Below are 288,358 nucleotides of genomic sequence, written 5' to 3' on the forward strand. Positions count from 1 at the left end.
GATTCCAGCACTGGAACTTTGGACTATAAGATCGGTACCGTAGTACTGTTCGTTAAAAGTGAGAAAATGTTCGGTTTTTCATTTGATCGAGTATTTTATAGGATAACATTACTTTTAATCGCTACATTCCTACTGACGTCATTGTAATGACCTATGTGACTTCAGGTGGGAAAACCACAAAGACAGTCTGTCTGAGAATTACGCAGCGAAGCACGGATACATCAGCTAGTATAAATAGGTGTGTGTGTGAGTGTCAGTTTATTTTGCCTTGCAGTCACAACTACCCATCGCATACCACTGTACACTAAGCTGTGGTGGTGTGGGAGAATTGGTGCTTGAATGTGGCTGACTTTCGGTAGCTGGAGTCACTTAAGTGCGGCCATTATCCAGTATTCGGGAGATAGTAGGTTCAAGCCCCACTGTCGGCAGCCCTGAAGATGGTTTTCTGTAGTTTCCCATTTTCACACCAGGCAAATGCTGGGGATATACCTTAATTAAGGCCACGGCCGCTTCCTTCCCATGGCTAGCCCTTTCCTGTCCCATCGTCGCCATAAGACCTATCTGTGCCCGTGCGACGTACAGCAACTTGTAAAAATAAAGTGTGTACTTCTTGGTTTTATATACCATCTCTGATTCATCTGGCAGGAGTATACTGATACAGTTTGCTGCGTAAGTATGCAAACAACTTTGAATATTTTCTGTAATTCTTGAACATAAAATACACCTAGTAAAACAGCTCTCTAACAATATAACTGAGGCAGTAATCCTACCGGCAAAGAAAAAGGAAAATCGGTTTTCATACCAAGAATTCCATTGATCTCAAAGATATGTCATTTTGTTTCAAACGATTACAATTTGCGGTGAGGTTAGCTTATAGTATGACTATCAGTAAGGCTCAGGGTCAAACGTTCCACTATTGCGGAGTTAATTTGAAGGATTCCTGTTTCTAACATGGTCAGCTCTACAGCAGAAAATCTGTTTGTTCATGCGCCAGACAGCAAGACATCAAATGTAGTGTATAAGAACGTATTTATATGAAATCACTTAGTATGTCAGCTGTTTATGTACCTCGAAAGAAATACAAAACAAAAGAAGAAACAAGAAAAGAATGGTCTTTGTATTATGTAGAGAAAACCGCACGGATGAACAAAACCACCCATTGAAGCGGGTTGTCTTCACCTAGTAACATAAATACTATTTGAGAATTATCAAGGATGAAATATGCATTAAAAAACTATTTCGTAAATGGCCAAACAGTTTCTGAGTTCAGTTTTTTCTAGACGAGGGTGAAGAAATCATGGTGTAAGTTGTTTGATATAATTTTCGAATCGAAGGCATCACAGTTATGCAGTAATTTTGCATTTTATTGTCAACAATGTCAACAATTTTCCTTTGGTTAAAAATCTATAAAATCTTCTAGGAATAACCATCGTCGCAGAAACGTCTTGAAAATGAAAACCTACAAACTGTTTTCCAGTCAGTGACCGGGAGAGGGATGGAATGAATGAAGCTCCCATCTTGCGGCGAGGATAGGAATTGTGCCGGTTGCCGAAGCCTGTCGCATTCCTCTGGGGCAATGATTAATGACTGATAGATGAAATGAAATGATAGTGGAGAGTGTTGCTGGAATGAAACATGACAGGGAAAACCGAAGTACCGGGAAAAAAACCTGTACCGCCTCCGCTTTGTCCAGCATGAATCTCACATGAAGTGACCGGGATTGGAACCATAGAACCCCGCGGTGAGAGGTCGACGCCCTGCCGCCTGAGCCACGGAGGCTCAAAACGTCTTGTTTTTGCGAAACAAATACTCGTTTCCCATTGTCAATTAACAGTTAAAACATTGTTATTTAACCTAATAATAATAACGACAGCATCGCCTATATTCAAGTCACACTGTGTCCCTAAACTTTCTGGCAAAACTGTACATAGCTTTGAGTTTATCAGTCTTAGAAAGTAAGCATATCGACCGAAGGTCGTATTACTGCCATCGTGGTGACTCTAAACAATCAATAATAGAGTAGTTCCGGAAATAGAATAATTTACATATCCTGCATGACTTGCACACTTCCTATGATCAGAATATCCTTGTGAATAATTAACCATACAAACTGACACCAATGAACCGACAGTTTCGTAAAGAGATCACAACGCACAAAGCGAGTTGGCTACGCAGTATGTCTATCTTTTCGATTTACTCTCGTTCTCTACAGCGCACACTCAGTCAATCTGTCTCTATCTCTATCTCTCTCGCGTTGCATCTACATATCAGTCTCGCTCGATCGTTCTGTTCGGGTCGAGTCTTAGATCGAATGCTTAATTTTGATGTGACAAGTCATTTCCCTCTATTTGCCTGTATATTGTCTGTATTTTAATTCCCCTGCGTTTTTCTTCATTCTCTGTTTTACTAGAAGACGAGTACCCTGAATTTATATTAGACTAGCTGATGTACCCGTGCTTCGCAACGGGATTCTCAGAAAGACTGTCCTTGTGGTTTTCCTACCTGAAGTCGTCAGAAAGAATGTAGCGATTAAAAGCAATGTTATATAAAATACTCAATCAAATTAATAAACCGCACATTTTCTCACTTTTAACGAACAGTACTACGGTGCCGATCTAACGGTCCAAAGTTCGGGTGCTGCAATGACCAGACCACAGACCGCCGTGAACACTTATGTGCCATTATTCCCTTAAATATGCACACTGCTCATTCCAATTAGTGCATAATAGTAGGAATTGAATAGCTCGAATGCTAGGATGAACAAGTTTGTTACGTATCAGTAGTATCAGAAATTTATCTAACTCCCCAGCTACTTTCCGCTAATTTTCAGGCAGGCTGTTATACTCGGTACGACCGAGTGAGTTGGCTGTGTGGTTAGGGGCACATACCTGTGAGCTTGTATCCGGAAGATAATGGGTTCGAACTATACTGTCGACAGCCCTGAAGATGGTTTCCCGTGGTCTCCAATTTTCACACCAGGAAAATGCTGGGGCGGTAACGTAATTAACGTAGGGGCTGCTTCCTTCGCACTCTTAGCCTTTTCGTATCCCATCGTCGCCACGAGTCCTATTTGTGTCGGCGCCACGTGGACAAATTTTTAAAAATAACTCAGTATACAGCAGTAATCCCATCTATCGATGATGAATAGCATCAGAGACACAAAGTAAATCACAACAAACAATGGTCAATGTAATGTTATTGTTGATCACTGTTATGAGCTTTCTGTATTGTAGGCCTTCACATTCAGTTTTCTTTCGAATCTGTAATATAAGGTCGTCTTATAAAATTAATTATAACATAGACTGTAGTTCCTTATTCCCCGACTTTACATACCGATTTTCATTAAATTCTGTTTACCCATTTTCTCGTGACGGCGCTGATATGATCTTAGCAAAAAAAAATCCATATTCACGAATATCTCCGTTATCATAGCTGGTACGGTCAAAATGTATAAGACATAAACGATCAGAAATGTAATACTATGTAACTTTATTTACATAGTAATTGTCAATAAGACCACTAATAACACAAATATTCGAGAATTAAATTTTGGGCTTTCCCCTAAACTACCATTTCGCTCAGCGTGAATAAAGTTATTTATGATCTAGATTGTAGCGACTTATTCCCCGACTTTGCATACCGATTTTATTTACGATGGGACAATTAATAACAAATATTTGAGAATTAAATTTTAGGCCTTCCCCTAAATTACCATTTTTCTCAGCGTGAATAAGATTATTTATGGCGTAAATTGTAGTGACTTATTCGCCGACTTTGCATACCTATTTTAATCAAGATAGGACCATTAATAAGAAATATTTGGGAATAAAATTTTAGGCCTTCCCCTAAACTATCATTTTTTCAGACTGAATAAGATCATTTATAGTTTATATTGTAGTGACTTATTTTAGAATTTTACATACCGGTTTTCATTAAGATAGGACCACTAATAACATAAATATTTGAGAATTAAACTTTAGGCCTTCCCCCTAAACTACCATTTCTCTCAGTGTAAAATGTTTATTTATGGCCTAGATTGTAGCGACTTATTCCCGGACTTTACATACCGATTTTCATTAAATTCTCTTGAGCCGTTTTCTCGTGATGCGTGTACAGACAGACAGACAGACAGACAGACAGACAGACAGACAGACAGACAGAAATTACGGAAAATTTAAAAATGCATTTCCTTGTTACTATGGACATGCCTGATACAGAAATTCCATCCTTTTCAAATTTTGTGCAATGTACAGACAAAATTCTTATTTTATATATATAGATTTATCCCAAGAAAATGTATGCATATCTTATTTTACTTTCATATGAACAAGCGCGCAAACTAACATGCGCTCTGGTGGTGCCAGATCTCACGGGCACCTCTTCCGAACATAAGACACTGTACAAGACTGTTCTGCTCAGTTATGTATGTGTTGGTAAGGGCTGAGGGTGTGCTAATGGCCGCGTGTCGCAACGCGTTAGTTTCATCCGCTAGAATGTAGCATATATAAAATAATAAGTCAAAACTGTTTTATATTTCAACCACTAGGAGCGCCACAGTACAGCATATGGCAAGCACAACACCCAACGTTAACAATACAGGGATTTTTCACTATATCTGACAACTATTATATCTTTCAACAAGATATCTTTCGTTCTCTCATCTTAAAATAGACACTTATAGACTTAAAAAATCGTATTAGCGAGAGGAAAAAAATTCTCAATTTGTAATGTAACAATCTGGGATATTTGCAATTAAGTTTGCGCTCATGTATTGCAAGGTGGCGACACAGTTACTTTTACCTACCAGAACGCAAGCACAAAATATACAACTTGCTAACGTTTCTAGTGTTTACTTTGTGTATTTATGAATATCGCCGTTAAATTATTTTAGTGAGTAATCATATAGGCTGCAGCGGATATCCCTTCCAAATTTATACGTGGGGATCAAATATAAACGGGATTTTATTTTTTATTTAAATTCATTTACTGAAAAACTCAAGGTAATTACATTTTAGTTTTCCACATAGTTTCCTCCTTTGGAAATGCATTTGTCCCAGCGTATGGGCAGCTTTTTGATGCTCTAATCGTAAAAAGAACAGGATTGTGTCAAAAGCCAGTTGCTCACGAAGTCTTCCACACCCTCATCTTGAAGTCGTTGCCCTCCTACAGCTTCTTTAAGTGGTCCGAACAAGTGGAAATCGCAGGGCGATAAGTCCGGGCTGTAAGGAGGACGATCAAGTGTAGTTCAATGAAAATAATAGTAATCTACCAGCTGTAATAATCACATAACCACATTTCAGTAGAATTGTAGTGAAGATAAGGTATAATATATTAGATAGTATCTTGCGAGTTATATTCGTGTTTTTCTTCGTGTACGGCAATCCTTGCGATACTTAAGCATTTAACCAAACGCAGTGTAGTGTAGTGTAGTGTAGATACATTGTAGTATAAATACAGTACATTTAGATAGTGCCGTATCTTGCCTGCTATATTCGTGTGTTATTTTTCGTGTGTATCTATTCTACCATAATACTAATAATAATTTGTCTAAGCATTTAGCTTCGTTGGTAATCTTGAGTACAGTAGTTCTTGAAAATTTCATTTCTGTTGTGCTTAGTTTAGTGACATACGGTACGGTACCGGTATCGTAATTAGGATACGTCTGAAAGTAGTTTAAAATTACTGTAGCGTACTGTACAGTAGTATACGAGTAATGTCCTATTAGAATTTAGGGTGATTATTTTATTATTGTAAAATATTTGTGTAGTACTGGTGTAGTAGAGGTATCCGTAGAAACTCTTACTAAAATACTGTTGTTGTAATTAGAATAGGCTTAATTGCAGTTTGGAATTGTGGAGTTCTTGTGTAGGCTATTACTTTCGATACTCAGTAATTAACAGCAGTTTTTATCCTGTCAGGGGTTGTAGGATAAAAAAGAGCACGACTAAGTAGTATGGTATTGTGGTCGTATATTAATTACCTTATTGTTGTGTACTATCCCAGACAATATATCCCTATGTTCATTTATTTTTTGCAAATAAGTCATTTTATTTTTAATTTCATTTTTTCCCCCGTAAAGAATGGCTAAGGAGCGCGAGTGTACTTACCGTGGGTGTGGCGAGGCATTGAGGGGTATGAGGGAGGAGTTGGAAAGTTTGAAGTTTGAGGGAGATAATTAGGATTCTCACAGAAGACAGGAAGGAAGGTAGGACTCCCTCAAACAATGTACAGGTTACAGTAGGTGTACAAGGATCAGAATTCAGGACAGGTGTCTGTGCGAAATCGGTACGAGTCACTCCAGGTAGAACAACAGAGGGAAGATGAGGGACAGGGAACTGTTGCTGAGATGTGTGGAAGTAGGAGGAAGGGAAAATGTAGGAAAGGAAAATGTAGAGTAGAGGATAGGAAAAGACAGGTGGAACAGGGTCATGGGAAGGAGAAAAGGGAGGAGGAAGTAGCTTCTGCAGCTATCAGGAAAGATAGGGCTGACCAGGAGGGGAGGGGATCAAATGAGGTGGGTAGGGTTGAGGCTCTGGTCATGGGGGATTCCATCGTTATACACGTGGGGAAAGTGTGTGGAGGAAAGGGTACCAGGGTAGAGTGTTATCCAGGAATTAGGTTGAGGCAGATGTTGAGGAAAGTAGAAGAGAGGGAGGAGGGGAAGGAGAAGGTGGTAGTGTTTCACGTTGGTACCAACAACGTAAGGCAAGCTGATATAAGTACCAACATAGTTGGAGATGTGTGGGATCTGGTAAATGCAGCACGGGTGAAGTTTAAGAAAGCGGAGATTGTTATTAGTGGAATACTGTGTAGAAGGGATACTGACTGGAGGGTGATTGAGGATTTAAATGAGACTATGGAGTGGGTATGTGGGAAACTGGGAGTGAAATTTCTAGATCCTAATGGGTGGGTAGGAGATAGGGATCTGCGCTCAGATGGCCTTCATTTAAACCGCAGTGGTACGTATAAGTTAGGAAATTTGTTTGGAAGGGTAATAGGGCGGTACATTCAGGGGAACGGGATGGTCTAGGGAGCGGTGATAAGGGAACAGGGAACTGGAAATCAAGTAGGGATGACATAAAATTGTTAGTGTTGAACTGTAGAAGTATTGAAAGGAAAGGAATAGAATTAAGTAGTTTAATAGATATATATTTACCAGATATTGTGATAGGAGTTGAATCATGGCTGAGAAATTATATAATGGATGCAGAAATTTTCTCACGGCACTGGAGTGTATATCGTAGAGATAGGAGAGGAAGGGTGGGAGGGGGAGTGTTCATTCTGGTGAAAGAAGAATTTGTAAGCTACGAAAAAGTTAAAGATGAGACACATGAAATTCTAGGTGTAAGGCTCATTTCTAAAGATAATAGGCAATTTGATATATTTGGAGTGTACAGATCGGGAAAGGGTAGCACTGACGCGGATTCAGAATTATTTGATAGGATAGTCAGCTATGTGGGAAACGACATGGAAAGAAATGTGATTGTAGCGGGAGATCTGAATTTGCCAGATGTCAATTGGGAAGGAAATGCGAACGACAGGAAGCATGACCAACAAATGGCAAATAAGTTAATATGGGAAGGACAGCTGATTCAGAAAGTGATGGAACCAACCAGAGGGAAAAATATGCTGGATGTGGTGCTGATAAAACCAGATGAGCTCTATAGGGAAACTGAAGTAATAGATGGTATTAGTGATCATGAAGCTGTTTTTGTGGTAGTTAAAAATAAATGTGATAGAAAGGAAGGTCTTAAAAGTAGGACTGTTAGGCAGTACCATATGGCTGATAAAGCAGGCATGAGGAAGTTTCTAAAAAGTAACTATGATCGGTGGAAAACAGTAAATAAAAATGTAAACAGACTCTGGGATGGGTTTAAAGAAATTGTTGAGGAATGCGAAAACAGGTTTGTACTTTTAAGGGTGGTAAGGAATGGTAAAGACCCACCTTATTATAATAGAGAAATAAAGAGACTAAGAAGGAGGTGCAGACTGGAAAGAAATAGAGTTAGAAATGGCTGTGGAAGTAAGGAGAAATTGAAGGAACTTACTAGAAAATTGAATCTAGCAAAGAAGGCAGCTAAGGATAACATGATGGCAAGCATAATTGGCAGTCATACGAATTTTAGTGAAAAATGGAAGGGTATGTATAGGTATTTTAAGGCAGAAACAGGTTCCAAGAAGGACATACCAGGAATAATTAATGAACAAGGGGAGTGTGTATGTGAGGATCTTCAAAAGGCAGAAGTATTCAGTCAGCAGTATGTAAAGATTGTTGGTTACAAGGATAATGTCGAGATAGAGGATGAGACTAAGGTCAAAGAAGTAATAAAATTTACATATGATAACAATGACATTTACAATAAGATACAAAATTTGAAAACTAGAAAAGCGGCTGGAATTGATCAGATTTCTGGGGATATACTAAAGACAATGGGTTGGGATATAGTACCATATCTGAAGTACTTATTTGATTATTGTTTAGTCGGAGGAGTTATACCAGATGTATGGAGAGTTGCTATAGTAGCCCCTGTGTATAAAGGAAAGGGTGATAGACATAAAGCTGAAAATTACAGGCCAGTAAGTTTGACATGCATTGTATGTAAGCTTTGGGAAGGCATTCTTTCTGATTATATTAGACATGTTTGTGAAATTAATAACTGGTTAGATAGAAGGCAATTCGGTTTTAGGAAAGGTTATTCCACTGAAGCTCAACTTGTAGGATTCCAGCAAGGTATAGCAGATATCTTGGATTCTGGAGGTCAAATGGACTGTATCGCGATTGACCTGTCTAAAGCATTTGATAGGGTGGATCATGGGAGACTACTGGCAAAAATGAGTGCAATTGGACTAGGCAAAAGAGTGACTAAATGGGTTGCTATATTTATAGAAAATAGATCTCAGAGAATTAGAGTAGGTGAAGCTTTATCTGACCCTGTAATAATTAAGGAGGGAATTCCTCAAGGCAGTATTATCGGACCTTTATGTTTTCTTATATATATATAAATGATATGAGTGAATGAGTGGAATCGGAGGTAAGGCTTTTTTTCGGCTGATGTTATTCTCTATAGAGTGATAAATAAGTTACAAGATTGTGAGCAACTGCAATGTGACCTCGAAAATGTTGTGAGATGGACAACAGGCAATGGTATGTTGATAAACGGGGTTAAAAGTCAGGTTGTGAGTTTCACAAATAGGAAAAGTCCTGTCAGTTTTAATTACTGCGTTGATGGGGTGAAAGTTCCTTTTGGGGATCATTGTAAGTATCTAGGTGTTAATATAAGGAAAGATCTTCATTGGGGTAATCACATAAATGGGACTGTAAATAAAGGGTACAGATCTATGGTTATGAGGGTGTTTAGGTGTTGTAGTAAGGATGTAAAGGAGAGTGCATATAAGTCTCTGGTAAGACCCCAACTAGAGTATGGTTCCAGTGTATGGGACCCTCACCAGGATTACCTGATTCAAGAACTGGAAAAAATCCAAAGAAAAGCAGCTCGATTTGTTCTGGGTGATTTCCGACAAAAGAGTAGCGTTACAAAAATGTTGCAATGTTTGGGTTGGGAAGAATTGAGAGAAAGAAGAAGAGCTGCTCGACTAAGTGGTATGTTCCGAGCTGTCAGTGGAGAGATGGCGTGGGATGACATTAGTAGACGAATAAGTTTGAATGGCGTTTATAAAAGTAGGAAAGATCACAATATGAAGATAAAGTTGGAATTCAAGAGGACAAACTGGGGCAAATATTCATTTATAGGAAGGGGAGTTAGGGATTGGAATAACTTACCAAGGGAGATGTTCATTAAATTTCCAATTTCTTTGAAATCATTTAGGAAAAGGCTAGGAAAGCAACAGATAGGGAATCTGCCACCTGGGCGACTGCCCTAAATGCAGATCAGTATTGATTGATTGATTGATTTCCTGTAGCTTGGAGACAGATCTGCAGTATGAGGCCGCGCATTGTCGCATTGTGACGATTGCTTGACAGCTCCCATAAGTGATTCCGGCTATTCTGCAATTTCTGATACTGTCGCCCTTCGTTAATAATGTCTTTAACCGCACGAATGTTTTCGTCTGTAATGCTGGCCCGTGGACGGTGATCATGTTGTTGATTTTCCACACGTTCTCGTCCTTCTTTTAACTTTTTATGCCAGGCAAACACACGCGTCCTTGACAATGTTTGATCACCGAACTGTGCAATCAATCTCTGGCCAATTTTTGCTGCTGTAACTTCTTCATGAGCAAGAAATTGTATAATTATTCGCTGCGCAGTGGAGGGGTGCATCTGTTGCTCCGACATCGTGAGCGTTACTGGCGAAACGGCGGGAAATATCTAACAGCACGCTCTCCCCACTCCTAACGGTCCCGCCTAAGCATAGCAGAAGCGCGGAGCCAATCCTACCAACTGTTGATGTTCAGGAACAAAAAACCCGTTTATATTTGATCGACCTTCGTATATGTGTAAAGTAGCTTTGAAGTTAAAGGTAAGGCATTTTTTGCATATCAGTTTCCCGGCAATAGAAATTGTGACGTACGTGTTTTTGCGCGCGCGTATGTTGACAGTAGCTATGGTTATTTATTCCTTTTTGAGGCAAGTACATTTTACTTTCAGTGCCGTTCTTATTAGTTCATTTGAAGGTGTCGTTCGAGGTTTTTTGGATCAGTGAGTAGGCTCTACTATGTTTTCTTCATTTATTTATTTTTGACAGAATGGGTAACGTAGCATGCTTAGTTTCAGAGAGCCCCGATTCGATTTCCTGTCAGGCCGGGGGTTTTAGTCGCGGGTGGTTAATTTGCCTGACTTTCTGTTCGTCTTAATACAAACTTCTTCAATTACACTCAGTATATTGTGTTACTAAAAACCACAGAGGCACGCAGTACTAAATCTCCATATTGGTTTGGCGTCGGGAAGGGCGTCCGACCATGGAAGTAGGTCACATGAAGTACGTACCTCAAAATGATTGGAAAAAGGTGAAGAATAATAATAAGCTAACGTTGTAAGGCTTAAAATTGTGTTTACTGGAGCATCTCTTTCAGTCCTGAACTCTCCTTCTTCTACCACTTTTTCCATGTCCTTGTGAGGTCTTGGGTGTGAATTCTGACGCATATATGGATTCGGCTCTGTTTTGCGGCCGGATGCCCTTCCTTACACCAACCCTATGTGAAGGATGTATTCACTATTACGTGTTTCTGTGCTGGTTGACAGTGCGTTTGGCTGTCTGAATATGAAGAGGAGAGTACTGGGACACGCACAAACAGTCAGTTCGTGAGTCAGACAAATTGACCAAACGCGACTGAAATCCCCGATCTGGGGCCTTGTGAACCGAACGTTTCGATGCTGATAGTTCAGCCAAGGATTTGGACTGTTTCAGTCCTGAACTATTCGTGGAATCAGGTCGAAAATTTATTAAGTTATTGTTCATTTTGTGTTTTGAGCAAGAAATAGGTCACCGGTACCTAGCCAGCTTGTAATGTATTGTATGTCACTATTAATATTATATTCACAAGCTTACACCATCTACAATTTTACTCAAAGTTCAAAGCAAATGGACTTAAGTTTTCTCTTTGAAAATCTTACTAGGTGGAATACCACCGCTGTCTTTGTAATGAAAACTGAGGAATGTAAAAATCACTTTCCTGACCCTACTACGGAAACAATATTTACATAATGTGAATCACTGCTAAAGAAAGAGAAATAGTGAGAAATGTTATTTTTACTTCAAATTCTATTAATCGATTTTCTCTTGTGCGTTCTATCTATAGAGAAATGCGTGCATGTTTAGTAGAGGTTTCGTGACGGTGAAAAAACTGGAACTTCTTCTTTCTTGCCAAATAATTCTCATGCGATAAAAGTAGACCGCAATTATTATCCGAGAAATGTTATCTTCAGGCTTATGATATACTGTATAAATACATTGAGTTTTCATACATCAGAAAGAAAAAGCTTCAAAATGTTTAAATGTAACACAATGAAGTTATTGTGAGTTTCTAATAGGATTGAACCTTTCTGAATTATGTAACTTCGTGATAATTTAGCCTTATTATTCTTCCTTGTGTGTTTCATATTTCTTACATATTTTTATCAGTATGGTGGCTTACTACTTTCGTTTTACTTCCCCACATGTACCCTGAAGTAATAACATAAACCGCGGGAATTAACCGTATAGGCCTACAATACAAATCCAACGACCCGGTCGGTAATCGAACCGAGACCCCGGAGACCGAAGGTCAAGATGTTGACTACTCAGCTACGGAGTCGGCTAATAACAGCAATAATAATAATAATAATAATAATAATAATAATAATAATAATAATAATAATAATAATAATAATAATAATAATAATCTTCCTCTTCTACCGTTTTCCCACACCTGTGGGGTCGCGAGTGTGAACTGTGTCGCACATGTGGATTTGGCACTGTTTTACGGCCGGATGTCCTTCCTGACGCCAACCTTATATGGAAGGACGTAATCACTATTGCGTGTTTCTGTGGTGGTTGGTAGTGTAGTGTGTTGTCCGAATATGAAGAGGAAAGTGTTGTAACAAACTCAAACACCTAGTCCCGGAGCCAGAAGAATTAATCAAACACGATTAAAATCCCCGACTCGGCCGGTAATCGAACCCGGGACCCTCTGAACCTAAGGCCTCAACGCTGACCATTCAGCCAATGAGTCGGACAATAATAATAATAATAATAATAATAATAATAATAATAATAATAATAATAATACCTCGGATACAGAATGGAATTCGTTTTGAGCCGACACAGCTAGGACGACTTTAATTCAGAGGTCAACACTGGTATGACCGTACCAAGCAATGAAATCAAGAGCTTGCATTCGGGAGATGGTTGGTTCGAATTCCTCCGTCGGCAGCCCTGAAGAAGATTTCTCATTTTCACACAGACAAATGCTGGGGCTATGCCATAATTAAGGCCACGGCCACTTCCTTCCGAACCCTAGCCATCCTTGCATCGCCGAAAATATTCTATGTATTAGTGCAACCACTAGGGAAAAAAGTATCTGCAATGTCAGTCTAGTAGCAGGTCATTTCATTGTACCTCTCAATTTATTGTAAGTAGTGGAGTAAAGGCATTGGTAATATTTCGGTATTTGCTTTACGTCGCACAGACACAGATAAGTCTTATGGCGACGATGGGACAGGAAAGGCCTAGGAATTGGAAGGAATCGGCCGTGGCCTTAATTAAGGTATTTGCCTGGTGTGAAAATGGGAAACCACGGAAAACCATCTTCAGGGCTGCCGACAGTGGGGTTCGAACCCACTATCTCCCGGATGCGAGCTCACATCTGCGCGTCCCCAACCGCACGGCCAACCCGCCGGGTATTTCGGTTGTGTGTGAATTTATATTTGATTGCCTTATAACTATTATTGTGGTACACTAATTATGATAAATATTATAAATATTCGGTGAATTTCTAAGTGTCTACGTTGTAATAATTACAACATAATTATTATGTTGCGCTATATGTGTGTGTGAGAATATTTTAAGTTCCACAAATTTCGTATTAATTTACTTCTTACTGCTTTTAATTATTATGTTACACTGCTTGTACGGTATGTCATTTTATATTTTCAAGTTTGTGTTTGTTTCTTGTTTTAACGTATTTCCTTTTTGTTATTATTTTGTCAGCGTTAAATTTCTTGTTTGGATACAGTTGCTTGTAATATCGGTTTCAATGAAATTGCAACCCCTGTGAGTGGGGGACGCAGACGAAGAATACAACCTCGGTATCCCCTGACTGTCGTAAGAGGTGACCAAAAGGGGCGACCAAGGGATGATTGTATTGGAACCATGAAACTACGTGTGATTAGTACAATCACGCGCGGAACACCATGGGTCGCCTTTACTTGCGAGTAGTACCACTATGTTAGGTACACAATAGGTTTGTGATTAGTAGCAGCAGAGAGCGGTTCACTGTGGGTTTCCAGTACCCGTGATCAGTACCATTGTGAGAAACACCACGGGTCTGGGCGTTGCCTATGATTAGTACCACTATATGAGCGACACCATGGGTCTGTGTTGCCTGTCATTATTACCCACTATATGAGGCACATTAGGGGAATACCGGCGCCCGTGATTAGTACACCTAGGTGAGGAACACCATGGGTTTACGTTGCCTCTGAGTGGCGCCATTATGCGAGAAACACCATAGGTCTGGGTTACCTGTGCGACGTACAATACTTGTGAGTAGTACCATAGCGTGTGGAATACCGTGAGTCTACGCTACTTTTTATTAGTACCGAACATGACAATTACCCTGGTTCTACTTTACTAGCGATAAGCATCATTATGAGGGGCATTGACATGGATTTCGGACCCCTTTAGACAACAAGCATCCTCGATTCAGGATTGTGTTTTAGAAGCAGTCCCTTGGTTAGTAATACTATTGTTTGATACTCGTAGTTTCTGGGTCGGATCCACTGATTGTTTTAAATTCATGTCTATCCATTCATTCTTCATCACATTTTTTTATTCTGGTCAGTGGATGATTTTGAACTTTTAAATTGTCATCACATTTCGTACCGTTAGGGGCCGATTACCCAGATGTTAAGCCCCTTTAAACAACAAGCGTCATCATCGTCATGAAATTGCTGTGCCTTTCTTGTTGTTGTTGTTGTTGTTGTTGTTGTTATGTAATTTATGTTATAATTCTAGTTCGTTGTCATACTACTGAAAGCAAGCATTACCATCGGTATATTTCCCAATTACCGAGCTCGATAGCTACAGTCGGCAACGGCCATACCATGTTGAATACACCGGTTCTCGTCCGATCACCGCAGTTAAACAACATTGGGCGTGGTCAGTACTTGGATGGGTGACCGATAGCTGCAGTCGCTTAAGTGCGGCCAGTGTTCAGTAATCGGGAGATAGTGGGTTCGAACCTCAATCTCTGCAGCCCTGAAAATGGTTTTCCGTGGTTTCCCATTTTCACACCAAGCAAATGCTGGGGCTGTACCTTAATTAAAGCTACGGCCGCTTCCTTCCCATTACTAGGCCTTTCCTATCCCATCGTCGCCATAAGACATATCTGTGTTGGTGCGACGTGAAGCAACTGGTATTTCCCAATTTCAATGTATATGTTAATAACAATAATAATAATACAGTACTAAGTTTTATTAAAATATGTGGCTACATTAAGAATATACATTTGCACATATTCCTCAATGTTATTTATAATCATAGTTGCTACCCCAGTATACGTTTGTAGCAAGGTGTAGAACATTTACGGCAGTGGACTTGATGAATCCCTATTGAAGGGCCGATGACCTAGATGTTAGACCCCTTTAAACAACAAGTAGAACCACGTATCGAACACACACATTACTGACACAGTTGAGATCTCGGAGGTCAGTTCAGTTCGGCTTGGCCCTCCAGAAATTGACGATATCCGAAGTTCCTAGAATAGAACCAAGGTCAGTGTGTGTGCGTGGGAAAGGATAAAGTTTTGACCAATCGCTCGGGGACAAACTTTTTCCGTGCTTCTCTGTCATTAAATTCATAAATATCAGTCGAGGCTGAACCGGCTTTCTCTGCACTATGGCAGCGAAAGTTATGCCAAGTCTTAAGGAAATACTCGCTACACTGAAGGAAGCAAGCAGTGATGAAGGTCAGTAATCTCACTTTCGTTTTCAGCTCATTTTGATATTACATCGCTACGGCATTCTCATTAGTAGGTCCGCGGATGTTTGAGATGTCATATTTTTTCTTTGTATTATTATTAAATATCCCGTTACAAAACCTATTTTACAACTAGTATATATTAGGGCTATAGATAGTGAGATGAAGTTTATACTTGACAATTGAATTTAAAATGGAGATGACTTATAAATGAGGTGGAGAAATTTAACAAACACTTTACAACAGCATGTTCTCTGAAATATGATAGTAAGAGGTGCTTGGTATTCTATATTACACATGTTTAAATGCGTTAATAATTCATATCTACTCCAGTCAAAAATTGGATACTCAAATAAAAGATGAGGAACAGTTTGTGGCATTTCACAGGTACAGCTGTAGGGCTTCTGAATATTGATTCTAAACCTCTCGAAGTACGATCCAAACTTTCCATGTCCTGTCAGAAACTGGGTTATAATATGTTCATGTTGCAATAACCTACTTTGTAGTCTGTCTTGAACATTTGGAAAGAACAGGTCCCTTGTTAGCCGGCCGTTTGTGCTGGTGATCCATTGGTTGTTCCACATATCTTGTGTATACTCTCTCAGTTCCTTTCTCACATGAGACATAGGGCACTTTTCATATATCAACTAAGCGTCAGAAGAAGTAGCAGCTGCTTTGGCAAGTTCATCATCTCTCTCATTCCCTTCTACTCCGTCATGACCTCGGACCCATTCCATGCAGATGTGTTTACTGTAGCCTAATATGTGTGATCTTATATTAACAGCTACCGGATGAAAGTTATATTTTTCTTGGGTTGCTCTCGAAGTTGCCTGAGAATCACTCAATAGTTGCGCAGCACAACCTGTGTTTTTTTAATCCACATAACTGCCTGTTGTATAGCGCACAGTTCTGCTTGAAGGAGTGAACATGAGGAAAATTTTTCAGCATACACCTCACTGTTATTCTGTAGCACTACAAAACCACATCCTACAAATCAACCATCTTTTTCTTTGCTAATCCGGGACCCATCCGTATAAATATTGTAATGATGTTGTGTGTTGCACATTTCTTGCACAAGATTACTGGTAAATTTACTTTATTCTCTCCATGGAAAATACAACTAAAGCATGACTTTATCTACGGTGACTAATTGTGGAATTTTCATTGGTCATATACAGTCATGTTTTGGCTTTTTTAACGTTTGTGTCATTTTCCATTTATTTTCACAATATGGTCATATTTCCCCGTGAATTTTCGTATTATTTCTCATATTCTTTTATCTATTTTATTCCATTTTTGCATACCTGCTTGCAGTCGTCTCAAAGATGGATCTTTCACATCTCCTAATTGTTGTCTGTAATTTCATACAATTACCTTTCTTCGAAATATATATGTAGGCCTATGTGAATTAGGAGGGGAAGCTGTATAGAAAGAGACCGATGCGCAGAAAGCGACAGAAAGATGAGCTTCAAATGAACTCTTAATGATTTGATGTATTTTAAATATGCCCTAATAGCATCCTGCGACGTTGAGCGGTCCTTTCCCCGTTACAAGTCAATGTGGTGTGAAAATAGATGATCGCTCCTATTTGAAAACTTTGAAATGAATGTAATTTGCTATTGTAATTCTTTTTGATCGCCCATCAGAATGTGTCATTTATTTCATTCTGTGCAGTCGAGAGTTACCTCTGGAATGAGTAATTAAATGAATTCAAAATACAATAAAATTAATACTATTATTATTGAATATTCTAAGTTTCTAGAATATATTTTCAATATAATGTTAATTTAAACAGCGGCAAGCTTTTGAAGATTTCAAAAATGTGACCAAAAACGTTTAAGTCATAAAAATTGTCATAATTTAATATGTTTTAGGTCATAAATACTTGCATATTTCTGACATTTTCAGGTCGTAATAATCCAGGTCGTAGCCATCACACTGTAGAATGCGTGCAAGTCGCCTGTCGTTGGCCAAATCAATGAATATTGAATGTTCATGACCCCATTGTATTCGAAATTAACTTTCAACCTATTAGGTCGTGTTCAGTACATATAAGTTGAAACTTAATTTCGATTACAATGCGGTCGTGAAAATTCAATAGTCAATGAAAGACATGTTTAGGCAAATACTTGGTATATCGCATTGCACGGTCGAGAAACGAGAAAAAGGTCGTATAAAAAAATACATTTCACATTTAAGGTATCAAAATTGCTGAATTCTACAAAAATATACATAGCCTACTCTATTTTCTATTTTAGAAACACTACAGCACTCTAAACATTTAAAAGTTTCTTATTTTAAATCTAGTGGTATCTTTCACCCATGGCTGAGTCTAAATGAGTGGTAAAGAAATATTTCTCTTTTTTAAAATAAATATTTCCTTAAAAATCTGCTTCTTAGAAATAATTAGTAAGTGAAAATTTAAAAGAAGGTTTGTATGATTCGCATCTTAGAAACCTATTTCAACATTAACCTTTTAAAATCACATACGCGCTGACAAGGCTCTTGCTAAGTTTATGGATTCCTCTCTAATGTAACTCGATGTCTGATTGTACGCTGGATTGGTTGATTCTCAAATAACTACAGAGGCACATTTCTGAACAAAGAACTTAAGGTAGTCAGTTTTGTAGAAAAGTACAAAATAAGAAAGGGAAGGAGCTTTAGAATAAAAATAAAAATCTAGATGATGAAATAATCTGCTATCAATCGGAACTATGTGTACTATAGAATACCCGATGCTCTATTCTCCCTCGGTGAAGACGTGAGCACCCTTGTTCAGCAAATACGCGAGCGGTTGAATGTCAATTTAAAAAATATAAGCAAGCCTACTTATCTCATAAACCGTATTTTTTGTTACAGTTCAGTACTTATTAGTAAAATGCTCCATTTTCACACCTTCGGGCCATTCAGTTTTATTTTTCTTACAAATTCACTTGACGTTATACGAGTATATCTATTAGTTAACAGAGAAGCTTCCGTGGCTCAGGCGGTAGCGCGTCGGCCTCTCACCGCTGGGTTCCGTGGTTCAAATCCCGGTCACTCCATGTGAGATTTGTGCTGGACAAAGCAGAGTCGGGACAGGTTTTTCTCCGGGTACTCCGGTCTTCTCTGGCATCTTTCATTTAATCTGTCAGTCGTTAACCATTGCCCTCGGGGAGTGCGACAGGCTTCGGCAGCCGGCATAATTCCTAACCTCGCCGCAAGATGGGGGCTTCATTCATTCCAACCCTTACCCGGTCACTGACTGGAAAACAGGTTGAAGGTTTTCATCTATTTAACAGGAAAAGGACTAAATATTACAAGCATTACACATTTGTTTAACTGCTCGTCTGCTGATGTTTGAAAATTGGCATACTTTCACCCGCCAACTTAAATGATATGTTCAAAGTATCTGTTCATAGCTTTTTTTAAGTTTCAGGTAATGCCATGGTAGTGTCCACAATACACATCTGGGCTGTGGGGGAGGGACGTAATTAATATAATGGCTTAGCTGTTGGTTATCATCCAAAAGCCCGAGGTTCGATTCGAGGTCGATCCTGGATTGGGATTTCCGCCAGAAAAATTCACTTTAGTGTCAGGAGGGGCATCTGGCCTTAAACCCCCTGCCAAAACCTAAATGAGCTATGGTGGCTCCAGCGAGCTCAGCAATACCTGATATAAGCTGAGAAAAATTTAGTTACATAACCAGGATTGTAAAATACTCTTCAAAAAGTGTTGCTTCATCCTTGTAAGTAGAATCAGTGTGTTTCTATCTTGACTGTTCATATGCTGAGTGGAAAGTCGCATTTAAGGTAATTTCATACGATTGCTTCTGAATGTAACTAAACTTCAGGGGCAGTGCGTGGTATTGTTGCAGTGTTGCACAACTCCCAATAATTTTGCACTTCATTTGTCGTCTTTTCTTCTAAAGTTTTAGTTTAATAAACCAAACATATATTCAAAAACATCTTAAAATCAATCATCTTTGGTCGTTCGCTGTACTAATGCTTCGTAAAGGACCAATAAACGCTGCTGGCTTCGAATCAAACTCAGGGGGTTTGCTTTCCTACGACAACTCACTAGCGAATTGCGCGGCGCTATGTGTCTCAGCAGGGACGAGCCTAAACCTGTATAGCATCAGGTAGCTTGCTCGCCAGTATCGGTCTCAGGGAGTTGCACGAGGAACTCCCCTATCGAGAAACAGTTCCAAATGCCCCCGTTAGATTGCACCACTCTGCGGAGATGAACTTATTCCTACTTTCTCTCCTCTCCTTTCATTTCCATTTTTAAATGTACAATTTTGCCTTTACGTTGCACCGGTCTTTCGGTGACGATGGGTTAGAAAAGGACTAGGAATAGGAAGGAAGCGATCGTGGCTTTAATTAAGGCACAGCCACAGCATTTGATTGGTGTGTAAATGGAAAATTGCAGAAAACTATCTTCAGGGCTTCCGACAGTGGTGTTCGAACCCACTAACCCCCCGAATGCAAGCTCACAGCTACGCGACCCTAACCGCGCTGCTAACTTGCTGGGTGATTTCTTTTCTACGCTATACCAGACCACCCACAATATTACCAACATCTTGCTTCAATGAAAAACAGGACGGCAAATTTTCAATTCAAGTGAGGTAAAAGTAACCGTGCCAGGCTGAGTGGCTCAGGCGGTTAAGGCGCTCGCCTTCTGACCCCAACGTGGCAGGTTTGATCCTGGCTCAGTCCGGTGGTATTTGAAGGTGCTCAAATACGTCAGCCTCGTGCCAGTAGATTTACTGGAATGTAAAAGAACTCCTGCTGGAGTAAATTCCAGCACCTCGGCGTCTCCGAAAACCGTAAAAGGTCGTTAGTTGAACGTAAAGCCAATAACATTATTATTAAGAGTAACTGTACTTACAGTGTTTAATTAACCTCTTATTTCCTGGGTTGTAATAGCCAGATATGTTTTAGTTTTAGTAGGAATGTAGTTCATTACTTAACCATAATAGTTTCTTGTTATTTCTATTAAGTTATTAAAATGTGACACTGAAAATTTTGGTGCAACATCCAGCTTCAGATACCACCAGCCGCCACTGCTAAACTTATCGACGAAACGTTAAACTCAAACGGAAAGCAGCATTTAAGTTGAAGATGTACTCCCGTGGGTGGGGGCCGCAGACAGAGAATACACCCACAGTATCCCCTGCCTTTCGTAAGAGGCGACTAAATGGGGGACCACGGGATGATTGTATTAGTACCATGAAACTACTTGTGAGTAGTACCATCACGCAGGGAACACCATGGGTCGCCTTTACTTGCGAATAGTACCACTATGTTAGGTACACAATAGGTTTGTGATTAGTAGAAGTAGAGAGTGGCTTCACTGTGGGTTCACACCACCTGTGATCAGTACCACTATATGAGCGACACCGTGGGTCTGCGTTGCCTGTAGTTAGTCCCCACTATATGAGGAACACGGCGGGAATACCGGCGCCCGTGATTAGTAGTCCGGCTCCATGTCTAAATGGTTAGCTTGCTGGCATTTGGTTCAAGGGGTCCCGGGTTCGATTCTCGGACGGGTCGGGAAATTTAACCTTAATTAGTTATTTCCACTGGCTCGGGGACTGGTTATGTGTATCGTCCTTAAATAGAAAATAAAAGGAAAATAAGAAAAGAATGAGAAAATCAAGAAACGACATCATTAATTAAAAAGAAAAAGTAGTAAAAATATATGTTTTAAATACACCTAGGTGAGGAACACCATTGGTTTGCGTTGCCTATGGGTTGCGCCATTATGTGATAACCACCACAGGACTGCGTTACCTGTGCGACGTACGATACTTGTGAGTAGTACCATAATGTGTGGAACACCGTGAGTCTAAGCTACTTTTGATTAATACCGCAACATGACAAATACTTGGTTCTACTTTACTAGCGATAAGTACCATTATAAGGGGCCGATGACCTGGATTTGGACCCCTTTAGACATCAATCATCATCGTTTCAAGAATGTGCTTCAGAAGCAGTCCCTTGGTCAGTAATACTATTGTTTTCAGATAGTTTCTAGGACGGTGGGGCATTGCGGGTCGAATCCACTGATTGTCTTAAATTAATTTTCATCCATGCATTCTTCATCATCACGTTTTGAATTCTGGTCAGTGGATGAATTTGGACTTTAAAATTGTCATTACATTTCGTCTCACTTCGTTCCATTAGGGGTCGATGGCCTAGATGTTAGGCCCCTTTAAACAACAAACATCATCATCATCATCATCAGTTGAAGCTGTAACACTATCAAGGAAGCATTCGAATTTAAACAATTCAGTGTAGTGAAAGTTCATGTGGGAAGGACTATCGATGCGTTTGCATTATTATTATTGTTCCGGGGTTTATCCGTGGAGCAGAAAGAGGTGAAAGAAGGTGCTGGTGTCGAATGGGTCTTCCATATCAAAAATTGGATTAAAACTTTAACCCTTTACTGCATGAATTATTTTTCGTTTTCGTTTGGTGAAGAAAATTTCAAGCTTCAATGTTCAACTTACGTTCAGTGTTTTAGATTTACCAGTAATTCTAATCTGGGGCTAATAGCTTAACACTCGTATGTGATGTGGATTGCCATAACGGGGTATCACTGGTATATGTCTTTAAATGACTGTACAGTTAAAGATGTGCCGAAAAACTACCTCTGTCCACAATCTGTATCCATTTATACAGGTGAAAAGTTGTATGTTGCCTGAGGGCAACAGTATGCAGTAAAGGGTTAAAAGGTTATATTTATTTTCAAAAAACAAACTTAATCGTTTTCATTGAGTGAACACAACAACATGACAGGTACCAATAGCAATCTTGAAACAAGACTTGGAAAATCCAAGATTAGTGAATTTTACAGATTTGGGGCTTCAAGCCCTTAGTTTACAAATTCTGAGATACCGGAGATACCGGATCCAGTTTACAAAACTTGGCAAAATCTCAGTGTTTAGACGATGACAGGAATATCCCAATTTAAGAGCACTTTGCTCCAACAAATTACAGCCTTCCAGAGGCACTCCTCAGTATTACATTAAATTTAGGAAAGAGCTTACACGCTCTCCAACATTGACCAAATTTTAACCGCCCACTTAAGGCAACATTACACAAAACTTTACGATCTCTGGCTTCTCTAGGCACAATTTACAATTGAAATGTATTTTACACAGGGGTATCTAGTACCCAACCTGCTGGGCCTTCGTGAAAAAGAACAGGTTAAATAAATGGCCCGAACACAAGGGGAATGGAGGCGTACACTTGCGCTCCTAGACAATGAAGTAATAAAATCCTAACAGGGCTCTCGGCCCGATGATACAGGGGCTAATCCCAAGCTACTGAGGTGACTCGAATGACAGTTAATTTAATACGTTACAGAAAAGAAAACAGTTTCGAAATCGTAGTCACCTCAAACCAAGATGAAGGGGAACTCGAATTATTATAGTTAAAGACTTTATGAACATAAAAAGGAAGAAGTTTACATCAAACGGATACATAGTTAGAAATTCTGACCTTTCCCTCGGATAAGTTTGCGGATACAGCTAGAAAAATAGAAAATAGGTGGCCATTGCCTGGCTGATGTTCTGCCTGCCGAAGAATGAGGCGCCCCGCCTCCTGTCTTAACACACACACTCAGAAAGCCACGATCAATGAGACACGGTAGCCCGAAAAACCGCAGTTTATATACCCGAAGGGAAGGTTCGAGAGGATTCTGGACTAAACCGGACACACCCTCTCATTTTTATTGGCAGAACCCAAAGGTTACTCAAAACTGAACAAGAAGCCTGAGATAGGCTGAAAATTAATTACAGAAAAATTTTCATTGGCCAGATTCAAAACTGGCGGAATGACAAAGAAGTGTTGCAAACTTTGAAATATATACAAAAAAACAAATGAAAGTTAATTTACTTGAGAAAACTCATAAACACAAAATTTATTTCAATAACAACTTATTCCACTTTGCACCGGAGTGCGTGACCTCAGTTTTGGAGAGACATCTATGGAGAAAGTTCAAACTTCTTGAAAACAAACACAAAGCAAATAAATCCAGTCAGTTTAGAAAACTTAGAAATAACCTACTTTTCAATTATTCACTAGTGACATCTTCAGATTAATGTCCCAACTTCCTGTAGTAGCAGTTTCACATTTTTTTTTGATGGAGTTTTTAGGGCTCTTATTTTGGAATGTACGGAGTTGAGGTATACCTCCCAGTACAATTATTATTATTATTATTATTATTATTATTATTATTATTATTATTATTATTATGGGGTTTCCGTGGCTCACAGAGCAATAGGAAGCGCCTGGGTTGAATGTCTGGACAGGAGATTACTTAAGAGCAAATTTTAGTATTACAAATTTTGGTAATTTTATTTCTTTCCTTTCTTCAAATTTAGAGATAAAAATGTAATAGTATAACGAAGAACAGTTGAAAATATTAACAACGACCTCGTCATCTGTAACAATGTCTTGGACTTAGAAATCCTAAATCAGGTACAAATAACTTGAGATGAACTCAGTCTTTAAATTACATATGAAAGAGTATAATTGCTCTTGACAGGTACACTTCATAGGAGTCTCATCTCCAAATTACAAGAGTCTAGTCTCAAACAGGCAATCAGTTGCGTTTGGCACTCTTAATTACACTACGCAACCCATAGGGCGACCTCACTTCAAAGTGTTCATACACGGTTGCCCCGTGGTGGGCTGATCAATAGCAATGCTCCACAATAATATTAGTCACTGTTCCCAAAGGGAACCAAAACGAAGTCACAGTTGCCCTAAGAATAATTAAGGGTGAACAGGGGCATGGTTACCCATACTACAAGGCCTTAAGGATAAAAAGCAAAAGGTTACACATAGCAGGCCATTAGCAAAAAGCAAGGGGACGAAACACCAGCACTCCTTATAGAAATTTCGGGAAGGACGAGAACCTAGGTGGCCTTATGGTCCAATGACAGAGAGGCTAATCGCATACTAATAAGGGTGACTAAAGGAGGAACATTTTAAGCCGAGATGAGATTTTCAAAATTTTGAGGTTGAAAACTTTAGTCACCCAACTCAAACGTTGAAGGGGAAACAACTGATGGCACCACTCGTGTCCCCTTACATTAAATATTTCCCAGTGGGGAATAGAACTAGTCCGAAGACTGTGCAGAAGGTCCTACATTTCAACCACCAAAACACAAACTTACATTAAGAAACGTCTGAAACCTTCTCCTCGAACTACCCGCAGGCACGATCACATGTTTGTTAGGTAAATTGTACCATTACATTGTAGCGCTGGATCTTCTTTAAGCTGGCCGCGCCCCTGCCTCCCTAGCCCCCTATGGCTTTCGTCAAGTCACACTCTCAATCACTAAATTAAACTACAACATGCTGATAGGCTAAATTTTCATACACACCTCCGGGTTTGATTGGCTATAGAAGCATGTGATAGGTAGATTCCAATGGAGGAGGAACCAGTTAAAGTGTTGACAACTTCGGTACATAAAAAAATCCTCAAAGAAAAAGGTTTATCAACTCCCAAAAACCAAAATGTATCTGGCAATTTGTTTGTTTATAGTCCACCGGATATCATTAGTTAATGGATGGCAGAGCCAACTCCCAGTCGAAGAAGAAAGTTTTTGGAAATTTAAAAGTTCATGTCCGTTGGCATAGATGGCCGTAGAAAAGGCGCACAGTTTAAATAGTCGGGACAGGTGTACCCCTGATACAATTATTGTTATTGTTATTATTTATTTATTTATTTATTTATTTATTTATTTATTTATTTATTTATTTATTTATTTATTTATTTATTTATTTATTTATTTATCTTAGGACCACAGTTAAAACAAACATTTTCAACCTTTGTGGATTTCCAGTAATCTCTCGTCTTGCTGACGAATGCAGTTCTTCATTCTTCGGAATACTTCGTACGATGTTGCCTTTTCACTCTTTTCAGAACATCCTTTATCCCTTGTACCCTGTCCTGACCTTCTTTTGTGAACCAGTGCCTCAGAGGCATCGGCGAGGTCCTCCTTCACTACAATTGCCCATGGAGTGTTATATTTCCAAGTCGTGAAAAGATAAAGAATTCTTCGAAATTGTTAGGCATTCAAGTTAGATCACCGTACAACATAAGACGGCGCTTCCTCATAACAAGTGAGCACTCTTCAAATTTAGAATACAGCTCTGTACTTGACCTCAGACGATATTAGTCCTTTGACCTGAGCTGAGGATCTTTCTTAGGAATTTCCTCTCTTTCATTTGGATCCTCCCTATCCACTGCGGTGAGTGAGGGCCCACCATTCAGCAGAATATAAGGCTTCAAGCCAAACCACAGTGGTATAGAGGCGATATTTGGCCTGCCATGAGATATTTGGACTGATACGTGGGTTTGCAGAGGTAAAAAAAACTGCCCTATCCCTTTAACCCGATATTTTAGGGCTTCTATCTCTGGTGCATCAAACGAAGTGATCTCTCCAAGATACTTGAATGCAACGTTTAATGTTACCATATTTGCTATCGAGCAATGCAGTGGTATCATGACGATCATATATCATTACTTCCAGTGGCGGCGATTGTCAATTAGAAGTAGGGGGTCAAATTTCTTTATAGACTACAAGAAGTACCGGGGTTCGGTGGGATATAGTGAAAGGTAGACAACAAAATTGAAAAAATAGCTACAGTATGGTTTCTTATGCTCTCTGAGCTCATTTCAACAGAGAAGTGAATGTTGACAGTTTGCCAAATTAACTGTGATAATAATAGTTTTTTGTTGTTTTGATTCTATACTATACAATAAACTTTCACCCAAAGGACAATCAGAATTTCAGTTCGCCTTGTAGAATGTAAAGCAAGGGTAACTCCACTAAAACAATTGACCATCCCGAGATCTTGAGGTTTCTCCACGTCATTGCCCTGGAACTCTTATCTGATACAAATCGTTAGGACTTCACATGCTGCGGCAGACTGTTTTAAAGCTGGAGCTATGTTATATGATCAGAAAAAAGGCTTTACTTAAGAACAAAAACTGTTGTTTCATATGTTTAAAGTCTGGTCATAGTGCCAAGAGATGTAGGAATTACGTTAAATGCCTTGTCTGTGTTAAACGGCATGTAACTGACATGTGTCCAGAAATGCCAATGCAGTCCAAAACCCAAAGTGTTGAACCTGTTAAAGAAAGAGTCAAGAGTCTCAAGCACTCTTGGCTTAGAAATCTGGCGTCCCCTTTTTACAGACAGTGATGGTTAACATTGTGCATAATGGTAAAGTTAAGGAAGTACCTGCCCATTATGACAGTGGAGCACAAAGGTCCTACATTTCCAAAGATGTTGTGGGACAGCTAGATATGAAACCATCTGGGAAGGAGATGTTAATCCATAGTCTGTTGGGGGGAGTTGAAACCAATCAACAACAGCACAATGTGTATGATATAATTATTCGAAGACTACAGGTTCAAGTCCTGTCACGGTCGCCAGATGAAGGAGATTCCACAATTATAGAGCGAACAAATCACACAACCATTTATTTTATACATAAACAGAACAACAATATAATAGGCCAACTCGGAAACAAACAAATGGCAAAGAAAATTATACACAGAGTAATCAGAACAGTATTTTTTTGTTCCATACCTACCATATCAGGGGCTGCCTGGCCGAGGTGGTAAAGGCGTGCTCGGTTCGCCCGGAAGGACGTGGGTTCGAATCCCCGTCAGGAAGTCGTAAATTTTAAGAAAAGAGATTTCCACTTCTGGAGGTGCACATGGCCCTGAGGTTCACTCAGCCTACACCAAACATGAGTACCAGGTTAATTCCTGAGGGCAAAGGTGGCCGGGCGTAGAGATAACCACTCTACCCCATCAAGTGCCGAGGTTACGGATAGTGGAAGCCTTTACCTTCCACCCATCCAAGGGCCTTCATGGTCTGTACGGAGATGACTTTGCTTGCTTGATTTGATACCTACCATATCTATAACATATGTATTACAATTAAATATGCCAGGCTGAGTGGCTCAGACGGTTGAGGCGCTGGCCTTCTGACCCCAACTTGGCAGGTTCGATCCCGGCTCAGTCCGGTGGTATTTGAAGGTGCTCAAATACGTCAGCCTCGTGTCAGTAGATTTACTGGTACGTAAAAGAACTCCTGCGGGAGTAAATTCCGGAACCTCGGCGTCTCCGAAAACCGTCAAAGAAGTTAGTGGGTCGTAAAACAAATAACATTATATATTACAATTAAATAGAAGCAAGGTGTGATTGTACAATAAAAATTCGTTTAGTGTTTGACTATTCCAAAGTAACAGACACAAAATAGAAATACACAGACACATTTAATGAGTGAGCCTGCCAGACTGACGAATGTATGCGGCAGATGAATCACATCCCATTGTTTATGACTTTAGCAAAATTATACCCCTACTTCTCATCTTCACAGTATACTGTATGTTAGAAGTGCGATTACTATCTGATGATGCAAACCTGCTCGAAGTCCCGAGCTTGAAGTTCAAAATAGGCGAATGGAGGTAGTGGAGGGGTAAACTACTGGTGAACTATTAGGAGCTATTGACGTAGACGCCAGGAGCCGACGTGAACACTTCCGTAGCAACTAGCGAAGTGAACGTTCCTCCCCTCTCACTAACGCTGCAACACATGGACTTGTCCGTATACAAAACATTATTAGCGCGCAGCTAAGGTTTTGTGCCATCAGATACTAATCGCGCTTGTACACGCCGCTGCGCGAGTGTCCACTACTTACTGTAGGCGCTGTATGAATCGGTTAGCTGCGTCGAGTGATATTTTGTGCGTATTTCCGCTAAGCATTTTTTAAAAATATTTAAAGACATTAAAGGAAAAATTAATTGATAATTCCTAGTTTCAGATGGCTAAAATGGAATACAAATTGACCCGCCCCCCTCCTAATTGTCGTCACTGGTTACTTCACTTTTTCAAAATAAATCTGGAGACCTACGGCTTCAGCTACTTCTTATAATGTTTCAACTTGGAGAGGGGCGGTGTTGAGATCATCTGCCTTTAGAACTACACCATCTGCAAAAGCAAGGCAGTATGTGTTTACTGTTTCAGTTCCAGTGGCAACCCTAAGACCATTATTCGGTAATCTGTTCCTCCACTGTCGGATGAAGTTTTCAAGAACACAGTTGAAAAGAATAGGTGAGAGCCGATCGCCTTGACGAACACCAGTCTTAATCTCAAAGGATCTAGAGATTTTCCCCACGAACTTCACTTGTGAATAGGTTTGGGGATAGAACGAGTTTCGCTGTCCACACCCATCTCCTTGAAGATATGAAAAAGACTGAATTGGTCGATGATAATGATGATGATGATGATGATGATGATGATAATGATAATAACTGTTGTTGCTGCTCTGTTACGGAGATATCCGTGATTCGCAGAGGGAAGGAAGCACGTGGGGGTGCAGTGTTGCCAACTCATAAATCTTTTCTCCGCAAAATTTTAGTTGAAAATCCGCTAAATTCCGCTAAATTTCGAACTGAAGCAAAATAGCATATACCAGCAGTTTTAATAAAAGAGATTAATTCAACAATCACCAGTTTCAGAACAGGAGTTCATCATCATCTTCTCCACGTACTATATGCTCTGAAGCAGATGTGCTGGGTTGAGGTCCTGTGGTTTCATATGAAGCCACTCGGTACTCTTCTTTTTCAAAGAATATGCTGACAGTTAACAGCAGCAAAGCACATACGGAAATTTTCAAATCTATTTCGAAAGTTATTTTTACTTTCATTACTGTTTTCATTGTTTTTGATAAGTGCGAAAAGAAATAATGTCAAACAATCTCGCATGTATATTACACTGCGAAAAGATGCACTGTCCGTGTTTGGAATCACTCGGAAGCTCAACCAACTAGTCTTTTAAAGTTTAATTATTTAACCACCCTTTACGAAATATCTGACTACTTTTTAACCTTTTCTTTCGACATATTGACGTACCAAAAAGAACCTGATGTCAAAAGAAACACGTTACCAAACACGACACTACCCGGCTCATCAAGAGTACAGTAACGATTGTAACAAATTCTGACTGAGACAGTGGGCCAGAGCTGGTCTAGAAAACGAGTCGAAGTATGCACCATAAGTTCAATACAACTGGAATAAACAGACTATTGTACCGTAGTAAGTTCTATATTATTTTTTCTCCTGGTGATAAAAGGTGATATTGTTACAGCTGAAAAACGCTAAAAGAAGTTTGAAAATCCGTCAAAAAATCCGCTGTCCGCTAAATGGAAAGTTTATCCTCTGTTCCATTTAAAATCCGTCAAATCCGCTGAGTTGGCAACACTGGGTAAATGGCTGGGCAAGGCACAAATCAGAGCATAGGTTACCCTAACAAAACATGAGAACATTTTATTTATTTATGTTCTCATGGATTAAAAGATTTGATACAACAACGACAAGTTAAAAATATATTAGAGGGAGCAGGAAGCTCAAGCAATAACAAGAAGAGCGTAAATGCTCAGTGATTTTTACAACCTAGAATTTTTGTAATTTTACAATATAAAGCGCAAGAGAGCTCGTCAGCTTCGAATAATTTTCCAAAGAGCTTAGAAGCCCTGAAAACATTAGAAGAGAGAGCACTCTAGCTCCTGAAAGAGACCAACAATAGGGGAGAAAGCTCCCATTCAAAATAACGCAGCCAGTTATACAGAGTTCGAAGTCTTTTACCAAGGGGAAGCTAGCCTCAATATTTTCGGGAAGCTTCATATCAGAAAATAAACTCCATCTCTTGGGAGGTTGTACAAGGCTCTGGTCACAACCCGGTAATACATATTGCATAATAGTACAAAATTGCCCTCTTATGGGCTATGAAAATTACATCGAGGTTACCTTACTAACATGAAATAGCAAAGCGGTGAATACCCTACCAATTTGTTTGCTCAATAGCTACGTTACCCGCAAAAGAAGAACAGTCAGGGGCTAGGCCCATGTTACCGGGTGACAATGTATGAGAACATTAAAAGCCGAAAAACGAGAAGTAAATTTAGAAGGATGAGAAAAACTCAGTCGCCCAATTCAATTTTGGAGGGGAGTATTACGAAGGTAACCACTCGTGTTCCTTTACTTTGAAACTAGTTCCCGTTAGGAAGTATTATTCAAGTCCGAAGACTGCCCAGAAGGGCCTGCATTGCATTAAAATAAGAAAGGAAGCCCTGCATGACCTAATTATTACATACTAATGAAATCAGCTGGAATCTTCCCTAAATTTCACACGCAGCAAGATTCATTTCGTTAATAGTCCGCCATACCTTGTTTTTATTTTTATTTTTAGATTTCCTTAGACCGGACCCCCGCCTCCCATCACCCGAGGGAGATCCTATGGATATTTTACGTTTAGGATATGTGATTAGACTTTGGTACAAACCGCACTCTAATCTTAGTTGGATAATGATCCGAATCAATCAATATTAGCACCTCCAAGCAGTTTCACATTCCGTATCTCGCGGAAATTGCGATGGGAGGTGGTGACATGATTCACCAATCATTTTATTGGACGATTACTTGTCATGCACCTACGAGGATTCTGTCTGGACTGGGTAATCAAAATTTCAAGGTTCATCTGCTTGCAGACATCGATGAAACGCTCCCTATTGTATATGAACTTTCCTCCTTACCCAACTGGGCGTTAGTCACCTAGAAGAACGATTGGCGTCTTATTTCTATACCGGACATTAGCAAGTTGAATCCAGAAGGTCTCAAGTCTCTCCAAATGGCTCGAGTTGTCTTTACTGATAGGAAGGGTAAGGGTGTAAGTCTTGTTAGTGCACTTGGTAGTAAGAGTTGATTAATATAAGCATAAGCAGAGTTTTTAAATTAGGAAAGGTCATAATTTGAAGATGAAGTCGGATCTCAAGAGAACAGACTGGGGCAAATATTAATTTATAGGACAAGGAGTAAGGGACTGCAATATATTATCAAAAGTAAGGTAAGGTAAGGTAAGGTAAGGGAAGGTAAGGTAATGTAAGGTAAGGTAAGGTAATGTATTCTGCCCGAAGGCAGGTCCGAACCTCCGCAGAGGTGTGCCTGAGCCGGAGTTTACATACGGTAGGGTGGCCAGCTCCTTTCCGCTCCACCATTCTCTTACCCCCACCAACACCGCATGGTAACCCATCCAAATCTTGATCACGCCCAATGTTGCTTAACTTCGGAGGTCTCACGGCATCCGGTGTTTCAACATGGCTACGGCCGTTGACTTATCAAGGGTAATGTTCCATAATTTCCTAGTTCTTTGAAAGCATTAAGAAAAAATAGGTAAACAATTGACAGAGAACCTGCTACCTGGATGATAGCACTAAATGCAGATCATTTATTGATTGATTGATTGATTGATTGATTGATTGATTGATTGATTGATTGATTGATTGATTGATTGATTGATTGATTGATTGATTGATTGATTGATTGATTGATTGATTGATTGATTGATTGATTGATTGATTGATTGATTGATTGATTGATTGATTGATTGATTGATTGATTGATTGATTGATTGATTGATTGATTGATTGATTGATTGATTGATTGATTGATTGATTGATTGATTGGATTGACGGGGGCAAACGGCTATGAAGTCCAGTACAGAATCTGCAATGAATATTTGAACAAGTAAGGCTATACCTAGAGTAACTGAATTAGTTGATGAGATCTCAGCCTCGTATTTTAATATCGGGTATCGATATATCGTTCAGATATCTTTTTCACCACCTGCTCCCAACGTTGTTCAGTTGAGCATCGGATGTGTGCCGTGTAAGACGTGTTTGACACAGTGCGTGTTTAGTGCGTTGGTTCTGAATTGCGACCAGGAACATGGACGACCAAAAGATCAACGTACAGTTTTGTTTTAAGCTTAGCAAGACACCGAAAGAAACGGATGCGATGCTGCTACGTGTTTATGAAGATCAAGCACTGTCCTTGAAGTGTGTGTACGAGTGGTTTGCCCGTTTTCGAGGAGGGCGGGAAAGTGTTTCTGACAACCCCCGTAGCGGAAGACCGGCGACCGTAGTCAGTGACGAAAACATTGAGAAGGTGAGGACATTAATCACAAACGATCGGCGATTAACTGTGCGCATGATAGCGGATGAACTGCAGATTAACCGTGAATCCGTACGACAAATCGTTACCCAGAAGTTAGGGAAGAGGAAAACGTGTTCTCGTCTTGTGCCACATCACTTGACTATCAGAAGTAGACATGTTTAGAGGCTTCACAAGATTTTGTCGAAATGGCGGATGCGACACCAAATTTCTTGAACTGTATTGTCACTGAGGATGAAACCTGGTGTCTCAGGTACGATCCTGAAACGAAACGGCAAATCATGGAAAGGCGTTCTCCGGGATCCCCTCGTCGGAAAAAGGTCAGAGCTGAAAAGTCACGCACCAAACTCGCTTTGAAAGGAAAGAGATTTGACGATATTCCTGACATCCAACGAAACGTGACGAGGCTTTTGAACACCATCCCAAAGGAAGGCTCCTTGCAAATTTTCCAGGACATGTATCGCCGATCTCAGCAGTGCATAATTATTGGAGGGGACTACACTGTCGCTCATTGTTCATCTATGTTGATAGTACAGGACTATTCACCGAACTTTATTGTCACAGGCTGTATATTCTTCAGTTAGTACTTTACAATAGAAGCAACACTTCATTCACAACTTCGGTATATTGCATGCTAGTGGTATTGAGCGCAAAGGTCACGCATGCGTTAAGGTACTGCTGGATCGACCACCTTACGTACGTCCAGCTGAAGAATATTTTCAAATTCACCATGAACTGGTGACAGCTTCAGGATTTGACCGTAATAATTTTAAATGTGTTGTCTTTCAGTGTTTGCAACTTTGGCGAATTTAAGATAGGAGCTATACTCATATTGAATATTGTTCCTGAAATGAATATTAATCACCAAGATATTCCATTTTAAAATGAGGAATATTGTTTCTATACATGGTATAATGTCCGCCTGATGGCCATGATTGTTAAGGCGTTGAGTCTATAATTGTCTGATACTGTGGTTAGCCGGTTCGATTCCCCTTGGTCGAAAACATTTTCGCAATCAGAATGTTGGCTGGCAGGGTAGGTGGTAGTATACAATTTATAATCAGAACATTGCGTGTCAAAAGCCTGGATTCAGTTCCAAACTTCTCCGCAGTGTTCATACTGAGTGAGGGCATATGACGCTGTTGATGGTGATTCGTTCGTCGGACGGAGACGTAAAACTTTCAGCAGACCCCTTGGTGTTATTCGACAGGAGTAGCCTACGTGCCGACACAGAGTTTCACCTTCTCCCTACCTAATCATAATCATCATCATCATCATCATCATTTCCCACATTCAGATGCGCAGGTCACCCATGGAAGTCATATAAAAAGACCTGCACTAGGCGAGTCGAACATGTCCTCGGACACTCTTGGCACTTAAAGGTATACGATAAGTGTACATAATGTTGTTTGAGACATCACTCCATAGACTGGTTTGATGCCATCCTATCATGTGCTAACCTTTTCATGTCTACGTAACTGCTGCGTCCTACATCTGCTCTAATCTGCTTGACGTATTCATTCCTTGGTCTTCCTCTACCGTTCTTACCCCCTACACTTCCCTCTAAAATCAACTGAACAAGTCCTGGCTGTCTTAAGATGTGCCCTGTCATTCTATCTCTTCTTCTCATCAAATTTATCCAAATCGATCTCCTCTCACCAATTCGATTCAGTATCTCTTCATTCGTGATTCGATCTATCCAAGACACCTTCAACATTCTTCTTAGCACCACATTTCAAAAGCTTCTATTCTCTTTCTTTCTGAGCTAGTTATTGTCCATGTTTTGCTTCCATAGAGTGTCACGCTGCAAACGAAAGTCTTCAAAAACATTTTGTAATTCCTATATCAATATTTGAAGCGAGCAAATTTCTTAAGAAAGGCCTTCCGTGCTCGTGCTAGCTTGTATTTTATGTCCTTCTGCCACCGTTAGTTATTTCACTACCCAGCTAACAATATTCATCCACTTTCTTTAAGACTTCATTTCCTAATCTAATATTTTCTGGATCACCTGACTTCGTACGACGGCATTCCATTGCTTTTCTTTTGGACTTATTTATTTTCATATTGTACTCCTCACCCAAGACTCCGTCTATACCATTCAGAAACTTCTCCGGATCTTCTGCAGTCTCAGATAAAAATGTGCAATAGGCCTATGTAAAATCATGCATTTACTCACTTCACATCCTCTCTCATGCCGTGCTGAGTGGCTCAGGCGATAGAACGTTGGCCTTCTGAGCTCTAGTTGGCAGGTTTGATCCCGGCTCAGTCCAGTGATATTTGAAGATATTCAAATACGCAGCCTCATCGTGTCCGAAAGAGAATCATTTTTGGTGCTCATACTGGCATGAGATAGTACTTTAGTACGGCTTTTACTAGCCTTGTGCAGCCCTTGTAAGGCAGATCCTCCGATGAAGTGTGATAAAATACGTATTATTTAGGTGGAGTATGGTTTTATGTGATGTACGGGTTGCAGAGATGTTGGAGACGGCAAAAACATCCAGCCCTCGAGCCAAGAGAATAAACCATTTAAGATTTAAGTCCTTCGACCCGGTCGGGAATCGAATTCGGGTCCCCAAAGACCGAAGGAAAAGAAACTGGCCAATCAGTTATGGAACCGGTTTGACATGTAATGAAACTTGGATACACCACTGTATCCCTGAAACGAAGAGGTCAAGTATTCAGCAGCGTTCAAGACAAAACATCTCCGGTGAAAGCAAAACCTCTGGATCACATAGCTATCAGCTTGCGTTCGGGAGACAGAGGGTTCGAATCCCTCTGTCGGCAGCTCTGCAGATTTTTTCCTTGGTTTCCCATTTTAATACCAGGCAAATCCTGGGACTGTACGTCGATTAAGGCCACGGCCGCTTCCTTCCCATTCTTAGCCCTTTCCTCTCCCATCGTCGCCATAAGACCCAACTGTGTCGATGCGACGTCAAGCAGATTGTTTTTCCTTTCCTTCGTAGTTTCACATTGTCATACCAGGCAAATGCAGGGGCTGTACCTTAATTCTGGACGTCAGAGGTGACATTTCAGTAACTTTACAGGAGAGCAGAAGCTGCTGAAGCGTGTATTTTATTACCTTTAACACAAGTCGAATCGTCAGTTCTGACAATGGTAAACTATTTTAGAGCCAATATGTTAAGGAGTGCGGCGGACGGCACAAGGTTGAACCCCCTGTGGGTGGGGGACGCAGACGAAGAATACATCCGCGGTATCCCCTGCCTGTCGTAAGAGACGAGTAAAAGGGGAGACTAAGGGATTATTGTATTAGAACCATGAAACTACTTGTGATTAGTATCATCACGTGGGGAACACCATGGGTCGCCTTTACTTGCGAGTAGTACCAATATGTTAGATACACAATAGGTTTTTGATTAGTAGCAACAGAGAGTGGTTCATTGTGGATTTCCAGAACCCATGATTAGTACCATTGTGAGAAACACCACGCGTTGCCTGCAATTAGTACCACTATATAAGCGACACCGTGGGTCTGCGTTGCCTGTGATTAGTATCCACTATATGAGGAACACCACGGGAATAACGGCGCCCGTGATTAGTACACCTAGGCGAGGAACACCATGGGTTTGCGTTGCCTGTGAGTGGCGCCATTATGTCAGAAACACCATAGGTCTGCGTTACCTGTGCGACGTACAATACTTGTGAGTAGTACCATAACGTATGGAACACCGTGAGTCTACGATACTTTTGATTAGTACCGCAACATGACAAATACCATGGTTCTAATGTACTTTACCAGCGATAAGTACCATTATGAGGGGCCGTTGACCTGGATTTTTGACCCCTTTAGGCAACAAGCATCCTCGATTCAGGATTGTGCTTTAGAAGCAGTCCCTTGGTCAGTGATACTATTGTTTATGATAGTTTCTGGGTCGGATCCACTGATTGTTTTAAATTCATATCCATTGTCATTACATTTCGTACCATTAGGGGCCGATGACCTAGATGTTCGGCCCCTTTAAACAACAAGCATCATCATCATCAGCAAGCACAAGTTTGAACTGTTGTATGACCACTCACTGGGTTCGCCTTTCACATACGATAGTAGCACATAGTTTATCTCCTTTCCTGCGAAACCTACGCATACAATACTGCAAGCTACCTATACGAAGGCATGGCCAAAACAAGCCACATACGATAAAAACCTCAAAATCGTCTCTGGCATCCAGAATTAAGGCCTCGGCCGCTGCCATCCCAATGCTTATACAGGCATAAGACCTATCTGTGTCGGTGCGAAGTAAAACAAATTATATATTTAAAAAAAAGCGAAATCTGTTTGTCTACCGAGAAGGTTCTTTTTTTTTTTAGTTGCTTTACGTCGCACCGACACAGATAGGTCTTATAGCGACCATGGGACAAGGAAGGGCGAGGAGTTGGAAGGAAGCGGCCGTGGCCTTAATTAAGGTACAGCCCCAGCATTTGCCTGGTGTGAAAATGGGAAACCACGGAAAACCTTTTTTAGGACTGCCGACAGTGGGGTTCGAACCTACTATCACCCGAATACTGGATACTGGCCGCACTTAAGCGACTGCAGCTATCGAGCTCGGTATGGGAAGGTTCTCATTATCGTCTTTCGGGATGCTGAAGGTGTGGTGTACGTCGGTTTTCTACTTGAACGTTTAAGTATCAATTCATACTACTGCAGTGAACTTTTGGGCAAGGTTAAGGATGGATATCTTTACAAAGTACCGACAATTCCGATCCACAGCGTCCTGTTTCTTCAAGATAACGCTAGACCACACGCTGCTGCTTCTACGAAAGACAAATTGAAAGAAATGCACTGGGTAGCTCCAGACCAACCCCCTTATAGTCCAAGATTTGCCCCTAAAAACATGGGTGGAAAGTTGTTGTCCAGTGACGAAGAGGCACAGTCTTGTGTACAGTTGGCTACATACCCGTCCAAAATTCTTTTTACGTGGAGGGAATAAAGAAACTGCCTGTGTAACGGTAAAAATGTGTATACATTAAGGTAAGCGTGTATTCCGCCCGAAGGCAGGTCCGAACCTCCGCAGAGGTGTGCCTGAGCCGGAGTTTACGTACGGTAGGGTGGCCAGTTCCTTTCCGCTCCTCCATTCCCTTAACCCCCACCAACAGCGCGTGGCAACCCATCCAATCTTGACCACGCCCAACGTTTCTTAACTTCGGAGATCTCACGGGATCCGGTGTTTCAACACGACTACGGCCGTTGGCATGTATGCATACATTAGTGGAGGCTATTTAGAAATATAAGTGGGTGTTTGTTTTGATATAATGAGTGTTTTGAAAGATCCTAATCATATTAGAGCGACCCTTGTATAAATAAGTCCTGTCTCTAAATAATGCATCTCAATTTATGTAGAAGTTACTCCCAAACAGACTGACTAAAGTCACACTGTCTTCAATAATATTTTATAAAGTGAAGTAGCTATTAGAGGTTCAATATTTGAAGGAGTATAGCTTGCCAGTAGGAGGGTCAAATGATTGGTTTGGCTTCAGCTGCACGGAATTCTGTCCTTAACAACTTTGTTCATGCATTAATGACAAGCTTAAAATAGGAGAGAAACATAGTATAAAGACTACTATGGTTGCGAGCTGTCAGAAGACAAGTGACAACGTAGAACAGTGAAGAAATGGACAATCCTCATGGAATTAGGGTCGAAACCCTTAGCCCATTTGAAGCATTCGAATCGAACGCAGGTAAAAATGTCTGCGTTTCAGTTTACCCCAGGTTCATAGAGCAGGATATAGAGGAAGGTAAGGAGCCTTTTTAGTTTTCAACCTGCATTTGTTTAGCATATGACATTCTGTTCCAACAAAGATCTGTCAGTAAACTATATCAGTAGTATGTTCTAGTTGATGTACTTCACCTGCAAACATTCGCCCTATTAGGGACACTTAAACGCCACCATATCCTCTCGTCCTGGCAGGCGAGAACTGTTGAAATCGAGTGCGGGTCAAGATGTGATTATGGTTCTTGATTAAAGGGGCAAAGATCTCTGCGGGTCAGGGGAATCGGGTGTTCCGGAAATGATGTGTCAATAATGAGGCGACTCAAGACTCATTCTCTCACTGTAGAACTGACTACTACAGCATTTATTACCACATGCTAGAAGGAACAATGAGAAGGTTGATAGACGAAAGCAGACGGGCTATTTCATGTCAAATCAGACTGCGAAAGAAAAGCGTTTTTTTTAATAAGTTGCTTTACGTCGCACCGACACAGATAGGTCTTATGGCGACGATGGGGGCAGGAAAGGGCTAGGAGTCGGAAGGAAGCGGCCGTGGCCTTAGTTAAGGTACAGCTTGCCTGGTGTGAAAATGGGAAACCACGTAAAACCATCTTCAGAGCTGCCGACAGGGGGGTTCGAACCCACTATCTCCCGAATACTGGATACTGGCCGCACTTAAGCGACTGCAGCTATCGAGGTCGGTAAGAAATGAGTTTAAAAACATGGTAGTGATATCTCCTGCCTTTTCTGGCAAGGCCTGGTATATTATGTCTTCTGGTATTGACTAGAACATATTTGTTACTCTCATTGGCCAGTCTCAGTGTCCGGCTCTGTGGCTAAATGGTTAGCGTGCTGGCCTTTGGTCACAGTGGTCCGGGTTCGATTTCCGGCAGGGTCGGCAATTTTAACCATAATTGGTTAATTCCGCTGGCACGGGGCTGGGTGTATGTGTCGTCTTCATCATCATTTCACCCCCATCATGACGCGCTGGTCGCCTACGGGAGTCAAATCAAAAGACCTGCATCTGGCGAGCCGAAGTTGTCCTCGGACACTCCCGGCACTAAAGGCCATTCGCCATTTCATTTTACCAGTCTGTCTCGTCCTTGGCTTTAACCATATGAAAGTGACTAACGTATGAGCGATGTTAGTACCACCATTCCGTAAGCAGCCAGTCCCTGTGATGAATGGTGCGAAAATGGCCTTCTGGCTGGTACTCAGCATACAGTAATATCTTATAAAAATAAAGTGGTTTGGGATATTAACTGCTAAACAGTATCAGCTTCCTCTGTTCAGACAGTCTTCATTATATTAAATGTTGAATATTGTATATTTTTCCGACAGTTGACTTTCGCAGAAATATTATGAATAGTTTTAACGAAAATACTTTAAAGAACACAGTAAACTGTCTTAGACGTGTGTTTTTTCTTTCTTTATTAATTTTATTTATATATTAACATGTTCTGGATATACATTTATTAAATTTGATCTACTTTCTTACATAATAAATAATGGCATGTAGCCTCCGGAGAGTCCTGGTGCAGGTCTTTCGAGTTGACACACACACACACACACACACACACACACACACACACACACACACATACACAGCCTTCGAGTCACCAGAATTAACCAATGAAGATTAATTTCGAAATTAAACCAAATTCACCTTTTGATGATGCTGATGATGCTTGTTGTTTAAAGGGGCCTAACATCTAAGGTCATCGGCCCAATTCACCTTTTATTGTTGTTGTTGTCGATACAGTTTCCTATCCGTAAATGGCGCCGTTTTCGGAAGGGTTTTTTTTTTTTTTTTTTTTTGGATGAGACGTTTTCCTTCACCTCTGTACTCACTGTAGTACATTCTTTAACATTTGACAAGCAGATCGGAGAATTATTGTCCTCCATCTGTCTTAATACGAAGAGGGGAAAATTATCTCGAATTTCCTCTTAAAACAATAATCGTCAACATCGGTCTTTGCATACAACGAAAAGTTTAGTGAAGCTGAAAGAGAGATGTTAAGTGAACAGCTTGCAGTTAATGTAACTTTTAAGAACCATTTTCTCTTTCTTCTTTCTGTGCCGTATCTCTTAGCGAAAGTTAACATGTTCGTGATAATGTTCGACTGTTACTCGAAACAGTTCTAAGGTAGATTTACATACTAGTCCTTCACAATCATTTTGTCCCGATGTTTTTCCTGTATCGGGACCTCGCTTGCCTTCAGTCTGACCTTAAGTAAAATCAAATGAAATGGCGTATGGCTTTTAGTGCTGGGAGTGTCCGAGGACATGTTCGGCTCGCCAGGTGCAGGTCTTTTGATTTGACTCCCGTAGGCGACCTGCGCGTCGCGATGAGGATGAAATGATGATGAAGACGACACATACACCCAGTCCCCGTGCCAGCGAAATTAACCAGAGATGGTTAAAATTCCCGACCCTGCCGGGAATCGAACCCGGGACCCCTGTGACCAAAGGCCAGCACGCTAACCATTTAGCCATGGAGCCGGACTGACCTTAAGTGATGATGTGTAACGGACTATATCTGGGTGTCGCATGACTTGGGCAAAATGTTTCTATTTCTTTAGATTAGCTCGTAGTCCCCCAGTATCTACATATTTCACACTTCATTCCAATCTAAACACTTAAACACGATCACTGACTAGGGTTGTCACCTTTATAATTTCCAATTCCGGAAAGGAAAAAAAGGATACCCCCATTTTAATAACGTGAAGGATTTCCCGCTGAAATATATTAAAACAATCAGTGTCGGATATTCCTTTTACTTTCATGCCAAAGAAAAAAGGTACATAGACACATGCATAAAACGTACAACATGGAATAAATACATAGAACCACACTTAAGTTATGACTTTCAACAACTCGGACATTATCTTCTCCTGTAAGCTGTTTCACATGTTGTTCAAATTAAGTCCACTTCATTGTCAACTATGGTAAAAGTTCAGCCTTACTCACGCAAGTTTATAACATAGTAATCATGGCTGACGGTGGGCGAATGGACACTGCCATTGGTTGAAGGCTAGTCCAATGAAATGTCGTTCCCATAATTCAATACAGGCAGAAATTATGACAAACTTACGCGATGAAAAGACCTAAGAGTGAGGCAATGTAAAAGAATAACCATATGAAACAAATTAGATTAACAATATCTGGCTATCTTGAAGTATGGCAGTGACATTTCATAGGGCAAATCTTCAGGCGATGGCACAGTCCATTCGAGCCACCACCAGCCACGATTATATAAGAACATGTTGAAATAGTTGAGACGTTTCGATGCAGTAATTACGATTCTAAACACTACAAACCATACAAAGAAAGTATTTTTTCTAGCACTGGCATGCCAACCACATTCCCGACCCCCTTGTACTCGGCGACGACATGAAAAAACAACACGATTGAACTTCTCATTCACTAATAGTTAAACTTTTAACATTAATAACGCATCCATCGCACGATGCCATGTCAATAGAATTAGATATGTTTTCTGTATCAACAATGGACAGATGCACTGCTGCCTAGATGTGGAGGCGCTATGTACGAAGAAAGACGTAGTAGGCTTTGCTGCTATCAATCGTATCATTTCCTGACCAGTAACCCACATAGAATGCCGTGGTGTAGTAATGTAAAAAGAAAGGTGATTGTGGTCCAGGGCTAAGTATCGTAACGTGTGAAAAGAAAGGTAATTGTGGTCCAGGGCAAAGTGCCGTAATATGTGAAAAGAAAGATATTTGTGGTCCAGGGCTAAGTACCGTAATATGTGAAAAGAAAGGTAATTGTGGTCCAGGGCTCAGTACCATAACCAATCCAGACCAATGGTCTTATGCATGCCCTACCCTAACTAGGGGCTTACCTCCCCCCCCCCCCCCCCTCCATCCCCTTTTCTAACAGATGGACTAGTTCCTAAGTACATTGGTTGGCAGCTTTGTGCTTCGTCATCGGCGAGTCGTCTGCGAGAAATAAACATAGGACAGTCATACCGCGCGTAGCTATTGTCGATGCAAGCGGTAACCATGGTACTAATACTGCGTGAGATGGACTGAACTTTTAATATGAAATGTTAATGGAGTGTGTTGCTGGGATGAAATATGACAGGAAAAACCGGAGTACCCGGAGAAAAACCTGTTCTGCATCCGCTATGTCCAGCACAAATCTCACGTGGAGTGACCAGGATTTGAACCACGGTATCGAGCGTTTAGAGACGGGGGCGCTGCCGCCTGAGCCACGCAGGCTTCTTCAAGAGAAAATAAAGACAAATTTTATTAATCTTATCATCACATTTCCTTTGTTAGCGATTACATGAATCTATCTGTAATACAATAATTTTGAAAATGAAAGAAATCGGGAAGTTAAATTTGTTAATAATGTAACATCACCGAGTAGTTAGTATAATATTATTATGAAGGGTTACTTAGCAACAGGTTGTTTAATTGTATGTATTTTATGAAATAAATCATTTTGAAATGGCATTGTGGGAAAGTCATTACTACCCCCCGCAAAAAAAAAAACATTTTTTCTAGCAATTTCTTTGGGAAATAATCCATTTCTTAGTTATAATGAAGTTCCACTTCGATATTGTCTTCAAACCTGACGAAAAAACAAAACAGTTTTGATCTCGTGAAAGTAATTGGTGCAGGAAAACATTCGTCGTCTGAGCTGACGACGGACTGCATGACTAGCAAGGACAGAGCTCGTTTGCCATGGTTTCGTCAAAGATAAGATATCGACCACTAGAATGTTACACGGTAATAATGCACACCGGTACGTAATATGTACTACTTTAATGGTGTCCAACTAAGAACACCAATCCTCACATCCAGTGGCTTGCTAAGTCCACATCACGTTTAGATAATGTGAAATTATAGCTCTTTTATGAAATGCAACATGTTGGTCGCTATGAGCACTTTGTATGTGTTTAGTGCAAAGAAAAGAGTTTACAAGAATTTGAAATGGATTCTTTTCCTGGTCTCTATTCGTTCCGAACGTTGACAACCACTGCAGCTGTACCTTTCCAGTCGACCACTGTTCGGAATAGCTCTGTGGTTGTTTTCGGTATTAAAGCTCTCAGCTACTTAACCAGAAGTTCCTTCTCTTCCCAAGATATCTCCTTCCTGGGATCTTCCCCTGCAGAATGGATTGCAGTACCCGGTATCTTCTTCTGTTCCTCTTGATGTGATCGAGGTTTTCTCAGTAATCAGTACTTCCTTCTCTTTCTATCACATGGTCTCCCCATGATACTCTAAAGATCGTCAAGCCCCAAACTTGCTAGACGTCTCTGTCAGTGTCCACGTTTCAATGCCATAATTAAAAAGAAAACACTTCACTGCAAAGAAGTTTCACATTTGTGTTCAGTCAAGACCAACTACAGTACTCAAATCCACAGTAAAACTCTTGCGATGAATGCACCGAATTTCTCTAGAAACGAGGGCAGAAATACCCAAATAATTGCCGAGTTTTGACTTGCAGAGAGGTGCCCAGCACGATCGATGGGTATGTACACTACCTTCTATAACACCACTCAAACTCAATGATAAACAAACACTTAACCTACACGGTACTATTTGCAAACACGAAATAATTAATCTACATTCCACGTAAAAGAACCTAGCAACTCAAATACGTCTTTATCAGTATTGAAAATCACGAAGTAACGATAACAAGCAGACTCGAAATAATTATTATTTTAAACTTGTATCCGCTGTCTCATTGAACCTATGCTTGGCCCGCATTCGCGGCCATATTGTCGCTATTCGAAACCTGCCTTAAGACAAGACCGACTGCAATATATCAGACTCACTGCCTGCTCGATCTGCATCCGATGGCTGCTTATACTGCCTGCTCATTCCATATTCAAACGTGTAATACGACTCACAAACAATCCGCCGCTAGATGGCAGCATCAGACGTACCCAGTTATCGCGTGAATACAGCTAGATAAGCATACAAGCGAAATTTTAAATCTGAAAATAACATAAAAATTAAAGAATTGTACGTATAAAGTGGTGCTTTAGAGAGTGATAGCTTCAGGACTTTTTGAGAAAGGTGTTTCGACGAACAAGAAAACCTGGAAACTTTGTATAGTACTTCCCTACATTACTAAGTAGAGGTTTCACGAATCTGGCCACCACAGTTTCTGACAGAAGTTCCTGGTGCTTATTGTTACTAAAACGCTTTAAAATCTTACACTGGCACAAAGAGGGTAGAACATAGTTTTTTATAGTCTGGAGCAGACTTGTAGATTTCTTGCAGTACGGTAGAGCCACCTCAACAAATTTCTGTAGCCGCATAATTAGGCCAATAAATCGTTGCTGGGGATAGCGCAGTTCATCATTGGGAATGCATTAACTGAGGTGGAAACGTTATTCAAGCACGTGCTGCATTCTATTTTTTCTTCGATTACACGCACTAAATAACCACACACTACTGCCTGGGAAGCAGTTTCTAAAGTGACACATACTGACTTAGGGGGCTCACGAACATCTTCCAATAAATCAAGTACCTACATACTCAGCGGGCATCACTGTTTCTGTTTCGTCAAGTCTGGGAGAGGATACTGAGGCAGAAAATTTTGAATTTTGTTTGTGGATAACGTTAGCACCATCGGTGAACGTTAAAATACCGGATTTCAGAATTCTCTTTATGGAATTCTGAGCAGCCCGGGAGTCAGTCATGTCAATGCACCCTCCTCCCATTCTTATAGAACTAAACATGGCTTCAATTGGATCTCCTGAAAAGGCCCGTGTCCTGGAATGAAATACCACGGCATTCTGGTTTCCTTTCTTTGATTTGCAGAAAGGCACGCAGCAGTAAACCATTTTCACTGGAAACAAGCATGGGCGCCCATATGACAGTTTGTAGGGGGAAAGGGGGGGGGGGGCTAGACCTGAGGATACGTAGTATTTTTAATATTTTGGAAGATGAATGGTGACTTGTATTCCGCAGTTGACTAACACCCAGGGTATTGCCTGTACGTTGATGGGGGGCGGTACTACCACTTGTAGTAACACCGACTTCTAAATCATTTTCTTGAAAGATAAACGCTTGACTACATTAGATTTTTTCCTTTACCTGTGAGCTAGAGGGGGGCCGCGGCCCTCCCTTGCCCCCGGGTATGGGCGCTCTTGGAAACAAGTACAGTACTACCCTATTTCCCGCTATTTCATTCCGATAAGACTGGAGCCGGTTGGTGCTGCCACCTGCTGTGGGTGTTTGTAAACGGAGTGTTTCATTTAGTGCCGTGTTAAAATGTTGTAATGAGCAGGCAGTATAAGCTGCCATCGGATGCAGATCGAGCAGGTAGTGATCAGACTTTAATGTTACTATCGATTGGGAGGAAAATGGCGACTTCGTGGGCGAGCGTTTGAGACATGTGGTTGGTTCATATCTGTGTTTACATTCTGCTAAAGAGTGTTATATTGATCGAGTTATTGAAGTAAAAAGTATATGTTTGGTAAAATAGTAATCTATAACGGTTTATTAGTATGGTGTTTTGTTAGAAGTTTATATGATGGTATTTTAAATGTATAATAATGTTTATGATTGCCGTGCTGTAACATAACAAAAATGGGTCGTTTCTGCTGCGTTCGTGGTTGTAGATCTAATTATACCGTTGCTGAAGCTTTTAAATTCCCTGAAGATAGATCTCTACAGGAGAAATGGATAAGGAATATTCACCGGGAAAATTTGGAAGTCAAAGACCAAACTATCGTAGGCTATGTGTGTAACCAAAATTTGTGGTTAGGGAAGATCTCTTTTCAACCGATAATGGTGAGCCTGTTCGTTTTTGTTTTCTCATTCAGTCGGAGTAATTTCATGTAGGTTGACGATAAGTATTAGTTTCTATGTAGAATATAAGTGTGTGAGTGTATTTATATGGGTCAGTGGTCACTAGGATCTGTAATTATACGCAGTCATGTGAGAATATGTTTGTTTTGATCGTGTTGAGAACCGGATTTAAATTAAAAGAGAAGTGAATTAGGAACATACATAGTGAAGTAGTGTGCATATGTCATCTAAGAGTAAGTCTGAGATTAGGGAAGACTACTTTTTTTTCGAATTTTAATTGGTGTACCTATTCGTATTCCTCGAAAAAGTTAATTTCGTTAGATGATAATTGATATGGTGATGTTCCTTCAGTGTCTATGCGCTTCAAAGTGTCGTGTGATTTAGATGCAATTGTATTTTGAAAGAATCTGTGCTTACCTGCGGGAACATTTGGCTAGATCTTGGTGAATAACAAAACTTATAGTGTGACAGATGGAGCAATCTGTACTCTGTTACACAGAAGAAATAGTGACTTGCAGGGATGATTGTGGTGGTGATTATTGTTTTAAGAGGAAGTACAACTAGGCAACCATCCTCTATACAATATTAATCAGAGAGAAAGAATGGAAGGCGTCCGAAACTTCGAAAAATGAAGGTATCGGCCGAAGGAAGACAAGGGCCACGAAGGGCATGAAAATGAAAGACTCGGTTTTTTTTGTTAGTTGCTTTACGTCGCACCGACACAGATAGGTCTTATGGCGACGATGGGACAGGGAAGGGCTAGGAGTGGGAAGGAAGCGGCCGTGGCCTTAATTAAGGTACAGCCCCAGCATTTGCCTGGTGTGAAAATGGGAAACCACGGAAAACCATCTTCAGGGCTGCCGACAGTGGAGTTCGAACCCACGATCTCCCGAATACTGGATACTGGCCGCAATTAAGCGACTGCAGCTATCGAGCTCGGTAATGAAAGACTCCCTAGGCCTCCATACGTAATACCGTCGGGGTCTGAAAAGAACAAGTGTTGACCAAGGGAGATCGGATAGGATAGATGAAAGTGAGGAGCCTGGCACAAGTAAGTGGAAGCAATGCCAGGACTCAGCTGAGGGCCCCGTGGTCGCTAACCCACGCTCCAAAGTTCAGAGCCCCTGGGACCCCTTTTAGTCGCCTCTTACGACAGGCAGGGGACACCGTGGGTGTTATTCTACCACCCCCACCCACAGGGGGGACTTGCAAGGATTAGCTTCGTTTGTAACTCAGGGGTTTTATTGTACCAATACCTTCCGATTCATGCTATGGATATCTGTTATCAAGCAGTCTACACCAAATTGAAGCTCGTCCATGTATGTTAAAGACATCATTGTTTAGAGTCAATAGAGTTGTTTTACTCATGTTCTTAAATGGGGAAAATCCTATTATATCTTTAGTGTCTGAACGCTTCATTGCAAAGTTTTCCATCATGGTTGGAAGTGCTACTATATCATATGTAAACATATGATTTAAGAGTTTCCAGTAAGGAAGGCTAAACATCACCGGGTCTGTTCATTGGGCTGGCATAATCATTTCGGGTGTACTTCATTTCCATCGAGTGCTGAACATTAGAAATTGTCGACCACTTCGAAACTAAGGCAACACGTTATGTTTCATGTAGTTCTTATGAGAGTGAATAAATTGAGGAATTTCGCACCTTAAATTATTTTTAAACATTCAAAATGATGTTATAAATATCATTTTAAAAGTTTTATAATGCATTTCCATCTATCCAGCAAAGTGTAACCTAAGAGAAAACGTTATTTGACTAAGTGAAATTTCGAAATAATCAGCTTGTTGTTCTCTTTTGCTGTGGGACTGTCCATCTAGTCTAGCAGAATATGTGTGATTCTAGTCGATTACATGTGATGAGTAGTTGTTCGCGAAGCGTTTTCATAGGTGTAGCAGTGATTTTCCCTATGATGTTACATTTATCATGTTAAATTACCACCGTTTGCAAAATATGTGCGTGATCTTTTCGTAATTTCTGGCGGATTGAACCAGATATTGTGTAGCTCTTTCAGTGGTATCAACACAAGTAATTTAATGTCACGCCGGGCTGAATAGCTCAGACGGTTGAAGCTCTGGCCTTCTGACCCCAAGTTGGTGGGTTTGATCCCGGCTCAGTCCGGTAGTATTTGAAGGTGCTCAAATACGTCAGCCTCGTGTCAGTAAATTTACTGGCAGGTAAAACAACTCCTGCGGCACTAAATTCCGAAAATCCTGAGTTGGTTTATCGTCGAAATGAAGTTATTGCGTGCTACCCTAACCTTCATCAGACGGCAGCTACTGCGCCCACGATGTCCACCATCTTGGTTTTGATATTACGGTCTGATATATTGTAGTCGGTCTTGGTCTGAGGACTGGAGTCGGTCTTGGAAGAGCACAGACTTTGGCTATCGACCTGTGGAACTGACAATCGAATAACAAGTTCGATGGTTCGAGGTTCTTAGTTTCGATTCGAGATGTGACGTCATATCGCTGAAACAGTATAAGATGGTATGAGACTTTGCAAAATTGAAGAACAGTATGCAGAGATTGTTAAATGGTTCAATTCTTCTTGTAATATGACGCCACAATTCCAATATTAAGGCTCTCGAAAATAAATAAAGTCTTGAATCGATATCGATTCTGTGAAAGGACTCATTTTAGTGCAATTTAATTTCAATAGGCATGCAAACGTGCCTTGTGTTCGAGGAATTGTTAAAGAAAATTAACTCTAGTGATAAATACGGAGGACTGCAAAGTCGTATAAATTACGCAGTTGATACCAGTGGTGTATGCTGGGAACAAGACATGAGATACCACTAGACGTAGGTTACCGCTTTTCGATAGCTTGTTTAGTGAATATCAAGCCCTAAGCGTTCTGAGGTGCCAATAGGCAACGGAATAAAGTCCGGCTTTGTGGCCAAATGGATAGAATGCTCGTCTCCGGTTCAACTCTCAGAATCAACCCCCTCGTACTCTTAATTTCCCTGACGTGGGGACTGGGTGTTTATCACGTCTTCGCCATTCCTTTCATCCTCATTAGGTCACCACCAAGCCTATACAGATGGTCATGCACTATTATTATTATTATTATTATTATTATTATTATTATTATTATTATTATTCATTCAACTTCGCTAATCGGCCAACTAGGGACCACGATAAGCCTCACTTTACACTCTGGTATTTGTTCATCTTTCGCTTGATCCACATCGTCTTCATTAGCTCACTGTGTTTAGCACGACGTTCTTCTGTCCATTTAGCACCAGTTGCCCGTTTTTCGTCCCGGAAAGTCCCAAAAGTCTTGATGGCTGCTCTGAAAAGATTTCGGTCTTGTGCATCTTCTGCTTGTAGGCCCAGTTCTTTAAGATCTTTCTTGACATTAACGTACCATGGCATTTTGCTGAATCCATTCCCCAAGGTATTTAAATTTACTAACACGGTTTATCGTTCCATATTTGGTGTTTAGTTGTGCCGTATCATCTTTGATATTTGACATTACTTCTGTCTTTTGAAAGGAAATTTGTAAACCTGTTTGTTTTTGGTTTTGCGTCAAATATACTGAAGATACGTTTCGTCCATCGAGAGTCGATCATCCGTCGTATATGACCGTAGAAATGAACTCTGCCTTTACGCATTGTGTCCGTGATCTTCTCTATCTTAGAGTATACTTCTTGCCTGGATTTTCTAATGTAGATGCCATTTTTGTAGTTTGGACCAAGTATGGTGTGTAAGATCTTTCTTTCTTTCCTCTCTAAATCCGCAAGCAAACATTTCTCGGACAGGATAAGGCATTCAGATGCATACAGTGATACTGGTTTGATGACAGTGTTGTAGTGACGAATTTTTGTGTTCAGGGAAAAGCACTTTTTGTTGTAAATGTTGCGGGTGGTTTGGAAAGTGACTTCCATTTTCTTGATTCTTGCTGCTATGGCCTCTTTGTCAAGTCCATTTTGCTGAATCCATTCCCCAAGGTATTTAAATTTACTAACACGGTTTATCGTTCCATATTTGGTGTTTAGTTGTGCCGTATCATCTTTGATATTTGACATTACTTCTGTCTTTTGAAAGGAAATTTGTAAACCTGTTTGTTCTGCTACTTCCTTTAACACATTGATCTGTTCTGTTGCACTTTCGAAATTTTCTGCCATAAGGGCTATATCATTATTATTATTATTATTATTATTATTATTATTATTATTATTATTATTATTATGCGTGAATGGTCCCTTTCGGAACACACGAAGCTTTATTTATGATTTCGTTTGCGGAGGATCCAGGATGCTTTTATCTGTTGACCTAAGATCCTTTTCCTTTCTTCCGTCCACTTAGTACCTGCTCTTTTTGGTACTATTATTATTATTAAATTAAAATTTTGAATTCTACAGCATTACAAGCAGTCGTGCCCATCGTTCACTGGTTTATTAGTTTCCTCAGGAGATCAGTGTTGGTATCCGACCCATGATCATAGGTTCGATTACAACCAACCAAAGAGAACACTAAATCTGAAAGATTGCATTTCATTTTAGCAGATCAACATATAAAAAGAAAACTATATTACTCCTATAACGGTAACCTTCAGTGTCTTTCTACAATAATGTAGAAGCAAAGGGGAATGAAATACCAGCAATCTGTTATCTGTATAATTAAGTCAGAAATATGAGGTGAGGAAGAATATACGATGTGGAACGCCTAAGTCAATTCGGAAACTTCCGGAGAACTTCGAGTCATTGAGCTATCTCTCCTTCGTTAGCAGTGGTGATCTGACGGACCGAAGCCTAGCACACTTATTCCCCCCGGTCCCCGCATCTAGCGAGCAACCAACAAGCCGTGTGTGGTGAGGCGAGGGGTGAATGACGCAGCGCTTGGGCTGCAACATCTTTCTCCGATGCCTTGCTCTCAGAAATACGAGCGACGTTTTATCTCATTGCGTTCAAGGTTTGTAAATGGAACAATATGTCAGGTGCTTACATTATAATGTAATTTAGATTTCCATTGTTCTCACTTGAGGTTAGGGCTTCACCGATAGCCTTGGTAGTCCTCAGTATACGCTAATGGTTGATACCTGTAGTTCGTTGGTGAGAGGAATGTGTCAGCGTTTTCAGATTTCAGATTTCAGAATATGGTTACCCTACTGTTATCTCATGGCTTACTGAAAGAGTTTCTTGATTGAAGCGATAACAAACGACCACGGTAGTGCTGGTTCTAACCCTCAACCTTACAGGTCGTATTTCTGGGATGTATGCCCCCCCCCCCAAAAGGAATGAATGAATGCATACGAGCACAAGGTATGGTATGTTTCTCGCATTTATTATTTTATCAGACTTAATTTTAATTATTAACAAAATATGGGTGCAATGAGTATGGTATGAAAATTAGCCTTTCGAAGCCTGAATTTATATCAGTAAGTAAGAAATTCAACAGAATTGAATGCCAGATTGGTGATACAAAGCTGGAATAGGTAAATAATTTCAAGTATTTATGTTGTGTGTTCTCCCAGGATGGTAATATAGTGAGATTGAATCAAGGTGTAGTAAAGCTAATGCAGTGAGCTCGCAGTTGCGATCAACAGTATTCTGTAAGAAGGAAGTCAGCTCCCGGACGAAACTATCTTTATATCGATCTGTTTTCAGACCAACTTTGCTTTACGGGAGCGAAAGCTGGGTGGACTCAGGATATCTTATTCATAAGTTAGACATAACAGACATGAAAGTAGCGAGAATGATTGCTGGTACAAACAGGTGGGAACAATGGCAGGAGATTACTCGGAATAAGGAAATAAAGGCTGTTAGGAAAGAACTCGATGGATGAAGCTGTACGCATAAACCAGCTTCGGTGGTGGGGTCATGTGAGGCGAATGAAGGAGGATAAGTTACCTAGGAGAATAGTGGACTCTGTTATGGAGGGTAAGAGAAGTAGAGAGATACCAAGACGACGATGGTTAGACTTAGTTTCGAACGATTTAAAAGTAAGAGGTATAGAACTAAATGAGGACACTGCACTTGCTGCAAATAGAGGATTGTGGCGACTTTTAGTAAATTCACAGAGGCTTGCAGACTGAACGTCGAAAGGCATAATGGTCTATAATGATTATGTATGTATGTATGTATGTATGTATGTATGTATGTATGTATGTATGTATGTATGTATGTAACAAAATATAATTTACTTTCATTTTTTTTTTTTTTTACAAGTTGCTTTATGTCGCGCCGACATAGATATGTCTTACGGCGACGATGGGACGGGAAATGGTTAGGAGTGGGAAGGAAGCGGCCGTGGCCTTATTTATGGTACAGCCCCAGCATTTGCCTGGTGTGAAAATGGGAAACCACGGAAAACCATCTTCAGGGCTGCCGACAGTGGGGTTCGAACCCACTATCTCCCGAATACTGGATACTGGCCGCACTTAAGCGACTGCAGCTATCGAGCTCGGTAAATTTACTGCCCACAAACCGTGTGGATATCCAAAACAAACACTATACCTATAGGTTCAATTGTTTCTGAGAAAAGTGTACCTGCGATGAACATATGCAATAGCATGTATCCTTCATTTTTTCAGCGACTGTACTGTACATTGTGAGAGGAGGCCAAAGTGACCACTGACTGTTTCATGTCAGTAGCGCAAGGTAGATGGTTCTAATAGGATAGTGTGTGTTGGTAGTTCTTGTAGGCTTACATGCAAATTTAATACTCCTGGTAAATGGGGAGTGTATGTTCGAAAGGGGCTATTTCCACCCTAAGTAAGTTGTGCAAAAACGCAAGGAAAAGTATAAAACAAGGTACACACCCATGATCGTGTTACTTTTAAAGAATTTAATCTTTCTGGTCTAGATTGCTCATGTCGAGGGCCGGGATGTTTATGACCTAAAAATGTTAGGAATGTGCAAGCATTTATGACCTAAAAATGTTTTAAAATATGACAATAAATATGACTTAAGCGGAATTTAGGAAGGGAAGATCATTCGTCGATCAAATTTGGAGTCTGAAACGTGTACTAGAGAATCATCTCTCATAGGATCTGGTAGTGCTTTTTGTAGACTTCAAGAAGGCGTATGATTCAGTCGAGAGGGAAGTGATATTCAATATATTGCTGGAATTTGGAATCGACGCCAAAACAACTGCAATTATTAAGCAGACTTTAACTGGGACACATTCGAAAGTTAAGTTCATGGGAGAGATCTCCAAGCAGTTCGCAATTAAAACAGGAGTCAGACAGGGTGATGGACTATCGCCCATTCTTTTCAACTGTGTGTTGGAGAAGATTATCCGGGAATGGAAAAAAAGAACTGGAAAGAAAGGGACTAATTAACCAAGTATACATTGGAGGATCATAAATTGGTGTCATGTTCTGATGACCTCGCGCTGTTATTTAGGAATACTGACACAGCAATAGAACATCTGAATGTACGAAAACAACAAGCATAAAAAGCAGGACTACAGATTTCTTTAGAAAAAAACTAAATATATAACAAACATCAAAATAGCCCCTTGGTACCTGAAGCCAGAACACGGTGAAATAGTGCAATTACAAACACGAAGGAGATTCAAACAACGCCAGACAGGAGCAGATGGTTGCGGCTTTTCGTAGGACATATCCTGTATGCAAGAAGAAGACCTTCAGAGGAGGTAAACTGAGGCTCTACAATACAGTGATTAAAATGGAATATCTGTATGCTTGTGAATGCCTCCAAATGACAGGTAAAGTGGGACTGAGAGAAGTTGAGAGATTCGAAAGAAAGAAAGAAAGTTCCTTTGCAAAATAATGGGTCCAAAGATTGTGGACGGACAGTATAGGTGCGGGGAAGGGAAGAATTTTACAGTGACAATGAAAGGCTGAGTCCATGAGAAAACGGAGACTTAAATTCTATGGGCATTTATTTATAATGGATGAGAAGAGACTAACGAAAATGATTTTCACAATACTAGAAAAAATGAAATGGCGTATGGCTTTTAGTGCCGGGAGTGTCCGAGGACAAGTTCGGCTCGCCAGATACAGGTCTTTTGATTTGACACCCGTAGGTGACCTGCGCGTCGTGATGAGGATGAAATGATGATGAAGACGACAAATACACCCAGCCCCCGTGCCAGCGAAATTAACCAATTAAGGTTAAAGTTCCCGACCCTGCCGGGAATCGAACCCGGGACCCCTGTGACCAAAGGCCAGCACGCTAACCATTTAGCCATGGAGCCGGACAACAATACTAGACAGCAGACCTAAGGTGTCGGACAAATGTTTCAGGGAGGTGACAAATGATCTCATACAGGTGGGACTAAATTCAGAAGATATCTCAAACCGAACAAAGTTTAGGTCAGTGATCGACAAATACCAGGGATTCCATGACGAACCAAAACTTAACCGTGGGTGGACGGAAGAAAGAAGACAGGCTGCCAGAGAAAGGATGCTAAAGTTTTGGGCAGTAAATAAGGCTTCCACAAACATGTAACTGTTACCTAACGTGGTCTCTAAAGGTCGTAAACGAAAATATATATATAAATATGACTAAAAAGTTTTTTGGTCACGTTTTCGAAATCTTACATTATATTGAAAATATACTTGTAAAAAACCAGAGCATTAAATAATAATTTTTACGGAGATATCCGTGGAGCAGAAAGAGGTGAAAGAAGGTGCTGGGTGGAATGGGTCTAACTACGATATCAAAAACTAATTTAAAACTTTAACGTAGGTTATATTTCTTTTCGAAAAAAAAAGAAACAAACTTAACAACCTTTCACTTAGTAAAATAACAATGATAATTTTGGATAGTAAAATAGAGAAATCCAGAAAACGGAATTTTAACAATTTTGGGTTTCAAGCCCCTAGTTTACAAATTCTGAGATACCAGATCCAGTTTACAAAATTTTGCAAAATCTCAATGTTTAGACAAGAACCTAAATATTCCAATTTAAGAGCACTTTGCTCCAACAACTTTACAACCTTCCAGAGGCGCACCTCAATACTGCAGTTGAATATAGAAAACACAGAAAAGAGCTTACATGCTCTCCAACTTTAACTAAATTTTAACAGCCCGCTTAAGGCAACATTACTCAAAATTTTACGATCTCTGGCCTCTCTAAGCACAATTTACAATTGAAATTTCTTTTACACAGGGGTATTTATTACCCAACATACTGGGCCTTTGTGGAAAAAGAACAGGTTAAATTAATGGCCCGAAACACAAACTGAATGGAGGCGTACACTTGCGCTCCCCGAAACTTTAATATAAAACCCTAATTGGGCTCTCGGCCCGGCGATACAGTGGCTAATCCCAAGCTACTGAGGTGACTAGAATGAAGGTTAATTTTAACACTTTACCAAAAGAGAAAAAGTTACAAAATCATAGTCACCTCAAATGAAATTGAAGGGGAATTCGAGAGGGTAACGCACTCTCTATCCCCGATTTACAGTTTTAAGAATTTGTGAAATTTTACTTTAGTCGAAAGAAGAACCAGGTTGCATAGTTAGAAATTAGGACCTTCCCCTCATGTAAGTCTGCGGAGGTAGCTACAAAAAAATAAGATTGATGGCCATTACCTTGGCTGTTGAACTACCTGGCGAAGAATGAGGCGCCTCGCCTCCTAACTGGACACACACACTCAGAAATTCGGCGATCCAAAGACAAGGTAGCCAGAAAAGCCGCGGCATATATACCCGAACGGAAGGTTATAGAGAATTCTGGACTAATCCGGACACACCCTCTCATTTTTATTGGCAGAATCAAAAGTTACACCCAAAAAACCAATAAGAAGCCTGTGATAGGCTGAAAAATAGTTACAGAGAATTCATTATTGGCTACATTAAAAAACTGGCGGAATGAGATAGAAGTGCTGCAAACCTTGAAATATAAAAAATAAATAAATCCAGTCAGTTTAGGAAACTTAGAGATAACAAACTTCTCAATTTTTCAGTAGTGACATCTTCTGATTAATGTCCCAACTACATGCAGTGACAGTTTCACGTTTTGTTTTATAGATAGAGTTCATTAAGGCGCTTCTTTTGAATGTGCGGAGTTGAGGTGTACCTCCCGATACAATAATAAAGGAGTAATAATATTAATATTATTATATTTTGCATTTATTTAATTACTCATTCCAGAGGTAACGCTCGACTCTACACAGAATGAAATAAATGTTACATTTTGATGGGCGATCAGAAAGAATTACAATAGTAAATTACATATATTTTATAGTTTTCGAATAGGAACGATCTTCTATTTTCACGCAACACTGACTTGTAACGGGAAGGAGACCACTCTACTTCGCAGAATGTTTTAGGGGCATATATGAAATACGTCAAATAATTAAGAGTTCAAATTGAGGCTCACTATCCTGTCGCTTTATATGCATCTGTCTCTTTCTATACAGCTTACCCTCCTAATTCACATAAACATATATATTTCTAAGAAAGATAGAAATTACAGACAACAATTAGGAGATGTGAAAAATCTGTCTTTCAGACGACTGAAAGGAAGTATGCGAAAATGGAATAAAAAGATAAAAATATGACAAAAACATGAAAACTCACGGGGAAATATGACCATAATAGGAGAAATTACCGGAAAATGACGAAAAGCGTTAAAAGAGCCAAAACATGACTTCTTATGACCCGTGAAAATTGCTTAATTTCAGTCACCATAGATAAAAGCATGCTTAACTTGTATTTTCCAGGGGAAGAATATAAAGAGATAAAATGGCATGCCATAAACAGTCGGGCCTTACTCATGGCATTCGATAGTATTCAACCACAGCAGTGCATGTGAACGAAGTACGGTACTAAACAATAGAAGCACTGAAGTAGAAATAACACGTTTTGAACAGGTACTCATTCGGGAGATAGTAGGTTCGAACCCCACTGTCGGCAGCCCTGAAAATGGTTTTCCGTGGTTTCCCATTTTCACACCAGGCAAATGCTGGGGCTGTACCGGTCGCTTCCTTCCCGTTCCTAGGCCTTTCTTATCCCATCGTCGCCATAATACCTATCTGTGTTGGTGCGATGTAAAATCAATTGCAAAGAACAAAAAAAAAAATAAAAAAAAAAAACTATAGTCCTTAGAAAACTGCAAACAATGGAATGTACATTAAGTTTCCACAGAGATCCTAGTCGGTGAACATCTAAGTACCGTACAATTCCACATGAAGAATGTCACTACTGCAGAGAAAGAAGTACTTGGACAACCCCATGCTAAATATAAAGAAGGATGTGATGTTTCATACATTTTTCAAGAAAAACGGGTAGGCGTTTGGAAATGAAGTACCGGTACAAAACTTAATACCGGTACGTGATAACTAATCTAAAACTCCAAAGAACATCCATATATTTATTGATAGAATTTGATTATTCTCAAAACTTTCCTATTCCGAAAATAAATGTAACACTCAATTCATAAAAGAATGTTTTGGCTCCACTGTTTTAATATTCATGTTTTCAATTATGATTCCAACTATTGTCATTGTTTTACTGAGTGTGATGGAGAAAAAAACAATACCAATTCAGTAGCCTAGTTTCATTTTTGTATGATTGCTTGCAGAATAAACTGAAGAAGTTTCCTAGCGTCCGATGCGGCTGGAGGACAGAACCGAAACTATACAGCAACTAGGTTTGCTGTTTGGTTTGCAACAATACATGATGTGGATATTGTGCAATTTTTTCCAGTTCGTGGCCACAGCTTCTCACAGTGTGATAGGAACTTTGGACGTACCAGACAGTACATTAACCAGAAAGTAATCTTCTTGCAATGGTAAATGAAATGTCGTATGGCTTTTAGTGCCGGGATATCCCAGGACGGGTTCGGCTCGCCAGGTGCAGGTCTTTCTAATTGACTTCCGTCGGCGACCTGCGCGTCGTGATGAGGATGAAACGATGAAGACAACACATATACCCAGCCCCGTGTCATTGGAATTAACCAATTAAGGTTAAAATCCCCGACCCGGCCGGGAATCGAACCCGGGACCCTCTGAACCGAAGGCCGTTCAGCCAACGAGTCGGACCCTGCAATGGTAATTGTGCAGTAGAAATATTTCTTTATTTGAAGTTATAATGGATGTGAATCTTCTGCGAGACCGGGATAAGTTTTTATCTCAATTCTTTTTGGGCAAGCCAGTGTCCAGAAATAAAGTGCCATTCATGATAATGCACTAGTGATCATGAAAACAATGAGAGGTGATCCTGTTTTATATCCTCTCACCTTCGCTGCAAACATTTCAACTTTCTCATTTGGAAATGTCCTTACAGACAAAACTTCACTCCAAAACGATTTTTCACCTATGTGCCTTTTTTACATCGAGCCCCTCAATTAATAAATCATTTATGTTAATTGTTGCTTTTATTTTGTTCTATACTGCCATACTAAAATCTGAATCAAAATACGAACATTTTAAGAACAGGTACGGTAATATTATTGGTAGGTACCATTAAAAGTAGTATTGGTGTCCCTGAATGGATCTGTGCTCGCTGGAACTGCAGTGCCACCTTCGGGTAATCCGCCGAAAGTGATGCGCTCTTGTTTTGTTTTGGTTCACTTCATTTGTTGTTGATTTTTTTTACGTGTGTCATATGCACACGACCATGCGACTTGGAAGCTATTGGGTTGTAATGCAGCGTAATCATGACAGTTATCGCTGTCAGTGACTCAGTATATCTCTGGCAGCGACCTTCAGCGGACAATAAGTGTGTGCTTGAGATTCCGAAGGAATAAGCTGGAGTAACAAGTGTTATTTTTCAGTTGATTTTGGCTGAAGAAAAGAGACAATGGGTAATACATGCTAATCTTGTTGAAACTAACCTGGCATTTTTTTGTTGACTGCTGGAATTAGTGTATTTAGGGAATTGTTTGTCATTCCAGTAGTGCAGTAACTGGAGTTACTCTAAAGCTACTTGATGCATGCTGTGTACTGTAGAGGCTGAAAGAACGTTTTCACAGTTGAAAAATCATCATAGCTCCCTGCCATGTACTGGTTATGGGACCCTGTCTGTAGGGACAATTTTCCTGAATTTGTCTAGGTTCATTTATTTCACTCATATCAACGGAGATTCGTTTTGCGAACTCTTTAATATATTTTTTTCTTGGAGTTAGGCCTATATACCTTTGTTATTTGTTTTGTAGGGATACTGTTATTGTTTATAAGTACCGATACTGTAGAATATCTGCTTAACATTTTGTCAGTTTAGTTACGTATTTTATGTTCAAATGCCCAAACAAATAAATGATGGGAAATAATTGTATTTTATTTATCTCTTGACAGCAGTTTGAGCTTATTTTATATAGGAGAAGTCTTGAAAATGTACGGCGAGCAACTTTCATTTCATTGATGAACAGGTACAGCTGTGTGCATCTGGCTGATGTTATTTATGGGAATATTTCCTAAATTATCAGCTCTAAGCCATTTGTAGACATTTTAAGTTCATGTACAATATTTGTGATAAAATATCTCTTTCTATAGTTTGAAATTAATTCTATGATGATTGAATGATATGCCCTGACTTCTTATGTAGTCTTGGTAAGATCTTGGTGCTTATTTCATCTCAAATTTGAAAAAAAAAAAAAAAAAAAAAAAAAAAAAGAATCTGGATTTTGTGATTGAATAATATTCCAAAGAGTAACATCATGCCATCATTACAATCTTACTTAAGAGTACAGGAAGCCCTTCTGTGACCAGAAGTGGATGTTCACTTTCACTGTGTCAACCATTCAACTCTTGACTATGATTAGAGAAAGAGCAGGTTTTTCTCTGTTGCATTCATTCAGTTAATTCTAAAATTCATCATTGCTCTAGAGATATGTTGCAGGTTTTAACTGACACTGTGCTCTTAGCCCTGATTTGGGTTTGATCATTGTTGATCAAATACAATTAAGGGAAAATAACATTGTGTAAAATTGTTAAGAATATTATGAATCGCAAAGGATAAAACATCTGTTACCTTTCTTGTTATGAAACTGACATTGAGTCATCTAATCATTCATATTGATCTGTTATTACATCAAAACCATCATTAAGTCTACGTGTATCAAGATTGTTCAGAAATTCCTGAAACCACTTAACATTTTCACCTATCATTTATTTTATCATGTGATATTGTCATTCTTTTCCTTCCTTAGTCCAGGTGGAGTAGGCGCTACAAGATGTAACTTACAGTTTTCTTGAAATTAAATCAATGTAAGTTTGGAATATAGCATTCTATGATTCAGAGGCTTAGAAACAGTCTGGGGCATACTACAGAATCATAAATCACATGTGTGTATTCATACTACTATCCTAGGAGTAAAGGCAACTGGTAGCTGGAATAATACAGTCAACCCAGCTACCTTGCTTGCTTCTGCTGCCATCTAGAAATATGCTAAAGGAACAAAACTTTGTGGACAGCACAGAAGTTAGAAAAATACGATTGCTGAACTAACAGCTTAAAATACATTGTTAGTCCACCCAGCCCCTCAGTTAATACATTAATTATCTTCGCCAACCTCAGTAATGGTGTCAGTCTCTTGCTTATATTGTTTCATAGATAGCCAGTTTTATCCTAGCTGGGGTCAATGGCATTTGAGGGTGTTAAAATGTGACAGTTCCATGTTTCTGCCAGCATATCTTAAAATCTATAGAAATTAAACATTAAATATTTTCAGATTATCATCATCATTTATCTTATGGCTAATGTCTACATCCATAATTATAGAAAATTACTTCTCACAAAGTGCAGCTGGAATCAGGACAGGTACGGAAGTTGTTTTCCTGATAGATTATACCTCTCCCTACTACGTAACAGCTCCGAAGGGCCATGGCCTACCAAGCAACCGCTGCTCAGCCCGGAGGCCTGCAGATTACGAGGTGATGTCTGGTCAGCACGACGAATCCCCTCTGTCGTTATTCTTGGCTCTCTAGACCGGGGCCGGTATCTCGCCGTCGGATAGCTCTTCAATTGTAATCACGTAGACCGAGTGGACCTCGAACCAGCCCTTAGATTCAAGTAACAATCTGTGACTTGGCTGGAAATCGAACCCGGGGCCTCTGGTCAAGAGGCATGCAAGGCCAGCTTCCTGATAGATTGAACTCTGTATATTGGATCACAATTCTGTTGAACAACTTTTACCTCTTATTCTGGTCTTACATTATTTTCTCAGTCATTGGTTCATTCCTAGAAATGTTTTGGTACTTAGATAAAAATACTGCATCCTTCAGTAAATAGCAACTGGCAGAGTTAAAAACTAATATGAAGAAATTTCAAAACAGGTGAACTTTAATTTTATCTAAGTACCAAAAGCTTTCCAAAGCTGCAAAAACAACAGAATTTAACAAATAAATTTCAAAACAGGTGAACTTTTATTTTTGCAGCTGTCTCGTAGCATATGCCAGAGCAAAATGTGTCTTTCACTGAAGTCTGTCTTATTTATGGCTGTGACAATATGGGAGCTGTTGAGGTGTGCGTGGTGCAAAGTAATAGCAATTGGAGTATGACTAGTGCACCTGGATGTTATGAAAAATGCTAGTCATGAAACCAGTTGTGCTGCGATTGAACTTTTTAGCCTAGCGAGGAAAGTAATGGCAAACTACCTCATTACTCTTAGTACGCCTCACTATTGCGCTGGCATTGGTTTTTGCAGTTTCATGTGATCAACTTTTGCTCTCTTTGGATTGAGATTCTATGTCTGTCTGTTAGGTCATCAGCCCAGAGGCTGGTTGGATCCTCAAATAGCACCACCAAAGGCTACGCAGTTATAGGGAAACAGCAAAAACCAATGACAGAGTCCAAATGAGGCGTACTAGGCAAGATGAGGTGTGTGGTAATTTGCCATTGCTTTCCTCACTGCGCCCGAATGTGCCACTGCAGCACGACTGACCCTATGAGCAAACACCTTTCATAACAATCAGACGCTATTTGTGCTCCGAATGTCATTATTCAGCACCACCCGTACCCCAGCAACTTCTATATTGTCACAGCCATGGATGAGACAGTGGAAGCTACACTTTGCTCTGGCCTGTGCCAACAATATTGAAATGTTAGCACAGGAGAGTTCCCTCTAACCAACCTTTGCTTATCCGACATTCCATTTTATCCAGCACATTTGAAAAGAAATAAAAATCTACTAAAAATACATACAAAAATCGACACAAACTGTGGATATGGTATTCCTTTCCTGTGCCACTCTTACCTAGCCCAGATTGGATGTGGGTTACTAAATAGCACAATGTTGGGAAAATGTTGGTGGAGGTACAATTGCAAAATTGTTGTAAAGTTTTGTTTAGTGACAAAGAGCCAGAGAAAAATCCTAATAATACCATTAGCACAGAAGACATGGGCAGTATATTGCCTGTGCTGAAACATTATCTGGATATGTAGATGTGACTAATGAAGACATTGTTGGCATTGTTAACAGCAGTAAAAAGAAGAAACTGGAGATGAAGAAAATGTACAGAATAAAGCGGGTCTCTGCTGTATGTCACCATTTTCAATTTTGCTTCACGCATCTTGACCATATTGGCAAAAGCTTTTCAGATGAATGTCCATTTTTGATTAGTAATTCAGTTGAAGAAATTGCTGGTGGTGAAGTCAATGAGATGCGCAAGCTTCGCGATGGATCCGTACTAATCAATACATTAATGGCTGAACAGTCCAGACGGCTAGTTAAAGCCAAATTATTCAGAAAGGTAGAGGTCAAAATCGAGAAGCACCAAACCCTTAACTCCTGCAAGGGAGTTACAATCCACAGGTATTTGGTTAAGTCTTCCGATGAGACCATGATCAGATACCTAGCACATCCGGGTGTAACCAACGTGAAGAGGTTGAAGAGGCGTGTGGGTGACAAGTTGCTCGATACGGGCACTTTCATCCTTACCTTTGACGCCAAGACCGCACGTGAAAGAATAAAAGCGGCTATGTACCGACTGACTGTTTGTCCGTATATTCCAGCACCAATGAGGTGCAATAACTGTCAAAAGTTTGGTCACACCTCATTGAGATGTCAAAATTCGACGACCTGCAAAATGTGTGGGAAGTGCGAACATGCTGGAGTTGACTGCACACCTCCACCTGTGTTCGTCAACTGTCCTGGTGTGCATGCTCCTATCTCCAAGGAGTGTCCTACATTCAAGCAGGAGAAGAAGATCCAGGAGATAAAAACTCTGGATAAGCTTTCTTATCCAGACGCCTGGAGAAAATTCAAATCAGTTCTCCATCTTCTTTGCTGAAAAGGTCTTCAACGTATCTCTAGGCAGCTACCATCGACAAGTCTCGGCCACCAACAGGAGCAAGTACTGAAGACTACTGGAGATCTTGGGAAGGTTTTGGAACCTCCTGGGAGTAAAAAACGCATGTTATTGCCAATGTTGCCTGGGGAAGGCCCTTCCCAGGAACATTCGGCTGGGAAGTCCTCCCCCAACAGGGTGGGGGGAAAGGCTTCCCTAAATAGGGCTGGAAAGTCCAGTGCTCCTCCCAATGCCCAGAATAAAAAGAGGAGAAAGGGAAGCCTCACAGCTCCCCTAAGAAATTGGAGAAGAAGCCTTCTCCAACTCAGTCGGGAGTCACAGAATCCTCGAAGACAGGCAATCCATCTGCCAGTTCTCCTCGTAAAAAGACAAACGGTGGGCAAGAACAAGAGGGCCAGATGCGTCTTGCTCGATCACTTTCTGGGGAACCTAGTTCTCCGTCACCGCATCTCTCCCTTCTCAGGAGAGCATGGAGACTGAACCACTCGTGGTGGATGGTAATGGCATAAAAGACACCGACAAAGATGGCAGAACCTGGTGGGTAGTGGACCGAACGAAGGGCAAGAAATTGCTCTAAATTTGAAGTGCTACCTATCCACACAATGGCACTATTGCAGTGGAACTGCAGTAGTTATCACTGTCGCCAAGCTGAGAAGTCAATTGATATCCATCTCTGTGGCCTCCATAGTCTGTCTACAGGAATCTCACTTGAGACCTGGCCACAACACGACTATAAGATGATATCATCTTAACTCTGTGTAGATGGTGCGGTGACTGGGGGCGTTTGTAGCCTAGTTCGCTCCAACATCTTCAGCGATGAATTACTGCTCCATACTCAGCTAGATGCAATTGCAGTTTGCACTCCATTGCCAGTAGTGACAACGGTGTGCATTGTGTACATTCCACCAGACTACAATCTTCAAATGCATGCACTACAAGATCTGATCGCTCAGTTATCTCCTTTTCTCGTGCTGGGAGACTTGAATGCCTGTAACACACTCTGAGGTTCTCAGTCTTCCTGTGCTGCGGGAGGATGCTTGAGCGATTAATCAACCAGTTTGATCTTTGTGTGCTAAACACAAGGGAACCGACACATTTCAGCAGTGCACATGGCACATTCTCACACCTGGATGTCGCTTTGTGCAGCCGTGCGCTAGTTTTCCTGTTACGAAGTACCCAAGTGCTGGTTACTTCGACGGGAAAATTGGCCAGAATTTTCTAAACGTGCAGTGATGGCTGATGATATGCTGGAGTCAGTTGATGACCACGTTTCTTTCACTACTACGGGAATTCTGGCTGCTGCAGAGGAAACTATTCCTTCCTTGTCCGGTATTCCTCACCAGAAACAGATCCAGTGGTGGAGCAACGAAATTGCAGCAGCCATACGTAATTGCCAACGGGCTTTTAAGCATTATCGTCGGAATCCTACGATGGCCAAATCACATTTAAGCGTTTGCGCATGAAGACCCGTTTCTTGATTCGAGGAAGTAAGAAAGCTACATGGGAAAAGTATGTGTACCGGGCGAGTTGGCCGTGCGCATAGAGGCGCGCGGCTGTGAGCTTACATCTGGGAGATAGTAGGTTCGAATCCCACTATCGGCAGCCCTGAAGATGGTTTTCCGTGGTTTCCCATTTTCACACCAGGCACTTCCTTCTAACTCCTTCCTTCCAACTCCTAGGCCTTTCCTATCCCATCGTCGCCATAAGACCTATCTGTGTCGGTGCGACGTAAAGCCCCTAGCAAAAAAAAAAAAAAGTATGTGTCTTCCATCCGTCATCACAAGTGTGGACAAAACTCCGCCGTATTGTCGGAGTACAGAATGTGCCCTCAGCCCCCAGAATGTCCATAAATGGAGATATAGTTATGATTCCTTCAGTCATTGCAGACCACATCGAGTCACATTTCGCAGATACGTCCAGCTCTGGGAGATGCGACTCTGCATTTCTACCAATTAAGCGCAAAGCAGAGGCACACCAGCTGTCTTTCGCCTCTAATGCTTCGCATCCCTACAATGTGCCTTTCACGGAGTGGGAATTGCGGAGCCCACTCGTGCTATGCAGAGACACGGCTCCTGGACCGGACAAAATCCACAATCAAATGCTTAAGTACTTGAGTGACAGATGGCTCAAGGATATCCTCACCCTATTCAACAGAATATGGAGTAAGGGTGTGTTTCCATCTCAATGGCGTGAGGGAATTGTGATACCAATTCCCAAGCCAGGTAAAGATCCAAAACATCCGGATAGTTATAGGCCAATATGCCTTACAAATGACCTCTGTAAGCTATTTGAAAGGATGGTTAATCGGCGTCTTGTGTGGGCCATGGAAAAGGAAGGTCTCGTGTCTGTCAGTGTGATTTTCGCTTGCATCGGTCTGCCACTGTTCATCTGGTCAGACTGGAGAGCGCCATTCAGGAGGCCTTTCTCTGGAAGGAACACCTAGTCACCGTGTTTTATGAGCTGGAAAAAGCTTACGATACTACGTGGCGATATGCGATTCTCTCCACACTACACCAGTGGGGATTTTGGGGTAATTTGCCAACGTTTATTGAGAACTTCATGTCCCTCGGGCTCTTTCGAGTCCGAGTAGGGAATCCTTTTTCTCAATATTATGTTCAGGAAAATGGAGTACCACAGGGATCGGTACTGAGTGTCACACTGTTCGCAGTCGCCATCAACGGCATAGTTGCCGCTGCTGGGCCGCAGTCGTTCCATTGCTGTATGTAGACAATGTAGCTCTAGATTGCAGCTCCAGAAGGGTGGCGTTTGCTGAGAGACAGCTACTGAGTCGACAGATGGGCCCTGCAACAGGGTTTTTGATTTTCAGAGGCAAAAACCTCAGTTGTACACTTCTGTCGATGTCAGCTTGTGCAACATGAACCAGAGCTCCGCTTTCGAAACAGTGTCTTACCAGTGGTAGGCCTAGACACCTGCAGATTCCTGTGTGTCCAATTTGTTAAGAGACTAACGTAGTAGCCCCACATCCATCAGTTGAAGGTTGCCTGCATGAAGAGACTTAACATGCTTAAGTTTCTCAGCGGCACTTCATGGGGTGCTGACCGTGCGGTGCTGCTATGTTTTTACATGGCAATGGTCCTCTCCCTAATGGACTATGGTAGTGTGGCTTATGGCTCAGCATCAAAATCTTCGTTGAGCCTTTTAGACAGTATTCACCATAGTGGAAGTTAGGTTGGCAATGGGAGCTTTCCGTGCTAGCCCCATTCCCTGCCTACTCGTTGAAGAGTACGTGAGCCATTACTCCTCACGTACATTGCCGAAATCCGTGAAATGCCACTATATCCAAGCTATTGACGCATCTTTAGTACCTAGTACCACCAGAGGTACCAAGACCGGTCGATTGCCACATGGCCGGTCGGGTTTTGAGTTAATAGCTTGTGTCATGAGTTAAATATAGATATCGATGGTTTGCTTGAACAGACTTTTAGTGAAGTACCTCTGTGGTTAGTTCTGCGACTGGATATACATCTAGATCTATTCTGTGGACCCAAGGTGAACGTGGATTCCTATGTTTTTTGGAGGTATTTCCAAGACTTCGTTCACCAACATCCAGCAGCAAGACATATCTTCACGAATGGTTCTAAAATAGGAGAATGTTTTTGTTGTTCTTTTGTCACTGATGATATGAGCAAGAAGATCTCGCTTCCTAGTGTATGTAGCGTGTATATTGCAGAGCCTTGTGCCATCTTAGAAGCATTGCAGTTTGCACTGGGTGACGAAAGAAACCATTTTCTTATGTGTACTAACTCGTTAAGTTCTTTGCAGTCTATTGATACCTGTTTCTCGCAACACCCACTGGTGCAGCAGCTTCATGATCTTCTAGCCAGGTTAAGTGATGCTGGCACCAGAATCACTTTCACATGGCTTCCAAGCCACATTGGCATTGCGGGAAACGAACTTGCGAATGAAGCTACAAAGGAAGCGGGACTCTTACCTCCAAGACCTATCAATGCAGCTGCTAAATATATTTGTTCTCAGCTACGTCGAACCATCCTGGCGTCCTGGGAATTGGAGTGGCTAGCTATCCGAACTCCTAACAAGCTGAGAGCAATTAAGAAGACTACTGCCATGTGGCGGTCCTCTTTCTGGCCTTCACGGAGAGAGGCCATAGTATTGTGTAGGCTGAGGATAGGTCATGGGCGATCTATGCACTCTTATCTCCTAAAGAGGGAAGACCCCCCCCCCCCAAGTGTGTTTTTGTGGTGCTGATTTCACCGTGGTCCATATCCTAACAGTGTGTGCCAATCTCTCTGGCTTATGACGGAGCCACGGCCTGCAGGAAATACTCGAAACGCATGAAACGCATATTGGCCAATGATGCGACTATGCTGATCTTGCTGATCTTTATGTGCGACAGCGGATTAATCAAGGTTATTTAAATTACAAGTGTACTGTTACTCAGGGAACACACGTTCCCTTTTGATTCGTTAGTAATTTTTTGGCCTACTTCAATTTTTTTGTTTTATTTTGTACTGCGCTTCCAAATTCCTTAGTTGAATAAATAATTTTGTTTTATTTTTAATTTTTTTCCCCACTAATTTGTTCAGAGAGGATGATTACCTTGTTGTACTTCCTCTTAAAACAAAAATCACCACCACCAGTGTTATACAAAATTTTAAATGTTCACGGGATTGGTGAGTGTAATGGCCTTTTGAGGATTAGCCCGGCTAAGGTGGTATCAGCCAGCTCCCTATATATTCTAAGCTTGGGACATTTCTGTTGAACTTTTAAAAACCTTTACATAGTGATTTCTTATAACTTGAAGCTTGTGATAGGGCAAATACTAAGTGTAGGAATCTTTCCTTTTGTGGTTACTATCGTGCTCTTAGGATAAATGTACACTCAGTTAAACCGGGGTTATTGTTAAACAGTTCTGTGGCCTTTAACAAAATTTTCCGCTGCAGGATACAGGCTGGGATTTACCTCAGTGGCGTGCCAATTGCACAAGTCCAACAGTTTGAATACATGTCCAGAAGATGTTGCATAGTGTGTGGTAAATCATAACAGGATTGGACACGTAGTGGCAGCATTCACATCATTTACAGTAGATGGTGCTTGTTGATGAACAAGAAATTCAAGCTTAAGACCAAGGATCATCTCTTTTGTACGCTAATTCTATCAGTCATACTCTGTGAACTCGTGACATGGACCCCTTCTGATTTTTTTTAACACTTTTGTTTTATGTTGCACCTACACAGTGTCAGTGGGGTAGGAAAGGGCTAGGAGTGGGAAGAAAGGGATTGTGGCCTTAATAAGGTACAGCCCCAGCATTTGCCTGGTGTGAAAATTGGAAACCACAGAAAACCATCTTCAGGGCTGCCGACAGTGGGGTTTGAGCTCCCTATCTCGCAAATGCAAGCTGACAACTACGTGACCCAAACCGTGCAGCCACTTGGTTGGTGGACCCATCTGAAATGAGACCTTCAAACGCTAGAGCCTCCATCAGATTCTCAGTGTTATATAGGGATATTGACTAGAAGGTTATGAGGGATCAAATGACACTGTGAAGGGAAGGACTATGAAGTGGGTATGTAAGAAACTGGGAGTGAGATTTGTATGTACAATGGGTGGATAAGAGATAAGGATCTGCACTTAGATGGTCTTCACTTGAACCAAAGTGGTATGTGTAAGTTAGGTTTGTTTAGAAGGGTTATGGGGTGGACTTATTTATTTATTTATTTATTTATTTATTTATTTATTTATTTATTTATTTATTTATTTATTTATTTATTTATTTATTTATTTTCATACCTTTATTTGTGGCGAAGTTAAGGCTCACGGCCCCCTCTTACACTCAACCACATATTATCTATAATAAACTTCATAAAACAGAATAATGATATAATATAACAAAATATAAATCCTAACCTCATTCATTCTTCCATTCATACTGCCATTCATACAAGCTGGTTATACATTTAATAGGTAATCTCGAGAAGACCGCTTGAAAGAAGCTAAAGAAGTGCAATTTCTAACACTTGCTGGAAGGGAATTCCATAGCCTTGCACCAGACACTTGAAAGGAGCGGTTAAATGAAGATGAGCGATGCACAGGGATTGAGAGTGTAGTAGTCGATCGTGTGTTATGTTCATGAGAGAAGGAGAGTAAATTAAACTTTGAAGATAAATACTGCGGTTTAGATTCATTCAATAGACGAAATACGAGAGTTGCAATGTGAAGATGTCGTAGTTTATCGATTTTTAACCAGGAGAGAATTTCATAATAAGGGGAGATATGAGTTGAAAATTTAATTGAAAATATAAACCTAATGCACGAGTTCATTGCCCTCTGAAATTTTAATGTTTGTTCCGTGGTGGCATCTACTGTATCTTACAATATCACAATTAAGTATGGGAAATATGAGGCTCTGGATAAGTTTAATTTTCATGCTTATTGGAAGAAGTGATTGGCAAGATTTGAGAGGGTGAAGTGATGAGTGAATTTTCCTACAGATGCTTGTTGTGTGGTCTCTCCAATCTAGTGTGTCACTTATGATAATCCCAAGATTTTTTACCAACTTCTGAAGTGGTATAGCTACACCACAAAGCAAAAGTGAAGGCAATAACTTCTTATTAAGGATATTTAACTGCCTTTGTTGCCCTATTATAATAGCTTGTGTCTTTTTAGCATTAATTAATAAACAGTTCTTATTAGAATAGGAACTAATCAGATTTAAAATAGAATTCATCTGATGAATTCCAAATTTAATATCAATAGCTTTACGGTGATACTATATTTGTAGATCATATGCATATAAATGATACATTTACTGAACTGAGAAGATATATCATTGATATATAGAGTAAACAGAAGAGGTCCAAGCACAGATCCCTGTGGAACACCTGTTTGCTTCGTCTTCCAGTCGGTGGTCATGCCGTGTATGACAACACGTCGCTGATTGGTGAGGTATAAAGCAAAGAGCTGAATAGCAGAGGGATTCAGATTAAATCTTTGTAGTTTTGCTACCAATATGTCAATATTTACTGTGTCAAACACACTACTGAAGTCAAGTAAAATAAGTATAGTCACTTTCCGCTCGTCTATAGCTTGTCTAACGTCATCTGTAATTCTTAGTAGTGCTGTCCCTGTGCTATGTCCTTTCTTGAAACCAGATTGGAAGGGGTCACGCAGAGAATATTTTTCCAGGTATTGTTGAAGTTGGCTATATATCAGTTTTTCTAGAGCTTTAGACAGTGCTGAAAGAATGCATACAGGACGAAAGTCAGATGCTACATCAGCTGGTGACGTTTTTGGAACTGGGACCACTTGTGCATCTTTCCACTTTGTCGGAAAATAACCACGGGAGAGTTATGCATTAAATAAGTCGGTATTAACCGGCAATATTATATCCATAATATTAGTAATAAAGAAAATAGGGATTTCATCAGCCCCCGTTGCATGGGATTTAATTGAAATCGGTTCTCGTCTCACTTCAGACTCTGAAACTGTTCGAAATTCGAAACATGGGCGATCAGATGATTGTTGTCGTATTATAGACTTGATGGTGGCCTGCACTATATCATGTTCAGGAGTAAAAGCATCTTTTGAAAAGTGTCTATTAATCTCGTCAAGTGGTATTTCTGGTTTAGCATTGTTCACAGGAGGCCTTCCAATACCTAATGAACGAAGTTGTCGTCAAGTACTACCAGCATTTATATTATTAGATAGATGCCGGAAATAATAAAATTTCTTATTGCGGATAATTTGTTTAATTTGATTTCGCAGTACACGGTATTGTTCAAATGTGTCAGGTGATAAATTTAGTTTGTAACATCTATATAACGAATCACGCTGAGCCATCAGAGATTTGATTTCAGTTGTCAGCCACGGACAGGGCGGGCATGTTACTTTCACACAGCGCTTAAGAGCATGCTTATTGTAAAGTCCATGAATATGAGAATTAATATTTTCCAGTTTTTCATCTATATCATTAATTAGTATTATGTCACCCCAAGGACATTTACATGCATCTTCTTTTAGGTGATGGAAATTATATTTTTAAAGTCTCTAAACGTCACGTATTTCGACCTATATTTAGGAACTCTTACCAAATACGCTAAGTATATAAGGTCATGAGTTGATATTTCAGGAACAGGTATTTGAACCTTGTGTGGATTATTGGTTATCATGAGATCGATGAGTGTATCAGAAGAGACGGTGAACGTATGAACATGGTTAGTTGGTTCCGAGGGCAATATTGTCATGTCACAGGCGAGTGGTGTTAAGAATACAGGGAGCTGGAAGTAAAGTAAGGATGACGCAAAGTTGTTAAACTGTAGAAGTATTGTAAAGAAAGTAATACAGTGAAGAAATTTTATAAATACACTGATGGAAAATGAAATCTCAACACCAGGAGGAGTTATGCTAGATAAACGAAATTTGAAAGGCATGCTTACACTTCTAAAAGATGACATCTATTCAGGTTTGCAAGCTAGTCTATGAAGAGTGGTGTTACTACGAAGCGTGTTTTTTAAGTAACGTCCGTTTTGTTGTAGACACTAGTAATTTGCGCGCATATCGCAACGAGCGCGTGCGTCGTGTACCGGCATGCCTCGGGAACAACTGTGCTCAGTTTCAGCTCTGTAGCTACTTGTACGGTTCTGTTCTGTGCTTTCAAAATGTTTAAGACTATCAACTCACCCGCCCGTGGGAGGTTCGGTCAGTAATACGGTTTTTGTCAGCAAGGAACCTGTCTGCTGCAGAAATTCATCAACAGATTTGCGAAGTGTATGGTGATACTGTTATGAGTGAAAGCAAAGTGCATAAGTGGGTACGACAATTTAAAGATGGCCGTGACGTCCATGATGAGGACCGCTCCGGTCACCCTTCGTTGATTACAGGCGATTTGGTGGCTTCAGTTAAAGCGAAGATTCGTGAGAATGGGCGCTTCACAATAACAGGTCTCTCAAACGAATTTCCTGATGTGCCGAGATCACTGCTTTACAACATTGTTTCTGAACACCTAAAGTTTAGGAAACTGTGCTCCCGTTGGGTCCCGAAACTCCTAACAGAGGACCACAAAAAACCAAAGATTTGAGTGTGCGATGAAGTTCCTGACTTGTTATGACGAAGAAGGTGACAGCTTCTTGAGTCAAATCGTAACTGGAGATGAAACATGGGTTTCGCATATCACGTCTGAATCGAAGCAACAGAGCATGGAATGGAGACACACACACTCGCCTGTAAAGGTGAAGGCCAAACGGACTCTGTCCCAGCGCAAAATCATGGCGTTGGTGTTTTGTTGGTCGACTTCATGCAACGAGGAACCACTATCAATGCAGAAGCATACTACCAAACCCTGAGAAAGCTACGCAGAGCGATTCAAAACAAAAGACGCGGTATGCTGACAAAGGGAATTGTCCTTCTCCATGACAATGCAAGACCTCACACTGCAGGTCAGACCCGCGATTTATTGGACAGTCTTGGCTGGGAAGTTTTAGATCACCCACTCTACAGTTCTGATCTTGCGCCGAGCGATTACCATCTGTTCTTCCACCTCAAACATCACGTCAGTGGCAACCATTACAATGATGACGACGACGTGAAAACAGCAGTGAATTCTTGGTTATCAGAGCAGGCGGCAAGTTTCTATGAAGAGGGTATTTTAAAATTGGTTACGAGGTATGATAAGTGTTTGAACAAACTTGGCAACTATGTCGAAAAATAGAGTGAAGTATGTACTTTCTGAAAATAAATTTACTTTTTTTAAATAACCTTTTGTTGTGTACTTATTTTCAAACGGACCTTAGTTAAAAAACACGCCTCGTAGTTCTATATGACCTTGCAAAACAAGTTTCCTTTAAATATGCGGTATACACTTTGTAAGCGTTAGTCATCATCCGGTGTTGATGTTGTGAGGTAGTTGTGGGTCATACATGCCTTTGAGGAGGAGGAGGAGGAGAAGAAGAAAGCAGTATCAGCAGCTTACTGAGTTTGAACGAGGCCATGTAATTGGGTTATGAAAAGGTGGATGTTCTTACTGCAATATTGCAGAAAGACTTGGCAGGGATGTACCCGCAGTGCAACGGTGTGGGCAACAATGGTCGCGGGATGGCACTGTCTCAAGAAAACTAGAATCTGGCTGACACGGGCCACAAAGGGGAGGGAAGACCGCCGTATTTGCCACATTGCTGTCATGATCCTAAGGATTCGGCAGGCTGGGGACTTAGGTTTGGATTCTCGGGAGCTTAATCTTAAAATAATCCCTCCTTTACACACACACACACACACACACACACACACACACACACACACACACACACACACACACACACTCTCACACTCACACTCTCTCTCACTCTCTCCCTCTCTCTTTTTCCTTCACCTGTATTGAATAGATAGGCATACATTGTACATTTACAAATTATACAATTAAGAAACCTGAGTATCTTTGTATGATACACTTTTAGCTCTTGGTTAGATAGTCTCTCTCAAAGTCCTTGACTATCCGGTTCAGTTGTATTCTATAATACAATAAGATCTTGTCCTCTTGGCTCACAACTGAGAAAATGCCCAAATTATGCTGAATACTCTACATGAGATCGCTGAGAAAACGGGTCTCAAAGTATCATATGAGAAGACTGAATACATGGAATATGGACATCAAGGGGAGAAACACTTAGAAGTGAAGCATGGGACTGTAAAAAGAACTGAGAAATTTAAATATCTAGGGGAATGGATAGAACCTAACGGACTGGGTAAAGAGGCGAATAGGGCAAGAATTAAAAAACTAGAATTGGCTTACAGGTTAACCCAGAACAGATACAACAAAAGAGCAATATCTTACAAGGCGAAACTTCGACACTACAGCACAGTGGTAAAGCCAGAGAGTCTCTACGCTTCAGAGAGCCTGACAATGAATAAAAAAGGTAAGCTTCAAGATCTCAAAAAAAAAAAAGGAAAATATTAAGGAAAATTTTAGAACCACAGAAAAATGTTGATGGGGAGTGGAGGAATAGAAAAAATGATGATCTCTACAAACACCGAAAAAATCACTTGTCACCATGCGAAAGTGAAGGCTAAAATTCTATGGGCATCTAGAAAGAATGGATGAGAAACGACTATCTAAGAAAATATTCAAGTACATCACTGGACTGAAAGCTTTGACGAAGTGGGTAGAAGAGGTAAAAAGAGATGCAATAGAAAGTGGACTTACAATGGATATAATTCACAACAGAAAAGAATTTAGAAGCTGAGTGGACAGCATCAAAACATTCCAGGAGAAACCACCAAAATATAGACCCAAACTAGTCATATTTGAGAAAGAAAGGAAGATCAGAAGTGAAAGGATGAAGAGGTTCTGGGAGGAGGAGGAGAAGAAGAAGAAGAAAAAGCCTTAAGTTCAATGCGGTTCATAGGCGGCCAAATTCAGAAACAAGAAGAGGAAGATCATACCATACAAACTTCGTAGTTACTTAGCTTTTGATTGAAGATTTCTTCCATCTTCTGCGTCGTCTTCTCTCTTGACTTCTTCTCTGCGCCCACGATACCGTAGTCGCATTGAGTGATGCGATGTTTAGTTCACATGGATGTGTAGCTCCGTGATTCGAACACAACACCCTCAAACTCTGCCGTCGAACAGAATAGTCTATCTCCCAAACAGTTCTGACTACAAGGTTATGTTTACTGATATGATAGGCTCGCTATAACACTCGGCCCTCCTGTCAAACAGTTCGATGTTTGATCAGTCAAAGTATTATTCCCTATATTTCCTGTTTGAAGCTTCTCGAAGCTTTTCCTTTCTACTTCTGTAAAAGTAATACGCTTTTAAGTCTGATTGGTTCATGAGTCCCTCCCCCCTAACTGATGGGGAATGCCATCAAATTCACTGGAACAATTTATTTCTTACTGTGTCAACAATCTACGTGATATTTGCTTCTGTTTGCTTCTAGAAACACTTACAGAACTGTCCTTTGCGTTTTCTGTTTTACTCTGTTGCCATGTAGCTGACTATTGCACAACATTACACTCACTGACTTGAGTTGCACCAGCTTGCTTCAAGTAGAACTTGTATGAAGTCTTATCCTTTTGAATACCTATAGCTTATAACTCTCTCCCACTTAATAAAATTATCACTCAACATTTGAAACACTATAACTTCTTACCACTGTTACATGATCATAAAAACTCTAGATCAGTACTCAATATCCTTAGTTTCAGAAGTCACGGATTCGAGACTCGCACGAGTCCTTTCGCTCGGCACTGAGACATGTAAGGGGGCGCGTCGCGACATGCGGTCGTGACATGGCTGTGGTGGATTGTACTGTATCTGCAGCAGCTATTAGAACTTCAGTTGGCACCAGAGTGACAGTGAACTGTTAAACATCGATTACTTGAGGGACAGCTCCAAGCCAGACGTCCTGTAGCGTTCATGCCACTGAATCCAAATCACTGACGTCTGCGACTTCAGTTGTGTCAACCTAATGCTGATTGGAGAGTGGAGATCTGATGTTCTCAGATGAGAGCTGTTTCTGCCTTGGAGGAGGCCAGCTGAGCACTTGGAACCTACCTGTCTGTGGCATCGATACACTGGACCTACACCAGGATTTATGGTCTGTGGAGCAATTTCCTTTGACAGCAGGAGCACGCTCATCATTATTCCAATAACATTGACAGCGGATTTGTATGTCAGACTGGTGAATGAAACGGTTGTGCTGCTATTCATTTGCAGTATTTAAGGGAGCGTTTTCTAACAGAATAACGCTCGCCCTCATACCGCTGCTGTCACCCAATGTGATCTACAGAGTGTCAACTAGTTGCCTTGCCTGCGAGATCACCAGACCTTTTATCCATTTTGCTGATATGACTGACCAAGTGCAACAGGCATGGAACTCCATTCCACAAAGTGACATACAGCACCTGTACGACACAATGAATGCACGTTTATATGCTTGCATTCAAAATCATGATGACTACAGAGGTTTCAATGTACCACCATGTCACATGTCTTCTCACACATGCTTGAACCTGTGACCTGGAAATTTTAATCAAATAAATGTTACCTAGACATTTGCTTAGTCTAAATTGCATTCCTCTAAACTAATGTATTCTTAGTATTGGGATTTAATTTTCCACCAGTGTATTTACCAGATATAATAATAACTTAGGAGTTGAACCATGGCTGAGAAGTGGATACAGAAATTTTTATGAAAAAAGGATGAGAAACATAAAATTCAAGGTGTAAGGCTTGTCTTTTAAGATAATAGGCAGCTGGATGTTTGTTGGGGTCCACAGACCTTGAAAGCATGGTGCTGACACTGATGGAGAATTATTTGATAAGATAATCAGCTCTGTTAGGAAAATTGAAAGTGGGAAAGATTGAAAAACGCCCATTAAGAAGAGAGAAAAGAAATAAAGTATGGAAGTTGAAGGAGAAAAGCATACAAGAAGAATTTCAAACGGAAATAATACCCTTTGTACCCAGGGCGGAGGTGGGGAGTGTTGAAGATGAATGGAAAAGATTTAAGGAAGCACTGGTGGGATGTGCAGAAAAGACAAGTGGTAGAACATCAGGAAATGTGAAGGAGAAAGAGACACACTGGTGGAATGATAGGGTAAAGATAAAAGTGAAGGAAAAGAAAATGGCATGGAAAGCATGGAAAACATCTAAGACTGAAGGAAGTAGAAGAAAATATGTGGAGGCAAAGAATTTGACCAGAAAGTAGTGGAGGAAGAAAAGAGGAAGAGCTGGGCCTTATTCACACAGAAATTGAGAGATGATCTGCAGGGCAGCAAGAAATTACTGTATGGTATCTTAAGAAACAAAAAGAGAGATCAAGTAAACACCAGATTTGTGAAGGATGAGGACGGCATAATGTTAACAAAGCCAGAAGAAATAAGGAGTAGATGGAGAGAGTATTTTCAGAAGTTGCTGAACGTAAGAACTGATGACAGTCATTCAATGGATGACCAGGAAAGGCAATTAGTTGATGAAGAAATGGATAAAGAAATTACAATGAATGAAATTGAAATGGCAGTAAGAAAGATGAAGAATGGAAAAACTGCTGGAATAGATGAAATTTCAGTGGAGATGATAAAGGCAGCTGGAGCTGTAGGCCTGCAGTGGATACATCGAGTTCTCAGGATTGTCTGGGAGAATAAGGAGGTCCCTGATGATTGGCAAAAAGGAATAATCAATCCAATTTTCAAGAAAGGTGATAAGAAAGTTTTGAAGAACTACAGGGGAATTACTATAATATCCCATGTTGCTAAGATAATGGAGAGGATACTGGAAAGTAGGATAAGGTTGAGGGTTGAGAATCAGATACTGGAAAATCAGTTTGGTTTCAGAAGTGGCAGGTCAACAATAGAGCCCATTTTCATTATGAGACAGCTAATGGAAAAGCATTGGGAGTACGGGAATGATATGGTGATGACATTCATCGACATTGAAAAGGCATATGACAGTGTCCCCAGGACTAAAGTTTGGGACAGTCTGGTGCAAAAAGGAATTGGACAGGGATTAATAAAAATGATCATGGCAATGTACAAGGAATGTTGTTGTTGCATGCAAACACAAGTTAGCAGAACAAGTTGGTTCAAAATAACTAGCGGGCTGAGGCAGGGAAGTGTTCTATCACCAATCCTGTTTAGCATAGTAATGGATGACATCATGAGAACAGCAAAAGCAGAATATGGAGGAAGAGAAATGAACATGTTGTTATTTGCAGATGATATTGTAATTTGGGGAGAAGACGACAGGAAGGTTCGAGAACGGTTGGATGTGGTGAATGGGAAAATAGAAGAATGTGGGTTGAAAATAAGTGTAGAGAAGAGTAAAACCCTTGTTATGATTAGAGGGGAGAAAGAAGGGAAAGGTCAAATTAGACTTGCAAACAAGCCCCTGGAAGTAGTGGGAAACTTTAAATACCTGTGGAGTGAATTAATGGAGAATGCTCGAAATTAGTAAGAGGATTCAAGCTGGAAGTTGTTTGTATCATAGTGTAAGAAACATGTTATGGGACAAAGATGTGCCAATGGAAGCAAAGGAAACTATGTACAAGATGTATTACATACCCATAACTACTTACGGGGCAGAAACTTGGACAGTGACAAAGAAGGATGAGAGTCGAATACAGGCAGCCGAAATGAAGTTCTTGAGGAGTATGATACAGAAGAGTAGAAGAGGCAAAATAAGGAATGAGAAAATCCGGGAAGAAATTGAAGTGGAAAAAATGAATGATAGAATTGAGAAGAGCCGACTAAGATGGTTTGGGCACATAAAGCGAATGAGTGATGAAAGAATGCCAAAAAAGGTGATGGAAATGCAAATGCAAGGAAGGAGAGGCCGTGGACGACCACGATTGAGATGGACAGACACAATCCAACACAGTATTATAGGAAGAAACCTGGACTGGGACACAGTGTTGGAGGAGGAGTGGTGGAAAGACCGGAGAAAATGGAGAGGAACCAAATTTGCCCCTACCCGGCTACAGCTGGATAAAGGGAAATGATGATGATGATGATGATGATGATGATGATGAATCAGCTCTGTGGGAAATGACACAGAAAGGAACATGATTGTAGTAGGTGATCTCAATTTACCACATGTTAATTGTAAAGGTGCCGGGCTGAGTGGCTCAGACGGTTGAGGTGCTGGCCTTCTGACCCCAACTTGGCAGGTTCGATCCTGGCTCAGTCCGCTGGTATTTGAAGGTGCTCAAATACGTCAGCCTCATGTCGGTAGATTTACTGGCACGTAAAAGAACTCCTGCAGGACTAAATTCCGGCACCTCGGCGTCTCCGAAGACCGAAAAAGTAGTTAGTGGAACGTAAAGCAAATAGCATTATTATTAATTGGGAAGGTGATACTAATACCAGGAACCATGGCTAACAAATGGTAAATAAGTTAATTTGGGAAGGACACCCGAATCTGAAAATAATGGAACCAACTAGAGGGAAGAATATTCTGGATGTGATGTTGGTAAAACCAGATAAACTCAATAGAGAAACTGAAGTGATATGTGGTGTAAGTGATCACGAAGCTCTTTTTGTTGTAGTTAAAAATAAATATGATAGAAAGGGAGCATGTAAAAGTAGAAATATTAGGCAGTAGGCCTACATACATTTTTTTAAGTAGTAAAGAAGAGGTAAGAACCTACAACTGTTGAAACATTGTTGTTTCTTCAACATTGCTGTGAATGGCAGACAGAATAGTTGAAATATATATATAGATAGATTTGCCACTGATCCTAATTACTTTTTAAAAACTCCCTCATGCCTGCGTTATCAACTGTAGGTACTTAACGTTCTTTTTTGATATGTTCGTGTCCTTTTCAGCCTAATTAAATAATCTTTGTTCTTTTTAAAAATTCAATTTCAAATTTCTCCGTTGAATAAATTGACCTATTTTATTTTCATTTAATTTGTTCAGAGAGGTTGATGTCTAGTTTTACTTCCTCTTAAAACAAAATTCACCACCACCATATAGCAAATTGCAACTGATGTTTGAAAACTGAAAAACTGACATTCGAAAATTAAAGTCCATTCGAAATGATTTCCAGATAGGTTTTAATTTTGTACCCATGTAGATTTTCCTCGCCAAAACTTGATGTACAATCGGTGTTTCTGACATTAGATGCAAGAGAGTGATGTGACTGTACGAACTCGAGGAAAACATTTGTGATTAAAAATCAGTAGTACAATACCGATCACTGGTACAGTATCATGTTTTATAAACTTAAGATGTATGTCACAAAAGATACTGCTAATAATGTTCACCTCTCAAGACTTGCCCTTTGACCCTCGAAGTGGCTGATACTTTACGTGCTGGGTAACTATGGTTTACGCTGCTAATAGCACTACCCGGGAGGAGTCGAATGGAAATAACCTTTTATGTGGAGGGTGAAAAATCCACAGCCTGTTTCCAGTCAGTTGACCGGGTCAGGAATGGAATGAATGCAGCCTCCATCTAGCGGCGAGGATAGGAAATGTTCAATTAAAAATAGGAGAGGATTTCCACCAATCAATTATATATTAAAGTACAGGACCGGTTTCGACCTCATATTCAAGGTCATCTTCAGCTGAACCATACATACATATTTATATAATGAAGCTTTGATTAAGATTGTGGTGTTGAAGGAATGCCATATGATGATGATGTACATTTAGTTACATACAAATGGGGCACGTCTTAGCGTGAACTGACGTAGCCTATATGTCATTCTGTACAATATTGCAACTGTATGTCTAAAATGTTGAAGGTCTTAAAACTAGTGTATAAAACACGTCTTTTCCTAAACTAACTTATATACATGTACAAGATAAAAACAATATATAAAAACACTTCATGCATATGAACATTCGTTCTTGCTTGGTGGTCAATACATCGACTAACTTCCGTATTTAAGTCTTATTCACAGTTGTACACTTCAGCTGCTATTCTTAGAGTTTGTAAAATTGCATGGATAAAAGTTTTGTCTTCCTGTGCGTATGTGAGATAAAACACTTTCAATTTTAAAAAGGTGCCAAATGTATGGATGAAATTCAAGTAAAATATGTTCAGCTCTGCTGTGTGTGTTGCCCTTTTATTAGAACCAATTCATGTTGTCTTTTTGGCGTCCGTAAATTTGGATGACATTGGTTTCGAAGTAGTGGCTCCTTTCCCATTTGCAGCTGTGCAATGATGTTATGTTTATCTGTGGAAGATAAGATTGAGTTATAAGTGATATTGTGTGGAGGAATGTCTAAGGGTTATGTGTGTGAATTGGAATATGTACTTACTGTTGTTGGTGTAGCTGAATTGTGTTTGACATGCGAGCTTGTAATGTACTACTTCGTGTTCTTCTTGGGCTAATACTAGCTGCTGTGAGGGGAAGGGAAGGAGGGGTAGGGAGAGTTGTTGTTGTGGGGGTAGGGATGGAGCTGGGTGTGTTGTTTGGTGTTTTTCTGTTGCTTGTTGCGTTCTGTTTATCGATTAACTGAAGGTGAGGGTTTTTTAGGACGGGGATAACTGTATTGAAGATGATGTTAGTTTTTTCTGTGATTTCATTTATGTTGTAATTTGGATTGGTATACTGATCTAGAGTGATGTAAAATTCTTCTGTTATGTTGAGCAGGGGGCCTTTGGGGTTTATGTTTAGGATTTGCATATCGTTATCGATGTTGGTGAAACTGTGTTTATAGTCTGCGACATGTTGTCCTATTGAGGAAAAATGATTGTGTTTCACTGCGTTTATGTGTTTGTTATATCGGATTAGGAAGTTTCTACCGGTACGTCCGATATAGCTGGTCTCGCAGTTATTACATTTGATACGGTGTACCCCTGAGTGGTTGTATTTGTTGTTGTCCTGACATTGTGTATGATGTTGGTACTATTGTGTGTAGTTCTGAATGCTATTCTTAGGTTATGTTTTTTAAAAATGTTAGTTATGGGGTATATGTATACATTATTGAAAGTGAATAGTGCATAATCTTTCTTGGGTTCGTTTACTTTTGTTAGTTTGGTTTTGGGTTGGGATTTTATTTTGTGAATGATTTTGTTAACCATGTCTTTCTTGAATCCATTGTTTTTAGCTATGTCATGAATTAATTGTAATTCTTTGTTTAGATCTTCTTTTGTTAACGGTATATTGAATGCTCTGTGTATCATGCTATAGTAGGCTGCTCTTTTGTGTATGTTGGGGTGAACGGAATCCATTTTAATTTTATTTGAGGTATGCGTGGGTTTTCTGTATATTCTGTAAGAAAGGTGGTCATCATGTCTAGTTGTCGTTATGTCCAGGTAGTTCAGTTTATTAAAAAATACACACTTTCTTTTAACAGAAGTAGAATCCTCTAAACTTATAGCAATGAATCCTCAAATACCTACTGCTAAAGCTTATCCCAAAATACACAAAGAACATATTCCAATGAGACCTATTATTAACTACAGAGCAAGCCCAACCTATAAACTTTCGCAATTTATTCAACGATTTCTCAAAAAGCACTACGTATTCTTAGCTAATAATACAGTACGGAACTCAATAGAATTTTGTAATAGGACAAAAGGATTAAAGATTGAACCATATCACAAACTCGCATCATTTGACATAATAAACATGTACCCAAACATTCCCACAAAACAAACAATAGAAATCATTGAATCTAACCTAAAAAGTCATAGCAATCTAAGCACTTTGGAAATAGAAGAGTTCATTAAATTACTTAATTTTGCCATTAGTAACAACTACTTTAAATTCCATGATACTATCTATCAGCAACAGGGTTTACCAATGGGATCTCCCGCTTCTGGTATAATTGCCGAAATTTACATAGACTATTTAGAGCACACATTCATCAACAAAATAGACCATATATTTTTTTGGTGTAGATTTGTTGATGATATCTTTATCATCCTCGACAATAGGTCCACAAATGAAACTGATATATTAGATAAACTCAATACAATAGATTCCCATATAAAATTTACCATGGAATCCGAAAACAATCACAAACTGAACTACCTGGACATAACGACAACTAGACATGATGACCACCTTTCTTACAGAATATACAGAAAACCCACGCATACCTCAAATAAAATTAAAATGGATTCCGTTCACCCCAACATACACAAAAGAGCAGCCTACTATAGCATGATACACAGAGCATTCAATATACCGTTAACAAAAGAAGATCTAAACAAAGAATTACAATTAATTCATGACATAGCTAAAAACAATGGATTCAAGAAAGACATGGTTAACAAAATCATTCAAAAAATAAAATCCCAACCCAAAACCAAACTAACAAAAGTAAACGAACCCAAGAAAGACTATGTACTATTCACTTTCAATAATGTACACATATACCCCATAACTAACATTTTTAAAAAACATAACCTAAGAATAGCATTCAGAACTACACACAATAGTACCAACATCATACACAATGTCAGGACAACAACAAATACAACCACTCAGGGGTATACCGTATCAAATGTAATAACTGCGAGACCAGCTATATCGGACGTACCGGTAGAAACTTCCTAACCCGATATAACGAACACATAAACGCAGTGAAACACAATCATTTTTCCTCAATAGGACAACATGTCGCAGACTATAAACACAGTTTCACCAACATCGATAACGATATGCAAATCCTAAACATAAACCCCAAAGGCCCCCTGCTCAACATAACAGAAGAATTTTACATCACTCTAGATCAGTATACCAATCCAAATTACAACATAAATGAAATCACAGAAAAAACTAACATCATCTTCAATACAGTTATCCCCGTCCTAAAAAACCCTTACCTTAAGTTAATCGATAAACAGAACGCAACAAGCAACAGAAAAACACCAAACAACACACCCAGCTCCATCCCTACCCCCACAACAACAACTCTCCCTACCCCTCCTTCCCTTCCCCTCACAGCAGCTAGTATTAGCCCAAGAAGAACACGAAGTAGTACATTACAAGCTCGCATGTCAAACACAACTCAGCTACACCAACAACAGTAAGTACATATTCCAATTCACACACATAACCCTTAGACATTCCTCCACACAATATCACTTATAACTCAATCTTATCTTCCACAGATAAACATAACATCATTGCACAGCTACAAATGGGAAAGGAGCCACTACTTCGAAACCAATGTCATCCAAATTTACGGACGCCAAAAAGACAACATGAATTGGTTCTAATAAAAGGGCAACACACACAGCAGAGCTGAACATATTTTACTTGAATTTCATCCATACATTTGGCACCTTTTTAAAATTGAAAGTGTTTTATCTCACATACGCACAGGAAGACAAAACTTTTATCCATGCAATTTTACAAACTCTAAGAATAGCAGCTGAAGTGTACAACTGTGAATAAGACTTAAATACGGAAGTTAGTCGATGTATTGACCACCAAGCAAGAACGAATGTTCATATGCATGAAGTGTTTTTATATATTGTTTTTATCTTGTACATGTATATAAGTTAGTTTAGGAAAAGACGTGTTTTATACACTAGTTTTAAGACCTTCAACATTTTAGACATACAGTTGCAATATTGTACAGAATGACATATAGGCTACGTCAGTTCACGCTAAGACGTGCCCCATTTGTATGTAACTAAATGTACATCATCATCATATGGCATTCCTTCAACACCACAATCTTAATCAAAGCTTCATTATATAAATATGTATGTATGGTTCAGCTGAAGATGACCTTGAATATGAGGTCGAAACCGGTCCTGTACTTTAATATATACAATAAATAAGTATTGATTGGTGGAAATCCTCTCCTATTTTTAATTGTGCAATTGTCAATACGGAAATGAAGATTATAGATTACGATAGGAAATGTGCCGGCTGCCGAAGCCCGTCGCACTCCTCTAGGGCAATGATAAATGACTGACAGGCGAAATGAAATGTTAATGGAGAGTGTTGCTAGAATGAAAGATGACAGGGAAAACCGTAGCACTTGGAGAAAATCCTGTCCCGCCTCCACTTTGTCTAGCACAAATCTCGCATGAAGTGACCGGGATTTGAGCCATGGTATTCAGCAGTGAGAGGCCGGCGCACTGCCGCCTGAGCCACGGAGGCCTTTATGTGGAGGGTAAATTACACATTTCTTTACCTGTAGATGGTAGCACCAGCCAGCTGTTATTATACGATATGCTTTGGGAGAAAATTTCAAAACTGGTGACATTTGAGTGTTGTGGGAAATATTCATACTGTACCCTGATGAGATAGGCCCTAGTTTCATGATTTGAGTTTGATATGAGAAATACAGATATATAGAAATATTAAATGAAATACAGTGTCAGTTTTGTGTGGACGGTAGGATTTCACATAAGCTAGACATATCGCGACTGTCCGTCGCCACAGTAAGCTTGTCATTAGGGGGAGAATGTTTCTTGGCCAGAAGATAAGAGGATTAAATCTAGAGCTCACAACAACAGAATAATGACTACAAGGAAGTGAAAGAGTATATATTTCGGACCAAGGGCGAGCAGATGTATCACCAATACCGAGAATGTGACGTACCAGTTTTGCACGCCCGAGGCATTTGGTGTTGTCAACGTTACAAGGAAGAGATTTCAAACTAACCGAAGCGGTGTTGACCAATGAGAAAATTTATCATAGGCCCGCAGATAAACCAACATAAGAAAAACTCAGAGTGAACTCCAGTTAGCTTCTCCGATAACAATAATTAAATTATTCCAACCACATAAGTGAATAGAGGGGATTTTTGTGATATCATTCCCATGTTGATTAAATGTAATCGTAATAAATTCAAGTAATGAATTCGTGGAAATGACCCACGCTATCTCGCCATTGGTCGAGATGAGCACGCCATCAGGGACGCCGAGTTAGCGCGCGAAAGGTGGAGGACAGAAATTAAGTGATATTTCCATGATCACCGAACGATATGAGTTCAGAATACGACACATGAATGTGTATCGCCAGTGTATTAAGTGGGATAAAGCAAGAGATCTAAATCCACCTGCACATGCCGATTTAGGATAACCAACCCCCCTCCCCAGGAGCTGACCGCGAATGACCCCGGCGGGAAACCATATCGTCCATAAAAGTCCAATAGTGGAACCTCACATCACCCAGTCGTTTGAAGTCACCAGTTGTGACCGGTCGGATGAAGTAGTTGAGACTCTGACACGATGACGCTGTAAGTCAGTACCTCGGGACGTATTTGAAGTCAGTTAGAGCTTTTTTTTGCTAGGGGCTTTACGTCGCACCGACACAGATAGGTCTTATGGCGACGATGGGATAGGAAAGGCCTAGGAGTTGGAAGGAAGCGGCCGTGGCCTTAATTAAGGTACAGCCCCAGCATTTGCCTGGTGTGAAAATGGGAAACCACGGAAAACCATTTTCAGGGCTGCCGATAGTGGGATTCGAACCTACTATCTCCCGGATGCAAGCTCACAGCCGCGCGCCTCTACGCGCACGGCCAACTCGCCCGGTCAGTTAGAGCTGAAAGTACGTGAGTTATTAGGAGAATGAATACGAACAGTGAAATTATCCATAGTACCGAGTGTAAATAATCAGTACAACTGTATGTTGAATTTAATAAATGTCATGTGATTAAATAATAAATAATTAACGGAACGCCGATAGTACCTTTGGAAGGCAGTGTGCGGAGCCTGAAGTAAACACTTCAAGATAGACGGTGAATAACTATCCGAGCAAGGAATTATAGGAGCTAGGCGATTATCAAGACGGCTTAGAAATAAACCAGGAAGTGCCGGTTGAAGACGCGATACGCGCCGGTTCAAATGAACGACATTTCGTCGTAATGTGTCACGACGTGTGTTTCGGGCGTATATGAAGAGTATATTGTGCGAGTGTCAGGGGTCTAGGAGCACCTATAAGTGTTTTTTTTTGTTATTAGTATTCTTGTGTAAAATAGTGTAATAAGGTATTAATCATGGGTAGTCACCCAGAAGTGTTTTATTGTGTTAAATTTGTATTGTGCGACATGATGGACGAGTAGATCACCATGGGGCCGTAAGGCCTATATCTCATCCGCTACGAGACAATGGAATTCTACATAGGAATGAGTACACAATTTTGATATTTGGGGGATGTTATCGCGACTAAACGGGGTTCAGTGTAAATTAATTATGGTTACTTAACATGGTCCGCCTCCCGAGTCCATGATTTTATTTTTTTGTTAGACGGACGAACTGATTTATATTAACGTAATAATGGGTTAGATTAATTACTTTGAGTATGAGTATGTAAGATTTGTGTTGCGTACGGAAGGTCATTAAAATACTGATAATAATAATGTTTGTGAGTTGACAAAGGAAAGTAAATTAATAATAATAATAATAATATTTATGTGTTTGCAAGTTAAAGTATAATAATAATGACAGTGCTTCGTGAGTTAGCCAGTGCAAATATAATAATCAATGTGGAGATGACATGTAGCGTTAAAGACTTTCATTCGCGTAATCAGTTTGATTTTACGTAAATTTTTGATTTTACGTTTTTGGACTTTATTTTAACCATTAAAATTTGTTTAAAAGCGATATAGGCACGTGAATTAGAATGGTCACGATATGTTAAAAGCCCAGAATGGTTTGAGCCCATATTTAGAGTTGGAAGTCATGAGGGACGAATATCCGGCGTGAAATAAATTGAGCCGTATTGTTTGTAATGATGAAATAGATGAATCTCAAGGCCTAAGATTATATAAATGCATATGACGGTGTTATTAGTGGTAGAATCCACGCACCGAGGATTAATTTATGAATTAAATGTTTGAAGAGTTCCGATGAAAGGAAATGGACTTCAAATTGGAAGGAATAGTTTAGCAATCGCCGGCATTGGAGGTATTTGCCCAGCCGCGATGTGCCATAGGTTGTGAGATGTGTCTTGGGAGGACGTGTGTCCCCATATAAAATTTAACGGCAATACGAAACTGAAGGTACGGTCCCGAATACCGTGTTGTCCCGACCGATATAAAGCAGATCTTAGTGGTTCATAACGGGATTTAACATATGTGACTAAATTCTAAAGAGTGGAAATTAAAATATCATCTTTCCATTTTTAATAATAATAATAACAATAATCATACTCCAAGTGAACCTTGTCTTAAATCAAGTGCTTAGTGCCAAGATAAATCGGAATTGTAAAAGGGGTTATGCGTTAAACATATTAAGAGTGGACTACCGTGTAACAGGCGAAATTAATTTTTTTAAAAATTAATAATAATAATAAATAATGAAAAACTACTTTTTTTTTGAAGATTTTTTTTAATATTTTGGACATAATAATGATCTTGGGAGTTGAAATGAAAGATTTGAGATTTTAAACTAATAATAATAATAATAATAATAATCAATAAAATATTTGAAGAAGGAGAAGAAGAATAACCAATGAAGTTACTTTTTTTTTGATGAAAATAATAAGAGCGAGAAGTTGAAGTATTATAGCGAGGATGATTACGGGTTACGATAATCACGATTTCCACTATTAATAATAATGTTAATAATAATAATAATAATAATAATAATAAAAATATTTATGAGGAAGCTGATCATTATATTGTGCGGATAAATTAGGAGGAAGAACGACCCTTCGTTTGAAACGTCGGCAAGGGTTGGCATATAATCATCCCGGATGACAAATGATAATAATCAAATACAGGATTATAATTGAAATTAATGATAATAATAAAATTAATTGATGGTAGTCAAAGAATATGATAATGATCAGATAAAGAATGGTAATGATATTATTCAATAATCATAGGAGGATATGATAGGGACAGTCGTCCTGTGTCGAACTGCTCAGAACCACAGGTTGGGTTTTCACGGGGAGATTGTTAGCGGTAGATACGTAAATAACCCACGGACGGCACATGTCTTCAGGGTCAGAGCATAGTAATGAACCTTTCCGTACGTCTTGTCGTATTGACAAGTGTAAATATTGAAATAGGCTTTGAGTTAATGAACTCTACCTGGCGTGTTTGTGAATCTGGAAATAATAGGCTAGAGTTTGTCCGTATTATAAATTCCCGGTTTTTTTTTGAGGCGATAACATTTTCCACGGTGGGTGTCCGGCTCACCAGAATGTACATACCGGAAGTGTCTCATGTCCAAACGGAACGAGGAGACGACAGTAAAAAGTTACTGTCGTGCCCTCGTCTCCGAAAGAAGATCTCCAGCGGTGAAACGTCCAATCATACGGATGTGAATTCGATCCCCAGTAACCATTTGGGGCGAATTCACCAGATGTTTTACACTACCAGAGTAGTGAGGTAAAATCCAAGTATTATGTCATTTATTTTTCAGGATGAAAGTGTCCCAATGTAAAATTGTCATCATGTGTAGTATGCAAAATAAGTGAATAAATTGCTTCTCATTGCAATTTCAATAGGAAACAGTTTCCATATCTTTTCATTGTAGTTAGTCCAGTATGCTCATGGAATTTAAGTTGTCACTTCCCAGTCCTATTGTGGAGTCAAAAATTTGTATCCATGAATGAGTCGTCCCCCGTAACCTTAAATTTTCATGCCCCGTTCATCCCTGTGTTCATTTGATGCGCTGATATATATTTTTTTGATTTTCTTTATATAAATTTTTTTATCGTTTTCGAACTGATCACCCCTGAGATAAATGCTAGTCTGGGACTCAGGAAGTGAGCGGGTGCAATACATATTTCATGGACAAATATTTGAAATACCACTCATAGGTCAGTGAGCATGGCTGACTTTTCTTTAAATAGCTCTGAATTCATGGCCTTTCGTATGACTTTTTCTTTCTTTTTTCTTTTTTTAATAGAGGTTAGAACTTAATTGATTCGACCTTCAGGGGATAGTTGAGAAGCTGTCTGATCCACAGGTACAAACTTAAATCTTTTGAAAACTAGTAATGACATCTCTGAGATATGTCACACTGACTGTATTGTACCCAGTACCATGCTTAGTAATGCAGCCATTGGTCAGTGACAATTTTGTCGTCTTCGTCCTTAGTACAGGGTCTTCTTTGTGATTTGTTACATCACTTAACATTGTCAGCTGTATCGTCTTGTAGACTATGTATAGCATTCAGTGTTAATGGAGAGGGTGCAGTCATTTATTAATGCAGTACTCCATCATCTAAAAATTCAATCTTATAACTCTATTTTCTTCATAAAAATTGTCACTATTTTGTGTTTTATTAATACTTTGTTAAATATTTCATATTTCATTTGTTTAGGTCCCAAGGCAAATGGCAAGAATATTGGTCCTTCGGATTACCCTGCTGTAAGTATGATTATATTTTTGTTTAACTGCAATAATTTTAGTCTAATCTTTTATAAAGAATAGAGTCTGTACCTCTGTCTTCAAAAGCCATAAAAGTAGTTTGTGACACATAAAACCAATGACATTATTGTTAATACCAACTTTTTGAACACTCAACATTCTGCTCAAGTGTTTCCATTTCTTTGAAATATTAGTCATTGCTTACAAATCAGATATTGTATTACAAATAAAGCATGAACATTAGACAGTGTTGCATGCAAGTGTAATAGATGTAATGAGCTGACAGATATACTGTTTTAACAATAGAAAGGAATAGTTAAATAGGAAAAGTACCATGGGGAAATGCGCCGTGATGAGAGCACAGTGGAACTCGACTGCTCAGTGATGAGTAGAACTGTACTTTGATTAAATCTATTAAAATAATGAGCGAGTTATTCCACCTTTTCAATACAAATTAAATAGTGTTTATTAAATAAACATTTAAAGGGACTAGTTTTGACCTATTTAAAGGTCATCTTCAGCCATATCGCATGTAGAACGAAGTATTTGAAACACAGTTGTTTTAAAGATGATCTTAAAACCTGTAAGTTTGACACTATGAAAAATTGTTTATAGAATTTCCTGAAAACACATTTGTTCTAAGAAATTATTTCACATAACTGTAGGAATATACGAGAAGAAGAAGTCTTAAAATATTCTTCGTAGTATTGAAGGATGTAGATACAATTCAAAATTCAGTCTTGATGAGATGTGGAAATGGGCATATATGCATAGTGTTGTTGTGGTAGAAGAGATGAAGTCTTATGATATTCTTCTTATCACTGTAGGAATTCGAGGAAAATATTTGTGATTAAAAATCAGCAGTGCAATACCGATCACTGGTACAGTATCATGCTTTTATGAACTTAAGATGTATGTCACAAAAGATACATCTATTAATGTATCTACGCTTCGCAGTGATAAGAAGAATATCATAAGACTTCTTCTCCTCTACCACAACAACACTATGCATATACACTCATTTCCACATCTCATCAAGACTGAATTTTGAATTGTATCTACGTCCTTGAATTTTACGAAGAATATTTTAAGACTTCTTCTTCTTGTATATTCCTACAGCTAAGTGAACTAATTTCTTACAACAAATGTGTTTTGAGGAAATTCTATAAACAGTTTTTCATAGTGTCAAACTTACAGGTTTTAAGACCATCTTTAAAACAACTGTGTTTCAAATACTTTGTTCTACACGTGATATGGCTGAAGATGACCTTTAAATAGGTCGAAACTAGTCCCTTTAAATGTTTATTTAATAAACACTATTTAATTTGTATTGAAAAGGTGGAATAATTTGCTTATTATTATATTTGGTTTAGAACTGTAATACCAGTAAGTAGTCCGGCTCCGTGGCTAAATGGTTAGCATGCTGGCCTTTGGTCATAGGCGCCCCGGGTTCATTTCTTGACTGGGTCGGAAATTTTAACCATCTTTGGTTAATTTTGCTGGTACAGGGGCTGGGTGTATGTGTCGTATTCATCATCATTTCATCCTCATCACGACGTGCAGATCGCCTACGGGCGTCAAATCAAGAGACCTGCACCTGGCGAGCCAAAGATGTCCTTGGACACTCCCAGCACTAAAAGCCATATGCCATTTTATTTCACCAGTAAGTACTGCAAAGATGAGTTTTTACTGGAGTGGGTGTCAACACCCCTTGCATAATGTTATTTTTGTTTTTACAGTTAGCTTTATGTTGCACCGACACAGATTGTTCTTATGGTGACAATGGGGTAGCAAAGGGCGAGGAGTGAGAAAGAAGTGGCCGTGGCCTTAATGAACCCTTTCAGACCTGAAAGAAAACCGGCGGTGTGAATTTTTGTTTGTACGTCAAAAACTGACTAAAATGCTCTTAAATACATATATTTTTAGTTTATTCTACAAAATAAAAATTAACATCTGAAAAAAAGCACCCGCAGAATTGTGCGTGTCAGGACTTACTTCACTACTTACAAAAAAGAAAAATTACCTCAAAGCATGTGAATATATATATATATATATGTGTACATGATCAAATTTTCTATTTTAGAGTGGGGAATAATTTAAAACAATTAAATCTTCGTTCAAACACAAGTAAACGTTACATTTTCTACATTCAGGAGGAATTTTGCTATTACTGCCCTTCTGGCAGCAACAGCTTGTTGTCAGACCTGAAAGAAATCTGGAGGTGTCAAAACGTCAAAAACTTACTAAAATGCTCTCAAATACATGTTTTTACAGTTTATTTTACAAAATAAGAACTATCGGCTGAAAAACAGAGCCCACACAATTGTGCGTGTCAGGACTTAATTCGCTACTTGCAAAAAATAAAATATTAAAAAAATTCAACTCAGTACATGTGAATATGCACATGTACATGATCAAATGTTCAATTTTACAGTGTGGAATGATTGTAAACAGTTAAAATCTTATACATCACATTTCTCATGTAGAGTACGAGATTTCTTTCTCAGTCTTTATTGCGACAGCACCCAGCACTCCTGCATGCATTGGCTGTAAGGAAACCTAGCCCACACATATGTGCGTATCAACATTCAAAACCTCATGGTATTACGTACGATGTTGAAAGTTCACAATTTACGTTTGCTACACAATCTACACACTTCATAGATTATATTCTGATATTCAGTAAAGCTTCTAGATTAATATGAATACAATAAATAAATACTTACTTTAGGCATTACTGCTTCCCGCCATATTGCTAATGAACTGTATTTTTAAACTCTTCTTCCTTCCCCCTGGTGGTCAAATACTAAATAAAAACAGCTGAAGTACACGCTACGTGTCCCGCACAAGCACAGCAGTCCGGTCTAGCGCCAAGAAAACGTCAAATAAGCTCAGACATAAATAAAATACGAACCCGCACAATTGTGCGTACACGGTCTGAAAGGGTTAAGGTACAGCTCAAGCATTTGCATGGTGTGAAAATGGCAAGCCATGGAAAACAATATTCAGGGCTGCCGACAGTGAGGTTTGAACCCATTATCTCCCAAGCTCACAGCTGTGTGACCCTAACCACACGGCTGTCTGGCTCGGTTACACCGCACAGTGTTATTTTCGACTAGCAGTAAGGGGTGAATTGTCAATTTCTACTCATCAGAATTCATTAGGGACTGAAAGCTGTAGTTTCCCCACTTCCATATTACAATATTAGAAGTGTTTGTCAGTCACTGCTAGGCTAGGACTGTTGCTTCATTCTCAAAGAATGACCATTTTTAACAGCAACCAGTATCAAACAATGCAGTGGGTAATTTTTAATTTCTTATTTCTAAATTATTTTATTTTTTGTTACTTTTGAATTATTTCATTAATATTCAGTTTTATAATTAAAGGGAAATGTCATGTTTGTTCAGTGACAGATGTTTAGTTTCAAATTGTCCAATTTATAATATTTTTTTTCTTTTATTTTCTTAAGAGGGACTGATAATACTGTTGTTTTCTCTTCAAACCAACAGTCAGCACCACCTTAAGCACTTTCACCTTTCTGTAGTCAAAAGAAAAGTTTTTAATTTTCATTTGATCGAGATTCAAATTTTTGGTAAAACTAATAGTAATAAAAAATTAACAATTTCCTCTTTCTGTTAACTCCCACTAAATTTAGTAGTTTAAAAAATGATGTGGCTGAAAAACCTTGCCAGAATTTCATTGTAAATATAAAGTTTGATTGAAATACATTTAGAAATCATAATTCTTTCATTAAGCAGACCTGACCAACAGCTGGAAACTGCAGGTGGTGATGATAATGATGATGATGATTTCTTTAACAGGAAATGGAAAACCAGATAGTCATTTTTTATTTCTGTGTTATAAGGAACAGTACAGGTAATAATAATTGTTGTATGACATGTTGTATCATGTTCAGGCAATTCGATTTGACATAGTTTAGGTTCTGTATGTCGGTTTCAATGTTCTGTTTTATCGTACCAGGTGAAGAAGTTGGAACTATATCGAGCAGCTTACTGCAGAGTCCTTAATGAATTCTGTCATTGTAAACACAAACTTTCTTACCAGATATTTTTTTTTTACATGCCACCATGAAGTGGCTAATGGACTTTTTATGCCTTTCAAAAATCTGACTACCTCTAACCAAATATGAACCTGTAACATTGGGATTTGGATCCTGATATTCAACTCCTAATACACAGATGAAGCTTTAGAACAATATAATTCATTTCTAATTGAAGTAGGTAATCCACATTTCCTCCCTCAAAGTAAGTCTTTTATCTTCAAATGAAATGAATGAAATTAAAATGAAATGAAAGTACTGTATATCTACAAGTTTTCCTGTTATGAGAAACCAAATGAACAGGCAACTAAACATGACCTCAACAGAGGTGCCAACTATCACGGATTGTCCGTAATTATTACGGATTTCACCCCACGATTACGGAATTACGTTCAAAGGGGAAATTATTACCGAAAAGGTGACATTATCAGGAAAAAACAATTTTCTACGGAAAAAAAGAAAAGAAGGTAAAAGGCTCGAAAGGATTGAACATTTCTCCTAAATTGTCCTCGTTTCAATGCTCGAGAGTTGGCAGTGATACTTATTTGATCGTGACTTCCTTTTGCTACCCATAAGCGTTGTAAAATTCATTGTGAATGAAGCAGCTCAGGCACTGCTCTTCTTCACTATAAATCCTTCAATAATGTTGTACGGTATTTGCTGTGTTAAGTGTACCTGATAGTTGACAGGAAAAAAAAAAAAAAGAAATGGTGTATGGCTTTTAGTGCCGGGAGTATCAGAGGACAAGTTCGGCTCGCCAGATGCAGGTCTGTTGATTTGACTCCCGTAGGCGACCTGCGCGTCGTGATGAGAATGAAATGTTGATGAGGATGACACATACACTCAGCCCCCGTGTCAGCGAAATTAACCAATCATGGTTAAAATTCCCGACCCTGCTGGGAATCAAACCCAGAACCCCTGTGACCAAAGGCCAGCATGCTAACCATTTAGCCATGGAGCTGGACAGTTGACAGAGAAATTGAGAAAGAAGTGAGGCCTACATTAAGCACATCTGCACTGGAATCGCTTATGGTTCAGAAGACGAAAATGCCATCACAGTGGGAAGGATGCTTCAAGAAAAACTACACTGAAAAGCAGCTGCTGTGTGAGAAACAAGCTACAAGGAATGTTTTATTACAGAATTAACAGGTTATGTGCAAATGTTATTGTGTAATATGATATACTTTTGAAGAGATTGTTAGAAGGAAGGGCAAAAGGGGTGTCATTATCGACAAGGGAAGAGCATGCTATGGACTTGACTCAACATTTTTCTTGGGGGTGGAGGGCGATTACTGATAATCTACTTCAAAGGTTGGCATCTCTGCCTTAAACAATTTTATTTATATGGATACTTTATTGTGGGGGTCCATTACATAATGCTGATTCACTCTTGCAACCAGGTAAGACACCAGACCAACCAAAGAATTTCAGGCTAGTCTCCCTTCTGAGTCACCCAAAGCAGTTTGAATGTCTTGTTCTTGAGAAGAGAATCTGTGAAGAGTAAATTGATTAAGCAGCAGGTGGGTTTCAGACCAGGACCACCATATAAACCAAATATTAACCCTTAGTATACTGAGTATGAATTTCAGAAAGATCTTGCAAATGGCACCGTTGACTCCTACACAAGCTGTTTAAACTAACAGACTATTTCAAACTTATAAGAATCATTCAATGCTTCCTTCAGAATAAAAGATTCCAAGTGACACCTCGAGGTGAAGAGAGTCGTTGGAGGGACCAAAATAATGGCCTGTCACAGGGTTGTGCTATTGCACCGATCCTTTTCAATGTATACCCGAAGGATCAACTTGTCGGTCAGGACACAAAGCAGTCGATAATCTTGGTGTTGGAGTAAAGTACCTTGGAGTTCAGCTTGATTGTTCACTCACATTTAAAGGACATTACTATTCCATCAGTATGAAGGTTAAAATAAGGAATGGCTTATGTAGGATGTTAACAGGATCCACCTGGGGAGCTCATCCAACACCTGTGCGAACTACTGCTTTAGCACTCGCTTTCTGTGTAGCACCGTATGATTTAGCCGTGTGGTTGGGGTCGTATAGCTATGAGGTTGCGTTTGGGAGATAGTGAGTTTGAATTTCATCGTTGGCAGTCCAAAGATGGTTTCGTGAAGTTTCCCAATTTTCACACAAGGCAAATGCTGGTTTTATACCTTAATTAAGGTCACAGCTGCTACTTTCTCAGTCTCTGCAGCTGATTTTATTTATCCTGTGCGGGCCAGCTCTCTGCATTAAGCAAGAGCTGGACGGTCACCAAGCAGTAAGACGATTATTCAGATTGCGGAAGAGTTTCATGAACAGCATCAAACCTGCAATAGCTGAACCAGTTGCTCTCAGGAATCATTACTGGCAGCAATAGTCGATACTACCAGACGGGAAAAAGCCAACAGAGGGGACACCAACTTGTGCCTCACAAAACCATGGCCAGTATGGAGAATGCAGGAACTGGTATGGCAAGAACTAGGGTCACCCTAAAAAATAAAATGGTGCCTGTGTGTTTTTCAAGAGCTGGAGTATCTGTACCATTGCCCAAATTGCCCTATAGATACTTGGCATGAAGATTTTGATGCGGTTTGTGACATGGCTATTGTAGTTGCTTCATATTGGGGCAACTTAAACATTTGAAGGAGAGTTGGATGTGATCATCATCACATAATAATGATAAGAAATTATAATGAAGTATGTGCAGTAATCCACTTTTTTTTTTTATGACTTCCAAAACATTCCCGTGAATGTCAGCGTCCACTAATCCTTTGATCTTTGTTCTCACTATAGGCATCACCACTTATGAACTACAACTGAGCACTCCATGTGGAGGAAATGTTATGCCCTCAGACATAGCCAAACTCATTTAATGTTAAGTCAGAATGGAACAGCCACTTCTCTGAGTATGGCCTCTGTCTGAACACCAAGAAGAGTAATATCTAGAGACAAATCTAAGCCCCTGGAGAGAATGTACTTAAGGCAGAAATCTTCCGGTAACTTGGATCTCATCTACAGAGTGATGGTGGTATTTTCAGTGAAGTTTTAGTGAGGATAAATGCAACCTGGATGCAGTGGAAGTTCACAGGTGCAATGGTAGCTCATGTAACATAAAAGAGAACCATTACAAACTATGAATAGTGATTTTTAACTTTTTTTTTTTTTTGTGTTTAGAATTTGCTTTACATCACACCAACACAGGTAGGTCTTACGGTGACGATGGGATAAGTAAGGCCTAGGGAAGAAAGCGGCCGTGGCCTTAATTAAGGTACAGCCCCAGCATTTGCCTTGTGAGAAAATGGGAAACCACGAAAAACCATCTTCATTGCTGTCAACCAAGGGGGATTTTTAAGTCACCTTATTTCTTGTACAATAGATTAGGTCTGTTTTCACCTAACAAAAGACAGGCCCAACAGAAAATTTTCTGAAGCAAATTGCTGCCACATAACCAAGGGTACTCTCTGTACCAGTTACTTTTAAAATGTCATTTATAGGACTTTGGCTTCTCGACTGTTTCTTGTCCGTAACTCTGATGGATAGATGTGGGATAGGGCAATTAAACAACAACAGCTTTTATCCTCCTCACATCAACGAGAAAGTGATGTCTAATAAATTACTCGCACTACATCGTTTTCTGGATTCATCTGTAGAAAGTTCAAGAACTGCCCACAAGTGCTATCGATAACGTCATGAAAACAACTTGTTCCTCTCACCAAACATTAGATACAACTGTTAGTAAGTGTAATGACTAGCAAGGGCAAGGGGTAAGGCTCTCGCCTCAGGAAAAGAACAGAATGCCTGCCGTTCAGGCTTGGTGATTTCTGTTTGAGAATAGGCAAAAGTTCTTCTCTCTATGCAAAGTCATTAACCATTACCATGGTGACCACCCTAACAGCACATGTAGTGAAGTTTCAAGAAGTGGTCAGAATGAAGAGCTTTCCAGGTAGTAGCCTGCTTGTTCGGGTGGGTGGGGCCAAACCCTCAGTGCTTCAAACAATACAGTGGAGCTACTGAGAGAGAGAGAGAGAGAGAGAGAGAGAGAGAGAGAGAGAGAGAGAGAGAGAGAGAGAGAGTGTGTGTGTGTGTGTACAGTCCCATGCTTCAACACTTCAGTGATTTGTTGGTATTTTCAAATAGATATTTCTATGTCAGTTTGAAATAAGATAATTAATAAACAATTGATTGAAAGTAATCTAAGTGAAGAGCCACTTCAGGAACTTCACTTGGCTAGCCGCTCTTGCACAAATGTGATTTGTGACAAAAGGATGCTACTTTGCCCCTAGTTGAAGAAATAGTAGACAATGGGATGACCAGTTGCACTGTACAGAGTTTAATTCTGGCCAGCTGACAAAATCGCTGATGATGTTTATCAGTCACTTCAGAATGATGCAATTCGACAACAAATGGGTTTCGGAATAATTGCAGGAAAAAAATAAAGAAAGAAATTCCTCCAATAATACACCTTACCCATCTTGCCGAGTCTGATACAGTTACCAACTGTTCCTTCCATTTTGATGTCAAAGGCCAGCGTTGCAGAGGACAACCAAAACAATGTTACCAATATACAATAAATGCAGACTTAAAAGATTAGCAGTCTGAAGCCCAGTTTTGCACAAGAGCCTACAGAATGTTGTTCCACTAGTAGTAGTTGTTGTAGTTTTGAAGTGTTTCTTAGGACAACGGCTCAAAAAGCAGTTGAAAATGTTCCAATGAAGTATTTTATTACGGTCAAAACAGCTGTCTTGGTGGATCAGCAGAAGAGTATCCAACTTGTAATTCTAAGTTCACGAGTTCGATCCCAGCAGAGGTATTAAAAAAGATCTTGGCATCCCATATCGTCGTTTGCATGTTATAGATCTCTGGTGATGCACTCAGTGTCACCTGAATAAATTAAATTAACTCAGCTATGGAAATCAGCCAGTAGAATTCTGCTTTCATTATGAGACAGTAGCACGAATGGGATGTTAGAATTATTAATAATAATGTTATTTGTTTTTACATCCCTTTAACTACTTTTATGGTTTTCGAAGATGCCAAGGTGCCAGAATTTAGTCCTGCATGAGTTCTTTTATGTGCCAGTAAATCTATGGACACGAGACTGGAGTATTTGAGCCCATTCAAATACCACCGGACTGAGCCAGGATCGAACCTGCCAGTTTGGGGTCAGAAGGCCAGCGCCTCAACAGTTTGAGCCATTCAGCCCGGCAGTGTTAAAATTGACAGCAGACAACAATCCCATATGGAGACATACACAAGCTGGCCGGACAAGGGAGAGAGAGAAACAGCGCGGAGAAATTTTCCAAATAATGTATGGATTGCAAGAATTGTCCGGCCACATAATATAATTCAACATTGAGTTATTCCACCTATAAACAAACCCTGTTTGATCGGATATTCACATACTCGAGGCTTCCAACATGAGATCGCATCGGCGTTTTTCAAATTTGAACACCGATTTTAGCATGATGTGACCATCTTTTCAATTCATTTTGTACATTATAACTCAATGGGACTTTTATCATCTAATAATTGGTTTTAAGACTTACATGAACTGTGTTTTTAAAATCTGTGTTTAAATGTGACAGATTGAGTCACCTTGACTCTTCAACATTGTAATATATGTCATTGTTTTTAGTATTAAGATTATCATGTGTTTTTACCATAATAGCCTAGGCTGAAGATGTCTCACAATAGAAGAGAAGAAACATGTCCCTTTTCTTAAAATAAAATAAAAGACAATATTGTATTTTAAAGGTATTGTAATTTATTTCTTGTGATATGTTAAAATTGATCAACAGACTGCATAGGTGGCACCACTTTGGAAGGTCTGCAACTTGGTAGCTGAGGCCATAGGGTTATTTGGGCTGTTCGGAAATAATTGACATTTTTTCCATAACTCAATTTCTTTTTTAAAATTGCAGTTTGAAATGTGTGCCCATTGTATGCGAGGAGACTTACTATAGTGCCACCTGTGGCCACCAGATGACATTGCTACTGTGCACTGGTAGAACAGTGTTGCATCATTTGTGCCAGTTTGTGGGTACATTCCTGGACAATGCACAGACAAGATGGAAGTAAAAATCATGGGCAACGGTCGACTGTGTAATTTTTCTGGAGGAAAGGAGTGACTGCTTCTGCTTCACACATTCACACAAGGTTAGCAGCTGTATGTGGGAAGTAGCACCAAGTCCCAGAAGTATGTTTCTTTGAATAACAGAGTGCAAAGACAGTAAGGACTGTGTTTAAACAGACAACAATTGTGGCCGTCCAACTACTGGATACAAACCAAAGAATATCCAGTGCATGTCCAACTTGATACTAGAGAACTGGCAAATCACTTTGGATGAACGGTAGAACATGACAGGTTTGTTACGAGGAACACAGCACACCATCTTCTATCTCATTGAGTACCTCATTCTCTCACTATTCCACAGAAGCAGCTAAGCATGCCAACAGTTGTTGCATCTGTACAGCGCGGATCTGGTGGAGTTCTTTGAGTGTCCAGTCACTGTCAGTGAGTCTTGTTCTGACACAAGACTGTAGAAAAGAAAGGTCAGTTGATGGATTAGAAGCATGCTGGGAACCCTCCTTCTAAGAAGTCACTGCTAGAACTGTTTGTCTGGAAACGTATGACAACTGTGTTCAGGGATCTGGAAGGGATCCTTCTGTTGTATTGGTTGCCCTCCAGTATGACCATCAGCAGTGATTGGAACTGAATTTCACTGCACCAGTTCTACTGATGCATTCAGAAATCTTGTCACAGAAAAGAGAGCACAACATTCTTTTCCACCATGATGAGTTGTCCAACAGTGGCACTGATATACCCACAAAGAATGGTTTGCTGTGTAAATAACAGAAACTATCACATAGATTGTAGAGGTGCATAGACATTGACAGCGAATACCTCATATTTAATCTGTATTTCGTTTCAATAAATGGTTTCTGTGAAAAAAAAGAAAGAAACTGGGCATGTAAGTGTCAGTCATTTTTAAACACCCCAAGAAGTTGGTTATTACTGTCAAAACGGTAGTGAAGTTCATTATATACAGATGTACAGTGAGATGTCGATACAATGGTACCGCGTCAGTCAATAGGAAAACACTGTTGTAGAAGGCTTTAGAATAACGGGTTCTCATGTCAGTTGGTGAACTCAGTAATATCTGAAATTATATATTAACTACCTGCCACATCATATCATTTGATTAATTAATATGAGAAACACACACAAGAAATATGAAATGACAATACCTTACCTATGACCAGCAGAGTACATTCCTTTTGACCATGGAATTTTAATTTTTCACATATACAGTAATTGTTGTTCACACTACACAGCACTCCACTACTGTAAACTACCATAGTTAAAGAAATCTGAAATGACAGTCTGTTTCACATTCCTCTTCACAGAAAGAGAAACACACAAACACCTTATTGCGTCAAGATTCTCTGCTACAGCTACACTGCAACAGTCCTTGGAATGTACGACAATGTGTCAAAATGAAGTAACGAAGGAGCTATTTTAGTTTTAAGCAGCTGTCTGACAGCTACAGTACTGACGTTTAAATCTTGGTATGCACACTACCTAGGTATGCCTGGAATTTCATAGCTGCAGAGTTCCCGGTGTTACTCAGCAAACCCACCCCTCAGGTAAGTACACAGCTATAAACACTCTTGCTTGCTATGCTTGCATAATAGGAAAGTTCAATCTTCATATGGCAGTAACAAATGTTCCTAATTACCTTTGTGCTTGGTTGGTCATAGTACCGGGAAGAAAGCACATTGCTGGGGTTTGAAATCGCAATCGCAGTGGAGAGATTTATCGTTAATGAGAGTATTGTTAACTCGAGAGAAGTTTTATATTACTGTAAATTAATGCCAGGACTGGAATATTTTATCATTACTGAGGGTATCATCATTGTATGAAGATTTCACTGTATTAACATAATTGGGATTGCAGCTTTGGAGATGCCTTAAGTCTGAAGGTATTTGAAGAAGAAAAGGTGAAAATCACTGCCCTACCTACTCCAGTGTTCAAGTATTTAAAATTGCCTTATCTGAATGCTACTGTATTATCCAAATTGATATGTAATTATTCCAGATTATAAGTAATCTTCACTTTTTTTCTCATGAATCATATGCTGAAGAAAATATCGCCACCTTTGCTCCGTTCCTCTTCCAAAGAATAAACTGAAATGTTTTGGGTTTAGTGGAATCATTTGTTCATTATGATAAACACTTTTAAGTACCTTTCTCACCATTGATGAACAGAAGTCTTCATATCATGTAAATATGATAGGATTCAATCGAGGAATGTTCTACCATTCAACACTTTATATAATTTGTATCATTAATACCCTTAATAAGTGAAGACTAGTTTCGATTCTCTTGGAATCAACATCAGTTCAAACAAATATTTAAATCAGAAAGGTATCTGGATTAACGCACATTTCATACAAAATTTGCCTTAAAAATACACTTAAAATGGTTAACATGAGTTGTATGTCATAAAATCAGGTTGAATTTTAAATGACGTCCTTAGAGTCTTAGTCACAAATAATTGAGCATGTATGCACAATATTAAGCAGAATCACATAACTTTTAACATCAACAGTGTAATTTTCAAATTATAGCAGCTACTACAAGCAACGAAGGATGTTCCCACAACTCTTCGGCAAACTGTACATAATTCATAAATAAGCACATCCCAATTCTACAACCTCCGACTGCCTGAACATCGACACTCTTACAAGATTTTCAATTTTTACATACGTTTTTTAACTTATTCGACAGTTCGACCATGAATAAATGAACATTTTTAACATACGTTTTTATATCCATGGTTAAATCTACAGTATCATAGGAACTTTATAACATCCTCAACTTCAAGTTTTTACATAATATTTTAAAACTCTGCTTAATATTGTGCCTACGCGCTCAGTTGTTTGTGACTTAGACTCTAAGGAAGTCATTTAAAATTCAACATGTTTTTATTAATACAAACCATTTTAAGTGTCTTATTAAGGCAAATTTTATGTGAAATGTGTGTTAATCCAGATACCTTTCTGATTAATATATTTGTTTGAACTGATGATGATTCCAAGAAAATCGAAACTAGTCTTCATTTATAAATGATAACACATTATATAAAGTGTTGAATGATGGAACATTTCTCGACTGATTCCTGTCATATAAGTCAAACGTCAACACGGAAATGAAAGTTATAAATTATGTTATCATGGAAAGTCACTCAGAAGAATGAGCGCATGGTATTGTATGTTCCTCGCATTTGATATTTTGTCAGACTTAATTTTAGTTATTATCAAAATATAATTCACCTTGCATGTAGATACAAACCCTGTGAATACCCACAACAAACATTATAGCTATAGATTTTGTTGTTTCTGAGTAAAGTGTACCTGCGAGGAACTTGCACAATACCATGCACATTTAAAAAAGTGGGGTTTTTTTGACTGACCATACATGCTTGTTGGTACAAAACTTGTAACACTGAGGTATATTCTTCTCCTAAAAGTATTGTGTTTGGGAGTTAAAGGTTTCAGGATATAGTATTGCAAACTATTAAAGCAATTTAATAGGAAAGTATTTTTATGTTTGTAATTATAGTTTCTATTGCTTGTTATTTTTATTATGGTTTCTTCAGTAATTAATTTGACTTATTGTCCGGTTCAGGAGATGTTTCAGGAACATTGATAAGGCCTTAATTTGTGGTTATCACCTTCTTTTGTACAGATTTTGCAGCAAGCCCGTGAGGCATTCCGAAGTGGTCGTACTCTCCCTCTGGACTTCCGTATGAAGCAGCTAAAGCAACTGTATCGCATGTATGAAGAAAATGACAGTGCCATGAAGGTTGCTCTAGCTGCAGATCTTCGTAGGGTGAGAATTTTCCCCTCATACTTTCACTTTGATAAAATATTCTTAAATGTAAATAAATATCACAGTATTGTATTAAAATCATTAGAAGTTCAAGGAAATTTTGGTCAATGGTGTGTTTTTATTTTTTTATTATACATATTTTCAAACTGTAACATGGTTGCAACATATTACTCCTATAGATTTTTTATTGCTTTTCATAATTGACTTGGTCAGTTCTTTATGAGATTAGTATTGGAAAAGGGCAAACAAGTGTCAAATCAAGTCATATCTTTCTCTATGTCTTTATAAGATAAATATCTCAGTGTACATACAGACATCAAGAAGAGGTTTACACTATGCCTCCAAGTCTTGTCAGTAGTCTCTGGGGTTGCATGGATATGTTCCATTAATAGATAAATCCCTTAAGCTGATTGTAAATGTAATTGCACCAACAATGGCTTGATGCCTGGTGAATAGATACCAATCCTATGTTCTTAACAGACGAGACATCTGTTCGTTTGTCTATTGTTGAGCATTAGGTATTGCAGATGTGTTATATTTAGATGTCTTACTTTCACTTTGACGTTCATTGTACTGTATATGCAGTGCAAAACCAGATTATGTGATACTATATTTTTGTTATTCTTCATCCTAGTCCTTCAGCACAGTGCAAGACATGAAGAGGTGGCAGGTTAAGACATATTGGAGAGTTTTATTGTTCCATATCAATCAAAGTAGATCCAGAAGTATTGAAGTAAAATACCTGTTTTTTGTTGTTGAAGGATGTAATTATTTTTCATGTTAACATTGATGCTTTCACGGCAGGGGTGGTTTCTCCATAAGGTTGCAGGTTTGCGCTACCCCCATTAAATTTTTATGTTTATTTTAGGTAAAGTTTTATAATTTGGATTACTCAACTACTGTATTTTCATTCAACAAGACAAACCTTTCAAGAGCTTGAAAGAGCAAATATTGACTACAAGATGTTCACTGCAGGAGCCGAAAAGTTTGCAGCGGGAAGTCAACCTGTGGTAGGATGAATCCTGGGCTGCTCGAGGGGTGCGCGGGGAGAGGAGAAGATAGGCCTGGCTTCTTATATATTGCTTAAATGGAGGTTTATCAACCTGGCTCCTCCTACCACGGCCGACTGGATCCCTCGCTGCGATAAGGAGCTAGCTAGAGCGAAGCATCAAATCGGCCATGCTCCTACGTAACCAACTACTAGCAAAGTCGCTAGAGACCATTGGTGCTCAATGTGAGATTCTGTTATAGAACAGGTGTGTCATCTAGCGACACCGGATGGAAGTTCATCTGCTGGATCACGGCCGGTTGGATCCCTCGCTGCGCTCCGTAAGGAGCCAGCTAGAGCAGGACGGCTAGAGCGACGCATCAAGTCGGTTGTGGCTGGATATGTAACTAATGGCTCTAAATTTGAAAATAAACACCGCCATTTCTTTCAGTATAGTCGTGAGCTTGCTTGTGTGCATACAAGCTAAGAACCTTATTGATTTCATTGTGTAAACATTCGTGTCAGCATGTGTGTTTTTATTATTGTGCGTTTTTATCAGTTAGTGGTAGTTTGCCAGATCATAATTCAGTGCAGTCTTTAATATCTAGGCCGCTTCCGCAACAGACTGCCGAGGAAAAATCAGAGGTGTAACGAATGGGTAGGCCCACGCGATGTTTAATTCCGAAACCAGATTCATTACAAAAAGATATTTTTTCAATACCGGAATTAGGCTACTTCAGAGTGTTTCATTTCAATATGGTAAAAGAGTTTTTAAATGAAAAAATGTTAATGCGTTGTAGTAATATTCCTGAAAATAGAAATGTAAAATGTTTGTTTTATTTTTAATAATAAAAAGTATTGTTGATGTATCTAGATTTGAAAATTAGCCTGTACCGGTAATCATATTATATCATTGGTAAAAATTGTGCACCACTGAACTTTTAAACCACCAGCTGCCACTGTTTAACGGTCCATACTCGTGGACATGATATAGACTTTAGGGCTTAAGCCGTGTCAAGAAAACAAGGGGAAATTCTTTACATTTTGTAGAGAATTTTTCCTCCTTGTCTTCAGAAGAAAATCTGGACTGTTCACGAGGAAGACTTCTCCATGGAGAATGGTCAAGATTTTCTTCTCAAAACGTGGAGCAAATTTCACTGCGAAACGTAATTTCACCTTGTTTTCTTAACATGGCATACAGCCAAAAGCCTATATCATGTCTAATCGTTTTTTAAATTAATGATTTAATTTCTCATTTTTCTTGTTGTCAGAGCAAGCTAGAATCTGCAATACTGGAAATAGAGTTCCTAAAGAATGATGTGAAGAACATAATGATTCATCTGAAGGAGTGGGCTAAGCCAGAAAAGGTAAAGATTTTGTTATTCATATTTCAGAATGAAAGTGCTTGAAAATTAAGTGGACATTCAAAAAATGTTAAGGTTGAAGTTATCAGATTACTTGTCTTCTTTCAATATTGTATACAAGGTAATAGGTTTAAATGCATGTCATGCAGTTTCCCATTTTTACCATTTTTGAGTAGGCTTTTCACTTCTCTGTTTTTCTGTATAGTTGTCAAGTCAGTCACTAAACAGATTACAGTTAAACTTTATTTATAAGTTAAGGTTATCAAAGAAAAAAGATGTATAAGTGTGAAAAATGCTTAAATGAAAGTCTACATATGAAGTTAACTCATATTACAAAATTTGTAGGCAATATGAAACAATACAAACACAAAAGAAATGCATCCAGAAAAAAAAAAAAAAAAAAAAAAGATTCATTTTACAAAATACAGTAGTCCATTATCTTGGCTTGCTTTATGTTGGCAGCTGACATGGCATGAACAGTATTCTCAAACTGGTACAATTCAGCCATTATTTCCTCAGAAACATTATGGCGTGTCACAAAATGTTTGATAGGCCATAGAGCATTGACTTCATCATTAAATATGCTGTGGCTCTTTTCAGAGAAGTCCCCCCTATAATAATGTAATAATAAGGTGGACTTCTCTCAAAATATTTATAATCAGATCCCATAGTGCATCTTTAACTACCTGGAGATAATAATGGCTTCTGCAGTGACAAGGTTACCATTAACATTTACACAATCATCGAATGATGCCTCCTCTTCCAGTTTCTTCCATTTGCCATTATTCTCAGGAATGTTGCCATTATCATTGATATTACCATCATCATTACAAGTAGCTCCAAATCCAGTTTTTCATAAACAGTTTTAAACTGTAAGTTCTGAAACACGGTGCCATGATGCTGCGATGTAATACATTGCCTACTAGAAGAAAATAAAATTGTATGAATTGATTTATTGTTTTTAATTTTTTTGAAGTTGCAAGATTATTATAACAACTCAAAAATTAACTCTGTCTTGTAATGCGTGGTACCGCGCAAATTCCTGGAACAAATACTTCACATAAATATGAATGAAAATACAACAAAGGAAATAAATAAAAGAAATCTTACCTGTAATATGTTGCTATTCAGGTCATGCTTCTTTCTGGCATTTACACATCTGCAAGTGATAATTCTCATATTTAGTGTTCCATATTGATATCAGTATCATATAACAACCTTGAAAGGAAATAATTCAGGTTCCACCATCATCACCCTCCTCCTCTCCCCTTATCCAGCTTCTGTCGGGTCGGGGCATTCAGTGGCACATCTCCAGCTTCCTCTCTCCTTCCAGCATTCCTCTTCCTTCATTTTGTCCCAGTCCAGATTTCTTCTTCCTGCACTCTACTTGATTGAATCGATTCACCTTCTTCTAGGCCTCCCTCTCGCTCTCTTTCTCTCGAACTTCATCACTTCTGTTTTAGTATTCTTTCTTCCTCCATCTTCTTTACATGTCCAAACCATCATTTCTCTCATTTAAGTTTTCCATTCCAACCTCCTTTCTTACATATTTGTTTCCAAATCTGTCTTTCATCGTCATTCCTATCATACTTCTTAGGTATTTCATTTCGCTGGCTTGAATTCTATTCTCCTCCCTACTTGTCATTGTCCAGGTCTCACTTCCTTGGTATTTCCTTATTCCCGACAAGGTTTCTTACATTCTGGTAGAATTAATTGACCTGTTGTACCCTCTTGCTAATCTCCATGTCCAGCCTTGTATTCTGCTTTAATTCACCCCTTAGGTATTTGAAACTGCCCACAGTTTCAAGGCTTTGATCACCAATTTTTACAATGCCTTTCCCTTGCCTTTCTCCTCGTACTTGTACTTCTTTGTGGTTCATTCCCCAGACCACAATATCGTCTGCAAATCTCATCTCCCTATTCCAATATGCTGCCTTTGTCTCTTTTACAATTTCGTCCATAACCAATAGAAACAAACGAGGTGACAGCCCACTCCCCTGTCTTAGACAAATTTCATTCCTAAACCATCCCATCTTTCCAGCTGGAGTCTGTACACTGCTGACACAGTTATTGTTTCCATATGCACTTGAACAATCTGTACATCCATCGTAGTCCAACAGGTCCAGCAGCCGTTATCATTTCCACACTAATTTCATCCATCCCTGGTGCCTTCCCCTTTTTCATTTTTTGAACTGCTAATTCCACATCTAACATTGTTATATCATCTTCTAATGTGGAGTCATCACACCGTACTACTACTGTCCCCACTGCACAATTTCTCACATTTAGCAGTTTATCAAAATATTCCATCTTTTTGTTTCTACTGGTTGTGTTCTCTCCACCTTCCTCTTTCATCAGCTTTGTATAAATTCTTTCCCTCCTATTACTTTGTATAATTCCATACAGCATTCTTTCATTGCTAGCCCCATCCTTTTCCATCTTCTTGTTTTTTTTTTAAATTTAGATTTTTCCCAACTTTTCTTCTCTTACCAGTTTCTTACATTTCTTTTTATTATCAAGATAACTTCCTTTTGCTTTATTTTCTTTTATCTCTGTTAAGTTCTTACGTTTCTTTCACTGCTTCTCTCACCTTCTCATTCCACTACAATGTCTCCTTTTCTTTCACTCTCGTTGATTTTCTACTATAGACACACTCTGCCCCACATACAAATGACCTTTTGAAGTTGGACCAGCCATCTGCCACATTTCCTACATCAGTAATTGAAATTTGTTGTTTCAATTTCTCTAGAAATTCTTCCTGTGCATCCTTATCGTTTAATTTTGACACTTTTATTTCTGAACTTGCATCCGGGAGATAGTGGGTTCGAACCCCACTGTCGGGAGCCCTGAAGATGGTTTTCTGTGGTTTCCCATTTTCACACCAGGCAAATGCTGGGGCTGTACCTAAATTAAGGCCACGGCCGCTTCCTTCCCATTCCTAGGCCTTTCCTGTCCCATCGTCACCATAAGACCTATCTGTGTTGGTGCGATGTAAAGCAACTAGCATAATAATAAAACTGAATGAAACTGAAAGGAAACTAAGAACAATTTGAGAACAATATAAAATATATTTTCTGAGATTCTTCTTTTGTAACCAGAATAATAAGAAAAGTACTATGTTACAGGAGGCCGCCTACATTAGCAACTTAGACTTAATAAAAGAAATACTCCCCTTCCATTGTAACACCCTCCAGGAGCTCAAGACTTGTGACCATGAAGTGACAATCACCTGCCTCACTTCCATTTATGCTACACGCTCCTGTCTTTCATCTTTCCCATCTCAGTTATATTGATCAACTCCCGATCTTTGACTCAAACGGTATTAGGTTTTTGAGGTCAAGGGATTCTTTCATTTTCCTACTTCCATTTCCTTCCCTCCCCTTGTGGGTGGGGGTGGTAGTATAACACCCACAGGATGCCCTGCCTGTCATAAGAGGTGACTAAAAGGGGCCCTAGGAGATCTTAACTTGGGAGCGTGGGATGGCGACCATGGGGCCCTCAGCTGAGTCCTGGCATTGCTTCCACTTACTCGTGCCAGGTTCCTTACTTTCATCTATCCTATCCGACCTCCCTTGGTCAACTCTTGTTCTTTTACGGCCTGGGCCTATTAGAGCACTCGAAGCCTAGGGATTCTTTCGTTTTCATGCCCTTCATGGCACTCGTCTTTCTTTGGCCGATATCTTCATTTTTCGAAGTGTCGGATCCGTTCCAGTTTTCTCTCTGATAAGTGTTATACAGAGGATGGTTGCCTAGTTGTACTTCCTCTTAAAACAATGACTGCCACCGCTGCCCCCCCCCCCCCCCCCCACCTTTTAAACTGCTAATAAAATAATCCTGAAGCTCTCATGGTGTTTTTAGAAACCATTCTTAAAATGTTAAGAAACAGTACAGTAACCACTTGATTTAAGTAGTATGTTCTGCCAAATATGTTGATGCTGAAATAGGTCAGGAGTTGATCAAGATAGATGGGGTATGCCAGTTAACCAGTTCAGGTTTTGCTCATCACATAATTTCAATACACTGTGAATAGTTGTATATGCTTTGTCTCTGGCAATGTATAGTTCCCTGATAATGGTTTTCCGTGGTTTCCCACCTTTACACCAGGCAAATGCTGGGGCTGTACCTTAATTAAGCCCACGGCCACTTCCTTCCCAGTCCTAGCCCTTTCGTGTTCCATCGTCGCCGCAAGACCTATCTGTGTCAATGCGACATAAAGCCAATAGCAAAAAAAAAAATGTATAGCTGTATAGGACCATGTAATTTTTTGATTAATGAACTGTGTGAAATAGAACAAAGTAACTAATGTAGCCTTTGGGAATCATGGTTTAATTGTGTTGAAGACCTCTGGTGTAAACCTTCATAATTCTGATATTATATGTGATGAGTTATTCTCTTTTTCTTTCAGCCATCGAAAAGTATTGTGAATGCTATGGATGATGTTGTAATTTATAATGACCCTTACGGTGTTGTACTGGTAATGGGAGCATGGAATTACCCTCTTCAGCTGACATTGTCACCTGTGGCTGGAGCAATAGCAGCTGGCAATTGTGTGATTATTAAACCTTCAGAGATATCCGTTGCTTGTACAAAACTAATGGCAGAGCTTATTCCCAAATATTTGGATGAGGTACGTGTTCATGATACAGAATACTTTTTGAATTTTTTTTTTCCCATTAACATAGTTTTGTTTGGATTGTTGAAATTGTATGTTATCATTTAAATGTACAATTCAGATATGTCTTAACATTGTTTAGTATTTTTTAAGTTCTTAACTAAAATATATAACCAAATATGTTTATTAACTCATTGGCATATACTCACAGCTCCCAGCTATGCGATAGCATGCAAAACATAACATGAGGCGTGTGAGATATATTGGATTTGAGCACATATTTCAGTTGTTTGCAGGCTTGATCCTTGAACTATTTAATTTTTCATTGAGTTTCAACATTTGGAAGCACAGTGCTGGTCAGCACGTATGTTCTACTGCTCATCAAGAACTTGCTTATGGCTTCATGTATGTGACTGATCCTAGACTTCTTCAGGATTTTAGGAACTTTCAACATGCAGCGCTAATCCCTAAAGTGTTATAGTGCTTCATGAACTGCAGCTGGTGAAAGATTTATACATCATCTATTGTTGTCCTATGCATTGATTTTTATATTCTAAGTGATAGGCTGATGATGACCCGGAACAGTGGTCAAGACCGGTACCGCTTGTAATCATCTAGGAATGTAACATTACATTTCTAATTCTACTTATATTGAAAAGGTTGAACCATTATATATCTTATTTCAATTTAATTGTGAACTCAATATGGAACATTATGAAATTCTTATCTGTAAATAGCATTGCGCTTCTCAGTTAACTATTTTCTGACGTCGTTACTCAAATCGCTGAGTTCCTTCCAAGACATTATGGCACCATACTGGATGATCAAGTACAGTAGCTTCCCAGTGATCAGTTATCATTTGACCTTTTTTCATGTAGGTCTGTAGTGTATCTTTGCACTGTTTCTGTGGTCCTCTGTGTTGTCTTCGACCATCTTTTAGCTGAAAATTCAGAATTTGTTTTGGCAGACAGAATTCAGGCATATGAACAATGTGGCCTGTCCAACGGAGTTGGTGCTTGATGATCATGGCTTCAGTGCTAGTGAAGTGTGCTTCTTCTAGAACACTAATGGTAGTACCAAGTGAGTTGGCTGTGCAGTTACGGACGCGCAGCTGTGAGCTTGCATTCGGAAGATAGTGTGTTTGAACTCCACTGTTGTCATCTCTGAAGATGATTTCCCGTGGTTTTCCATTTTCACACGAGGCCACAACCGCTTCCTTCCCACTCGTAGCCTTTTCTATCTCATTGTTACTATAAGTCATATTTGTGTCGGTGCAACATAAAGCAACTTGCAAAAAAGAACTAATATTAGTACGCCGATCTTGCCATTTCACTCTCAGGATACTTCTCGGGCAGCGCTGGTAATAGTTTTCCAGGCATTGTGTGTACCTTCTGTATTCAGTTTGTGTTTCGCACCCATATGTAAAAGATGGTATAACAATAGCTTGGTACTCATAAAGCTTGGTCCAAGCACTGATACTATACTTATCAAAGACCCTCACACAAAGGCAACCAAAAACCGTGTTATCACATTTAAGGCGGTTTTGGATTTTGGCATCAATATTTGCATTTGCTGAGAGATGGCTATCAACGTATGGGAAGTGTTCTACATTCCCCAGAACTTCTCCATGGACTGTGATTGTAGGACACAGTGGTGAGTAGGGTGTAGTTTGGTGAAGGATCTCTCTCTTTTGGATATCAAGGCTTAGACCATTGCTTGTGTATGCCTCAGTGACCCATTTAAGACTGCTTAAAAATCTGTTTCTGAGCTGGCAAGAACAATATGGTCATCTGCATATTAGAGTTTAATATTGGAAATTGTGTATACTTTGGTTTTGGCTCGCAATGTACTGAGATTGAATAAACCTCCATTGGTCCTATATTCTATTTCTATGTCCTTTGGTAGTTTTCCATCAATAAAGTATAGTCCCAACACATATTTAGAACAAATTGAGAACTATCACACAGCCTTGCTTCACACCTGCTGTGATTTCAAAGTTCTCTCCAAGACTATTGTTGACAAGAACCAATCCATTCACGTTATCATGCAGCAGTCTAAGAATGTTAATGTATTTCAGAGGGCAGTCTATCTTAGCTAGGATTTTCCAGAGGGCTCTCTTTGGCAAGATCTGTGAATGCTATCTATAAAGGATGGTGGTGTTCTTTGCAGTTCTCTTGCATTTGCCTAATACAGAAAATCATGTCTGTGGTACTGCGATTGGGTCAAAATTCGCATTGTTTTTCTGGTAAACAGGCAAGAGACATCAGGTGGTTGGATAGAATCCAAGCCAGTATTTTTCCAGTAACAGAGAGAAGGGTTATTCAATGGTAAGAGTAGAGCCATCCCTAGATTTATGTAGGTCTGTACCTTGAGTTGATGGACCATATATGGTTTTCGTTATGCCGAAGAAAGTGTGAGTATTGTTAGTTTCTGCTAGATGTTGCATTTCTTGAGACTTCATCGTCCACCATCTGTCTATGAGATTACAAGGTTTTATTTGTACATTGGCTTCTTGATATTCTCAATTCTTGGAAGGTGAGCCATAATTATTCTGCCAAGCTTGGTATGCCAGTCTCTTTCTTTGTAGAAGGGTCTGGATTTCTTGGTCATTTTCGTCAAACCAGTCTTGATGTTTGAACTTACAGTATCCAGCAGATTCTTCACCAGCTGACAATATTGCAATCTTAAGTGTTGTCCTGTGTTCTTCAGAGCTTTCAGGATATTTATCTGGTAGCCTTTCCGTCAAGATTTGCTGAAATTTTGCTTTAGTGTCACAATTCTCGAGACAGTCTGTGTTCATTTTAGGTCTTGCAAGTTTTCTTTGTTACCTTCATTGTAAATGAATGTGAAGGTTCATCAGAGATCATATCAGTCAGTGGTCAGTCCAGCCGTTGTTAGCACTTACCAGAGCTTTCATGATTAGTGCATCGTGTTGATCCTGAGCACGCATAATTACGTGATCAATTGGATACCAATGTTTGGATCTTGGATGTTACCATGATGTTTTAAATTTATGTTTCTGCCTGAAGAGTGTATTAGTAATAACAAGATTGTGTCTGAGCATTTTGTGAGAAGAGTTCCATTAGAATTGTACTTTCCTACACCCTCCTTTCCAATTACTTCGGACCATAGTGTTGAGTCTCTACCAACTTGTGCATTTAAGTCTCACAAGAGAATGATTTTATCAGTTTGGGGTATTTTTGTTAGAAGCCTGTTGAGTTGGGAATAGAATGCTTCTTTTTCATCATCATCATCATCATCATCATCATCATCATCATCATCATCATCACAAGTGAGGGTTTGGGACATATGCACTGATTATTGTAGCTCATTGCTGATGGTGAGCTTGAGACGTGAGCTCATGAGCCTTTCGTTTATGCCAGAAGGTAGTTCATCAAGCTGAGCAAAATGTTTGTTCACAATGGCAAAACCAATACTTTGAATACGACTCTCTTGATTATCCTTTCCTCTCCCAAAATAATTGTAACTGCCTCCTTGATCTTTAATTCGCCCTTTGCCTGTTCTTGTAGTTTCGCTCATTGCTGCAATATCAGTGTTAAGTATTTTTAAATCATGATACCCAATGGCTTTTTGTCTTTCTCGTTGATAAACTGTATCATTGTCCACTAAAGTACACATGTTCCAAGTTGCAAGATTCATCTTTATTTTCTTTTGACTGCACCTGGTGTTCCCTCTGGGTGCTGTTTCCCAGTCGGGTAGTATGCACACTAACTATCTTTAGGGCAACTTTTCTAGCCCCCTCCCAGTTCAGGGTGAACAGAGTGGTTCTTGAATAGGCCTGCTCTATCACAAACACAGCACAAGTTGCTTTACAGCCTCTCTTCAGGCAAAACGGTGATCACACATTCGTTGCCTATGTACCGGTGTGTCACTATGAGCTCCCAGACTACACAGTCCTCTTCTGTTGCAACTCCCCGATCGCCGCAGGACTTGTAGTGGTATGTTTATTTTAACTAACCTCTGCAGAAGATGCCTACATGTGATAACGTTTAGTGTGGGAATGCTGCTGCACATCAACAATCCTTTCCCCAGTAGTATAACAGTTATGGCGACTGGAGGTTCTGAAACTGCTGCAGCCCTTGTCTGCTTTTCGAACCACCAGAGAACCTTCAGTTACCCCTGCGCCTGGTCTGCCATTGAGGACTTTCTATGATATGTGATCACCATACTCTTAGAACCCAAGCACTGAGTTGCACCTTCTGCCATCTACACTGTTCCGAAGTACATCTCCGCTGCAGATGCCAATGAGGACTTCACACATCAACCTGTGTTAGGGTCCTCCATATTTATGGCCCCTGGAGAGAGGGTGTCCCTGTATTTTAAAGCCCCCAGGAATTGGGCTACCTGTTGGTCCACAGATCCTTAAATCATCCCTATTGGAAACCCTCCTATCCGTCACCTGGGGACGCGCTCTAAAAGGGACAGGTTCCCCTAGTTACTAATAGGAAATTGCAAGCCAGCTGAGCAGAGTTGATGAGTTTGTTGCTTCCAAAACCAAAACAAGTCTCCCACCCCACTTGGGAAACTGGAGCTGGAAATGATGATGATGATGATGATGATGATGATGATGAGTGGTGACAGTGGAAAAGTCTCCATGAAGGGACGCCATGACGTTGGCATTGGTGTGGGAGCTTGTGTGCTTGTTGATCCTGAGGGCTGTACCAGTTCATCATTATCAAGGGGCGGCCATACCTTTTGTGCTGAAGTGCTGCAGCACATTGTCTATTTGAAAAATAAATTACTTTAATAATATTATCTACAATCAAATACAGTGCAATGAAAAAGATGCCAGCCAAAGAATAACATATCATTCAACTCTCCTCACAACCACGTTAGTCATGCGCTCCACGCCGGGTGCTGGCTGTGCAGATAACAGCTCAGCGTGGCTCAGCAATAATTTCTAAGCCATTTGCCACAAAGCAGGAACTCCACCTTTTGTGCATGCATGCCTAACTTCTTCGATAGGCTGTGGAAAGAACAGCCAAGACATCACTTCACAGCGAGTCTTCGTTCGACCACATAGAGGCAGCACTGATCTCACCAGCATTTCGACCAAAATGAGAACGTGGCAGGTGACTCAGCGGTAGTATTTAAGAGTGGATCTCTCAAAGCAAACGGGAAACAGAATACTGGAGAGAAATCCATCAGCTGCAGGTCTTTTAATTCTCCCAACTTACCTATTCCATAGCCATATTTGTACATCGATGAACTATTAAAAAATGTACTTTTTATGTTGTCAAAATAAGGACATGTTATTGTTATGCCCTTTAATTACAAAATGTCTAGTTTATAAATTTCACTAAGCAAACTCGTGTCTTCATCCTGAGGTGGTGCAGTTCTTCTCAGGCACACCCTCATTGGAGGTGAGCTGCATGTGCCATTTCAACCACATACCAGCCCTCCTGCCATTCTTAAATTTCTGGCAGTACCGGGAATCGAACCCAGGCCCCCGAGGACGGCAGCTAATAACACTAACCGTTACACTACGGAGGCGGACATAAATTTCGCTATAACATGTAATTTTGCGTTACGATGTTGCTAATTTTATTTCAATGATTTTTATAACGTTGCGAAGTTCTGCTTCTGCACACTCACACCAAGTGTTTCTGAGTTCGTGAAATTTTTGTGATTGAAGGTGTGTTTAATTAGTTTTGTATGAGAAATGTGTATTATGTGTTGGGGTTGTTTGCGTGTTTGTTCAGTATGAAAAACTCAGCGGAGAGCCCCTTGAAAACCGCATATATTTCTAAATATTATTTTTGGACGGGGGATGGGTTACAGCACACAACTGATTTTCTGCACCAGCCGCCACTGTCATTATCCATGCTGGATTGGCTTTACAGTAGAGCCAGACTAAAAAGTGTCCTCCGAATTGCCTGAGAGGTTCTGTGCTCTTTCACTTCATTTCTGTTTCTTCCACTGAGCAAGTGGCTGCATGGTTTGGGTCGTGTAGTTGTCTGCTTGTATTCGGCAGCCCTAGAGATGGTTTCCCGTGGTTTCCCATTTTCACATCAGGCAAATGCTGGGGCTGTACCTTAATTAAGGCTACGGTCTCTTTCTTTCTTTCGACTCCTAGCCCTTTCCTATCCCATCGTCACCTTAAGACCTATCTGTGTTGGTGCGATGTAAAGCAAATTGTAAAATTTTATATATATTTCTTCCTTTTCTATCCTAACATCCTTAAGTTTATATTATCTTACTGTCCACCCAGTGCCGGGCTGAGTGGCTCAGACGTTTGAGGCGCTGGCGTTCTAAACCCAACTTGGCAGGTTCGATCCTGGCTCAGTCCGGTGGTATTTGAAGGTGCTCAAATATGTCAGCCTCATGTTGGTAGATTTACTGGTATGTAAAGGAACTCCTGCAGGACAAAATTCAGCACGTCAGCACCTCCGAAAACCGTCCAATGTAGTTAGTGGGACGTAAAACATTTAAGTTCTTTAGGCATTTATAAAAGTGGTGGCACATGTTTCCTCTAGTGCACAGTCACTGTATTGTCCTACATAAGAGGCTTGCAGTGGTGTCTCAACGACATACTAGCGCCAGCGTCTTGGAAAGGTGTAGCATTCCAACTCATGAACCCACTGCTATACTGGGGTGAAACGCTGGTAATTTCACGATTGAAAAAGCCTAAAGTCTTAAAGGGCTTCATGTTTTTTAACATTTCCAGTCGATGAAATTAAATTATAGTTTCCTTCTAGGAACCTTATTTTTTAACATTATTATTGTTTACCCCGCCTCTCTGCCTCATGTAGTAAGGTTGTATGGAGGTTTCTTCCTCCCCCAGTCACAAGTTCTGGGTTGTGACGAGGTGATGTGCAACAACTGGGAGAGAGTAGTCACCTACCCACCTCCAGATACCGGGCAACCTCTGGAGCCTGCAGGACTCTGCTAAGGGTTGACCAAAAATGGAACGGATAATTTTTTTCATCTAAGGTTGCCAGCCGACCTGAACAGCAAAGAAGTGCCTGATTTGTCTGCCTCAATTTCTGGTTGCTGCCAGGTTTGATGGAGTGAGCTTTCTTTTGGAGAACCTCTTCTTGATTCAATAATGGTGCAGAAAGTCTTGTTAGTGAATTAGGTGATATGCAGAGATAGTGAGATGGAAGCGTACTTATCAAGACTACTTTGCTCGAGCAGAGCAGGAAGCTCTTGAAAGTTACGATGTTCAGGCCATTGCCCGTTAAGGTAGAAAAACTAAGTCCCTTAATTCCTGTAAAGGAATTATCCTTAATAGGGACTTGATCAAGGCCACAGATGATGACCTTATCTGGAGTCTTGCTCATCGAGGTGTTTCTGATATTGTCTCAAAAAGTGTGTTGGCGACAGTCCCTAGACAGTCCCTACAACACGGGCACTTTAATCTTAACTTTTGATTTATGACACACCGCCCAATTATATCAACGTTTCTGTGTACCCTCTAACTGTTTGGCCGTATTTTCTATCCCGTATGAGGTGCTACCACTGCCAGTGGTGTGGCCACACCTCACCGCACTCAAGGAATTTGAACTTCTACAGTTAATAAGTTGCTCATAAAACAGGATTTAGTTGCCTATATCATATCATTATTAATGAAATTTCATTGAACCACTGGGTTATAAGTGTCAGCCATGCATCTAAACTTGTTGCTTAATAACACGTGCCTAACATAGGGTTAAGGGTATGGCTTCATTCGGAGAATTTGAAGAAAGATCCTGTGAAGTCAGGAAAGGCCATAAAAAGTATTTTACAAGACTTGTATTCTTTTTAGATAGTAGTAAAACAGAATTTAATTTATGAGCGTAACAGATCGTAAAGAATGCTTGCGGATACTTTGATTTAACCTTAGCAGCAAGGCCGTTAAGCTGTTAGTATTGACAGCTTTCCTATCATATGTTTGAGCAATTAATTTATTATCTGGATTTAATTTTTCTAAATGCTCAAACCTGTTCTGATCTTGGTGAAACCTGTTTGGCTGTATGATCATCATTCATGTCTATAAATTAATTGAACCTTTACTGGATTTCCCCTTTCATATCATCATATCTAATTACTGTACTCAACTAACATTTCATAGAAATATCTGCAGTTTCATCCACAATATTATTCTACTTAGCATTGTCCTGCAGGTGATGGGTTTACTCTTTGCGTTTTTAAATACCATTTTGCACAGCCATGGACATCGTTTGACCTCAGTTGACCTTCCCTGACGTCCACTTTTACTTTATCTCTTCCAGTACCTTGTTGGTCGCCCAGGTCGGCGGCCACCATTTACATTAAGTGGAAGGTGAGGTTGGTGGCTGCTAAGTGCTGCACATAGAATGTAGCCATACCATCGGAGATGCTTTTCTCGCATTTTCTCTGCTGGCAAATTGCATCATTCCTAATGTGGTGGATTGAGGATGTACCCGTCGATCAGTAGAGCATTCACATCCTCATCGTGTGGTTTGTTGGGTGCGCTGCATTCAGCTCCCTACAGTGCAACTGGCTGTGCTGTTGTTAGCTATATCTTCAGCTTTAGCTGAATAGACATTTTCTTTTCACAAAGTACGTGAGTGATTTTCTCCACCGCATCCAAGTAACGTTTATGCTAGCTAGCACTGCATTGCTAATGCAGTAGTCGCACTGCAGGAGAGACCCAAGTTACCTGAAACCACCCATCTTTGTTCAGCTTTCTCCCATAATTACCCCCTGTGGGTGGGGGCAGTAGAATAACACCCACGGTGTCCTCTGCCTGTCATAAGAGACGACTAAAGGGGGCCCCCAGGGCTCTCAACTTTGGAGCGCGGATTGGCGACCACAGTGCCCATAGCCGAGTCTTGGCATTGCTTCCACTTACTTGTGCCAGGCTTCTCACTCTCACCTATCCTGTCCGACCTCCCTTGGTCAACTCTTGTTCTTTTCTGACCCCAACAGTATTAGAGCACTCGAGGCCTAGGGAGTCCTTAATTTTCATGCCCTTCATGGCCCTAGTCTTCCTTTGGCCGATATCTTCATTCTTTGAAGTGTCAGATCCCTTCCATTTTTCTCTCCAGTTAGTGTTATACAGAGAATGGTTGCTGAGTTTTACTTCCTCTTAAAAGAATAACCACCACCACCACCACCACCACCGCCGCCACTGCCGATTTGGATTTTAGATGGTGCCATCACTGAGATTAGTTTCCAAGTATTCCACCATATAGGGAGAGGTGGTTGTTCCATTCTTCAGCCTGAAAGAAAAAAAAAGAATGATCTGATGAACAAAATGTTATATTGAAAGTAGATTGTAATTAGACAGAGAAATACATCTTTGTATTAATTGAAAAGAATAATGTGGTTAGCTGTAAGAAGTGTGATATTTTTTTTTTTACGTCCTTTCAATTATTTGTAGAGCACTGATGTAGTTGAAAATAGTGTGAGACCGGTACAGTGCCACAATGCATAAATTAATATTCTGTCTATTTTGTTCAGGAATGCTACCATGTCGTATGTGGAGGGATCCCTGAAACCACTCTGTTGCTGAAGGAAAGATTTGACTATATATTTTACACTGGATCTACCAGTGTAGGAAAGATTGTCAGAGCTGCTTCAAATGAATACCTTACACCTGTTACTTTGGAATTGGGAGGTAAAAGGTAAATCAATGGATGTTTCTTTGAGATATTTTCTTATGATTGTCAATATTGTGATGTTTTCTATTATTAACGTAAGGGCTGCTGTCCTACATAGCTTATAAGTTTATACATTTGACTTAGTAGATTTATTTTACATAGATAACAGTACAAATATATTAGTTGTTGGGTGAAACTTGTGTGTGTATGGTAGCCAGTGTGCTACTCGTGAGCAATATAATTATACACTAGGCCTATTTAAAAACCATACCCAAATAGAGATACTGGATAGTTAGGAGACAATATGTGGTTTTCTTTTTCAATTTTAGGAGCTTACCTGTCGCCAACCTGCACTCTCCTATTACTAAAAATGGTAGGTTTTTGTATATAAAAAAATTAATTCTGCATTTTCTAGCATTATTCATGTTAGCATTTAGCATTTTGTAGTAATTTACAGTGGAGGTGATATTTTCGAATGGAGATTAGGATGTTACAATTTATCAGCATATCCAGTTCAACAAAAATAGAGAAGTGCAAATCCAGCTGGAGGGTTTAAATGACGATATTGAGAAATATGGTTTGAAGATCTGTGTGGGGAAGAGCAAAGCAGTGGTGATGACAAGAGGAGAAGGAATCGTTAGTATCAGGGGACAAAACCTTGAGGTTTTTGAATACTGTAACCGGTTTTCAGCAGTTACACGATACATAGTTAAAGGGCAGGAAAATAAATGCAATTACACGGTACCCTAACGCCTAGACACACACTAAACATCTGATGAACTGCGCTGTATACAACACAAGTAAATATCAGATTGGGGAACTTGACGACAATGAACAAGGAACGTGGAACGGGACCGGGAACTTACCAAAGGCCATATGGATGCGAAGGTTGTGGGTTTCCAGAAAGCCAACCGTGATCTCTTGTTTTCAAGATAATATTTTCGAAAATCAACATTACAAAGTAACTTCCGAACAAATGCAGCTATACACAAAATCTAGATACACAATTTACGAAATACGAATTAGATGTTCTTTGACAAGAGCTTGCTATACGACAAAGGAGTTAAGCAAATAGATCTTAACACAAATCAAGTCCTACGATACAATCTTGAAGGTAAGCAGAAACACAACATGTTATTACAATTTAGAGTGAAGCTAAACATGCTTTCGCATCTGAGCAATAGAGTGGCGACTAGGGCAAACTCCTATGTGATATACCAACGAAAATTAAATGCAAATTAAAACCGGACTGAAATCAACAGTGCTTACCCCAAGGCAGCCCATCCTGGGAGCGAGGTCACCACAACAGCTGGACTCACGATAGAACGAAAGACAGAAGAAATCCTGCCTCGCTCACTTAAAAAGGGCAGACTGGCCCTGGTGCGATTACCGTGTGGCCAATCAGAGCACAAGAGCTTGCCTATCGCCACCCAGATTCACCAATCACAACTCTTCATCCGGCTGCGATGTTTATGCAATATTCTCGAACACATATACAGACACAAATCGTGAACTTTCCATTTTCCAGAATAGAAAGGACATATTTCTAGAATCCATAACTGACAGGGGCCAACACACCCTGTTCTAAAAGTCTGCGTCGCAACCTTTCTGGACTGTTCCAGCTAATATAGAACAATAAACTAGTAGTTGCAAATAAAATATGCTACAAAAATATTTTACACTGTACAGGTTAGGTAGCTAAATGGAATACGAATAAAATATTCTAGCACAACAGTCCACTTCACACAGTAAGTCTTCCTTAAAGGATAGATTTACAAATAAAATATTCTACAAACACTTTCCACATTGTAGAGATTCTACACAGGTCTCAAATACTTTAAATATTTAGGAAGTGAAATAATGCAAGATGCAAGGTTGGATAACGAGATCAGCAGAAGGTTGCAAGCGGGAAATACTTTCTACCAGAATGTAAGAAACCTGGTGTGGAAGAGCGAAGTTCCTACGAAATGTAAAGAGATAATGTACAAAGTGTACTATACCCCTATATTAATGCATGCATCAGACTTTTCGATTTTGACAGCAAGAAATGAGAGTAAAATTAAGGCCAGTGAGATGAAGTTTCTGAGGAGTATTTAAGGGAAGACAAGGAGAGACAGACTAAGAAATGTGGTCAGAAAAGAGATGGGGTAGAAACTCTGAGTGATAGGATGGAGAAGAATAAATTGAGATGGTTTGGACATGTTATTAGGATGGAGGAGATAAGGATATCAAAACAAGTGTTGGAGATTAAGATAGAAGGAAAGAGGGCAAGAGTTAGGCCCAAAGCAAGATGGATGGATTCTGTCAAGAACAGTATATATTTAAAAAGAAAACTGGACTGGATTACATTTACTGAAGAGGAGTGGTGGGCGGAGAGGCATGATGAACACTACTAGACTTCTGAAGAAAATTTTATACAGGAATTTTGGCAAATTTACTGATGAAATGGGCAGAAGAATTTTCCATCCTCTTGAGATATCAGAGTGGTTTATTTATTTAGGAACAAGCTCCTGTATTTACAGGCTGCCACTAAGCACAAGGTAAAACATAACAAATTTCTGTACAGATCTATTAATTGAAGAAAACTCTAAATTATAAAGGAACAGTATAATTAGTGTGGCATTTCAGAGCTGCAGCTGTAGAGGTGGTGTCTCGGGATCTTGATGGAGCCTCGGAGGATGAGGGCCGCAATTTCGGGGATGAACTTCATTGGGAGTTGGAAGCACTTAGAACTGTAGATAACATTTTGATTGTAAAAACAATAATAGATAAATATACCAAACAGAAAACCAGCCCCATGGTGTAGGGCCTCATACCCGGAGGCCCCGGGTTCGATTCCCGGCCAGGTCAGGGATGTTTACCTGGACTTGAGGGCTGGTTCGAGGTCCACTCAGCCTATGTGATTAGAATTGAGGAGCTGTCTGACGATGAGATAGTGGCCCGATCTGGAAAGCCAAGACTAACGGCCGAGAGGATTCGTCATGCTGATAACACTACACCTCGTAATCTGCAGGCCTTCGGGCTGAGCAGCGGTTGCTTGGTAGGCCAAGGCTCTTCAAGGGCTGTAGTGCCATCGGGGGTATATCAAACAGAAAGCAGGAAAATGGCTATACAGCACTAACAGTAATTTGAATTCTTGAAAATAAATTCTGAAATATAGATTAATAGATTAAAAAAAGAAAATTCCTACAAGTAAAAAGTCGAATGTTATATGGAGCTGAACTATGGGGGGTAGAGAAAGAGTGTGAAATGCTGAATCAGGTAATTAGTTAGTTCTATAAAATTGGACGACCTGCATAAGCAGAAACATATCAGGAAGAAGAAGAAGAAAATTCTGTAACATTATAATGGGGTTACCAAATTGTACAGTAAATAGTGAAATAAGATTTATATATGAAGAAAATATTCAAGTTAATGTTCTTGAGAGAATTTGGAAATTTTTGATAAGATTGACGCAGAATGCGTGTCAACATCAGAGAGACAGTATTCAGGGAGAGTACTGGCCAAAGTATACTAGACAGGTTGGGATTAGGAAATTATTGGGAGAAGGACCTTGAGAGGTTGGAGGTATTGACGAGTAAACTTTACTATTGTACGACTTAGAGATTTTCAAAGACAGTGTTTGGTATCTGAATGTAAGAGCAGGGCAACCCTCTCAGAATTCAGTTGGATAAGTCAGGGTATGAGCATAAATATTGTGAATGTAAATGAAAGAGAAACATGAGATTTGAACTGGTGGATGATGGGAATTTATAAAAATAAGGGATGGATTAGGGGAAGGATACAGTAAGGTGCCTTCTCTGTACTGAATATAGGAAAGAATTTCACGTGCTGAAATCCTGTAAAGAAACCCTAGTGGTTAGAAGGAAATTTTTGAAGCATAATGAACAGAATATGTTAATTGAGGATGAGAATGGCTATAGAATTATTAGGATGATAAGCAAAGAATGGTATAAGCCTAATAATCTCAGTGAATTATTAATTGTAATTAGAAATTTATATAGAAGAAAGTTCATAGATCCTGTAATGCAGATAGAGTAGACTACAGCTGGATAGATAAGTTTGAGCTATGAATCTGTTAGTAAAATTATCTGTCAATAGTGATAATTGGTATAGTGGGGTTTAATATTATTATCGTTGTATTGTCGTTATTATTCCTTAATGTTATTATTGTTAAATTGCATGTAATGGGTTAGGGTCCAATAGATGGAAGGTTTCCGATGTTCCGTTGCTGTTGGATGAGAACATTCATTCATTCAGTAATGAGGTCCCTCTCTGCAGTTACTGGTTATCCGTGATTGAAAGTGAAGAGTTTCCTCTGCTTTTCATGAATGCATGAATTCTCTCCATTCATTCAGAATGGGATATTCTCTCCATAGCTGCTGGGGTTTCGTAGCTGTAGTTGATTGCATTTAATTCATTCATGTATTCATTCATAAATTCATTCACACATTCATTCATAGACTCATTCGTTTAGGAATGCTCTCTCCCCAGTTGGTGGTTATCCGTGTCTGGGAGAGAAGTGTTTATTTATTCATTCATGCAGCCATTCATTTATTTGATTCATGCTTAGTGTCTGTGAATGTGGAGAACTCTGTACAGACTTATGACAAATAAACCTCTTCACATATAGTTCCTTAAAATTATGAAACACCATTTACAGCCTATGTCTTTTTTTTTTTTTTTTCTTCTCTTTAATGTATTGCCATTGATCTGTTTACAGTATATATGAGGATTTAGAGCTTGTTTAGGTATATTAATATATCATCGCTGGTCTGTGATTTGATTCTAGCGAGTAACAGATTTTTAAGGTTTATGATGTGAGAAGCTCAACACACACCGCTCTGTTGCTCGGCAGGTCCCCTTCATGTGGAGGTTTTACCATTGTTTTCATTGAAAACTTGGTAAAGTTCTATAACTACAGATTTATAATTGAGTGTGCAGGATGTGTTAGTTGAGTGGAGGCATCATCTTGAACTACTCACATAGTTATTGTTTAATGTGTGAAATCTTGAAAAGTGCTCGTGGTTCAGATTCCACATAAAACTAGAGGTCCTGTTGTTATAATTTTGATATCAACATTCATATAATACCGCAGGCTTGCTTGCATTTTATGATTGTCTGCAAATCTTACTTCTGGAGCATTTTGGAGAAGAGTGATAGTTTGTCCACCTCTATGTCATTATGGTTGAGATCAAAATTAGTGCTTCAAATGCTATTAATTCAATTGTATGCATAACAAGAAGTATTTTAGATATTAGCGTGTCAAATACAGCTTTAGAAATATGCTGAAATAAGTTGTGTACAAGGCAGTATTCATCTCACATTTTTGCATATGCAGTTATTTTGGTAATAACATTTGAAAGTATGATATTGTGCCATAGAGCTAATGTATTTAAAGAAACTTACTGAAACAATTGACCAGGAGCAGATTTTCCATTGTATTTATAGTTTTAAGAGACTGTTGATATTGTGATCATAGCAATCCAGCATTTATTTATTATTTGCTTATTTATTTATTCTCCAAGGAAATTAGCCCTATTTTACCTAAAAGTATGTTAGGGCTATTCCAATCCATAATTCATAGAGGCCGCAAAATTAACAGGAAGTTCATGCTAGGCAGTTAGATCATTTTCCATTTAACTACATACAATTTATTGGTGGATGATTAAACTGATCAGAATTAATTTCCTTTGTTGATTTTTTGTTTGAATTGATTTTTTTCTAAAACAGCACATGCCAGAAAAACATAGTTTTGATATACAGTATACAGAAACAACTATTTAAAGCCGGTATATAAAAAGAGTAAGAAACAAAGCCCCTAACTAAGGGTTAGGGAATATTAATGGTTAGTGTTCTTTTTTGAAAACCAAATACTGGATTAAAAATTTTTGACTTAGATTAAAATTTTTGCTACCATGACATGGATTGTTTTTCCAAATAATGGGAAATGGCTCTTAATTTTTCACACAGTAATTTATGCTATCCACTAATTTACATTATCTGTTGTACCGGGTGGTACACCTCTACGCCGCACATTCAAATTTTCCGCCTTAAAGTACTCCTCTACTGGAGAAACACTGAACTTAAAACTGGACCTACTTAAACTTTTACTCTGAAGATGTCACTGTGTGAATTTCGACTTGTTTTTATTTACTATTTATCAAGAAGTGTGGACATTCTCTCATACATGTCTCTACCAAAAAAAACTATGATCATGCACCCTGATGCGAAGTGAAGGAACTTTATTTGAAGAAATTTTATATTCATAAGTTTTTTTCTTTACTAAATTTTGTTCATTCATTCTTGGGTTGGCAATATTTATCTTTTCCTTCCGCCAGTTTCGAAGTTAACCAATCAATAATTTCTGTAATTAATTTTCAGCCAATCCCATATTTCTTCTTCGATTTTGTGTGTACCTTTTGATGTTAACCAATAAAACTCCGTGGGTGTGTCTTGATCATTCATGAAAGGTCTTGAACCTTCCCCGAGGGTATAAAACCTGCTGATTTTCTTGTCTCTCGGCCACTTGTTTAACATCTAACCCCGTGTATGGAAGTGTAGCAGGAGGCGGGAGGTGCCTCGTTCATCAGGCAGCTGCTCTTCAGCAAGGTAATGGCCACTTAACATCTTTATTTCTTGCTAGCTCAGCAGTTGAACCCGCGGGGAAGGTCCGAAACCTTTACCATGTAACCTATCTCTATAAATATGTAAATTTCTTCCAGTTTATGTAAAACTTAAGTAAATTTGTAACTGTAAATTGGAGATAGAGTGTGCTTTACCCTCTCGAGCTCCCCTTCATTTTGATTTGAGGTGACTACGTTTTGGTAACTGAATTTCTTTTCTTCCGTAATGTTGATATTTCTTTCTTATACGGGTCACCTCCATAGTTTGGGAATAGCCCCTGTTTCATCGGCCTAGTGCCTTTTGGGTTTTAAGAAGTTTCATGTAGGAGTGCAAATTCACGCCTCCATTCCTTTTGTATGTCAGGCCATTTACTTAACCTGTTCTTTTTCTGCTAAGGCCCAGTAGGTTGGGTGCAAGATACCCCCGTTTTATTTTGTAAGTTGTACCTTGATGGCAAGTAATTGTAAAATTCTTTTCAAAATTAGATTACTGAGTGCCTTTTGAAGGCTTGATATTGTGAGTTGGGAGCAAGTGCTCCAGGAATTAGGGTATTTCTGCCCTTTGAACACATTTGTACCTTGGTAAAGTTGGGTTAGTAGCTCAAGGATTGTAAAACTTGGGGCTTGAAGCCCAGATTGTTAAATTGTCTCTAAATTTTGGATTTTCTTGTTTTGGGTCAAAGCCTTATCATTTTACCTAACATTTCATTGTTATAAAATATAACCTTCAGTTTAAATTTAAAATTTTTCTTTTCCTGGCATTTGTTCCTCTGCTGTCCCACAGAAACCTCGGAACCGGGCGAGTTGGCCGTGCGCGTAGAGGCGCGCGGCTGTGAGCTTGCATCCGGGAGATAGTAGGTTTGAATCCCACTATCGGCAGCCCTGAAAATGGTTTTCCGTGGTTTCTCATTCTCAAGAATGGTATGGTTGTAAGTGGAAGGAATTGGCAGAGTTCAAGTATACCTAATCGAGCCATAAATACTGTCACAAGCTTTTTTTTTAATAACTGGAATATTTTTTGAGATTTTTCAATTTCCTTTTCATATTACATTACACACCATTTGCACCAGTCAGTCTTCAAAATGTCCACCGAACATGGATGCGGGCTTCGAGTCTCTTTGGCTAGTCATTTATTGTAGAATGAACTGCATCAATTGTGAAATCTGCTACTGCTGCTACCAGGTAATCCTTCAAGCTTTCAAACACAGAGTGTTTTTTCCTGTAGACCATTCCCTCTAGCATTGACCACAGTTTGAAGTCAAGGGGGTGGATATCAGAGCTACCAAAAGGACACTTAGCAGTGGAAATGAAGTCTGGTACAGTGGCCTACAACCACTGCTGCGTCATCCTTGCCTTATGACGTGGCACAGAATCTTACTTCAACGTTCAGGGCTAATTTATTTTTTAACATGATGCAAACCAAATCGTTCATGAGAGGGTCCAAAACAGTTTCTACATATACTCTGGCACTTATTTTTATACCTTTTTTACAAAATGTTCCGAGGTATCTGTGGAACAGCAGAGGTGAAAGAAGGTGCTGGGTGGAATAGGTCTCAACTTACGAAATTAAAGTTAATTTAAAACTTTAACAAAGGTTATATTTTCTTTTCAAGATAAATAAATAACAGAATATAACAGGTACCAAGTAGCAGATTAACAAATTAAGAAAGTACAATTACAGTTTTGTTACTGGATTTGGGCTTCGAGCCCCAGACTCTCAATCCTTGAGCTATACACCCAACTTTACCTATATACAAGGTTCAACAAAGGGGCAGAAAACCCCAATCATGCCAAGAAGCACTTGCTTCCAATTACCCAGTAAAGCCTCCTCGAGGCACACAGAAAATCCACTTTTAAGAAAGAGCAAACCCGCTCTCAAAGATCAAGCCTATACAAAGGCCACACCAAACTCCACCTTCAATCTGCCCTCCAGGCACACAAGAACAGGGGTAATAATACCCAATCTACTGAGGCCTATTCAGTAAAGAAACAGGTCAATTACATGGCCCAAAATTCAGAGTTGAATGGAGGCGTAACTTGCACTCCTAATACATTTTTAAAACCTATTTGGCACTAGGCCGCTTATGCAAGGGCTAATCCCATACTACGGAGGTGACACGATAAGAAAACTTATTTACATTACGAAGGGAGGAAAAATGGGAATGAAAACGTAGTCACCTAAGAACAAAATGAGTGGGAGCTCGAGAGGGTTAGGCACTCTCTATTCCAATTTATAGTTAAAAAGCCAAAATTTTACCAAATGTCTATTACATTTTAAGGATAGGTTACATGAGAAAAGTTTCGAACCTGCCCCGAGGGTTAAACTGCTGAGCTAGCAAGAAATAAAGTTATTAAACGGCCATTACCTTGTGGATGAACTGCTGCCCGAAGAAAGAGGCGCTTCCCGCCCCCTGCTACATAATCACACTAGGAGAGATGTTACTGAAGTGGCCAGGAGACCAGAACATCAGCAGTTTATATACCCTCGTAGAAAATTCGAGACGTTTCATGAATGATTACAACCCGCCCACAAAATTTTATTGGATAACAGCAAAATCTAATACACCAGACAAAGAAGAAACACCTTATTGGTGAAAAATTAATTACAGAAATTCCTCATTGGTCAAATTCAAAACTGGCAGAAAGAGAAGGGTTATACTGCCAACCCAAACAATGACTGAAAGAAATTTAACAAAGAACAAACTTATGAATAGCAAATTTCTTCAAGAAAAAGTTCCTTCACTTCGCACTAGGGTGCACAATTGTAGTTCTTAAGTAGTGCCATCTAGAAGAGAATGTTCACACTTCTTACTACAGAGAAAACAAAAACAAATCGAAACCGACATAGTTCAGAACACTTCAAAATTTACAGTAAAGACATCTTCTGAGAAACCTTAGAATTAATATGGTTGTTAAAGTTCAGGCTTTCTCCAGTAGAGGAGTTTCAACTGGCGCAATGTTTGAATTAGCGGTGTGGAGGTGTACCGCCCGGTACACAGAATATGAAGCCTGGTGTGACTCTGTATCTCAGACCCAACTAAGCCACGACTGAGGTTTGGTGGCGACTTCTCTGGACCTTAGAAACTCTCTCACAACCTTCTCGAGAACTTGCTGCATATGCCCTATAGTTCTAATGGTTAAAGCTCTCGTTAATGGTGAAGAATTTTTTCTTGGTGAAGAGATTTCTCCGATAACTATTGTTGGTATATAGCCTTGATTTCAGTTTCCTCTGCTGCTTCAGCTGCAATGTCAGGAAATGTGTGATACTCCACCTATAAGCTCTAAGCCCATTGTATTCAGAAAGTACCCAGGAAATTGATCATGATCATATGTTCAGCTCCTGTCCCAATATATTCTATTTCCGCTATTTAAGAATGGTGTTGGAAAGAAGTGTAACAACTATAGAGGCATAACCCTTCTATCTCATGGGTTAAAAATATGAGACCATCCTGGAGAGAAACATCAGAAAATTTTTAAATCTAAATTTGAGGAAGAACAACATGGATATAGAGTGAATAGATCAGGTTAATTTCGCTGGCAAGGGGGCTGGGTGTGTGTGTGTTGTCTTCATCATCATTTCATCCTCATAACGACGCGCAGGTTGCCTGCAGGAGTCAAATAAAAAAGGCCTGCATCTGGCGAGCCAAACTTGTTCTCGGGCACTCCCGGCACTGAAAGCCATACGCCATTTCAATGCTAGACCTCGTTTTTTTGACAAGAATGCTCTTTAAAAATTACTGGGATAAAAATAGAACGGTTATAGTTGTATTCTTGGATATTAAGAAGGCATATTATCATGAACCACGTAAGTACACATGGGAATGTCTGAGACATAAAGAAGTGCAAAATGAGATTATAACTTGAGTAAAATAACTATATCAAGAGACAAAGAGCTGTGTGATTTCAAGGAGGCAAGTCAAACTGTTTTGAAACCAAGAGCAGAGTCCAACAAGAAAGTTGTCTATCACCGCTTCTCTTCATTACTATAATGGATGTGGTTATAAAAGCAGTGAAGATGAAGGATCAGACAACAAATGCACTTGTATTTGCCAATGATGTTATGCTATGTGGTGAGACAGGAGCAGAAGTTCAAACTGACTAGATCTCTGGCAAAAAGAATTTGAAAGAATGGGAATGATCATCAGCCGAACTAAAACCCTCGGTTTAGTGATGAGTCAAAATCCTGAAGCAGCCCACCTGTGAGTGCAAAATGAAGAAGTAGATATTATCAATAACTTCAAATACTTAGGAAGCTTTGTTTCTTCTGACAATACCATAAACCAATAAATAGGCAATAGAATACAAGCTGCAGCAAAATTCTACCACTCCGTTTGTCAATTACTTTGGGATGACTCACTTCCCCAACCGTGCAAGCTCACGCTGTACAAAACATACCTTGTACTAATTTTAACATACAGACTGGAAGCAGCAACGTTGACTAGATCTGAATGAAGTCGCCTACAGGCCACTGAAAGGAAGTTCCCTCGGTCTTCTCTCCAAAAGACAAGGAGAGACAAAGTAAGGAATGAAAGTATTCAGGAACAACTTGGATTGTACAGGAGCCTGTTGGAAACCTTAGAATTAAGCAGATTACGATGATATGGGCATATGAGAGGGATGGCTCCAATTAGGAACTCAAAAGCATCCTGTTAAAGGAATGTTGTTGGTAAGTGGCTCAGAGGGAGGCCTTGTGATAGTTGGGAAAAGCAAATTTTCAAAGACCTTGCCAAACGTGATGTAAATCGGCAGCAAAAGGTAGAACATCAGCTGTGGATGGACAGGACAAACTGGAAGCGCCTCGTAAACATCCTCACCTGGCTTGCTGGAGTGGAAAATCGATGATGATGATGGGATTTCACTGGATATGGGCTGCCACTGTTCTCGCATTCCGAAGTTGACCAACCTTCATGTGATCTTTCACACTGTCTCTCATTAAATTGCTAGATTGCCCAGTAGATGAACCTTTCATTGATTTTCAGCTATTTCAGGGTTTGGAAAATCTCGGTGGGTGACTCCTCAAAACTGTGGAAGGGAATTACAGGTACCCTGTTTTTTCATATTCCCCCCCCCGCTCCATGCCAAGCCAAGAAGATTTTCTCTTTCACTGTTGAACATACTCTGGTCAGGACGAACATTCAGTGCAAGGGTTGGTTTCTACTTGGAAAAGCGATTCTACAGTCCAAGCCAAAAGTTTGTGACAGTATTTATTGCTCGACTAGGCAGATGGTACATCCTTGATAACTTTTTGATATCATAAGATGATAAAATACATATTTGATATCTTCTTGTTGAAAAAAAAGAAAAATTCTACATTTTTCTTCTCATTTTTTCAGCCCAGTATATATCGATAGTTCAGTGAATATGACTATTGCTGCCAAAAGAATTCTTTGGGGAAAGTGCATTAATGCTGGACAAACTTGTATTGCACCAGACTACATGTTATGTACCAAGGAAGTAGAGAATGCTTTTGTGGCAAAAGCTAAAGAAGTGCTGTACGAATGGTATGGTGATAACTGGAAGGCGTCGCCTGATTTATGTCGTATCGTCAGTGATCGTCATTTCCAGTAAGTATGCTATCTATCTTGTATACTAGCTGTAGTGCCCAGCGTTGATGGGACAATTACTTAGTATATGCATTATTATATTTTTGTCCACCCTCTTGTACTGTATTGTTCCCCAGATTCTGAAGCACATAAGTGGGCATTCCTCTCCCTGTCAGCGGCTTTTCTATATATATAAAATAAGAGTTTTGTCTGTACATTGCTCAAAATTTGAAAAGAATGGTATTTCTATATTGGTTATGTCCACAGTAACAAGAAAATTCACTTTTTACATTTCCGTAATTTCTGTCTGTCTGTCTGTCTGTCTGTCTGTCTGTACATGCATCACTAGAAAAGGGCTAAAGAGAATTTAATGAAAATCAGTATGCAAAGTCGGGGAATAAGTCACTACAATCTAGGCCATAAATAATTTTATTCACGCTCATGGAAATGGTAGTTTCGGGAGGGCCTAAAATTTAATTTTCAAATATTTATGTTATTAGTGGTCATATCTTGATAAAAACTGGTATACAAAGTCGAGGAATAACCGCTACAATCTAGGCTGAAAATAATTTTATTCACGCTGAGTGAAATGGTAGTTTAGGGGAAGGCCTAAAACTTAATTCTTAAATATTTGCATTATGATTGGTCCTATCTCATTGAAAATTGGTATGCAAACTCGGAGAATGAGCCACTACAATATAAGGCTATAAATCATTTAATTAACGGTGAGTGAAATGGTAGTTTAGTGGGAGGCCTAAAATGTAATTCTCAAATATTCATATTATTAGAGGTCGTATCGATAATTACTACATAAGCAAAGTTATATAAAATTAAATTTCCGACCATTTATGTCTTATAGATTTTTACCGCACTGGCTATGATAACACAGATATTCATGAATTTGTATTTTTGTTGCTAACTCCATATCAGCGCTGTGCCACGAGAAAATAGGTAAACAGAATTTAATGAAAATCGGTATATAGAGTCGGGGAATAAGAAACTACAGTCTAAACTACAAACAGTTGTATTCGCCCTGGATGAAATTGTAGTTTAGGGGAAGGCGGCTAAAATGTAATTTTTAAATACCAATGTCATTGGTCCTATCGAAAAGTGCTACATAACAAAAGTTATAGAGAACACAATTTCTGGTCATTTATGTTTTATTCAGTTTTAATGCACCGACTATGATAAGAGTGGTATTTCAGAGTCGGAAGAAAACTAAATGTGAAGGCCTACAATATCGAAAGCGCATAACATTGATCAACAATAACATTATATTGACCATTGTTTGTTGTGATGTTCTTTGTCCCTTTTGCTGCCTCTCAACTCCGATATATGGGATTACTGCTGCGTACCAAGTATAACAGCCTGACTGAATATTGGCAGGAAATAGCCAGGGAGCTAGAAAACTTTATTCTTTAGCATGCCATTCCTTAGGTTCATACATTTTCTGATACAGCTGGTTCGTAACACACAGTGGTACATCATAGTATTCTAGCTTTTCAATCACTACTCTGACGCGCTGTTTTGAATGAGCAGTGGATATACTTAAGGAGAGGCTCACTTAGTAGAGTAGTAGTAGTAGTAGTAGTATGGCATGGTCTAGAATAACAATTAGGGCTATTCCAAATAGCAGCACAATTCACTAAATAACTCGAAATTGAACCCTGTAAAGAGCCTTTTCTTAAGAAAAGATTCTTCCTCTTCATTTTTATTAAATTCTACATTCATTTTATTCCAAATTAGCAGTGAAGAGGCGGTTTCTCTCCTGGCTTAGAGGAAAAATTTGCCTCGAAGTCAGATAGATTTTTCTGCCGCCAGTGTACTGAATTGATACTTTCCAACTTATCGGTACTCCTAGGAAAGAGATTAGATAAAGGGCACAGTTTTTGCCCTGGGAGTCGCCACTATTTGACCCTCTCCCCACCGAAAAGGGACGAAGAGTGTTCACGGCCTACGGCAGTCTGCGCCTTGGTCATTCCAGCTCTGGAACTTTGGACTGTTAGATCGGCAGCACAGTTCTGTTCGTTAAAAGTGAGAAAATGTGTGGTTTTCCATTTGATCGAGTATTTCATATGAATAATATATAAGTAATAATAATAACAACGTAAACGTTTCCACCTTTTCAATACTAAAATATATTCACAAAATTATAAATTACACGGTACTAGTTTCGACCCATCTAGGGGTCATCATCAGCATTGCTTTTTATCGCGTCATTCCTACTGACGTCATTGTAATGTATGTTCATTCCAGTTGGGAAAACCACTAAGACAGTCTTTCTGAGAATGTAAAAAGGCAGGTGGAGAGCGAGTGTCTACCAGTATAATGAAAGCTCCCCAACCCGACTGAATGGTATGCAAGCGGGTCTACAATTACAGTGAAAATTCCCTAACTTAGTCTTCATATGAGAAAAGATGTTTGGTGACTTCCCCGTCACGTTTCTAGCGTAACTCTAAGAGCTATGCAATTTCATACAATCTTGCTCACAACCTGTACACTACCTAACCTAGAATTCTGTATACAACGTAGAATTCCGTAGCGAAGCACGGGTAATCGGCTAGTGATGATATAAGAACTTTATGTAATTTAAAGTGTCCACCTAATCAATACACATGTTGTTACATTCTTGCACTATTGCTGATTGTGATTGGATCTTCTCCTGCCAGTATAAAAGAAAGCGAAGTATCAGGTTAATATTTTTAAAATGCTGACAGATTTATAAAGTCTTTAAAACATTGCCGGAATGATCGAGAGAGAGAGAGAGTGGGGGGGGCATCTGAAGCACCGCTTTTTAATATAACTGCAATCCTACTCAACCTTATTCTAAACTGAAATACCAAGTTTCCTTAAAATCCACCCATCCATTTTCCTGTGATGCTGTAACAGACAGACAAATATTAAACTGAACTCTGCTTATGTCATTATAATGCCATCAGTATCCTTGCCAGAGTACAATGTTATCTGATTGAGAATATCATGGTTACCACTATGAGCCCGGACGTGTCAAGATAGTGTCCATACCCTATGCCAGCGTGATTTAAACTCGTAGAGAAAAAAAAATCAGAATTTTGTCAATTTTTGCAATATAAATAAATATTTTAATGTACATATTCTTGAAAAAGTGGACTATGACACAAAATCAATTCAAAAGTGCTCACCTTCAGCTTTGGAAAGAAAATCAGGCTACAATATTGGTACATTCTGTTATCCTTTTTCACGCACATGAATTTCTAATTCACTCAGAAAAGTTCGATAGTTTCAAGTCACTGAACAACAGAATTACACATTGTTATTCCCAATACTTAGATTTGGTATGGTAACACTCAAATTATTCTCCTATGCAAAGACCTACGCCACATTTACGGCAATATACAGTTGTCTTTATCTTGACAGCACGGCCGGTGTTGTGTTTGGACTTGTCGTGGCAAACCTTGCACGTACGCTGCATGTGTCCTTCCTTCTTCGCCCCCACTATTAGCCTTCCCGCAGATGATACTTTTTATTCTTCAGTAATTTCAGCCCCAACACTACTCACTAAATCATCTGCCAAACATTCACAAAATTTTGATAGGGGAAGTTTTTGTGAACAAGCCTTACAGTACAGTATATAATCACTCACTCTGGCAAGATCAAACAGATGGAAGAATAATTTTTTCCACCACTAGATCGACAATCTTGTGAATGCATAATATACCAGCAATTGGTCGGACTTATCAGCATCAATCTTGAATTTGTTATAGTCCACTACTGCTGATGGTTTGGAATTTTTGTGGCTTCCTCTTGCTGCAGGTACTTCAATCATGTCATCATCATGTGCAGTGCTCAGCATAAACACGTCTCGAACATCTCACCACTTTATTGCTAGAAGGTGTTCTCTATGCAGTGAAACTTTTTCACCCTTACTCAGTTTTTTTGTAAACTCTGACTTTGGCATTCCTTTCCAATTTGGCATCACAGTGCCAACTGCTTCAGTCTGACAGATGATCATAAATGGTGGGGCTTGAAAAACCATCTGTCCATATACACTCTGTGCCCCCAATGTTTTACTAGTTCACACAGTCTGGCCACAACATTGAAGGAACAATTGTGATCCTCCACTGTGACATGGGCCCCAGAATACACTTCCATGTCGCACACATAACCACTTCTTACTTCACACAGTTGAAAGATCTTGATTCCATACTTCTGTGGCTTTCCTCTCATGAACAAACGAAAAAATGTATGTCCCTAAAATGAGCACATTACTTCGTCGATTGTCAGTTATTCATCAGGTGATTGTGTTTGAGTCATCAGTCCATAGACGGGTTTGATGCAGCCCTCCATGCCACCCTATCATGTGCTAACCTTTTCATTTCTACGTAACTATTGCATCCTACATCTGCTCTAATCTGTTTGTCATATTCATACCTTGGTCTACCCGTACCGTTCTTGCCACCTACACTTCCTTCAAAAACCAACTGAACAAGTCCTGGGTGTCTTAAGACGTGTCCTATCATTCCATCTCTTCTTCTCGTCAAATTTAGCCAAATCGATCTCCTCTCACCAATTCGATTCAGTATCTCTTCATTCGTGATTCGATCTATCCATCTCACCTTCAGCATTCTTCTGTAACACCACATTTCAAAAGCTTCTATTCTCTTTCTTTCTGAGCTAGTTATCGTCCATGTTTCACTTCCACACAATGCCACGCTCAACACGGAAGTCTTCAAAAACATCTTTCTAATTCCGATATCAATGTTTGAAGTGAGCAAGTTTCTTTTTTTAAGAAAGCTCTTCCTTGCTTGTGCTAGTCTGCATTTTATGTCCTCCTTACTTCTGCCATCGTTAGTTATTTTACTACCCAAGTAACAATATTCATCTACTTCCTTTAAGACTTCGTTTCCTAATCTAATATTTCCTACATCACCTGCCTTCGTTCGACTGCACTCCATTACTTTTGTTTTGGACTTATTTATTTTCATCTTGTACTCCTTACCTAAGACTTCATCCATACCATTCAGCAACTTCTCGAGATCTTCTGCAGTCTCAGATAAAATAACATCATCATCGGCAAATCTCAAGGTTTTGATTTCCTCTCTTTGGACTGTGATTCCCTTTCCAAATTCCTATTTGATTTCCTTTACTGCCTGTTCTATGTAAACATTGAAAAGGAGAGGGGACAAACTGCAGCCTTGCCTCACTCCTTTCTGGATTGCTGCTTCTTTTTCAAAGCCCTCGATTCTTATCACTGCAGACTGATTTTTATACAGGTTGTAGATAATTCTTCGTTCTCGGTATCTGATCCCTATCATCTTCAGAATCAGAAATAGCCTGGTCCAATCAACATTATCGAATGCCTTTTCTAGATCTACGAATGCCATGTACGTGGGCTTGTCCTTCTTGATTCGATCCTCTAAGATCAGACGTAAAGTCAGGATTGCTTCACGTGTTCCTACATTTCTTCTGAAGCCAAATTGATCTTCCCCCAACTCAGCTTCAACTTGTTTTTCCATTCTTCTGTAAATAATACGTGTTAAAATTTTGCAGGCATGAGATACTAAACTAATGGTGCGGTAGTTTTCACACCTGTCAGCACCGGCTTTCTTGGGAATAGGTATAACAACATTCTGCCGAAAATCGGATGGGACTTCTCCTGTCTCATACATCTTGCACACTAAATGAAATAACCTTACCATGCTGGTTTCTCCTAAGGCAGTCAGTAATTCAGAGGGAATATCATCAATTCCAGGTGCCTTGTTCCTATTTAGGTCACTCACAGCTCTGTCAAACTCTGACCTCAAAATTGGGTCTCCCATTTCATCAGCATCAACAGCCTCTTCATGTTCCAGAACCAAATTATATACATCGTTACCTTGATACAACTGTTGGATATGCTCGTGCCATCTTTCTGCTTTGTCTTCTTTCCCTAGAAGTGGCTTTCCATCTGAGCTCTTAATATTCATGCACCTAGATTTCCTTTCTCCAAAGGTTTCCTTGATTTTCCTGTACGCAGCATCTACCTTTCCCAGGACCATACAGCCTTCGACATCCTTGCACTTCTCCTTCAGCCATTCTTCCTTAGCTACCTTGCACTTTCTATCCACTTCATTCTTTAATCGCCTGTATTCTTTTCTGCCCTCTTCATTTCTAGCATTCTTGTATTTTCGTCGTTCATCAATCAGGTCTAGTATCTCCTGAGTTATCCACTGATTCTTAGTTGATCTTTTCTTCCTTCCTAACATTTCTTCAGCAGCCCTACTGACTTCATTTTTCATGACTCTCCACTCTTCCTCTACTGTGTTTCCTTCGGCCTTTTCATTTAGTCCTTGTGCAACATGTTCCTTGAAACAATCCCTCACACTCTTTTCTTTCAACTTGTCTAGATCCCATATTTTTGCATTCTTTCCTTTCTTCAATTTCTTCAACTTCAGATGCCATTTCATGACCAACAAGTTGTGGTCAGAGTCCACGTCTGCTCCTGGGAAAGTTTTGCAATCCAACACCTGGTTTCTGAATCTCTGCCTAGTCATAATGAAGTCTATTTGATACCTTCCAGTGTCTCCAGGTCTCGTCCACGTATACAGCCGTCGTTTGTGGTGTTTGAACCAAGTATTGGCGAGGACTAAATTATGATCAGTGCAGAATTCAACCAGCCGACTTCCTCTTTTGTTTCTTTGTCCCAGTCCAAATTCTCCTACTGTGCTACCTTCTCTTCCTTGGCCTACCACTGCATTCCAGTCTCCCATCACAATTAGATTCTCGTCACCTTTGACATATTGTATTAAATCTTCTATCTCCTCATATATTCTTTCGATTTCTTCATCATCCGCTGAACTAGTAGGCATATAGACCTGCACTATTGTGGTGGGCATTGGTTTGGTGTCTATCTTGGTGACAATAATTCTTTCACTATGCTGGTCGTAGTAGCTTATCCGCTGGCCTATTTTCTTATTCATTATTAAACCAACTCCTGCATTTCCCCTGTTTGATTTCGTGTTGATAATTCGGTAGTTGCCTGACCAAAAATCCTGTTCTTCCTGCCAACGTACTTCACTTATACCAACTACATCTAACTTTAGCCTATCTATCTCCCTTTTCATATTCTCTAACCTACCACAACGATTCAAACTTCTAACATTCCACGCTCCGACTCGCAGAATGTCAGTATCCATCTTCCTGATGATCGCCCCCTCTCGTGTAGTCCCCACCCGGAGATCCGAATGGGGGACTAGTTTACCTCCGGAATATTTTACCCGGGAGGAAGCCATCATCAGTACATCATTCATACAGAAAGAGCTGCATGTCCTCGGGAGGTAGTTACGGCTGTAGTTTCCCGTTGCTTTCAGCCGTGTAGCAGTATCAACACAGCTAAGCCATGTTGAGTATTATTACAAGGCCGTATCTGTCAATCATCTAGACTGCCGCCCTTGCAACTACCGAAAGGCTGCTACCCCCCTTTCGATGAACCATTTGTTAGTCTGGTCTCTCAACAGATACCCATCCGATATGGTTGCACCTGCGGCTCGGCTATCTGCATCATTGGGACACGCAAGCCTCCCCACCGCGGCAAGGTCACATGGTTCGCAGAGGAGGATCAGGTGATTAATAATTCGGAAAACTTGTTTTCAGGCAGTCTAGTATTGGTCAGATTTTGAACAGAGGATCGTAGCCTGGATTGCCCCTTTGTTTCTGCTTATCATTGTTGTTCAGATGCAGCATTGTCAGAATAGCAAGAAATCGGTCTCTCAAAATTCCAGTGGACTTCGCGTAGTCAGTTTTTAGTATTGGTGTTATCAAAAGAAAAAGTTTACAAATCAAACACACATGAATTACTACTGCAAAAAATAACTTTAGTTCATTCAATGTCACTGGTTTCCACTGCACATACACTGATACAGGTTACAAAGGGCCTTCTTGCTTCTTTAGATTTATTTGCTATAGCGCATATCTATTACTTTTCCACTCGGATAACGTTCAGTACATTACTGTCAAAAAATAAATCAAAGAAATCTAGAGGTGAAGATTCTGCAGAAATACCAAGGCTATTAGCATTCAGGCCTGATGTGCCAGAAAAATCGGGCCTGCTCACAGGAGCAGTATCTTGTTTCCGTTGTGGCCCGTGTTTCTCATCTCAGTTCTTTTTTTTTTGTTACTGGTTCTTCTGGTGATGATTCATCATCCTGAGGGACTTGTAGATTTTCATTTTCTTCACAGTCACTTTCATAAAGATCAGAATCCGAATCGTTTACAAGTTCCGTAACAAACTGTTCACTTATCCGTGGGCTGTATGCATGCGTAGGATTTCCTTTACTTGTACTAGGTCTGGGATCCATATCTCAATATAGAGTATAAATAGACTACTTGAGAGATGATTGGAGATTGTGTACTCAGTAATTTTCCTTCCGTATCTGTGAAGTCATATAAGCCATCATTAGAACACGCGCGCATAAATTTGAGCTTATCTAACTGGAGCATGCGAGGAGTACATATGTCAGCAGTTATATAAGACCTAGCTGAGCGCACATGGCTACGAAACTTTGACCGACCGATCCACCCACGCCAAAACTACAGTACATAAAGAAATTAAATTTTGGTGCTCACTAAGGAAGGAATTTTGGATATTCCATTCCTAAGGGGAGGTGAAAAGGGGGATGAATTTTTTAAATGAGTATACCCATATCTCAAAAACTTAACAGTTTAAAGACATGAAAGTTGGTATTTGGAATCTGCTTTAAAAATAAAGAAACACATGCTGTATTTTTTGTTTTTGGAAAATCCACTTAAGGGAGTTAAAAATAAGTGAAAAGGAGTTGAATCCTTTTCATAAGGATACTTATATCTAAAAAACTGAAGATTTTACAGATGTAAGAATGGGTACATGGAATCTCATTTTTTTAAAAAAAGAAATGCATATTTTTTAGTTTTGAGAAAATTCACTTGAGGAGTTAAAAGAAGTGAAAAGGAGGTGAATTTTTAAAATTAGTATATCTCAAAATCTTGTCGTGTCACAGACTTAACAATTGGTATTTAGAATCTCCTTTAAAGATGATACTGTATATGCATATGTTTTATTTTTGAATAAAATCACTTATGTGGGGTTTGGAAGGAAGTGAAGAAGGAGATGAATTCTTTTTTATGAGGATACTTATACAGTATCGCAAAAACTGAAGATGTTACAGATATGGGAATAGGTATTTGGAATCTCCTTTAAAAGTAAAGAAACACTTATTGTTTTGTTTTCGACTTGAGAGAGGACTCTTTCTCACAGGTGCTGTTCTATGTTGCATATTCCAGAGTTAGCTCTGCCAGTAGCCTGGTCATCTTAGCCCCAAAAGGCAATACCACGAATGTGGTTTGCAAAGAGGTTCTCGGGTAAATAAAACTCAGTGTTTCGGTGAGGTTTTATATTTTTGGGGTTTTCGGATAATGTCTTTAGAGCAGTATGGAGGAATGATTACATTTATCAAATTAAAAAATTTACACGAACGAAGTCGCGGGTAACAGCTAGTATATTAAAAAAAGTAAAACTATGATCAATATTACATACACAGTAGTTAAATACCAATAACGAAGCAAAATAAATTACTGATCACAATTATTCCATTCTTTGGGGTAACACCGATCACTGATATTTTTTTTTTGCAATATTATCAACTTCAAATTTGTTTTACATAAAATTAGCTTCATGATCCGTATCGCACTTAACGGATTCACAACTATTTTTTCATTTATTATCCACCTTGTTGATACATTAATTGCTTAAGGCAACTTTTTGGTTAAAAGTGCTACATGTTTCGTATATTATTAACATCTTCAGCCACATAACACTGTTTAGATGAAAAATTCATATTCTTATGTTAATTTTAAGGACACTTCCTCTCAAGCATTGATACTTTGTCAATATATGAATTAACAGACATTTATGTGATCAGGATTTTCATTAGCCACATACATTTTAACTGCTGAAGCTATAACATTCTTAAGTTGATTGAGGAATTCCTTACATAAAGACATTTTTAAAAAAATCCTTCAGCTGCATATAATATGTATGAAAGGGAGGAGAATTTTGAACGTTCTTTAGTTCCTCTCTCCATTCTTGTGGAGAGTACACAAATTGTATGTTTTCCCCTACATATTATTCCACTCTCTGGCAGATGGTAACATTATGAAAGACATGTTGAATACTTTTCACTCTTCTACTTTATTTCAGTCAAAGTGTGACGGTAGTCTAGTTCTGGTTTGTCTTTACAGTTGGCTTAACGTCGCACCGACACAGATAAGTCTTATGGCGACGATGGGATAGGAAAGGCCTAGGAGTTGGAAGGAAGCAGCCATGGCCTTAAGGTACAGCCTTAGCATTTGTCTGGTGTGACAATGGGAAACCACGGAAAACCATCTTCAGGGCTGCCGACTGTGGGGCTCGAACCACTATCTCCCGGATGCAAGCTTACAGCTGCGCGGCCCTAACCGCATGGCCAACTCGCAGATCTGGTTTTAGATGCAGCAGATGTCAGATATTTCATCTATTACTTATTGCTTCGTCGCGGTAATAGAAATATTGTTTATTGGATGAGCAGTCATGAATTATAAGTTTATAACAAAAACTTTTTTTTTTGCTAGTTGCTTTACGTCACACCGACACAGATAGGTCTTATGGCGACGATGGGACAGGAAAGGGCTGGGAGTGGGAAGGAAGCGGCCGTGGCCTTAATTAAGGTACAGCCCCAGCATTTGCCTGGAGTGAAAATGGGAAACCACGGAAAACCATTTTCAGGGCTGCCGACAGTGGGGTTCGAACCTACTATCTCCCGAATACTGGATACTGGCCGCACTTAAGCGACTGCGGCTATCGAGCTCGGTACAAAAACTTTTAAAAAATGCTGGGCCAGTGGATAGCTTTGGAAGTAGGAGAGCTTGCTGTAAATCAGAGTGGTGGTGGTGGTGGTGGTGGTGGTGGTGGTGGTGGTGATTATTGCTTTAAGAGGAACTACAACCATCAACGTAAAGGAGCTCCTCCATCCAATTGGACCCTTTCAAGATTCAGAACATTTACCACCATCCAACACTCAGTGTTGAATCTTTGGCTTATGGTCTACTCCATCCCATAGCAGGTAACCCTGGCTAGGCATAGGTCTCTTGAATCTAATATTAAATACTTTGGTAAACATTCTTCTAAATTGCCCCCCACGGTGTAGGGGTAGCCTGCCTGCTTCTTACCCGGAGGTCCTGGGTTTGATTCCCGACCAGGTCAGGGATTTTTACCTGGATCTGAGAACTGGTTCGCGTTCCACTCAGCTTACGTGATTACAGTTGAGGAGCTATCTGACGGTGAGATGGTGGCCCCGGTCAAGAAAGCCAAGAATAACGGCCAAGAGAATTCGTCGTGCTGACCACACAACACCTCATAATTTGCAGGCCTTTGGGCTGAGCAGCTGTCACTTGTTAGCCCAAGGCCCTTCGGGGCTGTTGCGCCGTAGGATTTTGGATTCTTCTAAATTTATCAGAATCTACAGTAATGAAGCCAGCCTTGGTACAATATGCAATATATTCTTTGAAACATTGTTAAATAGTGTACTGCTTGGATATGCACATTTAATAAGGGAAGTGACTAGTAGAATGTCTTGTATTTTGGGAGCCTATATGTGAAGATACAAACATTAGTTACATCCGTTTCAGAGTTTTTTTTTTTTTGACCATGGCTACCCCTTTTATCCAAAGAAGTAGAAGATCCCTTGAGGTTGGTTTTTTTTTGGGGGGGGGAGGGGGCAGGAGGTAAACTCAAGTTTCAACTCTTCCTCTTTCTTTTAGTAGTCCATGGATACTTACTCATATGTGCAGTCCCCAGCACAAAGGCTGGTTGGATTCTCAACAGCTCCACAATTAGCTGTCATAGATGGTGTACTGTCATGGAAAAAGATATAAAGAGCCGGGCTGAGTGGCTCAGACGGTTAAGGCGCTGGCCTTCTAACCCCAACTTGGCAGGTTCGATCCTGGCTCAGTCCGGTGGTATTTGAAGGTGCTCAAATACGACAGCCCCGCGTCGGTAGATTTACTGGCGCGTTAAAGAACTCCTGCGGGACTAAATTCCGGCACCTCGGCGTCTCCGAAGACCTTAACAAGTAGTTAGTGGGATGTAAAGCAAATAACATTATTATTATTATTATTATTATTATTATTATTATTATAAAAGGTATAAACACCCGAGTTAACATGTTAATAAAAAGTTTACCCTTTGTCCCACATAGAAACAAACTACACCAAAATTTATCTTATTTTATTCTACATTTAATTGTATGGAGTAGAATTTTTATCATAACTAGTTAAAATTTTAACATAGGTTCAAAAAAAAAAAAAAAGGTGCTGCTAATTTTTCAGTTTCCAACAGAGCGTTCTGTTAAAACAAAATCCATATTTAAAGGTTTCCTTCCTATATACTGTAGAGTTCATGATGTCGAGAATTTACTATAATAATACTACAGTGATGCTTTTGAGGTCGTAAGATCTTCATCAAATTTTAGCTCATCAGAAATTTACTTCTGCTGAAACAGTACTGAGCATTGACTTTCTTAAGTGTTTGGTGTAATTTCTTATTAATGGAGGCTTTTATCTTGATCATTATAGGAGATTAACTGCATTTCTCAGTAATAGCGGAAAAGTGGCTGTTGGAGGACAGTCGGATGCTGCTGAAAGATACGTCAGTCCAACTATTCTTGTAGATGTTAAACCAACTGACCCTGTTATGCAAGAAGAAATATTTGGGCCCATTCTTCCAATAGTAAATATTGAAAATGCATATGATGCTATCAAGTTCATCACTGGCCGGTAAGATCTTTGTTTTGTTTTTCAAACAATTTTGGTACCTACTAAAATTGAGAATGTTCGTATTATTGGTGGTGTTTTTGCTGTCATTGGTTTATTACAGTGTTGCTGCTGAGTCATTGCTGGTTAAAATAAGACTCATGGTTTTCCTTCTAGTTGTCCTTTACTGATAATTTATTATTATTTGTTTTGTTTTTAATGTGCTTTCAGTGTTAGAACTACAAGGAGATGATACAAAAGACCAATTGGGATGTATGCGAACGTATTTCATTCATTCATTCATTCAGTAAAGAATCATCAGGCTATTCACCTAATTACTGTGTTAAAAATATACAGATAAGAATTTCATGAGTTAAATAATAAATCCATAACAGAAATTTCTAAAGGTTAAAATGTTAAAAATATAACTAATACAATGATATGTCTATCCCATTATCCGTTTTCCTGATGTGGTGTCTGGGATGAGGTGAGATGAAATTATAAAGCATGCTTTTATGGCCAGATGCCCTTCCTGATGCCAGCCTCAGTTGAGGAACTAATAAACATGAAATGAATTATAATAAAACAAACTGAATACAAATCTTAAAAGTGCTCATAACCCATTGAACTGCAATTTAAATTTGAGGATTCCAAGCAAAAGAAAGTGAATACTCACTCGCTCACTCACTCACTCCGTAGGCTTCTGAGGGACATGAAGTTCCCATGCCGATCTCACAATCCTCTTCCAGCCTTTTTGATCTTGAGCCTGTTCTTCCCGGTTATCAATTTGGAGGTTCCGGCATACCTTGTTGATCCCCTTCTTCCAGGTGCTTCAGGGTCTTCCTGAAGGTCTTTTCCCATTAAGAGATCCCTTGTATAGATCTACTGGTGCTCTGTTATCCTGCATCCTCAGTACATGTCCAGCCCAGCGCAGTCTGTTGGATTCTATCACACCCATTATAGTGTGTTCTTGAGAGAGGGTGTAGATTCCATAATTAGATCTTTTCTGCTAGCTTTGAGAGATAGGATCGAACCATGGGCCAAATATTTTTCTATAAACTTTCTTCTCAAAGACTTGCAACTGCTGCTGCTCTTTCTTAGTAATACTCCATGTCTCGGAACCATACAGAAGTACTGGTCGAATGATTGTATTGTAGATAATCATTTTTGCATTCCTTGTTAAAACTTGGAGCCTAATATAGGGCTCATAGAGTAAAATGCCTTATTTGCATTCTTAATTCTAGCTTGGTGTTCCTGTTGCCTTCAGTTCTGGTCATTGATTAATACACCAAGGAATTTAAACTTCTTACCTTCCCTGTGATTACCTCATCAAACCTGAGACATTTGAGAAATTTGAGACATTTGAGAAACAACCCTTCTGGTAACATTTTTTGCTTTGCCTTAGTACCTTTCCCAGCGTGCGTCTTGTCCTGAGGAAGCGTGGAAGTTCTTTTGTGCTTTGTTCCATAGTTGTGTTATGGAGCTACCGTCATCTGAGAAGCAAATGGTTAGTATAATGTGACTTTTGTCTAGTCGCCACTGGATGGGGGCTTCATTCATTCCATTCCTGACCCGTTCGCATGACTGGAAACAGGCTGTGGATTTTCATTCATTTCATAAAAGGTTAGAGTGTGTTAAATGCTTTTCAAAATATATGGAATGAATCGCTTAAGGTTTATACTGTGTAAAAGTGTTAACAATTGCACTCGCAAACAAACAGGGTGTGATTTTTTTTTTCTTCTTTTTTTTTTTTTTTTCCAAAGAACTTTCCTCTCTGAAATTGAAAACCTGTCTAGTTTTTCATCATCAGTACTTTGTCTTTTTATTCCCCCACCCACAAACTTACTTGCAATACCTAGGGTGAATGTGAAGAATGTGGATAATTAAAGACATTTGTATCTTCTGTGGCAAAGGTTGTAGTGAAGTTGTGCTGCATAATATATCGAACTAAATGCAAGAAGTATGCTTCTGTTGTGATTTCTGTTGGATGTTTATGGCTTATTTTGATGTGCTGACCTAGTGTTGGTGTTATTTAGTAGTTTTACGATCTCTATTTGCTGTTATTAGGGTTGTATTTGTGAAAGTTTTATGCCCTAAGTAACAGCCATATTGGATTTCCCACAATCATTCCATAGATAACACTAGATAGAACGGCAATTTATTATATCTATCTATAGTCTCTTGCCCTAAGTGTCAGCCATCTTGTCCGATTCATCATAATTGCCATAGAAACCACGATTCATATAGAAACTTCACACTACATATCCGGTGTTACCTAGACCACAGAATCTGTAATGATATATGGAGTAGACCGTACAGCTAGTGTCTCAACGCCGAATGTTGGGCGGCGGGAAATAACCCGACCAACCTGAAAGGCCAACCGCTTCGGGCGGTTGAACCTTTAGGGAGGGATATGGCCCACAGTGGAGGAAATGCCACTGGAATCCATAATGACGGAGGGCAGCAGCTTCGCCATTAGTGCACGTTGGCGTCAGCCAAGGTATCGGCTGATACGGTGATGTGACACACATTTGGGAGCGTAACCATAGAGGTGTAAACGGTCTCAAAACTGCGCGAGGAAGGCAACGGGAAACCACCTCGTATTTAATCCCCAGGAAAATCTTTAGCATGACTGGAAAACATGAAACCAAGGCCCCCAGTCCCCGGCAGCCCTTCAGTGGGCAGGGGGTGCTAAGAATCTCCAGGCCAGTCATGAGAAGGATAGCAACGTGGGATGTTTGCAGCTTGTTTCAAAGTGGAAAGACTCATAACGCCATCAGAGAGATGGAGAGACTCAAGATCGACGTTCTTGGCATTAGCAAAATGCGTTGGCCTCATTCAGGAAAGATTGTGGTCAGTGGTTATCAAGTATACTATTCTGGTAATGACGATCCTCGCCATCTTAATGGCATGGGTTTCATTGTACATCGAGATATCAGTAAGTCTGTGAAAAATTTTATACCAGTATCAGATAGGGTATGTTTATTACAGCTTAATGCACGACCAATTTTAGTGAATATCATCCAAGTATATGCTCCAACATGTGATGCGTCAGACGTTGATGTCGAAGATTTTTACACGAAAATCGAAGCAGCCCTGTCATATACCAAACCATCTGAGATAAACATTGTGATGGGCGATTTCAATGCTAAAGTCGGCCATGGTCGACGGGCTGATGTAGTCGGTGACTACGGATTAGGAACAAGCAATACTCAAGGTGATCGACTGGTCCAGATGTGCCAAGAGCAGAGCCTTATTATAGCAAACAAGTATTTCCAGCTACCTCCACGTCGCCTCTATACGTGGACCTCTAATGCTGACAACAGTATTAGGAACCAGATTGATTACATCACAATTAACAAGCGGTTCAGAAATTCCATCAAATGTGTGAAAACATACCCAGGTGCTGATATCAACTCAGACCATAGCCTACTGTTTGCTTCCATGAATCTCAGGCTGAAGAAATGTCATTTAAAGGGGAGTTTTAGTCGGATTGAGATTCAGAAGCTTCAAGATCAAGCACTGAAGGATGAAGTTCAGTCAGCTCTACGTGTAAAACTTGCGGAAGTTCAAAACACCGTTAATATAAATGATGTTGAAGGCACTTGGAATCACATCAAATGTGCAATTAACGACGTAAGTCAAGTAAAATTAATGAATGCTGGAAGAAGGAAAAACAAGCCGTGGATGACAGAAGAAATCCTGAAGCTGATGGACCAGAGAAGGTCTTTTAAAAACAAAGATCCTGTAAAGTACAAAAGTTCGCATAATTTAATACGACAAAGAATAAGGAATGCAAAAGAACAACAGCTCTCTGAGGAATGCAATGAAATAGAATTAATGAATTCCAAACATGATTTTTTCAACATGTACAAGAAAGTGAAACAAGTAACTGGTGCATATAACAGGAAGGGTAGTGGAGTCCTCCTTAATAAGAATGGTGACATCTTAGCGAGCACAGAAGAGAAACTGAAGGAATGGATGGAATATGTAAAAAATCTCTTCTTGGATCGTAGAAATGTGGATCATGGTGCTTGGGCAGATGATGGTGTGGATATCACACGTGCAGAAGTAGAATATGCCATAAGAACGGCAAAGAATGGGAAGGCTCCAGGCCCTGATGAGATGTATGCTGAGATACTGAAACTCCTTTAGAAAGAAAAATTACTTTCATTATTAGTTGACCTATTCAACAGTATTCACCGCAGTGGAACCATTCCTTGAGACTGGCTCAAATCGACTTTCGTAATATTGCCTAAGAGAGCCAATGCAAAATTCTGCAATGAGTATAGAACAATTGGTTTGATGAGCCACGTTCTGAAAGTATTCCTAAAAGTCTTGCATGCAAGATTTATCATAAATGTGAGGAGAATATCGGAACCTCGCAGTTTGGCTTCAGACATGGTTTTGGTACTAGAGAGGCATTATTCAGTCTGCAGGTATTAGTCCACTGGTGCCGAGATGTCGATGTTGATGTTTTTGCTTGTTTCATCGATTACGAAAAGGCTTTCGATACAGTCCGCCATGATGAACTTATGAACATTCTTCGGGAATTAGGACTTGATAGACGGGACATTCGTATTATTGGTAATCTCTACTGGAACCAGTGTGCTGGCATAAGAGTTGATGGTCGTGTCTCGGAAGAAGTCTCAATTATGAAAGGAGTTCGCCAAGGCTGTATTCTTTCCCCCATGCTTTTCAGCATCTATTCAGAAAAGATTTTTCGAGATGCTCTTTACAGAAAGACTCAAGGAATTGTGGTTAATGGTTTCATCATAAATAACATCAGGTACGCCGATGACACTGTGCTACTTGCAACCAATCTCCAGGATCTACAGGAACTACTTAATGCTGTCACTGAAGCGAGCAGCGCAATGGGCTTAAAGCTTAATGTAAAGAAGACCAAGTGGATGGTTATAAGTAGGAAAGAAGATGGCATTCGAGGTAATCTCACAACAGCGAAGGAACAGATCGCGAGAGTGGCAACATTTAAATACCTGGGATGTCACATCAATGATGACTGGGACCTTACTCACGAGATCCGATGCAGAATTGAGCAGGCCAGAACTTCTTTTCAGAGACTTAGGAAACTTTTAACAAGCCGTGACCTTTCTATTTCACTACGGACACGAGTACTCCGGTGCTACGTTTTCAGCATTCTGTTATACGGCGTTGAGGCATGGACACTAACTGAGACTATGTGCAAGAGATTGCAAGCATTTGAAATCTGGACGTACTGAAGGATGCTGAAGATACCTTGGACAGCTAAAATGACCAATATAGACGTTTTGCACCGTATGAACAAAGAACCAGAAATTCTCACTACCATCAAGAGAAGGAAACTAGAATACTTTGGTCATATGATGCGGAACTCTAAATACCACCTTCTGCAAGTAATACTCCAAGGGAAAATTAATGGAAAACGTGGTCCGAGGAGAAGTAGGACATCGTGGCTCGGCAACTTGAGCCATTGATTTGGGGTGACAAAGCTTACTCTGTTCAGAACAGCTATGAACAAACAACAGATCATGCTACTGATCGCCAACGTTCTGCGAGGACATGGCACATGAAGAAGAAGAAGAAGAAGAAGAAGAAGAAGAAGTGATCCTCTTCATCTTATCCAGACATTTGTTAATTTGGTTTTCTTTTTAGTTACTACGATGTATTACTTGAGTATCCATCTATAATCCAGAAGCATTTTCATATTAAGTTATCCTTGGTATTTCCTTTCTGTAGTAGAGATGTACTGATAGATAATCAAGCGGACAGTGTACATCAACATGGGTAGATGTAAGAATGTGACAGGGTGGCAAGAAAGGACTTCACGCAACTTCACGCACTGTATGCCCCTGGCCATACAGTGCGTGAAGTTGCTGGATTTGTGGGTGTTTCACAGCAGACTGTTCAGCATGTCTACAAGCAGTGGTGTACTACACATGGTCATGAACTTGATGTCAGAATTGTGGTCGGAAAAAGAGCCTGACTGAGAGATACCGGAGATGCGTTTTATGGTTTGTGAATCAAAATCGCTTCCAAACCAGAGCAGTCAGTGAATGAAGGTCCATCCCAACCTGTTAGCGAGAGAAAATTGTGATGGGAACTGTATGCAATGAACATTCGGAGTTGGTCACCTCGCAAGAGGCCATTGCTCATGCAGGCACGTAAATTTGCGCGTCTTCAGTGGGCTAGAAATCATCGAATGTGTACACTAGCTGACTGGCGGAACGTGATGTAGTCTGGTGTAACACGTTTTACCTGTATTTTAATGACGCCCGTTGTCGAGTGCACCGAAGGACAAATGAAGCATTTCATCCTGGATGTGTGTAAGGTCAGGTTCAAGCCAGAGGTGGGTGTGTGATGTTTTTGGGGGGGGATTGAGCCTGCTCACTGAGCTGACCACTAACATAAACCAGCATGTTTATTTAAACATTACGGATGATCAGGTGTTGCCTTTCAGTCAACCTCTGCATGATGAATATGCTATTGATACCCTGATTTTTAGAGTTGATTACAGCAAATTTCATCGAGCTGAACACACATGTAACTGGTTTTGGTTTTATGAACACTCCCCCACCGTGTTACATCTCAGTTAGCCTGCAAAATCACCTGACTTGAACACCATTGAAAATCTGTGGGTCATTTTGAAACAGCTGGTAAAACTCGGACATTAGCATCCCCGCAATTTGGTGGAATTGCGGGATCAAATCCTCAGCGAGTGGCTTAACCTGGATGCGATGTACCTGCACAACCTTGTGGACTCACTTACTAACCAAATCCAGGCAGTTATCAAGTCCAGAGGCATAGTTACACGGCATTAAATGATACTTGTAATGATTTCTCCAGGGGTGACTAATTTTTTGTCTGGTGAACTTACATTCTCTGTTTTCACCGCTGACTCCACCAAAATTACCAGAGAGAAAGTCTGCACAGGAGTCGAACTAATTCATTTTGAAGAACATGCTACTCCCAGGAGCTTCAAATAACCAAAAAAAGTTTGTCTTCAGCATCCTATTGAAAAACTTGTTCTTTTGAACAAAAACGTATACATAGCATAGTTCAGTCATATACTGTATATGGTCTTGCTTCTTGGGTGGATGGTCAGTGCACTAGCCTTTAATTTAGATCATCCCTGGCTCAATTCCTGATCAGGCCAGAGATTTTAAGTGCCGTGTGTTTATTTCCTGTGGCTTTGGGAACTGGGTATTTTCTTAGTCTAAATACACTTCTCTTTCATTTACATAGAACACACCATACTATCAACCACCGTAGAAACACATCCCTCCACTTGGGGTTGGTGGCATGAAGGGCATCCAGCCATAAAACTGGGACAAATTCACATCAAATGCTGAAATTGGGGAAAAGGGCAGTAGGAGGACGGGGAGGAGGGTGAAGAAGAAGCCACTGTAAAATATTAGTGGTTGCTTCATTTAGAATTAAGGACATAGTGATCATTAGTCTAGTACCTCATTGGTTTTGCGAGTTTGATACTTTCATCTCCCTTGGGCAATCTGTGGCATGTTTTAATTAATTTTGTTGGCTGAACATTAAATGTGTCACCAGAGATCCTTTATATGCCAACATTGTATGACATGGAATGGAATGTCGAGAGGATCTTTTTCGGCCCTCTACCTCTGCTAAGTTTGAATCTGCTATCTGGGGATTCAGAGGCTGATACTCTACCAGGGATTCAGAGGCCGATACTCTACCACTGATATTCAGAGGAAGCTGCCGGGCTGAGTGACTCAGATGGTTGCTCTCGCCTTCTGACCCAAACTTGGTAGGTTCAATCCTGGCTCAGTCCGGTGGTATTTGAAGGTGCTCAAATACGTCAGCCTCGTGTTGGTAGGTTTACTGCACGTAAAAGAACTCGTACGGGATGTAAAGCCAATAACATTAAATTAATTATTATTCAGAGGAAGCCACCTGAAGGAGGTGAATGAGAAAGACTATATTTGCATATGGTACTAGTAAAGGTTAGTGCAGGAGATTATGAAGAGCACAAAGCTGTGGAAAAAAAATCAGGAATTGAGCATTGTCTGTTGAATATCTGAGGTGTATTGTACAATTAAGTGTGAGACTGTATATTAGGTCTCCACAAGATCACCTGAGAGGTCAGTGAGTTTTGAAAATGCCTTCCAGTTTGCCCTGCAGATTCTCATACACCCAACTGTGGCCTCATACAAATGATTTATGTGCAGTATACTACCTACAATATAACCCTGTGTGAATGAATTGCCATCTGTGAGATAAGGACTTCATAGTGTTTTTTCATTTTCCTCAGAAGTAGGTGTTAATTACTGTAAAATGTTTAAGAGACCAGTACTTAACATGATTTTGTGCGCTTCTTGTTTGTACCTCTATTGCAGGAAAATATTTTTATGTAAGTTCAGTGCATTATATTGTAATTGTATTCTTTTTATGGAAATACTTTTCTGATTACATTGTTTTTTCCCCACTGTAGCACGAGCCCATTGTCTTTGTATGTATTTACAAATGACAAATGTATCCAAGAGTTGTTTACTTCACAGTTAAGAAGTGGAACAGTTTGCATCAATGATACAGTCATGCAATTTGGTGGTGAGTTTCTACCAATTTATTTCAGGTGCTGCTGAGTGGTGGAAGTTCTTCCTTCTCATGCATGAAGAATGTTTTGTAAGGCCTTGTATGTATATATCGTGTTACTGTTATGATTGATTTTCTGTACATATGTTCTGGTCTGGAATTGGTTCTTGGGTTATATAACTTAATTTGCTCATTTCTAACAGGTTTGCTTTCATGTTGGAGATGGCTTCCTTCTTTAATTAGAGTTACTGTATATTGCTTGTATGGTATTCTGACATTTTAAAGACTCTCCAGCTGAGCTTGCGTGTGCATCTTATTTGCTACTGATCACTTAAAGGGACCAAATGCAGCTGAAATCCTGTAGAATGTAGACTGGATGTCTTCTGAAGCTCTCTGAACTCATCCAGTCTTATTAACATTACCAGGTGTACTTGCCCTTTGAATGGCAATGCTTAATGGCACCCGAGCTTACTTAATGAAAAGGTCATGATTAGAATAATGTGTTTTTTAAAGGAAAAATAATAGAGTTAAAGGGATGTACAAGACATATTACATACAAGGCGTACCTGGAAAGTAAAGGTACAAAGGCCACTATGTATTCACATAATGTTTACTTGATAAAATTTCCATTGTAAATGTATTGCTGGTACATGTACTTGACTTTCTAACTTTGTTGTTACAATCACTTCTTCTTCCTGTACCATATCCTCTTTGGATATCGGCTGTCACCAGGGCAATCTGGATCTGGTTCTTACTCTCAGCAACTCAGAAAAGAGTGGAGGTACTGAAGCCATACCATTCTCGTAGATTACGTAGCCAAGATATTCTCCTTCTTCCCCTACTTATCTTTTCTTCAATTTTACCTTGTAACGTAAGCTGAAGGAGTATATATTTATCATTTAGAATGATGTCCGACTCGTTGGCTGAATGGTCAGCGTACTGGCCTTCGGTTCAGAGAGTCCCGAGTTCGATTCCCGGCCGGGTCAGGGATTTTAACCATCATTGCTTAATTCTAATGGCCCAGGGGCTGGGTGTTTGTGCTGTCTCAACATCCCTGCAACTCTCACACCACACATAACACTATCCTCCACCACAATACCACGCAGTTACCTACACATGGCAGATGCTGTCCACCCTCATCGGAGGGTCTGCCTTACAAGGGCTGCACTCGGCTAGAAATAGCCACACGAAATTATTATTATTTAGAATGATATGGCCAAAGTACTCAAGTTTCTTCTTTTTTATTTATTTAGTCTGGGTAATAGTTTCTGCATCCCAGAGTTACAGAAGTCTGCTGCCTTCCTCTACACTTCAACCATGTCTTGGCTTATTCTTTTAATTCACCATCGTCAGTTATTCATTGTCAGTTAAGTTGTTTCTTCTGGTAAAGAAACATCACAAGATCACAAACACCTACCACTCTTGTGTTTGTGAAGGATATTGGCCCTGCTTCCAGGGAATTCTTAGCACAAATTTGTTTATTTATAACGTTCCCATATGTGCTAACAATTTGTCCATTACGGAGCGAGTGGCTGTGTGGTTTGGGTCACGCAGCTGTCAACTTGCATTCAAGAGATGGTTGATTCAAAAAACCCTGTCGACAGCCCTGGAGATAGTTTTCCTAGGTTTCCCATTTTCCCATCAGGTAAATTCTGGGGCTATACCTTAAGGCCACAGTCACCTTTTTCCTACTCCTAGCCCTTTCCTATCCCATCGTCGCCATAAGACATATCTGTGTCAGTGGGATGTAAAGCAAATTGTTAAAAAAATGTCCATTTTTTTCTGCTGGGCGCTCAGAGCAGTATGACAAAGTACACCTCCACATTTGGTGGGTTTCTGGATTGGCACAGCTGCATCCAACACGTATTACTTGAATAAGACTTGGCTAACAACTGCTGGATGAACTTGAGGGTGAATCGAAAGGATCATGGTCAGAGCTAGTGTAGCCACTGCATGAATTACAAATTTACCCTTTGGTTTACATGTTATGCATACTTATTTTCCATACATACACATTGTTGATATTGCCTGTTTGCTCTTGCAGTTTTGCAACAGTTTTTCTATGGACTGCACCAAATTTCATGAAACATTCGGGGTATAGGAATTATTGTTATACATTACATGTAATATAGGCTTCATGCATACTTTTATTTACGGCTAATATACCTAAAAATTGCAGAAGTCTGGATTACTCTTTCTGGCATCTCATGTGCTTCTTGTATTGCAAAGCTGTATGAGAATTTGTGAATAATGGTGTGGCATAGGAACAATTCTGCATTTAGCAATGATGGTAATATTAACACCTGTAGGTCTTGTAGATTTTGGCACTTAAAAATGGAATGAAGACTAGCCACTCATTTAAATTTTATTAATTTATGTCTCAAGCCTAAATTAAGAATGGCAATCTGTACACAGATCCTGGTTCTAGGTATTTCATCAATTACACCATAGAATGTTCCTTCTTACTAATATCACAGTGTATCACTTAAGATATGATATCACTCAAGATATGATCAGAGCTTGGCTCTGTACAACTATATTAATTATATCAAGCCACATATAGAAAGATAGGAACATCAAGAAGAACCCATAGCAGGATAAACAATATGCAAGGTCAGAAGAAGATCTTTATCGATTGTTTTTCTCTGAACTTCGTGGTCATACATTCATTAATGTGGTACACAAACGTTACAAATTTTGTGACCACATAACCTTTCTATCATTAATGGCACTTCACTGTTTCTGCAGCAAGTTTTGTTGCACTTCTATCCACAATGCTGTGTTGTCTTTTTTAATGATATTGTCAAACTCTTTCCATAGTGTATTCAGTGGAGGCAATTCAAGAGCAATCACAACAAGGCTGATCTTGGATGCACTTGTTTCCATCTTTGAAATTTTTCACCTATCCCCTAAACCACCCATGTATTTTCTGAATTCTGTGGTAAATGAAACACCACTGCCAACCTTTTTGTAATAAGCGCCTCTGCCCTTGTGATCAAAGCTAATGATGTCGCACCACATCAACACGTGGCGTAAATCTGCAGATCGTGATAACACACTTGGTTGTACTATATTTTTGTTTGTAAAAAGTTATCACTTGCTGAAATTTTACATAACATGCATTATGTAGCCTGTGTCTATCATATAGTATTTAATAGTTATGATGAAAAATAATCATATTTTACATGCTGATTTAATCTTTCTCTAACATAACTAGAATCAGTCATAGAAAAAAAACATCACGGCATCCTGAAGGATTCTCTTCTAGCATTTCTTCAAGTCATGTTTCAAACTGGAGGCAGTGGTCAGACAAATTTACAGCTTATCAAGTCTGGGAGTTCTTTACATGTGAAACAAATATTTACTCTTAGCTTTATGAGATGTACCTGTAACAGTTCATGAAGCAGGCCTTACTAGCCTTATGAACTCAAACGACAACTGTCACTCATTGCATATTTGAGATTATAGAAATCAAAATTCTTCCACACAAACAAATATTTTCTCTTTGAGAATGAGGATAGTTGCAATTTTATTGGAACCATTAAATCTGAAAGCATTATTGTGGTAATGAAATTCCTTTTCTTGTTTATATAACATAATATATTACAAGTATGTATATATCATGTATGGAATTGTAAGTTATTCTTTGAAAGGCATGCATTGTCTACTTTTACTGACATGGTTAGATCTAATGCCAGGAAGATTCTGTTCCACTCTGTTGAAGAAACCAGAGTTATTTAGCTGTAGTCTGGATATTTCTATATATTTTAAATGCAGAAGAATGTTATTTTTATTTCCTTTTGAGAACAGCTTTCTTCTTAAATATTGGCTTTATTCATTTCGTGAATGATATGACCTTTTTCAGACCAAATAGTACTTTATGAACTGTGTTTGATCCTGAGTGATATATTCTTTTATAAAAGACTAACCTCTGTTTTTCCTGTATGTTTTCTTCTGCTGACCTGTTGGGTTTCAAATACAGTTAAATCTGTCCATAAGGAAGTTTGACTTGTCTAGAATCTGTTTTATGTAGACTAATGAACGTTACTGTACAGGTACATGTCTGGAGTCATTTTAGTTTACAAATGATGTGACAGGTATAATGTAAATTAAAAAACTAAATTATGCATTCAGTAATCAGTATGTATTAAATATTATATTTATTATATATTAAAGAATAGTACTCTTATTGACTGTTAGAGTAAAACAAATCACAGTTAAATTTTCCAGGAGTGGTTTAATTGTCTCATTCAACCATATCTTCATATACAGGATGGTCAGAAACAACGTGAATCAGATACATGAGCCTTAGAGTGCTGGTCATGCTGATAAATATTTCCATATCTCACTCTGTTGTTGATTTATCAGCTGCTGAAGTTAGTCAGCCACATTGCTTTGCAGGCAAATTTAAATAGGCTTTGTGAGGTGGTGTTGCTAAACCTGCATGTGGCTTAAGACTGGTTTGAAAACAGGTGGAATTTTTAATCTAATATTATTATTTGATTTTAAGTACATTTCAATACGGAACATAATATGAGATTTATAACATGTAATTGAAATCAGCAATCGAAGAAAAATATCATTGCCAGGGGAGGGATTTGAATATGGACCTCCCAGTTAACAGGATTGCGCCATAGCAAGTACACTACAGTGACACAGTTTGAAACCCATAGTGTGTTTGAGTTTGATGCTGATTTATCTGTATCAGTAGCTGTTAGGCAATCAGTTATTAATGGAAATGCGGCATGCATACAGTGGATTTCGACTGGCATTGCAATGCAAGATTAGTCAGTGTCGACATCGCCTTGCAATGGTTCACTTGTGCAAAGTTTGCTCTTGAGACCTATTTCTTTTTACAGCAATCCTTGAAATGGTACAAATATTAGATTTAATTTATTTCCGTGTTTCCTTCATAAAAGCAACACAAAGTATCGTCGGGTTAATTTAGTGCTAAATGAATTTTTTAAATTTTGAAGAAAGTTAATTTAACTTTTAATTGTTTTTTGGAGGGAATTTGAATGTCAAGATTACCTAGATTTCAACACAAAAAAAAAAAAAGTTCCACAAGACTTTGTTCACCAAAATTAATTACTTTTGCAACTAATATTTACAACCCTAAAACTTGAAAATAATTTTCAATTATAACTAGTAACTAACCTTTACTAACCAGTACTGTGTTTAACATGTAAACATTGTTATACAGTAAAAAATAAACTCAATTTTGCAATAACAATAAAAAACAAAATAAAAATAGGCTTAACAAATAAGACATATTTTACAGGAATTGCTCAAAATGTTCTCCTCGAGCACAAATACAGGCGTGACAACGCTGAGTCATTGAATCTGCAATTTTTCTTCTCTGCATTTGGTCCCTAACTAAAATTATCCTAGCAACAAGTTGCTCGTCCGAATCCACAGGGGTTACATACACAATTGTTTAGAAAGGACCCCCCCCCCCACAGAAAAAGCCTACGGGTGTTAGATCTGGTGAACAAGAGGGCCAGGTAACCAGCCCACCTCAACCAATCAATATACTAAGAAACAAAGCATTTAGGTGCTGGCGTACAAGAACAGCAAAATGTGATGGAGTGCCGTCATGTTGAAACCACATTGCTTGACATGCCGCCAGCGGAACCTCATCTAAATAAACTAGAATAGAGAATACATTTTGTAGAAAAGATTGTAATGTGCCTCCATCTAAATGGGGAGGGAGTAGGATGAGGCCCACCAAAAAGTCACTGATAATACCTGCCTAAATGATCATACTAAATTTCTTCTGATGCGAATTGACATCAGTTTTGTCAGGATTCATTTAGTTCCAAATGTGACTGATATGGCTATTAAAAGCTCCCTCTTCCGTAAAGCACGAATCATCTGCCCACAATCTCATCGTCTCAAAGTCAGAGTCCTGAGTACACTGACTTAAATGCCTCTGACAAAATTTTTGGCGAAGAGGTAAATCTGTCTTTCTCAAATCTTGCACATTTTGCATGTTATAGGGATAGAGATTTTCCTCATACATGACATCCAACACAACAGAGTGGGAAGCCTGCAGAAAAAAATAATGAAAACCCATAACAAAGTTGTTTTTAACATGTTGCTATTTCAGACAGATTGTAAGGCATCATGCGAATTTTACATACCTGTGAAGCATAGCCAATGACCCTCGAACTCTTACTTTGATCTGCATTAATCATTTCAAGCACATTTTCTTCAAAAGCTTCTGTTCTTACGGATTGGTGCCATCCACTGTTGTGTTTGTTTACATAAACACACTCGCTTTCTCAAATTCTTCTATCCACTGATCGAAATGTGTTGCTGTGCAGAACGAGACGGTGAGGAAATCTTTCACTTTACAACCTCTGTGCTTTGGCTCCGATTTGCTGAGCAGCGCCATGTACTAAATGCATATCAGCAAACTCTGCATAAGAGAACCGTTGTATGCAATATTGACACTGAATAAGTTTGTGTAGCAATGTGAGTTATTACAACAAATGAATTTAATTCTTGTTCCAAATTGAATTACATACAATGCGAGTCCAAGTCCATTGTAAGCATGCCAGATTCCCTTAAATGACCAATCATGTAGCAGCTACCATTAGCAAGAAATCAGCATCAAACATAAACATACTGTGGGTTTCTGCTGGTGTCACCGTAGCATACTTGATATGGCACAATCCTGTCAGCTCAGAGGTCCGTATCCAAGTACCTACCCTGTGAAAGTTTTTTCTTCAGTTGGTGGTCTTAATGCACATGCAGATGTGGCAACACCACTTTGCAGACCTCATTTGAATTTGCCCACAAAGTGATCTGATTGGCTAACTTCAGCAGCTGACAAAGTTACAATGGCACAAAATATGGAATTATTCTTTTCAAATTATTTATTGTCATGACCAACCCTTTAACGCTTATACCAGGTTTACTTTGTTCCTGACCACCCTGTGTAAACTTCATAGTTTGCTGCTGGGAAACAATGACAGCTTGGAATTGTAGGTTACCAGTACACCCAAATTCTTTTAGATTTCCTTAGATGTAATCCTTAACCTGTTCACTACAGTACTTGTTTGTTAAACCAGTTTCCGTACACTTTGTGCTGGATATTTTAGCCTGGATATTTAGGCTTTACATCCCCATCCAACAGACGAATTATCATCAATAGTACCATACCTTTGCAGTCTCCGTGGCTCAGGCGGCAGCGTGCCGGTCTCTCACTGCTGGCTTCCGTGGTTCAAATCCTGGTCATTCCATGTGAGATTTGTGCTCGACAAAGCTGAGGTGGGACAGGTTTTTCCGGGTACTCTGGTTTTCCCTGTCATATTTCATTCCAGCAACACTCTCCAATATCATTTCATCTGTCATTCATTAATTATTGCCCCAGATGAGTGCGACAGGCTTCGGCAGCCGGCACAATTCCTATCCTTGCTGCAAGATGGGGGCTTCATTCATTCCATTTCTGACCCGGTCAAATGACTGGAGACAGGCTGTGGATTTTTATTCTTCATTTTCAGTACTATACTCAGGGTTTTGTGCATAATGTAGTGATTAGAAATGATATACAGTATCACCTCCTCTCCTCTCCTACCTTGCTGGCTAACATTCTGATGGTGAAATTTTTTCAACCAACGGGACTCAAACCAGCTAACCGCGGTGTCATATATACTTGATGCTTTAACAATCATGGCCCCCAGATGGGCTAGTATTGAAGTTTTATTTATTTATTCATATCAGAAGCAATACATCATATAAATTAGTAATTAAGAATGAGAAATAATTAGATAGGCCTAACTGGTGAAAACATACTAGAGGTACATTCAAGTAACAATTATATCATACCGGACCAGAATTTGGCGACATTTTGACCATTTGGTGTGACCATCACCAAATCTTGCATGTTGCAAACGAGAGGGCAGGAGTTGCAATTAAGTAGGTGCGCCATGGTTTGTTCTTCTCCGCAGGCACAGAGGGTTGACTCTTCAGATAGATCCCACTTCTTCATATTGTTCTTAGATCGACCGACCTCAGACCGCAGCCTGTTCAGACTCTTCCATGTTGACCACAACCTTCATAACTGGCTGGAAGAGTTTCATATGGATCCATCCATCCGTTGAGATGAAGGTTTCTGGATCTCCAGGAAGTTAAGTCTTGATGATTGAGGTGACTCTGAAAGGCACTCCGTGGAATGAAGAAAACTTCTTGATTTCAATCATTGTTGAGCAGGTTGATAATCATGCAATGGATATGTTTGGGAAATGTCTACTTTAGATCTTTCATGTTTGGCAGCTACTTCACATCTGATATCTGGGGGAGCAATGCCAGCCAAGCAGTATTCCTTGTCACAAGGTGTAGATCTTAGGCAACCAGTTATAAGCCGGCAGGTTTAATTTAAAGCAATATCTACCTGTTTGGCATGACACGATCTATACCAAACAGGGCATGCATATTCTGCTGCAGAGTAGTTCAGTGCTAAAGCAGTAGTTCTCATTGTTTGAGCTTGCATTCCCCAGCTTGTACCGCATAACTTGCGAAGAATGGAATTTCGCATAGATACTTTGTGTTTTGTGTTAACATAATGTTGTTCATACGTGAGTGCATGATCCAGAGTTACCCCTAGATATTTAGGTGTTAAGCAATGATCCAAGAGAGCACCTTCTCAGAAATCTTCAGTTTTCTTCTTGCCTGCATATTCTTTAAGTGAAAAGCGCAAACTTGCATCTTTGAGGTGTTAGGCTTTAGATGGTTTTCTCCGTAGTATGGACTCAGTTCATTGAAGTGAAAACATTTGATAGATAATAGCTCATATTAATTGATAAAGTTAACACTGACATCAAAAAGGAGGTACGTCAGTAAAAGGATATGGAGGAGGATGCTGTGTCTTTGATTATACCTAGTATCATTTTCTTTAGGGGATGTAATAGCAGAGTGGTTTAGTCACTGGTTTCTCACCAATGCCATCACAATTCAAATTCCAGCCAGTGCATGTAGGATTTTTAAAATGAAAAGTCTCTTTCCATGCTTACGATCACAATATCAATATCTTAAAGATTGTGAGGATGTCCCACGTGTACTTCATCATTCTCCTTTCCATTTGGTGGAGTTCTGCTAACTTTAAGGTGTTAGATAATATTGGCGATGGTGTACGGTGCTGTGCGCATGATGTGGCCACATCATTGGAGATGTCTCTCACACATTTTCTTGTATATTGGGGCAGCACCAATCATCCATCAAATAGCTTCATTTGTAATGTGTTCAGGATGAAAAATTCCCATCAATCAAGGCAACATTTGCATCTCCGTAACATGAAGTTGGTGCTCTATTTGTTTTCCTAATAGATCAGCACTCAGTTCCATAGATATCAACTGGGCAAACAGTAGACATGGTATATTTTCAACTTCAGGTGTATCGGCATTCTCTTGTCACAAAAGTACTCCTGTTATGTCCATCAGTTGCATCCATCCAGTATTTATCCTTGTTCACACTCCAGCATTGATGTTGGTGTTGCTACATAAATTATATCCTAAGTAACTGAAGGTATCGTCTTTGGTAAGTATTCACCATTGACTTCGGTATCACCATTATGTGGTTTGTTAGATGTTCTATCTTCTTAATGTTAAGATGAAGACCAAATCTGCTGAGGGAGTCATTCCAGGTTTGGACGTGATGTTGCAGATCATGTTTGGATGTGCTGGCAAGGATGACATCATCCGCATGGAGTAAGTTCCATGGAACTTTTATGCCATAAGTCTTGAGTGATCATGTCCATTACAAAAACAAAGGCTAGAGGTGACAAGGCTGAACATTGATGGATATCAACTTTCATCTGAAAGCTGTCTGTTATACCAGTGGCACATTGTATTCTACCACTGGTGTTAACGTAAAGCATTTGAACCCAATTAAGGAGTTGTTTTGGGACTCCATGATCTTGCAATGCATACCAAATTGGATGGTGTGGTATGCAGTCGAAAGCCTTCACAGGATCAAGAAAGGCAATGTGAATGAGCTTTCATTTTTCACAATGCTTCTCAATGTTTTGTAGAGCTGTAAAGATCGCAGCAGTGGTTCCAGATCCTTTGATATAGCCACATCGATTTTGGCTAAGATGTACAATGTTGCACAATTATTTTTCATGAACCCTTTAGAAAATTTTCATTGTGTGTGACAGGAGGCGGATTCCACAACAATTACAGCACACAGCTGGATCACCCTGGTTCTTGAAAATTGGGATTGTGAGACGACTTGTCCTGTCTGTGCATGTGTGACCAGCATCCACACTGGCATTAAAGGTTGTTAGCTAGTCTATTCGAGAACTGTTTAATTCTTCGATCTTCTAAAGATCTGCTGGAAGTTAATCAGGTCCAGGAGCTTTCGGAGACTTCATTTTATTAACTGCCTTTGTAGTCTCCTTTGTGCTGATGACTAAAATTGGTCCAGTAATTCAGAGACTTTCAGGAATTGGTGGATGTGTGAATTCAGTTTTCAAGATCTCATTGACGTTCTCACGTCAGCATTCCAAGATCTTATGTTTCTCCAATAATTTCTTTCCTTCCATTCTTTCTTCCTTCCTTTAGTCTTAAGTGTTGCTAAAGCGCACAAAAGAGCAGTCCAAGTTGGTAAATCATCTTTTCTCCCTCCCTGGAACCCAACTGCTCATGTAAGCTGTGAAAGTGAGGAGCTCTTGCTGTGGCTACAGTTTTCTCTGATTATCGATATGCCTTGACATACCCCTCCTGGCTCTCTTCAGTTCTCTGTGCCAGCTATTTTTTGCATGCCTCTCCTGCTGAACCTTCTGTTTATAAAAGGACAGCGAGATTATATAATGCCAAAAGTTGATTTTGCAGCACTGATGATGGATCTGCACACATTAGTCCTCGTATTGCCAATAGAGGAAACATTTATTAGAGGAAATGAGATTTCATTGGCAAGGGCAGATTTCTGGAGTCCCATAATTTTCACCACTTGATCTTGTCAGGCCCAGTCAAGTAACTTGTACTGCAGAGCCACACAATCAGATAGGATTACTTTTGCTGTTTGGAGAGAAAAAGTATTCTTTGTACCACTTGCTAACATACCCTGTATAGAAAACTAACAGGCATTTCTCACTTGTCGACAAACACATTGGTATTTTTTATGTAGGGTCATAAGAATGATACAACCCTCTTATTGTGCCTCTTCAAAGCCACACCTGTTGTTCCCTTTTCCCATTTCAGTTCCCAAGAGAGGCATATATTTTGTGTTCACATACATATGAGGCTTAGAGAACAGTTGTGAGCCAGTTGTCTTCATAGACTAAAAACTCACCCCATGGCATCAGTCCTGATGAGCCTTGGCCTATCAGGCAACTGCTGCTCAACTCAGAGGCCTGCAGATATCATTTTCTGTGAAAGAGGATGAAAGCATGACATTCTTAACAGAGCTGATATGTTCCTTCACCCTGGTGCTAATAAGCCTTTTTGTCGTGCCACTTTATGAACGACCACAACCACATGGCACTTCATAGACACTAAGCATTTCAAGAGATGGTTTTTCTTTGCTCGAAACAGGAATTTGAGCTTCTGGGTTGTGGTGAAGACTGATTTTATAGTGTACTTCTTAAGAATGCACTCGTATTTTGTCAGTTATACTTACATGATAAAAAGACTTATTAACACCAGGTTGAAGAAACGAATCCGATCTGTTAAGAATGTCACTCTTTCAACCTCCTTCACAGAAAATGCTATAAACCAGTCTGCCATAGCAGAACAAATTTTCTTTGACTAGGTGAGCGTCATCGGATCTGTACAAGACCGCTATGCTTGACTTGTAAGGGAAGCCATAGGGATCAAGCTGTGTCCAAATAACTTTAACAGGGAAGGCAGCTTGTCAAATACATGTAAACCTGAACTCCAGAAATATAAACACAACACCATCACGGCACAGCACGACACACTCTAAAAACTGTCGGCAGAGGGTGACTAGTCCCAGGCACCGGAGCACAGTGCAATGATCTCTGACTCCAGTCAGTAGTGGGCAGTGAATAATCAGTTTGTGATTCACTCAAAGGACTTCAATACATGTTTCTGTAAGGCATGCTATGCTATGCTATGCTTACTGTCGGCAGTAGATCATCATATGCGAATGAAACTTGTAAATATTTGTCAAATAAATATATGTGGCTCTAATCCAGAAGTAATACTTATTTAATAAATAATAATGAGCCACAAAAACTTACATTAATTAATAAACACTAAGCTTTCATCATTGCAACGAATTAAATTTTATCTAAAGGCATGAGAGAATGTTGGAAGGTGATTCTAAAATGGTCTCCAGTTATTCTAATTTTATTCAAGAATTTTTAAATAGTATAATTGTTTGTTTAATTATTTATAAAATTATATAGTTTGAAGAATGTTTTCTGCTGTTGACCTTGATGCTTCGCTCCAGCTCGAAAGTCTAAGAAGTAAAGTAGAAAATTTTGTCCATTGGTGCGTTATAAAGAATTATTCTTGGAGTTCCCATTGTCTGTGAAATGGAGCAAACTCATATCTTGTAAGTACCTGTTACAAGATATAACCGTTTGGAGAAATGGGGTTTGAAGAAGTGCTCATCATACTGGAGACAGGTCTGTAATTGGTATCATACAGGGTGGGGCATAGCAACTTACTTATTTAAAAATTCAATTAAAAAAAAGTATTCTAGATATATATTTAATTCTTTGAATGGCATCAGGTACAACATTTACATTTTATGTCTACACAGTTTTAAAGATGAAATCGGGCAGATGGCATCCATTATTCTCAATAGCCAGGGTCTGAGGATGATCGTTGTAAGCAACTGATTTTAGATAGCCCTATAAAAAATAGTTGCAGGGGGCTAAATCAGGCGACCATGCAGGCCAGTGCAGATCGCCCCTCAAGGCGTCCTGAGAAGTGTTGCTGCAAAACAGTCATTGACATGTGCTGGGTGTGCCATGGCACCATCCTGCTGGAACCATACATCTCTCACAGCCATCTTGTTTAGTGCTGGCAGGAAAAACTCCTGAATCACTTGGACATAACGGACAACAGTCACCGACACTGTCCGTTCATTTTCTTAAAAAAATACCATGGACCATTTATTTCAACTCGCGATAACATACACAAAGAGTTACACGTTGTGAATGTAGGGGATGCTGATGAATTATTCTGGGGTTCACAGGGCTCTCCAATAGCGCATGTTCTCCTTATTTACAGTTCCAGAAAGATGGAAATCAGGTTCATCACTGAAGAAAAGTGTGTCATGAGGCATGCCAAGAAGCACCTCACGCGCGTTCTCTCGAGCATCAAAATCGTGTGGATTAAGTTCCTGCACCGCAGCCATTTTGTAGGGATGAAATTTCAGTTCTTCACAAAAGATTCGCTTTGCAAAGCGAGCAGACAATCGAACAGAATGCCTTACCATGTCAATGCTTTTGGGTGACCTTGCTGTTCATGGAAGCCCAGATTTTTTCCTTCATATCACCAGTTTTCCTGAAGTTGTTCACCCATGAAACAATCAACTGTTGACCAGGAACACAACAGGGCGCAATATGGAATTGGGTATGAAATGCAAGTTGCGTGGCGATGATTGAGTGGCCGTCAGAAAAGTATGCCTCGGCAGCAAACGCGCGCTCTACCCTCATCCACTCCATGATGCTCACTAAACCAAGCAGAGCAACAACTTTACGCCCTGCCCTCACGAAAGTGCCTACTTCCACCCTCCTCGGAGCAACCATAGCTTCAGGGAGCCAAATTCAAATCAAATAAGCAAGTCCCTCTGCCCCATCCTGTATATATTTTAAATAGTGTCGCAGTGACTCTGCAAAGGGACCTACTGATTGGTGGCTGCCTTCCTATAGACTGTATTGGGTTTCACTTGATCAATATTCCACTTCTCACTGCTGTTAATATCAGCTCTTCATGGTCTGCATTTTTAGCTGTTGTGAGGTAACTAATTATTAACTGTCCTCACATAACTCAAGTCAGCTGCGTTCCAGATCAAGGATTTAGCTTGTAATCAAACCTGGGGCTGCAAACTACTAGGCTGGTGTAGCAGTCTTTTTATTTCAGATTGCGTGTTAAGTTTATAGTGTTTATACAGGTATAAATGTAACTTAGAAATTTCAGAATTACATCTGGATGGAGAATGATGTTTAGGTGAAGAAATTATCAAACTCTTTTTTTTTTTTTTTTTTTTTTTTTTTTTTTTACAGTGTTGAAATTGCAGAATAATATAAAGCATTATTTTCCAGAGAAAAAAACAGTGTAAATCATATTGGGCAATGTCTGATCAATGAAGTAGGTGTAGTAAGACATTTGAGGAATCTTCTGCTATTTTCTGCAAGGGACCAAGTAATATAATGCCTTACGTTGTTTTGGTAGAACACAACACACTGTTTGTTTACCAGTTACGATCTCATCTATAAAATATTTTGGGGCAGTTTCTCTAACTGACTGTAGTACACATTCAAATTGATTGATTTTGTAAACTCATTTCTTCTTCATATCAGTATTCTAATAGAGGAATTGCATCACATGCCAAAAAAATAGAACTTTTTAAGAACGTACTACTTAAACTGAGCAACAAAACTTTACTGAAGCATGAAGTCAAATTTCAGTTTGAAAACAGTTAGAACAAATCATGCATGTACTTCCAAACAGTATAGTTGTGTTTGGAAATATCATCATACACTTTCTTAACACCCAAAATATTCTGGACAACCCAGTACCAACTGCATGAAGCTGGATTTATCCCTTGGTTTGTCCCAGGAACATCTTTCACAATACTGTGACATGATTTTGGTTATCCCCTTCCTGTTCATTTTATATAATTCGTATATATAGTCGCAACCTTTCATCAGTGCAGGGTTTAATATGTAGTATTGTATGTAATATGTACTATACAGGGTCTCTCTTATAAGCCCAGACCGAGCGCACGGTGTTTGTGCTCTGCGCTACAGCATCTGCCTCAGCCCAACTTACGTCCCACACAGCCGCCCTGCTTTAAGCGTGTATACAATCTCATATGAAATCTTACGTTGTAAAAGATGCTGGAAGTGTCATCCTTCAAATTGAGGGACTTCATAAACACCATTAGAATTTTCTGTCGCCATAAGACCTGTCTGTGTCGGCGCGACGTAAAGCCCCTAGTAAAAAAAAAATTCTGCAACCGGGCGAGTTGGGTATGCGGTTAGGGGAGCGCAGCTGTGAATTTGCATCCGGGAGATAGTGGGTTTGATCCCCACTGCCGGCAATCTTGAAGATGGCTTTCCGTAGTTTCCCATTTTCACACCAGGCAAATGCTGTGACTGTACCTTAATTAAGGCCATGGCCGCTTCCTTCCCACTTCTAAAACTTTCCTATCACATCGTCGTCATAAGACCTATCTATGTCGGTGCAGCGTAAAGCAATTTGTAAAAAAGATTTTCTGGACATCAGGAGCGAGAGTTATGACTGTTCACATGACTATTAAGATGAAACCAGGCCTCATTGAAAAGAACACAAGCTGTGGGTCGAATCAACGATAATTCAATGATGTAAGATACCACTCATAGTATCTCATTCTTGTGGCTGGAACAGCAGGTTTTAAACAATAGGTCCATATAAACCTGTGCGGTTTGATGTGTAACAGCTTTATAGCTCTGTGTGCAGAAGAAACCGAAACCCCTTCTTGTTGTGCTAATTTTGTGAGTGATTTATTTGGAGATCGTTCAAGATTCGCATCAGTGTCATCTAATTTTTCCTGTTAAAATTGTTCGTGTGCGCGCATGTTTGTTATTGAGCACTGAGCCAGTAGTTTCAAATTTATTTGCAGTTACGTGAATCTGTGCTCATGAAGGAGGCACTTCATCAGGAAATTGATGAACAAATGCATTGTGCACCCGTTGAGCTGACTCGTACTTAAAATAACTTTTACATACGAAAATATGGTGTTGCAATGACAACTGTCTCACCACGTTAACAGCTGAGATTCAGACTGGCTATTGATGCTAGGTTGAGCACATGCATGCTTCTTGCAGGGTCAAGAAATATGACTCCCTGTGGGTGGAGGACGCAGACAAAGAATACAACCACAGTATCCCATGCCTGTCGTAAGAGGTATCGTTCTGCAATGCGCTTTTATTTTACGTAAATAAATATCACACGAGAACACGTTCACTTTCTTGTATAAATTACTTTATTTACACGGTAAGTCACTTTTTTGCTAGTTGCTTTACGTCGCATCGACACAGATAGGTGTTATGGCGACGATGGAACAGGAAAGGGCTAGGAGTGGGAAGGAAGTGGCCGTGGCCTTAATTAAGGTACATCCCCAGCATTTGCCTGGTGTGAAAATGGGAAACCACGGAAAACCATTTTCAGGGCTGCCGACAGTGGGGTTCAAACCTACTATGTCCCGAATAGTGAATACTGGCCGCACTTAAGCGACTGCAGCTATCAAGCTCAGTTGGTAAGTCACAACACACAATTTTACACAGTAGCAAATGACACTACAACACTAAATAGCGGAGTACCCTGAAGTCGGTTCTGACAAGTACAGATATCAACAACACTGACTCGCGCACTATAACATGCACTCTCTTGAATTCACCAACTCCGCCTCGGAGCCGAACAGTTACTCGCAGTCCATCACTTGCCTGAGTCCTAAGAACTGACTTCAGTGATTGACAGCTTGATATATATACTATTCGATCAACCATCTAGAATTATCGACTTCTGGAAGAGTTCTTCAACACTCTAATGGAACACACTCGAAATATCGATCGACCAGCTAGTCGAATGGGTACTCAAACTTTCGTTTACTGTTTACTAATGCCATTGCTTACGTTATAATACAAGGCCTGGAAATAGAGCCCGTAAAACGCTATCGAAGTGGTCACACTGAAGTTCAATGCCGGGCCGCTAGGATCGCTTTCTTGCCCCCGTCTACCAGGTTCGCGCCTTTAAACGCGTTTATTAACCGAGTTGGTTGTGAATGTATTATGTATTCGTCTGATGTTAAGCATTCGCAGTTTATTCACGAGAAATTAAAGGTAGTGGAATTTCGTTTCACAAGTTTCCAGTGAATATTCAGTGTTCGAAACATTACACAGAGGAAGTATTACGCATGAGATACGACTTCAAGCTGATGAAATTAGGCGACTGTTCCTAAGTTTTGATCCGAGTTACGTCATAAGAATCGGGCGATCCCAAAATTTGTCACGGGACTTTTTTGCAAACAATACTATCGTGACCGACGATCATTTGAGAGGCCTCTTCAAACTCAGAAATCTTAAATTAGGAAACCAACCAGAAAAATAATTTGCCCAACAAATTTGCAGAAAATGAATGTATCAAGAGCTAAAAATATTGTATTTTCCCCTGAAACTATCTCTGGTTTGAAAAGTATGGAGATGATTTGTCCCGAGAGCATTAAATACAGACTGAAATAAACCATTTGTTTTATGGAGCATTTTATGAAATTGTTCGATGCGCATGACGTCTGTTACACCTCACGTGGGACATATCCAGGAATGAGAACAAACGAGGATCTTTTAGTACTGAAGATGAACGCCTCACTTGGTTAATTAATGATTTTCTGTCATATATTAAGAAAATTCAAATGCATTCAGAGAAAGTAAAAAAAGATTCATGTGGGAAATGTATTAGGCAGAGATCTTGACTACCCAATTCACTGTAGCCTGTGTAAAATACCTCATAAGGATACATTTGCATTATGCATTGACGAGGAACTGAACAAGTGATGACATAGAGCTCTTCTTCAGCTACCTAAGATGCCAAGCGGAATACAATTACATTATGGTTCGTGTGGCAAAAGAACAAACAGACTGTAAAGGCTGTTTAGAACATATCTCTTCTCCAGCTACTCAAAGTCTAATATTGTGTCTTATTCATTTTCAAGATCGGGGAGCCCTCAGATACCGAAAATCGTCGTCTGTGGCACTTCTGCAGTGAACGACAAAATTTGTCACCTCCGCTACACAGTACTTGCCCCGAAGAGAGACTAAGATGTACGTTTTTCTTTCGAAAGACATGTTCAACAGTGAAATTAAGTGTGGAAAGTGTAAAGACGACAAACCACCTCTTTTTCTAATATGACAATTTCTGAGACCTCTATTAGACATCATTGCTTCGAGCCACTCAAGTAGAAGAGAGAAAGTTTTGAAACTTGATAAGAAGACCCTTAAAAGGAAAGTTTTGAAACTTATATGACATACCCAAGCCGATGCAGCACTGCTTTATAAATAAACTACTGTCAATACTCGCAAAAATATTCAGTTGTTTTTATTTAGGAAATAATTTACTTATTGATATATACGGCCATTCGAACACAAGGGGGGGAAGAACATGATCCTAGCGGCTGAATGGTGAACTAGAATGCCACCTGTTTCCACGAGTGCATTTCAAGGCCTTGTATTATAGCGTAGGCAATGACTAATACACATGGAAATATCTACAACATTCGTAACGTCTCTACATGTATCGGGATAATAAAACCTTACAGTAAGTTTCCAGAACCCTTTATATATACCAAATTATAGTACAACAAGTCTAACATACGAACATTATGGAATTTTCTACCGCTTTCGACTATATAGATTTTGGGGTTAAACTTATACACAATACGTATTTGCGGTTATACAAATTTATACTACATATTTACAGGGAAACCATGTACTAGTCATGTTTAACATTTAATAAAATATAATTTAGCATTAAATAAACTATAATTAAAATATAGTAAACATAATAATTGAAGGTTTTACACCAGTTACAATATCGTACGTACGACAGAGGTGACTAAAAGGGGTGACCAAGGGATGATTGTATTAGAACCATGAAACTACTTGGGATTAGTACCACCACGCGGGGAACACCATGGGTCACTTTTACTTACGCGTAGTACCACTATGTTAGGTACCAAATAGGTTTGTGATTAGTAGCACGCAGGAGCACCGTGAGGTCAGCCCCCACTTAGAGTGCAATGTCGGCTTTTACAGTACCTGTGATTAGTACCACTATATGAGTGACACCATGGTTCTGGCTTGCCTATGATTAGTACCCACTACATGAGGAACACCAGGGGATAGTATGAGTCCCTGTGGTTAGTACACTTATGTAATGAACACCATAGGTTTGCATTGCCTGTAAATGGCGCCGCACCGAGCTCGATAGCTGCAGTCGCTTAAGTGCGGCCAGTATCCAGTAATCGGGAGATAGTGAGTTCGAGCCCCACTGTCGGCAGCCCTGAAGATTGTTTTTCCGTGGTTTCCCATTTTCACACCAGGCAAATGCCAGGGCTGTACCTTAACTAAGGCCACGGCCACTTCCTTCCAATTCCTAGGCCTTTCCTATCCCATCATCGCCATAAGACATATCTTTATTGGTGCGACGTAAAGCAAATAGCAAAAAAAAAATATGGCGCCGCAATGTGCGAAACACCATAGGTCTGTGTTGCATGTGCGAATTTCATTACCTGTTTGTAGTACCATAATGTGTGGAATACCGTGAGTCTACGCTACGTTTGATTAGTACTGCACCATGACAAATACCATGGTTCTACTTCCTAGCGATAAGTACCATTACGAGGGGCCGATGACTTGGATTTTGGACCCCTTTAAACTGCAAGAATCATCGATTCAGTATTGTGCTTTAGAAGCAATCTCTTCGTCAGTAATGCTGTTGTTTTACATCAGTTTCTGTGAATGTGACGCACTGCAGGTCGGATCCAATTGTTTAAAATTCATATCCATCCATTCATTCTTCGTTCTCACGTTTTGAATTCTGGTCAGTGGAGGATTTTCTACTTTTAATTTGTCATTACATTTCGTCTCATTTCGTACCATTATGAGGGGCCGATGACCTAGATGTTAGACCGCTTTAAACAAGCATCATCATCATCATCAAGGATTATTATGCGCGCCTCTCGTACAGATGCTTAGGTCTTGGAGAGTAGAAATGCCGTTAGACGGTCTGAGTTTATAAGAGAGACCATGTATGTGCATCCTAAGTATCACTGATGAAACTCGCTCAGGATAGTGCTCTTAAGGTTACACAAAACAGGTTTTACTAATAGTGCAGCTACAGTATAGTTTAAAGGCTGTTTTCATTTCTTGGGCCATCCAATTAAATACAGGAAGGGCCAGTTCAAAAAACATTTAAACTTTGTGAATATCACACTAATGTGAAGTCTTAGATGTTGCAGGAAAGTGGCACTGTATAATGATATCACTCCTAAGCAACTTGCCATTTGCTATGCATTTCTGAAACAATTGGCTTTTGCTATGCAGCTGATAGTTTGCGAGCTTGTTGAGTGTATGTTACGATTGTCGAGATGTCTGAATATTACGAGCAGTATATCAATATTCACATCTGGTTCACACAGGGAAAAGTACAAATAATGAAGGCAGTTTATGGTGATTCACTGAGACTGAAGGAGGCCCAGCAGGTCAGGTCAAACATGAAAATATTGTTGAGACTTTTTTGGCATCAACGATGTTGTGCATACGAATTCCTACCTGAGAGTCAATTGGTGAACTGCTGGTATTATCTCAAAGTCTTGAGACTTTGTGGAGAAAATACTGAGAGAAAAATACCAGACTTTTGAAGAAACAACTCTTGCAGCCTTCACCAAGACAGTGTTCTAGCTCGTGCATCGCTATTGATTCATGAATTTCCTATGAACATGACATCTGTGCTTACGTGACCTAGGTCTGGAAGTTCTTCTATTCTCCAAACTGAAATCTATACCAGGACTTCTTCCACAAGTGTAAATGCTGCTGGAAGCAATGTACTAATAGAAGAGGGGAGTACTTTGAAGGAGACAATTCTAACTAGGCTGCAGGTGTGCTCCCTAAAGAGTTGTTTTAAATTTCAGTATTTGCTTAAAATTTTGGTGTTCAGTCTTCCACCAAAACTTTCATAGCAGAGTATCAATTTTCTTAGTTTGCAGAACAAATTTTGCTTGTATGTAGATCAGTTGAAATATAGGGCAAAGTTTTGGTAGAAAATATGGGCCGTTGTGGTACCAACCTAACAGTTAAGAAGAAGGAGGAGGGGAAGAAGAAGAAGAAGATACTCTGTGCTCTAGGTATCTCGGTCTAGACAACTGGTGCATTATACTGTTGACATCATATGTTAATTCTTAATTTTTTGGCAAATGCTGTAAAAAATTTATGTATGTTTAGTTAATTACAATAGATCTGTGTTTAATGTAGTCACATAAAGATGTCACTATTCTTTTTTAAATTTCCTAACATGGGCAGATTTGTCTGTTTTTGACACTTAATTTTCAATATTTTCTGTTGGAAAGCAGGTATGTTTTATTTGTATTTCCTTGGTGCAGGGAGAAACCATTAGCTTTCTACATCTTCACTAATAAGAAGAGAGATAGAAACTTGCTGTTGCAAAAAGTTTCTAGTGGAGGAGTTTCTTGTAATGAAACAATAATGCATATTGCAGGTAATACTTTAACTTGCATCTTATTGCTTTATTTGTTGGATTGCTTACATTTATTGACATTTGTGTACCAGATTAACAGGAGGGAAAAAATTAAAAAACAGAGTACAATATTCAAGCCTGCATGTGTCCTTGTCACTCATACTGTTTCATTTATTTCTGGTGAATGATGGTTCTCTGTTTAAATACACTTCTCAAGCTATGTTACTGTTCACATTTTTCGTATCCTCTTCATTCCGTAAATGTAAGCTAATTTCATGCACTGCTTTGGACACAAAATCAATGTAGCTAATTAAAAAAATACACAATAAATTTTTTTCAGGAGTTTGTGTGCATGAGTGTGAAATAGTTGTTTGCTTACATTAACAGGTTTTCTGTTTTACAAAAAAGGCCTAACAAAGTGGAAGCTTTCCAGACCAAACTAAATTTTATCCCTTGTATCTTTGGTATTGCAACTTGACTGTTGACTAAAATGAACTGTAATTTTTTTTTCCCTTGGCCGGAACCTTGTTGTGAAAGTTTTATTTTTTAATAAAAAGAATGAAGTTTCCAACAGCATAGTGTAATCATGGTTGTTCACCAGTGAAGTTTTCAGTTACGGCTATTAGCGATGTCAAATCAAATCAAAATCTCTTTATTTGCAAATGAGGTGCCTACCTCGGTGGCAAATGGTACACTAAAATACATTATTGTCAAGCACTAAATATTAAATTAACAAGAGAAGAAAATTTTTCCTATAATACAATATTATACAATTTACGCTAACAATGTTTTCTATTAAACACACAGCTCATCCTTAATAAATTTATATTGTTTACAAAATTCTAATTATAATATCTCCTGTACTACTTACAAATATAGTAAACTGATATACAGTATGTGGAATTGCTTCAAATGATACTATAAAACTGGTATAACATTAATATTTACATTGCATTTATTTATTTACCCGTTCTGGATCCTAAGTAGCATAACGACCTGCTGCGTCTTAACCAGAGCCCCTTTTGCCACCACTTTTCAGAGTTCCTGAAGGGCCTTCACAGCTACCGTAGCGGTCCCAGGGCCCTCGAAGTCCCCACTGTACTTCACCCCTACAGGCAGTCCCCTACTTTGGCTTTCCAAACTCCTTAGACCAGGGGATGGAATTAATTTATTCACACACATTTTTTTATTTATTTACAATAACCTGCACCGGTCGAATGCCCTCTAACACTTCATTTATTTTCTCTGTTGCTGTTTATTCTCTTCTTGAATATCTGTACAGATTTTGGAAAAGGATCAAACACTACCCCTGGTAAACTGTTCCACTCCTTCACACCCTTCCCAATGAATGAAAATTTACCCCAATCGCTTCTGCTAAAATTCCTTCTAATTTTATATTTGTGGTCAGTCCTGCCGATATAATTATTTTCCAACTGAAGCCTCTCACGGATATCTCCCCATGCTTCTTCTCCTGTATAGGCTCTATATAATCCTGTAAGTCTAGTTTTCTCCCTTCTCTTCCTTAAAGTTTCCCAACCAAGTTCCTTTAACATTTCTGATACACTACTCTTTCTCCTGAAATCCCCTGTTACAAATCTTGCTGCTTTCCTCTGCACACTATCTATTTCTTTTATTAGGTATTCTTGGTGAGGATCCCAAACACTGTTTGCATATTCCAATAATGGACGAACCATACTCAAGTAACTTTTTTCTTTTAATTCTTTGTTGCATCCTTTAAGTAGCCTCATTATGACATGTAATGATCTGTATGCTTTCCCAACAATGTCATCAATATGTCCCTTCCAGTGCAAATTACTTTCAAATCTCACACCTAAGTATTTGCACTTGCCATCTTTTGGGATAACTACCTCATCCAAAGTATATTCAAATTCAGTTTTAAAGCTCCTGTTTGTAAAAGTTGTAACAGTTGATTTGCCTCCATTAACCTTCATATTATTTTCTTCAACCCATTGTTGGATACTTTCAAGGTCCCTTTGTAATTCTGAACAATCCTCAATGTTGTTTATTTCTCTATAAACAATTATGTCATCTGCATACAATCTTATTTTTGATGTTATATTGTTCCCTAAATCATTTGCGTATATTAAGAAAAGTAACGGACCGATTATACTACCCTGTGCAATTCCCTTCCAAACTTTCTCTTCCTGCGATACATTATTTCCTACTTTGACTTTCTGAACCCTTGAATTTAGAAATGCTTTTATCCAACGTGTAACCCTTACGTCCAATCCTATTCCCTCCAATTTCTTTAATAATATTCCATGTTCCACTCTATCAAAGGCTTTGGAAAGATCTATGGCTATGCAATCTAACTGACCTCCTGAATCCAACTGATCTGATATGTCCTGCTGAAATCCCACCAGTTGTGCCTCACAAGAAAATTTCTTTCTAAATCCATACTGGCTCCCCATGAACCAATTTTTATCATCACATATCCCTCTGATGTACTTCGATATTAAACTCTCCAGAATTTTACAAACTATACTGGTCAGGCTGATTGGTCTGTAGTTCTGTGGTTTCCTTTTATCACCCTTTCCTTTATAAATTGGTATTATTATAGATTCCTTCCATTCCTTTGGTATTACACTATTATTTATGACATAGTCAAAGAGAAATTTTAAATAAGGCACTATGTACCACCCCATTGTCTTTAATACCTCCCCAGTAATTTGATCACTTCCTGCAGCTTTTCCTTGCTGAAGCAGTTGGATTTCTCTGAAAATATCTTCGTTTGTGAATGAGAAGCTTCTTGTTTCCCTCTGTCTCTCTCCCTCTCTATCTTCTGTTTCGGTTTCCAACTCTTGACAATCATCTACTGAATCTCTAAATTCCCTACTAAATAGGTTTGCTTTCTCAGTATCTGTTAAATAGTGTTCACCCCCTTCTCCCACCATTGTAGGAATTTGGACTCCTTTTCCTTTTTGATTCCTGATATATGAATACAGCTTTTTCCATTTCCCTTTGTGGTCATTACCCTCTTGAAGTATGCCATTCATATAATTCTCTTTTGCTTCCTTTTTCACTCTATTCAGTTCCCTCATTAGCTGTTTTCTAGTTTCTCTACTCTCCCTACCCTCTTTGATTTTCCTGTTTACTATTCTACATTTTCTTTTTAATTTTCTTATTTCCCTTGTATAATAAACAGGGTCTGAGGTCATTTTACCCTTCTTAACAGGTACAAATCTCTTCTCTCCTTCCCAAATAATTCCTTTAAATTTAGCCCAAAGTGTATCCACGTTACTCCCTTCACTTATCCAACAACTGAATTGTGATTTAAGGTAAGTCCCAAATTCATCAACTTTAGTATTTCTGTACAATTTCTTGTCTTGTGTAACCCTCTTATTAAGCCTTTTTGGTACGAGTCCTACATCCATTATTACAGCCTTATGGTCTCCTATTCCTTCAATTACCTCAGTTTTATCAACAATTTCCCATGGTTTAACCAAGAATACATCTAGTAAGTTATTGAGACGAGTCGGTTCTTGTACTACTTGTGTAAACCCTCCCTCCCAAATTAACTTATTTGCCAGTTTCTGTTCATGGGCTTCACTTGCAGCTCCTTTCCATTCAACTTCAGGCAAATTTAGATCTCCCCCAATTATTACCATATCATTATTATTGTTTTTATGAGTATAATCTATTATTTTTTCAAAGATTTCCATGTCTCTTTCCTCTCTTCCAGGCCTGTATGTTCCTATAATTCCCACCTCCTTCATATTATCACAAACTAATTTTATCCCTAATATTTCATCCCTTTCATCGGTAAACCATTCATGTGAACAGTAAGTTTCCTTCACCAGAATAAACACCCCCCCCCCCCCCTCCCTTTTTATCTCCTCGGTCTCTACGATAGACTGTGTACCCTTCTGGAAATACTTCTCTATTACCCACCTCTTCTTTCAACCACGATTCCACTCCTATCACCACATCAGTCTCATAAGATTCCATCAATGTACCGAATTTTAATTGTTTATTTACTACACTTTGACAGTTTACCAAGAGCAATCTCAGACCCCCTTCCTCCTTAAAACTTGACTGTTGCAATTGGGTAACTTGAAATTCCTTACTATCCTGAGTTTCTTTTTCTAGTTGACTGAGCCAGCTTGAAGTACAGCTGGCTCTTTCTACTAGTTTTCCTGGTCAGTATTATAACTCAAGGGAGTTGCCTGTTTTACAGTACATATCTTAAGATTAATAAAATCTAGAACAATATTTGCTATCTTTCGTTTACCTGAATTGTTTAGATGGAGGCCATGTTTTGTATAACAGTATCTCTCAAAACTGCTGCATTCAATAACCTGAGTATTCCGAAAATGTTTACAAATTTTAACAATATCTGTATTGACCTTGTCCACTTCATTGTTCACACACGAGTCTCTACTCAAATCATGCCTGTGGGGCACGTTCACTACAAAAACGTTAGTGTGGGTCAGCTTCCCTAGTGTATGTTTAAGTTGTGATCTTACATTCTTGGCGTCGTCGCGAGCTACGTCGTTCGTCCCACCGATGATAAGCACTGCATCGCCGCTCCCGAAGTTCCTAGTTGCTGCTTCTACGTTTTCCACAACACTGCTGATAGAAGCTCCTGGATATATTTCTCCGGTTGCTGCTATATTCTCGTCGTTAATAACTCCCGCAATTCCCCTTCCTTGGCTATCACCAAACACAGCTACCTTCGCTGATTTAGGCCTAACTGGGTCTTGAATCTGAATTCTAGGCCTAAATTTTAAACTCGGCACGGCAACGGATCGCGATGATTTGGTTTCACGCACGCGATCACTTTCTTCCAGGATTAGATTATTTAGGGCAGAAAACCTATTTCTAATGTTTATTTCCGGAAATTCAGTTGTAGATTTCTTCTTAGCCGGCCATCCACGAACTACTTGACACCACGTGCTCGAGTTTGTTACTTGTACCGGTATATCACTCGAAGAATGGTCAGTCCCAAATTCTAGCGATCGCAGTCTTTCTTTTAATTCTTGATTTTCAACTTTAAGAGTCTCATTGTCCTTTTTTAGAATGTTTATAATTTCTAATGCACTTTTATATTCCTCATCGACTGTTTTCGGTGCTTCGTCAACGCCGTCCCCAACAACAACATTCCGAACACACTGCTCACAAATCCAGTCAACATTTTCATTAGTTTTTACGTCTCTAGGGCAATTTCCGCACTTATAATGCCACCATCGATCACTTGAATCACACAACATTCCATTTTTCACTAATTTTCGACATTTTCCGCACTTTTCGTCACATTTTACGGTTAATTTACTCGGAGAATAAAACACTACGTCGTCATTACCGGGCGCCATTTTTCAACAGTAAATGTAACAGTAATACTTAAAATATTTTTGTGGTATAAGCATTTTTGAATGAAGATACCCACTGAGGAGCTGAAATAATCACAAGGATTGCTGTGGCAAAACAAGCCTTTGGGAATTAAGCTAAGTTAGTGAGCAGCAAGAATGTAAATCTCAGCCTAAGGAGGAAACTTATATACACCTCCATCTGGTCAGTGGCTCTGTATAATTCAGAAACATGTACATTGAATAAGCAAATGTGAGGCTATACATATAAATAAAATTGTAGGGGGGCTCATTGTCTGTACATTCATTTATTTATTTTCTGATTTTCGGAGCTATTTTTCCGTTTTAGGTCAATTTAAGGCCATATCAATGGATTTTAGCTTTCGTGTCTACTAGGCTGTTCCTCCAGCACAGGAAAACAGCTGAATGCTTTTCTACCAAACTTCATATATGGAGTCTACTCGCGCAGGAGCAGGTTTTAACATTGTTATGATTTTAAAATTATTTAATAAACTGGGGGTTCATAGAAAGGCCAAGACATTCATTTAGTGTTTTCTCACATACTATTAATTTTCTATAAAATCTGTAGACTATATATGAAACATTTCTGTATAGTACATGTTTTCGTTTACTCTTTAAATGACTGAGAAAATTATTCTGTTACCCTTGCGGCTAGACAGTGAGTCTGTCGGTTGCCATGGCAATGTCTCTTTGTACTTGCCAGGAAGGAAGAAACGCAATGCCATATTCATCCCCATTCGTGTAAACTCGTGGTTGTTTATTGCGTAGTACCTGAGAGAGGCATCAAGCTGCCATTCTGTGGGGGAGACTTGTGAAATACTGTTAAGAGGTTACACTCGTATTCGAATAGTACTAAGCGTGGTGGTTAATATTTGAACAGTACTGTGGAATGTCCTCTTGTTGTTTTCTGCTTTGATTTTGTTGATTGCCTCTTTTGGATTTAGTAATTCCCCCATATTTATATGAGTGGTAATCCCTATCGTATTCACAAAGATGCACATACGAGATGCTGTCAGTTGTGTACACTGTTTTATTTACAAGTTATTAATAGTTGCACATCAAGTGAACCACCATCTTGAGCTCAATCGACTGCACATTAACATATCAACCAAGTACGGAACACTTGTACCAGAACAACATAACCACTTCAACGGCAAAACCACAACATGACTTCACATACTTAACTTGACTAACGACTCTCGCTAAGAACTTGACTCAACAACCCAAGACTGCCCTTTTATATACCTTGCCTGGCCAGGCTTCCAGAAAAGTATGACACAACATGCTTTCTCGTATCTTCTCGAGTCTCCAACCTATATACAAATGAATAGAACATTCTGTAAAACTCAAGTGACAAAGGTGTATTGTTCTAGACTGTTACCCTGTGTTGCAAAACATTACATTGGATTTATACATCATATTTCCAGCTAATAATAAATTATATACTATTAATTACGTGTTCTTACATTAAATAAAGTCGTATTAATAAACATACAGTAGATGTATTGTGACATAACTTCACGTTCTGTTACACAAGACAGATCATACGGCACACAAATAATAAATGATATGACCATGATTTATAGCAAATAAAGTCTGTACTGACAACCTGTCGCACATAACTGCATAGATGATAATAATAATAATAATAATAATAATAATAATAATAATAATAACAATCATAATAATAATAACAATCATAATACCTACTGATCAAGTTTGATATTTTCACTATTTACCCAAGGGTTTAGAGAATTGTTTTCAAGTTATACTAGACACACTTGCATCATCCCAAAACCTAGACTCGCCTACTTTTGAGTGATATTATGCACTGCTGTATTTCTTTTGTACCGGTACATTATTTCCTTCACAATTTATGATTTTGCAGATTAAGTCACATAATGCACTGTTAACTGAAACTTATTTAGAGACTCACTTTTGAGTGTTGGTGCCTTTTTACTATGGCTGCTAAGAAACTAGCTACCCTTGGAAAAATCATAGTTCAAAGCTCAAATATGAGATTATCCAACGTCCACAAGACTACCTTTCAGCGCAAGCCCGTGGCTTAGTTTGCAGTCCATGTCAAGGGCATCTGAGAATGTTTCTGAACATGAGGTCGGACTGAATTGGACAAACTTGGAGTGCAACTCTTTTAGCCAGGCCAGGTTCACCTCAGATAGAATGTCATTCTAGATCTAGTTTGGTAAGAAGGAAGCCATACTTTGTAGTGTTGACTCAGTTAAATGTAACTTAAAAGCTTTTCAGTCTGTTGAACACACACGTTAAATATAAATATTACTCTATAACATACCTGTTAAAAGCACATTATTAAGCAAGGAATAAAAATACACACTATTAAACAAATAATTTCATGTTTCGTTCTTGAAAGAACATCATCAGTTTCTATTAAATCATACTCAAATATTTATAATATTAATGTTTGTTTCTGTTTAATACTTAGGAACTTGAAATCTGGAACTAAAAAAATGAAATGAAATGGCGTATGGGTTTTAGTGCCAGGAGTGTTCGAAAACATGGTCGGCTCGCCAGGTGCAGGTCTTTTGATTTGACTCCCGTAGGCGACCTGCGCATCGTGATGAGGATGAAATGATGCTTAAAATTCCTAACCCTGCTGGGAATCGAACCCGGAACCCCTGTGACCAAAGGCCAGCACACTAACCATTTAGTCATGGAGCTGGATATATGGAACTTACCTTAACCCATTAGCGCCTGAATTAATTTTTTTTCTGAGATTTGCTTATTTATTGTGTTTTGCTGCATTTTTGAGACCAAAATAAACTAATAAAACAAGTTTCAGAATTTTGGAATCGCTAGGTCATAAGATATTTGATGTTGCCATATGGTAACGCTAGGCACTTGCACTACCTATTTTCAAACAATGAGTTTTGAAAGTCGAATTTAGGTTGCAAAGTGTTTTTTTGTTTTTGTGCAATAACAATGTTGAAATATCTTCGCATTATTTATTATAAGAATATGGTAAATCAGTTTTTATTCATATCACAGCAAAAAGAAAAATAGAATTATTGAACAAAGGAGAAAATATTTCTTTGCAGTACATACACACATATGTACAGTTCGTTGCCTGTCAAAACAAAATACTCACTGGAACAATAGAATAAAATCAAAAATAAGAAAATGAACAAAGAACTTCAGATACAGTTTATTTACTCTAAACTACACTAGTCTATATTTTCAGAGACATATAAAAGCTCACCCTCAATACTTGCGCATTAGCCACAGAGATAGAGAATGACAATCTTTCACTGTCTTCATATCATCCTGCGTATACCAATAAGAACGCTTGGAGGGAAACCTATTATATCCAGAAATGAAAAGTATGGCGATAAAGCAAAGAATTTCATCAGATGTTATTTGTAGGTCCGTACAATTTAAAAACACTGCAACGTTTTAGTCTGTTGAACTAAGTGTTTGATCAGCTGGTTATCTGTAAACAATTCAAAAATGTCAACAACAGTCACAGATTTTCACTTGCTATAACTAGGCTCCGGAAATGTCAGCAATCGCCCAATATTGAAATCAGCTCCATCAGTCTATCTTAGTTTGTTATTTATTATTTCCTCTATCAGTTATCCGCTCTTTTGCAGCATCGGGTATTGAAACAGATCTTGCATCAGTAGACAAAAAAGGCACTTCGTCCTCTGGTAACACAACTTCACCATCCTAACTAATCCCAATTCTTTCATTATTCACAAGCTTCATTTCAGCACTGACACGTAATTGTCGAGAGAGAGATTATCAAAAAGCCCACCATCATCTTCATCACCAGGAGCCCTCATCTGTAAGTACATTTACATAGGGCGGTTCCACAAAAAATATCACCATCGAGATCTTCAATCAGTAGCATATCCAGTGCTCCTAAAAGGGAAAATCCCTTCCTGCAATGAAGATGTATGAATCAGTATAAAGTATCATGATCTGACAGCTGCAGCAATTTTACTGAGTATAAGCGCCTAGCGTTGCCATATGGCAGCGGTAATTGTTCAACGAGCACTACTACAGCATTGTGTACCCGTACTATTTCAAATGCTTAAAACATATATAATGAAGTGTGCACAACACTACTGTAAACATAATCCAATAAAAGAACTTCACTTATATATTTTCTATCCTTCTTACGTGAAGCCGGCAGCCATTTTGCAGGAATCTTAAAATAACCAAGAGTCCACCAGTCTTTGTGTCACAACAATAGATTTTAAAATTAAATAAATGTGATTACTCGATTCTACAAACTCTTCTCTAACTATATACAATAATAAAGTTTTATTATGAATCCACCTGTTCAGTACATTATAATGTTACATTTAAAATAACTTCATTAGTTAAAAAGTTATACATGGGACATGTTTCGCTCCCTTATAGAGCATCATCAGCCAAATCTGAATCTCAAATAATTGTTATTTACGTAAATAAAGACTTAAGAACTATTAGAACATTTTTGACAAACTTAAAACTTATTCTATTAGAAAATCATAAAATATAAAATCTTTGTATACATGGCTTAATTACATGTGCTTAATAGGAAGATACATTAAAATTATGGAAGAGAGAGTACTAAAATATAAAATAAATAATATATATATCATGTCCAAAATCCTAGAAAGACGTGAAGATCAATCTTAGGAGCTAAATTTGAGGATTTTCTTAGCAATGAGATCTGGTAAAAAAGTTATTTATCCCTTGTGGATAAGAGTCTATAAAGATTCAGATTTATCGTCAATTTGAGGATTGAACTTATAACAGGATAAATGTTGGTCTTCAAGAAATTTAAATGCTTGTTGTAATGTGATCTCGGCGAATGCTGTTGAAAAGATATGTTCTTATAGATGTCAATGACCGTTCGTTGAACTAATGGATTTGATAAGAATGATTGAAAGGGACGTAAATCAACGTTTGTATTGAAAGCTGCTGCTTGGTTTATCTTGTTGAATGTCTGTAACCAGAAAAGGAATCTTGTAAGTAATCGGAATTTGTGTTGCTAGTTAAGAGTGTGCTTCTAGAAACTTCACTTACCCCTCCAATTTCTGTTTGTCGGTTTGGTGTTGTCCGAGGTTATGTGGTGACTGTCTGTTCTATGTCTACTCCTTGTGTTGTAAGAGTGAGGTGGTGGGGGTTGAGGGGAGGGAGTAGGGGTAGGAGGAGAAATGTTTGTGGGTGTGGTTTTGGAAGGGGAATGTCTAGTAGGAGCGCAGGGAGGGGTTGAGTTCTTTAATGTTGGATGATTATTAGTTGTTTTGGGAATGAAAACTTTGGCAAAATTACTTTTTTCTAGATTAAGCGTCTTTAAGAGTTTCGGTAATTGTTCGTGTAACGGATTTCTTATTTCAATTTTGTCATTTAAATTTTTTTCTTTATTGAAATACTGGTCTAAGTGGATATAAATATTTTCTAATTCTGTCATTAGTTTACCTTTTTCTATCTTCTTTATAATTTTTAGGTCTTTCTCTATGGTTGTAAATTGGTGGCCTGACTCTCTCATGTGAGCACTCATCGCAGAATGTTTGTTGTGCTTTGTAGCATTAATGTGTTCTAAGTATCTTGTGAGAAAGTTACGGCCAGTTTGGCCAACATATGAACATTTACATTCTACACATGTTAATCTATAGATGCCAGAACTTAGATAAGGGTTCTTGTTGGAATTGATACTATTCTCTTAAAAGAGAACAAACCAAATCATAACAAATCTAACAATAGAGCAAATAATCCTAATTCTAACCTTAAAAACATTCCCACCACTATCAATCTCTCAAACACAAACTTCACTGATAATGAAATGAACCTATTAGATAAAGGTTCAAAATTTAATTGGCCTAACTCTCAAAAAGTAGAAGACGTAATCAATGTAGTAGCAGAAGTTGAATCAAACTTGAATAAATTAACACCAGATATACAAAACGACATCAGATTTGAAGTTAAAAAGAAGCTCCCGGCTTTCGTAAGGGAAATAAACAAAAGTTCTAATCCCACTCTCATAACAGAAATAATGACACTAAAAACAAAACTAAACAAAAATAATGTTGTTACCAAAGCAGACAAAGGTGAAACCACAGTCCTCTTAAATAAAAACGACTATATTGAAAAAACAGAAGAATTCTTTTCAGACAAAACCTACACTGTCGTAAACCAGGATCCCATAAATAAGATTCAACGGAATCTAAAAATTATCCTCAAGAATTCTACTTTTTTATTTAATGAACAAGAACACCAAAAAATTATAAATATGAATCCAAAGTTACCAACAGCTAGGGCATTGCCCAAATTACATAAACCCAACGTACCCATACGTCCTATAATAAACAGTAGAAATAGTCCCACGTATAAAACATCCAAATTTATACACTATTTCCTCAAAACACATTACAAATTTAACAACGAATCAACAATCAAAAATTCAATAGAATTTTGTAATAAACTAGGAAAATTCAATTTACAACCACAACATAAAATGGTTTCATTCGACGTAACCAACATGTATCCAAATATACCGGTTAAAGAAACCATCAATATCATCAAACACAATCTCCTTACATACAGTAAATTAAGTAGATGTGAAATAGATGAATTCGTAAACCTACTGAAATTTGTATTAAACAATAATTACTTCACATTTAATAAAAAAGATTTACCATCAAAAAAGCCTAGCAATGGGAGACCCCACGTCGGGCATACTGGCAGACATATATATGGATCATTTGGAGCAAAACAAAATAAACACAAAAATAACTGGACTTTGCCTTTGGATCAGGTATGTAGACGACACCTTTGTCATAATAGATAGCCAAAAAAATGATAGTGAAAAAATCCTGAGTTTCTTAAATAATATTGACCCAAATATAAAATTCACGAAAGAAGATGAAAGTAACAACTCAGTAAACTTCCTGGATATTAATGTAACACGAATAAGAGATAGTTTTGAATTTCAAATATTTAGAAAACCATCATACGCTCCTCTAACGATAAAAAATGATTCTCTTCACCCAAAATCACATAAACAGGCGGCTTTTTACAGTTTAGTTTATAGAGCTTTCAAAATCCCCCTTTCAGAGAGTAACTTAAAAAAGGAACTCAATTTTATAAAAGATCTGGCCTCAATTAATGAATATAAAATAAATATAGTCAATCGGATCATCAATAAAGTAAAACAAAAGTTAGTAACTAATCTTACTCCCGAAAAAACTAAGCAGTCCAAATTCGCAACATTTACATTCACCAATCCAGCCATTTTTCAAATACCTAATCCTATCAAAAAACGAGATGTGAATGTAGCATTCAAAACACAAAATACAAACAGAAACATTTTTTTCAACCACAATAGTATAAATTCCAACAAGAACCCTTATCTAAGTTCTGGCATCTATAGATTAACATGTGTAGAATGTAAATGTTCATATGTTGGCCAAACTGGCCGTAACTTTCTCACAAGATACTTAGAACACGTTAATGCTACAAAGCACAACAAACATTCTGCGATGAGTGCTCACATGAGAGAGTCAGGCCACCAATTTACAACCATAGAGAAAGACCTAAAAATTATAAAGAAGATAGAAAAAGGTAAACTAATGACAGAATTAGAAAATATTTATATCCACTTAGACCAGTATTTCAATAAAGAAAAAAATTTAAATGACAAAATTGAAATAAGAAATCCGTTACACGAACAATTACCAAAACTCTTAAAGACGCTTAATCTAGAAAAAAGTAATTTTGCCAAAGTTTTCATTCCCAAAACAACTAATAATCATCCAACATTAAAGAACTCAACCCCTCCCTGCGCTCCTACTAGACATTCCCCTTCCAAAACCACACCCACAAACATTTCTCCTCCTACCCCTACTCCCTCCCCTCAACCCCCACCACCTCACTCTTACAACACAAGGAGTAGACATAGAACAGACAGTCACCACATAACCTCGGACAACACCAAACCGACAAACAGAAATTGGAGGGGTAAGTGAAGTTTCTAGAAGCACACTCTTAACTAGCAACACAAATTCCGATTACTTACAAGATTCCTTTTCTGGTTACAGACATTCAACAAGATAAATCAAGCAGCAGCTTTCAATACAAACGTTGATTTACGTCCATTTCAATCATCCTTATAAAATCCATTAGTTCAACGAACGGTCATTGACATCTATAAGAACATATCTTTTCAACAGCATTCGCCGAGGTCACATTACAACAAGCATTTAAATTTCTTGAAGACCAACATTTATCCTGTTATAAGTTCAATCCTCAAATTGACGATAAATTTGAATCTTTATAGACTCTTATCCACAAGGGATAAATAACTTTTTTACCAGATCTCATTGCTAAGAAAATCCTCAAATTTAGCTCCTAAGATTGATCTTCACGTCTTTCTAGGATTTTGGGCATGATATATATATTATTTATTTTATATTTTAGTACTCTCTCTTCCATAATTTTAATGTATCTTCCTATTAAGCACATGTAATTAAGCCATGTATACAAAGATTTTATATTTTATGATTTTCTAATAGAATAAGTTTTAAGTTTGTCAAAAATGTTCTAATAGTTCTTAAGTCTTTATTTACGTAAATAACAATTATTTGAGATTCAGATTTGGCTGATGATGCTCTATAAGGGAGCGAAACATGTCCCATGTATAACTTTTTAACTAATGAAGTTATTTTAAATGTAACATTATAATGTATTGAACAGGTGGATTCATAATAAAACTTTATAATTGTATATCAACAGTTTTCAATACGGATTAAAACATGAGATTAATCTTCTCTAACTGTCGGATGATACTACAATCTTCCAGATTATTTCTTGTTGCCAACAGTATTAAAAAAAAAAAAAGGTGCGGAAACCATTGCCATATGGCAACGCAAGATGCTAATGGGTTAATGATGTCCTCCTTTCTCTCTGCTCCTGCATAAAAAGGCAGTTAAATGAGGTAAGGGAGGGTCCGAGCAAGTGGCCGTGCGGTTAGGGGCGCACGGCTGTGAGCTTGCATCCGGGAGATAGCAGGTTCGAATCCAACTGTCGGCAGCCCTGAAGATCGTTTACTGTGGTTTCCCATTTTAACTTCAGGCAAATGCTGGGGTTGTGCCTTAATTAAGGCCACGGCCACTTCAAATTCCTAGGTCTTTCCTATCCCATCGTTGCCATAAGACCTATCTGTGTCAATGCATCATAAAGCCACTAGTAAAAATAAAACAAATAAAAATAAAATGTGCACCCAAGGTTTTCATTGTTGTGCACCAGGAATTAGCAATGTCGAATGAGTTCCTTGTCGCCTCAAGCAGCTCTTTCTCAGTACGTGTGGCAGGACAGAGACGACATTCTAGCAGGTGGGCCATAGTGTGCACTTCACCACAGCCATACAAAACAGAATCCACCGAATATCCCCACTTGTGCAGATTGGTCTTGCACCTAGTAAAATCCGAGCACAACCTACTTAGAGATCTTCAAGTCATCTAGTACTCTGTATGTCCAGCTGGTAATGATGATGATGGGGTAGAGAGTGCAAAATACAATGATGGACATTGGAATGGCAGCATCTGTTTGCATGGTCTATTACATATCCGTGCAAGTAAATGATTACACGGACATGCTCACAGAAGCTTAACCTTCTGCTACTTGAGGCTTCAAATTTCCTTGTGCTGCTGAATTCATTGGAGTCTTTTGGCAGCACTGGAACATAGCAGGTGTTATCAGATGTCTTTACAGACATAATGAGCAATGTGCCATGCCATGAGTACAGTACCACTGTGCCTTTATACTGCTGAATGGCTTGAACTATACTTGCAAGAAACAGATTGGTCATTTAGCCAACCTGCAACAAGATTTTGGACAGTGCATCAACATTTCTTGTGATGACTAGTCTAAGTACACAATGAGAAATTAGGTTCCGGATCATCTTATGGGTCCACAGCATATGAAGATCAGTCATCAAGCAGATTTCAATTGCAGATCACACCTCCACTGCAATTCAAGTTGTAGTTGCAGCTAGAATCTCTATTTGAACCATCAGAATCTTCTTCTAGTGGTAGGTTGTGACTGCACACATTCCTGTTGGTAAAACAAATACAATGACTTATTACATTCATACTGAAATCAGTTGCATTTTCCCATCACCACTATCTCTTCATCAATTTCTACCTCAATATTCCGTCTGAATTATAAATTTTGGCCAGTGTCTACATAACCAGAAGTACAGTTATCTTTTTTAGGGAAAGATTTAAAGATGTATAATTCATATTAGTATTATTAGAGTTGGTGACTGTTCTATCACCCTGATAGTAGTAAGTTACTTGAATTAGTTTTTAGTATAATTGTTGGAAAGTAAATTAAAGTATGGTCCAATATGATACTACGGTACTGTTTGTTAGTTACAGTTTATCTAAGATGGAGGAGAACGTGCATTGTGTTGCATTGCCTCTGGGAAGTAAAGCAGGTCTACTCATGGTTGATTACTGCAAAGGCTACTGCTACTTTGTTTCTCAACAGCCCAGCTTAGCCCTGTTGCACTATCTGTACTCAACAGTATACCCATAGATTGCAGTATGAAAAGGTCTCATACACACCCTATATTCACACTTGCGCTGAAATTGCATTTTTTTCGTGTGTTATTAAGGAATGACAGTTGATATAGCATCAACAGATGCAGACCTGGATGTACAGTTGCTGTCTTAGCAACATACGGTAGCGAATTGGACTACACATCATGGCTTTGTTATCTTCCTTATCACCACTTTGCTTTTTGCGTAGAAGAGAGACTTGCCCTGTATAGATCCTGAGTCACAGGATATGACCCTTCGACTGAGGTCCAAATGAAGTGACTTTAACCCTTTCCTGCCCACATTTTCACTCCGGTTATCCCCAGGTTTCAACCCATTATTTAGGAAACATTGAAGCAGAGCACATTGTTTCAGAAAAAGTTAAATATTATAAAAACTATTGATTACAATGTATTCACATTTTCAATAATATTATAAAACATACCATTGCATCCATTTCTTTATTCATTGAGTCATAAGGTTGTTGGTTCAAACCTCCACCCCCTGCTGGTGATACTTGACACTGGGGTAGGCTGTATTTCTCATGTTGTCTGAATCCCACTAAACCAATAATCACGTGATTCTGGAAGTGGAATGATGACCATATACTGTATATCAGATTTTATTTCCTCTGAGCAAGTGCCTTCCCATTCTGTATCTATTTTACTGGAATGCGCCTGTTTGATTGCTGTGTTGATATATACGCAATTGGTTATGTCATTGAATAGATTGTCTCCTAACATATGTAAAAAAAAAAATTATCTATTTCTCATAATACTCTTTCAAAATTATGGACAGGTTCAACATCATCCATATAATCATTTGGAGTAACGAAACGAAATGTTTGTTATCTGAACTGCCGCCGTATCTCCATCAGTTCTGATTTCTTGATATCTGTTTTCACTTATATCACTGTTATCACTAAAATTATCTTTGTTGATATGTTATTTACTCACTAAAAATTCACTTCCACCCCTACTCAACGATTCTGTGTCATTTCAGCTCGGTTTCAATATCTGCAGTATTCAATCCTGTCATGTTTACGAACGAAACAGCTGACCCGTGCTCGCAAAAGCTCAAGACAACTTCAAGACAGATTATCACTCTTCTTTTATTGCCTGAGCCTTGTAGATTGTACTGCGTGTTCATAAATGCCTTATAAACAATTCACTACAGAAAAAAACACAAAACTTTTGCATATATCGCACACGTGTGCAGATAATGCAGTCTGGCGCTAAGGGCGGGAAAGGGTTAATGAATGGTTACTGAGAAAATTAAATAATAATATCTAATAATGGAAAATACAGTTAGCTGCATTATTGTAGTGGATATGCTAACAGAGACAGTAAGTAAAGAAGAAAACACCAGGGATGGTGATGTTTGCCGATGATGTGATATGCACAGACTCGCAAAATGCAGAAGTATTACCAGAGGACTGGAGAAAAGCTCTGGAGGATTGTAGTATGAGGGTCAGCAAAAATAAGAGTTTATGAGCAGTGAAAGCCATGAACAATCTATAACCTTACAAGGAGTGAGCACACCATAAATGACCAAGGTGATCTCGGAAGTGAAATTTCAGCCAGAATCCACTCTGGGTGGAATGCTTGAAGAAGGGTTTCCAGCATATTCTGTAACAAGAGGATTGTAGCCAAATTGAAAGAGAAAATCCACAAGGTAGTTATTAGATAAGCATTCATATATAGAGCAGAAATGTCACTTGTCACTAGAGGGCTGCTGCGAAAGATACGTGTTGTAGAGATGAAGATGCTGAGATGTTCATGTGGACTGACCAGGAGAGATATAGTAAGGATGAGACAATCAGAGGAACATATCATAGGTAATAATTTTCATCTTATTCCGAACTGAAGAGCATTATAATACAAAACAAAAGCTAAAAGGTTTCCAACTATTCATTATTATTTATTGTAACCTAAAAATAAATAAAAAAGTTACATATATTTGATGACGCCCGTTTTGGCCGTGCTAGAGACCATCATCATTCAAAATCATTAAAGTTAAGGCAAGACATGAATTATAGATAGATAAAATTTATGAATATCGAATATCAACGCACGCTTGAATGGTATTGAATAGGTGATGGAATTAACTGCAAAAGTTAGGGAAGCAAGATTGAGGTGGTTTTGCCATGTTAAGAGGAGAATGAAAGACTATTTGGGAAGGAGGGTAATAGGCATGGCTGTGCCTGTTAAGAGGAGAAAGGGAAGACCAGAAAGAATGTGGTTGGATTGTATAAACAATTTTCAGGGAATTAATCTACACTTAGTGTGGGAATAATAAAGCTGAAGAAGAAAACGGTTAACTGCAAGCGTGAAGAAATTCATAATGAATCATGGGCTCATATTTTCTGTGTGATTTTAAAACAAAACAAAACAAAACATCCTTGAGACTGAACATGCATTCCTTGCTCTCCAGACATGTGTGATAACCCATTCTACTAGAATGACCAGCTCTCCACAGAGAGAGAAATCTCTTTTGTCTTTTAATCAAGACCCACTCTAAGGGTACGTTTATGCCGCAGCTTTGCTGCTGGCACATCACCAAGCCTCGCTGCTCAATGTTAGGCGACGATGAAACAAACCATTGGATCTCAATCGGTGCTTTTATCCTGGAGCTCAGGGTATCGCTACACTGTTCACCGCTATCCTCGCCACATCGATAGTCTCAAACATGTTTGTTTTTAGAGCCTGGCACATTGCCAGCTATCCTGTAACTCGGACTGTACTAGGTTCTTTCAAGGTCACCCGCTCTTCCTTTCTTCACGCTGTATACAGATGTTCTGTGATCACGTGCTGTCTTCGAACAAAATGCGATTTGGGACTAGCGGCATGTGGATGCTGAGTTTCAAATGGGATAAATGGAGTGATGAGATGACGAGCGGCCAGTAGACTTTGTTTTCCGTTCTATGAGGGATAGCAGCCTGTTTTAAAAGAAGTTTCTATTTGTTTGTAATTTTTTTTTTGTAACTACTCTTTTATTCTATTGACTATGTGTTTTTCTATCTCTGTGTATTTTTAATTTGAATTCAATATATGATTTTACTTCAATTTTATTACATTTTACTCTTTTTAATTTTAGAGGAAAATAAGGCATTGAAAATTAGATCCACTGATTATTTTAAATTCATAATAATTTTGTTCATCATTATAATTTTTCTTATCTTATTTCAGTGGGTTAATTATAACTTTCGTGTCATCTAGTACCATCAGGAGCCTATGACCTAGATGTTTGCCCATTTTAAACAACAAGCATCATCACCAACATCAAACTATGGAATTAATTGGCAAAAGAATGTGGAACAATTATGTCAACTTTGTTTTATGTTTTTATTCTTGCTATTTAGGGAACCTCTTATCAGTACAAGCAGGTGATTTGTGTGAAGTACCTCATTTTTCATGGAAAGTTCGACAGTTTTAAAAAAAATTGTAAATACATTTTGTTTAGGAGACCTAACTAAAGTCAGAATCAGGCACTCCATAACACCTTTTTTTTTTTTTACTTTATGCAAAAGTGCACTATTAAATTATGAAATGAAGCATTTGTAACTTCAGTCTTCAATCTATTGCCACAGTAGAAAAGCACTGAAAAATCCAGGTGAGGCATTTTACACTTTTTATTACACATTCAGTACACCAAGTTATTGTAAGATACACTCGCCAACAAAACTGTGACTCACTCGTTAAAAGAAGCTCTGAATTTATTCCGCACTTCAAAAGATTCAGCTGGCTCTGCGTTGTTCCTCCCTGATGGGGTAGCTCTTTGAAGTACGTCTTCGTAGGCTTACATGTTCAGCCCCTCTATACCTATTATCACATTACACAAAATACAAACAACCTTGACTATAATTTCTGCTGTTTTGAATTTTTAACTACAACTGAGAGCTGCCAGCAGCGTGTGCATGGGACTGCTGCAGGGTAAAAGCTCTATGGCGAGCAGCCTGGCTATAAACAGCAGCAAGGTGCTAGGGCGAGCATCCATGTGCAAGCAGCGAAGCTGCAGCATAAATGTACCCTAAGAGAAGCTGTCCTGTTGAGCCTTTTTCTAAGATTCAAAAACAGATAGCAAGTTTGAGTATCATATTGACAAATTAAGAATTCTCAGTTTGAGTTGGAAAGCATTGTAGTTCAATTCCATTTAAGTTATTGGACAGCTGTTGTAATGTTGATGTAAGCAAGTCTTGATACATTTGCATTTATGCAACTTAAAAGCTTTTCAGTGTGTCAAAAACATTTTAACATACCTGCATATTTCTTTATATTAACTAAATCAACACTGAAAAGTATGGCTTCCTTCTTAACAAATTTGCATTTATGATATTTGACAACAGTACATTGTCTGAGATTCTGCACTGTTTGGGATTTCTCGCTTTTTATTGGTGGTTAGAATGCACACTAAGTTTATTGCAGTGAGTTTTTGCAGTGGCTTGTATTCATAGCTTCTGGTATTGCCAAATATTTTCTATAGTTATCTTTTGCTAACATATAGGTTATAAATTACCTGATTTGTGCTATTTCATTCTATTGCATTGAATTGTTTCACTTTTTCTTTCTATTTTCAGTTGAGACCCTGCCATTCGGTGGTGTAGGCCATAGTGGTATGGGAGCTTACCATGGTATATACAGTTTCAACACTTTCACCCACAAGAAAAGTTGTCTAATTAAAAACTTCAATCTAATTGGTGAAAAGGTGTCTTCGTAAGTATTTGTTTTCACACTTCCATCGATATGTACCTTCCGTACTCATTCTCTACAGTGGTTTTCTGTTACTGGACCACCTGAACTATGAATAGAATTCACATGATTAACTTACAGTATATGTAAGGAAGTTACTTGAGAGGTGTTCTTTTCTTAGGCTTGTGGAGGTCTACAAAAAAACCATTCTCTCTTGATTCTATAGACTTTGCCAGCTTCATTTGCCTTTTACTAGCATACCATGAGGCATTCTGTTAAAATAATAAGGAATGGAAAAGAAATGTGAGCTAACATACATAGTCATTTCTCGACTGAGCATAGATTGAATTCTTCTCTCTTTTGCCAAGCGTCCTCTTCTATAAATATTATAGCATTTAGGGATATTACCCCGGTTATGATTCAACCTAGAGATAATGAAATGAAATGGCGTATGGCTTTTGGTGCCGGGAGTGTCCGAGGACATGTTCGGCTCGCCAGGTGCACTTGTAATAAGGTGCAGGTCTTTCTATTTGATGCCCATACGTGACCTGCATGTCATGATGATGGAATGATAACACATACGCCCAATCCCCACGCCAGAGAAATTAACCAATGATGGTTAAAATTCCTGACCCTGCTGGGAATCAAACCCAGGACCACTGAGCTTGATAGCTGCAGTCGCTTAATTTGCGGCCACTGTCCAGTATTTGGGAGACAGTGGGTTCAAACCCCACTGTTGGCAGCCCTGAAGATGGTTTTCTGTGGTTTCCCATTTTCACACCAGGCAATGCTGGGGCTGTACCTTAATTAAGGCCACGGCTGCTTCCTTCCCACTTCTAGCTCCTTCCTGTCCCATCGTTGCACCTGTCTGTGTCGGTGCGACATAAAGCAACTAGCAAACCTAGGACCCCTGTGACTAAAGGCCAGCATCCTAACCATTTAGCCATGGAGCCAGACAACCTAGAGGTAATAAAGCTTGATGATATTACATAATCAGCAGTACAAACCAAACCAAGTAATGGATGCCAAGTACTGAAGCTTTTTAGTGCCACATCAATATACGAGGAGGGATCAAATATAAACAGGATTTTCTTTTTTATTTAAATTAATTTATTGAAAAACACAAGGAAATTACAATTTACTTTTCCACATAGTTTCCTGCTTTGGAAATGCATTTGTCCCTGTGTATGGGCAGCTTTTTTATGCTCTCATTGTAAAAAAAAACAGGGTCGTGTCACCAGCCAGTTGTGCACGAAGTCTTCCATACTCACGTCATCTTCAAATCATTGCCCTCCTAGAGCTTCTTTAAGCGGTCCAAACAAATGGTAATTGCAGGGCGATAAGTCCAGGCTGTAAGCAGGATGATTAAGTATGGCCAGTGCATTTCCTGTAATTTGGAGACAGTTACAGCTGCAGTATGGGGCCGTGCATTGTCGTGGAGGAAGATGACCTGTCAGATCGGTTGGTCTCGTCTTTTGCAGCGATATGCAACTCTCTCCTGTTCAACAGCTCGCAGTAGTGATCAGCGTTGTATGTGCGTCGCTCATGCAATAAAATCAATCAGCAAAATGCCTCACCGATCGAAAAAACAATTGCAAGAACCTTGCCAGCTGACAGTTGAGTCTTGGCTTTCACTGGTGCTGCCTCCCCTTTCCTCTGCCACTCCTTACTGGCTTGTTTGGATTTGGGAGTGTAGTGGTGGACCCATGTTTCGTTGCAGGTAAAGATCCGACTCAAAAATGCATCACCTTCTTCCACAAACCTTGCTGTAAGCCTCTGACAGACCTCCAAACGTCTCAACATCAGATTTTTGGTCAAAAGGCAAGGAATCCATCTGGAACACACTTTACGGAACTATAGGTTGTTTGTGACGATTGCTTGACAGCTTCCAATACTGATTCCAACTTGTTCTGCAATTTCTGATACTCTCGCTCGTCGATCGTCATCAGTAATGTCTTTAACTGCACAAATGTTTTCGTCTGTAATGCTGGTCCGAGGACGCGATCGTGTTGCTGATTTTCCACACGTTCCCATCCTTCCATGAAATTTTTATGCCAGGCAAACACACGTGTCCTTGACATTGTTTGATCACCGAACTGTGCAGTCAATCTCTGGCAAATTTCCGTCGCTGTAACTCCTTCACAAGCAAGAAATTTTATGATTATGCATTGCGCAGTGGAGGGGTGCACCTGTTGCTCTGACACCATGAGCGTTACTAACGAAACGGCGGGAAATATCTAACAGCATACTCTCCCCACTCCTAATGGTACCGCCTAAACATAGCAGAAGTGTGGGGCCAGTCCTACGATCTGTTGATGTTCAGGAACAAAAATCCAGTTTATATTTGATCGACCTTCGTACAGTGCAAACCACCGCCGCCGCCACCACCACCCCCTGCTCCCCTTTTGGTCAGCTATCCAGGCTTGTATCGTAGCGTATAAAAGAAAGTGCGAGTACTTCTCTGTGCACCCGTACACTTGCCATTGTCTGCAGCAGGCAAGTTGCTAACTGATTTAATTGTTAATGCAGTACCTTTTATTGCTCACAGAAGTTATTTATTTTTAACGTTTGTGGATGTGTGACTGTTCATGTGACATTACTTTGATTGAAAATGCTTCATACCTCCTTGCAGAATAAGATGAAGGCAATCTGAAGGTCATTGCTTATAGTTTATACATTGTGAATGGCTGAATCTATTATAAACGTTCAAAAACAACGCTCTACAACTATTTTCATAAAGGCACACAGCTAGTTGGCTGTGCAGTTAGGATTGTGTAGCTGTGAGCTTGCATTCAAGAGATAGTGGGTTTGAACCCCACTGTCGGCAGCCCTGAAGATGGTTTCCCCATTTTTACACCAGGCAAATACTGGGGCTGTATCTTAATTAAGGCCACAACCTCTCCCTTCCCACTCCTAGCCCTTTCCTATCCCATCATCACCATAAGACTTATCTGTGTCGGTGCGACGTAAAATAAATTGGAAAAAAATCTTACATTACATAGCACAGTACTACGATCAGCTACCGTAGCAAGCGCTGCTCTGCGGCAGAACCACTGAAACAGGTGAAATGAGCACACTTTCTCTTCTATATGCTATGTTTGCATTCTCTCATGTGGATGATCAATCATTACTGGGTTACTAGCTTGCCATACAGACTAAGTCAGAACTCTTCCTTTTATGTCCCAGACATGTTCATTGGAAGAGAGGTTTGGGATCATGCAGGCCAAGACAGTTATCAAACACTTCTAAGAGCATGTCACATAGTACCATCAGCAGTTTGTTGATAAGCATTATCCTGCTGAAACAGTGCAGCACGTTCATATTGCAGAAACGGCAGCAGGACATCCTGTCCCTAAAATGGAAATGCAGAGAGATCACAGATTTAATGAGCCGCAGACACGTTCACATCCTATGTCTAAGTGAAACACAAGAGTATTAGAGGATGAATATAAATTATATTGGAGGTGGAAAAAATAAGTGGCAAGGAATGGCATTGCTTTCGTCCTCCATAAAGACATTGATAGTATCTCAGATATCACCTTCATCAGCGGGAGACTAATCAAAGCCAAGGTGTATTTAAAAGGACGAAACGTTACTGTTGTTGAAGCCTATGCTCCCAGCAGGGTTGTATTGAAGACAAAATAACAAGCTTCTTAGAAAAAAACTAGAAGGTATCATTTATGAAGAGAATGCGATGGTAATCAGGAATTTCAGTGCCCAGGTAGGAACTGATAGAACAGGTAATGAAGGAATCTTAGGGTGTATGGAACTGACAAAAAAACTGACAAGGAGAACTTCTGCTTGATTTATGCACACAAAATCAACTTGTGGTAAAAATTCCTGGTTTCAGATAGAAAAAAAGTAACAGCCACAAGATTGCAAGATATGGGTATAGCTAGAATGACCATTGCAGGCCTATGACAGATTATGTAGTAACTGATAAAGTAGAAGAAGCATGCAAGATGTTTAAAGTATTACTAAGGGAATGCCTTGATAGTGACCATAGATTCCTTGTTGCAGACCTGAGAGGAATTAAAGCTATCTTTACAGTAAAAAACACTCAAGGACCATGTAAGGAAGGATGACGTCAGATATGGGCATTTAAAGTGAATGCCTGGAAAGGATGGTTGAAGGAAGAAGGCCAGTGGGAAGACCTAGGAAGAGATGGCTACACCAACTGAGAGACGATGTGGAGAGATGAGGCGGGAACTGGGATTCAGTGGTGAGAGAGAAGGCACTTCTGGACAGACAACGATGGCAAAAGCTCATTCAACACCACCCTACATGGCACGCTGGAGGGGTTCTGTGATGATTATGATTACAGTAACCAAGGGAAAAAGACAAAAAATGAAGGACCGGAAACAAAAATCTTGAATTCAAGCTACCAGTAGCAGATCTGAGAAAGGAAAATGTAGCATGGAATGACTTCAAGACAAGTTTTGTTAGCAGTGCAAATAAAATATGTGGAAGAAACAAGCAGTAGAGTTAATGAGAAAAGAACATCATGGTGGAATGATTAATGGAAGATGCAATTGCAAAGAGAAATGAGGCCTAGAAAGCCATAGATTTATCAAAATCTAATGAGAGGAGCAAGAGTGGCCGCAGAGATAATAGTAGATTTGAAGAGATTGCAAAACTATTTAGACAATGGAAATTAAGACAACAGGGTGGGAAGAAAAGAAGAATTTATCTCAAACATAACCTTATTTTCATGTAGGCCTTGTCCATGACTGAATTAATTTGTTATGAAATACCCAATTAAAACTGTTGCCAGTCACAAGTTTTATTAATTTAATTAATGCATTTTAGAGCACTCTGTTGTCAGGTGGTGATACCAAGGATACCATTCTGAAGAACTTTAAGGGAGTTGGAAATGGAGAACTACAGGTTTTGGTATTTGCGAATGACATAGCAATATGGAATGAAAGTGAGGAAGGAGTAAAAAGTAAACTTAGTATATAGAGAACTATGTTCCAAGAATATTGAATGAGAGTGAGCACAATTTTGCAACCTGAAATGCATTGTGTAATACAAAATGCAACTTGTGATTGTTAACAGTTTCAAATATTTCATAACAAAATCGTTGTCATAATCATTTCTCTCTTCTACCTCCTGCTGGGAGAAATATTGAGAGAAATTTACCTTTAATTTGGAAGAGCTCATTAAAGAGAATATTAAATTGCTGCATAGAATTATAAAAAGTAAGTGATCTAGCAAAGATCACAGCAATACAGACAGCTGATGGGACTGTAGTCTACACTATGAGAGACATCAGGAACATGAAATGGTATTTTGAAAAGCAACTTAATGAATCTGATGAGATGTGTGCCAGGGAAGATAGAGAGACAAGGACATTTCAATTATGTGAACAGAAGATCGTGAGTCCTTCATTAGATAAAAAGTGGTAAGTCAGCCAGAGTAGATGGAATTACAGCAGATACCATTAAAGTTGCTGGTACACCTGAGATACAGTGGTTGTACAGAGTCCTCAAAGCAGTATGGAATGATAACCAGGTACCAGAAGATTGGATAAAAGGGGTTTAATTCCTATCTGCAAGAAAGGTGAAAAATATAGAGGTATTACTCTTCTTTCCGTATGGCCTTAAGATTACAGAGATCATCACTGAAGTAAGAGTGCGAGCAATACTAAGAGCCCGTCCTAGAGGAGCACAGCCAATTTTATATTTGCCTTGAGGATGCTGGCAGAAAAATACTGGGAAAGAGGAAAAGGCCTAATTACAGTAGTGTGTTTATGCACAGTGGAAAGGCATACAATTATATCTCCAGATCAGTCATTTGGAAGAGTATCCGATAACTTGGAATGCTTGAGTACCTCGTCAGCAAGATTCAAATGTTGTATACAGATTGCAAAATTTGTGTCCATATTGGAGACGGTAACTCTGAATACTTAGACACAACAAGGAAGTGCCCTCTCACCTGTTCTGTTCATAGCAGTTACGGATACCATTCCTAAGGACTTAAAGAGAATAGAAAATGGTGTTTGCGGATGACGTTCCAATATGGAATGAAACTGAGGAGGGTGTACAAAGTAAACTTTATATGCGGAGAACTAAGCTCCGAGAATACTGAATGAGAGTGAGTACAACAAAAACTATGGAGATGAAAATTAGCAGGGATAATTCGAGTTGCAACATACAACTGCAAAACCAACAGGTTTAAGTAGAAAACCACTGCAGATACCTAGGCAGCATGATAGCCAGTAATGTCAGGTTGAGTCAGAAATAATGAACAGAGGAACTAAAGGGTCCAATTTCTACAGTCTCATGCCACATTTACTATTCGACAGGAAGGTTCCACTAAGAACCAAATCACCCAATACAAGTCATGTCATTCCTATTGCATGCTAACATCCGTATTGAACTGAGAATAATATATATATATATATATATTATATATAATACGGACCAAAAACATGAAATTCATAACCATTAATGATGTAGCTTACCAGGCAAAACAGAAAGCCTTTCAATATCTAGGCCTATTTTGTGAATATATTTTAGTATTGAAAAGGTGGAAACGTTTACGTTGTTATTATTATTACTTATATATTATCAAAGGTCCTTAGCAAGCCTCAAACTTGCAAGGTGAAATTTCTTAGAACTGCCCTCCAAAAAACACAACTTGATCATACAAAGAACAAAGATATCCGAATGAACATATGACTAACTGAACCTCTGGAGAAAAGGTTAAGGACATCCAGGCTTAAATGGTTTGAGCATGTTGAAGAATAGGAATACCACATGAATATGGAAAAAAGACTGACAGAAGACTGGTAGGAAGACCAATGAAAAGGTCAAAGAACCAACTGAGGGGAGATGTTGGGAGCAAAGGATGGAATTGGTAATTTGTCACAGGTAATGAAACCTACTGATGGGCAATGTTGGAGAGAGCTCTTACCCAGAATGCTGGAAGGGTGCAATGATGATGATGATGATCCAATCGGATGTGGATAGTATAGCTCTGTGGTGTGAGGTAAATAGATTGTATATAAATATTAAGAAGTGTAAATATATAAGACTAAGCAGAGCTAAACAACCACTCCAAAACCAACCTACTCTATGTGGAATCCAACTGCCAACTTCTAACTCCATCAAACTGCTCGGTATTCACATTACGGACAATCTGAAATGAAATAAACACGTGGAGGAAGTGAGGTGTAAGGCATACCGGGCGCTAGGTTTCGTCCGTAGATGTCTCTCGGGAGGAAGAAGTAAAGCCCTACGAACGGCTTATATTTCCCTTGTGTGGCCCATACTATTATATGGCCTTCCTTCCTGGCATCCAACTACAACGGAAAATATGAGGAAACTAGAAGGTATCCAGCGACGAGCAGAACGTTTAATTAACAAACACATCCCCTTAAACACAGCCAGGTCATTGCCACCAGTGAACTCGTTATGTACACAAATAGATGTAGCCTTCCTTAGGAAATCCCTGACAGATAACACACACCTCTTCCCTTTCCACCGCCTGCAGCTCAATTACCGCTCTGTTAAAAGAGGCCAAGGAGTTACTCTTGTCCCTCCCTTCGCTAGAACAACCTCATATTTAAATGGGTTTTACTCAAGGGCTGCTCGTACGTGGAACCTTATACCATCTGAGGTAAAGCTACTTCCTCTTCCTCACTTCCTCCGCGAAGTAAAGAAAATGTATATGTAAATATAAACCTATATGTGATGTATATAACTTGTATAAATTAGAATTGCAAGAAGGATGGGTGCAAGTACAGGTGTATGTGGGCGAATGTGTATGCGTGCGTGTGTGTGAGTGGTTGTGAATGAGTGTGTATACAGGGGTCTGAGTGAGAGTATCAATGGCTGGGTGTTCTTACTCTAATATTTTCAGGATAAATCAAGATAATTATTATTCTAAGGGTACAGTGTTTGTAGTGTAAATATGTAAATTTAAAATTGTCTACATAAGTTTGTATGTAAATATTCAGTAGAGTTTATGTACACATGTGGAGATGGAGGCACTTCCGTGTATGTGGGGCTTGCCCTTTCTCCATCTACCACCCCTAAATTGTACATGTACAATTTAAGGAAAATAAATAATAATAATAATAATAATAATAATAATAATAATAATAATAATAATAATAATGATGATGATGATGGGTTAGTGTCCTGGATGCAGCAGGCATGGTTTAATGGACCCTTCACTAACACCAAAGGAGAATGGAAATTTTAACTCATTGTGTCCCTCATCATGATACCGGAAGTTGGGCCCATATGTCAGTAGTGAATACACTCTGAAAGATGGCGTTCACCAGGTCACTGGTACACATGATTAATTAGTTTCATTTTCCGCATTGATAGGTAACATGTAATATAGATAAGAAAAGGTTCCACCTTATCAATACCAATTTTATTTATATAAGATTAACTTACAGGACCGGTTTCGACTTTTTGAACAGTCATCATCAGCTGTACATTGGTACCTTTACATAAGTCAAATATTGGTTGAATTGCCTTTCCAAATGGAGAAGTTGTGGGGAAGGACTTTGTCCAAACGTTCAAATTGGGCATGTTTAAGAGTAAAAATTGGTTATATGGTACAATCTAGATAGTTGAAAGCGAGTTTGGTTTTTAGACCTCAAATTCATGTAAATTAGCTAATTTTTAAAAAGTACAGGTATATTAAACACTCAAAAATGCATAACATATGTTAAAATCACATATTAAAATATACAGTGCGTGTTAAAATCCTTTATAATGGCTCAGATCACTTCATTGGAATGGATTTATACGTCTTGCGTATGTCTATATTCTTGTTTGAGTCCAATGTAGATGAAGAATGTCAGTGCTTGCGTTCATGGGCAGTGCTCTCGTAGGGGTTCTACTATATATTAAGATATATCTACTTGTATATATGATAGGTTTATCATATTGTTAATAGCAATTCCAGTATATGAACGGAGGTAAATATGTGCAGCTGTGATTGATACATGGACTAGTATTGAATGTAGTCTCCATTGTGCGTGAATATTTCAGATGCAGGTTGGTGGGTCTTTTCTCGTCTATAATATTTTGCTAGTGTGTGTCTGTAAGAGACAAAAGTAGTGTGAGAAAATTATAATCTGAAAAACATGCCTGCTTGTGTGTGTGTGTTAACGTGATGAGTACTTACTATTGCTGTCGTGGTTGGGATGCGTTGAGTTTGGCTGCCTGGCGTGTACTGTATCATGCTTTCTTTGGGCTTGTGTCTGCTGCTGTAAGGGGGATGGAGGGGTGGGTGAGGAGAGTTACTGTCGTAGGGGTAGGGGTGGAGCTGGGCATGTTGGTCATCTGCGCTGTAGTGCGTGCTGAACTCTGTTTGTTGATTATTTTGAAGTAGTGGTTTTTTAAAGCGGGGATGTTTTTATTAAATATGGTGTTGGTTTTTTTTCTGTAATTTCGTTTATGTTGTAATTAGGATTGACGTATTGATCTAGTAGTATGTACAATGAGTTATATTGAGCAAGGGGCCTTTAGGGTTTATATTTAATATTTTCATATCATTTGCAATGTTTGTGAAGCTGTGTTTGTATTCATCAGTGTGCTGGTCTATTGTGGAAAAATGATTATGTTTTACGGCATTTATGTGTTCATTATATCGGATTGCGAAGTTCCTACCGGTACGTCCTATATAGCTAGTCTCACAGTTGTTGCATCTGATTCGGTATACTCCTGATTGATGGTACTTATTGTTACTGTTGATTGTCTTGGTGTTGTGTAAGATGTTAGTGCTATTATGCGTGGTCTTGAAGGCTATTTTTAAGTTATGTTTCTTAACACATTGCTGACCGGATGTTTGAGCTTCTCACATACCCTGTGGACCGGACATCTTTCTACTAAGCATAGTAGGGTGCACTTGATTATCTAAATGAACGTAAATATTAAACCAGTAAAGACTTTATCTTTAAAGTTGGTATGAGTACTCAACCAATGCCCACCGAGCTCGATAGCTGCAGTCGCTTAAGTGCGGCCAGTTTCCAGTATGATATGGATGTTGATTCCCATAGGGAATCTGAAATATTTGTCCTGAATGAGTAAATTTATAATACCAATATAAATGGTCCGTTATTGGACATTATAAATTTTCCAGCTAACTCATTCTTGGTTGCCAGCGTTTCGCCCTCGTGTGCTAGGGTGGGCTCATCAGTTGGTACCTAGCACACCTACCAATACGCTGGCTAGTGCATACCGTGGAGGCCACTGCGTAGGCTACCTGGAGCCACCGGCAGTGCCAATGCACTAAGAGACTTTGTCTCATCAGCAAAAATTGATGCCTGCTTGGCCATCAGATGATATGGATGTTGATTCCCATAGGGAATCTGAAATATTTGTCCTGAATGAGTAAATTTATAATACCAATATAAATGGTCCGTTATTGGACATTATAAATTTTCCAGCTAACTCATTCTTGGTTGCCAGCGTTTCGCCCTCGTGTGCTAGGGTGGGCTCATCAGTTGGTACCTAGCACACCTACCAATACGCTGGCTAGTGCATACCGTGGAGGCCACTGCGTAGGCTACCTGGAGCCACCGGCAGTGCCAATGCACTAAGAGACTTTGTCTCATCAGCAAAAATTGATGCCTGCTTGGCCATCAGATGATATGGATGTTGATTCCCATAGGGAATCTGAAATATTTGTCCTGAATGAGTAAATTTATAATACCAATATAAATGGTCCGTTATTGGACATTATAAATTTTCCAGCTAACTCATTCTTGGTTGCCAGCGTTTCGCCCTCGTGTATGCACTAGCCAGCGTATTGGTAGGTGTGCTAGGTACCAACTGATGAGCCCACCCTAGCACACGAGGGCGAAACGCTGGCAACCAAGAATGAGTTAGCTGGAAAATTTATAATGTCCAATAACGGACCATTTATATTGGTATTATAAATTTACTCATTCAGGACAAATATTTCAGATTCCCTATGGGAATCAACATCCATATCATCTGATGGCCAAGCAGGCATCAATTTTTGCTGATGAGACAAAGTCTCTTAGTGCATTGGCACTGCCGGTGGCTCCAGGTAGCCTACGCAGTGGCCTCCACGGTATGCACTAGCCAGCGTATTGGTAGGTGTGCTAGGTACCAACTGATGAGCCCACCCTAGCACACGAGGGCGAAACGCTGGCAACCAAGAATGAGTTAGCTGGAAAATTTATAATGTCCAATAACGGACCATTTATATTGGTATTATAAATTTACTCATTCAGGACAAATATTTCAGATTCCCTATGGGAATCAACATCCATATCATCTGATGGCCAAGCAGGCATCAATTTTTGCTGATGAGACAAAGTCTCTTAGTGCATTGGCACTGCCGGTGGCTCCAGGTAGCCTACGCAGTGGCCTCCACGGTATGCACTAGCCAGCGTATTGGTAGGTGTGCTAGGTACCAACTGATGAGCCCACCCTAGCACACGAGGGCGAAACGCTGGCAACCAAGAATGAGTTAGCTGGAAAATTTATAATGTCCAATAACGGACCATTTATATTGGTATTATAAATTTACTCATTCAGGACAAATATTTCAGATTCCCTATGGGAATCAACATCCATATCATCTGATGGCCAAGCAGGCATCAATTTTTGCTGATGAGACAAAGTCTCTTAGTGCATTGGCACTGCCGGTGGCTCCAGGTAGCCTACGCAGTGGCCTCCACGGTATGCACTAGCCAGCGTATTGGTAGGTGTGCTAGGTACCAACTGATGAGCCCACCCTAGCACACGAGGGCGAAACGCTGGCAACCAAGAATGAGTTAGCTGGAAAATTTATAATGTCCAATAACGGACCATTTATATTGGTATTATAAATTTACTCATTCAGGACAAATATTTCAGATTCCCTATGGGAATCAACATCCATATCATCTGATGGCCAAGCAGGCATCAATTTTTGCTGATGAGACAAAGTCTCTTAGTGCATTGGCACTGCCGGTGGCTCCAGGTAGCCTACGCAGTGGCCTCCACGGTATGCACTAGCCAGCGTATTGGTAGGTGTGCTAGGTACCAACTGATGAGCCCACCCTAGCACACGAGGGCGAAACGCTGGCAACCAAGAATGAGTTAGCTGGAAAATTTATAATGTCCAATAACGGACCATTTATATTGGTATTACAGTTTCCAGTATTCGGGAGATAGTAGGTTCGAACCCCACTGTCGGCAGCCCTGAAAATGGTTTTCCGTGGTTTCCCATTTTCACACCAGGCAAATGCTGGGGCTGTACCTTAATTGAGACCACGGCCGCTTCCTTCCCACTCCTAGCCCCTCCTTGTCCCATCGTCGCCATAAGACCTATCTGTGTCGGTGCGACGTAAAGCAACTAGCAAACAAAATCAACCAATGCCCCTAGTAGTACTTCAACATATCTAAGATAAGCAAGCAAATGCATGTTAATTCAACAACACATCATTAATGTTTACATCGTTGTCGTCGTCAGAGTCCCTTGAATAAATAAGTACACTAGGTAAATTACGGCGTGTAGAGGCTTGAATATGACTTCCACTATTACCCTCACATTCAGTTTCCATTAATTCATTATCACTATATCCATTTGAACGATCATCGGCACATAATTCTTATCGTCGTCAGCTAACACCGTATTCCGCGGGAGCTCCATCTTGTCATTGACTGAACCGGCAGAAAGAAAATCGACGCTTCGAAACTAAATCAAAGAATAAAAGAAAAGTGACAGATATACATCTACGATTTATTCTACTCAATGTGCAAGTTCGAAATAGTTTAATATATGGTCAAGAGATGTCACAGGAAGACCGAAAACAATGTCATGAATAAAACCGAGATTTCTCGGGGCCCGTCACCTACCGCTGGCGAGCGTACTACGAGATTTCTCGGGGCCCATCACCCATGTGTTAAAAATATTGGTTAATGGATATATGTGTGCATTATTGAAGGTAAATAATACATAGTCCTTTTTAGGTTTATCTATTTTGGTCAATCTAGTTTTTGGTTGAGATTTGATTTCTTGGATGATCGTATTGATCATTTCTTTCTTGTAACCATTATTTTTAGCTATTTCATGGATTAATTGTATCTCCTCTTTTAAGTCAGTTTCTGATAATGGTATATTGAAAGCCCTGTAGATCATGCTATAATAAGCTGCTTTTTTGTGAGTATTGGGATGGATGAAGTCTATTTTGATGGTATTCGATGTGTGTGTGGGTTTTCGGTACACGCCAGGCAGCCAAACTCAACGCATCCCAACCACGACAGCAATAACACACACCACCAAAATATTATAGACGAGAAAAGAACCACCACCCTGCATCTGAAATATTCACGCACATTGGAGACTACATTCAATACCGTACTTAAAGTCCATGTATCAATCACAGCTGCACATATCTACCTCCGTTCGTATACTGGAATTGCTATTAACAATATGATAAACCTATCATATATACAAGTGGATATATCTTAATATATAGTAGAACCCCCACGAGAGCACTGCCCATGAACGCAAGCACTGACATTCTTCATCTACATTGGACTCAAACAAGAATATAGACATACACAAGATGTATAAATCCATTCCAACAAAGTGATCTGAGCCATTATAAAGGATTTTAACATGCACTGTATATTTTAATATCCCTTTCAGACCTGAAAGAAAACTGGCAGTGTGAATTTTTGTTTGTATGTCAAAAACTGACTAAAATGCTCTTAAATAAATATATTTTTAGTTCATTCTGAAAAATAAAAATTAACATCTGAAAAAAAGCACCCGCACAATTGTGCGTGTCAGGACTTACTTCACTACTTACAAAAAAGAAAAAATACCTCAATGCATGTGAATATACATATGTACATGATCAAATGTTCTATTTTACAGTGGGGAATAATTTAAAACAATTAAATCTTCGTTCAAACACAAGTAAACGTTACATTTTCTACATTGAGGAGGAGTTTTGCTATTACTGCCCTTTTGGCAGCAGCAGCTTGTTGTCAGACCTGAAGGAAATCTGGAGGTGTCTAAACGTCCAAAACTTACTAAAATGCACTCAAATGCATGTTTTTACAGTTTATTTTACAAAATAAGAACTATCGGCTGGAAAACAGAACCCACACAATTGTGTGTGTCAGGACTTCATTCACTACTTGCAGAAAATAAAAAATTAAAAAATTCAACTCAGTACATGTGAATATGCACATGTACATGATCAAATGTTCTATTTTACAGTGTGGAACGATTTTAAACAGTTAAAATCTTATACATTTCATTTCTCATGTAGAGTACGAGTTTTTCTTTCACAGTCCTTTTTGTGACAGCACCCAGCACTCCTGCATGCATTGGCTGTAAGGAAACCTAGCCCGCACATTTGTGCGTATCAACATTCAAAACCTCATGGTATTACGTACGATGTTGTAAGTTCACAATTTACGTTTGCTACACAATCTACACACTTCGTTGATTATATTCTGATATTCAGTAAAGCTTCTAGATTAATATGAATGCAATAAATAAGTACTTACTTTAGGCATTACTGCTTCCCGCCATATTCCTAATGAACTGTATTTTTTAACTCTTCTTCCTGCCCCCTGGTGGTCAAGTACTAAATAAAAAACAGCTGAAGTACATGCTACGTGTCCCGCACAAGCACTGCAGTCCGGTCTAGCGCCAAGAAAACGTCAAATAAGCTCAGACATAAATAAAATACGAACCCGCACAATTGTGCGTACACGGTCTGAAAGGGATATGTGATTTTAACGTATGCTATGCATTTTAGAGTGTTTAATATACCTGTACTTTTTTAAAATTAGCTAATTTACACAAATTTTAGGCCTTAAAGACAAAGTGGCTTTCAGCTATCTAGATTGTACCATATAACCAATTTTTACTCTTAAACATGCCCAATTTGAATGTTTGGACATAGTGCTTCCCCACAACTTCTCCATTTGGAAAGGCATACCTGCCAACTTTCCCGATTCAGGCGGGAGACTCCCGATTTTCGACAGTTTTTCCCGCCTCCCGAATATTCTATCTTTTCTCCCGATTTTTTGGTGAACTTCAAACATTTGTTTTCAAATCCCTCCATTTCAGCTTTTTTACGTCAGTGGCCGGAAGTCCTTCGCTCAATGGCCGCTTTCAAACGAAATATCGAAGTTTATTAATGCGAGAAATGTGCGCGAATGTGCGATGTTTATTGAAACCTGTATATCGCGACGCGCATATCGATTGTCAATCTCTCGTTCTCGCGTGCTATGTTCGTGTTCGTTCACGTCAGTCTAGTCGATTCCATCCTCTTTGGTCGATTCTAGAGACTAGTCGCTTTCTTAGTAATATAGTGACATAATTTCAATGATAACGACGGGTGACTTCTAGAGATTTTAGAAGCCATTTGGAGACAATTCTGACTAATTTTAATTTATCTCAATATAAATAAAATGTTTTGTCTGTACATTGCTCAAAATTTAAAAAGAATGATATTTCCGTACCAGTCGTGGCCATATTAACGAGGAGAAATAAGTTTTAATTTTCCGTAATTTCTGTCTGTTTGTCTGTCTGTACGTGCGCAGGCTCATCACGAGAAAACGGCTGAAGAGAATTTAATGAAAATCGGTATATAACGTCGGGGAATAAGTTGCTACAATCTAGGCCATAAATAATGTTATTCGCACTGAGTGAAATGGTAGTTGAGGGGAAGGCCTAAAATTTAATTCTCAAATATTTATGTTATTATTGGCCCTAATGATAAATACTACATAACTAAAGTTATATATTATTAAATTTCCTATCATTTATGTCTTATACATTTTTACCGTACCAGCTGTAATAACAGAGATATTCATGAATTTAGATTTTTTATTATTATTATTATTATTATTATTATTATTATTATTATTATTTTGCTAAGTCCATATCAGCGCCGATGTACGAGAAAATGGGTGAACAGAATTGTATGTAAAGTCAGGGAATAAGGAACTACAGTCTATGCTATAAATAATTTTATTCACTCTGTTCGAAATGGTAGTTTAGGGGAAGGTGCCAAAATTTTTTTTAAATTACCTATCTTAGTGGTCATATTGAAAAATACTACATAACAAAAGTTACAGAGAATGCAATTTCCGATTATTTGTCTTATTCAGTTTTGCAAGAGACACTTCTCATGATTGATTCGTATAACTTACACTTCTCAGGTACATTTTTTTGCCCCTTGTTAAGGGCATCATCAACCTTTAGGTAACCTTAAGTTCATATGTCTGAAACATTATCTATTCATACATGGATTAATGTGTAACATACTTTTCATTGTAATCCATATATGAATAGATAATGTTTCAGACATTTGACCTTAAGGTTACCTACAGGCTGATGATGCCGTTAACAAGGGGCGAAACATGTCCCTGAGAAGTGTATATAGTATTATGTAGATTTCATCCACGAAGCACGTGGCTTGTATTGAATAGGTGGTAATAATAGAATAAATTATTTTTGTGATAATTTGCTTATTCAGTTTTACTGTTCTGACTACAATAATATTGGTGGTGGTGATGGTGATTAAATTTTGAAGATTATAATAATGAAGAAAGTCATGAAGGAACGATCGCTTGAATAATACCACAAGAGGGAGTCATGAAAGAAAGGACGACTCACTTTACATTAGATGCTCTAATATCACAGATTCAGAAGAAAACTAAATGTGAAGGCCTCCAATATAGAAAGCTCATAAAATTGATCAACAATAGCATTACATTGACCATTGTTTGTTGTGATGTGCTTTGTGTATTCTGCTGCCATTTATCTACGATAGACGGGATTACTGCTGGGTTTCAAGTATAACAGCCTGCCTGAATACTGGCGGGAAGAAGCTGGGGAGTGGGGAGTTAGATCTCTCTTCTTTAGCATGCCATTCTTCTGGTTCATAAATTTTCTGATACTACTGGTACGTTACACACTGGATCATCATAGTATTCCAGCTATTCGATCCCTACTCGGAGGTAGTGATTTGAATGAGCAGTGTGCACACTTAAACAGAATAATTACACAAGAGTGTTTGCGGCTGTCTGCAGCCTGGTCATTCTAGCTCTGAAACTTTGAACTGTTAGATTGACACTGTAGTACCTTTCGCAAAAATTGAGAAAATGTACTGTTTTCATTTTATTGAATATTTCGTATGAAATCATAGCTTTTAATCACGACATTCATACTGGCGTCGTCGTAATGAGATGTTGACTTCATTTGGGAAAACTATAAGGACAGTCTTCCTGAGAATTCCGTAGTGAAGCACGGGTACATCAGCTAGTTATTTGATCCAAATAGCATTGCGCTTCGCATAATTGCGCAGGTGCTTGATGCAATATATTAATCTATGCATTTGCTAAGTAATGGCATCTAAGTGCATGACTGATTCACACATCTGGAGCATGAGTTCATACTATTTTCGGTAGGCTTATCAGAGACCGATCATCCCACTCACGCACTTCCTGTGAGGGAATAGAGATGTGTAATTTTTAGCCTTGTAGCCTCATATAGCAACAGTCGGGCTTTGAGACAATAAGTGTTATAAATATATCGTAGTACTGTGTTGCGTAAGACATGTAGAATAAGCAATTTTGACCAATTGTATCTCCTGATTTCTCCTGATTTTTCCTGATTTAAAAATCAAAATCTCCTGATTTTTGGTTTTGTAAAGTTGGCAGGTATGGAAAGGCAACTCAACCAATATTTGACTTATGTAAAGGTACCAATGTACAGCTGATGATGACTGTTCAAAAAGTCAAAACCAGTCCTGTAAGTTAATCTTATATAAATAAAATTGGTATTGATAAGGTGGAACCTTTTCTTACCTATATTACACATGTAAACAGCCATCACTTGCATGAAGGCAGGACCTGCTCTCATCACTAAACACAATGGAGCGACATTCCATTCCCATGTGATTCATGCCCAATACCACAGGATATGTGCACGACAGTGTTATGACAGAAGAGGAAGCTGGTTCAAAAGAACACACGTATATTCCTGCTGCAAGTAGGCGGTTTCCAATGGTACTTGTGCACATCCCTGGTTCCACATTCACTCGGATCTCTGATGCAGATGCATTAAATGTCTGGCCATTATACTGATCTTGACATATATCTGACGTATACACAGCTGTCCTGAACCTGGTTTGCAGGTGTGGGCCTGTTCAAATGACCGCCATTGATAACTTTGCCACACTATGGATGCTATATGACTAACATTTGCAGGAATCCGTCAATATATCTAAGAGAGGATAGTGTGGAGCCCTGCATCAAACCAGGCCAATTGGGGAATACATTACCTTCACAGTATCTCCTCAGAAGGCTGACAGCGCTGTACTTAATTGTTTACCTAATTCATAGTAAGGTGATATGCATAATGAACTAGCTGAGTGTGGAGAGTTGACCTGTTCGTTTCGAGAGACAGATAGGTTGAATCAGGAGAGTTAATGTTCAGATTGAATGGAAGAGGGGAGATGGATTGGAGATCTGCATCAGTCATTCCAAGGACTGATGGCATAAAAAGAAAATTCTTAATAAATATATGTACGTGTGTGTGTGTTTATTTTTTATATACACTTTCTGCTTGATCCATTTGTGTTTTATTCTTGCAAAGTGTATTACTCGAGTGAAGTAAAAGTAAATGGTACTGGTTTTTCAGGATTCGATATCCTCCATATTCGGATAGAAAGATGAACTTTGTTGTGATGGCAACAAAGAAGAGGCGAGGTGTGAGCTGCACATATCTTCCTTATCTCCTAATCTTTTTTCTCGGCATTGTAGTTGCCTTTGGATTCAAAGCAGTAGCCAAGGTAAGAAATGTAACTCTTATGGTCTACTTAGATCTATAGAGAAGACCTACTTATTTCCTTACTGCATAAAACTTTGTTGTCTTCCTCCAAGTTTTCATGACTGCAGTGAATGCTGCCATTCAACCACCTGAAGCTTATAAGTAGTCCTAGTCCATTTCTTCGTATATGAAATTACACTTTGAAACTAAAATATTTATCAAAATTGGTCAAAGTTTTTATATAGCTAGATTGAAGGAGAATATGTCACTTAGTTATTTTAGGTTATTTTCCTGTGAATTTAGATTTGTGAGCATTTTGACAGTGGCTTGTTTCATGAGACATATCTGTTTATTTTCTAAGCTTCTGTAAATCTCTTAAAGTAATTTGAGAAGCAGTACCATGAAAGTTCAAGAGCTCATTAGTTCTTCACATCATCCACTTTCACCTTTTAGGATTCCGTAACAGATGAGTTTCAGAGGTTTTTAAGAGTGTGTGGTGGTTTAGAATGATGGCAATATAAGGAATTACTGTTCAGTTCCACAATCTATGTCCATGAGTATGCTAGTAAATTCAGGACTTGGACAGGAATTTCAGTTGATATTATTCAGCATAGCCAGAGCAAGAATATACAGTGAAACCTCATTACTGCGTTACTCATTAACATGTTTTCCTACTTAGCACGTCATAAATTCAAAGTCCCGATTCTCATCGTATTAAATCTATATAAAAAATTCCTCACTTATTGCATCACGAATTTTCGCTATTACCGCTTAGTATGATCACATTTTTCCTAGCCCTGAAAGTGTTATATGCCATCCCTTTGAAACAAACATGATTTCCAACTCGGGTAAGATACGTTGCCACAGTTGCATGATTATGAAAAGAGGTCATATTTCTGAAACTTCACAAGATAAGTTGCACATTCGGGGAGCAAGCCGTTAGCCTCAGGAATGTTCAGTTTTGCTTGCCAATTAGCAGCAAGATTGCTGAGTAACACAGTGAGTCTATTTGTGCTTGTATTTCCCATTCCATTCAGAAGTTAGAAATTTATTTTGTGTTGAGTGGTACAGTGAAGTTTTGTCGCTTGATATCTGGATTAGGAACATAATCATGGGAAATTGACTAGAGTTGTGCATATTTGTCTTGTGATAGCCTAGTTATGTATATGAAAAAAGTTGTGAAATTCCTTACTAATGAAGATTAAAAAGTAAATATATCAGAAAGTGGACTGGCATCTGCATCTTTAAGCATGCAGAGGTTGTGAATGTTGAATTTGCATCTTTGAGTTTTGACTCGATCATTCGACTTGGTAGAAGTTTTTCAAAATGGCAGGCAAAGTCAATCCTCCTGATTCTTCCTGGTCACACATGGTCAAGTGTAACCTTCAATTCATTGTCTAAGAGTGTGACCGGAAAATAATGTTTAATAACCCACTGCTCCGAAATAAAAGGCTTCTACTAACATTTGTTTTGGAAAGTGTGTGATCTGCAATAATACTTGGATATTTTTATTGGCCCCTGTGCATATGTTTTAATATTTGTTTGGTGTTTTTTACACCTTTCAGTGCACTTATTTTATTAAGCTCCAGTAGAAAAGGTTTTCATATTTGTTCTCTCGTGTTTTTCACACCTTGTAATTCTTTCCTCTCATCTTGAGAAATGGTAGATATAGTTTTCACTGTACCCGTGGATACACAACGTAAAATGCCCTCATGTCAGAAAAAATCGTATCTAGTGTTTTCATATCCCTGTTGGATAGTTTTTATTCATATATTCAGTACCGGTAGTACATTTTCTCGCTTAACACATTCATTTTTGTTGTCCTCTGCAGAAACATCTTAATGTAATGTATGTATGTATGTATGTATGTATGTATTGTACCTCGTCGACCGTCATTTCCCGTGGTGACTTTCTCAATTTGCCACTCACATGGGTGACAATTAATGCTCACAACGGGGTACATTATCCGTATCGTGCCTTTTCCCATTACTTTATCATAAACTCCGGCCAATAATTCATTATCTAATGTTAGGCGGCCAAATAAATATAATGAATTCCCGCACACTACAAGTTATCATACGGATGGGAATGAGACATGAGGGCATCATCCTAACTCTGTGACCTTATATGAATATAAGTGTCCAGTCTTGTCCTAATATTTGAATATTTCATCCCGTCCGATATAAATACTCCTTCGCCTTCATCGATTTTTACTTATTCTGTGAAATATCTCTTACTTTTCATGTTATGATATCAATTACATATATATTCACTGCACGATACCTTTCAGGGATAAAATTTGTGATAAAAGTATATATATCCGTTTTTTTTTACGTGGACTCAACTGAAGATAATGCACAGCCTCATCCTTAAGTCCATTCGTAAACCATCACAGCTCAATTGTAACCCATAACTAAGCAAAACTCTAGGTTCATTTACCAAACAGCTAGTTCATATGCCTCCAAATACCTTTACGAATTATAAAATAAAGAAATAAATGAATGAATAGTAAGAATTCCAATCAAAGTTCTTATCACCTAGTTTATTGAATAATAAAATGATAGTACTTGGAAAATAGTAAAGGAAATCATCTACATGCTCATTTGTATTCACTGAATTCCAATCCCTAAACAAAATATTGTAAATATTTCTTAAAATATTATCTGAATATCATTAATAATAATATTAATTACCATTTAAATATTTTTCAAATATCAATCATCGATGTTGTAACATCTTGTATTACTGTTGAAATAACATCTAAGTATTATTCAAATTTAGGTTAAATATCAAGAATGATGTTTACATATTGTTCAATTGCCCTTTAGAATCATTATACCATATTAAAAAAAAAACTGTAGAAATATTTTCAAAATATTATTTAAATCCCAACCAAGTGTCCTCAATTTTCTCAAATGAATTAAATATCTTTCCTCAAGAGTTTCTGACATAGCGTAAGCAACATAAGCGAGTTCCAGAAATCATGGCTTAAAAATTGCCATTCATTATCATATTATCGTAAATCACCTTAAAAAAAAATATGTCTATAAAATGAACTTAAATATCCATAATTTTTCCTAAAAGTGTGTAGGAGTAACCTAACACAACATTCATGTGTCAACAAGCAAGTTATTCAACTGATAGTGTCATACCATGATTCAAAAATAACAATAATCTATCTGCGAAAGATTTCGAATAAAATCGTAAATGAAAGTCATCTATTAATGGATGGTAATTTTATGGATCATGAAAACATTTCCTAGTTCCAATCATGTCTTTGACCAGAAATCAACTTGAAGTTAGCCTAGCATGTGAAATATTTCTAGAAAAATACTAAGTTTCTCTCGTAAATACGTTACTTCTAGGATATACTCTTGATGATCGTACACCATAAACAGCCTGTAAGTTTAAAAACCTCATATGGTTGTATTCGTATTCCATTTAACCCAACATGACATGCTACCGTATATATCGCGTGACAATAACAACAACATTAACCTAATATCGGCGTTACGCTGCATAAATTCCACCAATTATTAATATATGCCATATTTTCGCCATATACGCAGCTTACGTCTCATAATTCCTCATAAATCATCTTTACTACCATAAATCCAACCTATATTCTTGCGCACAATATCCTCATTTCATTGTACATATCGACATTTTCATTCAATTACTTCAATTGCTGCTTTACGAGTGTCACGAAGTACGTATATTCCACTAAACACAATATCATAACATGTCATAAGTTTATGATATTAAATAACACAAGTAACTATATTCCTCCTGCAATTAAAGGCATGTATTAATAATTCAGGCTATGTTACTCACGTTTTTTTATGACGATTAAACATCATGTCATTTCCTTCTGTCTTAGAGTACGATCTCATTTCATTGTACATTGTATTAAGCTTTATTTGCATTATGAAAGACGTATAATCCTGTCACAACGTTGTAATACTGATTTTCAAAGCTTTCCTCAAGTAAACAAACATTCCTATTCTGTTCTGTTCGTGAAGTTGATTTGGGCTCGTTATTTCACCCTGACACAATACTGTATTATATTTGTATTAGCTCTACACACGCACACAATTAAACATGCCTATACATGGAGTATAAATTTTTGGTTTGTCAAAGACTAACTAGATCCGAGTTCTCAAACGATTACATGGATTATTTTTCAAAGACACTATTCATGGAGTTTATATCTCGATGAACCAGATATTAACCTTGCTGTACAAATATTTCAACTTAAACACACACTATTATTCGCACAAATCTAATAATTTAACTACGAAAATTAACTATAAGGAACTCCACTTATCTTGCTTCCGCTATTCCGCTGGGCTGGATTTCATCCTGGGTCTTCTTTGGACAGCATGTCGCGTTCATGTGCTCGTCATTGCCGGTAACTGGACTCGGGCTTCGGGCATGCAGAACGGTTGGTTAGGGTTCCTCCAGATTGTGACCCCATATCCTTGAATTACTCAGCCATGATGTCTCCGTCGATTACATGCAATAATAAAAATATATTGAAGGTCGTCATTAGATACATGTTTCAATTATGAACTGAACAATCCAGGGTATATTCTCTATCTTTTTAGCAAACACTAAGAAGGTGTAATATTTTATATAGTAGTCAAAAATGTTTTCTGCTTGACGCTGATTTTAAAATGTAAACTGGCGACTTCTCCTGCGAGATCAGATCTTCCTTCCTTGCTCTTCTTCCGCGCCAGATATTAATAATTCGTATATGAAATTTGATGTAATTTACTTTACTTTTCGCATATGGTTGTAACTGTATTAATAATTTCTCTTCTCCAGCTTCAATCCCTTCTCTTCTTGTATAGAATCTCGTTCGATACTTCGTTCCGAAATTGACTTCTTTTTAGATTTTTTTAAGTGACTCTTGTTTTTTTTAGCTCGGGATAACAATACAATTTTTTTTTTTTTCACGGCCGCATGGATTCGTTAGGTCTGTCCGTCTCAAGATTTATTCACGTCCTACTCGACTTGACACATCTGCAGTTTTTCTCTCGACGTGTTCACGGCCGCATGGACTTCTCAAGTCCGATCGTCACAACTGTATTCCGCGGCTTATTTGATTCTTTATGTCGGTGTATTTTCCTAGTAATATATTCTTTTTTTTCATACAATTTTCATCATTCCATCGCGATGCATGGCAACTGTCAGCGATATAACTGCCGTTCATGACGCAAACTGGGCAATGAAATGGTACATTTTGCTCCCCGTCAAAAGTAAATAAATGTTCTGTTCGCAGTACATTTATTTTGTTTTCTCTTCTGTATTCAAATGGAGCTTTCATTGACCTGTTTGTATTATAGTGTCCTGCATAGTTCTAATGAAGCATTCTACATTCTATTCTCGGTCTTCTTCATAATTGACAAGTTTGGGTTTTCGTATTCAATTTCTGCTCTTCTCTATCTTTTCTTTTATCCTCCTGAAGTTCTAGACCGTCGGCGTCCTCTATATCTCCATTGATATGTCGACCTTTAATCGCTCCTTCCCATCTCTTCTTTTCTCTGGTTCGTTTTCTTTTATTTCGATAATCCATTTCGTTCTTCCTTTCCTTCGGAAATTTCCCTGTCCGCTTGACATTCGTTCTTGCCTGTTCTGCTTTTATTTTCACCTTTGGATTCGGTTCACCTCCTCCATGGTGATGTACTTGATTTACACCTGTTATAGTTGTAAGCTCTCTCACGATTCTCTTCATCATTATTTGGTCTGACTCAAATAAGTATCTTCCTTCTTGGTCCTGTTCGTTGATTTGGTTCCTCTCTAATTCGTTCTGCATTTGCCAAATTTCTGCTCGGACTATTCCAATTTCCACCTTTCTTCTTTTCTTCTGCTTCTCTTCCGTTCTTCTTATTTGTCCTAGCTGCTTCTGCCGCCATTCTTCTTGCTTCTTCTGTTTCCCGGTTTTTTCATGTAATGATTTTTGTGGACTTATACGTTCTTCTTCTTTTATGATACCTATTTTGTCTCCAATCTGGTCACGCGCTGTTATAAAGTTCACTTCCATTGTTTTGTTCGTCGTTTGTACAATTTCGTTTATTGTTTCTATCTTTCCTTCGTACTGATTCCATTTTTCTTGTGAATCTATTTTTATTGACTCCATATTGTCAGTTAGTCTCTTGATCTCATCCTCTTTCAAGCTTTGAATATACTTTTTACTTTCTGTTAATTCGCCTCTGATTCTATTTACTTCTTCATAGATCTCCTTATTCTTATTTTCCATTGTTTCAATCATTTCGGTTCGAAGATTCGTTAATCCATTTTTTATTTCGAAAACTTCTCTTCCGATTTTACCAATTTCTGTTTTCATCATCTCCTTCTGCCTCTCTTCCATTTTTCTTATCTCTTCCATCTGGTTTCGCTGCAGCTCTTCCTGTTTCTGTTGGTACTCTTCTTGAAATTTTCCAAATAATTCTTCCAACTGCTTCTTCTGCATCTCCTCTTGCTTCTTAATCATTTTTTCTTGTTTTTCTTCTTGTTTTCTGCTCATCTCTTTCAATATTTCTATTATTCCTTTCTGCCCTTCTTTTGCCTTTTCTAACTCCTCGGTTATCTTCTCTATCTCCTCATCCTTTTCCTTTTGGTATTCCTCAACTTGTGACCTCAATTGACTAATAGTCGCCATTTTATGTCTATAATTGCTTAGCTTCGCTAAAGATTCTATTTTGCTAATCGTTTATAGTTTGCAACCAATAAAATATATCAGTATTTCAATTCAGTATGGGATCTACAATCTGGTCTCCCCCATATAACCAACCGTCTCATTATCCCAGTTATTTCAGAAACTTGAGGAAAAAAAACAATCATTCTTGATATTTGGGAACTTATTAACCTATTTGCTATTTCTACCTCAACGGAAAAATCATATCATGATCTAAATTAATATTATTAACTATCTAAATCTACTAACTATATGAAATATCTCTGCTATATTATTCACTATCATTATCATCCATTTCTTCTTCAGCTCCCTTCCTCGATCACATGACTCCTCGCCTAACTCTCAACTTCTTCTTTCGGTTTCCCTCGTATGCATCGAATCTCAACCTTTTGCTTCCTATCAGTCTTGCCCCATCTCTGGGTGAAGCTTTCTCATGTCCAACACTTTCTATGTAACTCTTGATGCCTCGTATATCCTCAGATCCACTGCGTTTCTGGGTGTCAATCAATGCAATTATTCTTCTCCAACGACGAGCGTTAGCTAATGCAAAAACTATTTTCCAGAAACCACATTTGTATGTCAAATAATAGGCCAACAATTATCTTATAGTTTGGTTAGGCATCCTCAGCCTTGCTTCAACGGTAAGTATCAATCAATGTTCATAATTATCTTGTCATTGGACTGAGTGTCCTCAATTTTACTTTCATGTTAATGCTAACTCGATGCTGTGCCCCTGGGTATCCACAATCTTGCTTCACTAATGAGCATCAATTATCACACCTGGGTATCCTCCAGGGTATCCTCAGTTTCGCTACAATGATGGGCATCAATTAATGATGTGCGCCCAATATTTATATCTTCAACTATCCTGTGTATCCTCAGTCTTTGCTCACGAATGGGCATCAATTAATGGACCCAGGTATCCTCCAGGGTATCCTCAGTATCGCCCCACTGTTCGGCGCCAAAATAATGTACCTCGTCGACCGTCATTTCCCGTGGTGACTTTCTCAATTTGCCACTCACATGGGTGACAATTAATGCTCACAACGGGGTACATTATCCGTATCGTGCCTTTTCCCATTACTTTATCATAAACTCCGGCCAATAATTCATTATCTAATGTTAGGCGGCCAAATAAATATAATGAATTCCCGCACACTACAAGTTATCATACGGATGGGAATGAGACATGAGGGCATCATCCTAACTCTGTGACCTTATATGAATATAAGTGTCCAGTCTTGTCCTAATATTTGAATATTTCATCCCGTCCGATATAAATACTCCTTCGCCTTCATCGATTTTTACTTATTCTGTGAAATATCTCTTACTTTTCATGTTATGATATCAATTACATATATATTCACTGCACGATACCTTTCAGGGATAAAATTTGTGATAAAAGTATATATATCCGTTTTTTTTTACGTGGACTCAACTGAAGATAATGCACAGCCTCATCCTTAAGTCCATTCGTAAACCATCACAGCTCAATTGTAACCCATAACTAAGCAAAACTCTAGGTTCATTTACCAAACAGCTAGTTCATATGCCTCCAAATACCTTTACGAATTATAAAATAAAGAAATAAATGAATGAATAGTAAGAATTCCAATCAAAGTTCTTATCACCTAGTTTATTGAATAATAAAATGATAGTACTTGGAAAATAGTAAAGGAAATCATCTACATGCTCATTTGTATTCACTGAATTCCAATCCCTAAACAAAATATTGTAAATATTTCTTAAAATATTATCTGAATATCATTAATAATAATATTAATTACCATTTAAATATTTTTCAAATATCAATCATCGATGTTGTAACATCTTGTATTACTGTTGAAATAACATCTAAGTATTATTCAAATTTAGGTTAAATATCAAGAATGATGTTTACATATTGTTCAATTGTCCTTTAGAATCATTATACCATATTAAAAAAAACTGTAGAAATATTTTCAAAATATTATTTAAATCCCAACCAAGTGTCCTCAATTTTCTCAAATGAATTAAACATCTTTCCTCAAGAGTTTCTGACATAGCGTAAGCAACATAAGCGAGTTCCAGAAATCATGGCTTAAAAATTGCCATTCATTATCATATTATCGTAAATCACCTTAAAAAAAAATATGTCTATAAAATGAACTTAAATATCCATAATTTTTCCTAAAAGTGTGTAGGAGTAACCTAACACAACATTCATGTGTCAACAAGCAAGTTATTCAACTGATAGTGTCATACCATGATTCAAAAATAACAATAATCTATCTGCGAAAGATTTCGAATAAAATCGTAAATGAAAGTCATCTATTAATGGATGGTAATTTTATGGATCATGAAAACATTTCCTAGTTCCAATCATGTCTTTGACCAGAAATCAACTTGAAGTTAGCCTAGCATGTGAAATATTTCTAGAAAAATACTAAGTTTCTCTCGTAAATACGTTACTTCTAGGATATACTCTTGATGATCGTACACCATAAACAGCCTGTAAGTTTAAAAACCTCATATGGTTGTATTCGTATTCCATTTAACCCAACATGACATGCTACCGTATATATCGCGTGACAATAACAACAACATTAACCTAATATCGGCGTTACGCTGCATAAATTCCACCAATTATTAATATATGCCATATTTTCGCCATATACGCAGCTTACGTCTCATAATTCCTCATAAATCATCTTTACTACCATAAATCCAACCTATATTCTTGCGCACAATATCCTCATTTCATTGTACATATCGACATTTTCATTCAATTACTTCAATTGCTGCTTTACGAGTGTCACGAAGTACGTATATTCCACTAAACACAATATCATAACATGTCATAAGTTTATGATATTAAATAACACAAGTAACTATATTCCTCCTGCAATTAAAGGCATGTATTAATAATTCAGGCTATGTTGCTCACGTTTTTTTATGACGATTAAACATCATGTCATTTCCTTCTGTCTTAGAGTACGATCTCATTTCATTGTACATTGTATTAAGCTTTATTTGCATTATGAAAGACGTATAATCCTGTCACAACGTTGTAATACTGATTTTCAAAGCTTTCCTCAAGTAAACAAACATTCCTATTCTGTTCTGTTCGTGAAGTTGATTTGGGCTCGTTATTTCACCCTGACACAATACTGTATTATATTTGTATTAGCTCTACACACGCACACAATTAAACATGCCTATACATGGAGTATAAATTTTTGGTTTGTCAAAGACTAACTAGATCCGAGTTCTCAAACGATTACATGGATTATTTTTCAAAGACACTATTCATGGAGTTTATATCTCGATGAACCAGATATTAACCTTGCTGTACAAATATTTCAACTTAAACACACACTATTATTCGCACAAATCTAATAATTTAACTACGAAAATTAACTATAAGGAACTCCACTTATCTTGCTTCCGCTATTCCGCTGGGCTGGATTTCATCCTGGGTCTTCTTTGGACAGCATGTCGCGTTCATGTGCTCGTCATTGCCGGTAACTGGACTCGGGCTTCGGGCATGCAGAACGGTTGGTTAGGGTTCCTCCAGATTGTGACCCCATATCCTTGAATTACTCAGCCATGATGTCTCCGTCGATTACATGCAATAATAAAAATATATTGAAGGTCGTCATTAGATACATGTTTCAATTATGAACTGAACAATCCAGGGTATATTCTCTATCTTTTTAGCAAACACTAAGAAGGTGTAATATTTTATATAGTAGTCAAAAATGTTTTCTGCTTGACGCTGATTTTAAAATGTAAACTGGCGACTTCTCCTGCGAGATCAGATCTTCCTTCCTTGCTCTTCTTCCGCGCCAGATATTAATAATTCGTATATGAAATTTGATGTAATTTACTTTACTTTTCGCATATGGTTGTAACTGTATTAATAATTTCTCTTCTCCAGCTTCAATCCCTTCTCTTCTTGTATTAGAATCTCGTTCGATACTTCGTTCCGAAATTGACTTCTTTTTAGATTTTTTTAAGTGACTCTTGTTTTTTTTAGCTCGGGATAACAATACAATTTTTTTTTTTTCACGGCCGCATGGATTCGTTAGGTCTGTCCGTCTCAAGATTTATTCACGTCCTACTCGACTTGACACATCTGCAGTTTTTCTCTCGACGTGTTCACGGCCGCATGGACTTCTCAAGTCCGATCGTCACAACTGTATTCCGCGGCTTATTTGATTCTTTATGTCGGTGTATTTTCCTAGTAATATATTCTTTTTTTTCATACAATTTTCATCATTCCATCGCGATGCATGGCAACTGTCAGCGATATAACTGCCGTTCATGACGCAAACTGGGCAATGAAATGGTACAGTATGTATGTTTGAATGTGAACAGTTCTCACATTGTTTTAGACTGTCATTCTGATTGGATTGATGGATTTCATAGTTTTACATTAGAGCCAGAAAATTTGAGTGCCTCAAGATAGGACTTTATCCTATTCTCCAGTATATTGTAAGTCTCCAATTCTATCAATAGCTTTCTCATTTTAACATTTGCATGTTGTAATTCCAGTAGTGAGAAGTTTATTAATAGCTTTCTCTGCACCAACAGCATTTGTCTAGCCATTACTTCTTCCCAACCTTCTTCTGAAACTAAACTATAAGGGGAAATCAAATTAAAACCGAATTCACGCCATAACACACATTCTACGCAAAAGGTGGTAAAGCTCTCGTTACGTATCGTACTACCATCGCTGTGGTAGGAGAACTGCATTGTGACAACTCACAGGTCAGTTATGTCTTTGTTGGTGCGCGGACTGGTCTTGTGTGTTCGTCCAAGGATAGAAATAGAGGCAAGCAAAGAAGAGCAGAGATGTGTGGTTCCTTTTCTGGTGGCTGAAGGTGCTGGAGTATCTCATCGTCGTATGTCAAACACTGCTTGTCCATGACTAATGTGCACAAGTGGGATAGGAGTTCCGAGAAGGACGCACATCACTGCAAGACGATGCACGCCCAGGACAGACCCATCGAGCCATTACTCCTGATGTGATAGAGTAGATCGATGGCCTATCCGGGAAAACAGACACATCACGGTGGAAGAAATTAGTCGGCATTAGCCATGGCTCCGTCCATGCCATTATCAAAGATCACTTGCATTTCTGCAGAATTTGCTTGCAGTGGGTTCCGCATCTGATGTGTTTGGGAAACACTTCAACATCCTCCGTACAGCCCAGATTTTTCACCTTGTGATTTTCACATTTTTGACGGTCTGGACGTCGGACGAGGAAGTGCAAGAACTGGTACGGTTGTGGATCCGTCAGCGACCTACCTCTTTCTAAAAAACTGGAATTGATCATCTTGTTTCCCAGTGGAATAATAAAACCATTCCATGGTCACATAGTGGGTTTTCAGTTTTCATTTGACTGCCCCTTATAGATCACAGTTTGTACATTAGGAAACTGACTGCCCCTTATAGATCAGTTTGTACATTAGGAAAGTTTCCTGTCAGTTGGGGCAAAATTGAAAACAGATTTCAAGAGATATCTAATGGAGTGAAAGATGGATCCAGATATCAAGTCTAAGATGATGTATGCACAATTGCCAAGAAATTCATTCTTCTGGTTGGTACATGAATTTTTCCTTGTTTACAATTAAGTGATCATCATCTACATTGCTCTCTAGATTTCTCGGTCTCATGTACTCACAAGACCAAGATCAAGACCAGGGCCTCTCAAACATCCAAAATCCCATGCGTGCAAACCTAGGCGCAGAGGTTCTCTGCACAGTGCATCGTTCTGACTCGACTCGGTTCATACCAGCATATTGACTCGGGACGACTCGGCTAAGTTCAGCTCAACTCTCCTCCGATGGTGCAGCATTACAGAGGAAGTGAAAGACAGGTGGAGGGAGCGGGGCAGGCATAGGGAAAGAGAGAGACAGCGCTATTGCTCCTGGAGTTCTGCACTCTGGTCAACGTAGTGGTCTTTTACACCTTGTGATGTAGATGTTGATTCCCATAGGGAACCTAAAATATTTGTCCTGAATGAGTAAATTTATAATACCAATATAATGGTCCGTTATTGAACATTATAAATTTTCCAGCTAACTGGTCTCGAAACATGTTCTCACATGTTAATATAGACAGTAAATAAACATTGTACTTGCTAAGTATTGGCAAGGTGGATCCGAAGAAAAAAAGCACTCCTATTTGTTCATCTTCTATGCATGGTTTTATGAAGTATGTGATATGAAAATGAAAATAAGACTCTTAATTGAAAACAGATAGATATGGCAGTGAAGCTTGTACCAAAAAATACAGTAATTATAGCAGGACAAAAGATATGTCTGCAAGGGATAGGCCAATGGTTTGTAGAATGCAGTATCTACAAGATGAAGATTGAATTAACAGGACCATTAAAAACATATTGAAAAGTAAGAAGGAAGCTTGAACTTGGAAGTGTTTTCTGTCACCTTGTATGGAACAGTCTGTTGTTGAACCATGAAAGTTAAGAAAATAAGATATAAGGCATATTAAATACATCTTGTGAAATGTGTTGGAAACTTGGCATGTGATAAGTGAGGATGAAATTTAAATACAGATAAAGAGAAATAAGGGAACAACCAGTGGAATGGACAGAAAGTTTCATATTTCCATTGTACTGGTAAACAGAAGACATTCACATAATTACAGATTGAGATCAGGTAAATATATACATATATAATTAATGAACGTAGGTTTTCGTGGCTCATTGTATTAACATAAAGAAATAAATAAACTGGATTGAAGCCACTGCATATATATGGCACAGCGGGACGCACTCAAACTGTCGACAGAGGGCGGTGAATCAGAAATTTCCCTCCCAACCACCACAGCACAGCGCCATGATCCTTGAGTCTAGTTAGTGGGATAGGCCGTGGATAGTATGGGCACGACTTCCACGTTCCTTCGGAGAATTTCTTTGCTCACTGTCGGAGGCAAAACTTCACAGGTCCTAATGAAGGCCAATGCAATTTGTCTGAAAGTTTGGATCCAGTTCATTTATTTCTTTATGTTATATACATACAGTATATATTTTTAATTTTGCAACATATTCTGTAATAATTTATTGTCACATCCTCCTCACGATTTTTTAAATTTTTAATTATTTTTTCCTGTAGAAGTGTGAAAGTTATATCTTGTTCTATTTTATTCTATTTATTTAGCATACAGCTTTTAGCGCTGGGAGTGTCTGAGGACATGTTGTTCAGCTCACCTAGTGCAGGCCTTTCTAGTTGATGCCCATGGGCATCCTGTGCATTTGGGTGTGAGATTGAGATGATGATGATGATGATGATGATGATGATGATGATGATGATGATGATGATGATGGTATAGGGAGTGGGTGAAACCCGGTGTCGGTACCTGTCGAATAATACCAAGGAGTCGGCTCAAGACTTAACAAACTATCTGATGAATCCATCATCATCAACTGTGTTATATGAACTTGCACCAGATTAGCACTGCAGAGAGATATGAATTGAATCTGGCTTTTGGCACATTCTGATTACATACAATAACACCAGCTCTTCTACTGTGCCAGCCAACATTCTGATGAGTTTTTTCCCCACCAACGGGACCATGGTGTCAGACATGACACCTTAACGATTGCGGACGCTTGGCTGGCTATGTTTGAGAGCAAATGATTTTTAATGCCAAAAGTTATTCAGTTCAGGTTGTGTATTATTCTAAATCAGTTACCTAAGAGTAACATTAAATTACTAACTGCATGGCACTACAGCCCTGAAGGGCCTTGGCCTACCAAGTGACCGCTGCTCAGCCCGAAGGCTTGCAGATTTCGAGGTGTCATGTGGTCAGCATGGCTGTTATTCTTTGGCTTTCTAGACCACGGCCATTATCTCACCGTCAGATAGTTCCTCAATTCTACGAAGCATGTTTTTTTAAGTAAGGTCCGTTTTGTTGTAGACACTAGTAGTTCACGCGCATATCGCAACAAGCGCGTGCGTTGTGTACCGGCATGTCTCAGGAACAACTGTGCTCAGTTTCAGCTCTGTAGCTAACCTGTACGGTTCTGTTCTGTGCATTCAAAATGTTTAACAGTATCAACTCGCCCGCCGTGTGCGAGGTTCGGTCAGTGATACGGTTTTTGTCAGCAAGTAACCTGTCTGCTGCAGAAATTCGACAGATTTGCAAAGTGTATGGTGATACTGTTATGAGTGAAAGCAAAGTGCGTAAGTGGGTACGACAATTCAAAGATGGCCGTGACAACATCCATGATGAGGACCGCTCCGGTCGCCCTTCTTTGATTACAGACAATTTGGTGGCTTCAGTTGAAGCGAAGATTCATGAGAACAGGCACTTCACAATAACAGGTCTTTCAAACAAATTTCCTGACGTGTCGAGATCAGTGCTTCACAACATTGTTTCTGAACACCTAAAGTTTAGGAAACTGTGCTCCCCTTGGGTCCTGAAACTCCTAACAGAGGACCACAAAAACCAAAGATTTGAGTGTGCAATGAAGTTCTTGACTCGTTATGACGAAGAAGGTGACAGCTTCTTGTGTCAGATAGTAACTGGAGACGAAACATGGGTTTCGCATATCACGCCCGAATCGAAGCAACAGAGCATGGAATGGAGACACACACTCGCTTGTAAAGGTGAAGGCCAAACAGACTCTGTTCCAGCGCAAAATCATGGCGTCGGTGTTTTGGGATAGGCATGGTGTTTTGTTGGTCGACTTCATGCAATGAGGAACCACTATCAATGCAGAAGCATACTGCCAAACCCTGAGAAAGCTACGCAGAGCGATTCAAAACAAAAGACGCGGCATGCTGACAAAGGGAATTGTCCTTCTGCATGACCTCACACTGCAGGTCAGACCCGCGATTTATTGGACAGTTTTGGCTGGGAAGTTTCAGACCACCCACCCTACAGTCCTGATCTTGTGCCGAGCGATTACCATCTGTTCCTCCACCTCAAACATCACCTCAGTGGCAACCGTTACAATGATGATGACGACGACGTGAAAATGGCAGTGAACTCTAGGTTATCGGAGCAGGCGGCAAGTTTCTATGAAGAGGATATTTTAAAATTGGTTACGAGGTATGGTTAGTGTTTGAACAAACTTGGCAACTATGTCAAAAAATTGAGTGAAGTATGTACTTTCTGAAAATAAATTTACTTTTTTGAAATAACTTTTCGTTGTGTACTTATTTTCTAATGGACCTTACTTAAAAAGCACGCCTCGTAATTACATAGGCTGAGTGGACCTCGAACCAGCACTCAGATCCAGGTAAAAATCCATGACCTGGCCGGGAATCGAACCCGGGGCCTTCGGGTAAGAGGATGGCACGCCACCCCTTACACCACGGGGCTGGGAACATTAAATAACTTCGTATAATTTATTAACGGCCCCTAGTCCTGGGCAACCCTTAAATGGGCGAGGGGTGCAAGGAATCTCCCGGCTCAAATTAGTGAATTCCGCAATAAGAATGGGGGCTTGGTACGTCAAAAGTCTCTATGCAGCTGGCAAGCTTGACAGCCTTATCAAGGAAATAGTTAGATTGAGAACACCATTAATGGGAATTAGTGAAGTTTGGTGGCCTGGTGCAGGTAAATGTCATCTTGATGATGGTACATTCTATTACTCTGGTAGTGAAGATAATGATAAAGATCATAGAAATGGAGTCTGAATCTTTATAAATTCTGAACTTACGAAGTATGTCAGCAACTTTGTACCAATTTCTGATCAAATCATGTTATTACAACTTTCCCGCTTACCTTTTAACGTAAACATCTTGCAGATATATGCACCAACAGCGGACAAAAAGTAAGATGATGAAGTAGAAACATTCTATGAACAACTTGGAACTGTTCTTAAAGACCTGAAGAAGGATGAAATAACTGTCATAATGGGCGATTTCAATGCAAAAATTGGTCAAGGAAGTCGTTCCGACTTGGTAGGCAAATTTGGGCTTGGTAAATGCAATGAGCAGGGAGAAAAGCTGTACGAATTTTGCGTAGAACATCAAATGGTTCTCCCCAGTACATGGTTCAAACTTCCAAAACGTCGTTTATACACGTGGAAAGCTCCTAAAGATGATCCTCAGAATCCTGACACAACAAGGAACCAAATTGATTACATTCTGAAAAATAAGCGTTTCAGAAATTCCATCAAAAGAGTTGCAGCATATCCAGATGCAGATATTTCCTCGGATCATAATCCATTGATAGCTAATGTAAAAGTTCGTCTGAAAATCATGAAGAATAAGCCTAGAAGAAAGGTACTAAATATCGCTAATCTACAAAATTGTGAAACTCGGCAGAAAATTGCTCAGGATTTGAATAGGCATTTAAAAGAAATCAATACCAATAACTGTGAAACAGCAAATGATTTGTGGAAATAGTTTAAAAGTCAGGTAGAGGTACTTCTTCAAAACGAAGATCAAAAGATACATCCTATGAAGAAAAAGAAATGGATCATCATCATCATCATCATCCTAAACCATCTCCAGTTTCCCGGGTGTGGTATATGAGCCTCCTCCATCTCATCCTGTCCTTGTACCATTCTTCCTCCACCAACTTGTCCCAATCATCTCTCAGCAGTACATCGTTCTTAACTAAATCTATCCATTTCCTTCGTGGCCTTCCCACGGGTCATCTTCCTTCCACTTTTCTGTCAAATTCCTTCCTTGCAGTTCTGTTTACTGGCATCCTCTTCATGGGACCAAACCACTTCAGAAGAAATGGATGACAGATGATATTCTTGAACTAATGGAACAACGAAGATTAGTAAAAAATGATGCAGAGGAATACGAAAAATTACAATGCCACATAAAGAAAGAAATACATGCTGCGTAAGAGAACTGGATGAAAGAACAATGTGTGAAAATGGAAATCTTTCAGTCTAAACTTGATCTGTTCAACATACATCGAAAATTAAAGGAAATAGCTGGCATGTACAGAAAACGTAACCTTTCTGTACTGTTTCATGCCACAGACAGGCCTATTATTAATGAACAAGAAGGTTTAAATACTTGGGAAAATTATCTGATGGAACTTTTCTGTGATCAGAGAGGTGAGGAAACTAACCAACGAGCTAATTGTGAAGGCCCTGACTCTTAAATCAGAAGTGCTATATGCTGTGAAAGTTTCAAAAAGCAAGAAATCACCACATCCAGATAACATCTCTGTAGAACTTCTTAAAATGATTGATGAAGACAATATCCAATTCTTGGTTAAGTTGTTCAGTACTATATATAATACTGGAGACATCCTGTCTGACTGGCTGTTATCTACATTCATCACGTTGCCAAAGAAGCAAAAGGCATGTAAGTGTGATGATTATAGGCTAATAAGCCTCATGAGCCACACACTTAAAGTATTTAAGTGTGAACAATGACCTCGACGAAACACAGTTTGGGTTCATAAATTCTTTTGGTACAAGGGAAGAATTGTTTGCACTAAATATCCTAATTCAGAACAGTCTAGATCAACAGCAAGAAGTGTTTGCTTGTTTCATTGATTTTGAAAAGGCATTTGACAGAGTACAACATCCAAAACTTATAGAAGCCCTAAAGGGTATAGGAGTTGACAGCAAAGAAATCCGCATTATTGAAAATCTTTACTGGAGACAAAAGGTTGTTGTCCGAATCGGAAGTCAAACTACAAACGAGATAGCCATCCAAAGAGGAGTTAGACAAGGTTGTGTTTTATCTCCATTGTTATTCAACCTTTACTCGGATAAAATTTTCAAAACAGCTTTAGAAAATCACCAATATGGAATAAAAGTAAATGGTTGCATAATTAACAACATAAGATGTGCATATGGTACAGTCATCTTGTGTGACAATTTTGAAGGACTCCAACTCCTGCTCAATAATATTAGTGCAGTAAGTGAGGACATGGGATTAAAAATAAATGTAAACAAGACCAAGTTCATGATCTTCAGCAGACGTGCCAGTGCTGAGGCAATCTTACAACTAAACAACCGACAGATTGAGAAAGTAACCACTTTTAAATACCTGGGTGCCATTGTCACTGAACTACTTGATCATGAGGAAGAAGTGAAACAGAGGATAGCAATAGCATGAAGAATATTTACAAAAATGATATCTTTCTTTAACAATGACTACTTAATTTTAAAACTTAGACAGAGGATGGTCAAGTGCTATATATGGTCAGCCTTGCTATATGGTGTGGAAACATGGACTCTCAAGAACATATCAGTGAAACGCTTGGAAGCCTTTGAAATGTGGATCCACCGTAGGATGCTTAGGATTTCTTGGGTTGCATGACTAACGAACCAAGAAGTACTCAGAAGGGCAAGAGCAAGTGGGGAACTCATTTAAACATTAAAACACCGGAAGATCTCTTACCTTGGCCACATCCTTAGAAATGACCATTACCTCATCTTACAGCGGATTGTACAAGGCAAAATACAGAGTCAAACAAGTGTCGGGAGGAGGCGAACATCATGGCTTGGAAACATCAAAGAATGGACTGGAATTCATAGTGTTGAAAGACTTTTCTACCTAGCAAGAGATCGTATTGCATTCGCCACAGTGATCGCCAACATCAGCGGGACCTGATATGGTACTGTGAAGAAGAAGATAATGTATTAAGTTACTCAGATAATTTATTTCCGCTACACAGATTGACAGAATATCAAGATTTTATTAACAAATGTTCAATGAAATGGGTTTTGCAAGGCGGTGTTGCTAAATCTGTACATGGCTTAAGACTAGCATGAGAACACCAAAACTTTGCCAGGGGAGGGGGTTTGAATATAGACCTCCGAGCTGACAGGTTTACGCCATAGCAAGTGCGTTATGGTGACACTGGCTGAAACCAACGCTTTGATGCTGATTTCTCAGCATGCCTCTCAAGCCGTTCTTAAGTCTCGGACATATTTTGCACCACCCCGCACAAAGCCCATTTGAATTCACTTGCGAAACGATCTGATTGGCTAACTTGAGCAGCTGATAAAATGACAACAGTGTAAGATATCGGATTATTTCTTTCAAATTATTTATCAACATGACCAACCCTCTAACACTTAAATAACTGGTTCGTTATTTCCAACCACCCTGTATATGTGTAATTGAATGTGATCTATAGTTGAAAATTATCATATAGGCTGCCAGTTACCGATACTCTGGCCGTGCGGTTAGAGACGCGCGGCTGTGAGCTTGCATCCAGGAGATAGTGGGTTCGAATGCCACTGTTGGCAGCCCTGAAGATTGTTTTCTGTGGTTTCCCATTTTCATACCTGGCAAATGCTGGGGCTGTACCTTAATTAAGGCCACGGCCGCTTCCTTCCAACCCCTAGGCCTATCCCATCGTCACCGTAAGACCTATCTGTGTCGGTGCGATGTAAAGCCACTACCAAAGAAAAAAAGAATTACCTATACTCGATGCTGATTGTTTTATCAATGATTTCAGCACTTCTTGTGCACATGGTAGGCACTTGAAGTCATTCGTTATCATCTAGAGCACTTCCAGCAGAAACTGATTTTTACTGGTACATTTTCTGTATTACCATAATGATTGTTTACTTGAAAGGTAGATTGAACTATGCAAGATTAATGATAAGCACTCTAGAAATGTAAAATGCCCCTGCATAGATATAGAATACTGATTTTAGTACTGAAATATTTAAGAATGTTGTGATAACTTTTGCTTATCTGAAATCTTTTAACAGTATGATTTTAAATTTACTTGTGTAAGGTTAAAATATGGTCTTACATTAGTTTTGAATTCAGATTTCAGTGTTAAATAAAAGATTTTTCCTCATGCATTCTTCTTTCTTTTTTCAGGTTGCTGGATTTGATGATAAACTACCACAGTAAGAATCATGCAGTCCTGTACAAACATATTTTACCAATGGGAATTGTAGTTATATTTTTGGTACACGCATGCTTTGTAAATTTGTGAAGTAGACCTCGATACGAATGGTTTCATTCCTGTGAAGAAGCAATTCTTCAGATTTTGAACAAACTACACACTATTATCATTTAGACTTTCACGGCCCGTGTAACTATTCATGAGTTATATTTTTGGGCTTATGCCGTGTAAATAATTGTAAACACACTCAACGTTTCGAAAGGAACCTTGCCTTTCTTCATCAGGAGACAAAAGAGAAGAGAAACGACGTATTGATGGTTGCTAGGAGAAAGCAACAAGAAAGCTTTAAATGGTGCCCAAAGATGTGAAAGGGACGCCATTTTTGCCCCATGCTAGAGACAATGAATAGTAACAGCAAAGCATTACTCTCTGATGGTTCTGATAACAGGTAGCCATGATTCACTGAGGTTGTAACCTGTATCGCGGTACAGGTTGTATCGCAGCAATCGCGGTACAGGTTACAACCTCAGTGAATCATGGCTACCTGTTATCAGAACCATTAGAGAGTAATGCTTTGCTGTTACTATTCATTATCTCTAGCATGGGGCAAAAATGGCGTCCCTTTTACATCTTTGGGCACCATTTGAAGCTTCCTTGTTGCTTTCTTCTAGCAACCATCAATACGTTGTTTCTCTTCTCTTTTGTCTCCTGATGAAAAAAGGCAAGGTTCCTTTCGAAACGTTGAGTGTGTTTACAATTATTTACACAGCATAAGCCCAAAAATATAACTCATGAATAAACTACACACTCTCTGGGAACACCTTGCATTTATCACTGTGCATTTCTATAATTTGTTAAAAATTCTTCCACATACAAACAAGTGTAACAAAAATGGAAGATTTAAATTGAAAATGGCAGAGCTCCAGTTATACATTATCTGTTTTTGTATACATGCTAGAAATCTCCACAGTTCTAGATGACATACATGCACAGTTTGCATCATTGTTTTCATTGAGAACTGTCTGGATGGTGAGATCTGGGGCTCATGGTGGTTATGCCAAAACTGAAAGGCTACTTTTAGGATTCCTGACCAGTCCTCCTTATTGAGAAAAGCTAATTCAAGATCAGCCTTGAGTTCAGATTGTGGTTTTTTACAACTCACTTTATTTAGCGATTTAGGTATTTTTAATGAGCCCATATACCACTAGTATTAATTTTGTATACTCCCAAAGAGTATGAATAACCTTCAAGAATTGCTGCTGTAAAAACATAGCGTCATTGCCAGGACAAAACCTCCTACGTGATAATATTTTTGGAGATGTACTGACCCGAAGCACATACATTATGAAGAGCGAGAATGCCTTGCCAATATTCACACATTATTGCACCTTAGATGACAGAACCTTACTGCCTAAAGTTCTAAACTAAAATATTTCACATAGGAGGTTTTGTCCCGGCAGCGACGTTAGGCAGATTGCTCTTGTAGATGCTATGTAAGAAACATTGAGATCAGCTAAAGTGCTTGTGACAATAGCCAAACACTGTTTATGCATACTGGTTAAGAAACAAAGAAGGCAAGGGGATGTTCTGGACTAAACATTTTCTTCCATTTTTTTTATTCCCTTTGTTTCCTTCCATTTTTTTCCCTTATCTGTTTTAGGCAGTCTTTCTGTTTTGGAACTTGCAAGCAGACAACTGTGATCTGTGACATTATTGAGCATGAAGCTCTCCTATTCCTGTGGAGCAAATTTACTCAGTTTTATTTTTCTAACAAAAATAAGCTGTTTCCATTTACTAGCACAGGCTGGGCAGAACATCTGTATGCCCCTGTTATCAGTATAAATTGAAAATTATTTCACTCGCCTGTTCTCAATCCAAAACCTTCATATGAACTCCTCCATAGTCTGCAACACAAATGGACGTATCTCCAGATCTGGTTACTCATTTACCATAGCATTTATGACATCACAGTTGTGCAAGCACTGTGCGTAGCATTCTAAACTCTTGATTTAAAATGATGCCTTTTGTGGGTATCCTTCAAGAGAACTGTATGGTGTGAATGTGATCTGGGCCTCATGGTGGCTATGACAAAGGTGAAAGACTGTCTTAGTATCCCCGACCAATCCTCCCGATTGAGAAAAGTTGATTGAAGCCAGTTGCACACTTCTAAAGATGTGGGGAGCTTAAAATAAGGCAGTGTCAGCTATGCCTTCCATCAAGAGCAACTAGTTGATACACGTTATGAAAATAATCGTTCTATATATATATTTCGTATGGAACACATGATCTACATTATTTAACACAAGTATGTACGTAATAAATTAAAAATGAATATCAAGACCCTTCAGCCAGGAAAGCGTTGGAGTTGATGCTTTCATGAACTCTTCCCAAACACCTGTGAATCTGCGCTGTGGACACTCCCGAATGATGTGGTTCATCGTCTGTTCTTGAGCTCCGCAGTCGCAAGCAGGTGAATCTAGCCATCCCCATTTGTGCAGCGTTGCTTTGCACCTACCATGACCAGTTCGTACACGGTTTAGTTGGCACCACGTAGCTCTTGGTAGTTCAGTTCCTGGAACATGCTGGGAAGGATCATCTAATTGGATAATGAAAAATCTCTCCACCCTTCCTTCCAGACTTTGTTGATGTTGAAAGGCCCTGACTGCTTAATAATGTTATCATCCCAAATAGGCTTCCTGGATTTCAGACGCATGGTTGGTGGATTACTCAACACTGAGTGAATCGGAAGGGGTTTAAAGTCAGGACAAATGTAAGTTTTCCAAGTTTGGGCAGCAGCTTGTTGTCTTCTCAGTTGTGGAGGAGGTATACTTGCCAGTACGTGCAACCATGGCGCAGGGGTTGATCGTAATGTGCCCGTTACGATCCTTAAGGTCTCATTGAGCTGCGTATCCACTCTGTGGACATGGACATGGGCACTTCTATACCATACCGGTGCACAGTATTCGGCAACAGAGTAGACCAGCGCAAGGCTTGCCATACGAAGAGTACTTGCATCAGCACCCCATGTTGTGCCGGCTAGTTTGCGAATGATGTTATTCCTGGTCCTAAGTTTTCCTGCAATATTCTCGAGGTGTTTTCTGTAAGTCAGAGAGCGGTCCAGAGTAACTCCCAGGTATTTGGTGAAAATACTGTCCAAACAGATGATTAGGAAATATCCAATTCCTCAGCACGCTTAAGAGTTGACTGAGCTGGAGTGTGTTATTGATTCACCAAGTTTTCAAACATGGCAACCTTCTCCTAGTCCAAGGTGCATCCGTTATGGATCCTGGCCTAAAAACTTTCAGTTCCCTGGCCAGTCATGTTCTCTTGGATGGCAGTGCCTTGTGAAAATGCAGCTTGTCATAATTTCTGCAATTGTTTGCCCAGTATACAGTCATTCATGAATCTGGACCATAGCCACTGAAAGCTCTTCAAATAATAAAACACTGAAATATAGAGATGTTTTTACTCACTACTTGCTTGTTTGATTTTTCTTTCCATTGTTTGATTGAATAATTTCTGCTTTCATTGTTAAATACATTATTATCTGGTCCTGGTCAGCTCCCACCATTATGATCGTCATACTATGAATGTGTACATGCAGGACCTGTTGTCCAGGGGTATACAGACTTTTTGCCCATTCTGTATATAAAAGTCGTCATTTCAGCAAAGTTTTCTTCATCCCCTGAAGTTTCTTTTCCATTAAAGTGATTCGTAGACTTCACTCCATTAATCTCCTGGCATTCCATTACAGCTTTGACAGCCTGATTTTAGAATGCGAAATTAGCCATTTTTGTTGCTGTGGATGTAATTACTAGGGCAGAGTTTGGTAAAGTATCCTGGGACTGAAATAAGCTGCAGGTTTGTTGCTCTTGATGCAAGTAAAACTGTTCCACCTGCTACTTTCCTGGCCATATATCTACCCCCTAAAACAGGCGCTCCCAAGCTCACTCAGGGTCAGGTCATGTGACTCAGAGAGAATATGTCTGCCGTTCTTGCACTAGGTTTAACGGCACTTCACGTTTTCTTAAAGTAGCCTTAGCATTTAGTTTCCATGTTGCCATAGGATTCCCTCTGCCTCTCTGGATCTTCACTGGCAAGAGCTTTCTGTACTAGATGGTGTTCATCACATTTTCTAACGTGGCCTTGTCAGCAGAGCTGTTTTTCCTCTGTGTTGTCGCTGATTGGCACAACTTTAGAAGTTCCTTGCCCATGCTATTGCAGCATCCACAACTCTGTGACATGCATTTGCTGATCATGCTTATTCTGTCTTGCCCATCATGAGGACAGGCCGGACAGTAGTTTTGTACACTATGCCTTTCAATTTGATTGGCATCCGCTTATCTCGCAGAACGCCATTAAGGGACTGCCATTTCGTCCAACCAACACTAATGCGATGTTTGACATTTGCATCAATGTTGCCATCAGTTGTGAAGACTGGTCCGAGATACATGAACTTGTTGGTCAAAAGTTGAACATGTATTCTGTCTTCTTGCCCATTTGCCTGTAGCATTGCTCACCATTGTTCTAAGACCGCCTCAAACTCCTCACATGACTTGCCAACCAAAACAATGTCGTCAGCATAAGTATAGTCCATGGCAGGTCTGCCATAAACTGCTCCAGTTGGTAGTTGACGACAGTATTGAATGGTGCTGGGCTTAGTGCCAACCCCTGATGTACACCAACATCAACACAGAAACTGTCTGAAACACTTGCAGTGGTTTTCACCACAGTGCAGGATGTAGATACACATCTTGGATCATCTTCACATACACCACCCCATTGGTGAGTGCCCTTTCCCCGGTGGGGGACCCAGCAAGGTGTAGTGTCGTCCCCGGTGCGTCTTAAGCGCTCCTCTTACAAAGGTAGTAAATTCTGAGGCCAGCTTTTTCAACCTGTACCTCAGATAATTAAGTAGTTTTAGACATGATATGGGCTTTTGGTCTTATGCCATGTCAAGAAAATAAGGTGATATTCTTTACATTTAGCAGAGAACTGTGCTCTGCGTCATCAGAAGAAAATCTCGACTGTCCATGAGAAAGGCTTCTTAAACAATGAGCTTTAAAGGTCACAGAGCACAGTTATCTGCAAAACGTAAAGAATTTCACCTTATTTTCTTGACACAGCATAAGCCCAAAAGCCTATATCATGTCTATAAGTATGGAGCATGAAAGCATCAATGGCAAAATTAAGTAGTTTTCGTGAGTAGTGTTCTGTGTAACAGAAACTATAATGGGGTGAGTCGGTATTCGTTCAGACATTTGGTGACACAGCACGCATTGAAGTTGCAGCTTGTTGTTGAGTAGTTAAATTACAGACTTATGGTGTGGTTCTGGATTGTTGTGCGTGCTGGAGAGGCACTCTTAGTGTTCCCCAGTGTGCTGTACATACACCTCGGGAACTTTTTGATGTCATAGTGCTGCCCAGACAATATCTCTGTGAACGTGATCAAAGGCTTTCTCCAGATCGAGAAATACCATGTGGAGGTCTTTACAGTGTTTTCATTCAAAATCTGCAGAGTCCTAGTTACTAAGTTTTATGCAGCACTTTTGTAGAAAGTGGCTAACAATTAGCAAATTATTGATAGGAGAATTGTGCTATTTAAAGAATGAGATCAGAAACATAAAAGTACATGATTTGGAAGAACACACTGCCAGGAAAATATAAAACAAAATGAAAAAGCATGAAACAGAAGGAAATATTTAAATGGGATACAGCTGATCAGTAGTTTTTTTATTTTCATTAGTTGAGACTATTTTGCACAGAATGTGTGTTTCTGTGGCATCTCGTTTCATTGTAAATAATTTTGTTATAAATATATTTTTCAATGTATAATGTTTAGTTTGATGTTATAATGTTTCAGTTGGATGTGAACACTTGAATGTTTGATATACGTTGCAGCAGTTGTTATACATGCACAGTGGCAATCTTTTAATTAAGAAGCTATAGTTGATGAAATATTTTGTACTAGTGTGTATTTATATAAATATAAAATTTTATATCAACCTTTGTATTGAGTATATTTTTGTTTTTATCAAACAAAAATATATGGAATGTATTAATAAAAATGAGAAACACAAGCTCTTCTCTCTCACTGCTGCTGCTACTGTATTCTGTACTCTGGTATTGTTTTTATTGTGAACCTTTACATTTGATTTAAATTGGAACTACTATTCACTGTTATGTTATTTAGAAAAGAATATTCAAATAAGGTGCTAATTTATAAATGTAAATATTGGTTGTTGATGAAGAAAGTGAGCTAGTATTGCTTACACATTCCTACAAAATTGTAACTTTTAATACCTGCATTAGGTTCTTTCTGACACACAAATCTCTGTTGTCTCTCTTTTTATCCTCACACCAGTTTGGCTCATCTCTTTGCTTTAGTTTGCAGGAATACAAAGGTTTGAGAAAAACAAAGGATGAATATGATGCTGATATACGTAGACAAATGCTAGTATTGAAAGGAAGAGTTGTTGCAAATGATATACTATGTAAAGAAAATGTGTGTGATGTTCAAATTGTGTAATTTTGTTTGTTGAATTTTTGTTTAGATTCTTTAAATCATCTTTGACATATTTCTATCATTTTTCTATTCTGATTATTATCTCTTAAAACTATGTATGACATATTTCTATTATTTTTTTATATTCTGATTATTATCTTAAAACTATATATTGTATATAAAGTTTAAATATTTTATGACTTTCTGGAAGTCTAGATTTCTCACAAAAAGTTGTGCCCAATGATTTCTATGACTGTCCAACTTTTTTAAGGCAATAATGGTGCTATATACTGTAATGAGGAACATGTAGTGCGAAACAGTCAGCTCCAGAATTAGACCAATAATCGAACTGTATTTTGACATACAGAACAGTAGATATATCCTATGCAGAAAGTCTACTTGGAGAATTATATTTTTCACTTTCAACACTTTCTATTACCAGCACTGACTTAGGTAGACATTTGTTATGTGGCCTTAGATTTCACGATAATAGATAGTGCCTGTCATTGGCATTCATAACTAAGCAAGAAAACCCTTTGAGCTGTCTCGGATAGTAAATATATTCTCCTGTTGTTATACTAAGAAGAAGACTGCTTTCAAACTTTATGATCCATTCTTTTTTGTATCCTGAAATACAGTAGAACCTCGATAATTTGAAATTGGGTGATTCAAATTCCCACCTAATTCAATGAAACTCTCATTCCCAGAAACATGAAGTACGGTTTCACTTGTTATTTGAATTATTTAATTCAGAATACGGATAATTCGTAATTCAAAGAACGTTTTGTCAGTCCCATTACCGAAATTCAGACTTTTAATTCAAAACTGTCTGTACAATTTAGAAAATAGTGTTTTGCAGAGTAATTTAAATTCAAAATTTGTCCGCGTCATGATAGATCACGTCTTCTGAAATGTGTAGAGCTAGCTTTCCACACTTTCACTCACTTCGGTGTGTCTAAATGTGCTTCATATTTCCTAAGTTCGAGTGAAATTGCAATTCCTTTGTATGCATCATTTTAAGGAACGCCACAATATCACATAACGGGCAGTGTGTGGAGAAGCAAAATCGGTGAACACTGGCGATGCCAACATTTGGTGAAAAAGTGAGGCACATATAATCAATTAGTACGCACCGAACAATATTGTCAATGCCGATGAAACTGCATTGTTTTTTAATGCTAAGCATGAACAGATTTAATGGTTTTAAAGGAGAGAAGTGCCATCCAGGAAATCTTACAAGAGTGTTGCAATGCACACAGAAGTGAGAGACTTCCTCCCCTTGTCACAGGAAAGTTTGATATGCCACGATATTTTAAGGTTGTCAGGCACTTTCTGTGCAAGTACAAGGCATCTAAAAAAATGCAAATAGTACAGTAATCCAAAAAATTTAGCATTTGCACAGGGGAGCCAGCATAGATTTCTCCTAGTCCTTTATTCATGCTTTTCTTTCGTTGCATGAGATTATGTTTGTCAGTGAGTTACCCAAGTGCATTATTTGAATACTGTAAATGTACCTTGTTGGGTACATTTTGGAAATAGTTTTTCCATGGCATTTGAAAGGTTTAAACTGTGAATCAAGGTTAATTGCATGCTGTTATGGGTCTTTGAATATTCTGTGACGCGGCAAGATTTGGCATTTCTGAATTACGAGTTGGCAGTTACTTCAAAATCACGTCATTCGAAGTCCAATTTTCGGGTCCCAATAACTTTGAATTAACGAGGTTTTACTGTATACCTTAGGCCTACCTTAGAATGAATAGTTGTGACTTGATCCAGTCAATATGTGTTTACTTTTGAAACAGATCATAAATAGAAGTGAAACCCAAATTACAAAGCTTTACTCTTGCATAGTGTCAGTTCACAATTATTTAAATGATTTAAGACTTTGTGTGTCAAGGAATATCAGAAGATAAGTTATTTCAGGTCCTCATGGAAAGATTTTACTAGAAGTAACAGAATTCATACAACCGGTTGTAATTTGAATTGGTAGCTTGTGTCAAGAGTTTAATGTGGTTATCAGTGGTTGTCTTGAGTGGATCCCTAGCAAGGTACCTCCGTGGCTAGTTCCACGACTGGGGCCGATGACCTAGATGTTAGGCCCCCTTTAAACAACAAACATCATCATCAGTTCTATGACTGGATATACAGCTAGATCATCTCTGTGGTCCTAAGATGAACATAGATGCCTCTGTTCATCAGAGATATTTCCAGGAGTTCGTTTGCCAGTATTTGGATGCGCAGCTTGTCTTCACGGACAGTTTTAAGATAGTAGAGGATGCTGGGTGCTCATTTGTTTCTGATGTCAGTACCAAGATCTTCTTTCTTAGTGTCTGTAGCATGTATTGCAGAGTTCTTTGCCATGTTAGAAGCTCTGCAGTTTGCACTGAATCACAAATGAAAACTGTGTCCTGCAGCACCCACTGATATGCAGCAAATTCGTAACCTAGCCAGGTTGTGCGATGCTGGCACCAGAATTGCCTTCCAACATCACCTTCGCATGACTTCCAGGCCGTTGTGGGAACAAACTTGCGGATCAAGCTGCAAAAGAGGCGGTAATTTTACCACCTAGTCGTGTGAACGCACCTGCTAGAGATATTTGTTCTCAGCCATGTTGAACCATCTTGGCGCCACAGAATCGGAATTGCTAGCAATCCAAACTCCTACAAGCTGAGAGCAATTAAAAAGACAACTGGCATGTGGTGGTCCTCTTTCCAGCCTTCATGGAGAGTGGCCATAGTTTTGTGTAGGCTGATAGGTTATGGAAGATCTATGCACTTATCCCACAGTGTGTTCTTGTGATGCTGAATTCACTGTGACCCTCATACTGACAGTGTGTGTCAATCTCTCTGGCATAAGACGGAACCTCAGCCTGCAGGAGACACTCAAACTTGTACTAGCCGATGACGAGAATATTGGTGATCTCGTCATTTGCTTTATGTGGGAGAGTGGATTAATCAGGAGTACAGTATATAAATTTTTTGTGTTCTGTAACTCGGGGGAACTTGCATTACCTTTTCGACTTAATAAAATAATTATTGTTTATTTTTTCATTTTCAAATTCCTCCATTGAATAAATAATTTTTATTTTTCGTCTCCACTTAATTTGTTCAGAGAGATGGTTGCCTAGCTGTACTTCCTCTTAAAATAAAAATCGCCACCACTTTCCAAATGTTCCCAGAGTTCCTTTTCCAAATCTCCACCTACATGTTGTGTCTTGTCATTCTTCATCATGTTTTAACTGTTGTCATTGCCTCGTGTATTCTACTTTCCAATCTTGTTTTATTAGTGTTTGGATGTTTCTTTATTGTATACATTCATGGAAAAAGAAACGTATTTTCGTACAAATTTTCATTCAGAATAACATAAAAGAAGCCCTACTTCACAGTAGCAGTCTTCATCCATGCTTTTCTTTTGGGTAATTAATTCTCAGAATGGAAGTGTTTCTTCTTTTGTTTACCATTATACAAATGTCCAGTACTGCATAACTGTATAGCAGTCAGTAGTGCCATAGTATTTGAGATCCTATGAATTATCCACAGATATGTTATATATGAATAAGACGGTTATTCTATGAGTAGCGTGTTATCTTTGAATTGTATAATTGTTGTATTTTTTTAATATTTTATAAAGTTATAAAATCATTAAGTATATACACATTTCACTTCTCTGTATAATTTTAATGCCTATAGTATCCATACCCAGTTTCCTTTTCTCAATGTTGTATTAAATTTAAGTTTCAACTAAATCTGAGAGAGCCATTAATGGATTAGAAACACACACATAACATACTATGCCTGATTAAATAAACTTTTATTTATTTAATCAGGCATAGTATGTTATATGTGTAATAAGGCATAGTATGTTATGTGTGTGTTTCTCCCCAACCTTCTTTGTGAGCTAGAGAAAATGGGTCAGGGAATCAGTGGATTATGAAGCAAAGCTCCAGACCTAGAATTACTACTGCCTGTGAAAATCTGAGAGCCTATGGCATATGCCTTGGTGAAACTGCTAGGAACTGTTGGCTATATTTAGGATTGGAGGAGGGAAAAACAATTAGAAACCTTGGGAGAATATACTGTATATACAGAAAAACACTATAACTTTCTGATCATGTATGCCACAAGTAAGTATAGGGGCCACCTGCTCTGTGTCTTAATCCATGCAAGTCACAATAAATGGCCACATTATTGACTGTGGAATGAGATTTAATTTGCCCAGATAATTCACTCAAATTTTGCATTAATGCATTGCCCATTCTTAATTCCTTCAGTTACTGCTGGCTGTGGTACAAATATTTAATTTGAAATAATTTCAAGAACAGTGGATGTGTGCGCTCTAAAGTCATCACAAATTTGGACAGTGGGCGGACTATAAATTTTTCATAAGTATTTCTGAAACATTGTTGTATCCACAAAATGGATATATATCAGGATATTTTTTTTCTCCTCTCCAATTTCCAATCACTATGATTCTTTTGTGTCACTGGTCTGTGCATTTGGAAGAACCTGGCATGGCACATTCACTCTCACTTTCTTCAATGCTCTGCTCACTTCAATAACTTTCACTGTTGCTATCACTGTCCTTCAATAACTTTCACTGTTGCTATCACTGCCCTTGAACTCGGATTCATTTTCCAAAATGTTATTGCCATACTCGCCATCTAAAACAACGTCTGCAAGCGCTTTCAATCTCTCGTCATTACCGCAAAACCGGTTCTACTGCATAATGAACCCTGAATGCTGATGAAAATAAACTTGTTCAACAATCTCGGTGTCATACAAAAATACAGACAGCATTGTTTACCACCAGTGCGTGTCTCTAGTTCTCTACAGTGTGTATTGTTAGAAATTATATTGCATAGCGAGGCACTGCGACATTGCGAGCTGAGCTCGTCATTTGATTAATGTGCCAAAACGCTGCATGCAACCGCAGCTCATCATATGATGCGAATGGGTTAAGCAAGCACATAGAAGGCTTGCGGAGGAGTGGGCAGGTGATACTGGTCTACATTCTGGAATGCCATACTGATTTTTGTGTGCATTATTACATAATATATATACATTATTGGAATGAATATGATCATCTCTACTCATTTAGTGGCGGATTCAGACTTGAGATGACCTTAGTAAAAGCACTGGTATTGAAAACCAAATGTGTGTTTAATCCTGATTCAAGTTCGTGACATTCCAAGGTATTTAAATCTGACAGCCTCATTTTACTATAACAGTTGCTAGAATGTTAACACACTGAAACCCATGCATGAAATGTTCACATGTCCCATGCACAAATATAGGTCGGGGGCATGTTTTCTGTGAAGTTTGCCTGTATGTCCAGAATCGGGTTGGGTTCACCACAAATATGTTAACTGATATTTTCAGTTTGATGTCTTGATTTGTGATGCCAATCTGTCAACTAATTGGAGAAAAACAGTATGCACAGCAAGATGATCTCGCTCTACCTAGATAGAAGTTGAAAGAACTATTTTCCATGTGTTCTTATGTTATTCACCTTTATATTCATAGATATGCAGCAGATGCTGAGAGTACTTCAAACTGAAAATGACCAAGCAAGTGGCTGTGTGGTCTGGGTCATGTAGCTGTCAGCTTGCATTCAAGAGATTGTAGGTTCGAATCCCACTGTCGGCAGCCCTGAAAATGGTTTTCTGTGGTTTCCCATTTCCACACCAGGCAAATGCTGGGACGGTACTTGAATTAAGGTCGTGGTCGCTTCCTTCCCACTCCTAGACCTTTCCTACCCCGTTGCCACCATAAGACCCATCTGTGCCGGTACGACATAACGCAAATTGTAAAAAAAAAAAAGTTTTTTTAAACTGAAAAGGAAATTGTGAATGCTATAGAAGTAATTGATAATTCTGATTACACCTATTCTGCTCATTTTTCTTATAATTTGTCATTTTCTTCAAGTAAGTTTACAAAATATAAATACTGATGTTGTCAATTACCTTCTAAAACGTCCCACTCATTGGCTGAAAGGTCAGCGTACTGGTCTACGGTTCCGGGTTCGATTCCTGGCCGGGTCGTGGATTTTAACCTTAATTGGTTAATTCCAATGGCACGGGGGCTGGGTGTATGTGTTGTCTTCATCATCATTTCATCCTCATCACGACGCGCAGGTCGCCTACAGGAGTCGAGTAGAAAGACCTGCATCTGGCGAGCGAACCCGTCCTGGGATATCCCGGCACTAAAAGCTATACGACATTAAATTTATTACCTTCTAAAACATCCTTGATACTCATTCTTTCAGAATTTGGTATTGGTTCTTGAATATCTCCACAAAAAACATGTACAAAAAATTTGAAGTTGTCCTTTAAAAGCCTGGATTTTTGGAACTGTGGGGTGAAAAAAGCATTGGGACTTAATGTGTTAAAGAACTTGTACTCCATAAATGTCTATACTTCATCTGTTGAACCTAAAGAATTTTTGGGAACATAGTTGCTCTTGTTGGTGCTGCTTCGATGTCAATTTTAATTTTATGGACATAAAAAAATATGAAAGAATACTTTACTGAATCATAAATAGTGATGGAGATGTATTCTTTCCATTAATATACAGGAAGTTAATATTACCGTAAATAAAGCATAAAAGTAGGCCACTGGTGAACTTGCAGTGCCATAATTAATTTTCTGCTTGTCGAGTGAGGTGCCCTTCTCTAGGTCCTGTCCACTATTCTGTACATGTTATCAGTCCAGCTCTTAGATCTCGTTAGTACTTCAGTTTGGTCTCATATTTTGTTGCAGGATAATGTTCTATTTCTCCAAAAGTAACAGTTATAAAACATCACCGAAGTCTCCTTGTTGGTTCAGCTCCAATGCATAACACAACTAGAAACATTTTTTTCTTGAAATCCATTGTAGCACTCCAAACATGAAATGCATTTATAACATTTATGAATATAAATCCCAGTAATTATATTTTAAAATAATTATAACTGCAGAAATAAGTTTTACAAGATGAGTGAGTGGTGGTTTTTGTTTAAAGAGAAAGTTCAGACAAGGTGAGTTGTTGATGCATAGTTTATAGAATTATTGCAAGGGTGATTGCTGTTTCAAGTAGTGAACAATGAGATTATTTAATCATTCTATAAAGGGGCTGATAAATAAAAATCTGTAAATGAGAAATCAAAACTTCAAAATCTAGTTTTGGTTGTCATAACTAGCACTCCTTGTCCCTAGGTTTACTTAAAAGTAATAAAACAGTAATGCTTTCCAAATTTGTGATACAGTCTGAGAAGGAGAAATCATTAGTTCCAATTTTTCTCTCGTGGCTGAATCATAAACAGTGATGGAGATGTATTTTTTCCATTATTGAGTTACTGTGTAGTCTTTCATTGCTCATCCTGGAACTGATTGTACTTTGATATTCTGTTATTTCAGTGGTGATATATGCATTGTGTTGATAGGCTGTGTTTGTACGTAATACAAATAAAACTTGTTACGTTGTTTGCAGTGTTTGCCTCGAATTTTGTACTCCTATATCCTCTTCTTCACTACACTTCATAATAGGCTGGAAAATCATCTGTAGTTTCTAGGGAACATTGGTATTTTACTAGTGCCTATGGGATTTGGTCTTGGAACAGAGCCAAATGTTCCAAGACCTGCTGTGTGGGCAATACTGAAACACTTTGGCTGTCCTCATTGTTTTGTTGATCTGCTTCAGGCCCTCCATGATGGCACGACCAGACAGGTTTGCTGTTGGAATAGGATCTCGAATGAATTTCCTCTTACTCCTGGACTGAAACAGGGGTGTGTGCTTGCTCCAACACTGTGTGCATTATATTTGGCTGCCATGCTACATGAATCTTCTACGAGCAACCCAGGTGGGAGGTTAGGTATCGTTTCGATGGAGAACTTTTCTACCTAGCAAGACTTGGCTCACCCAGATGCAGATGATGCTGCATTGCCTAAACTCACACCAGAGGAATTGCAACGGTCAGTTAACTGCTACCAGAGTGCATGTGATCGTTTTGGTCTTGCCATTAACGTTCAAAAGACCAAGGTCCTGGGAAAACCTTCACCAGGCACAACCCTTCCACATTTCAATATCTCCATCTCATGAACTTCACTGGAATGAGAGAGACCACTTTTCATACTTGGGTAGTGGCCTATCTGCGGGCTGTAACTGTGAGCAAGATGTGGAGAAGAGAATTGGTGCTGCCCATGCAGCATTTGGACAATTATCACACCGGGTGTTCATGAATAAAGACCTGACCGTGAAGACGAAACTCATGGTGTACCACGCTGTTGTCATCACAGCATTGCTGTATGGTTGTGAAACTTAGACCCTTTACTGATGTGACTTGAAAAAGCTTGAGCGTTTCCACCAGCAAAAACTTTGATCCATCCTTTAGATCAAAACCGAAGACCATGTCACCAACATTGCTGTTCTTGAGAAAGCACATGCCACGAGCATAGAATAGTCCATCATTGGTCATCAGCTTAGATGGATTGGCCATATCTGTCGAATGAGTGATACCAGATTTCCACACCGAATCCTATACGGTGAACTTTGTTCCGGCACTAGACCAAGTGCAACCCTCGTGAGGCGCTACAAGGATCAGCACACTATGAAGATGACAGGTCTCAATCCACAAATCTGGGACACTCTTGCTCAAGACCATGCAATTTGGCGCTGGACCATCCCTGCTGCTATCAATCTGTTTGAAGGGGAACAACGAGATGTGAAGAGGCCAGGAGCGAAGCACAAAACCTCCATGCAACACAACCACGCCCACCTCCAACAATTCTGTGCAATCTGTGTTGACGCTTATTCCATGCCAGAATTGGTCTGTTCAACCTTGAAAGTATATCCACAGACAGAATTGAATTTATTGGAAGAAGTTAAATACTCGGAAGCGAGTTAAAGTCGGCAACGATGGGATTTGGTGCATGACATGCAGCTTATCAAATTAAACTAAATGTGGATAAATTAGTGAAGACTAGGGTTCAGATATTTTTAATCCTGAGAAAAATAACTACTATGTGTTGTAAAATGGGACAAAACTGATCATTGTCAGACATTTTTTTATTTCCTGCATTTCCACCGCAACACAAATTTGTGGGAAAGCTCTTGTTGATTTGTGGTGCACGCTCCCAGACCAACAATGCTGGAACAATAAGTGGCTCCCATGTGCCATTCACCAGCTAGCAGAATCATTATTATTAGGATAACGATTCCCCTCGTATTACTGTGGTGAGAAAATACACATAGTGCGCTTTATTAATAAATGTGATTTAGCAGTTAATCTTGATCTAAGCATGAAAGTAGGACTAACATTACAGTATTGTAAAATAATTAATATTTAAAAATAAGCTCTTTGGAGAGATGCAAGAATGAAAATTTAAACACTTCGCTTTTAAGGATAGAACTAAGATGGCTCCTGGAGGAAAGAAAAAGTATAATCCAGTATACCTGGAAAATGTAGTCCAGGATGTATAGTCTGGAAGGTTGAGCATTCATCAGTCTCTGAGAAATGTGCTGTGCCATACACAATGCTGAATGACACCTTAAATGGATGGTGTACACCAGGCAAATACTGGGGCTGTACCTCAGTTAAGGCCACAGTCACTTCCTTCCCACTCCTAGCCCTTTCCTATCTCATCACCACCACAAGATCTACTGTATCTATGTTGGTGCAACATAAAAGTGAAATTGTAAAACAAAAATACATGGATGGTATAAATTCGCCATCGGAAGAAGAGATGCAGCTCGTGGAGTGTATAATGAAATGTGCTATTTGGAGTTTTCCCTTAAATAATAAAGATGTTTTGGACTTAGTTCAGGAATATTTGATCCGCCTGAGAAAGATTGAACCATGGTTCGAGGATAATCATCCTGGTTGTGAGTGGCTGCAAAGTTTTCTCAAACAGCACAAAGAACTGTCTAACCGAATGGGACAAAATATCAAAATTAGCAGAGCGACAATGACACACGACACTATCAGGCAGTATTTCAACAACTTGGCAGTTACTGTTGACAGATTTCTGCCATGTAATGTAATGAAATGGAAATGACGTATGGCTTTTAGTGCCGGGAGTGTCCGAAGACAAGTTCGGCTCGCCAGGTACAGGTCTTTCTATGTGACACCCGTAGGCGACCTGCGCATCATGGTGAGGATGAAATGAATGATGAAGATGACACATGCACCCAGTCCCCGTGCCAGCGAAATTAACTAATGATGGTTAAAGTTCACTACCCTGCCAGGAATCGAACCCGGGACCCCGTGGTCAAAGGCCAGCACGCTAACCATTCAGCCAAGGAGCCGGATCCATGTAATGTAATAAATAATGACTAAACAAATTTCACTGACAACCCTAGCCAAGTAAAGGTGATTAGTGAAGCGTGGTGTAAAACATGCAGAAGAAGTAAAGGTAACAACCAAAACAAGTAACAGCATTACGGTTGCGTGCACTGGTGATGAAGCAGTGCTTACTGTGTATTTTGCTCCCCTATATGAAGAAACTGAAAGGAGTATAGGTAGCTGGGCTGAGCGGCTCAGACAGTTGAGGCGTTGGCCTTCTGACCCCAACTTTGCAGGTTTGATCCTGGCTCACTTGTCAGTCTGGTGGTATTTGAAGGTGCTCAAATACTCAGCATCATGTTGGTAGATTTACTAGCATGTAAAAGAACTCCTGGGGGACTGAATTCTGGCACCTCGATGTCTCTGAAAACCATAAAAGCAGTTAGTGGGACATAAAGCCAATAACATTAGGAGTATAGGTTATAATAGCAGATTGTCTAGCCATCTGTGTGGTCAGATTCTGCAAGGTGAAAAACGTTTATTTTATTGCCACCCAATTCAAATAGCTTTTGATGGTGTTATTTTGTGTTACGTCCCACTAACTACTTTTATGTTTTTCGGAGATGCCAAAGTGCTGGAATTTTGTCCCACAAGAGTTCTTTTAAGTGCCAGTAAATGTACCAGCATGAGGCTGATGTATTTGAGGACCTTCAAATGCCACCGGACTACGCCAGGATCGAACCTGCCAAATTGGGGTCAGAAGGCCAGTGCCTAAACCGTCTGAGCTACTCAGCCTGGCCAAATTGCTTTTGTCGGCCACTGAATGCTGCATTTTTCCTTCCTCTGAAGGCTGCATGGAGGACTGTGCTGGATGAGTGGAAACAATCTAATTGCATTGTTCTATCCAAGCCTGAGTTTCCACACCTCCCGAGGTCACGTTCTGGAAAATGAGAGTCAAAATTCACCAGACAGGAAGCACAGACTGAAACATTTATTGATCGTCTTATGTTCATGCACTGCACACTAAGGAACAAATGGACTGGTAATCAGAACACTGGTCTTCTAACTCCAGTTTCTGAGGACCAGCGAGCTACTGCTGTTCATGTGATGGTGGTGGTGGTGGTGGTGGTTACTATTTTAAGAGAAAATACAACTGGACAACCATATTCTATTATCCTCTATTAATTCTGAGGGAAAAATGGTCCAACGCTTCAAACAATGAAGGTATCGGTCAAAGAAGGACAAGGGCCACAAAGGACGGTGAAAAGGACTTCCTACTCATCAAAACCTAATACAAGAACAAGAGTTGACTAAGGGAGGTCAAGTAGGATAGCTGAAAATAAGGAGCCTGGCACAAGTAAATGCCAAGACTCAGCTAAGGGCCCTGTGGTCACCAACCCATGCTCCCAAGTCAAGAGACCCTCAGGCCTCTTCTAGTTGCTTCTAAGGACAGGCAGTTAACTCGAAATGTTATGCGCAAAACATACTACAGTTGTCCAAGGAAGAAAAACAGTATACCTACTTCCAGCAGGATAATACCACTGTCCATACAGCTTATCAAAAAATGCATGCAATAGAACAGGTGTTCGATGAGCTATTACCATCTGCTATGCTTATAACGCCTTCCCATTTGCCTCCACTTCCATGCTAAACAGCGAAAAGCTTGTGGCTGAGAATCTGTAATGAAAGGATTACTTGAAAATGTAAATATGATGATACAGAAGAGTCATATAGCTGAGGCAAGTGCTTGCACTAGGAAGTCTTTCAACGAAGCTTCAGGAATGTGTAAATGATGAAGTATACTTCTCATATATTTTCTCATACTACTATTGCTGAAATTTTTCAACCAACCGTGCATAGACACCCAAGTTAATACATTAATAAAAAGTTTGTCCTTTGTCCCACATAGAAACAAGCTGTGCCAAAATTTAGCTTATTTTACTGTTATGTTTAATTATGTGGAGTAGAAATTTTTATGATACCCAGTTAAAATGTTAACGCAGGTTCAACAAAAGAAGTGCAAGTATTCTATTCCATTTACAACATGGTGTGGGATACAATAGTCATGTCCTAGTTTGTGAGCCATGGGCAATGGCTGAGTGGCCTAGTAAGTGGTCCCGAGAGTCGGAATGCCAGTTGCTATGGAATGGGAGTGGGCATTTCGGACATATTCTGCGTCATGGCCCTATGCTCAGGCGGCTAGGACTATACAATCCACCGGTGGTCCATAACCCGTTAGAGGAGGGATCCTCACCTGGACTAATTGTAAGTAGGGTCGCATCCTGCTACACAAATTTACCGAGCTCAGAACATTTTAAGCAAGCCTCGGACCTATGAGAGTAAAGGAGTCCCACTCCCATTTGACAGGCGGGGGACTCCTTGGAAACAACTTGGCAAACTAAATGGAATTTGATGGGGAGCTATCAATATTAACGGGGCTTATGGAAGAAAGTAGAATCGGCTGAGTCAGCAAAGAGGATGCATCTGGATGTGCTAGGAGTGAGTAATACTCGGGTAAGAGGAGGCAACGAGGAAGAGATAGCAGATTATAAAGTGTACTTGACGGGTGTTAAAATGGGAAGGGCAGAGCATGGGATAGGGCTGTTGTTCAGGAATATTATTGCACACAACATAGTTTCTGTTAGGCATGTAAATAAGCGAATGATGTGGGTAAATCCATATCAAATCAAAATCACATTATTTGCAAATGAGGTGTCTACCTCGGTGACAAACGGTACACAAAAATACATTATTATCAAGCACTAAATTTTAAATTAACAACAGAAGAAGACATTTTCCTAAAACACGTTACTATACAATTTACAGTAACAATTTTTCTATTAAACGCACAGCTCATCCTTAATAAATTTATATTATTTACAAAAATCTACTCATAATATCTTCTGTACTTACAAACATAATCAACCCATATACAGTATGTGGAATTACTTCAAATAATACTACAACCTGTGACATTAAAGTTTGGTGAATGAAGTCAGAACGGTCGATCCGGCAACACTGGCGACACACAACCCTGCACCTGCGTAGCAGCAGGTTTTGACCATCTGCTCCCAACGTTGTTCAGTTGAGCATCGTGTGTGTGCCATGTAAGACCTGTCTGACACAGTGCGTGTTTGTGCGTTGGTTCTGAACTGCAAACAGGAGCATGAACGACAGGAACAACCAAAAGATCAATGTACAGTTTTGTTTTTAGCTTGGCAAGACACTAAAAGAAACGCATGCGATGGTGGTACATGTTTATGAAGATTGCTGTCCTTGAAGTGTATGTACGAGTGGTTCACCCGTTTTTGTAGAGGCCGGGAAGTGTTTCTGACAAACCCTGTAGCGGAAGACCGGCGATCGCTGTCAGTGATGAAAACATTGAGAAGGTGAGGACATTAATCACGAATGATCGGCGATTAACTGTGCGTATGATAGCGGATGAACTGCAGATTAACCGTGAATCCATGTGACAAATTGTCACCCAGAAGTTAGGGAAGAGGAAAACGTACTCTCGTCTTGTGCCACATCACTTGAATGATGAAGAGAAGCAGGCACATTTAGAGGCTTCACAGGATTTTGTTGAAACGGCGGATGTGACACCAAATTTCTTGAACTGTATTGTCACTGGGGATGAAACGTGGTGTCTCAAGTACGACCCTGAAATGAAACACCAAAGCATGGAATGGCATTTTCCGGGATCCCCTCGTCGGAAAAAGGTCAGAGCCGAAAAGTCACACATCAAAACGATGCGCATCACCCTTTTCAATAGTCAAGGCATTATACACAAGGAATTTCTACCTGAGGGAACGATGTTGAATGCTGCACGGTACATTGAAATTTTGACCCTTTTCATGAAACGTCTACGAAGGGTACGACCCCAGTACGCACAACAAGGTTCATGGTTTTTTGTCCATGACAACGCTCACCCACACACAGCCAATATCGTCAAACAGTTCATGGCAAAAAAGGGAGTGGTGCAACTTGAACATCGCCTATACTTGCCAGATCTCAATCCTCCAGGCTTCTTCCTATTCCTATGACTCAAACTCGCTTTGAAAGGAAAGAGATTTGACGATATTCCTGATATCCAACGAAACGTCACGAGGATTTTGAACACCATCCCAAAGGAAGCCTTCTTGCAAAGTTTCCAGGACATATATCGTCGAACTCAGCAGTGCATAGTTATGCGAGGGGACTATTTCGAAGAACAGTAAGGTCATTGTCGTGCATTGTTCATCTATGTTGATAGTACAGGACTATCCACCGAACTTTACTTTTTTTTTTTTAACATAGGATGGTACCTAACAAGCATAACGACCTGCCCACTTTTGGAAATTGGTGGAATTAGGATGAAAATTGTCTCAGTATATTCACCATGTGAGGGTGTAGATGAGGATGAAATTGACAAGTTTTATGAAGCATTGAGTGACATCATAGTCAGGGTCAACAGCAAGGATACAGTAATGCTAATGGGTGATTTCAATGCCAGAGTTGCAAATAGAACTGAAGGATACGAAAGGGTGATTGGTAAATGTGGGAGAAGATATGGAAGCTACTAGGATTGGGAAGCATTTTCTGGACTTCTGTGCTAGAATGGGTTTAGCAGTTACGAATACGTTCTTCAAGCATAAAGCTATTCACTACTACACATGGGAGGGTAAGGGTACCAGATCCATAATAGACTATATCTTAACCGACTTCTAATTCAGGTAATCTGTTAGGAATGTATGGGTTTTTGGGAATTTTTTGATGAAACAGACCACTATCTGATCTGTAGTGAAATAAATAGTTCTAAGCCTAGGATAGAGATAGTGAAATCTGTCTGCAAACAAATAAGGGTAGAAAATCTCCAGGATGAAGAAATTAGACAGAAGTACATGGATATGATTAGTGAGAAGTTCTGAACAGTGGACAGTAAGCAGGTTAAGGATATAGAAAGAGAATGGGTGGCATACAGGGATGCGGTAGTAGAAACAGCAATGGAATGCCTAGGAACAACTGTGTGTAAAGATGGAGAAAAGTGAACATCTTGGTGGAATGATTACGTGAGAGCATCTTGTAAACGTAAAAAGAAGGCTTATCAGAAATGGCTCCAAACAAGGCCTGGTTCAGACAGGGAATTGTACATAGATGTAAGAAACAGAGCAAAACAAATACTTGTCGAATCCAAAAAGAAGTCATGGGAAGAATTTAGTAACAACCTGGAAAGGCTAGGTGAAGCAGCAGAGAAACCATTCTGGACAGTAATAAAGAATCTTACAAAGGGAGGGAAAAAGAAATGAACAGTGTTTTGGGTAATTCAGGTGAACTCATAACAGATCCCACGGAATCACTCGACAGGTGAAGGGAATATGTTGAAAATCTTCTTGACGTAAAAGGAAATCTTCATAGTGGTGCCATGAACAACCGAGCTCATGGGAAGGAGGAAAATGATGGTGAAATTATGCTTGATGAAGTGGAAAGGATAGTAAATAAACTCCATTGTCATAAAGCAGCAGGAATAGGTGAAATTAGACCTGATATGGTGAAGTATAGTGGGAAGACAGGTATGAAATGGCTTCATAGAGTAGTAAGATTAGTATGGAGTGTTGGAGAGGTACCTTTCTCTTCTTCTTCTTCTTTTCTAGCCTATTTCAATCCACTGCTGGATATAGGCCTCTTCCATGTGCTTCCATCGTCTTCGGTCTTGAGCCACTTGGAACCAGCATGTTCCAGCCAACAGCTTTATGTCGTCGAGCCATCTCTTCAGGGGTCTTCCAATGCCTCTCTTGTGTCCCCATGGTCTCCAGTGAACAATCCTAGAGGTCCACCTGTTGTAGTCTTGTCGAGCTACGTGTCCTACCCATTGCCATTTTAGTTTTGCTACTATCTCTAGGATGTCTGTTACATTAGTTCTTCTCCTGATGTCCTCTGAACGGATCTTATCCCTAAGGCTGATCCCTAGCATCTGTCGCTCCATGGCTCGTTGTGTTCGCTGAAGCTTGCGAGCACTTTCCTTCGTCAGAGTCATCGTTTCCAGACCGTAAGTTGTAACTGGCAGCACGCACGTATTATAAACCTTGGTCTTCAGGTTAATTGGAACATCCTTGTTAGTGAGGATGAATCTTAGTTTTCGGAATGCAGTCCAACTCATACCTATTCTGCGAGGAATTTCTGCACGTTGGTTGTCTTTTCCAAGTTTTATCTTGTGTCCAAGATAGATGTACTCATCGACAGCTTCTATATATTGGTTTGCCGTTTTAAGTGGTCGACTCTCTGGGCTTAGTATTTTCGTTTTATTAATGTTCATTTCCAAACCAATCTTAGCAGAAGCAGTTTTTAATTCTTGGATCATGCTTTCTAGCTCATCTAGATTTTCACTTATGAGCACAATGTCATCGGCAAAACGCAGGTGGTTCAAATATACCCCGTTGATTTTTATTCCTTTATTATCCCAATGAAGGGTTTTGAATACATCTTCCAAGGCAAGGGTAAACAGCTTTGGAGAGATTGTGTCACCTTGTCGAACTCCTTTGCCAACTGGGATTTTATTTATGATGAGGTCTTCATCCACTCTGACTACCATTGTTGCTTGATCATAAATGTTTTCCAGAAGCTTTATATACCTTGAGTTTATCATGGCATTTTGAAGTGCCTTCATGATTGCCCAGATCTCCACTGAGTCAAAAGCTTTTTTATAATCAATGAAGGCCAGATGAATCTTGATGTTGTACTCAGTGGTTTTCTCCAGAAGAAGACGAATAGTCTGGATGTGTTCAACAGTTGAGAAGCCTTTACGAAATCCCGCTTGCTCGGCAGGTTGATAAAAATCCAGTTCTCTTGTGAGGCGGTTGGTTACAATTTTAGTCAGGAGCTTATAAAGGTGTGATAACAAACTCACAGGACGATAGTTCTCTAAATTTTCCTTATCACCTTTCTTGAAGAGAAGTATCACTTCAGCATTTTTCCAATTTTCTGGTATTCTTCCAGAGTTAATACACTTGTTCATGAGTATTCTCACGGCTTCTAGCAGATCTCTTCCACCTAATTTCAGCATTTCATTCGTTATTTTATCCTCCCCAGGGGATTTTTTATTCCTTAGTTGTTTAAGAGCACTTTCAATCTCAGCAGTGGTTACTTCCGGTGTTACTTCATGTGTATAATTCTGGGCTAGTTGTTCATCACTGGATGGTTTATTAATGGTTGATGTATACAGCTTGTAGTAGAAATCTCTAATAACTTCAGTAATCTTTTGCCTATCTGTGACTATTTCTCCATTTTGGTTCTTAAGTTTTGTAATTTTTGGTCTTCCTGTAGACATGCTGTTCTTTAAAATCTTCATGTTTTTATTTTCTTCAATTGTCTGTATGATCATGTTATTATTAAATTTCCTTAGATCTTTTCTTATTTCCTTGCGAATGGTCTTGTTAAGATTTTTGTATTCTGCTGTATCCCTGTCCATTGTCTTCCTGTCCTTAATGAGCTGCATGGTATTGAGTGAAAGTCGGCTCTTCTTATTAGTTTTCTTCAATGGGATCTCCTTTGCTGCATTTTGAATACTGACTGTAATTTTCTCATTAAGTTCGTTCACGTCCAAGTATTTCAAATCTTCTGTTGGGTTAAGTTTTTTGGTAAGAGCTTGTTGAAATGATGATTGATGTGTTTCTAAGTCCTCTACTCTTGGAAAAGTGTACCCCCTTGTCATTTTGGACCGTTCAAGTTTGAGGTCAAATGTAAAGGTTGCTCGAACTAGCCTATGGTCGCTTCCTGTATCAAATCTATTGAGAACAGTAACATCTGTACAATATTTCTTCTTGTTGGTCAGGATAAAATCTATCTCATTCTTGGTTTGTCCATCGGGGCTCTTCCATGTCCATTTTCGTTGGATGGGCTTTTTAAAGAAAGTATTCATGCAATAGAGATTTTCGGCTGTGAGATATTCTAGCAATCTTTCTCCTCTTTCGTTTCGATCGCCTAGTCCATATGTACCAATGTTCTCTGGGTCTCCGATTTCCTTTTGACCCACTTTTGCATTGAAGTCTCTAATGATGATACAGAGTTGTGTCTTTTCTGAATTTTTCGCTTTGGTGATATCTTCATACAGCTGTTCCACTGCCTCTTCGTCAGAAGTACTCGTTGGAGCATAGACATGTATGACTTGTATGGAGAATTTACTATTCAATTTGAGGACGATATATATCACTCTGAAAGAGACACAAATCATCTTGTGTATGAATTCTTTGATATTTTTATTGACAAGAATAGCAACCCCATGTGTAGAAGCATCCCCATTATTACGTAAGATGACATGCCCTGATGGAAGGGTCTCAGCTTTTTCTCCTTGAAGGCGAGTCTCACAAATACCCAGAATATCCCATTTTATGTCATGCAGTTCTTGTTCTAGCCTTTCCAGGTCTTCAGCTAGTCTCATAGTTCTTATGTTGTATGTGGCTATTCTTACTTTTTTAGTCGTTCTTTTCGAATTTTTGCCTCCCCCAGAATCCTTGAGGCAGACTGACGTATTGTCAGTGTGAGATTCTGAGTCTTTCACTCTACTCACCTGGGGTAGTTTCGTTTGAAAATTCGAAGTCATAGGAGTTTATGGAAGGTGTTCGGCAATAAAACACCACGCTTGCCAGACGTGTTGGTGAGTTGTGATTCAGCCGCCCCTAACATGGGGAACAGACGCTGTCGGGGTACCGCCACTAACATGTGGAACCGTCGTGCCCTTTGTGTGTTGTACACGTATTAATCCCCATGTACAGGGCTGCCTCTTCCAACATCTCCGCCGTACCGAAGGTCACCCTCTCCGCCGTTGATGTCGTTGAGGTCTTCACTCGTAACCCTGAGCTGGGACCCTTACCAGATACTACACACCGGGTCAGCGTGCTCTGGGACTCGCATAGGCAGGGACGCCACTCCCTGGGTAGAGCTGCCTCCAAGGAGGGTCTCTACCTGCTATCAAACCCGTTGCCTTATCCTGTATGAATACAGCCGCTCCTAACATGGAGATCAGACGCTGGGTGTAGCCGCCCACTCTGGATCAGACGCTACACTATGGGATTAATGGTAGATTATTAAAATCAATCAAAGTCATTTATGTTGACAATTGGGCTGCAGTGAGAATTGATGGTACAATGAATTTTTGGTTCAGGATACTTACAAGGGCTAGACCTTTGTTGTTCATAGTTTACATGGATTACCTGCTGAAAGATATAAAGTGGCAAGGAGGTATTCAGTTAAGTGGAAATGTAGTAACCAGTCTGGCCTAAACTGATGGACAATAGCAGTAATTGCACCTATCTATAAGCAGGCATCTAGGAAGGGAAGGTGCAATCAGTGGTTGAGAGGAAGTTGGTGTGGTTTCAGATCACAGAGGGGCTGTCACGATCAGATTTTCAGTATGCGCCAGGTAACTGAAAAATGCTACAAGAGGAATAGACAGTTGTGTTTATGTTTCATAGATCTGGAGAAAGCATATGACAGGGTACCGAGGGAAAAGATATTCACCACACTGGGGGACTATGGGATTAATGGTAGATTATTAAAATCAATCAAAGTCATTTATGTTGACAATTGGGCTGCAGTGAGAATTGATGGTACAATGAATTTTTGGTTCAGGATACTTACAAGGGCTAGACCTTTGTTGTTCATAGTTTACATGGATTACCTGCTGAAAGATATAAAGTGGCAAGGAGGTATTCAGTTAAGTGGAAATGTAGTAACCAGTCTGGCCTAAACTGATGACTTCGTCTTAATGGCAGATTGTGCTAAAAGCCTGCAGTCTAATATCTTGGAACTTGAAAATAGGTACAATGAGTATGGTATGAAAATTAGCCTTTCGAAGACTAAATTGATTTCAGTAGGTAAGAAATTCAACATAAGTGAATGTCAGATGGGTGATACAAAGCTGGAACAGGTAGATAATTTCAAGTATTTAGGATGTGTGTTCTCCCAGAATGGTAATATAGTAAGTGAGATTTAATCAAGGTGGAGTAAAGCTAATGCAGTGAGCTCGCAGTTGCGATGAACAGTATTTGATGCTTGTTGTTTTAAGGGGCCTAACATCGAAGGTCATCGGCCCCTGAACAGTATTTTGTAAGAACTAAGTCAGCTCCCGGATGAAACTTTTCTTACACCAGTCTGTTTTCAGACCAACTTTGATTCACAGGAGCAAAAGCTGGGTGGACTCAGGATATCTTATTCATAAGTTAGAAGTAACAAACATGAAAATAGCAAGTTTGATTGCTGGTACAAACATGTAGGAACAATGGCAGGAGGGTACTCAGAATGAGGAGATAAAGGCTAAGTTGGGAATGAATCAATGGATGAAGCTGTACGCATGAACCTGCTTCAGTGGTGGGTTCATGTGAGGTGAATGGAGGAGGATAGGTTACCTAAGAGAATAATGGACTCTGTTATGGAGGGTAAGAGAAGTAGAGGGAGACCAAGACGACAATGGTTAGACTCAGTTTCTAACAATTTAAAGATAAGAGGTATAGAACTAAATGAGACCACAGCACCAGTTGCAAATAGAGGATTGTGGCAACATTATAAAATTCACAGAGGCTTGCAGACTGAACGCTGAAAGGCATAACAGTCTATAATGATGATGTATGTATGTTGCACCAGAGTGCTCCTTTTGAAAATTCATAACTTTTAAAGTATTGATCTGATGTTTACCAAAATTTAAGAATTATGTCTTAAAATAACTTATTGTTGATCTGAATACCAAGTTCCTATTTCATCTGATATTTATGAAAATGATTGGTGTAAGTTTTGTGAAACAACATTTTCTCATTACTGGGTGATCATAGCCATAAAAAGTTTGGCTTGTTATGAAGTTCATGTAACTGTTTGTGAATAATCATAAGTAAAATTACTCAAAAACTTAATAAAATACTTGAAATAAATTAAATTAATAAAATACTTGAAATAAATTAAATTAATAAGTGTAACTGATCGAAATATCCGTTGTATGGGTGCGAGAGTTCATCAGAATGGATCCCTCGAATTTTGATAGAGCATGATAATAATTCTGGTACTGGTACATCTGCTTCAGGCCTTACCTAACCTTCTGAAAATGAATAAATAGGTAGGAACTGCATCTGGGTTCATCAATAACTCCACTGATTCTAAAATAACTAACTATATTCTCAATAAAATCTATGCATGAGCACCTCATCAACACATCAAAATAAAGTCTACATATAATACACACACAAAATAATGCTGAAAGACTCCATATTTACAACAACAATGAAAACAGTTGGGAAAACAAAGCGAGGACTAAGCCACCATTTGCAGTTAGTCCGTGGAACAATGTATGTATATGTAGATAAGTACCCTTCACTGTCTCTGTGTATCAACACAACTTGTAGATTTTCATAATTGGCACTTACTGTATCACAAGATACTGTAGCTCTTAATACTGTGTTCACTGACTCTAACACTTGTTTTAAAGATATATTCACCAGAGCAACACACGTTTGTCGTTCTAAAATGCAAATTCTGGAAAGTCTGTGATATAGCACCTCACAGCTTTCACCAACATACAATATCAAACCGCCACAATTGATACGATATCAAGTGCCTAAGCACTCCACAGTTTGTAGGTCAGTCATGTTCTTCAAACATAAAAAGACTACATTCTACAAACGTTTGAAGTCCAGTCCAGTATCGTGCAGCAGTGTCACTCCAGTACCGTATTGTGAAGTTTCACTCCTGTATCATGTCAGCACTACTTCATTCACGTACAGTGTCCTCGTGTCGAAGTTTGAACACATGCATATATAGTCGTCAGCCTTCCCCTTCCTCTCACACGATCCATTGAGATTGATCCTGGCCAACCAATCACGAGTAGATTCCCTTGTCAAGATCATGCCCTGAATTTCTACCTCCCAGTATCATAAAACAAACACAAGATCAACAGACTTTGGGGTGTTTCACCTGAGTCATCGGAAGTTTCTGACTACATCAACAAGTCCTACTCATCAGACTCTGGGATGCCCGCATGAGTCATACAAATTTCCTGAGTTATGATAGCAATGATTTTCCCAGCCGCTGTACAAAATAAATTAATCATACTGCATATGGAGACCTTCCAGCTTACAATATTAAAAATAAATATACAAATGGAATAATAATAATAATAAATTGAATACTGACAATAATATCTCTCACTTCTACATATAGTGTGAGAGTGTGATATATGTACTATCACACTCATCAGAATGTCAGGCTAAAATTAAAACTGATTTTTGCCTAAATGCAATTGCTCATTTTATATCTACACTTAAGAAAATGGAAATTGCAACAACATGAAGGCATTTGTCGTTTGTTTTGATTTTTAAGATATGGAACGATGCCATGTAGGTATGTAAACGATCAAACTTTCAGACCCATTGGATTGTTGCTACAGGTCCCACGTGATTGGTCGCGGAGGAATCAACTCCAGTATACGGACTCTGGTGTAGCGTAGTTGACTTGCAGTCTGTGCAGTGAAGTATTCCCCGTCAAACATGCCTTGACGATAGAGAAGAGCACGCTATCAACAACTGTCGCCGTTTAAGAGGGCTCGGATAATAGGGCTGTGTGAGGCTGGATTATCGCTAAGGACTATCGCAACACGTGTTGGCCGACAGGCATCTACGGTACAACATGTATGGCAGCAGTGGTTAAATGAAGGTACCCACACTTGTAGACCTGGCACAGGCCCAGCATGACAGACAACTGTGGGAGAGGATCTCCGCATCATTCGGATGGCCCGGATGGAACCCAATGGAACAGCAGTGCAAATTCGAGCAGTTGTGGCACCCCACGTTACACAACAAACAGTTGGTAATCACCTGCGTGCAGCTGGCTTACGAGCCCGTGTCCCTGCAGAAGGTGTTCCATTGACCCCACAACAGCGACGTGTAAGGCTGGCCTGGTGTCGAGAAAGATCGACGTGGGTCGACGAATGGCATAGGGTCGTCATTAGTGATGAATCGCGCTTCTGTCTTGCCCGCAATGATTGCCGGAATCGTGTGCACCGACATACCAGGGAGAGGGGCCGCCCAGATCTTATTGTCGAGAGGCACACAGGGCCAACACTAAGCAATAGGGTTTGGGGAGCTATTGGCTTTAATGTGAAATCATAATTAGTGCTTGTTGAGGGCACTATGACTGCTCGACAGTACATTTATAGGGTACTCAATCCAGTAGTTGTCCCTATGTTGGCGAACATTGCTAATGGGATGTTTCAGCAGGACAATGCCCAGGTTCACACTGCACGCATCTCCAGAGAAGCTCTCCACGACATCACAACCTTAGAATGGCCCGCCGGATACCCGGACCTCAGTCCTATTGAGCATGTGTGGGATATGATTGGTCGACAACTGGCCAACCGTTCTCAGCCACCCACAACTCTGGAACAACTGACCCGTGCAGTGCAGCAAGCATGGGCCACAATTCCTCAGGAAGCGATCCAGGGTCTTATTGACTCCATGCCTCGACGAATTCATCAATGTATTGCAGCTCATGGTGGGCACATCCTGTATTGATTGTTGTCCAAACTTGCGATCAGAGGGACCTGAAAGTGTAATCATTGAATCACTTGTCCTGCATGTTGAATTGTAGCAATGTAGCACCACTCCTTCTGGGTGTTGCAATTTCCAGTTTCTTCAGTTTATTTATATTTATTTGGGTGGTTGTGTGAAAATAAAGCAGCCTGCCAGCTAGCGAGACCAGTGTACTTTGCCCTGGAAACCCTAGCAACGTTGCCGGGTTTTACATCTATTGGGCGTTCCCTGCTGTACAATAAGTGGATGTTTTTTGTTTTGTCAGTTGTTTAAAACCTTCATTGGACTAGCGCTCGATATATCAATGGTAGAATTACGTAGTACAGTATATCTCATATTTCACCATAAGTTCTGGCTTATGAGAAGGACCTCTTCATTTTGTTAGTGATTAATGGATCAGTGCACTTAGCAAATTTATTTGGAAACTTACTTTCCTTAGAAGAAGAAAAGAAGTAATTGTTTCTTAAAAATGTCTCATATGCCTTTTTGGGTGGGCTGGGTAAGTTCCTGACATTGCTAATGAACACATCTCTCTTCTACAAGGACTTCAAGTTATGATTCATATATATTTCTTTGTGAAGTAGTGTGTTATAAGCTGAAGTGAGTACACTAGGATTGTAACGCTGTCGCTAACAACTTCGGTCAGCTGAGCGCGCGGAGCATGGTAGCATTCTCTCCACAGCGAACTCTCGTAGCATGCACATAATTCAATATGGTAAAGGTCAAAACCGTGTTTTCTCTCATTTAGAAAAAAAGAAAAATACCATTTCTCATCACCTTTTCTCATGAGGGCTTTGTACAACCATTGGCAGGTTTAAAAATGTTGTGCCACCTGAAAAGCTATTGTAATTGTACTATTTACAAGTTTTCACTGCAGAGTTCACACTTTAAAAATAAATCATGAAATCAAATATTTGAAAGACTTACAACACTCCTTCTTCAGTCGTCAGCATAACCACTGTCTAATGAATCAGATGAACCATCATTTAAATTTATTACAACAGGATCAATAGTAGGGACGTCTTCCATGAGCACATTTTTCCCCCTATAATGTTTCTGAACTTTATAGTTGTGTGGAAGTAATAGACCTTAAGGCTTCTTGACACAAATCCTGCATCACCTCCGTTGACCTTCCTCGCTCTGCCTGGTCAGACATCTATACTTTAGCTATTTTATGCCCATATCAACTCTATGGGTTAAGCTCACCGACAGCCAGATGATGAGGGGACAAGGAGTTGGGGGGAATGCCACTCTCCTCATATAGCATATTATTCCCTTATTCCACTTTCTCACCCCACAACACAACACATTCATTGCGAAGTAGCTCTACATGACTCAAAGCTGATACAGAGCAGTGACAAAGTTTAGTTGACGCGGCAAATAGGCCAACTAGGCAACACCGCTTGGCCGATACACTGCTTTCTTCTCTCAAAATCACTCAATTAATTATAAACCAGTATAAAGTCAACAACTGCATGCAGGCAAAAAGTAGTTTTAATTTTAGCCTGACATTCTCATGAGCTCCATAACAAGCCAATTTTTTTATGGCTATGATCACCCAGTAATGAGAAAATGTTGTTTCACACAAAATTTACAACCTTTTTTCACAAATATCAGATGAAACAAAAACTTGGTACACAGATCAACAATAAGTTACTTTAAGATGTATTAAAATTTGGTAATGATCAGATTAATACCTTTAAAGTTATGAATTTTCAAAGTGAGCACTCCGTTGGAAATGGAAGAAATACTGTCACTCATTTTGTCAAATCTGCATTAAAATTTTAACTGGGTATGATAAACATTTCTACTCCACATAATTAAACATAGAATAAAGTAGGGAAAATTTTGGTATAGCTTGTTTCTATGTGAGACAAAGGATAATCTTTTTATTAATGCATTAACTCGGGTGTCTGTCCTATTTTCCACGAAAGTAGTAGGATGACCCCTTGACAGCTTTCTTAGTTCCAGTAGATGAGCATTTCCCTTGTTAACATACATGTTTTCGTGATTAACAAAGTGTTTCTTATTGTGAATGAGTGAGTTTCTTATTGATTGACTGCGACTGAATAAGAATCACGCTTTAGGAACCTAAGGTATGTATTTCTGTTGCGCCATTCAATTGTATTAATGGGTGTTTCATTTTTTGATTATTTTAATTATTCTGTGCATTCATAGGCCTACCCTGGTAAAGTAATCATGTTTAATTGTCGTAGGTGGTGGCAGTAGCGACGATTGAGGTGGGGGGGAGGGATTTGAAGGGCAGTTGTCCCCCATTTTGTGGAGGAAAAAATAAATTTTTATTCCATTTCAGCCACCTGCAACTAGGAAGTATTAAAAGAAAGCAACTTGTACAAACCCTGTCTTTTCAGCTAATTTTTTAATTTATTTAATTATTAAGAAAAATACTTCATGGAAATATGCACAAAATGTTGTTCGTCATAGCTAACCAAATTGTACAGCACCACAGCAAGTAGTGAAGACCCGTGGAGCAATGTATAGCATATTCTGCTATGAAGGGTAGGAGGGGTATATTTTTGCCAAGGTCACCCGCTTGTTTTCGTCAATCTGGCAGTCTTGTCAATATCTGTTCAGTTCTACCTAGTGTCTGTTACTTAGTGTGTTGTCAAATACTTAATTACTTTTGAATTGTATAATCATGCCGTACTTCTATTTAATTGTAATACATGCATAATTATTATTTCTTTGTTGAATGTTTTATTGTATAGTACTATTATTACCACACTTACGTTGGTAGACTCTCAACCCTTTATCAAAATTTGCTCAGGGAGCATTAAAAACTTACCATTTTATAGCAATTTCTTTCAATTTTGATGCCCCCACATGTAATCCCTTGGAACCGGGGACATTTTGTTGTCTATAAATTTTTTGTGCCCCCGCCCCTACTTCTAATTCTGAATTGCCGCTACTGTGGTATGCTGTTGTGTACCATACTACAGGAAAAAAAATGGGAAAGTAAAGAGGATTTCACTTCGCCAATTCATAGCTTACAAGAAAACCCTTTACCGAGCTCGATAGCTGCAGCCGGTTAAGTGCAGCCAGTATCCAGTAATCCGGAGATAGTGGGTTAGAGTCGCACTGTCGGCAGCCCTGAAGATGGTTTTCCATGGTTTCCCATTTTCACACCAGGCAAATGCCGGGGCTGTACCTTAATTAAGGCCACGGCCGCTTCCTTCCACTTCCTAGGCCTTTCCTATCCCATCATCGCCATAAGATATGTCGGTGCAACGTAAAGCAAATAACAAAACAAAGAAAACCCTTTTGTCTGTAAGTCTCTGATCTGATAGACATTTTGTAGTATGACTTCAGTAGGGACATTTTATTCAGCAATATCAAAATAAGATGCCCAATCATATATTTAGTACTGGTTTTGGGGTGTCAAAGTTTGCTCATTTAAGCACCGTATAGACAGGAGTGAGCAGCGGGAAGCAGGTAAAGGTGGCGTGGCTGGCCAGTTCATCTGCCACGTTATTTACTCTTTCTCTTTCACACACACATTATTTCCCTAGCCTCAGCTTCCTGCTGCTTACTCCTGTCTGTGCTATGCTCAAATGAGCAAATTTTGGCCCCCCAAAAAAGGGGCTACATATATGATTGGGCATCTAATTTTGATATGGCAAAATTAAGCATTTCTACTGAAGTTGTTGTACAAAATCTGAAACAGATTGTAAACTTACAGATGAAAGGGTTGGACACCAACACCCCGATAAAAACACCACCAGAGAACATCAATCCCCCCCACAATAAAGGAAGTCTACCAAGCTCTGAATAAATTAAAAAACTACAAAGCGCCAGGAGAAGATCAGACCTTTGCAGAAATCTGGAAATATGCAGGAACATCAGCAAAAGTTGCCCTCCATCAACAACTTGTCTGTATCTGGATTAAAGAAGAACTACCAGAACACTGGACAACAGCCCTCATTCACCCACTGCACAAAAAAGGAGACAAAACCAACCCTAATAATCTCGCTCCTAGACATAACATACAAAATATTTTCAATAATCATCCTTAATAGGATAAGTTTACAAATTGTGAAAGAACTAGGAGAATATCAAGGAGATTTCAGACCCTGGAGGAGCTGTCCTGATCAGATCATGATTCTTAATTTGATAATGGACTATAACAGGAGAAGAAACAGAGATATGCTTATAACATTTGTAGATTTCAAGAATGCTTATGATTGCATCCATAGAGAACCTCTGTTTAAAATGTTAAGACACCTTGGACTACACCCCAAATTAATAAACATGATAAAATTGACTCTCACCAACACCAAATCAAAAGTGAAGTTTAGGGGTGAAGCATCAGAGACATTTGAAACTGGACTACGGCAGGGAGATGGGCTCTCACCACTATTATTTAATTGTGCTCTAGAAATGGTAATGAGGGAATGGTTTAGGAAATGTCCCCCCAAAATAAAGATTGGCCGAAAAATCAAAACAAATTGCCTGGGTTTTGCTGACGATTTAGCATTAGTAGCAGTGGACATAAAAGAAGCAAAAACCCAAATATCAGAACTTTAAAACATTGCAAATAAAATTGGCCTGAAAATATCATTTGAAAAAACAGAAATTATGCCCCAAAAACTAACACAACTAAAAGAAGTTACCATAAATGGTAATAAAATCAAAATAGTAACTCAGTTTAAATATCTTGGAGAAGTAATAACACATAATCTAAATTTAAAAATCTCAATCCAAACAAGAACAAATAGATTAGCTAAAGCACAAAAATTAACATGGGATATCTACAAAAATAAATGTCTATCAATAAATACAAAAATAAAACACTACAACACAGTTATAAAACCGGAAGCTACATATACAACAGAAACACTTTTTTACCTGAATAAACAACCAAAGACTGGCAGAGACTTCAGAAAATTGAAAGGAGGATTGGAAGAACCTGCATCAACAAAAAATACCAGAAAGATGGACAGTGGCGGTTAATACCTAACAAAGTTGTGTACAAAGAGCTAGAACCCATTACAGATACTATGCGTAAGAGGAGACTGGTAACAGCGGCTTATGATACAATAAATCACAGACTACTTCTTATGAAACTTTATAATGCTACCAAAGATTATCAACTAACTTGCTTCATAAGGAATATCCTTGAAAATAGAAGATTCTTTGTTGAATTTCAAGGACAAAGAAGCAGCTGTAGATCGCAGAGGAATGGATTACCCCAGGGTAGTGTGCTTGCTCCTGCGCTGTTCAACGTTTATACTAACCATCAACCGTTACCTGAGGGAACGCAGAGTTTCATCTATGCAGATGATTGTGCCATACTTGCACAAGCTCATTATTTTGAGAATGTTGAACAGACACTTACCACCTGAGACCAAATCCAAGTAAAACTCAGACTTGTGCTTTCCACTTTAAAAACAGACAGGCAGCAAGAAGCCTTAATATTACCTGGGAAGGAATTACACTAGAACACTACACGACTCCAAAATATCTAGGAATCACCCTTGATCATGCCCTAACTTACAGGAGGCATTGCCTGAATACCAAACAGAAAGTGGCAGCCAGAAACAACATTATGAGGAAGTTAACAGGCACAATAGGGGGAGCTAACCCTATCACTGTAAGAACACCTTCCCTTGCACTCTGTTACTGTGCCGGAGAAAATGCAAGTCCAGTGTGGTCTAAATCTAGTCATGCCAAATTAGTAGAAGTTGCTCTTAACGATACTTGTCGGATCATCACCGGGTGCTTAAAGCCCACTCTGCTTGACAAGCTTTATTGCTTTGCTGGTATTGCACCTCCTGACATCTGTAGAGAGGTAGCGGCAAAATGTGAGATGTACAAGGTGTAAATTACTCAGGCACATTCTTTACATGGATATCAACCAGAAACACCATGACTAAAATCAAGAGAGGCTCTTATCGGGACACCACAGCATTCCCGAACTGATCTCTGGCATGCAAGGTTTAACAGCCCTGAGGGATGGCTCACACCCTGTAAAAAACTTCCTGCTGGATACACAGAGAAATGGACCACAAGGAGATCACTCAATAGATTACGGACAGGTGTTACTAAATGCGAGAATAACTTAATGAAATGGGGTTTCCGTACGGAGTTGTGTCTATGTGAACGTGGCGAAGTGAAGACGTCCACCCACCTGCTCCAATGTAGTCAGTGTCCAACATCGTGTACTCTGGAAGACCTGATTTGTGCTACATCAAATGCAATCAATGTTGCTAACTTATGGGCAGCAAAAGTGTAAACAGACTGTCAATTGAATGTTATATTGTTCTTGTATAACATATTAACATTAATATTATTACCATATTAACTTCAATCATTGCAAGTGCTTTGACACAAATAAAAATGTCACAGAAAGGAGAGAAATTGTGAAACATAATGTGAACCATGGAAAGAAGAGGAAGTTAGATGATGAATACATAGTTCAAGGTAATAATGATGTTCCTGCTATGGTACGCCAGAAACTGGAGGAGGTGATGAAAATTGACATGAAACACAATCAATCATAATAACAAGTCTATTGAAGTTCAGATGGAAAATAATGCTAATTTTAATTTAAGTGCTGAGGTGTCTATCAAATGCAGCTACAGTACAATAAGAAACTAGATATATTTTTTGGTCATAAGGACACTTCAGCACATACAATAGCTCTTAGATGTGAAAATAAATCCGATGACGTACCTATTCTTCAAGATGCGAGAGAAAATAGGACAGTACTTCTCAAAGAGACTTTCTGTCCTCGAACTTCACACCCTAATGCTGTCAGTAATGACAGTAAACAAGTGGAGGCTTGTGGTTTGTCTGAAGGAAAAGCAATAAAGCCACAAATATGACATCCGGAAGACAATGACAATGACAGACAGGCATGAAGAAATAAGAAGGCATCTAGAAAACTTGTATGAACTGCAATCAAGGGAAATAATAAAGCCTGTTCCTTCCCTAACAAAAAAAAAACACATTACACATCTCCAGACTTTGAGAAGATGAATGTAAAAAGAACAAAAGAAGTATTCTCTACAGAGGACATCACTGTTCTGGAATATTTGAAGGAAAATTCTTCTCATTTGAAAGCCAAGATTTCAACAATTGCAGTGCAACTGTTACTTTCTTGAAATGTATAAAGAAATGGTTTGATGTTCACAATATAAATAGCATGAATACAAGTTGCCACAAGGTGAAAATGAACCTTTCTGACATAAGCCGAGAGACTATCTTGGTTGGAAAAATTAAATTTATGGCATACCTAGTGGAAATTATGAAATGCAGTGAAGAAAAGGCTAGTGGATTTCTGAGTAAAGAAACATCCGGAGCTCTTCTATTGACTAGCTCTTTGGCCATTAAATTTACCAAGTACCTACTGTCCTCTGGATTTCATTTTGGACTAACAAGAACATTTAACAGCGATTCAATAGAGAATTTCTTTAGTATATTAAGATATATTTTAGGAAGTAATGATATGTTGGACTGTACGGCAGTAATATTCTGCATGAACAGGATTTTGAAAACAGGCTTATTTTCATTATCATCCCACACACAGAGAAGCAAAGGAAAAATGGAAAGATAAATCACAAGAGGCAAGATTGTGCAGATTAAGAAAGTTTTACAGAGTACTATTCCAAGCTCGGTGACAAATATCTAACAACCTCCACTTAAGTTCAATCATCCGCAATATTTTTGTATATGTTCTATTATGTTTACTGTAATTTGCATGCAATTGCCAAATATCTAAATTTCAGGTCATGGATTCGTTACTATGGAACAAGCATCGATGATGTACATTGAAGGTTTTATAGTACATCAAGTGTAGACGGATGCTCAATGTAAACTGTGCTATCAGCTGATCGGCAATATTAAAATTAGTTTCTCACTGACAGATTTAATTTACATCAGAGATACTTCAGATAAGCTGTGTTATCCAACCAAAGAATTAGTGTGGATAATTCATGCGCCAAGTTACAAAGTTTGTGTTTACCAGAGTATGTGAAACTTTGACTGACATTGTTCTGCCTGTATTGACAAAATCCAATTTACTAACATGCACCTCGTCTTCTGACAGCAATCATAACGAGCAATTAAGCAAGTTGATTTGTAAAATAGCAATTCCTATCTTTCTTGAAAAAATTGTTTGCAAAACGAAAGCATGACTTGAACATGTTAAGTACCTAAATGAAAAACCTATAAGTCAGAAGATATTAAGAGTTTAAGCTGCCTGGAACAGATGGGAAGACAGCGAGGGGCATCCTTGCAGTGCTCTGAGGTGAGTAGTGGAGGATTGTAACATTACTGGATATTATTATTATAAATAATAATTTCGTGTGGCTATTTCTAGCCGGGTGCAGCCCTTGTAGGCAGACCCTATGATGAGAGTGGGCAGCATCTGCCATGTGTAGGTAGCTGCATGTTATTGTGGTGGAGGATAGTGTTATGTATGGTGTGTGAGAGTTGCAGGGATGTTTGGGATAGCACAAAGACCCAACCCCCCAGCCATTAGAATTAACATATGAAGGTTAAAATCACCAACCCAGCCAAAAATTGAACCCAGGACCCTCTGCACTGAAGGGCAGTACACTGACCATTCAGCCAACAAGTTGTCATTATTATTATTATTATTATTATTATTATTATTATTATTATTATTATTTATTATTATTAACTAATATGTCCGACTCATTGGCTGAACGGTCAGCATACTGGCCTTCGTTTCAGAGGGTCCCGGGTTCGATTCCCGGTCGGGTCGGGGATTTTAACCTTAATTGGTTAATTCCAATGGCACGGGGGCTGGGTGTATGTGTTGTCTTCATCATCATTTCATCCTCATCACGAAGCGCAGGTCGCCTACGAGTGTCAAATAGAAAGACCTGCACCTGGCGAGCCGAACCCGACCTGGGATATCCCGGCACTAAAAGCCATACGACATTTCATTTTCATTAACTAATATTTCAGGCCTACTGTAATGAAGCACAGTAGACAGTGATGGATGAGGAAATAATTAGGCGTCCTTGTTCACCCGATTTAAGTGTCTGTGATTTTTATTTGTGTGGTGCTTTAAAACAGAAAGTAGAGAACAATCCGTGTACTTTTGAAGCTCTGAAGAAAATCGGATGACTGATACTTGAAATTTCAGAGTGTTCTGAATTTTTTTATGTCACTGTACCATACAATGGACATTGTTTTCAACAGCTGCTTTGATAAAAGGTATGATCTACATTAGTTTTCAACTTCATTCATTATTAACTCTTGCCCAACTCCCTGGCTAAATGTTTAGTGTGCTGGCCTTTGGTCTAAGGAGTCCCGGGTTTGATTCCTGGCTAGGTCAGGGATTTTTTTGCTATTGGCTTTATTTTGCACACAGATAGGTCTTATGACGATGATGGGATAAGAAAGGCTAGGAGTCAGAAGGCAGTGGCTGTGGCCTTAATAGTATTCACCTGGTGTGAAAATGGGAAACCACAGAAGAAACCATCTTCAGGGCTGCCGACAGTGGGATTCAAACCCACTATCTCCCGGATGCAAGCTCACAGCCACGTGCCCCTAACCGCACTGCCAACTCGCTTGGTAAATCAGGGATTTTTAACTTTCATTGGTTCATTCCTCTGGCTTAGTGGCTGGGTGTTTGTGCTGTCTTCATAAGTACCGTTCATCTTAGGTAAGGTCCATTTCCCACAGATATGCAGGTCGCCTATAGGGCATCAACTTAAAAGACCTGCACCAAGCATCTCTGGAGGCCAAATACCATTATTATTACTATTATTATTAACTAATATTTCAGGCCTACCGTAATGAAACTGAATGCCTGCTTGCACTTCTACAGTTTACTGGTAAGTTTACTGGTAAGTTTACCTCTCCCTGTAGATGCTTTCTTTACATTTCCTACTTGCATCTTCAAAGTCTCACAGTTGATGTTTACATTCTCACAACACCTTTTACAAATCTACAACTATCACAATTATGAACTAGTATGTCTTCATCAAATATTTATCCCTATAAACAAAAGGCCAGCAAAAACTACTCGACATAAAGAAATGAATTTTGGGAATGAAAAATGAAAACCTACAACCTGTTTTCCAGTCATTGACTGGGTCAGAAATGGAATGAATGAAGCAGATATAGGCTATTAGTATGATGGGGTCATCACTCCCAAAGTGATTTATTAATGACTGATAGATGCTATGAAATGAGAATGGAGAGTGTTGCTGGAATGAAAGATGACAGGGAAAACCGGAGTACCCAGAGAAAAACTTGTCCCGCCTCCGCTTTGTCCAGCACAAGTCTCAAATGGAACAACCAGGATTTGAACCACGATATCCAGTGGTGAGAGGCCGACGTGCCGCCCTCTGAGCCACGGAGGCTCCAATTTTGTGAATAAGTTATATTTATATTACAGTGTAGGTGCTCACTAGGGAGGATTTTTGGATATTCCATCGCTAAGGGTGTAAAAATCGGGGGCTGTGGGGAGGGTTTTTAAATAAGTACATCTATATCTCAAAAGCTTTACAGTTTTCAGATGTAAAAATTGGTATTAGGAATCTACTTTAAAAATAACGAAACACATATCTCTTTGTCTACGGAGGGGGGAGGGTGAAAAATGGTGAAAAAGGGGTTGAATACCTTTTATCTCAAAAAATAAATATGATACAGACATGAAAATTGGTACCAGTAATTGGAATATTCTATAAAAATGAAACACATATATTTTGTTTTCAGAAAATCCACTTAACAGGAGTGAAAAAGGGATGAATTTTTAAAGTGAGTACCATATATCAAGAGTACCTATATCTAAAATACGTAACATTTTACAGACATGAAAATTGGAATTTGGAATCTCCTATAAAAATAAACACGCGTAATTTGTATTTGGAAAATCCACTTAAGGGGAAGTGAAAAAGTGGGTAAATTTTAAAATAAGCATATCTATAGAATATCTAAAAATTATAACATGTATAGACGTGAAAATTGTTATCATTAATCTTTTTAAAATAAAGAAACACATATCTTTTTGTTTCCGGAAAAAGGACTGAAAAAGCGGTCAAATTATTTTTATTAGGATACTGATATCACAAAAACTTGAGACGTTACAGACGAGAAAGTTGGTATTTGGGATCTTCATTAAAAATAGAGAAACACGTATTTTCTTTGTTTTGGGAAAATCCACTAGGGGTAGGGGCTTGAAAAGAAGTGAATTAGGAGTTTAAGTATTTTTATTGCGATACTTATCCATATAGATAAAATCGTAACGGCCGTTTGTCTGTACATTGACTATCTTGGGGAAATTTTCGTAAAAATTTCCGTTTCAGGTGTAATAATGACCATCTGCATATATTTTAGCTTTAGTTTCCTGAAAGTAGTGCCCCAAATCAAGATGGCTGCACAATCTGCCAGACGAGATAGAAAATTGAAATTCAGCAAAATGATATGTTTTAGTCTGTAACTGGCGGAAAAATTCCAAAATGTTTAAGTTTTTCACTTTTTACTCCCGGAAAATATCGAAATATGAAGGCAATTTTAATGACGGTGCAGACTTTCGCTTCGACGTATTTGGTGGCTAAACGATAAATCGTATCACAAAACAGATGGCACAATCTCGTTCAATTTGGAGTGATCTACAACTTTGGTCCTATGACTTTTTGTCGTATCCCTATCCCTTGTGCGTTAGATTTCTCGATTGTACGTAAATTTTGCCGTTTTTACACTATAATTCATAGTTTGACACACTTATAGGAAAGACAGGATCATCAAATTCGGCACATACCAGCCAAATTCTATGTTTCTAGCTGTCACATAATCATCCAAAAAGTAATGCAGTGTGTGAAAACCATATCCAAATTTCTCCCTATTCAACATTTCTAACTCAATATAACACATAAATAGAAGAAATACAAGAAAATGTCATAGGATCAGGCATTTAGACCACTAAAAGAAGCGTCTTATGGTGCAATCCGTTTGTCGATACAACGCATTGTTTAGCAGCAGATAATCTGTGAATGAAGGTCTGTAATATTGTAAACATGCACATACTTTCGTCCGTTGATCTATATATATATTCATTGAAGTCAATTTGTAGCGATCTAGAAGGGGCGTGTCTGCCATTATAATTTATACTTTGGGCCGATGACCTTCGATGTTAGGCCCCTTAAACAACAAGCATCATCATCAATTTATACTTTACAAATCGATAGTGACTGTCAGCAGGAGGACGTCTCCCTCCCGTACTCCCCACATCGAATTTGATTGGCAGTAGGAATGGGGTCCTTCTCCAACTCCTGTGTAACTGGCATTAGTAAGGAGGGCCTACGATTGTAATGAATAATTCCCTTCCCGATATGACTGGCAGAAGGCAAAGAAGCATGCAATTTTCTTCAAAATTCCCCTATTGTAACGAAAACTCCCCAAATCGATTGTGGCAGCACAGTAGACAAGGAGGCCTTCTATTATAATGAAAACTCCCCAACTCAACGTGAGATCTCCGAAGTTAAGCAACATTGGGCGTGGTCAGGAGTTGGATGGGTTGCCACGCGCTGTTGCTGGGGGGTAAGGGAATGGAGGAGCGGAAAGGAACTGGCCACCCTACCGCACGTAAACTCCGGCTGAGGGAACACCTCTGCTGAGGTTCGGACCTGTCTTCGGGCAGAATAACCCTTGCCTTACCCCAACTCAATTGTAAATGGCACTAGACAAGTGAGCCTTCCGTTATCATCACAATTCGCCCTTTACATTGGAAACAACGTACGGGGACCTCTCCAGGTTGTTTCTTGGATAATGCTAAGAGGCAAGCAATTTAAAAAAAAATCTTATTCACTGCGTGTACAGTAATTTACTTCGATATCCGTAGAAAACCGTAGCGAAGCACGGGTACATTTGCTAGTCTAATGTAAAAAAGGACGATGAGTGATGCTTCACATTCTTCAAGAATTTTACCAAATTCAATTTCTACTTTTTACTCTATTCTTTAGTAAATTTTAAATAAATGAAATAGGTACCGTAACTCAACATATAGTACTGGTATGGTAATTTGATCACCTATTAGACGCTCATTTCGTACAATAAAGCAGTAGTTCACAACCTCTTTTCACTCATTATACTGGTAGGTACCCGTTTTAAACCTACAGTATTTCTACAAATTACCGGTACCGGTACTCATCGTTTCTGCAATAGCTACCGGTACCGTAAAATGGGGTGAATGGGAACGGTTTTATAGTATTTTCTGCCGCTGTTTTCTTGATTTAGATAATTTAATAAATTTCTGTGTGTAGCAGTGTTGATAAGGTCAGATAGCTAGTTATGGCACATGAAATGAACAGATTGGTACAAAAAGTTACGTGATATTGACTGAAAAGTTAGTGTTCCCATTCACCCCAAATATGGGGTCAATAGGAACAGATACTTAAGTGTCCCGTCTAAACCTATTCTCCTCATACTGGGGTGAAAAGGAACACTGAAAACCTTTCAAAATGTCATCTATGATCTGAAAAATGCATAAACAGTAAGAAATAATACAATAAGGTAATTGTCAACCTAAAACATGCTCCAAAATGTTACCATATGTAGAAATTTACATCGAATTTCAGGAGTTCCCTTCTAAAAAGATTAGGGTGGTGTACCACACCAACAACGCTTGCCGTATCAATTTCACAGATATTTTCATGTTCGGACCACTTAAAAATTTGCCTGCTCTCAACTTTAGTTGGCACATACAGTAGGCCTACTTCAGAAACGTTACTGTGAAGCATTCATAGTCCAACACTGATGACTGTTTCAATGAAATAGGATTGCTCTGAAGAATTTGGGTGATTTGATTAATGATGTGGATGGAGAAGAAAAATCTACCCTAACCCAGACACCTTCTTCAATTCGTGCCTTCTTGTACACACCTCTCATTATTTTTTCAACCGGATGTAGTTCTCATTTGCAGTCCTGTTTTAGGTGTGATTTACGGTTCTGATTCTGGCGTCCTTTGGTTGGGATTGGCAACTTTCTTTTACTAGCATGGTTATCAGTAGGAACTTCATTTTATTTTGAGATCTCCTTCTGCTGTTGCTAATCATCTGACAGATGTCCTTCTTGGCTATTATTTTCCAAGTCAGCTTTCACACTCTGACCAGGAGGAATGTTTAGCTTTCTCTTTCTAATTGTTACTGTCCCAGGACTGAACCTCATATCATTGAGTACAGAAACAATGCAGTCATCAGTGATACCATTGTTTCCTTCAACATCGTCCACCATTTCTTCTGCTGATGAACGGAGCAAGCGACTTAGAATACGGTCTCTGTTCTGTTTAGACCCGTTCATTGAGATAAAATATTTCCGTGACGATTAAGGAAGCTGACGGCAAAGTCATAACCTGGCATATTGTTTCTGAACCTCTTCATAGTGAATCCCATTCTATCAAGGAAAGCCTGAACAGTACAGCGGAGGTCGTTATGCATTAAATGTGTAACCAGAGGGGAATATATCCCCAGCTGATCAACCAAATGCTTTTCGGTATCTAAACAATGTCTGTCCAACTTTTGGCTACATTTCTATTCCTCCTTCACTTTTATTATATTTCATACGTCTGTTTAACACTGTTGTAGGAATGGCATACTTCTCTGAACATTTTCTGTATGATAATCCTCTTTTAATATCCTCTAATGCAGCAGAAAGTGTTTCCGGTGGGTCTTTCCTGTGGATTTTGCCCCTCTGATCTGGTTTATATTACCTTGGCATCTTTCTTCGTCAACTGGAATATAGATAAAATAAGGGATAGAATTACCGAACAGTATTTATATGAAGACTGTATTCACATTTAATCTCATTTTACACATCATCTATGTGTTCCCATTCATCCCATTTTTCAATGATTTGGTTCACTAATTGTGCATAGTGTTAACGTAGAAAAGTGTGCTTGTATGTCATGGTAAAATTATGTTTAATTGTATCAAGGCATAGCATAGTTACTTATTTTAGACATTAAAAGCACTTACCTCCACGTGATTTTCTAATCCAGAAGAAGATTTTATGGTCTTTAATAGCTATGAAAAATTCAATGTTTCCTTATTGCGCACTGTTGTTGCTACAAGTTATTGTTATCCTTTCAGAGCACATAGAAATGGCGGGAAATAAGGATAGGAAAGATTTTGGGTGAAAAAATCTCGCTGAACTGTTTTACATACGATGCAAACCTTCCATAAAATAAATTTCCTACTGTGTGTTCCCTTTTACCCCCATGTTCCTATTCACCCTGTTTTACGGTATTTGTAAATATTGATAAATACTGATACCTACCTTTTTGTCCAGCGCCTATCTTAATGTAAAATAGTAGAAATGAGGTAGGAAAGGACGACGACGAACAACAACAACAACAACAACAACAACAACAACAACAACAACAACTACTACTTCACATCTTATTGTTATTCTTCACCTTCTTCTGCGTAGCTTTCAACCCATTTTGCCTGGGGCTGGCACTTGGCCCTTACGTGGAGGGATGAATTTACTAGGTACCGGTACTGCATGTTGTTGTGGTGGTTGGTAGTGTGGTGTGTTGTACATAGATGAAGAGATAATATTAATACCGTTTCCGTACAAATGCCCAGTTCCCAAACCGGAGGAATGAACCACATGCAGTTAAAATCCTCGGCCTCGTCGGGAATCGAATATGGAGCCCTCTGAACCACAGATATATAGTAAATAGACTGCAAATACATTAGAGACAATATGCGACACTTCCGGAATTAGCCTTGTTGAAATGGGAGACAAGTCGCAAGTGGCGCTCCTAGTGGCTTGACCTGAAAATTCGCGCTAAATTAAAATATCAATGGAAATGTATATACGGAAATGGATATATCAGAAATAAATTCGGGCACAACTCTCAATAATATAATTGATTAGAAAAAATTTATTAAAACATTCTGTCTCAACTCAACTCTACACTCAACAACACATCGCGCCATTACTCAGCACAAGCAAAAACAAAAGAAGCACAGTTTTAGTCACAGAGTAAATATAAATTTAGCACGGTTTCGATGTGAGAAGGTTGGCAACACAATCTCCGAATAAAACAATTGAATAATCAAAAACACTACCAGATATGAAAAATACTACACACACTACGAACTATTTTTCTCATCATGTCAAATTTTAAATGACACTCAATACAGAAGATAAAATTATTAATTCCAATACCTCCCCTTGTCATAAAAATTTGACCACAAACACAAATAGGAAAAAATAAGCAACATACATAGATAAACATGTGGACACTAATCAACAAGTCCTAACAACTTCCTAAATTTAGAAGTTCCCTCCCCTGACAATGCCTTTGTAAACATGTCTGCCACGTTTTCATCTGATGGTACATACACAAACTTAACCAATCCCTTGGCCACAATGTCCTTTACAAATAAATAGCGAACATCCATATGTTTAGTTTTTTCAGACACAACATGAGTTGAGCTCACATGTATAGCACCTTGATTATCACAAAGAATTAGAATTGGCACTTTACCGTAATTACAATCATCAAATTCATTGAAAAAATTATGCAACCACAACATTTCCTTTGTGCACATCACCATTGATACAAACTCAGCCTCCACAGTTGAAGTAGCAACAATCTGTTGTTTCTTACTAGACCATATAACTGGACAACCAGCAAATTTGCACACATATCCAGAAATAGATTTCCTGTCCTCAGAGTTAGCATAATCAGCATCACAATAAACACTCATTGAATCATCACTAGCTCTGTAGCATAATTTCACACCTCTTGTTTTCTTCAGATATCTAAACACCTTCTTTATTCTTTGCCAATCTTTTACGCTAGGGTTTTGAGAGTACTGGCTCAACTTGCAGACCGCAAACGATATATCCGGTCTTGTATTGTTGGCTATATAAAGTAGATTGCCTACAGCCTTTTGATACAAAGTCTGATTACAACTATCAGCCTCCCCTGAAATCCTCTTGTCTCCTACATCCAACGGAGCAACACATCCTTTTGCATTTTCTAGGTTATACTCGTGTATCAGATTATCAATGTATTTGCACTGATCAACATACACCGCATCTTTGGTTACAGTCATAGACATTGATAAAAAACTCTTAATTTGCCCCAGATCCTTGAAGTCTAGATAGCGACACAACTCTGACTTAAACCACTCCAAAACTTCAACAATACCAATAGCTATCATATCATCAACATACACTCCAACTAGTATATTCTTACCGAAGTACACACATGGTTCACAAACAGATCTTTTTTTTAAGACCGACTGACTTCAAAACACCATCAAAACAAATGTTCCAGTCCTTTGAACTTTGGTGTAAACCATACATGCTCTTCTTTAACTTGTAGACACAGTTGGGTTTTCTTTCAAAACCACTTGGTTGCTCCGCAAACACTTCCTCCTTAATGTTACTCTTCAGAAATGCCGCATCTACATCATAATGTTCAATATTCCAACTTTTGACAACCGCAAGAGCAATCAAGATTCTGACAGTCTGACGCCTCAAAACAGGACTGTAAGTATCATTATAATCAACACCTTCTACCTGCTTATAACCTAAAGCTACAAGTCTAGCCCTGTAAATGTTCTGATTACAATCAAGTCCTTCTTTGATTCTGAACACCCATTTTGTCCCAATAATATTCTTTCCCTTTGGTCTCTCTACCAATTCCCAACACTTATTTTTCTCAAAATTACTTAGTTCCTTCTCCATTGCTGATTTCCATTTTTCACATTCAGGACCAGTCAAAGCTTCCTTGGCACTCTTTGGTAAACTGTCAGTTACAGCAGACACAACATGCAAATTACATCCCATGCAATCCACACACTCTTTTCTGTTTCTGATTCTCTGTGACCTACGTAGTTCAGGAATTATGGGTTCTCCCTGCACTTCAGTATTGATGTTATTCACACTGATTTCAGGACCTATCTCTGGCTCATCTATTACTTGCTCATCAGTTCTGCGTGCCAAGTCAGATTCATTATCAGAGTCAAACAAACTTAAATCTACAACCAATGGTTTCTCACATGACTTAACAGGTAACACAATAGCAGGTCCTTCCTTAGTTTTCATGGGAAACACTCTTTCCTCAAATACTACATTTCTGGACAAAACAACACACTTGTTTTCCAAGTCCCACAGCCTATAACCTCTTCTATTGTCAGGATAGCCCAAAAAAACACATTCCTTTGCTCTAGACTCTAATTTCTCAGCTTTGTTATGATCCTCATATGCCCAGGCACGACATCCAAATACTCTCATTCTACAAATTTCCTCATCAGACAATTTTTTGTTAAACCACAACTCATAGGGCACACTGTTTTCAATAGCAGATGCTTTACACCTATTCTTAATGTAACAGGCAGTATATATCGCCTCACCCCAAAAATTCAAAGGCATGCCTGCATTTAATAACATGCACCGAACTAAAGTCAGAAGCTGTTGATTCAGCCTCTCTGCCACTCCCATTTGCTGGTGTTCGCCTGGTAAAGACAGCCTGTGAACAATACCATTGTCAACAAAGAACTGTTTCAAGTCATTATTACAATATTCTCCTCCCCCATCTGTTTGAACACTTTTCAGTTTTTTATCTTGAATATTCTCAGCTCTTTTCTTGAATGTAATTATTTTTTCAGAAGCCTCACTTTTGTGCTTTAACACACTCACTTCACTGTATCTGGAATAGTCATCTGTCAAGGTTAGGAAATATTTCTGCCCTCCCAAGGTTTCAGGCTTTACATAACAAACATCAGAGTAAACAAGTTCTAAGGGAGCTGGTGATTTTTTTAGTCTATCTGGGAAAGGAGCCCTTTTAGCTTTGCCTTTCATGCACACTTCACACTTCTCACTACCTTTCTGTTTGCTAATCAAATCACTGTCAGGCAAATTTTCAGCATGCCCAAAACGGCCATGCCATATTTCTCTTGTTACCATCTTGCAAGCAACTGCACACACAGATTCCTGTTCACCATCACTATCTTGACAGTCAGATTTCTCTAGTTCATACCAATCACATTTGATGATATACATGTCATCTTCTCCTCTTGCATAGGCACTGAACAATTCTTCATCTCCATTCACTTTGTCATAAGCAGTCAGCTTTCCATTGTCTATCTCAAAACGCACATTAGTTTTTTCAAGTTGCCTCACTGACAAAATATTATCAGATGCATCTGGAACCCACAGCACTTTGGTTAGTTTCAAAGTCCATCCACCACACTGATCACTTATTTTCAGTACTATGGATCCACTGCCTTTCACATCACATACGACACTTTTCTTTCCCACCTGCACTGAACCTGACACATTTCTTGTAAAGTTGTTCAACAACTCACGGTGAGGTGTAATGTGATGGTTGCAACCATTGTCCACAATCCAAGTGTTTGCATCACTTGACTTTTCGTCCTGTTTACATTCTTTGTCCTCAGGTCCTCTCATCAAATGCACAGCATATTTCACTTTCACAGTGCTATTTCCAATCTTCTTTTCTTCTGTCTCTGGTTCTTTCTTCTCTTCATAAGTGGCAACTTTATTCTTGAATTCTCTCTGTGGCTTATTGTTGTCATGGGCATTCCCGTCTGAGCCCCTATTGTCACTTGTACTAGCTTCAGAGTTTCTACACTTAAACGAAGGATGTCCCTCCTTGCCGCAAGAGTAACAAATCACATTTCCTCTTGACTTGCCTTCTCTTACCTTTGGACACTCTCTTGCAAAATGCCCAAGTTGACCACAACAGTGACAGGATCTATCAGAAGAGCTGAATTTTTTACCAGAAAAATTGTGTTTCTTCTCAAAACCATGGAATTTTCCTTTGTTCTTCATAACATAGCTTCTCAATTCTTGATTTTTCTTCTCAAGTTCATCCTTCTCTCTCTCTAGTCTATCTTCTTCCAGCAGCAATTTACTCTTCACATTTTCTGACGATAGTTTTTCTTCATTTAACTCCATCACATGGGCAATGTGTTTGTAATTTTCTTGCTTCAAACCTCTCAGCATGTAGGCCGCCAAGTCTTGATCATTGATGTTGGATCCATGATTTCTCAGTTTTTCCACTAATTGCTCAACTCGATTCAGATATTCCAAAACAGGTTCATCATGTTTCTTGATGCAGCTTGCCAGTTCGTCCATGGTACTCACAAATTGAAAAGGAGAAATCTTGAAATGGATTGCTTTAAGTCTGTACCAGGCATGCTTTGCTCGTTCATGTCTGGTTACATCATTCAAGTAACAGTCCTCTACTAACTCCGTCAAGTAACTAAGTGCAGTGGCATTTAGGTCCTCTTCGTCTGCAGTTAAATCTTCATCATCATCATAACCAGGATCGATGGCAGTCCAGCATTTCTTTCTTATTAGGAAAGCCTTCACTCGCTTGCACCACACCACATAGTTTTTCGGCCCAAGTCTCTCAATCTTCGGCGTATCCGCAACTGATGCCATTTTTACTCACGACTTACTGACGCACTGGGCCCATAACCTATCAGAAATAAATTCGGGCACAACTCTCAATAATATAATTGATTAGAAAAAATTTATTAAAACATTCTGTCTCAACTCAACTCTACACTCAACAACACATCGCGCCATTACTCAGCACAAGCAAAAACAAAAGAAGCACTAGGGATGAGCCACTCTATCGCCTGCTCGAGCAGGCTCGAGTGCTGACGTCACGAACTGGTGTGTCGAGCGTGGTCGAGCCAGATCGAGCAACACGGAATCCCCTCATGACGTAGGTTTGCATGTGCGCTAAGCAGGAGCGTGTGTTAGGGCTCGAGCCACAATTCCGTCTGCACTCATTCTCGTTGATATTCACCTTCCGGCACTACGCGTAGAGTAGAAGTAGAGTCATTAGCGATAGCGTCCATTCTACAGAAATACATACGTACCCTACCGTAAGTCATAGTGGACGCATCAGTTTATTAAATCCATATATGCCCAGAATTACTTTTTTTTTTTTAGCAAATGGAAGTGACTGCTCGACATGGCGATGAGCTCTGCGTAGTGATAGTATTTGTGTGGTTTTCCTTTCGTTACTTGGTCGCTACTTCCATTTTTGGTTCTTCTGAACATTGTATGTATCATTTTAATAATATATTCTGTTCAGTTTTATTATAATGCTATATTTACTATTTCTCCTACATAATAAAAAAATATGAACAGACCTGAAGTCCTGCGTCCGATATAATATAACTGGGTTTTTTGCTATTGGTTTTACGTCGCACCGACACAGATAGGTGTTATGGCGACGATGGGATAGGAAAGGTGTTAGGAGTGGGAAGGAAGCCTTAATTAAGCTACAGCCCCAGCATTTGCCTGGTGTGAAAATGGGAAACCACGGAAAACCACTTCGAGGATGGCTGAGGTGGGAATCGAACCCACCTCTACTCAGTTGACCTCCAGAGGCTGAGTGGACCCCGTTCCAGCCCTCGTACCACTTTTCAAATTGCGTGGCAGAGCCGGGAATCGAACCCGGACCTCCGGGGGTGGCGGCTAATCACGCTAACCACTACACCACAGAGGCGGACTTACTTACATATTACGCCATATCATTTCTCAGGCGATTACTCTAGGATAACAATGTTGTGTAAGGGATTCAATGTATTCCGTTAATAATGTTAAGGCGTTATCATTATGGTACGAAATGTAATAAGCTATTTCTGAAATTGCCGGGTGAGGATATAGTTTGTTCAGTTGTGTTCCTGTACACACACTGGTTTCATTTCATCATCATCATCATCATCTGTTTACCCTCCAGGTTCGGTTTTTCCCTCGGACTTAGCGAGGGATCCCACCTCTACCGCCTGAAGGGCAGTGTCCTGGAGCTTCAGACTCTTGGTCGGGGGATACAACTGGGGAGTATGACCAGTACCTCGCCCAGGCGGCCTCACCTGCTATGCTGAACAGGGGCCTTGTGGAGGGATGGGAAGATTGGAAGGGATAGGCAAGGAAGAGGGAAGGAAGCGGCCGTGGCCTTCAGTTAGGTACCATCCCGGCATTCGCCTGGAGGAGAAGTGGGAAACCACGGAAAACCACTTCCAGGATGGCTGAGGTGGGAATCGAATCCACCTCTACTCAGTTGACCTCCCGAGGCTGAGTGGACCCCGTTCCAGCCCTCGTACCACTTTTCAAATTTCGTGGCAGAGCCGGGAATCGAACCCGGGCCTCCGGGGGTGGCAGCTAATCACGCTAACCAATACACCACAGAGGCGACGGTTTCATTTCATTAGCATTAAAAGAGCAAAGAAGATTGCCACTCATCTGATTTAGTACAAGGTAATCACTCATAGATGGCAGGCCATACTCCTGCTCGAGTACTGCTCGACCTAGATCGAGCAGTGACGTCATCAGCTCGAGCCGCTCGAGCTGCGCTCATGCCCATCCCTAAGAAGCACAGTTTTAGTCACAGAGTAAATATAATAATAGTTTTAGTTTTATTGCAGCCAAGTGGCCATGTAAGTAAGTACATTAATTCTAACATTTCCACATAGGTCTCATTCTTCTGAACAGAATTTAGTCAATGATTTCCCTCTATTAGGAGATGTCAAGACGTGGTATCTATCACATTCACGATCGCACAATTTACAAATGCATCCGAATTCAGGTTCATGAAATGTTTTGGTTTTGCAAAACTTAA

General features: G+C 39.1%; 2 protein-coding genes across 2 annotated transcripts; both read left to right on the forward strand.

Moving 5' to 3' along the window:
- Positions 1-63,837: 63,837 nt before the first annotated feature.
- Positions 63,838-100,688, forward strand: LOC136874387 (uncharacterized). The gene is made up of 3 exons (XM_067148025.1): positions 63,838-63,905; positions 100,067-100,185; positions 100,591-100,688. Exons 1-3 carry the CDS (start codon positions 63,838-63,840, stop codon positions 100,686-100,688), a joined length of 285 nt encoding a protein of 94 aa, XP_067004126.1.
- Positions 90,048-235,699, forward strand: LOC136874677 (aldehyde dehydrogenase, dimeric NADP-preferring). The gene is made up of 11 exons (XM_067148315.2): positions 90,048-90,086; positions 103,896-104,039; positions 106,299-106,394; positions 110,797-111,018; positions 120,451-120,614; positions 132,550-132,780; positions 145,363-145,563; positions 175,438-175,553; positions 196,025-196,160; positions 214,794-214,944; positions 235,401-235,699. The coding sequence occupies exons 2-11, from the start codon at positions 103,956-103,958 to the stop codon at positions 235,431-235,433; spliced, it is 1,434 nt and encodes a 477-aa protein (XP_067004416.2). The 5' UTR covers positions 90,048-90,086; positions 103,896-103,955; the 3' UTR covers positions 235,434-235,699.
- The last annotated feature ends 52,659 nt before the right edge of the window (positions 235,700-288,358 follow it).

Source organism: Anabrus simplex, chromosome 5 (genome assembly GCF_040414725.1).
Source record: "Anabrus simplex isolate iqAnaSimp1 chromosome 5, ASM4041472v1, whole genome shotgun sequence".
Taxonomy (NCBI): Eukaryota; Metazoa; Arthropoda; class Insecta; order Orthoptera; family Tettigoniidae; genus Anabrus; species Anabrus simplex.

Excerpts from the sequence above, each read along its gene's own strand:
- LOC136874677 (XM_067148315.2), top strand. The coding sequence starts at position 103,956 with ATGAAGCAGCTAAAGCAACTGTATCGCATGTATGAAGAAAATGACAGT. Across the intron at positions 120,615-132,549 it reads TTGGAATTGGGAGGTAAAAG|CCCAGTATATATCGATAGTT; the intron begins GTAAATCAATGG and ends TCATTTTTTCAG. Across the intron at positions 175,554-196,024 it reads AACAATAATGCATATTGCAG|TTGAGACCCTGCCATTCGGT; the intron begins GTAATACTTTAA and ends TTCTATTTTCAG.
- LOC136874387 (XM_067148025.1), top strand. The coding sequence starts at position 63,838 with ATGGAGACTGAACCACTCGTGGTGGATGGTAATGGCATAAAAGACACC. Across the intron at positions 63,906-100,066 it reads GACAAAGATGGCAGAACCTG|TTTGAAATGTGTGCCCATTG; the intron begins GTGGGTAGTGGA and ends TTAAAATTGCAG. Across the intron at positions 100,186-100,590 it reads TCATTTGTGCCAGTTTGTGG|CATGCCAACAGTTGTTGCAT; the intron begins GTACATTCCTGG and ends GAAGCAGCTAAG.